Source organism: Camellia sinensis, chromosome 6, assembly GCF_055761805.1.
Source record: "Camellia sinensis isolate YWXY chromosome 6, ASM5576180v1, whole genome shotgun sequence".
Taxonomy (NCBI): Eukaryota; Viridiplantae; Streptophyta; class Magnoliopsida; order Ericales; family Theaceae; genus Camellia; species Camellia sinensis.
The window spans coordinates 139,115,980-139,404,337 of record NC_138966.1 but is presented as its reverse complement, the minus strand read 5'-3'; the positions used below and the strand labels follow the sequence as shown (position 1 = coordinate 139,404,337).

The following is a 288,358-nucleotide window of genomic DNA, read 5'->3' as shown; positions in this document are numbered from 1 at the left end:
CAGTTATTTCTAATTTTTCTATATTTTTAGAACTAACTTGTTCTTTGATTTTTTTGAGGTCTGTTTTAATAGCAATATTTGCTGTTTGTAAATGCTTTATTTCCACTTTTAAAGCATTTACTTCCATCTTAAGATCTTGGATTATTATGGGTTTTTCTTCAGAAGTATTCTGGACTCTTTTATATACTTCCTTCATGCTGTAGTGTTTGGGAGGTAAAACTTCTTTTTTATGCCGTTGATAGCATAATTCAAGAAATTTTAATTTCATTTCTGGATCTATAATTTGATCAGCAATATTTAACATTTGCTGCTCATCATCTGTTAAAACATTGATACTAGGACTACTAATATCAAGTCCATTCATCTCAACTATTGATTTCCAATATTTAGCTTCTTCTGTTATTTGATTAATTTGAGATTGACAGGAACAAATTTCTGGAGGGGATTCAGAGTCAGTATCAGAAGATGATGAATATAAAACTGCAACTCCATCATTTGAAGTAGAGTCTGAATCAGAATCTTCAGAAAGCATCTGAAGAATTTGTTGTTGTATTTCATCGTCTAAAGCTAATTCATTCAATTTTTGTTGAATTTTAGCTTTGCAACGATTAGCATAGTGACCTGTTTGGCCACACTTATAACATTTGACTGAAGATTTATCCTTTTGGGGATAAGATTTCCTCTGTTTGCCTTTAGATTTAGAAGGCTGGGGTTGCTAAACAGTTTGTTTATTATACTTATTTTTTCTGAATTTTTTGGAATAATATTTTGATGATTTTCCAAATTTATGTTTTTTATGTTTTTGTTTGGATGGATACTGAATTTTAGTTTCATAGGAAAATTGTTCACAAAATTCACCTAATTCATTATGACTTTTTTTTTTTTTTCATTTGATTCTCTAATTTCAGATCATTGCAAAGAGCAAGACCTTCTTCTGTAACAATTCCTATGAGTTGACCATAAGTGTATTCTGAATAAGGAATAGACATTTTGCTATGCTTATCCCTTAATTTTTTTCTGATTCTCTCAACAAAGAGAGTAGGAAGGCCGTCAATGAATTTGGCTTTCCAATGTTCACTGTTAGCATCAAATCTTCTGACAACTCTCATCATGAACACATCTTTATACCATCTAAAATGGGATAAAGAAGGACATCTTAAATTCTGTAAAAGTTCTCTACTCCTATCTTCTAGCCCATCAGGAGAAGCTCCTACAAAATGGTGTAGAATAGTATTGATAAGAGTATAAACAGTGTCCTGTTCAGATTGAACAGTACCTGTTAAAGGATCTATAATTCTTTTAAAGGCTGCTAGAATTTTTGTTTGTTGGGTTTCTATAATAATGTTATCCCACCATCCTTTAAGGATGCCGGTAAAACCATTGACCAAGAATTGTGCGATTTCACGATCATCATTTTCATTATGTTTGCAAATTATTGAATACATAATCATTTGATGCAACAATTCAAATATCTGATATTCAGAAAGACCATCTATATTCCATTCATAAATGGTTTTTCCATGGTAAGATTTTTGTGTCTGTAAAAAATCTTCTTTATAAAGAATATCCATAGGAGTGCTCCTGGGATAAAAATGACTTGTGGGGGCAGTCCTATGAGAATTTCTAGAAGATTCTCCATAATGTACTTTATTTATGGAGGTTGGATTTTCTTGAAAATTATTTTCAATTTCTATAATTTGAAGAGGTGTTAATTGTTTTTCAGTTGGGTTTTGTTGTCTGGATAACATATTAATAAAAGAGGATTCTCCAATTTTAAGAGTTTTAATCTTATCAACCAGAGTATCCATAAATTCTGTATCTTTCTTGGTAGAAGATAACTTAAATTTAGTTACTTCTAATGGAGTCTTAATTGTTACTGGAATTATTTCAGTTTTAACTTCTGATTTTGGTTGTAAATGACAACTATTCTTAATGTGATTAATAGTTTCTTCAATTCTTGTAAGTTGTTTACCAGCTGTTTGGCAAAACAAGTCTGTATAATTATGTTGTTTGAATATAGGTACCATATCCTGGATAAGAATAGGATCCCTATTCTGTGATTTATGTGAAATTTCCATATAAGCAGCAATAGCTAAGGGTTTAGTATTATTACTACTTAATGGTTGTAACTCTAGAGGTTGAGTTGGTGGATGGACCGAAGTAAAACTTTGACCATCAATGGTTACCCAAGTTTTTTGCATATTCTCAAAAACATTAATTTGAGATTCTGTAGGCGTGATATTTTCAACATACCACCAAGGGAAAGACTGTATTTTTTGATGTTGTGCTAAATGAACATAGTACTGGTTTCTGTATTGTTCTAACTGGAGAGGGGTATGGTATCTAAAATACCATTCTCTAAATGTCCGGTATTTTTCTTTCTGTAAATCCTCATTCAAGGCTTTTCTGATTTTACTTCTTGGTGTAAAATCCATTAAATTTCAAATTTCATATCACTGGCTGTAGGGCTATATGGCCTTCTGGATTCATAAATACCATGTGGTATCTAATTTTCTGAAAATTGCACTCCCTGAACTATTGGATCAGTTGGTTGTTCAGGTTGAGTATCACTAGGAGGTCTGGATGTTGGTCTTGAAAACATTCCTTGCAAAACCGACTCAGATGGTTCGGATAGCGATTGTCTGGATGACTCAGGTAGATCTACTCTATAAGATGGAGCAGTTCTGTAACTGGTACATGACATACTTCTGGATAGAGATCTTTGTGGTCTCTTGAAGGTAAGATAAACGTTTCCTCCTTGTGTTTGGATAACTTCATCCAATTTTTGTTGGATGAGTGACCTAGCTGGGACAGGTTGATTTATCTGCCATCTCTCTGGAAACTTAATTTCTTGCCAAGGTATAATTTTTGGCACTGTAACCTGACTACTGAAAAGGTTAGTGTCTATCAGGATAGCATGTCCTAGATCACTTTGTTTCCGGATATAAGGGTTAAGGGTTGATAAAACCTTTAGATATATTCTGAAAATACTGTAAAGGGTGGTGATCCTGGAAGGTACTCATAACCATTAGATAACACTCTAAGTTCTAAGACTTTAGACAAATTAGCATCTGTGAGTGCTATGCTCAGGTTTGGGTATATATTGAAATATACTGGACCATGTGAGAGGCTAGTTTCTATAGCTCCCATTAGTGATGCTCTCCAATCGAGACATCTACCATCTCGAAGAGTGCACTGGATGCTGGTATTTTGAGCTAAGAGAGTCAAAGGTTTGAAAGTTATCTGGACAAGTCCTATGTGGACATACTTGTATTTCTGTAGAAAAGGATAAAGATCCTAAAAATGGAGGAGATACATGGTCTTATCATCATTCTGGATAGATACTGCCTGTTCGAAGGTTTTGATGATTTTTCTACTGGAAAAGTCAAAAGTTCCTATCTTGTAGATAGTATCTGGTTTGACCTTAGGAATAGTCCACTTATCAAGGGCTTCTTTAACATCCTGGTAAGCTACAAGCTCTCTGGCTTCTGATGTAGAAACTACTGTATTGGCTACTGTATTTGATACTATATTGGCTACTTCTTCTGAAGGTTCAGTACTCATGTATGGATGTTTGTGACCATATATGTATAATTAAAATTAAATAAAACAAACTATGACCGATTTTAAACTTGGCTCTGATACCATATAAGGTGCTTGACACAGGGTTCAGCTAAGCACGTTTGTCAACGACTAACGAGATCAAATGACCTAACCACAATCACTGCTAATGGCCTGACTCTACGCGACTTGGGTGACGTCCCACTTAACCTCACACTGTCCTACCCTTAAACAACACAAACCCAGGAATACTACTAGTCATAGTTTTATTTTAGTTTATCTTAATTATGCCATATATGGTCTCATGATTTTTCTGTAGAGGAGGTATTGGCCTACCGGTAGCCGCCCACGCAACTATCTGTTCCTGTATCTGAGATTGGATTTTCTCAATTTGTTTATTACTGTATTCTAATTGCCGGACACCCCAAGGGTCATTAGGGAAAATAGTAAGAAAATTTAGACAATTAGTTTTTTCTTTGAATATGAAAATCTAAAATTTCATGCAAAATAACAAGGATATCAACAGAACTCATACATTAGAAAAGATGAAAGAGAATACTTACAATCAGTACTTCAAACTTTTATTATACTTCAAAAGGAAAAGGAGGAGTACACACTTTTTGAGGAGGAGAGAGGGAAGGTACAACACACACTTATAAACTGAATATTATTACACTCACAACTCGTGCCTTCAACAAGGGTGAGGCATCCCTTATATAGAAAAAAAAAAAAAACAAGATAAGGATGAGGAAGATAGGTGGCGTGTCCTGGTTAGTTTGGAGTCGATCGTCCTTATCTCCTCGAGATTTCCCTTATCTTCAAGTGTCAGCAAGGGACAGCTGGATAGCCAGCTGTTATGGTGGCAAACAAAGGCTTTACTTTAGCCAAAAGTAAATTTGTCGTCACATGCTGCTAGAAAGTTATGCTGGAGTGGAGGACAAAGAATCAAATCATTCTTCTTTTCCTTTTCCTTTTCTGTCTTTTTCCTGGCTCATCTTTTTAGCAATTAAACCAGTCAAAGAATCCCAAAAATCACCCATGTTTGGCTCTTCTGGTTCTTGAGATTCTCCCGCTAATACTGTCAATTCATTTTCATCCAAAAGAGGATCAAAATGCTCATCTTCTGGACCACCATGACTACTGGTGTCACGACCCGAACCCGCCCCTATGGGTTAAGGCCATAACCGGCTAGTAATCATGAAATTACCTACGGCCTCAAGCCAAATGAGACAAGACTCATCAGAGTAAAAGGGGCCAAATGGAAGCAAATTTAAAACTTTGTCCATAGAGCCGTGCTTATATGCACACCATAACATTCCATATGTACATATGTTAATAACTCACAACAGAAAGTGTAATGACATAAGATTCTATGCAGACAGGATCATCCATTCTAAGTCAACCCATGAAAACTATATACAGACGTATTCAAAACTTCGCTAACCTGACAAAATGTAAATACACAACAAATGGGCGAAGACGGGTCTCGTGCGTGAGACACAAGGGCTGACTCTCTCAAAACCTTAGTTGTTCCATACAAACTTCACTGAGGCGGGGTCTGGACCTCTCTTAGCTCACCTACAAACACATGAATGAGCGTGAGCGAAAGCCCAGTGAAAAATATCAAATCAAATACAGAAGTTACATAAAAATGTAAAACATGTTCCAAATGGCCTTGGGCCCAATTCATATTTCAATTTAACAGATATATAACTATACGAAATAAAAATCAAGTGATTGTAGTTCTAAACATTCTGGCCTTTGGCCCATTCAGATTTTCATTCATGTCAAAACGGCATTCGGCCCATTCATTTATGTCAAAACGGCCTTAGGCCCATTCATTTGTCAAAATGGCCTTCGGCCCATTCGTTTACGTAAAAACGGCCTTCGGCCCACTCATTCATGTAAAAACGACCTTAGGTCCATTCATACATGTCCAAACGACCTTCGGTCCACTCATTTCTATCAAAACGACCTTCGGTCCATTCATTTATGTCAAAACGACCTTTGGTCCTTTCATTCACGTCAAAACAGCCTTCGGCCCATACATTCGTATCAAAACGGCCTTCGACCCACACATTTACGTCAAAATGGCCTTCGACCCATTCATTTACGTCAAAGTAAGTCTTTACATGCATGCACATATTAAGCTTCAATTCAACAAATCCAACACAATTTCATTTCAATCTCACTCTTGATCACCAAATTAGCTTGAACACACAAAATTACCAACTATAATCCAAGAATTACTCACCTAAAAGCTTTGATCTTCTAAGCTCTAGTCAATTCTTGAGCTGAATCTTCAAATTCCAAAGTTTGGGCCAACGATTACACAATTCTCTCCTCCCTCGTCTCTACAGCTGGCTCTCTCTATGTTTTTGAGTTCCAAGTTCAGTCAAATGAGGTGAATAAGAGAGAGTAGGGAGTATAGAGACTTACAACAAAACCCACTAAGGCCAAATAATATTAATAAAGTAATTGGGCTCTAATTTATCAATTAAATCGACTTAATCTGACCCGAATCAATTTTCAATTAAATTTCACCGTAGGTTCTAAAATTATGCCAATCACAATGGCGTAATCGATTTCGGGTTTTGTGGCCGATAAGGCCTCCAATTTAATTTCCAAAGCAGATTATTCAAACATACATTCCTATGGTGAAAAGATAGAACTTCGAAATCACATATATTCACAAAATGGCACATAAAATCGTATTAAACACATCATCATACTCGTATTAAGGACCGATTATCATACTACAGAACAGGGGTATTACAGTCTTCCCCCCTTTAGGAAGTTTGGTTCCTCAAACTTATTTTACCTTTAGTCGAACACAATTCGGAACACCTTTCATTCAACGGTTCCAATCCTTTTTGATAGCCATTTACTTAGTCTCAAAATCGAACGACACTCTGTTCTCAATCAGTCAGGGACTTACCTTTTCTTCCATACAAGGCTTGTATGGTGCCATACTGAAACTAGAGTGTGGGCCGTTGTTGTAAGCAAAGTCTGCCAATAGTGGATAGATTTTTCTAATTCCCCAAAGATCTAAAATACACATTTGGAGCATTTCTCCCAGAGTCTAAATAGCTCTTTCGGATTATACATTGATTTGTGGATGTAAAGTAGCGCTGAATCCCAGTTTAGTTCTTATCACCTTTTGAAGGCTTGACAGAATTCAAACACATTTTAGGTTTTCTGTCTAAACAATAGATACTGGGACCCCATACAACAGGCAACCTTATTGATGTAAACAGTGGCTAGTCTACAAGCATCATACGAAAATTTCACAGGGAGGAAATAAGCAAACTTAGTAATTCTGTACACAATAACCCAAATGGGACTTATACTTGGGCGTCTAAGGCAGCCTCACAACGAAATTTGTAGTCACGTATTTCTATTTCCATTCCGAAATAGAGGTAGAGATTGCAGTAGTTCTGCCAATATCTGTTATTCAACTTTGCCTTGTTGGCACCGAAAACATTTAGGCACTAATTCAACAATTTCTTCTTCACAATAGGTCACCAACATATTTATTTCTAATGCTAACTAACTTTACCCAGAAGTTCGGTTCATTTCCTTATCACAGAAGTTCAATTCGTTCTTCAATAATCCCGCAATTTACAACCCAATTCAGTACTTAGTTTAGTGACTCATCACAGTCATTCAAGGTCAATCAAAATTTTTTCAGGAACACAAAGTGGATCCAGATACAGATTCCCGAACCAACAAAGGATAACAACAAAACAATCCACCACAAGACATACGTAACTCATATATCCCTATAGCACCAATTGTAAAGCACAAGAACATCGAAGCAGTCAACTTTTAACACAATACACGTGTTCTCAATTCATTCAATTCCCCGTTCCATCAAGTCTCTCCATATTATCTGATAGTTGTCGAAAGCATAAGGCAATTCACATATTGATCCCCACGGCGTCAAAGGTAGTATTAAAAACAGTCAAACACGCGTTAAACACAATTTACACATTCTTAGAGCCCCAATTGCAGAATATAATGGCACTGAGCAGTTATTTACACAAGGCGTACTGAATCCACACACTTTCGGATAATCAGGGTTTTCAAAGCTTCTTTGGATGTTAATAACATCTACATGATCTCAAGAGATGACATTTGGGACAAAGCAAACAAATAATCGCCTCGGGACCAAAGCACACCCGTTCACGACCGTCGGTGGCCAGCCCGAGATCGATTAGACAAACCCACCCGTACAAGACCGTCGGTGGCAAAAGAGATATCTCAACAAAGGTGCTACATAAGCTTAACGTCCCCTAACACGAAGGGACGCTCCAAGAATGTCATCAAAACAAACATAATACAATTTACTTTAACCTGATTTCCCAAAATCTGATAACATTGAAGCAACTACTCTCCCTTACAAAACATATTCTGATCAGTCAAAGACAAATGTTCAGTACTGCTTATAATCAAATCAATCTGCCATCATCGGTCCCCATAGCGTCAACCAACAAGGATGAGACAATACACAAGCATCGTTCCTTAAGACACCCAATCACGGGATTTGTACAATTCGGCTCATTTTCAACGATATGTCCTCGATAGTTGGGGGTTGGTTCTCAATGGTGTTCATGGTTAGATCAATCTGTCATAGCCCACAAAAGGTCTTTCGAATAGGTCAAGTACTCTAAACAGATTCAAGTTTTGGGTCTATCAGTTTTTCTGCTAAGAATATTCTGGCTATTTATTTACAAGCAATCCTCAATCCCTTTTTACAAAATTAAATTAGATAGAGGGTCTTATCAAATCAATCCCGACACAAGCCTTGCCAAATTAAATCAAACAAAGGTTCTATTAGATCGAATCAGATAAAAATTTTCTCAAATAGGGCACATTCAGTTCTGTAAGGCATATTTCGTCTGCTTAGGTACATGGGTGATGGTTTCTCAACTGCCCTAAGTTCATCAGTTCTCAAGGTCATATCGGAATCATTCACCACAATAGTTCATATCAAAGTGTTTCAAATCAGGTACAATACGGTATTGTCTACATAAATTGGGGGGTAGTCGCATTTGCATGCAGCTATTCGTATCGGGAGGTACGTATCATAATTAGTATAGCAGTTCTCAAATAAGTCTTATATGCAAGAACATGGTGCACAGTAACACATTAAACAGAGTTCCTCAGGTACACATAGTATAGGATTGTTACGCAAAAGTTTCAAATTAGCCACAAAAGCATTGGTTTATGAGTCGAGCCCAGTATAGTCACGTAATCCAGTCAACTTTCTACCAATCAAAATACATGGTCTCACAATTGTAGAGTTCATCATTTAGGGTGCTCAACTCGGTCACACGATCACAGAATCATACTTCCAGTAGTTTAGTCATTGAAATAGTAATATAACAAATCACCCTAAACATAGGTTCAGATGTACATGTGCATGTGCAGAGTTAATCGATACCCCAATACGCATTTCACAAATTTCCCCAAATGGGACATACACATTCAATAAATACGGTCTCGATCTTGTGGGTCCAACCAATCTAAATACACATGCAACAGATACGAAAGGATATGCCGATTCGAATCAAATAATATCCCAAGCAAAGATGTACACATGTACTAATTCAAAATCAATCAACACATAAGCATTCGTTTGTAAACAATATAGATACACGAGATAACAATCACAGTATTCTGAATGCTTTCTAGGATGAGTGTAATTACTCTATCCTAAGTAGCAATTCCTACCACTGGTACGAATTTAGCTGAGGCAGAACATTTATTCACATTGCTCAGTTCGGGAACAATTCCTTACCATATGGTCCATTTTACCACACCTATAACAAGCCCCCGAAATTCGACAACGACCCCTCGGCGTTTCTTATACTGGTGGTGGCAAAAGTTCTTGCCATAGCAGCAACTGACGTTGTTGTCTTAAGATCTCTGTCATTTCTTGTACCATTCTTCCCAGTCTATCAAGTCGGGCTGTGGAAGAGCTTTCTAGTTCGTATGCCCTTAATTTAACCATCCTCTACACAAAATCTCATTAAACCTTGCCAATTACTGGGATGTCCAATACAAAAATAAACACAGATACGCATGGGTACATTCGCACATAGGCACATTGTTATATTCTCATTTCACATATCGTACGCAATAAATCACATACATAACAGATAATTGCATACTTATCAAATATCGCATGCTGAACATTTACTAAGTAATTATATACTCAAATCATGTCCATGTTTCACATAGGCACCCATTGGCATAATCGAATGCACATAAGCAACTTTTCATGGTTCATATGTTCATGTATGTGCACTATAACAAAACAAATTTTATTGTATGCAGTAGTGTAACAATTCATTTCTCATATTCAAATCATGTGTGGTATTTCCTTTAGCGTAACATATCATGTTGGTCACGCATAACAAGTTCCATAATGGAACCTTCGGTACCGGGTAACATATCTCATTCATAAGCCACGGTATTGTTTCCCCCCAGCGAGGGCTTTTGCTAAGGATATCCCAATTACATTCGAAGAAAATTTAGACAGTCATTCACTCATGCAAAAAATAGCATTTTAGGGAACTTGTCATTTCATATTATCAGAAAATAATTAAAGTTCACCATTTGATTAAACTTGCATTATACTTTATACAAAAGATTCACAAGTATGCATATACTAGAGAGCATACATATTCCAATGGTTTACAATGCAAGCAATTCACGAATTTATAATACATAACTGTTCATATCGAAACACTTAAGCATATTCTTGATGCCTTCAGATTCGTATTTATCACATGAATGCATCCTAGATCTTATCTAGACGCTTATTGCTCTTTTTGGACAAGTGTGTGAGTTATTAACTCGTGCTCTGATACCACTCTATCACGACCCGAACCCGCCCCTATGGGTTAAGGCCATAACCGGCCAGTAATCACGAGATTACCGACGGCCTCAAGCCAAATAAGACAAGACTCATCAGAGTAAAAAGGGCCAAACGGAAGCAAATTTAAAACTTTGTCCATAGAGCCGTGCTTATATGCACACCATAACATTCCATATGTACATATGTTAATAACTCACAACAGAAAGTGTAATGACATAAGATTCTATATAGACAGGATCATCCATTCTAAGTCAACCTATGAAAACTATATACAGACGTATTCAAAACTTCGCCAACCTGACAAAATGTAAATACACAACAAAAGGGCGAAGACGGGTCTCGTGCGTGAGACACAAGGGCTGACTCTCTCAAAACCTTAGTTGTTCCATACAAACTTCACTAAGGCTGGGTTTGGACCTCTCTTGGCTCACCTACAAACACATGAATGAGCGTGAGCGAAAGCCCAGTGAATAATATCAAATCAAATACAGAAGTTACATAACAATGTAAAACAACATGTTCCAAACGACCTTGGGCCCAATTCATATTTCTATTTAACAGATATATAACTATACGAAATACAAATCAAGTGATTGTAGTTCTAAACATTCTGGCCTTTGGCCCATTCAGATTTTCATTCATGTCAAAACGGCATTCGGCCCATTCATTTATGTCAAAACGGCCTTAGGCCTATTCATTTGTCAAAATGGCCTTCGGCCCATTTGTTTACGTAAAAACGGCCTTCGGCCCATACATTCGTTTACGTCAAAACGGCCTTCGGCCCACTCATTCATGTCAAAACGACCTTAGGTCCATTCATACATGTCCAAACGACCTTCGATCCACTCATTTCTATCAAAATGACCTTCGGTCCATTCATTTATGTCAAAACGACCTTTGGTCCATTCGTTCACGTCAAAACGGCCTTCGGCCCATACATTCGTGTCAAAACAGCCTTCGGCCCACTCATTTATATCAAAATGGCCTTCGACCCATTCATTTACATCAAAACGGCCTTTGGCCCATACATTCGTGTCAAAACGACCTTAGGTCCATTCACTTATGTCAAAACGGCCTTCGGCCCACTCATTCATGTCAAAACGACCTTCGGTCCATTCATTTCTATCAAAACGACCTGCGGTCCATTCATTTCTATCATGTCAAACTTTTGTCCACAATCCCAATTAACAACTCATAAAGCTTATAAGGGAAATAAACAATTGGACTTTGACAAGCTTTCAAATATCGATATTACTCACAGTGATCGGCTTGTGGATTCGCCCTGGAGCTTGACCCTACACATTCCATGAACACAAAAGGGTCATTAACAATTCAACCCGTTCCTTAATTCACATATTCCTCTTTAGGCTTTATTCTTATCTCATTAACTCATTTACAATGCATAACACATGCCTAAGAGTGCTTACAAGTGAAAGAGAACGGAAAACAAAACACAGAACGAGCATACAAAATTTCAGAGAACAGGGTCCCCGCTCGAGCGGGCCCTTAAGGCCTGCAAAAGTACTGGTTGCATGAAAAATATGCTCGGGCGTGGAATAAAGCACTCGAGCGGAAGGCCTGTCTACAAAAACTCCTCGCTCGAGCGTGAGATAGCCCGCTCGAGCGGACATCCAACTCTGCAAAAAGTGCTGGGAGCACGATTTCTCCGCTGGAGCGGCCCTTCCCCTGCTCGAGCGGAAGTCAAAATTCTAGAAATTCCAGGTTGTGTTCTTGAGCTCCAAATCAATTTTTCAGCTACATTACTTGCATGCAATGGCTCAAATCTCAAATATAATCATACTAACATGGCACCAATGCAAGATTATAACATTATGAAGCTCAATCTCTTGATTTATCTACATGCATGTCCCAAAATATGTTAAACCCAACACCAACATAGCAAACTCATGCATTCAAGCTCATATCGTTTCAAATTGTACATGCATGTGATGAATTAGCCACATTCTCAGCTTAGATAACACAAATGGTGATCAAAACATGAGTTTCCTTTAACATTTCACATGGATTATACACATTTGTGTTCAAACATGCAATTCAAAGTAAGTCTTTACATGGATGCACATATTAAGCTTCAATTCAACAAATCCAACACAATTTCATTTCAATCTCACTCTTGATCACCAAATTAGCTTGAACACACAAAATTACAAACTATAATCCAAGAATTACTCACCTAAAAGCTTTGATCTTCTAAGCTCTAGTCAATTCTTGAGCTAAATCTTCAAATTCCAAAGTTTGGGCCAACGATTACACAATTCTCTCCTCCCCCGTCTCTACAGCCAGCTCTCTCTATGTTTTTGAGTTCCAAGTTCAATCAAATGAGGTGAATAAGAGAGAGTAGGGAGTATAGAGACTTACAACAAAACCCACTAAGGCCAAATAATATTAATAAAGTAATTGGGCTCTAATTTATCAATTAAATCGACTTAATTTGACCTGAATCAATTTTTAATTAAATTTCACCGTAGGTTCTAAAATTATGCCAATCACAATGGCGTAATCGATTTCGGGTTTTGTGGCCGATATGGCCTCCAATTTAATTTCCAAAGCAAATTATTCAAACATATATTCCTATGGTGAACAGATAGAACTTCGAAATCACATATATTCACAAAATGGCACATAAAATCATATTAAACACATCATCATACTCGTATTAAGGACCGATTAGCATACTACAGAACAGGGGTATTACAACTGGAACCAGACTTCATGCTGGTATCATCTCTGGAAAGAGATTGCAACAATTGTTCCTTCATAAAATCCATACTTTTAATGATTAATTCTTGTTCTGATAGTTTTGGATATTTTTGTCTTAATTCATTTTGAATCTGGACAAAAGGATTTTGAACTGGAGTGGCTGACTGTAATTTTAGAGAGGCATCCCAGCAAGCCTGAGTGTGGGCTTTAATTTTCTGTAAAATGTCCTTCTGCTGTTGGGGAGTGTCGAGTCCCTTAGTTCACCATTTGGTAAAGAAAACTCTTTTTAAATGTGGAACTTTGTTCTGAAAGTCACACTGGAAATCCCATTTCCAAATCCATAGAATTCCAAAATGTATGACAAAATGAGCTGTATATTTGGACATGGAAGTATCCTTATATACTGGAATGTGACTGTAAGCAACTTGCCATTCATTGAAAGCAAGACGAATGGGTTCCGGATATACATCGGGTTGTAATCCAAACTTATCCCACCAAACAAGAAACCAGTTTGAGAGATCGTTTTGGAGAACGTCAGGAATAACACGAATAAACCATGAATGGTTCCGTGGGGAATTCATATAATAAAATGCTTGGGAAAAAGCATCAATATAATCCCAATAACTGTAACGAGATTCTTTAGTGCGAATCTCCAGAGATCTGGTAACATGGGGATGCATACCCCAAGCCGGCATAGGCAAGATTTTCTGGATAGTTGCTTTGCTGTAATTGATAGGGCTAGCAGTATGGTTGGGTTCAGCCAACGTATGCTTAAATTCTATTGAAGCAGTTTCTGTAAGGATTTGTTCAAAAATATATCTGTATTGATCAAAATGCGGTGGAGCATGCTGAGTAGTAAGATACTGCCTTTTGATTTCCCATGGATCATTCATTCATTGGATATCTTCTGTATTAATATAGAGGACTGTTTCCTCAATGATAGAATTCTGGATGTAAAATTCTGGAGGTGTTAGGAGGACATCCTTAGCCATTTGGCTAGATTCCCCTTTTACACTGGAAAGAGCATTAAGCCCTGGAAATTCATGTTTCAATCAGAAACATCGTAAACTTAGTTCAACTCTATTATATGCAAGTAAGGTTCTACTTTGCCATACAATAAGTCTAAGTTATTCGTTATGTTTCAATCAGAAACATCGTAAACTTAGTTCAACTCTATTATATGCAAGTAAGGTTCTACTCTGCCATATAATAAGTCTAAGTTATTCGCCATGTTTCAATCAGAAACATCGCAATATAACTGTTCACATAATTTGTAATTTTCCCAACTTTGAACTTTATTGATATCTCGGGTAAATAAAACATAAACAGCAAATCTAATGATAGAAAAATTTCAAATTGCAAGTGTTCCAAGGTCTTGGCAACTCTTTGCCCTCATTATCTTCAAGCCGATGTGCCCCATTGCGGGCAACCGAGATGATTCTGTAAGGTCCCTCCCAATTCGGGCCAAGCTTAACCTCTCTAGGATCTTTCTTATTGCCGACGACCTTTCTCAGGACGAGGTCCCCAGCTTGGAACTCTCTTGGGTTAACCTTCTTGTTGTAAGCCATAGCAAGTTGCTGCTGGTATGCCCCCAGCCGAATTGCTGCTCTTTCTCTTCTTTCTTCCAACACATCCAGATCTCGGCTAGAAATGCTTCATTTGTCCCATTCTCTACCCCCTAGGTTCTGATCCCTAGGATGCTGACTTCTAATGGGAACACTGCCTCTGTGCCATAAGCCATGGCAAATGGGGATTCCCCAGTTGATCTTCTCGGCGTCGTCCGATATGCCCAAAGTACATTGGGCAACTCTTCTACCCATTTTCCCTTTGCTGCTTCCAACCTCTTCTTGATGCCATCCAAGATGGTTTTGTTGGATGCTTCTTCTTGTCCATTGCTTTGAGGGAAGCTTGGAGTAAGTAATCCTTGATCTTGTATTTTGCACAGAAGCTTTTGATTAGCATGCTGTCAAGCTGTGTGCCATTGTCTGCTATTATTGCCCTTGGGATCCCAAACTTGGTAATGATGTTCTTCCAGATCAAGTTCTTTACATCCACATCTCGAATCTTTGCTAGGGGTTCTACTTCTACCCACTTGGTGAAGTAATCTATTGCTACTAGCAGGAACTTCCTTTGTCCAGTCACTTGAGGTAGTTGTCCAACAAGATCCATGCCCCACTGGGCAAATGGCTAAGGGCTGGACATTGGGTTTAAATCTGCTGCTGGTTGATGAATCAAAGGTGCAAACCTCTGGCACTTTTCCCACTTTCTGACATAGGCTTCAACGTCTTTCTGCATGCAGGGCCACCAGTACCCCTGAGTGATGGCCCTATGGGCAAGTGACCTGCTCCTAGCGTGGCTTCCACATACCCCTTCATGTATTTCGTATAGGAAGTCTTCCACTTGTGCAGGATGCACACACCTCAAAAGGGGTCCTGTAAAAGATCTTCTGTAGAGATGTCCTTCTGCTGTCAGACTAAATCTTGTCGACTTTAGTCTAATCTTGTGTGCTTCTTTGCAATCATCTGGAAGCTTCCCATCTTTAAAGAATGTTGTTATTGCATCCATCCAACTTGGTCCCATCTCCACACACATTACCTCACCTTCTGTGTTCAATGGCTCCACACATGGTCCTGATAGATAGTCAACCATTATTGTCCTTGCCTCTCCTGGTTTTATTGCACTAGCTAGGTTGGCCAAGGCGTCAGCATGGCCGTTGTCATCTCGGCTTACCTGCTATAGTCGGCAATTCTGGAATAAGGCTATCAGTCTGCCTACCTCTTTTGCATATGCCATCATCCTTTCATCTCGGGCTGCGAATTCGCCTGTTGCCTGGTTGACGATAAGCTGGGAGTCGCAGAAGACCATTACCTCGTCGGCTTCCATTGCCACTGTCAACTTCAACCTTGCAATCAGTGCCTCATACTCTGCTTCATTGTTTGAGGCCTTAAACCCCAGGTGAATGGATTGCTCCAGTATCTGCCCATCTGGCGATACTAGCACTACTCCTGCCTCCGCTCCTTGTTGGTTTGAACTTCTATCAACAAACAGACGGAAGGAGTCACCAACATAAATGCTGAAGGGCCTGAGTTTCTCTACTTTTCTCTATTGGGTTTCACCTGGGCACTGCACACCTCGGCTCAACGGAGCTCGATGTACATCGGCGCCTAGTGTGAACTCAGCCACGAGATTGGCCAAAACTTGGCCTTTGATTGCTGTTCTGGTCTGAATTCCAGGTCATACTGGCCTAGCACCATTGCCCATCTGGCTATCCTGCCTGTCAGATCTCCTTGCTACAATAGGGACTTCAAAGGATACTCCGTTAACACCACAATCTTATGGGCTTGAAAGTAGTGATTTAGTTTCTTAGAGGCCATTACTAAAGCCAGTGTCAACTTCTCCAAGGGTAGATATCTGGTCTCTGCATCTGCTAGGGTTTTATTTATGTAGTAAACTGCCTTTTGTTCTCCCTTTTGTTGTCTGATTACCACTACACTTACTGCATGCTCTGAAGCTGCCAAGTATGAAAACAGCTCATCTCCTAGTATTGGATTTGAGAGAACTGGAGCGGTGGTCAAATATTTCTTTAGGTCGGCCAAGGCTTCTTCACACTCCTCTGTCCATAAGAAGTCTTCAGCTTTCTTTACTAAACTAAAGAAAGGTCTGCACTTGTCAGAACTTCTGCTTATGAATCTGTTTAGGGTTGCTGCCCTTCTAGTCAGTATCTGCACTTGTTTTGCCGACGTCGGGCTTTTCAACTCTAAAATGGCTTTGATCTGATCTAGGCTTGCCTTAATGCCCTTTCTGGTGATCAAGTATCCTAGGGATTTCCCTGATCCAACTCCAAACGCACACTTCGATGCGTTGAGTCGGAGCTGAAATGTCCTTAAGATGTCAAAGACTGTCTTTAGGTCGGCAAGATGATCTTCAGGTTCCTTGGTCTTCACGACCATGTCATCAATGTAGACGTCCACTATTTTGCCTATTAGATGTTTGAACATCTTAGTCACCAACCTCTGGTAAGTTGCTCCTGCATTCTTCAACCCAAAAGGCATCACTCTATAGCAATACAACCCTTTTGGGTTGATAAATGCAGTCTTCTCCTCATCTGGGGGGTACATGGTTATCTGATGGTACCCCCTGTAAGCGTCCAGGAAGCTCATCCTTCCATGCCCTGAAGTGGCATCCACCAATTCGTCAATCTTGGGTAGTGGGAAACTATCTTTGGGACAAGCCTTGTTCAGGCTGGTGAAGTCCACACAGACCCTCAATTTCCCATTCTTCTTCTTTACAATAACTGTGTTTGATAATCATGTCGGGTAGTTTACCTCTCGAATGACTCTGGCCTCCAGGAGTCTATCCACTTATTCTTCTACTGCCTCCACATGCATCAATGTCGGCCTCTTTGCTCGCTGGATAATAGGTCTGGCTGATATGTCCACATTAAGTCCATGGCAAGTGACCTCGGGGTCAATGCCAAGCATCTCGTAAGGTGTCCAGGCAAACACCTCTATGTTTGCTCTGAAGAATGCCTCTAACTCTTTTTCCTCCTCCTCGGCCAAGCCTGAGCCAAGGAGGAAGAAGTGCTCTTCATCCCCTTGCTGGACAAAGATCTTCTTCAGGGCTTCCTCACTTTTCTCGGCTGGTTCTTTGTCGACGTCTTCAAGGACCTGTATGTCCTCATCTTCAATCTCTGTTGATTCTAGTCCTTGTATGTTGTAGGTGGCCTTCATTGCTGCCATGGACCAATTTTTTGCCTGCAACTGGTCCCCTCTGACTTTCTCAATTCCATGCTCTATTGGAAACCGCAACAGCTGATGTAATGTTGAGGGAACAACCCTCATTGCGTGTAGCTACCGTCTTCCCAGGATGGCGTTGTAGGGTGAGGGGGTGTCAATGACTGTGAATTTTGTGTTCAATTTCCTAGTGTCTGCCTGCATCGCCAAATTTGTAGTTCCCAGGGGCCATGTCGGCATTCCATTGAACCCGACCATTAGGCTATTGGACGGTTCCAGATCATCTGGGTGAAGGCCGAGCTCCTTGTAACATCTAACATACATGATATCACAAGAGCTGCCTTGGTCAACTAGGATGCGCCTTACCTGGCACTCTCCAATTTCCAAGGATATTATTAGCGCATCGTTGTGAAAATGCTGTACCATGTCCAAGTCGTCTTCAGTGAAGGACACCACTGGTCTTTGGTGTTCGTCTATCCTAGGTCTTTTCTGCCTGACTTGACACACATGCTGTAAGTGTTTTACCTCTGAGTTTCCCTGCGTATTTCATTCTCATTGACCCTTGAGTGAATTACATTGATCACTCGGGGTCCGCTTGCTTGCGGTTATGGTGTTGGCGGGGGTGGTGCTGCCGGTGCCTGAGACAGTCTCGCTTGCTCCTCCCTTGCCCTGACCTCATCTATTGGGTCCCTTAGATGTCCCTGTCTTACCAGGTCTTCTAGATGTGCTTTTAGGGCTCTGCACCTCTGAGTCAGATGCCCGTTCTCATTGTGATAAGCACAGTGCTTGCCAAGACTTCTTCCTATAAATTCGCCAGGAGCCCTCTCTGGTGCTCTGTAGTATGGTTGGTTCCTGATCCTTTCCAGCACTTTGTAGATCGGTATTCGGAATATGGTAGTGACTGCCTGTGCAGCCCTCAGTCCTGTCTCTTGCTTGCTGTATCCATTATTACCTCGGTCTTGCTTCGGCGAGTCACTTCTCTTCTCTTGCTTTGACGCCTTTGTTCCCTGCGTGTCTTCCTCGACTCTCGCGTACTTCTCTATTCTGGCCATGAGTTCCTCCATACTATTTGGCAGTGTCTTTGCCAACGACTTTCAAAGTGGATAGTCATTGTTTAGGCCGTTCTTGAAGGACACGACTGCCACTTCCTGGTTGTATCATGGTATTTGGTTGAATACCTCATAATACCTCTTGGCATAAGCCTTGAGACCCTCATCCTCGCTAATCTTCAGAGCCATCAAGGAGTCCACCCTTAACGGCTACAGTTTGTTTGTCACGAACTTGGCCATGAACATCTCGGCCAGGCCTTCCCAACTTTTCATAGTTCCTTTCGGCAACTTGTGAAACCAGTCTGATGCGATTTCCCCAAAGGATGAGGGAAACACTTTACAGAGCAATGGTTTGTTCCCAGTGTATAGTGCCATTGAGTTCAGGTACAAGCCGACATGAAAGTTAGGGTCAGACTTACCATCGTATATTTGTAACCTTGGTATGCTGAACCTTTTCGGTGCCTCAAATTTCTCCAATTCTACCAAAAATGGCGTTCTCGGTTTGACTAAGGAGGTTACCTCGGCGTCGTGTTGTCTCCTCTGAAGGTAGTCCCTCAAATCCTCCTTAGTCCGTCCAGGAGCTCGGCTATCAATGGACTTTAACTTCTTTGGTGCGCTGCTCCCGGTGACATTGTGAGTCCTCTTGGATCTCCCTCTATTAGTCGTGTCGAAACAAAGCTCATTCCCTTGGGCTTGCCGATGTTCATAGGCTTCCTTAGTGCGATGTGTTCTTCGAGAGTCCCCCCTTATTGAATCTCCTTGCCCGATCTCCCGTGAAGGCCGGTGAGAATGTCCTTTAGTCCTGTTATGCTGCGGGACTGTAGGAATCGTTCACTGCCCCCTTTTTGGGCATCCTTCTTGGCTGCTAGCATCGGCGTGTCTTGCAACGGGAACGGTGGCTGCACGAAGTTGTTCTGCATCATGAAATTGACGACCGATTGCAGGTTTGCCAATTTGTCCACCATCCCCTTCATCTTGTCGTCCCTCTGCAGGCATCTATCTTTCCATACCTAGAGATCTTTCTCGTTGTAATACTCGCTTTGATCGGCCTTTTTTGGTACGTCTCCCTCTTGGCCGATGTCATTCTCTCTGTTATTGTTACTCTGAGGCTATTCATTGCAGCCGTCCTCCTCCACATTGGGATCAAAGTGCTTGCCACTCCCAGTGGGGATGTCATCCCCAACCCTCTCTTTCTGTCCATCGTTGGCCATCTATTCTCCTTTCGTTCCCACAGACGGCGCCAAATTGTGTGTGCTGATTTCTGACCACACTGCCCAAACAAGTACTCAACTAGAGAACACTGGCAGAATAGATTGCGCCCGAACGGCCTGCAATAGAAAGAAAAGACTCCAGCGCTGGTTCGTCCACCAGGAGGTACTCCGACGATCAAGTCAGTTATCTCTCAAAGATAACAAAAGTGCTTAACTCACTATTCAGAATATAAAAACCGTACCTTTGACCCACGAGGGTGCCTCATTTTAATAGCGAACACTAACCTGATCCCCCAAGAAGTCTAGCTTCCATGGACTCTGGCCCAATGTCAATCTTGGACTCCCTTTTAGATAGAGATAAACTCCTTAAGAGTCTTATCCTTATCCAAGCTGAAGTCTTTCCCCATTCTAGGACTCTTGTAACTTATCCGCTCATCTCGGATTCCGATATCTCCGCAGATAACCTCGGCCTAGCTGAAATCATCTCGGCGTTATGACTAAGACACGTGGCACCTCGGCTGACACTTCGGTGTCACCTTGGCCACGTGTTGTCATTCCAAAAATATGTCCCCACACATCCCTTCCCCAACTACTACCTACAACCCCTTCCTCCCATAGTAACTCTTCCATTAATTCTCTCGCCTTTTATGCACCCAGTCCATCATCTTCCTCTTTGCACACATCCCACCCCTTTCCACCATTTTCTACTGGGTGAGAGCAAGGGGAAATATGTGCCTGGGCAGGGCTTACTGTGGTGGTGAAGGGCTTTGAATTTTAAATTTATGAAGAAATAATGTTTATTTTTATTTTAAATTTTTGTATGTTTACAAATTCAAAATTAAAAGACAATTTAAAAGGCAACAATGCTAGTGGGCCACAATTTTTGTGGCCATAATGGCTCAAAACAACTAAAACGACGTCGTTTTGGCATGTTTTGCACCCAAAACGATGTCGTTTTGGCAGTTTTGAGTCATTGTTGCCACAAAAATTGTGGCCCTCAAACATTTTCCTTTAAAAGGGAAGTAATCAAGGTGCTGTTGGGTCACGGTCACTACACAACTTTACCTGACCAAACTTTTCTTCTTTTTTGTTGGTTTTGGTTTCGGTTATTTATTTATTTTTTTTAAATGTAATGTACAAAAATAATAAAATAATAAAATGATAACAAACTACCCTTTCTTACCAATAATGCGAAAGTGCATGATGTGGTATTATTTTGAAAAATAATTCATATAAGAAATTGTTTGGAAAATACATATTAATATGAGAGTGGTATTCTTATAATTATAACTTATAATAATGAGTGTTTTTGCATAGAATGAAACAATTATAAAAATTTATGAAAAACTTCTATTTACACATTTTAACTAATATGGTACATATGAAGCAAGTTTTGGATGTGTGGGTATAATGAGATGTTAGTTGAGTACAATAGCCTTAGATAATATATTAGTTGCCATGACATTTCAAATGGCGTTAGCTAATGTAAGGATTTTATCATTAAACGGACTAACTTGTTGATTGCTAATTGGCTAGCGTAAATTGGAAAAATTATGTAATAGTATGTGATCATATTTTTTCACCAATTACTATTTATTATGTTCCTTTATTTTTCTTAATCACATAATATAAATATTTAATCGGTGGTACTACATGCACCAATTAGTGTAATAACTAGTGTACTAACACTAGTTATGACATTATTATTGATCTCACACTACAAGAAAACAGCCCAAATAACACGGAACTTTTTGCGATGGTATAAGTACCGTCGCAAAAAGTGGTCTTTTGCGACGGCATTTTCAAACCGTCTCAAAAAATGGTCTTTTGCGACGGTGCTGACCCCGTCGCTAATGAATATATCACAAAAAAACATAAAACATTTGCGACGCCTGATATACCGTCGCAAAATTTTTTTTTTGAGACGGGAACATTTACTGTCACAAAAGTATTGTTAAAACGGTGTCGTTTTATTTGTTAGGATTCATCATTTGTGACGGTTAAAGTACGCCGTCGCAAAAAATAATGAAATTTTTTCTATCCCGCTCATTTCAAGCCTATTCGTGGTCATGTGTTTCCCTAAAATCCCCAAACCTTTCTGAACCAACCCAAAATCCCTAAAATCTTTAAAACCAAAATTCCCAAAACCATTTTGAAGCAAAATCCCCAAAGCCATATCAACTTTGATTATTGTACAAATTTGTTGATGGCGGAAGCGAAGATCCATGACCTAGACTGATCTAAGTTCTGAAACTGGGAATACCTCCCAATCCATGAACCGCGATGTTTCGGCCGAAGAACAGACCAGGCACAACATCAACGCCATTGGCAGTAAGCTTTCCGATTCGGGCCTCCTCTGAACTTGAATATCGTGAATCGGCAATAGCGTGGGCAAAATGGAACCGAAGGTGAGATTCTGGAGATTCGGGAGGGATAACCGGAGAGGAACGATGTGGTAGCGGAGGGCGGTGATGTAAACAGAGGCCGAAGAAGTCATGTCGAGAGCGAAGAGAGAAGAGTCGGTGGGGACGAAGACGGTGAAGGAAGTTCCGGCGAGGAGATCGAAGTAGAGGTCGGAGGTAGTGAGTTTGTTGCAGAAGAGGTTGTAGCCTCTGGTTCTCAACACCGCCAGCATCGATTTGAGTTCTTGGTCTGGTACAGCGATGATGGTGACGGTGACGGTGGAGAGGAGGAAGAATATGAGGAGGAAGTTGCAAAACCCCCAGCTTTTGGTAAATATTTTCCAAATAGTACAACTTTTTGTAGTTTGTTATATTGTTATATGTGTTCTGAATTGATATGGGAAAATGGAACAAATGAATGACCACATAAGAAAACTTAAGCTCTATTTAAAGTGGTTTCAACAAGTTGAAGAAGACCATATCAAGGAAAAGGAAAAGCTATGTAATACATTGGAATCTGCCGAGAGAAAATGCACAGAAACAGGTAAATTTTGCACCTTAAGTTTTTACAAAACTCTAATGAGAAATTAATCTTCTAATGTACCTCATGTTCTTTCAGAGATGGCTATGAAAAAAAATGGAGGTGGACGGGACTCCACCTTGACCAGCATTTGAAATATGTTTGGTAAAAGTGATTCAAGGATAATTTTGTTTGGAGTTGGAAATGCTATTTTTTACCCAGGTATTAGACCTATTTTATTGAACCTACAGAATTGGAAGTTTTAGAATTTAGGGTTCATATATATAAAATCTTAAAGTGGACGTTTTGATAGGTAGAAATGCACTTTTTTGTTTTAATCATTGGCTCCAAGCTATTTTCATCAAAACTTGCGATTGATTTCATGCATGTTTAAACACTAAGCACATGTCTACTAAGTATCTAAAGTGTAATGGTACATCTTTGGAAGTGTCTGTGTCTTCACGTATTCGGCATTGTCTTATGTTTGTATTTATTAGTTTGTGATATTGGGTCCATTAATTCACTTTCAAATCTCAAATTGCTGTGTCAATTCTGGTTTGATGTCGTATGCATGTTTGGTTAGGTTATTAGATTTTTGTCCTTTATTAGTTTCAATTCACCTCATAAATTGTTAGGTTGTCAATCATAGAGCTTTGAGTAGTATGATAATTGGTGCTTATCATGTTGCTGTTTTGGGCTGAAGGTGATAGGCAAATATTGAAAGGAAAATGATTTGATGTTTGTTAGGTACAACTTATGTTTGTATGTTATGGGCATGTGGTTAGTGACTTTGTGACAGTGCTTGAAGAAATCAGTTGGTTCTAGTTGAGTTTGCAGTGCTTTTGGTTTCTTTAATAAAATTTTAAGTTTCTTCCCACTTGCCATTGCTTCAAGCTCATTTTGACTTCTTTATCTATTTTTTAAGATTTCATTCACGTAGATTGATTATTCATTTAAAAAAAAAAGGAAGAAAAAACTACTAGAAGGTAGGTTTATATGATTGAATACAAATGGTGGACTAGTGTGGATGCTGAAATTTGATGGATTTGCGGTCCTGTTCTAGATGAAGTCAAATATTGTCTTCATGTTTAAATTGTTGACATCCTTTTTAGACATATTTCAGCAGCTGCAACTTGGAAATTCTGATTTGTATGTGTTTTTTGCTTTTTATTTTTATTTTTAGTAGTACAATATTATATTTATTCATTACTAATCCTGGATACATGTAGATCATACATGGACTACGCTGTCTTTCTTTTCTGTGTTAAGGTTATAATTTCATTTCTGGGTGGAATGATGTATGGCATAAACCATGTTAAAGGTTATGGTGCTTCGTTTGAAGAACATTACTTTACAGTGTTACCTTATTTTAACTGCATGTGTTGAACAGAGTTGGCATGTCTTGAGTTGTTTGAATAATTGAATCTTTGCCTTGAGATATGTATAATTTGGTATTGTAATTAAGGTTTTTATTTTCAATTTATGGCACCGAGTATTTACTGAAGTGTTCTATTTATATCCTATGAAAGACGTGGAATCCATATCCCCATTTAAGACGAAAAATTATTGGGCAATGTTAAATCTGCAGCCATTTTGGCAGTATCAACAAGCCACCCTCTCACATTGGTGGTGCCCACATTTTGAGAAATGAGGCCATGTATACAACCATAATGGTTACAAATTAGCAATCTCCAATTATTTTCATGGGTGCCGTATAGAAATCTTTCAGTAGTAATTTGTTCCATCTATATTTGGAGTGGGGGAAGTAAATGTTAGTCCTCCATTTAATACAATCTTATATAGCCGTGGTATGCTCTGTTTGCGTCACTGTGGGAGCTGGTGTATCTTCTTTGTTGTTATTCCTAACTGATAACTCTCTACATCTCTTGTGTTGTTTTAGCAAATTAATTTGTGCTGTAATTTTTCAGCACTTTTCATTTGCCAGGATGGTGAGAGTTAGTGTCCTGAATGATGCTCTCAAGAGCATGTACAATGCAGAGAAGATAGGAAAACGACAGGTCATGATCAGGCCATCCTTAAAAGTGATAACCAAGTTTCTTATTGTCATGCAGAAGCATGGTTTGTCCTCTTGCATAATTCATCTCCATCAATTTTAAAATTTTAGTCTTCTTTCTCATGAAAGTTGAAACAAGTTTGTTTGAAATATGTAAAGATATGTTTATTCGACTTTCAATTGGTGTTGTAGGTTACATTGGAGAGTTTGAGTACGTTGATGATCACATATCTGGAAAAATTGTGGTTGAATTGAATGGAAGGCTGAACAAATGTGGGGTTATTAGTCCTTGTTTTGATGTTGGGGTCAAAGAGATTGAACCTTGGATGGCCAGATTGCTCCCCTCAAGACAGGTTAGCCTTGGAAAATATTTGTTATTTAGTCTATGAATGAGGTGTTCTTGCTCATTGAAATGAAAATTAGAGGCTACAATTACTGGATTTTTTGGAATTGATTGGAGAATTATACTTCGTTCATACCTTTGTGAACCCTTTGAATTTGAGTGATATGCAACATTCACAATGTACACCGTGCCTATATTTTTCTTATGCTTCGTTTGTGATCTCACTGTATAATTTACATTTTGGGCTATGTGATAATGATAGATGCTTAATGATCTTGCAGTTTGAGTACATTGTGCTGACAACATCTACGGGTATTATGGACCATGAAAAAGCTAGGAGAAAGAATGTTGGTGGCAAAGTACTCGGCTTCTTTTATTGAAACTCGTTTCAGAGGATTGTTTTCAGAATTTGTGGTTTAGTGTTATTTTTACCCCTTTTATCCTTGAATTTGTGGGTACATTAAGCAGAAACTACAGTATAATGATGCTCTCGAAGATATTGAACCTGAAGAAATTCGTCCAATGGGAAACTATGCTATATCAATAACATGGCTAGATGGATTTACCCAGGTATTGGACCTATTTTATTTCCAAATAACTGTAATCTGCAAGCATTATTCATTAGACAAACACACGATAAGATTTCAACCAAGTGACAAAGTGATTAATTTTACTTTGCGGGATATATGAGTGAAGTTCTAATCATATTTTTCTTTTCCTATAGGCATAATTAAATGAAAATTGGATGGTGATTATATTTTGAACATTCTTAATACATACCAAATGCGCACTAAAAAAGATCATTAAGTGTCTTTAATTTTTCCTTTTATGTTGATTTTTGGATGTGGTGTAATTCATCATTTGGCTATATTTACTTATCTGCCAAAAAAAAAAAAATCTGATAAATTATAATTCTAATACATTTATGTAACTTTTACCTCCACCCCCCCCCTCTTCCCTATTTTGTCAATATTTGGAGGTTTTGTTTATGTTTGGATGAATAAAACACAGTTACTGATCATAGATCTACATAGTAATAGGCTTGTTATGTAACTATTATGTTATTCCAATTTCAGTGATTTTTTGGGTGCACAGTAGAGCTAGTTAGCATCGAGTGATGCTAAACATGCAGTTTTTTTTTTTTCTCCTTAGGTTAATAGGTACACTGTTGTCATACATGGAAAACCCTAGGAACTATTTTCTACAGATTAACACATGATAGGGCTTGTTGGGTGCAGCTTATTGGAGTTTGTTATACCTTTTTATTTTGAAAATATGGGTGAGAACTACTACATGCAACTTTTTAAAACTTACCAAGAAATTAGTTTAAATAAGATTTGAAAAAATTTATTATTAGAAAGTTACAGAAAGGATGTTTTTAATTTCTGTTTACTAATTATTAATTTTTAACTTATTAAAAGCTATGCCAAACAAAGTGTGCTCAAGAATATTAAAGTTTTTTATTGGTTAAATTATTTTATTTATTTATTTATTTATTTATGTTAAGGAATTTGCAAGATAAGATCTTTTGAACTTCCTTAGATATTATCTTTGTAATTATATAGTAGTTAATTTTTTATATTTTTTTGTAATTAAAATATTAACACATAATTATATTGTCATTAATTATTTTTATTTTTTGTTTTCAGATATTTCCCGAGTAGCAGTTTGCTTCTTGCGGAATACAGGCGTGTGAAGATTGCGATTTACTTTTGTTTTTGTTATCCACGGAAGAATCATGAGGGAAACTTTTATTTTTGATTTACGTTATTTTGAATTCTGAACAACATTATGTATTTAAACATTGTGTATGTATTATGCAATATTATGTAGTAGGATAATTTTGCTAATGTGTTGTAATGAATGAATGCAAGAATATTTGTATTATGGATGAATTGTTATTTTTGTACTGGGTTTTTTATATTATTATGTAATTATTGGTTTCTTTTTTAATTATTTTTATTTAATACAGGTAATTTTTATATTTTTAATAATTTTACTGCAGTTTATTTATTTATTTATTTATTTTTTGAGACGGCACCACATTGCCGTCGCAAATGATACTGGCAGATTGAGACAAAAGTTTTTTGCGACAGTACTCTTTGCCGTCGCAAATAATCTTTTAGCGACGGCACATCGTGCTGTCTCAAATATTTTTTAGCGACGGCATTTTTTGCCGTCGCAAATAACACCTTTAGCGACGGCAACACAGTGCCGTCTCAAAAAATTTCAGATTTTTTCGTATTAATGGCGATGGAAAAATGCCGTCGCAAAAAGCCAACTTTGCCATCGCAAAAAAAAGGCGACGGTAATGTCCCGTCGCTAAAACCCTTTTGCAACCCCCTTTGTTGCGACCCCCCACTTGCCGTCGCTAAAAGTCATCTGCCGTCGCAAAAAACCTTTTGAGACGGCATTTTGAGTATTTGCGACGGCATTTTACCGTCGCAAAAAGTCAAATTTTTTGTAGTGTCACTCATTATACAAATTACAAATATAAAAAATATCTTAAATTATGCCACATCATCAATTAGTATACTGATTAATACACTAATTGGTACATATAGCATTATTCATAGTTAATATTCCGCCTTCTTCACCAATCATACTAGCACCACGTGTCTGTATTTTCAGATTATCGAATAATCACGAATAATATTATATGCATCAATTGGTATACCAATTAGTGTACTAACCGATGATATGACATAATTTTAAAGATTTTGAATATTTATAATTTGTATAATAGGTGGGATTAGTAATAATATCATAAAAGGTTCGTTTGGAAAGTGTGTTGACTTTTTGATTTTTTTGGATATTTTAGCCTGGAGCTAAAAAGCCTGGTTTGGGAAGAACTTTTGACTTTTTTAGCTTTTTTGATTTTTTGTGAGAGAAAAAATGTAATGATTATGGGTTAGATGTGATCTTATTGGGATAAAAGCGTATTTTATTTTTTGTGACTATTTTAGCTCAAAAAATCTCAAAACCAACTTGCCAAACGGAGGCAAAATATATTGATATACTAATTAATATAACAATTAATGCATGTAGCATCACCGAATAATACCCATGCAATTGAACAATTCTTGTACAACCCCAATCAATGCTCGTCACTTTCCAAAAAAAAAAATCAATGCTAGACATGTTATTTAGTTATTTTTTCCTCTATCCATGTCTTCAAAAGTCAAATTCTTCCTTTTTATTTTTTTGTTGATCCCAATTAACAACAATAGAACAGTGCTGTGGTTAACTTGAAATTAACTAACATGTCTAAGCATTGATTGGGTAGTCTTCGAATTGGGCTATTGCACTAGCCAATTAGTAATCAACAAAATAGTTCGTTTAAGAATAAAATCTTTACCCTAACTAACGTCTTTGGAAATGTCATGGCAACCAATGTATTCTACAAGTCCTTTGATATTTTGCTTTCATGAATGTACTTACTGTTGTTAGGAGGGGAGTTGCAATTTGCACACACAGTACTCTTAAATTCACTTAATAAAAATTAAATTTTTATTACAATTTTACCTTTGAACGCAATTATCATTAAGAATAAAATTACAAAAAAAAAAAAATAAAATAAAATATAAGTGCACCCACCTTCCCACCTACCCCAGTAGCAAAAAAAATTGATTACGAACAAGTAACCTCAAATTTAGTTTAGTAGGAGTTTCTTTTCCCTGCCAAAAAAAAAAAAAAATTCTATTAATAATAAATACTCAGATGGGATATTCGGCAAATATTATGGTTGATAATGATATGGAAAGGGATGCCGAATATACAAATATCTATTCGAAACTTCCCACAAAATATCTATACAAAAATAACTTCGGAACTTGTAGTTATACTCAATATCTCATTACACCCACAAATGCAAAACTTACTTCATAAAGTACTATATTACAATGTATAATGTGGGAATTATAAAAATAATTAAAATGTGTAAATAGAAGTTTTATACTATGACATTATCATTCCAAAACTTTGACTCCACCTATTATATAAATTATAAAGATCCACAATCTTTAAAATTATGAGAAAATTGGTCTAGGGTCCCTCTCTTACTTTTTGTGTGAGTGAATTTCCGATCACACTACCAACTCAGTATTCAGCTGGAGAGCACTGGCAGAATAGATGGCACCTGACTGACCTGCAACAGAAATATAAGAATCCCGCGGTGGTTCGTCCACTCGGGGGCACTCCAACGATCAAGTCAGTATATCTCTCAAAGATAATCAATTATTCAACTCACAAGCTTGAGCTTAAAAAGCATACCTTAGACTCATGGGGGTGCCTCTCTTTTATAGCCAATACAATCCTAGTCCCAAAAGGAGCCTGGCCCTAATGAACTTAGGATTACTGCTAATCTGTGACTCCCAGTGGGATTAGGATAAACTCTCTAAGAGTCTTATCTTTTCCCAAACTGAAGTCTTTTCTCATTTTAGGACTCTTGTCCCTTATCTATTTATCTCGGATTCCGATATCTTCGGAGATAACCTCGGCCTTGCCGAGATTACCTCGACGTCACGACCAGGACACGTGGCACCTCGGCTGACATGTCGGCGTCACCTTGCCACGTGTTGGTACTTAGAAAATATATCCCCACAACTGCCCCCTAGGTTCTATTACCTCGGCATTCTGAGGTGATGGAACCTACACTGTTCGTTCATCTGTGCCCCTTTGTTCGAGATCAAACTTGCCGACCTCAAAGTTCCCTGGACTTTACTGTCCACTTGTGTTAAGAATCAAGTTTCATGCTTTCCAAGTTGCTTGAAATTGCACCTCCTAGCCGAGGTTCTGGTTCCATTAATTCGTAAACTCCAAGAGCTTTGCAACTGCTCCACTCACACTCTCTGGTGAGTTCCCGATTTCCAGTCACCTATTTGACTCCAGCGATTTTCATATCGGCGTTCATTTCACTTTGTAGGTTCATAAACTCTTTGCTTGCTATCTGTTGCCTTCTATTTTCGTCTGTCTTCAAGTTTTAAATTGTTTGAATGCCTGGCACTGTGCTTCTCATATCCGCTTTTTGTTGCTAGCGTCGTGTCTGGGTCATTAGTTTCTTGTTCTTCACATATTTACTTAGTGCCTGTGCACTTGACTTTATTCTTGAACTTTGTCGTCTTCTTGACTATTTTTCTCTTTTTTCATTCAATCATCTGGCTTCTTCTTTTTCTAGCTCTTTTGCTTAAATCCGTCATTTGTTCCAAACTTTCAAGCTTCTGCAACTGTCTTCGTTTCTCTCCTCTGGTGAAGCTTTACGTCATTCTGTCATTGTCGTCTAACTTCGGCAATTCTCATTCCGGCTTTCCTCTTTCTGGTAAGCCACTGTTCCTCCTGGTTTTATTTCTTGTTGCTTTCCAAGAAGCTCTACTTCATTGTTAACCACCATTGTTGTTTTACCCGTTGTTTCCAAATCATCTTCTTGAATATACATTGTTCACATATCTGTTGATTTCTGTCACTGTTCTTAGCTTGACACACCTGTACAATCTTTTTGTCTTGATTTCCTGATAGCTTCATCACCATTTTTGATTTACGAATTACATTCTTGTTTCTGTTTTCTGTGTCTTTTCCCAGAGTTTTGCTTTCAATCCTTGCTTTCAAAACGCCGAGGTGCCAATCGCCGAGAAAAGCTTTGATCAAACTCTTCAGGAGATTGATGCTGAGCTCGTGGCTGAGAAGGCTGCTGAGAAGTTCTTTCCAACTGTCTTCTGGGGGTAAGACACAACCTGCCGCTGATGTCGAGTAGTTTGTTTCTTTCTTGAAATTGATGCCGAGGTAACGGTAGAGAAGCTCCTCCAACTGACTGTTGAGGCTGAACCATCGTCGTCCGTCGAAGCAGATTAGTCCGACGTTATTGCTTTCAGTCCCTAGTTCTTTAAGGTCTTCATTTTTGTACTTGCCAACCTTCTCAGCTCTTAACAAGCTAGTTGGTCATCTCGGATGATCATATCTCGGAAACGTCTTTCAGTGTTATCTCGGCTATACCAAACTTGTAAATTGCTACAAATTTCAACAAGTGGTAGACTTCATAATCTTCGGTTAACTCATCTTGTAATTTGCTCAAAAATTTCAACAAGTGTTAACATTCCTTGCTCCTTAATTATCATTCCTTCCCCCTGCACCTTCTCCCTGCCCTCTAATGTGAACATAAGTTGTACTTAGGATCACATTAGGGAAGTTGGCTTCGTGTCGTAGTCACAGACCTGATGTGTTCTGCTTTCACCAATGTATTAAAACTTTTGGTATTTAATGCACCCCCTTTAGACCCTCTTTCTCTTTGCCTTTGCAAACTATCATCGCTGTTTCTTGAAACATTTATTCCTTTCACAATTCTGGTCACCACTTCTGGCGTGCACTTAGTGGTTCTGTTCTAATCAAAACGACGTTTGACTCCGGCGAATCTTTTGCCGACATTTAACTTTGTGCACTCTCAGAATTTCAACAAGTGTTAAACATCATTTCGTTTTAACTTCGGTTTAAACATCAACTCGGCTTAACTTTTGGTTAACATAATCTCGGCTTAACTTCGGTTAAGCATCATCTCAGTTTAACTTCGGTTAAACATCATCTCGACTTAACTTCGGTTAAGCATCACTTCAGTTTAACTTCGGTTAAACATCATCTCGGCTTAACTTTGGTTAAGCATCACCTCAGTTTTTGAAGTTTTTCCTTTTTTGTCACTTGTACTCCTGTACCTTTTTGTTTTTTTAGACAATGTAAGCTCTGCATATGGCTGATGTGCCTCCTTGTTCTTGAATGTCTAATGCAACTTTCCTTCTCTGAATGCTTGTGCCTTTGTCTTTTCTTAACTGCCTTTGCATGATTCTATACTTAAAATATTTTGCGTGTCTTTAGTATGCTTTTCCTTCTTTGTGCAACCTTCTCGGGGTGACATACCTCGGGTATACAAACTGATGATTTACCGCGACAATAACTTGTCCTGTAAACTTTGCATAAATTCCAACAGATATAAAACACATACTGTTTTAATTTCAACCTATAAACTTTCCTTAAGTTATAACAAGTGTTAAATAATGATCTACTTGTAAATTGCTACAAATTTCAATAAGTGTTTAAACAATATACTTAGCTTTTACTTCAACCTGTAAATTGCTGCAAATTTCAACGGATGATCATATGTCGGCTTAACGTCATCTTGTAAATTGCTACAAATTTCAACAAGTGTTAAGCATCTTCTTCGGGTTAACCAACTTGTAAATTTCTACAAGTGTTTAACCAATAACCTCGGCTTTACTTCGGCTTGTAAATTGCTACAAATTTCAACAAGCGAAGAGAAACAGTAATCTCGGCTTAACTTCAACTTGTAAATTGCTACAAATTTCAACAAGTGAAGATAAGGAATCAGCTTAACTCCAACTTGTAAATTGCTACAAATTTCAACAAGTGAAGATAAGGAATAGTCTCGGCTTAACTTCGACTTGTAAATTTCTACAAATTTTAACAAGTGAAGATAAAGAATCAGCTTAACTCCAACTTGTAAATTGCTACAAATTTCAACAAGTGAAGATAAGGAATCATCTCGGCTTAACTTCGACTTGTAAATTGCTACAAATTTCATCAAGTGAAGATAAGGAATCATCTCGGCTTAACTTCGACTTGTAAATTGCTACAAATTTCAACAAGTGAAGATAAGGAATAATCTCGGCTTAACTTCGACTTGTAAATTGCTACAAATTTCAACAAGTGAAGATAAGGAATCAGCTTAACTCCAACTTGTAAATTGCTACAAATTTCAACAAGTGAAGATAAGGAATCATCTCGGCTTAACTTCGACTTGTAAATTGCTACAAATTTCAACAAGTGAAGATAAGGAATCAGCTTAACTCCAACTTGTAAATTGCTACAAATTTCAACAAGTGAAGATAAGGAACCAGCTTAACTCCAACTTGTAAATTGCTACAAATTTCAACAAGTGTTAAGCATATTTTTCTTCTCTCTGCCTCTTGCTTGCTAGATCCATTGTTATCTCGGCCTCGCTTTGGCAAGCCGTTTCTTTTCTCATGTTTTTTATAAGCCTCTGCATCCTTTTGTCCGTAGGGTCACAAGAATCCCTTTGATATGGTTCTATAGGCAAGAGATCTGCCCCGTGCATAGCTTCCACATACTCCTTTGTGGTCTTTACAACAGGTCTTCATCTTGGCTAACTTCAGTCCAATCTTATGTGTTTCTTTTTTATCTTCTGAGATCTGAGATTTGCTCACTAAGCTCTTCTCTTCTCGGGTTTAAGTGCCGAGCTCTTGTCTTCTGGAATCTTGGATCTGCTCATTCAGGTTAAGCTCTATTTTTCTCGGGCCTACTCATCTAGGCTGAGATTATGTCTTCTGGAATCTTGGATCTGCTCATTCAGGTTGAGCTCTTTGAATGTTATTTTCTTGGGAACGCTCATGCCCCCTGTCTTTGTATCCGTTCTGGAAGGGTCTTCATTCCGATTATGTTGACATATTCTCTATCCTTGCTAAACTAGTCGTTTCCGACACGTTGATCTTGTACGGTGGTGACCATCTATTCTCCTTTCGTTCCCACAGAGGGCGCCAAATTGTGTGAGTGAATTTCCGATCACACTACCAACTCAGTATTCGGCTGGAGAGCACTGGCAGAATAGATGGCACCTGACTGACCTGCAACAGAAATATAAGAATTCTGTGGTGGTTCGTCCACCCGGGGGCACTCCGACGATCAAGTTAGTATATCTCTCACAGATAATCAATTATTCAACTCACAAGCTTGAGCTTAAAAAGCATACCTTAGACCCATGAGGTTGCCTCTCTTTTATAGCCAATACAATTCTAGTCCCAAAAGGAGCCTGGCCCTAATGGACTTAGGATTACTGCTAATCTGGGACTACCAGTGGGATTAGGATAAACTCTCTAAGAGTCTTATCTTTTCCAAAACTGAAGTCTTTTCTCATTCTAGGACTCTTGTCCCTTATCCATTTATCTCGGATTCTGATATCTTCGGAGATAGCCTCGGCCTTGCTGAGATTACCTCGGCGTCACGACCAGGACACGTGGCACCTCGGCTGACACGTCGGCGTCACCTTGCCACGTGTTGGTACTCAGAAAATATATCCCCACACTTTTCATAATGGAAGAAATCCACAAAATTATTTTTTGATGTCCAAGGTCCCTAAACATATATCAGAGCAATTTCACTCTATCTCTACTCTACTATACTCTCTCTCTCTCTCTCTCTCTCTCTCTCTCTCTTTCTCTCTCTCTTCCCCTCTCACGCACTGTCTTGCAGATCCTCCCCCCGATCTTCCATCGTCGCCGACCACCACCACCACTATCAAAGCCTGCCAATCCACCCATCCTCGTTCCCTGGCATCGGATTCACCTCGGTCGGTGGATTTTCCGGGTTTCGCATTCTAGCACGAATTCAGGTTGAAGATGAGGAGCACGACGGCATTTCCGACAAGCCGTCCTCTGCTTCCTCTGATTCGTACCATTGATTTGAGCTCGAAAACCAAATTAATCTCTCTCTATCAAGTGAGTATTCAGTACTCATTTCTCTATTTCATTCAATTTTCCATGTATAGTCTACTGTTACATTGAATTTCTGTTTCAGTACTCAATCATCAACCCATTGGAGCAACCAAGAATCAGCTGTTATCACGGTTTCAGAGAGAGAGAGTTTGGTCAGTTTAATCCAATGGTTGCTCGTTACCGTGGGAAGAAGAAATCTGAGTGTGTTTTCAGGTTTTTCAATCCCAGTGTGCTTTCTATTTTGATTTTTTTAAAAGTATACACACAAACTGGTTCTTATATACACATCCAACCCAGAGAAATTTTCTCTGGGTTCAACTCAGATAAAATTCAGTCCAACAACCCAGAGAAAATTCAGACAAACCAAACCAGAGAATTTTGTAACTTGTTGCTGAGAGCAGGCTATCAATGTTTGAGGACATAGGAAACCTTAGCAGGGATTTGATAATGGAAAGTATGTATATAATATTGTACTGTTGCCTTTCTTCCTCATTTTTGAGAAGCAAGGAAGTGAGTTGAGGTAAGGGAATTCTTATGTTCAAAAAAAAAGAAAAAGGGGGCAGAGAAATTTACAGTGGTAAGTTTAGGGAAGTCCAGAGAAATTTTCGAAAGTCCAGAGAAATTCAGAATTTCTCTGGACCAATTTTCTCTGACTTGAATTTTCTTTGGACCAATTTTCTCTGGAATGATGTTGAGGGACCTTAGACATCATGAAAATATTTGATGTCCTTTCTACTATAAAATCATAATATCAGGGACCTTAAAAAAAATACCCCTAAAATTATATCACATCATTTGTTAATACACTAATTGATATATCAATTAATGTGTATAACATTATTCAAAACCTTATAATTATAAGAATACCACTTCCATGTCAAAATGTATTTTCTGAAATTTTTATATGAATTATTTTCAAAAATAATACACATCATGCACTTTCGCATTATTTGTAAGAAAGGGTCGTTTGTTATCATTTTATTATTTTCCGTTGTTTTTGTACATTACATCAACGTGTGCACGGAATAAATTTAAATAAATCAAAAAAAAAAAAAAGAAGAAGAAGAAGAAGAAGAAAAGTTTGGTTAGGTAAAGTTGTGGAGTAACCATGACACCTTAAGAGTCTGCATCTTGAAATTTAAAGATACAAAAAATTAAAATATAAATAAACATTTTTTCTTCATAAATTTAAAATTCAAACCCGTTCATCACCATAGTAAGCCCTTCCCAGGCTCCTACTTCTCCTTGCTCTCACCTAATAGAATTAAGATTACAAATGAATTAAGTTATTCACGAACAAGCTCGATTTAACTCATTAAGGGCTCAACTCGTTCAGTAAATTAGTCAAACTCGAGTTTGAATATTAAGCTCCTTTAGTAAACGAGTTGAGCTCAACCTCAAATAAACTCAGCTCATCTTTGGCTCGTTTATCTTTATTTAAATTATATAATAAATATATTATTTATATATTAAATAATATAAATAATATTTTTTATTGAAATAATATAAATAATATTAAAAAAAGCTTATAAAGTTGAGCTAAACCGACCTCAAGTTTCATTAATATTAATGAGTCAAGTTGAGTTCAAACCCAATTACTTATCGAGCTGAGTTTGAGTTCAGTAAACGAGCTCAATAAGAAAATGAGCCAAGCTCGAGCTTAAGTTCGATTCAACTTGACTCGTTTGCAACCCTAAATAGAACTTCTTTCTTTACGTTTTTTCTTTGAAAATGGTGGAAAGGAGTAGGGTGTGCGCCAAAAAAGAAGAGAGATGGAATGGGTGCATAACGAGGGAGAGAATTAGTGCAAGAGTTGTTGTAAGAGGAAGGGGTCGTAGGTTGTGTGATTGGAGAGGAGATGCAATGGGTCAGAGGGAAGGTTTTGAAGTGGCCGGAACGAGTTATCACATTGTTCAGTTTATAATGGATTATAAGAGGATGGATAGATAAAGAAAAGTTTGAATAGCTTCGTTTAAAAGTTAGGTTGGCATTTTTTTTTTTTTTTTTTTTTGTTTGGACTATTTAAACTCCAATTAAAAAGTTCATTTGGATCGATTTTTTTGATTTTTATGAGAGAACAAGTGAAATGATTATGATTTAAATCTGAAATTTTATTTGATTGACTTCTCTATTTTATCTTTTTGTAATTTAAGCCAAAAAGCCAACCCAACTCGTATTCCAAACAACACCATACTCTTTTAAATTTTCTAAATAAGAATGAAACAATAAATAATAAATAAAATACAAATTGATGAGTGTAATGAGTTACTTTTGTGATGTAAATATAAATAAGTTCTAATAGGTAGTCTCAATCCACACTGTCTGATTCTCAAAATGAATTATCAATTCTAGAAGCCTATGATCATCTTAATTATTATCATACATATATTTTATCTTTACCATACTTAAGACTCATTTTGGGAAGTGGGTTAAAAATCACTTCAAATCTTTTAATCCACTTCCCTCCCTCACAAAAAAAGTTTTAAAAAATTAAAAAGTAACTTTTAAACATCTTTCTAAAATACCCCTTAATTATAACACACATTTTAAATTTGACTATAAATATTAAAAAAAAATAAAATTAATGGATATGCAGTCAAACTTATACAAGCCACAATGTTTTTTTTTTTTTTTTGAGAATTATTCGTTGCTTTGTGAGAATTATTCGTTGCTCCCAATGTAACAACCCTCACTTTGCCCTAGCCATGCTTGCATGCATTTACATGATTCTGTCTTGTTAAGTTTGCATCTATAGACCTTGATTTGTCTTGTCTAAGTGTTGCTTGCATGTGTTTGTCCCTTGCTTGGTGTGAAGAGCCGAGGTCATCTAAAGCCTAGGTCACGCCTTTGAACCTTTTACACCTAGGACCATCTTGGAACCACTTTGGTTGACCTCCACCTTCGCCCTGACATATTGGTCGAGATGTCGTCATCTAGGCCGAGGTGTACATCACCCAGGCCGAGATGTGTTTCATCTAGGCCGAGATGTTACCATTTAGGCATCTTAGATCTTTGATCCTTGCACCTAGTGATCTTGTTCTGGACCGGTATAACCTAGGCCGAAATGTGGCACACCTAGGCCAAGGTGTGGCACATTTGGAGCATGTGTTATCCTTTCTAGCCGAGATCATTAAGACCTCTTTTGCTGAAGCCGATGTTCTAACCCGAGATCCTCACCTTGCCAGAATGCCTACGCCACCTTACTTGTTATACACACCTTGTCATACTTTTGTCTTGTCATTTAGTCACTTTTAAAGAAACCCAATCCAGTAGCGCCACGTGTCCCAGCAGAGGGTTAAGTCAACCGGAAGAGAGAGAAAACATATCATTGTGTGTCATATCTTTTGCATGGTAGAGAGAGAAGCTCTAGGAAGAGGAGAGGAAATTAGAGTGAGAGAGAGCTAGATCCCAAGCTTGATCTTTAGAGTTTGAGCCGTTTGATCCGTGTTTTGAGGTTAGATTCTTGATCCACTCTTATTGTTCTTTGTATTGATCCGATCACATTGCATGATCTAGCATGATTCATGAGCCATGCGTTGATTTAAAGCTTGTTTTAGAAAGAGAAAATGATGTTTTTGTGTTCTTGAGATAAAACCATGTTTTGATCCGAAAGTTTGTATCAAGATCCATGTTTTTGTGTTTGTTTTCATAAGATCTTCAAGTATGGGTACCTAGGTCCATGTTTTCGAACTCATCTCATGAAATCTCAGATTTTGAATAAAGAAGTTATGATTTTAGCATTCATGTTCATGTTCTTCATCTTCTTCAAAAGAAACCCAGATTTTCTAGACTTCATTTCCCTAAATGTGGTCATCGGGACCACACCTCGGCCAAGAGGTGTGGGACCTCGGCCAAGACCTGGTTGGTACCCAGCATGTCTTCCGAGATGAAAAATAGTGTTTGACTCCCAGCACATGACTGCTTTGTTTTGACTTTGTTTTGAGAGAAATGCCGAGATCATTTACACTCATGCAAAGCTTGGTTTAGGAATGCATTTCATACCCATCTTTGAGCATCCTTTCCCTATCTTCTTGAAATGCATTCAATGGGATTTATTATGTACTTGTAGGCCTTGGATCCTTGCTTGTAATCCCCACACCCGAAGAGCTATGTGAGTGGTATTTTTAATAAAGTTATGTTATAAAGTTTTGATAAAGCTTTGTTTCGTTTTGGAAAAGTATTTGATCAAGCATGAATGATTATTCCTAGTTTGTAACAAGTATTATATTTGTTTTGATGACATTCTTTGAAAGTCCTTAGTGCTAGGGGACTATAATGCAACTAGTACCCTTGTTTAGAAAGTCCTTAGTGCCAGGGCACTATAATGCAACTAGTACCCTTATTTGAGATATCTCCTTTGCCTTGCCACAGACGGTTTACCACGTGGGTTTTTCCAGAATGTCACCCCTTGTATTATATTGATGCTAGTAAGCATCCCTTGAAGCTTTGAAAGATTTGACAAATGAACTTGGTTCATCCTTTGATTTTGTACAAGATATGCTATGTATTGTTTGATAAAGATCTTGAATATCAGTCATGCAAACCTTTATTTCTAATATCATTCACTGAGTATCCAAGTTCACCCTCTCCTTATATATATGTAGGTGACGAGCAAGAAGGCGGTGATGCCTAGATGATTATTTGTGACTTGTTTTGGATTCATATTTTGTAGCATCTTGAAGAGTATGCTTCTTGGCTTAGTTGTTGTATTTCTTTTGTATATGTTGGCTTGAGAAGCCTTTTGATCAAGATGTACTATGTATTTATTCTATTTGTATTCAAGTTGTAAACCACGTTATGTATGACATTTCATTTGATCTATGCACAACTCTTCTGGACTATTTAGATTTAAATTTATTACTTTCGCACATGTAAGCCCTATATGTATTCTCTGATTGTATGTGAACTTAGTAAGTTGGCCTTCGGTAAGCTTGGATTACTGGCCATCATGGCACCATTCTACTAGGGGCAAAATGGGGTCGTGATACCCAAGGCAACATGTCACATGTGACAGACAAGTGGTGCCTCACACCAATGAAAATGTGTAAATTAAGCCAAGTGTCAGTGGATCATGGTAAGTCAGCAACTAATAGTAAACTCAAACTTATTCTAAACGGCAACATAATAGTAATAGACGGACGGTTAATTCGTTAAACACTTGCTCATGTGACATTTTCAAGTGTTTAACATCTTAAATGTTTCTCCATTATTGCAAAGTTGCCGTTTGAAATGAGTTTGACTTAATTACTAGTGGCTTACTCATTATTGACACCTAACTTAGATGGCACATTTATATTTGTTGGAATTTTCAAAGCCTTAGTTATCATGCTTCCCTCTATAAGATGTGCAGAACTCGTGTGTTTTATCAAATTCTCTGTGTTTTATTTTTATTTTTATTTTTATTTTTTTGGGATACTCAATTGTTGCTTTGAATTTGCATTTTGTAGGCATGTCTGGTATGACAACCTATGCTGGTTTTTATGAGCTATGCTCTCCTAAGCAAGGAGAGTATGTTTTCGTTTCAGCTGCTTCTGGAGCTGTTGGTCAGCTTGTTGGGCAGTTTGCAAAGTTATCAGGCTGTTATGTTGTTGGAAGTGCCGGAACCAAAGAAAACGTGAGTGCCCCTCCACATTCCACTATGCTATTCATGCTAAAATAACCAGTTAGTGGTTGGCCCAGTCAGAACTATATTGATTGCTCAATCAATGTATGTGGTCTGACACCTTTTCCTTAGCTAGCATGTTTGCAGAACTCTCACAAATTTTGAAATTTTAGCCAAAGAATATTTTATGCTGGGTCAGAGCAAGCATGGTCACTAACTCTGTTCTTTTTTTTGTTCTTTTGTTTCTTTGTTTTACTATTTTTCAATCAAGGTTGATCTGTTGAAGAACAAATTTGGGTTTGATGAAGCTTTTAACTATAAAGAGGAGGACTTGGAAGCTGCTCTAAAAAGGTGAGCATTTCATGTTCTTGTATAGAAATGCATAACAACACTAAAAGATTTAGAGCCTGAATACATTGCTGGATGGAATGGCTGCTAATATGGACAACCTTGTTCAAGGAATGCCCCTTCATGAATAAAGCATGAAATTCTACAAGCCACCTTTTGACTTACCTTGTATAAAATAGATGGTGTCCATAACTCAGCTCCTTGGGGTCGTTTGTTAAAGATTACACTTCTCTTTTCTTTTCTTTTTTTGAAAACTAGAAACTAAAACTTGTTTGGTTTATTGTTTTCATTTACAAAAAAATGGAATTGATTTTAAATTTCACTTTTTTTGGAAATGAAAAAAATGGTGTTCACTTGTTTTCAAAACAAGTTTTCATTCTCTCCTCCTCCTCCTCCACGTGTAGCCACCATCCACTGCTGCCACCACCCACCTACCAGAAAACAAGGAATTGGCAACGTTAACAAACAATATATTTCTTCAGAAAAGTGTTGGTCTTTTTTTCTTTTTTTTTTTTTAAATCTCAATTTTCCCAAATTCAATATCTTCATTATCTACCCCTCTGATTAAACCTTTTTCTTAGGTTCTTTCCGAATGGCATCGATATTTACTTTGAAAATGTTGAAGGAAAGATGCTTGATGCTCTCAACATGAGACTCCGCGGTCCCATTGATTTGTGTGGTATGATTTCACAATACAACCTTGAACATCCCAAAGGTGTTCACAATTTGTTCTGTCTTATCACAAAACGAGTCTTTATGGAAGGATTTATAGTTCATGATTACTATCACATGTATCCGAAGTTTCTGGACATGATCTTGCCCCACATAAAAGAAGGAAATATCACATATGTGGAAGACATAGCTGAAGGCCTAGAGAGTACCCCAGCTACTCTTATTGGGCTTTTTGCCCGTCACAATGTTGGCAACCAGGTAGTGGTTGTTGCTCGTGAATGATGATGTTGTTGATGTCCTGGTAAACCCTAATGTAAATTCTTAATATGCTTTGACTAAACTTATTAGAGAAATGGTTTCTTACTGGGATGATGTTGCTAGAAGCTGTTTTTTTAAGTTTTAACCAATGTATGAGTGTGAAGGAAGTGTGAATGTGAGTGTGAAGATAAGTGTGACGGGTTGTATATGCTTTGCCCTATTTGTTTCCCAGTTTGTGAACTCTGGTAAGTTTCTTCATTACTCTCTGCTTTTGGTTTAATAAATATGAGTGTGATGTTTATTTATTATGCTTTTAATTTTTGATATACGAAAATTAATGATAATTTGCAATATATATCTGATTTAGAAAAAGAATTCAATCGCTTAAGAGTACTATTATCAATCACTTCCGGTCAATCTATCATTACTTATAATCGAATAATTTTTACTATTAAAAGACGAATCAAGGTTGAACAAATTTTTGTAAAGCGTCTCCAAAAATAATTATAATATTTAATTTTGATTTAATTTTTATCACTAGGATAAGTACCATGGGCCTTATTTGGTACCCTAAACTGAAAGTATTTATATTTCTTAGTTCTGTTTGGGTATTTTCTTCCAACTTTCAACCCTTAAACACTTTCTTTGTTTAAGCGACTGAATGAAATGAGATTAACATTCCTAAGACTGTGAGTCTTAGAATATTGTGGGTGTTTGGTGTAATTTAAAAATAATTTATTTTAACTTTTAGCTTAATTTAAATTGAAATGGTGTGTTTGATATAACTTACAAGGTGGCAACTTATAACTTATTTCAACTTAAATGTGAAAAAAAAATTGATTTCAAAAAGCATCTCAAGGGGTGCTTTTCAAATTCAAATTTTACGGGAGCTTCTATCTACACACACCAAATCCCCTCTTTGCACATCCTTCTCACTACACACACCAAAAAAATTAATTCCTAATTATTTTACTCACTGCACACACATTTCATTCCACATCTACCCTCACACACACACACACACACACACACCCAGACCGACCCTCAAACCTAGCTCTTCCAACGGTGCAAATACACCCCTTGAAGTTGCGTCTCTAACATTGCTCTCCCAACAGTGCAAATACACCCATTGAAGCTGCGCTGCATCTCTTACATTACCCTTCTTCACACATTACCCATCTCTCTCTGTAGCTCCCTGCTTCACACAGCTTTCATCCTTAAAGAAGCATTGGATTCCAGCACATTTTCAATCCTCGTTCGTTGTTAGGTTAGTTTATTTTTCAATCCTCATTCCTATTTGAATTTGTAAAGTAGAGTTTTGTATTAAGCCATTTTCAAAACGAACGAGTTGTTCGGAACTGGTTTTCTGAAATGGAACAATTTGTTCGGACGTAGAAATCCGAAAATAATCAATAATTTCAACAGTAGACTTCCGAAAATTGTTCATTGCTTCGACAGTCAACTTCTGAAAATTTTGAATTTGGACAACACTCAACTTCTGAAATTAAGTTTTAGTTTTGGTTTTCAACTTCCGATCAGAATATGTAGTTTCGATTTTCAACTTCCGAACAGTTTTTTTTCTTTCCCCCCCTCTTTTGTATATTCTTGTTTCAATTGTATAGTCATTAAACATATTATTGTTTGTAGATAATATGGATTCGGAATGTCAACAACGTGTCCCACCTACTGCTTCAAATAGATGACGTCGTGAATTGGATGTTGACCATGAACGGGGATGAGGGTGTGGGCTTGGACGAGGTCAAGGTCATGGTCGAGGTCGTGATCCAGTTTCGGTAGAATAAGATATCCCTAGTGCTAGTCAAAGTTGGAGCCGAAGCCAAAGACGAGTTCAAGGTTATGATATGGCTGACATTGCTGCGAAGGATGCCTCTTTACCTGATTCTCCTACTGTCTAGGAAGAGGACCTTACTCATGCTTTTCCACGTGGACCGACTGATCCATCAATACTGTGGAGTTTCAATAGTCATGTCGCTGTAGCTGTTTGGCATGGGGAGGTAAACATTTCTGAGTAAAAGTGAAATTCATTTGTATATGATTTTTTTTTTTTTGTGTGTGTTGTATGGTAGTTTCTAATCAGATATTATTTGTGTTATGGGAATGAGGGCCCCTAAAGTGTCATAATCACTCTTCGAAGATCCTTGCATGGCCGTGGTGGTCAATAGATAATAACACCAGATTCAAAGCCATTATTGAGCAGTCTGGGCTGACACAGTTAGCTCGTTGCACTTATTGGTTCGTCAACAAGCTTCTAATCTCCAGTTTTGTTGAGAGATGGCAACCTGAGACGAACACATTTCACATGACAGTTGGTGAGATGACCTTGACCCTAGATGATGTTGGCACTATTCTTGGCCTTCCCATTGTAGGCAAATCAGTCAGCGTACCAGATGTGACAGATCATCATGGAGTTACACTGCTGGTTTATGGCTTGGGGATTACTGAACGTGTAGCACATGAAGAGGTTTCTACTTCTGGTGGGAATTTAGTTAGGCTTGAGTGGTTGCGAAGTCAATTTGCTGGTGTCACAGATTCAGACCCAGAGGAGGCTATACAGTGCGTTGCTAGAGCTTATTTGTTGTTTCTGTTGGGATGTACGCTCTTCAGTGACAAGAGTGGCGGCAGGGTTCCTGTTGTTTACCTTGGCTTATTGATGGATTTGGGATCCATTCATACTTACGCCTGGGGTGCTGCTGCATTAGCATTTTTATACAGACAGTTAGAGTATGCTAGCCAGTCTGGTGTTAAGCAGATGAGTGGTTATATGACTCTTTTGGAGGCATGGATTTATGAGCACTTCCGAGCATTCCGACCTCATCAGAACATGGGCTATAATTAAAACATGCCACACGTGTACCATTGAGCATCTAGGAGAGAGGCGGGTTCCTCCATTGATCATTTGAAATCTTTTCGAGCGGCGCTTGACAGTTTGGTAGCAACTGATGTAAGTTTACTCATCCTTAGATAATTTTAACACTTTCCATTTATCTTACCCTTCATATACTTTAATTCAAAAACACTTTACGTTTACAGGTTATTTGGGATGCATACCACAGTTGTAGAGACCGGCATCCATGTAACCCGGTTACGTTCTACCATGGATGCTTAAAGTGCTTAGATGTGGTCGGGCCCTATCATCCAAATAGAGTTCTGAGGCAGTTTGGCAGGGTTCAAACCATCCCAAATGCACCGCTAGCTCCCAGTCGTGGTGCTCGAGGCAACATATTTGCACGATATACAGTCATGTATAGATACTTGGATAGGATCTGGGAGGCTTGGGATAACCACGTGTTATCTAAGCAGCAGAGGAGCACACCAGTTCGTCAGCCTTGGGAATGTGTACCGGGTTACATGGATTGGTATAAGAATATCACGCACCTATATGTTGAGCACACTGATGAACCGTGTGTCATTGACCATCAGGATTTCAGCCAACATGCCGATGTAATATATTATCCTCTTTTATGCATTTGTAACTTACTTTTTATTTTCTGATATGTTCCCTAAAATGTGATATTGTTTTCAAATGCAGTGTATTGCACATGTACTGCAGATTGCACATCCTATTGTTGAGGCTGGTTATGAGGAGGGGATTCGACATCCTCATTGACTTTACCAGGCTATTGAGACTATGACGCATGTCCTTGAAGGTCAGCACATTGACGAAGCTGGACCTAGTTCTGTTGGACCTAGTTATACTGGAGGTTGCTTTTCATCTCCGACATTGACATACAGTTGTAGGCCTAGGCGTAGGCATACAGCTGATTCGTGACATGTTATTTGTTAGTTGATGAATTTTTTTGTGGTGTTTTTTGTAAGATAACATTGTTGTAATGTTAATAGTGGTTAATATTTTCTTATGAGAATGGAATGGTAACAATGGTCGTTGATTTTGTAAATGATATTTTGTTATTAGAATTGAATGGTAACAATGGTTGATAACATTCAATCCATGCCACAGAACACATCAACATCAAAAACACATCCATTAATTTCTTCCATAATTCTAACATTGTCAAATGCATACATGTGTCATGCGATATCAACAACATCAAATGTCTCTCGAGTAGCTACAGTATCATGAATAATGTCCTTGAAATGCTGAATGCGGCGCACATATGCATCATCCCAGTCGATAGCGCAAGGGTGCCAGTATTTTCGCCAATTGGTGGCTATAAGAGGAACTAGATGGCCTGGCTGCAAAAAAACCTACACCAAATGTCAATTGAGTTAGTGGTCATACCGCATAACTGCTTGTGCATGCACAAATTGATAAGTTTCTGTTATACCTAGATGAAATGATTTCCGTTGACAAACCCAATGGCAATCTCACGTCTATCAAGTTGAGGTACTGGCACTATTCTAAGAGGTAAAAAGGTGAGACATTGTTGTAATGACAAGTGGTATAACACAAGATTATAGCACGATGCAACAAGATGCCCCATGTCTGGCATAGTCATCCAATGTGAGTATCCAGCACTGTCTTCAAAGTATGACAATATGCTTGTCAATTCTTCAAACCTTTCGTAGGACCCATAAAGTGGAATGTATTCCTCTTTGTGTGTGTGCAGCTCACCCAACAGATCATACCTAACCTGAGCCCAATCATCTTCTATATGACCAATTGAAGCAGCTATAGCCTTGAAACCACAATTCCCATCTGCAGCTACATCCTTGACAAACTTAATGTATGGTTTTAACCCAGAAGGGAAAGCATCAACATATGCACCAGGTTTCACTGTTCCAGTAATGTATACCTTCCCTTTCGCATTCATCTTCTCCTTTCCCTTAATAGGTTGCTTCTTCTTGGTTTCCAGAGTGGAAGCCAATGTAGTGATTTGAGTGTCCCTAGGTGAGAAGAAATCATGTCCAGATTGCACCAACTCAAATGCACGCGGGTCACGACGGGTAGAAACATTGATCTTCTTATGATCCCGAGGACGTGTTTTGGGCTTCACCTTCCGGCTCAAGAAGAAAAGTGCTTTCCGGATATATAATCTCTTTCAACTTCTTCAAAAGGTCCAACCGCATGGTTCTATCACTTTCATTAAACTTGTTCACAAACAACTCTACTTCTGCATGACAACTCACCTCCGTTTCCTCTTCTTTGTTACATATGGAGATATGAAGTTGCCTCCACTGTGAGTGTATGGTAGCAAGTGGTATAGGACGATCTTGTCTGATGTAGTCAGCAATCTCATGGGCACAAGGTAAACCATGAGTGTGGCGAAGGACGCATCCACAAGCTTCAACATCAATACCAGTGGAATTGGCTCTTTTACTCTCTACAAGCAAATACTGTAATGCAGAGATAGACACATTACCCTGTAGCTCCCTGAACTGAGAAGGTTTAAATTGATGTTGCACAACAGTTAGACTTTTCTCAAATGAAGCCTTGATATCAATGTGTTACAACTCAAGCAGACTGTGTATTTTCTCGAATGATGACTGAAATGAGACTTGACATGAACCCAATTGTCTTTTAAGTTTTGCATGTGCACTCTTAGCCCTGTTCAATTCAATGTAAGTCAAATTAAAATCAAGTACATGGAACTTATTAATAACATATTGAACAAAAATAATCTTATCGGTTCGTTGTAACATTGCCACAATGCATACACGTGTCTGTCCATGCCGCCACAAATTTCTCCTTGTAAGGAACCAACCAAGTATCCATGACGTATTTGACTGCATCAGGATAACTACTGAATTCCTTAAGTAATGATTTAAGACGCTCATCGTATTGAATTTCAGAAGATGAATACACTAAAGAGTTCCACTCATGGCTGAACTTCTCCCATTTCTGCTGTCTCTCAAACATTTTCTTGCATTTGGTCAATACATTCTTACTGATATGCCAACGACATAATAAATGTCTGCCACATGGGAATATCTTTTGTATGGCATTCATCAAGGCTAGCTCTCTGTCAATAACAATAATTGCTGGCAAAACAAAACCATCCATGACATCACGCAATGTAGCTAACACCCATGCATAGTTATCGGCCCTCTCATACTGGAAGTATGCGAAAGCTACAGAGAAAGTCATTTCAGTTGATGTCACTCCCACAATTTCAAGAAGAGGAAGATGATATCTGTTGGTTTTATATGTGCAATCCATAATTAATATACGTGGGAAAGACCGAAATAAGTCCAAACTGGTAGGATGTGCCCAAAACAAGTCTGTCACAGTCATCGTGGACTCTTCAGACCGATGGCGCTCAATGTAATTATACTTGGCCAATTCACCCAATAATTGTTGCATCTGTGATCTTCCAGCTCTCTGTACCACCCTGTTTCGATGGTGTACATCATAAATGGTTTTAAGTGTGCTTACATTGAGGGCATCTCGCTGTTTCAAGGTTACTAGGATTTCTTTTGGCCAAACCATGCTCTTTGACATATCCATTAGCAATGCTTTCTTATCCTTTGATAGCCTCCCCGCATATGAATGTCCCTCAAGGTGCTCCGCAGGTGGATGGTTATGCAATCTGCATACTACGGTCAACGTCCATTCATCATGTGTGGTAAACCTGTGAGCCCTCATATCAAAAGGACAAGCACACTTCTTCGTACCGGTTATTCTTGATGTATTGTTGCCATCATGTTTTAACTTCTTTGTCGCTCTATATTGGCCACTCCTCTCACAAACAAGATACATCCTGGGTCTTTTTTTCCCTCCACCATAGTCTGATGTTTTGATTACAATGACCAAACCATTTCTCTTTCCAACTTCACGTACCCAGTTGAGCAATTCATCCTTACTTTTGAATACCTACAAAGTCAAATAAATATTATCAAACATTTACATTTGTTGAGCAATTTGAAACATAATCATTATAATTTCGTAGAGTGAACCTGTTCAGTTGTGAATTGAGTAGTGTAATCCAACACAAAATCCGATCAAACCTGACTTTCTTGAGTTGACACATATTTCTACATGTTTTGTATAACATTACAAATTTTTAATGGCATTATAAAGATTAATTTGCAATTTGAAACTGTAAATTTGGTATGCAGTTTGCAAATTTGGAATATAAAATGGGAATTTTTTTTTTTTACTTCATTCAGAAGTACAGTGTTGAACAAAATGCTAATTTTTTAAAGTAGTTGTCCGAATTAATTTTAAAATTTTGGAAGTTGAATGTTGTAAAAGTTAACTTATTTTGGACAACAACTTCCGAAATTAAATACTCACTTCGGACAACAAATTCCGAAATTAAATACTTATTTCGGTAGTAGATTTCTGAACAAAATAATATACTTCGACTCTGGTTATCCGAACGACACTGGAAAAAAAAAAAACAAGAGACACTCACATTTCCTTCGCTGTGTTTCTCATAAACATTTATTTGCTGATTTTCAGAAGACAAATCCTCCATAACAATGATGAATGAGGAAGAAGTTACGAATGAGGAAGGTTGATGCTTTCCCTTCTAGCTTAATGTATGGTGAATGAGGAATGTTGATGCTTTCCCTTCTAGCTTAATGTATGATGAATGAGGCAGAATTCAACAGCTTCAACAACTTCAATGGAATAAGCTACAAACTTGGAGCTTCAACATATGTGAAGTCTGGATGTGCATTGAGATGTTTTGAATTGGGTATGATGTCTAAAATTGTAATTTCACTTAGGGATAAAATTGTAATAAAAATAAATATCATTAAGTGTGTGTATAGAGGGGATTTGTTATGTGTAGATAGAAGCTCCCAAATTTTATGGATAGCTAAAGCTGAAGAAGTCAAAATACTTAAATGTCCTATATCATTACAAAATATTACCATTAAGCCAACTATATAAACTCCTATTATATTCTCTCTCTCTCTCTCTCTCTCTCTCTCTATCTCTCTCTCTCTCTCTCTCTCTCTCTCTCTCTCCTCATTTTACATCTGAGAATACAGAGAGAACACAAAGAGCTTTAGAGAGAACCCAAAGAACTCTCACATTTTTGCCCAGATTAAATCTCAACGTGCAAAGATCTGAAGTCGATCGGAGGCACCATTAGCTCCGATGAAATCTGGATGACTAAACTTCCACCCCATCTCCGATGAGCTGTACGTTTTGATCTTCTTTTTGTGCACAACCAGTTATATATATACGTATGTTTACAGTATGGAATTTTTTTTTTTTTTTTTTTTTTAGGGTTGTTTTACTTGTTTTATTTTTCAATGAAATCCTAAACTTACTAATTTGTGGATTTAAGTTATGATTTATGAAATTAGGAAAAACCATTTGAGTTTTAAGATTTTGTTTTTTTGATTTACAACAAGTTATATATATATATATATATATATATCTTTACACTATGGAAAAAAAAATTTGTTTTGGGTTTTTTTAATTGTTCTTTTTTTCAATGAAACCCTAAACTTACTAATTTGTGGATTTAAGTTATGATTTATGAAATTAGGGAAAACCATTTGAGTTTTAAGATTTTTATTTTATTTTATTTACAACCAGTTATATATATATATATATATATATATATGTTTACACTATGAAAAAAAAATTGTTTATAGGCTTTTTCAATTGGTCTCTTTTTCAATTTGTAGAGCAAACTAGCAAAAATTGCTCATTGTTGATAGTTGGTTCACCTTTTGTTAGGGCCTAGTCCCTTTTGTTTTTTTGTACCAAAAAAAAGAGAGGTTGAAATGGAATTGTAATAAAGTATGTCAATATAAGTACTAATTATTAACTTTAATTAATAAAAGAGCTTTTTAAAAAATAAAATTGAAGAAAAGAAAAAAAATTTACAATTTTTACATCTTATAAAAAAGACAATTATATAGTAAAAAATTATTTTACAGCTTATTCAACCAAACACTATTTAAATTCATAATCTCACAGTTGCACCAAACAGATTAACAGCTTTTGTTTAAAACTAAAATTTATAATCTGTTAAACTATAATCTATAATCACTTGTTTACAGTTGCACCAAACAGGACCATTGTATCCTATTCCATATTTGAATAGGTCTCATATCCCAAATTTAGATTGATTCAATGGAATTGACAAAATTTTGTTCAATTTGCAACATACTTTTATACTACCTTTGAAAATGTTTTTCTATAGTTTCAATTAATACATCTTTATTTGCACAAAAAAATATAAAAAATTACAATCCCTCCAGAATCGTATTTTAAGACTAAACTAAAGTGTTTTCCTTTATATATTATAAATTTTATTACATATATAAAAATCTTATTCTTTAGTGCAAAATAAATAAAAACAAATTGAATATGCATAATTGCTCTTTAAATTTGGAGGCCGATGCAAAAATAGCACTATAACTATTCGTATTGATGTCGAATTCCAATGTTTTAGGAAATGCCAGAAACTGGTTTTTGTTTGAAAGAGTCAATGGAGTTTTTATAGTTGGTGGAGTGCTTGACGGACAGGGTGCTGCCCTTTGGGCTTGCTAGGCTCCTGGCAAGAGTTGCCCCGATGGAGCCACGGTAGGTTAAAGATTCGTTTGAAAATTAATATTTTTAATAAATTTTTAATTTTTTCTAAAAAGCTGGGCACAAAATAAAAACAATAGATTGAGTTTTTATAGTGATTTTTTTATTTTTGAGTTATTTTAGCCCATTGTCGAACATGCTTAGATAACAAAACATTCTACACCCCATGAAATCTACTAATCCAAACATATTATTGTACAAGTATCAGCTACTTAACCCATACATGGTATGTGAAGTGTTTGGTATGACATGGGTATGGGAATGCAGCTTGAGTGCAAAATGAGTATGTTTTAGCCTTTGTTTGGGGTGTGAGTTAGTTTTTTGACTTTTTAACTTTTTAGCTATTTTACCTGAGGTTAAAAAGCTTTGTTTGGGATAGGCTTTTTAACCTTTTTAACTTTTGTGAGAGAAAAAATGAAATGATTATGGTTTAGATATGACATTTTGTCTTATTGGACTAAAAGCTTATTTTGTCTTTTTATGACTAAGATAGCCCCAACCCAACCTAAACCTTCATGCCAAATGAACCCTTAAGTGTTTTATAGGAATTTGGGACATAAAGGTAAATTTCTTTTAAATATAGAGGTACTTGAATAACATTTTCCGGCCTAAGCATGTTTGGTAATTGACTAAAATAAAGGCAATCTATTCTTCTTATTTTGTGCATGTTTTTTTTATAAAAATTAAAAATTGACTAAAACTATCAATTCACAAACGAACCCTTAACCTACCGTGGCTCCATCGGGGCAAGTCTGGCCAGAAGCCTTGCAAGGCCAAAGGGAAGCCCCCTGTCCGTCAAGCACTCCACCAACTATAGAAACTCCATTGACTCCCTCGAACAGAAGCCAGTTTTCGGCATTTCCTAAAACAATGTAATTAGACGTAGCGACGAGCATGCCATCAATACGAATAGTTATAGCATTGTTTTTGCATTGTCCTTCAAAGTTTGCAGGTCTGCCAATCAAGTACCTTCCTGGTGGCACATAAATTGTGGCTGGCTGTGCCGAACCACAGGCTAAAGCCCATGCACTCAGGAAGGACTTGGTTGAGTCGGTGTTGCCGTTGGGCTTGGCTCCCAAATTCAATACATTATATGTGATTGGAAGAGTTGATGATGATGATGATTGATGGAAGAAGAAGATGGTGAAGAGAAATGTGAGAACTGGAAGAGATTTCATGATGGTGGAGGAGAGAGAGAGATGAGTTTAGGAGTTGAAGAGGTTTTGAATTAGTTGAGAGGTATTTATAGAGGATATCATGTTCTCGTAACTAAAAAAATCACAATACATTTTTTTTTAGGTCCTGTGTAACTTAAAGTTTCCTTATCTTGGGACTAATCTTCCATTTGTGAAAAGGAAAGTTATAAAAAAAAAAAAAGCACACACAATAAAAATGATGCGTTATGATATTCTTGAAATGATCAAAATAACGGTAGACGTTTTTTTCATTGGAAATAAAACACATTATTCTTTATAAAAATTCTATATAAAGTTGTCAAAATAATATGTAATTTAGGTATATAAAAAAAAGAATAGATAGGGTTCATAAAATTTTCAATATTGTAACAATGTTCACACCAAGTAAGATGTTGATATTGTTGTTCAAATTGTGAAATTAAATAAATAGATTCGCGAATAAATTAAAAAAAATAAAAAAATACCAAGAACACATGTTGAGAATAACAACAGAAATACACAAATACAATAAAATGGTAAAGAAAGCAAACCAAAGCCTGCACGGTAGTAGTTTCCTTAAAACAGATTTCGCCGCCTCACAGGTCGAGTGCTTGAGGAATTTCGGCGTCTGTCTCCCGGGATACGACGGTCAAAAACCAGCTACAGTAGAAGCACTTTCTGTCTAGCTTAGCAAACAAAAACTGTGGCAGCACTCTCTCCCTGTAGAAACTTTCTAGCAAACTGACTAAAGAATGGAAAAAACAATTTCTGTGTTTGAGACTTGACAGGAGGGTCTCAATTTATATATGTATAGGGGAGAGAGGAGAAGCCTCCAGCCTTTATGGCTGGTCACTAATGCACCATTAACCTCTGCAATAAAGGCAGGAGTTACAAACCTCATTAATGCACTATTAAACTCTGCAATAAAGGCAGAAGTTACAAACCCCATTAACTCTTTTATGAAGCTAACTTCATGGGGCAATTTCTTATTCAATTCTCAATGGTTTTTGGCCATTGTATTTGTGGTGTAAATATCTCATTGCAAAGTATCTAGACCCACTTGGACCAACACAATAGACGATTAGGACCCACTTTAATATTTAATTAAAGTCACCAAAAAGCCATTTTTTCCAACAATCCCCCACATGAATAAAAATTGACCAAATGACTCAACAAATGGACATTGTTCAAAAATAAAGACCTGGAGAGAGTTCAACAGACTAACCCCGACATCAGAGAAGGTAACTTTTGGCTTTGAACCTCTCCCAGTGAAAACCTATCGAGTTTACTAGCTGATCAGTGAATATGACATTTTGAACTGCTCTGCCGTTTATGTAAACTAAGACAATAGATCTCACACGAGAATTACTCCTACCACAATTCTGTTCTCACTGGTGTGCCCTGTATGGCCCTGGGCACTAGCCTGGTTCAACGAGTGGTTTCAAAGAATCTTGGCCTACCCAATTCTTCTAGAAGCGGCCCCACTTCACACTCACATAGGTGACTCTACTTGAGTATCCTGCTATACTTCGCTCAACAGCTTAACACACTAGAGTCATTAAAAGCTTAGCTTAACCTCTACACTTGCAGGTATCACTGATAGAAGGAATGGCTGGAGGTTTAACCTCCTCAGTGACATACTGCCGTTACATGCAATTAGGTTGTCCCTTTGAACCTAGATCTTAGGATCTCCAATCAACTAGGTTGAGTTTCCATTCCGGTAACTTCCAAAGGCCTCAACCCCATTCCTTTTGACGACGGCTCGACCAACACATGTTTAACCCTTTGGTTAGCGGATCCACAAAGTTGTCCTTAGACTTTACATAGTCTATAAAGACAACTCCATTTGAGAGTATTTGTCGAATGGAATTATGTCTACGATGGATATGTCTAGACTTTCCATTATACATATAACTTTGTGCCCTACTAATTGCAGACTGACTATCATAATAAATACAAATAGTTGGTATAGGTTTAGACCAACGTGGCAAATCGTCAATGAAATGCGAAGCCATTCAGCTTTTCCCGCTGCTTTACGGAAAGTAATAAACTCTGATTCCATCGTAGATCTAGATATACACTTTTGCTTGGAAGATTTCCAAGATACGGCTGCCCCACCAAGAGTGAACACAAATCCACTAGTGGACTTTGAGTCCTTTATATCTGATATCCAATTCGCATCATTATAGCCTTCTAGCACCGCTGGATATCGAGTATAATGCAGTCCATAATCTCGAGTGTAGCGTAAATATCTTAACACCCGCACAATGCCCTTCCAATGAGAAGCATCAGGATTACTTGTGTATCTACTAAGCCTGCTAACCGAGTAAGTTATATCCGACCTAGTACAACTCATCAGATACATCAAACTGCCAATGACCCTAGAATATTCTAGCTGAGAGACACTCTCATCAGTATTCTTGGTCAAGTGCAGACTGACGTCTACCGGTGTCCTAGACACACTTGTATCTGATTTACCAAATTTCTCAAGTATCTTCTCAACATAGTGAGACTGAGAAAGTACAATTCCACTAGATATTGTGGTAATCTTAATACCTAGAATAACATCGGCAAGGCCCATATCTTTCATGTCAAACTTAGAGTTTAACAATCTTTTGGTAGTTTTAATCATCTCATCATTACTACCAACAATGAGTAAGTCATCAACGTAGAGACACAAAATGACATAACCTCTGTCAGTGTCTTTAATATATACGCATTTGTCACACTCATTGATTCTAAATCCATTTGACAACATAGCATTGTCAAACTTCTCATGCCATTGCTTAGGAGCTTGCTTCAAACCATACAATGATTTGATAAGCTTACAGACTTTCTTACTTTGTCCTGGAGCTGAAAACCCCTCATGTTGCTCCATGTAGTTTTCTACATTCAAATCTCTATTTAAGAAAGTTGTCTTTACGTCCATCTGATGTATCTCCAGACCACGTAGCGTTGCTATCTCAATGACCATGCGAATAGATGTAATCATTGTCACAGGTGAATACGTATCAAAGTAATCCGGACCTTCTCTCTACCTGTATCCTTTGATAACGAGTCTAGCTTTATACTTATTAATTGACCCATCAGCTTTCATCTTTCTTTTAAAAATCCACTTACTCCCCAAGGCCTTACTGCCTAGGGGTAGATTAACCAACTCCCAAGTATGATTCTGCAAGATGGAGTCAATCTCACTCTTAATTGCTTCTTTCCACAAAGGACTTTCAGGTGAAGTCACATCGTCATGGAAAGTTTGAGGTTCTCCCTCAAACATATAAGTCAAAAAATCCGGACCAAAGGACTTTGCAGTCCTAGCCCTCTTACTCCTTCTTAGCTCATCTACATCTTCAGCTTAATTATCAACTTGATCACGCAAGTGATCATTTGTTTGATTAGCTATGTAATCATTGTCACCTTCAACCTCTTTCGTGGAACTCGGAATACATTTTCAAAGAAAGATGCATTTGTTGATTCCATGATAGTATTCTTATGTATATCTGGAATAGCAGACTGAACCACAAGAAATCGATATGCACTGTTATATTGTGCGTAACCGTTGAATACAAAGTCAATGGATTTTTAGGCTTATCCTAACCCTCTTGGGTTTAGGTATTCCCGCCTTTTGCATGACACCCCCACATTTGTAGAATTTATACAAAGGCTTTTGGCCTTTTTCGAAATTCATACAGGGTCTTTAAACAACCCCTTGTGTCACAATGATTATGAAACTCTCAAAATCATATCACAGTAAATACATTCCCAGAATGTCATCAACCGAATTAGGCACCCAAATATATTTGGTCCAACCTATCACTCTGAAGCCAATAGTCTTACTATTAGGAAACACAAATCTAGTGTTCAATAGTCTACTATATGGAACTTCATAACATGGCCAGTAGTCTTATCACTAGGAATCACTAATTTCTCAGCATGTGATCAGTAGACTTTCTACTACTAGGAATCACAATGTCTTAACTTGTGATCAGTAGTCACTTTACTACTAGGAATCACAACACCTTGACATAGGATCAATAGACTCTTTCATTACTAGGAATCATCATGTATTGACATATGAGCAATAGCCTATCCACTACTAAGAACCATGATGTCTTGACATGTGATCAGTAATCTGTTCACTACTAGGAACCACAATCTCATAACTGTGTAGCCAGTGGTCTACACCTCCTAGGAACCACCAGTTTTCTATCTTTGTGATCAATGATCTTGTACTCACTAAGAGCTACCAATTTAAGAATATATTTGGAATTTAAAAATTCAAAAAATATTCACCCACTATAACAGGTTGTCTCATCTTTATTTTCAAGCAAAGTCATATAGCAATCATAAATGCTATAAATAACACAAGGATACCATACTAATTTCTGATCAATTCAGAAATGTTATCATGCAATCTTATGATTTCCTTTAATCACACTTGATCTCTCTAGATCATCTTTTAAGAATCTCGCAAGGCTTAACGTTGTCAGGTGGAACAACATTTCTGTTGTCACCTCTTGAACCCATTTCTGAAAAATCACAACACAATTTCATTATTCTGTTTTTTCCATAAACTAAACTTAAAACTAGAAAATCCACAGTTGAAATTTAATTCAAAATTAGTCTCACCACTTAAACTAGAATCAAACATGGTCAAGAATGTTCCCAGGAAGACTGGAGGGGTCACAATGGTCCCACTTAAAACCCAGTTAACCTTTTGACAAAACTTTCAAGAGTATGTTGACTCCTAGTCTATGGGAAACAAATTTAAAAATTAAATTTTCCAGGGGATAAACCAGGTTATAACAAACCAATTTCCAAGCAAATAAAATTTGCTACTAGAATTACACCACTTATAAAAGTTAACCGGTACTCCCGGAACTGAGCCCATGAAAGTTAACTGGTACTCCCAGAACTGAGCCCATGATTTCTAAATAAAAATTAGAGATATTTTTGCTAATGCTAAAATTGGATTTCTTTTCTCAAAACCACAACACTTTGGAAATAATCAGATTATAATCAAAGATTTTCTCCAAACTTGGTTTTCTAACACTTTGGGAATAAAATGATTAAACCTAGATACTTCCTCAAACCTCAAAGGTTTGAAATCAAATCTGTCTTAGTTGTCATTTCTGAACAAATAAGAACTATTCTTTAGCGAAAGCTAAACACTTTGGTTTCTATCACAAAAAACCAAACCAAGTTCCAAACTTACAAGCAATTTAAAAATTCCTATAACAATTACACGCATATAAAATGCTTCTAATAATACAAGAAAATAAAACTTGTTACTACAAATTGGTAAACAAACCAACTAAATCTCAAGCAAAACATGCTTCAACATTTAAATAAAATAGCCAATCCATAAGGATTCTATTTAGTCCAAAAGCCTTTCCACGCTTAGGTATTCCTATTCGACACAAAAGTTAGTAGTCCAAACATTTTTGTTTTTACATCCCAAATACTATTTATTGGGTTTTGTATTTGTTTTTCCATTCCTTTTCGCATAAGTATTCCTGTAAAAAAAGTTAGCAGAAAAAACCACAACAAAATACAAACAAATAATCTAAGCAAAAAATAAATATAATAAATAACTGAAACCATTTTGAACTAATAACTCCAAATAAATAAGTTAAATTCAAATTTAATGCACCCAATTAAATAATTCAAAATAATGCACCCAATTAAATTCATAATATTCATGTACATAAATTCATACAAGTTACAAAACTCTATAACTCCAAAATACATTAAACTAAAATTAATAGGCAAGAATTATAAATAATTGTTAGAAACCAATAACCATTTAGCAATTAACATGCAAAAAAATCTAAAGATTAAATCATGTAAGAAAACTAAAAGCTAGAAACTAAATAACATGTCAAAACTTGCATAATTTACAAGTATTGAATTTCCAGGAAAAATCGTGGACTAAAAACCATAAAATTGAAAGTCTATGAGCATGCGTAAATTTATATAAAAAAAAAAAAATTCAACAGTGGGCACGGTAGTACTAAGCAGCAAGCACATCTGTTCTATTGTTTATTTATTATTATAATACCAAACATGCAACTAAAATCAGAACATGACAAACTCAAAAGTCATGCAAATCATATTAAAAAAAACTGGAAGCAATCAACCATAAATTATCTAATAAATTGGATTACAACCATAGAAAATGAGAAGTAAAACAGTAGCATGCAATCTTATGAATCTAATTTTATAATTTATGAAAACATCAAAAATCTATTTTAAGCTTGTTGTTCAAATTGTGAAATTAAATAAATAGATTCACGAATAAATTAAAAAAAAAAACAAGAACACATGCTGAGAATTACAACAGAAATACACAATACAATAAAATGGTAAAGAAATCAAACCGAAGCCTACATGGTAGCAGTTTCCTTAAAACAGATTTCGCTGCCTCACGGGTCGAGTGCTTGAGGAATTTCGGCGTCTGTCTCCTGGGATACGACGGTCAAAAACCAGCTACAGCAAAAGTACTTTCTGTCTAGCTTAGCGAACAAAAATTGTGGCAGCACTCTCTCCCTATAGGAGCTTTCTAGCAAACTGAATAAAGAATGGAAAAAAACAATTTCTGTGTTTGAGACTTGACAGGAGGGTCTCAATTTATATATGTATAGGGGAGAGAGGAGAAGCCTCCAGCTTTTATGGCTGGTCACTAATGCACCATGAACCTCTGCAATAAAGGCAAGAGTTACAAACCCTATTAATGCACTATTAAACTCTGCAATAAAGGCAAAAGTTACAAACCCCATTAACTCTTTTATGAAGCTAACTTCATGGGGCAATTTCTCATTCAATTCTCAATGGTTTTTGGCTATTGTATTTGTGGTGTAAAGATCTCATTGCAAAGTATCTAGACCCACTTGGACCCAACACAATAGACGATTAGGACACACTTTAATATTTAATTAAAGTCACCAAAAAATCATTTTTTTCCAACAGATATTACATGATAGAAAAGATAAGAAAGCTTAGCAATAGGCAGTTACTAAAAGACACAAGATTTGTGAATGAACAGCAAAAGGAGCAGATGCACGTAGGTGGCATTTACATGAGAGATGGGAGATCTTCAAAGTTCAAAGTTTAGTTAAAGCCTTGTCTAAGAACTTTTTTAGTTTAAAAATCAAACAATTAATAAAAAAAATTGAGAAGTCATCAAATTATATAAAAAAAGGTTAAAATTCTATTTTCTCTTTATTTTTTTGCATATTTTTTCATAACAAAAAAAAAAAAAAATCATCCCAAATATACTAGTTTTCTTACTTCATATTTTAGCAAAATTTTTTTTTACTAAAATAACACATTTCCAAACGAAATCTAAATGAACAAAAAGCACAAAAAGCATATAATATGAACGACCGTTAGCATGATTATTTTTGTTTTGCTTGGCTTGCAAGATCAATGCCTCTACTCAATTTATGTCTCCATAGCCGCTAGGTGAAACTTGAGGCTTAATATCAAAATAAGACATTATTTTATTGGGTTTTTGAAAAATTGAGGCTTTCAATGATCATTTTTTTTATAAAAAATAATTTCTTTATGAGCTTTAGGCTATGGGTTAAGTGACCTAATGGTTGAACCATCTCTGCATAGCTGCAATCTCTTTCTAATCTAATTTTTCCTTGAGTTGTTCATTAAATTACCAAAATATACCTCTTGTTATTCTATTCATACACACATATATACACATGCATATATAGACAGTTATTATTTGTAATGCTAGAATTTTTATTGAGCAATAATACATTTCTAAAAAAAAAAAAATACATAGAAACAAATTTAATTTGAAATGTACAGATGAGATTAATTATGAATGTGTCATTGATTACAAATAAGTGCATATTAGATAAACAAATAATAATTTAATACAAAGAAACGTACATGTGATACAACTACAAATGATGAAGCAAGCTTATGAGAAAATTGTTGGACAATCTTCACTGTATTTGGAAAAATAAATTTTGTTTGTGTACTAAATAACAAACAGAATACAAAAGAAATAAAGGAAAGGAGGGAGAATGTTTGATTACAAAAATCAAACTAGAAATAAAATTAAATAAATAAAAACAACTTTTATTTTGTTACAAAAATAAAATCAAAATTTGATGTAAATAAATAAAACAGAAAATTAGCAACTTACTTGATTAATTTCTTGAACAATATTCTGATCAAGTCCAGTGTTTGATACTGTGTCCTTAAGACAGATTTATCCTCTCCACGGTGCTTTTAGATTTTCAGACGTCTATCTCCTAGGATAAAATGATCAACAACGAATAAATGCAGCGTTACAATTTATTCGCACAACAAACACACTAAGTGTATACACTCTTTTTCAGAAGAACAATAATGCAACAATGTAGAGTAATGCAGTATTTTTCTAGACGAAAATTATGAATGAAAACATCAAATGAGGGCTGCCTATTTATAGATGTAGTGGTGGCTTTTTTTCAATTTGAATTAAACAGGTATCAAACCTGTTTGAACAGGTGCAACACTGTTTCAACAGATAACCAAATATTTTCGGTTGAATTTGCACAGATTTAAATCTATTTGAATTTAAATTCAAAGAGGTATGGGTTTTCCTTGAATTAAACGGATAGCCTTTGAAATCTGTACAAAAGGTTCGGACATATTTGAATTATAAAACGGTCTGATTTTATTTTACCAAAAAATAAATTAAATTCAAATGTTTTTGGCCCAAAAAGATTAGTATTGGGCCAGACAAGCCCAACCCAACCTCACACCACGCACCCAAGCCCAAGCCTAGCCCGCCCGACGACGGCGGCGGCGCGCGTGTGTGGTAATTTTTGGGTCCAATAGGTCTAGCCCATTTTGCCCATAACCTTCCTCTCTACAAAACTTGGGTGCCCCTTGGGGCTTACCCGAAGTTCCAACTCCAAGCCTTATAAACCCATTTAAAGTTTCTCACCAAATCAATGTGGGACAAGCCATTTTTCAAACCTTAAGAAATTTTCACCAAAAACTTCATTTCCTAAATCACAACGCGGCAAAAAATGCGTTACCACTTAGACTCGCCAACTTTGGCGCATGGGTCCCACCTAAAAATTAGACCAAAGTTGAGGAAAAAATTTGTTTTTCCAGATTTTTCTAAAACCATATTTCTAACAAAATCCCACATGAATGGAATTTGATGACAACGGAAATGCAACAATATGCAGAATTTGTTGAAAAAGTATAAATCGAAAATATCTTACATCAGAATAGGTAGCTTTCGTCCTTGAACTTTCCCTAGTGATAATATAGCGATCCCGGGTTTACCCTTGTTGTATAGTGATCCGGACATGTGTCCGTGGATGTTGGTAGTTGTTTATTATCTTGCTTACATCCTTTCTTACTTTGTATTTGAGTTATAGGATGTGTTGAGCGGGTTTGTTACAGGTTGGTTGAGTTTAGAAACCAAAACTAGTTGCCCAGATTTTTGGCCTGTACGCTCGAGCGGAGGTGTTGGCGCTCGAGCGTAGATTACATCCATCCAGTATTTTGTTGTGCAGTGTTGTGAGCTCGAGCGTAGGGTTGGGAGCTCGAGCGGAGGCCTGGTTCTGCAAAAGTGCTGGGCGAGTGCATTCTGCGCTCGAGCGGGAGGTTGGCCGCTCGAGCGGAAGTCTGTGAGTGGCCGCTCGAGTGGGGTGTTTTACGCTCGAGCGGAGACCTGGGTTAAAGTCCCGAATTTGTGACTCTTTAAATCACTTTTTCACTTTCTCTTCTCTCTCTTACTTTTCCAAAATCACCATTGTTGAGCCTCTCACTCTAGACTCTACCTTCTCTCTAGGTTTTGATCTAGTAGGAGTGATTTACTCACCTTTGGCCTTTACAAAAAGGTTGTTGATCGTCGAGGGCTTCTTTTTAATCTGAAAATCTCGGGTTTTGGAGCACGTTGGGTTTTGTCGTCTTCTCCTTTGGGACTCCGAATTTGAGGTAGGGATAACCTACTCCTCTCTATGGGTTTTGTCTTTAAATTTTGGTATTTTGAGATGTTGGGCTTGGTTTAGTAATTTTGTGAAAGTTTGGGGCTTTTGTGTAATTTTTACAAAAGTTGGGGTTTTATTCATAATAAACCAAGATGCATGTTTGGCATAGAAAAATGGAATGATTGTTGAATCATTGATGAAAATGGAACCTAAGGGTTGAAATGGTAATTATGGAAAATGGCCTAATTACATTGTTTAATTAATTGGGATAATTAATTGGTGAGAAATGAGGAAATGAAATGTTGATTGAATATCCATTTGTGCATTTATTCTCTGTTTTAGAAATAACTGCTTTGGGCTATCGGTGGAGGATAGTCGAGATTGTTGTAGACAATGCATGATGATTAGGTAAACGGAAACTAATCAATGGAATGTGTCATGGAACTTGACGGTTGATAGAATACATTAATTGTGTGTATTGTGTGATTGTATATAGAACCAATGTGTTTATATACGTTATGTGTAGAGGAGGAGATAGGGGATGTACTCCGCGGTTTAGGGGAAGATAGGGGATGTACCTCTAAACCGGATAGGTATTGGGAGGAGATAGGGGATGAACTCCGTAGACAGAGCTCATATGCTTGTCTAGAGAAGTGAAGATAGAGCTCATATGCTTATCTTTGTGAAGTGAAGTGTGGATACAGCTTGTATGCTTATCTGTGGATATTGTTGATATACATATCTGTTATAGAGTGTGGATACAGCTTGTATGCTTATCTGTGGATATTGTTGATATACATATCTGTTGTAGAGTGTGGATACAGCTTGTATGCTTATCTGTGGATATTGTTGATATACATATCTGTTGAGAATGTGGATATAGCTTTTATGCTTATCTGAATGTGAGATATAGTTTTTATACATATCTGTGGAAATGATGATAGAGCTAGCATGCTTATCTGTTGAAAAAGGGAAATGAAGAGTAATTGGGACTTGTAAGTCGTTGACATAAATATGTAATTTATGTGATTGTATCAGTGTTGACCAACTATCAATTGCTAATGTTTTAGTCATTGTCCATGGTTGGTTTAGTGTATTTCTACTGGGCTGTGGCTCACCCTATATGGGAATATCATTTTCAGGTGCAGGAAGCATGCCACCTCCAAGGACATAGCTGGGAGGCTAGTGGCGGGCATAGTTTTGTCATTTTACTTTTGATGTATTACATGTAATTTCAAGCCAAGGGCTTAATGTGTAAACGAGTTAGAACTCTTTGTTGTAACCAAGTGTTAACTTGGAAAGCTGTAAGCCCGTAGGGCATTTTGTTATGAGGTTAACATGTAATACTTATGTCTTGGAATTCTAATGAATGAAAGGAATGCGGTTAGTTTAAATGTAAATTTATGTCTTATCTGATGGGTTTATTGTTATTATTTTGAGGGCGTTACAGATAACCTATTGGACTTACTAGCTAACCAATGGACGCGATGCTTTGAATTATTCAGCCGTTTGTCTAAGCCAAGACAATAGATTTCACACAAAATATCTTCTAACACATTGTGGTTCTCATTGTTGTGTTTATTTTAGCCTTGAATACTCCTGGTTTTCATGAGTGCTTCTAGAGAATTTAGCCTCTTCATTCTCATAGAACTGGCCCCAGTTCGACGCTCATATAGGTGATTCTTATTGTGAGTATCTCATTATACTCGTCTTGATTTTTATGCCTAAATCAAGATATAAGTAATCATTAAAAGCTAAGCTTATCCTTAGACCCCTGCATACAACACATGTTGCAGATATCACTCTCACCATAGGAATGGGTAGGGAATTTTAATCCCTTGGTGATTTCTGGAGAGCCACACATAACTTAGTTATCCCTTTGAACTTAGTTCTTGGGATCTCTAGTCATATAAGTAGGGTTACCATTATGATGACTCTTATGTAATAGATTTTAATTCCATCCCCTTCGATGAGCTATATACTTGCTCTTTTGTCAAACCTTTTGTTAACGGATTCGCAATATTCTCTTTAGATTTTATATAATCTATTGAGATTATTCCATTTGAGAGCAATTGCCTTACGGTATTATGTCGACGATGAATATGTCGTGACTTACCATTATACATATGATTCTGTGCCCCGCCTATTGTAGATTGACTATCACAATGAATGCAAATAGCTGGCACAGGTTTTGGCCACATTAGAATGTCTTCTAAGAAGTGACGAAGCCATTCTGCTTCTTCTCCTGCTTTGTCTAAAGCTATGAACTCAGATTCCATTGTGGATTGTGCGATGCATGTTTGTTTCGTGGATTTCCAAGAAACTGCAGCGCCTCCGAGAGTAAAGACATATCTACTAGTGGATTTTGAATCTTTAGTATCCGATACCCAATTGGCATAACAATAACCTTCGAGTACTGCTGGATATTGAGTAAAGTTCAAACCATGATCATAGGTAAATGCTAGATATCTAAGGATCCAAATGATCGCCATCCAATGGTCTTCTCTGAGGTTATTAGTGTACCTACTCAATTTATTGATAGCATAAGCTATATTAGGACGAGTACTATTCATTAGGTATATTAGGCTTCCAATGATTTGGGAGTATTTTAACTAAGACACCGCATCACATTTATTTTTTGATAAATAAAGACTGATGTCTACAGGTGTTCTAGTTACATTCATATCATTCTCGATAAATTTACCAAGAATTTTCTCAATATAATGTAATTAAGATAATGCATATCCGCCAGATGTTTTGGTAATTTTCATTCCTAATATAACATCTAGGACCCCCATATCTTTCATATCAAATCTTCTATTCAACATTTGCTTAGTTGATTTGATCATATTTTGACTACTTCCAATAATAAACATGTCATCCACATAAAGACAAACTATGACATATCCTTGGTCAGTGTTTTTAACATACACGCACTTGTCACATTCGTTTATCTTAAACCCATTAGTAAGCATAGCATGATCAAATTTTCCATGCCATTGCTTAGGTGCTTGCTTTAATCCATAAAGAGATTTTACAAGCCGACAAACTTTCTTTTCTTACCCTGGCACTACAACCCTTTTGGGTTGCTCCATATAGATCTCTTCATTTTGATCATCGTTTAAAAAAGTTGTCTTAACATCCATTTGATGTATTTCTAAATTAAACAACGCTGCTATAACAATAAGCATGCGAATGGATGTTATTCTTGTCACATGGGAATATGTGCCAAAATAGGCCAGACCTTTCTTTTGTCTGTAACCTTTTACTATAAGTCTTGCTTTATACTTGTCTATTGAACCATCTTCTTTCATTTTCCTCTTGAATGCCCATTTATATCCAAGAGGTTTAGAACCAGGTAGTAGATCCACCAATTCCCAAGTATGAGTTTGCATAATGGATTCAATTTCATTATTAACAGCCTCTTTCCACAATGGTGTTTCAGTACCTATCATTGCTTCCTTGAAGCTTTGAGGTTCATTTTCTAACAGGTGTGTCAGAAAATTTGGACCAAAGGATTTTGATGTTCTTGCTCTCTTACTCTGTTTTGGTTCATCATCAGTTAAATCCTACCATTACTAGTCTCTTGTGTTTGATTGTCATTAGTCTCTTGACTTTGTGTACAATCATAAGTTCTTTTCTGTAAATTTAATTCATATCCTTTCTTGTAAGGAAAGACATGTTCAAAAAACACAGCATTCTTTGACTCTATAATAGTGTTCACATTTATATCAAGTATTTCTGATTTATAAGTCAGAAACCGATATGCACTACTATTCTGAGCATAACCAATAAACACACAATACACTGTTTTTGGTCCTATCTTAGTCTTTTTCAGAACAGGAACTTCTACTTTTGCCAAACACCCCCACACTTTTAAGTATTTATAGGAAGGTGGTCGACCTTTCCATAATTCATAAGGAGTGCTGTTGGTTTTCTTGTGGGGTATTCTGTTAAGAACATAATTAGAAGACAATATTGCTTCCCCCCACAAGTTCTGAGGTAAGACCGAACTTAGTAACATAGCATTCATCAATTCTTTAAGGGTTTTATTTTTCCTTTCAGTAATTCTATTTTGCTATGGAGAATAGGGTGCTGTAGTTTGGTGAATAATGCCATGTTGTGCACAAAATTCATTTAATGGTGCATCATTTTCACCACCCTATCACTTCTTACCATTTTAATGGTTTTTCCAAGTTGATTTTCAACTTCTGTTTTGTAGAGTTTAAACATCTCTAAGGCTTCATTTTTGCTTCTAAGTAAGTATAAATAACAATATCTTGTGTAATCATCGATAAATGTTATGAAATACTTTTTGCCTCCTCTAGTTTGAACAAATTTAAGATCACATACATCAGTATGAATTAATTCTAGAGGTTCAGTTTTTCTTTCAACCGATTTAAAAGGAGCCTTAGTTAGTTTCGCTTCTACACAAATTTCATATTTGTGATTAGGATCAATTTCAAACTTTGGTATATAATCCAAACCAATTAATCTACGCAAAGCATCAAAATTCACATGTCCTACTCTACCATGCCATAAATTTGATTCAAGAATATAAGCAAAAGATGTGTTATTCTTATTCATAGTAAGTTTTGGTACAACCGTCATTACATTCAATTTAAAGAGACCATAACTCATGTATCATTTACCAACATACATACCACTCTTGGTTAATATAAATTTTTTAGACTAAAAAATAAGCCTAAAACCATTTTTACTTAACAAAGAGCCAGAAATTAAATTCTTCCAGATGTCAGGTATGTGCAGTACGTTGTTGAAGGTCAGTTCTTTCCCTGATGTCATCTTCAAGATTACCTTTCCTTGTCCAGCCACAGTAGAAGTAGAAGAATTTCCCATGAAAAGTTATTCACCATTTGCAGCCTCATTGTAAGTTGTGAACATCTTCTTGTCTGCACAAATGTAACGAGTTGCTCCAGTGTCAACCTACCATTCCTTGGGATTTCCAACCAAATTAGCCTCAGACACCACAATAGAGAGGTTGATGTCATTTACCCGTCAGAGATGTAATCTAATTCTGTTACATTGGCTTGATTGGCAATCTTATTACTTGTGCTTCCGCGATCCTTCTTAGGGCGGTGGCAGTCAGAAGCTCGATGTCCAGTTTTGCCACAGTTATAGCATTTTCCTTTGAACTTCTTATTGTCATTGTTGTCACCTTATTTATGACCATCTCCAGTAAACTTCCTCTTTTTGTTATGTGATTTGTGAACTTGTTTAACCACATTAGCCTTAGACTCTATGGGATTTTTCCCATTCCCTTTTTCAGCCTTTCAGTTATCTTCCTCAATTCTCAATCTTACAATCAATTTTTCCATGGTCATCTTCTTGCGTTTATGTTTTAAATAATTTTTAAAATCTTTCCAAGCCCATGGTAACTTTTCCACTAAAGCAGCGACTTGGAAAGACTCGTTAAGAGACATACCTTCAGAATGACTATCATGCAAAATTATTTGAAAATTTTGAACTTGAGAAATTACTGTTTGAGAGTCTACCATAACAAAGTTCAGAAATTTACCGACAACAAATTTCTTTGTGCCAGCATCCTCTGTCTTGTATTTTTTCTCCAAAGAATCCCATAATTATTTTGTTTTCAGAGGGCTGTAAATATTATACAGCATGTTGTCAAGGTCATTGAGGATGTAGTTTATGCACAGGAAATCTGAATGCTTCCAAGCATCTATAGTGGCAACAACTTGCCGATCACTTTCATCCTCTCTAAGTACTGGAGCCTCTTCACGGAGAAATCGTGCCAAATTTAGAGTTGTAAGATAAAATAGCATTTTCTGCTACCATCTTTTAAACTCAGTACCGTTAAATTTTTTCGATTTTTCTCCATGATTTATTGGTACTTGAACATGGTTCTGGATGGGGATCAGAGTTGGTATAACAATTGGAGTTCCACTTCTAGTTACAGTTTCAGTTGTAGTAGCCATAATATTTGATTACAAAAATCAAAAAAACCAAAACACAAATTAATTTTTGAGTTACTAAAACCAAAAAATAAATTATAACACAAAATAATTTTATTTTTCCTTGTTACTAAAACTAAAAAAATAAAATACAACAATAATTTTCTGTAACACAAATTAATATTTTGCAATTGTTAATGACACCAGTATATTACTACTAGTTGTCAAAGAAAATAGACAGTATATTACTACTATCTGTCAAACGGTATATTACTACTATTTGTTTTCCAACCAGAGTATCACTTTGTGAAAACACAGAAAATTTATAGCGATCCCGGGTTTACCCTTGTTGTATAGTGATCCGGGCATGTGTCCGTGGATGTTGGTAGTTGGTTATTATTGTGTTTGCGTCTTTTCTTACTTTGTATTTGAGTTATAGGATGTGTTGAGCGGGTTTGTTACAGGTTGGTTAAGTTTAGAAACCAAAACTAGTTGCCCAGATTTTTGGCCTGTACGCTCGAGCGGAGGTGTTGGCGCTCGAGCGTAGATTACATCCATCCAGTATCTTGTTGTGCAGTGTTGTGAGCTCGAGCGTAGGGATTGGGAGCTCGAGCGGAGGCCTGGTTCTGCAAAAGTGCTGGGCGAGTGCATTCTGCGCTCGAGCGGGAGGTTGGCCGCTCGAGCGGAAGTCTGTGAGTGGCCGCTCGAGCGGGGTGTTTTACGCTCGAGCGGAAGACTGGGTTTAAGTCCCGAATTTGTGACTCTTTAAATCACTTTTTCACTTTCTCTTCTCTCTCTTACTTTTCCAAAAAGCCATTTTCAGAGCTTCTCACTCTAAATCGGCCCTTCTCTCTTAGTTTTGATCTAGTAAGGATCGTTTACTCACCTTTTGTCTTCACAAAAGTTGTGTTGATCGTCGAGAGCTTCCTTTTGATCTGAAAATTTTGAGGTTTGGAGCATTTTGGTTTTGGTCTTCATCTCCTTTGGGGCTCCGAATTTGAGGTAGGGATAACCTACTCCTCTCTATGGGTTTTGTCTTTAAATTTTGGTATTTTGAGATGTTGGGCTTGGTTTGGTAATTTTGTGAAAGTTTGGGGCTTTTGTGCAATTATACAAAAGTTGGGGTTTTATTCATAATAAACCTAGATGCATGTTTAGCATGAAAAAAAAATGGAATGATTGCTGAATCATTGAAGAAAATGGGACCTAAGGGTTGAAATGGTAATTATGGAAAATGGCCTAATTACATTGATTAATTAATTGGGATAATTAATTGGTGAGAAATGAGGAAATGAAATGTTGATTGAATATCCATTTGCGCATTTATTTTCTGTTTTAGAAATAACTGCTTGGGGCTATCGGTGGAGGATAGTCGTGATTGTTGTAGACAATGTATGTTGATTAGGCAAACTGAAACTAATCAATGGAATGTGTTATGGAACTTGACAGTTGCTAGAATACATTAATTGTTTGTATTGTGTGATTGTATATAGAACCAATGTGTTTATATACGTTATGTGTAGAGGAGGAGATAGGGGATGTACTCCGCGGTTTAGGGGAAGATAGGGGATGGACCTCTAAACCGGATAGGTATTTGGAGGAGATAGGGGATGTACTCCGTAGACAGAGCTCATATGCTTGTCTAGAGAAGTGAAGATAGAGCTCATATGCTTATCTTTGTGAAGTGAAGTGTGGATACAGCTTGTATGCCTATCTGTGGATATTGTTGATATACATATCTGTTGTAGAGTGTGGATACAGCTTGTATGCTTATCTGTGGATATTGTTGATATACATATCTGTGGAAATGATGATAGAGCTAGTATGCTTATCTGTTGTTAAAAGGAAAATGAAAAGTAATTGGGACTTGTAAGTCGTTGACATAAATATGTTATTTACGTGACTGTATCAGTGTTGACCAACTATCAATTGCTAATGTTTTAGTCATTGTCCATGGTTGGTTTAGTGTATTTCTACTGGGCTGTGGCTCACCCTATATGGGAATATCATTTTCAGGTGCAGGAAGCATGCCACCTCCAAGGACATAGCTGGGAGGCTTGTGGCGGGCATAGTTTTGTCGTTTTACTTTGATTTATTACATGTAATTTCAAGCCAAGGGCTTAATGTGTAAACGAGTTAGAACCCTTTGTTGTAACCAAGTGTTAACTTGGAAAGCTGTAAGCCCGTAGGACATTTTGTTATGAGATTAACGTGTAATACTTATGTAACGGAATTCTAATGAATGAAAGGAATGTGGTTAGTTTAAATGTAAATGCATGTCTTATCTGGTGGGTTTATTGTTATTATTTTGAGGGCGTTACAACTTGGTATCAGAGCGTACCGGGTTCGAATACTTTGGGTACGTGGGAAGTGATTAGGATCACAATGGGTTTGTCTCGCTTGATAGAGACTTAGATGTAGTATCATATGCTATGTGCTCAATTGATAACATGCTTATGTGACTATGTGGGTATGGGATTTAATTTCTAGGATGTTGATTGGATCCTTGAGTTTCTGGGAGTCTTGTTGGAAAAGCACTTGATCAATGCTGTTTCTAACCGGAACTCTAGTAACGTCTCGGGACTATCATTATCCGGAAATGAAGTTCGTAAGTGCTTATGTGTTTATGTGCTTATGCGGAGTGAATTATAGTTGTCCATGCATTAGGACGTGAGTGATTAGTTTCGGCACACCTATGAATGTGCTAACGTTCTGTGTTGCCTTTATTAGGATGTCAGGACGAGGAAGAGGTGCTAGGCGTGGTAGACCTGCGAGGCAGGAAGTACCGTTACAGGGTGAGATTCCGGCAGTGCAGGAGGGAGTTGGGCAGGCCAATGTGGCCGAGCCAGTAGGTCAGCAGGCTATGGGTGCCTTGGCCAGAGAGATAGCAGGAGCTTTGGGTATTCTTAGAGCTGGGAATCAGGCAGCTGAGACAGGGCCTTCCTTCTTGAAGAGGGAGTTCTTCCGGTGTAATCCGGACGAGTTTATCGGGGATCCTAAAGAGCCGCTTAAGGCAGATGAATGGCTCGAACAGACAACGAAGACGTTTGAGATGCTTGGCATCGAGGACGGAGCACTGAAAGTGACCTTGGCATCCTTCCAGCTGAAGGGAGATGCGGGTCAATGGTGGAAGTACGAGAAAGCTCGTGTTGGTGGTACTTGGGAGGCGTTTGTGAATGCTTTTCAGGAGAGGTTTTTGTCTGCAGTAGCAAGGGAGAAGCTGAGGGATCAGTTTAGCCGGCTTAATCAGCAGGGCTTGTCAGTGGCCGAGTTTGAGGCTACTTTTACCAGTCTGTCCAGGTTTGCACCTGAACTGGTGGCGTCTGAGGAACGCCGTTGTTATGAGTTTGAGCGGAAGTTGAGGCGGGGCCTCAAGTTGAGAATTGGTGGGTCTTATATTCGAGAGTATAGACACCTAGTGGATGCTGCAGCTCATATGGAGCTTATGATGCAGGAGGAGGATGAGAGTCAGAGAGGCTCCAAGAGGAGCCAGGATAGTCAGAGTGATGGCAGGAGGCAGAGGGGTTCTAACCCTCAGCAGTCGCAGGGTGGTGTGGCTAGATTGACCTTCCCAGTGCCGAGTGCAGGCTCCGGGAGAGGTGGTCAGGGGGACTTCACCTGTTACAAGTGTGGCCAGGTGGGTCACAAGGTTTCTGTTTGCCCGCTGAAGGGTGGAGGTCAGAGAGCTGCTTCTTCTTCAGCTAGACCGCAGAGTCAGAGTTCGGGCAGGGGGCAGCTCTTGACTTGTTATCAGTGTGGACAACCTGGGCACATGAAGAGGTTTTGCCCACAGTTGAGTGCCACTTCGGGAGCGTCTGGTTCTAGACAGACGCAGGGTTTTCAGCCAGCTCAGTCTGTGCAGGCCTCGAGGGCCAATCCGGGGGCTTCGTCGTCCCAGTTTGTGCAGCAGTCTTTTGCTCCGAGAGGTGAGCAGGTAGACCAGGGGCCTACGGGGCGCGTGTATGCTGTTACCGCGCAGGATTTAATACCGGCTCCATCAGTAGTGAGAGGTACTTTTCTGTTTTGCAACTCAGTTGCTAATGTGTTGATAGACACGGGTGCATCTCATTCTTTTGTATCTGCTGCATTTGCATCTGTTTTGGAATTGGAGTTAGCACAGTTAGCATCTCCTATTTGTGTGGTATCGCCTTTGGGTGGTGAATTAATTCTGAAACAGGGTGTTAGAGGATGTGATATAGAGGTCGCCGACTATAGGCTTCCTTTTCCGTTTGTTGTCATGCCCATGAAGGGTTTTGATGTTATTTTGGGTATGGACTGGTTATCGTCATACCGGGCTGTTATTGATTGCTACCGCCAGAGGGTTACATTGTGTACCTTGAGCGGGGAGTGGTTCCATTTCTTGGGAGACCGGGTTGGTAGTGTTTTGCCACCGGGGTATGATTCGCGAGGGCGAAGTGAGCTTAGTAGTCTACTTGCTAGCTTTGAGAGTGGTGAGCGTGGTGAGACCCAGCATGTATTACCGAGGGTGGTTTGTGAGTATTCGGATGTCTTTCCCGAAGATCTTGTTAGTTTGCCACCTCACCGAGAGATAGAGTTCTCTATTGATTTAGTGCCTGGTACGGCGCCGATTTCTATGGCACCTTACCGTTTTGCTCCAGCAGAGTTGGTTGAGTTGAAAGTTCAGCTCCAGGAATTGCTCGATAAGGGTTTTGTTCGCCCTAGTGTTTCACCGTGGGGAGCACCGGCCCTCTTTTTTTAAAAAAGAAAGATGGTGCCTTGAGATTGTGTATTGACTATCGGAAGTTGAATCGGGCTACGGTTAAAAATAAGTACCCTATGCCCCGTATAGATGATTTGTTTGACCAGTTGAAGGGTTCCCGTTGTTTCTCTAAGATAGACTTGAGATCGGGTTACCATCAGTTGAGGGTCAGGGAGGAAGATATTCCGAAGACGGCATTCCGTACGCGGTATGGCCATTATGAGTTTCTGGTGATGCCATTTGGGCTTACCAATGCACCGGCAGTCTTTATGGACTTGATGAACCGGATTTTCCGGGAGTTCTTAGACCGCTTTGTGGTTGTTTTTGTGGACGATATCCTTATCTATTCGTCATCTAAGGAGGAGCACGAGGAACACTTGAGAGTGGTGCTTGAGTTACTTAGAGCCCATAGGCTGTATGCCAAGTTTGGGAAGTGTGAGTTCTGGCTGAGGGAAGTCAAATTCTTAGGCCACGTGGTATCCGGGGAAGGGGTGTCTGTTGATACATCCAAGGTTGAGGCAGTGCAAGATTGGGCACAGCCTAAGAGTGTGTTTGAGATCCGCAGTTTTCTGGGATTAGCTGGGTATTACCGTCGGTTTGTGAAAGATTTCTCCAGGTTAGCATCACCGTTGACTAGGCTGACTCGGAAGGGAGTCAAGTTTGTGTGGAGTGAGACTTGTGAAAAGTCGTTCCAAGAGTTGAAAATTAGATTGACCACCGCTCCGGTGTTGATTATTCCGGAGAGAGGGTTGGGTTATGCGGTTTATTGTGATGCCTCACGAGAGGGTTTGGGTTGTGTATTGATGCAAGAGGGAAAAGTGGTAGCTTATGGCTCACGTCAGTTGAAAATACACGAGAAGAATTACCCCACACATGACCTAGAGTTAGCAGCTGTGATCTTTGCCTTGAAAATCTGGAGGCACTACCTTTATGGTGAGAGGTTCGAGGTATTCTCGGATCATAAGAGTTTGAAGTATCTGTTTACACAGAGAGACTTGAATCTGAGGCAGAGGAGGTGGATGGAGTTCATCGAGGATTATGATTTTGAGTTGCATTATCATCCGGGAAAGGCCAATGTTGTGGCCGATGCCCTTAGTAGGAAAACCATTAGTGATGTAGCTTGTATAGCCATCCGGGAATGGGAGATGTTGGGGGCACTTGGCGAGTTTGATTTGCTACTGGGCGAATCTGTTGAGGCTGCGGCCTTGTTTTCTGTTGTTGCGCAGCCTACACTTATGATTAGAGTGTTAGAGGCACAGAGAGGTGACCTTGAGGTAGAATCCCTCCGAGAGAAGATCTCCAGTGGGAAAGTTGAGAAGGGTTTGACGGTGTATCCCGACCTGAGTGTGAGATACCGAGACCGTTTGTTTGTACCGGAGTCTTGCCGAGAGGAAGTACTCCGAGAGTTTCACCATTCGCGCCTTGCGGTGCATCCGGGAGGTACTAAGATGTATCAGGATTTGGGTCGCCAGTTTTGGTGGCGGGGTATGAAAAGAGATGTGGCTGTCTTCGTATCGAAATGCCTTACTTGCCAGCAAGTGAAGGCCGAGCATCAGAGGCCAGCGGGTTTGTTGCAACCCTTGCCTATTGTCGAGTGGAAGTGGGAGCATGTCACTATGGACTTCGTTGTAGGTCTTCCGAGGACTCAGCGGGGTAGTGATGCTATTTGGGTGGTTGTAGACCGGTTGACTAAGTCGGCGCACTTTATTCCTATGCGCGTGAGAGATTCGGTAGATCATCTTGCCGACTTGTATATTCGGGACGTAGTGAGATTGCACGGGGTCCCAGTGACGATCGTCTCAGATAGAGATCCTCGTTTTACTGCCAGGTTGTGGCAGAGTTTGCAGAGTGCCTTGGGCACTAAGTTGACCTTTAGTACGGCCTATCATCCTCAGACTGACGTGCAGTCCGAGCGTACTATTCAGATCCTCGAGGATATGCTTCGGGGTTGTGTCCTGGACTTCAGTGGGACGTGGGAGAGGCACTTGCCATTGGTAGAGTTTGCCTACAACAACAGTTTTCAGTCTAGCATCGGTATGGCACCGTTTGAGGCCTTGTATGGCCGACCGTGTAGGTCTCCAGTGCGTTGGGCCGAGGTGGGTGATGCACCTTTGTTGGGTCCGGAGTTGGTTAGGGAGACGACGGAGAAAGTTGAGCTTATCCGTAAGAGGCTTGTTACAGCCTAGAGTCGACAAAAGAGTTATGCCGATCGTAGGAGGAGGCCTTTGGCGTTTGAGGTAGGTGATCATGTCTTTCTGAAGATATCACCTAGGCGAGGTCTGATGAGGTTTGGGAAGAGTGGGAAGTTGTCCCCTCGGTTTATTGGTCCTTTTGAGATCCTTGAGAGGATAGGTGAGGTTGCTTATCGGTTAGCCTTACCGCCGCAGTTGTCCGGAGTGCATGACGTGTTTCATGTGAGTATGCTTCGGAAGTATGAGCCAGATCCATCACATGTGCTGGATTGGAGCGATTTAGAGGTAGATGAGGATGCCTCGTATGAGGAGAGACCGGTTCGGGTCTTGGATAGGCGGGATCAGGTCCTGCGTGGCAAGACCATTCCTTTGGTGAAAGTCTTGTGGAAACATCACGGAGTGGAGGAAGCCACTTGGGAACGTGAGTTGGAAGTCCGTGAGAAATATCCGGACTTGTTTGTTGATATGTAATCTTGTATTTAAATTTTACATTTTGTTAAACTTAAGAGCTTTTATATATGTCTTAAGTTGTGAAACATTGAAAATGTTTTGGTTATTGGAAGTATGTTTTGGAACTTGCCTCATACGGAAGTTGAATGTGATACTATATGTGTTGAATATATTGTTGAAATTGGAAAGATAGTGCATAATGTTGATGCATGTTGAAAGTACATATGTTGTTTACATATTGTGGAATGTCTCTTGTTTAAGGGATGGGCTGACCGGTAATGGGTCGAATTGTTGAATGTTCAAGTGTAACATTGTTTAAAATGGAGGAAAACTTGTTTTTGAAAACTTGTGTTTAATTTCGGGGACGAAATTCTTTAAGGGGGGGAGGTTATAGCGATCCCGGGTTTACCCTTGTTGTATAGTGATCCGGGCATGTGTCCGTGGATGTTGGTAGTTGGTTATTATTGTGTTTGCGTCCTTTCTTACTTTGTATTTGAGTTATAGGATGTGTTGAGCGGGTTTGTTACAGGTTGGTTGAGTTTAGAAACCAAAACTAGTTGCCCAGATTTTTGGCCTGTACGCTCGAGCGGAGGTGTTGGCGCTCGAGCGTAGATTACATCCATCCAGTATCTTGTTGTGCAGTGTTGTGAGCTCGAGCGTAGGGATTGGGAGCTCGAGCGGAGGCCTGGTTCTGCAAAAGTGCTGGGCGAGTGCATTCTGCGCTCGAGCGGGAGGTTGGCCGCTCGAGCGGAAGTCTGTGAGTGGCCGCTCGAGCGGGGTGTTTTACGCTCGAGCGGAAGACTGGGTTTAAGTCCCGAATTTGTGACTCTTTAAATCACTTTTTCACTTTCTCTTCTCTCTCTTACTTTTCCAAAAAGCCATTTTCAGAGCTTCTCACTCTAAATCGGCCCTTCTCTCTTAGTTTTGATCTAGTAAGGATCGTTTACTCACCTTTTGTCTTCACAAAAGTTGTGTTGATCGTCGAGAGCTTCCTTTTGATCTGAAAATTTTGAGGTTTGGAGCATTTTGGTTTTGGTCTTCATCTCCTTTGGGGCTCCGAATTTGAGGTAGGGATAACCTACTCCTCTCTATGGGTTTTGTCTTTAAATTTTGGTATTTTGAGATGTTGGGCTTGGTTTGGTAATTTTGTGAAAGTTTGGGGCTTTTGTGCAATTATACAAAAGTTGGGGTTTTATTCATAATAAACCTAGATGCATGTTTAGCATGAAAAAAAAATGGAATGATTGCTGAATCATTGAAGAAAATGGGACCTAAGGGTTGAAATGGTAATTATGGAAAATGGCCTAATTACATTGATTAATTAATTGGGATAATTAATTGGTGAGAAATGAGGAAATGAAATGTTGATTGAATATCCATTTGCGCATTTATTTTCTGTTTTAGAAATAACTGCTTGGGGCTATCGGTGGAGGATAGTCGTGATTGTTGTAGACAATGTATGTTGATTAGGCAAACTGAAACTAATCAATGGAATGTGTTATGGAACTTGACAGTTGCTAGAATACATTAATTGTTTGTATTGTGTGATTGTATATAGAACCAATGTGTTTATATACGTTATGTGTAGAGGAGGAGATAGGGGATGTACTCCGCGGTTTAGGGGAAGATAGGGGATGGACCTCTAAACCAGATAGGTATTTGGAGGAGATAGGGGATGTACTCCGTAGACAGAGCTCATATGCTTGTCTAGAGAAGTGAAGATAGAGCTCATATGCTTATCTTTGTGAAGTGAAGTGTGGATACAGCTTGTATGCCTATCTGTGGATATTGTTGATATACATATCTGTTGTAGAGTGTGGATACAGCTTGTATGCTTATCTGTGGATATTGTTGATATACATATCTGTGGAAATGATGATAGAGCTAGTATGCTTATCTGTTGTTAAAAGGAAAATGAAAAGTAATTGGGACTTGTAAGTCGTTGACATAAATATGTTATTTACGTGACTGTATCAGTGTTGACCAACTATCAATTGCTAATGTTTTAGTCATTGTCCATGGTTGGTTTAGTGTATTTCTACTGGGCTGTGGCTCACCCTATATGGGAATATCATTTTCAGGTGCAGAAAGCATGCCACCTCCAAGGACATAGCTGGGAGGCTTGTGGCGGGCATAGTTTTGTCGTTTTACTTTGATTTATTACATGTAATTTCAAGCCAAGGGCTTAATGTGTAAACGAGTTAGAACCCTTTGTTGTAACCAAGTGTTAACTTGGAAAGCTGTAAGCCCGTAGGGCATTTTGTTATGAGATTAACGTGTAATACTTATGTAACGGAATTCTAATGAATGAAAGGAATGTGGTTAGTTTAAATGTAAATGCATGTCTTATCTGGTGGGTTTATTGTTATTATTTTGAGGGCGTTACAAAATTAAATACAATGAAGACACCAAAAATAAGTCTGTCTTAAAATTGTTGGACAATCTTCATTGTATATGGAAAAATAAATTATGTTTGTGTACTAAACAACAAACAGAATACAAAAGAAATAAAGGAAATGAGGGAGAATGTTTGATTATAAAAATCAAACTAGAAATAAAATTAAATAAATAAAAAAAGCTTTTTATTTTCTTACAAATTCAAAATCAAAATCTGATTTAAATAAATAAAACAGAAAATTAACAACTTACTTGATTAATTTCTCGAACAATATTTTGATCAAGTCCAGTGTTTGACACTGTGTCCTTAAGACAGATTTGTCCTCTCCACGGTGCTTTCATATTTTCGGACGTTTATCTCCCAGGATAAAATGATCAACAACGAATAAATGCAGCACTACAATTTATTCGCACAACGAACCCACTAAGTGTATACACTCTTTTTCAGAAGAACAATAATGCAGCAAAATGTAGAGTAATGCAGTATTTTTTTGGATGAAAATTATGAATGAAAACATCAAATGAGGGCTGCCTATTTATAGATGTAGTGGTGGCTTTTCAATTTGAATTAAACAGATATCAAACCTGTTTGAATAGGTGCAACATTGTTTCAACAGATAACCGAATATGTTCAATTGAATTTGCACATATTTAAATCTGTTTGAATTTAAATTATGGGTTTTTCTTGAATTAAACGGACAGATTTTGAAATTTGTACAGAAGGTTCGGACAGATTTGAATTTTAAACGGTCTAATTTTATTTTACCAAAAAATAAATTAAATTCAAATGTTTTTGGCCCAAAAAGATTAGTATTGGGCCGGACAAGCCCAACCTAACCTCACATCACGCATCCACGCCCAAGCCTAGCATGCCTGTGGTAATTTTTGGGTCCAATGGGTCTAGCCCATTTTGTCCATAACCTCCCTCTCTACAAAACTTGGGTGCCCCTTGGGGCCTACCCCAAGTTCCAACTCCAAGCCTTATAAACCCATTCAAAGTTTTCCACCAAATCAACGTGGGACAAACCATTTTTCAAACCTTAAGAAATTTTCACCAAAAACTCCATTTCCATGGAGCTCACTTTGGTTTCAATTTCCCATTCACCCGATAATGGTTTTGAGCAACCAAATATACCATGTGAATCACAAAGTGGCAAAGAACGCATTACCACTTAAACCCGCCAACTTTGGCACATGGGCCCTACCTAAAAATTAGACCAAAGTTAAGGAAAAAATCTGTTTTTCCAGATTTTTCCAAAACCATATTTCTAACAAAAACATGCAATAATAGAAAAAAGTGAAGTAACAAAATATGGCCGTGACTCCGTGAGACTGAAAGGCATGCAGTTACTGTTGTAAAAATGTGATTTCTCCACCCGTGAAGATACAGACGGAGTGCTGCAACTCCAAGATTCAATCTAAGTGTTCATAAGCTTTCCTCGTCCAGTGCTATGAATAAGTTACGAACGAAATTGCTTAAAGAAATGATAGTTGTTGATGCAAATTCACCAATAAAGACATGACACTTGACAATGCAACACTCAAAATAAATATAACAGCAACTGGACCCAAGCAAAAGCATGGTAACTACCACAAAACAAACTCCCTGAAGGATCCCCAAGTGGTTCTTACAATCAAATGTGTCTAGGTTTCATTTGTTTCAATGTAAAATATTTTATACAATTTTTTTTTTTTTTGTTTTTGTCTTTGTTTCTATTTTTCGGTATTTAGTTGACACTTGAAACAAATATATTTTATTATCTACAATAGAAATTTGGGTTCAATAAAGTGTTATTTATAATTTTTTAGTGAGCTAAGATATGTATTTGAAAAAACTAAATGTGTTGAAAATGTAGTGAGTGAGAGTCAACTTTGTAAAAATTAACTTATGAAATTTCGAAAGGTAAGTCATTTTTAAAAAAAATGATATAAAAATATTTTTTGTTCAACTAAACAACAAAAAATTAGTAAAATATTTTTTATATTTTGTGTCATTACAAACAGTGCAAAATCACTATCCCACAGTATCCTCCTCACCAAAGAGGATACTCAGCTCATCGCCGTAGGCATCCTCTTCCTTGTGAGATGGTTCTTCTCGCTCCCTACGTACTCACTCTCTATGAATGTGTGTTCGAAAGGATAATTATTCAGTAATTCCGAAGTATAGACACGTGGTATTCTATAGTATTGTGTTTGGTGAATAAGATGGGTAGGTGGGATATTGTGTTAAGTGATTGAAAAATATGAGAGGACATATTAAATAATGATTAGATAAAGAATATGAACACGTAATAATCCAAGAACATTCTATAATTTTCCATTTGAAAATGTAAGTGAGTGTATACATACCTTTCTATTTTCAATCATATTATATAATTTGCCGAATCAAATAGGGCCCACAACAACAAATTAAAGTTTTAGAGATAAAAATAAAGGGACAAAATATTTTTTTTGCTAAAAGTTTCATTATTATATTTTGAGTGGTGCTACATCCCCCCTAATTTTGTCCCCCCCAATTCCACCTCTAATAACATGGCTCACCCTCAAGTGAAGCCGTCCTACACTCCTCTTCCACTTATCTTTAGCCTTCCTAATTCTACATCATTGAGGTTGGAATTAGGGGAGCACAATTAAGGGGGTGAATCATTATTCTTATATTTTTAGTGACAAAATTAGACATTTAGTGATGAATTACTATATCCATTTGGGATAAAAAATTGTCTCAAAAAATAAATCTTTTAGGAACCAAATTATTTATTAGTGATATTTTTACAATTTAATTGATATAACTTATTTTTTTTGACTTTTCAAAACGATTTTTTAGCAACTAGTTTCGTGACACTAAGAATTGAGCCAATGTTTTTTACAACAAAATTTTCAAATTTGGAGATGAAATTTTGGGTCTTAAAATTCTTGTTTGTTGCAGTACCTTTTGAATATTAATTTCGATTGATCCAATAATTAATTGAATCTCAATCGTTCAATTTCTAAATATCTATACTTACTATATATTATAACTAACTCTTAAATTGGTGTAGATGTGACATAATTTTTTTTGCCCAAAACAACTTTCAACGTGTAATTATTATATAATTATTTTAAATAACCGTGATTATCAAATTTAATTGTTTCATATTTAATTTATTTTAGGTGACTTTGTGTCCATTTCTAGGTGTAAAACGGAAGAAAAGTGGATCTGAGGGGTTGAAGGAAGTTATAATCCTATACTGTCGCCTGTTTATACAGTTTTCTCTTCATTTTTTCACGGGGCGTAATAAACTCCATTAATTATGTATGTATTATTCTAAATAATAATTAATTAATTAATACACATTTATAAAGGCAGGTCTATTCCTTCTCTCTGATTTAATTCTGAATACATTCTGTTCACATGATGGGCAATGATCCCCTCATTTGCAAGTTCTCTGGTTACACCAACCAATTTCATTTGATTCAACCATTTTACATGCCTCAATATAGGAGTAAAAATTCACTATGTTATCACTTATATAAATGATATCACTAATTACTAATAAATCCACAAACAAGAGAGTCAACTCCACAATTGAAATATACCTATTCACTCCAACATCATTATTATGTAACCGTCATATATATACGGATTAACCATACTTGCATGATAATGTGGTATCTATGTCAGTGATTGTGATTATAGCGATCCCGGTTTTCCCTTCATTATTTATTGTATTTTGGACTCGATTCCGTGGATGATTACCGTTGTCTGTATCGCGTTTTCGTCCTTTAACTCTTTGTATTTGAGTTTTGGTTTGTGTTGGGCAGGTTTGAAACAGGTTGATTGTGTTTAGAAACAAATAGTTAATGCCCAGATTTTGGCCTTCACACTCGAGCGGGGCTTTTCACGCTCGAGCGGGTCCTTTGCATTTGCTCCCCCGCTTGAGCTGGTAGTCTGATGCTCGAGCGAGATTCTTCAGCCTTCAGTATTTTCGCAGGTCTGAAATACTGGGATTGTGCATCGGACGCTCGAGCGTCAACTTTCACGCTCGAGCAGGGACCTTCGTCTGCAGATCTTCTGGAAGAGTGCATTCCATGCTCGAGCGGCGCTTTTCATGCTCGAGCAGGAGTCTGTGTCTGACGCTCGAGCGGGAGTTCCACGCTCGAGCGGACTGTGTGTATTTCAGTCCGTGGTGAAGCCATTTTGAATCACTTTTTTTGCTCTCTCTCTCTCTAACTTTCCAAAACCCTCATTTGAGAGCTTCTCTCTCTAGAATAGCCTCTCTCTCTACATTTTGATCTTGATTTAGTGAGACCCAACCCTTGTGTCTTCATTAAAGTGTTGGAGCTTCTCAAGACCTCCATTTTGATCCGAAAAGTTGTGGGTATGGAGCACTTTCGAGTTTCTTCATCATCTCCTTTGGGTCTCTTCATTTGAGGTAGGGATAAATACTCATATTTATGGCCTTTGACATAGACATGTGGTCATTTTGATTTAATGTTAAAGTTGGGAAATTTTGGGTGTTGGGGTTTCAAAACTTGAAATGTATAAAGAGGGGTTTTGTTCCTTTTGAACTATACATGTTTATATGGGTCTTAAAATGAGGTTATTGATGTTTATTGATGATATTTGTACCTTTGGGTCAATTTTGAGAAAATGGGAAAAATGTCTTAGTTGGGTTTAATTGGGTCATTGGTGTAATTAAATAAATTAATTATGAGAATGTGAAATTGATTTGGAAATAATAAAATTGGAAAGTTATGAGATGGAATTGTGTAGTTGGATTGAGTAATCACTCACCTATGAATATGTTGATAATTTATCTGTTTGATGAATTTATTATCTGTTTAGAAATAATTGTTTTGGGCTATCGGTGGAGGATAGTCTTGATTGTTGTAGACACTGTATGATGATTAGGTGAATTAAAACTAATCAATTGAGTATGTCATTGAATATGACGGATGGAATAACACATTGAATATGTGCTTGCTTGATCATTGTATATGATAAGTGTTTAAATACATTGCATATGTATCTTGTTTGGGAGGAGATAGGGAATGTACTCCAAGTTTTGAGAGGAGATAGGGGATGTACTCTCAAACTTGTTTGGGAGGAGATAGGAGATGGACTCCATTGATAACTAAGTTGGCTGGAGTGTCCAGGGTGAAAGTCCCAAAATCTTGATTACGCTTGCATAACGTAGATGAATTGAAGTGTTGAAGTGTTATTGATATGAGTTGTAGTCTCATTTTGAATTGAAGTATGGCAATGTTAATGATATGAGTTGTAGTCTCATATTAAGCGATTATGATCGATGTATTGTTAACATGAGTTGTAGTCTCATTATAAACTGTCTGGATGAATAGAGAACCATATCTATGAATTGGTTTGGATAATGAAACGAAAAAGGGATTGATATGTATATATATATCTGCAAATATGGATTGGTTATGAAAGAGATGTACGCTAGTTTATACGAGTTAAACATTTATCAAAAGCTAATGTTTTAGTTATCGTTCATATTATGTTTAGCATATCTCTACTGGGCTTTAGCTTGGCTTACCCTATATGGGACATCATTTTCAGGTACATGTGATATGCTGCTTCCAAGGATGTAGCTGGGAGGTTGTAGAAGCTGAAGGCTTACTTTTGTGATTATCTTGTATATTACATGTAAATTCAAGCCAAGCGCTTCATGTGTTTACAGTTAGAACTCTCTTTTGTTGAACCCAAGTGTTGACTTGAAAAGTTGTAAGCCCGTAGGGCATTTTATTTTTATTGTCAACATGTAATACTTTTGAACTAAATACTCTGATGAATGGAAATATGTTTTATTCTTCTATGTATATGGATGTCTAGAATGATTGGTTTATATGTATTATTTTTAGGGCGTTACAGTGCTGATTTTTATTTATTTTTTTCTTTCAAAAATAGGCACAGAAACTTTCAATCCCGTGATATAGTAAGAATTTTAATTTTCTTTTGTTAAGAAATGGTAGAAATTCACAGTTAAACTTACAAATTCATGCTGATACGGTAAAGAAGATTGCCTTATATTATTAGGTCAAATTGTGAGAGTTTTTTTAATATAGAAATTATTTTTTTAGATTTTAATGATATGAACAGTGTAATTTTTTTCTTTTTTTTTTTTTTTTACAATTGCAACCTATTATTTTTTTTAATAATAATTTATATTTGTTTTAGATATTTTTTAATATACAAATTATTTTTTACAGTGTAATTTTTTTCTCTTTTTTTTTCCGCAATTGCAACCATCCTATTATTTTTTAATAAGAATTTATATTTATTTTAGATATTTTTTAATATATAAATTTTTAATTTTTTTTTTATAAAAATAATTTAACAATCCCATCACTAACTATAGTGTATAGGAGAAGTTAAAAATAGTGAGGCAATAAGTATATGAAAAGTCAGAAATACTTGTGGGTTGGGAGAAGTCAACCAATGTTAAAGTTTTTTTTATTTAAAATAAAAAAATTAAAAAAATAAGATTAGAATATTAGAACTTGTACAAAGCTTGTAAGTTAAAAATCTCATTTTCTTTATATAATATACAAATATGTATATATATATATATATATATATATAAGGGAACTCATATTAAAAATTGCTTTGGACCTTGGAAAAGACAGAGTGAGCTCGATTCTCATTATTATTATATAATAAATACTACTTTATTATGTACTTTTATTTTTGGTTTACTATTTTTTAACATAAGATTACTCCTCAATACTTTTAGTTTAAGCTCCTATCATATCATCATATTTATAAAAACAAACCTAATGTGCCAATATTATATGGGAATTGGTATACATTACTAGATTATTATTATTATTTTATAGGGGTAATTACACTTGAGTAATTTGATTTTTTTTTATTATATATTTACAAAAAAGTTAACAATTTTAATTATTAATAGTTATAAAAATTTTCATTGATTTGTAATTATTTTGTTAAAATTTTACTGATGTGATATTTTTTCCTATTTTATGTCACTAGCCATATGGTATTACACTATTTATTTTCATTAATTTCTTAACAATGATATCTAAATATTCAATTTAAAGAGAAATTATGCATGTTTAATTTGTTTTTATTTATTTTGCAATAACGAATAAGAATTTTATATATGTAATAAAATTTATAATATAAAAAAGAAAACATTTTAGTTTAGTCATAAAATGCGATTCTAGAGTGATTGTAATTTTTTTTATATATTTTTTTTGTGCAAATAAAGTGTATGAATTGAAACTATAGAAAAACATTATCAAAGGTAGTATAAAAGTATGTTGAGAATTGAATAAAATTTTGTGAATTCCACAAAACCAAAAATTTGGGATAGGAAACCAACTCAAATATGGAATAAGATACAATATTCTAAGACTCACAGGCTTAGGAATGTTAATCTCATTTCATTCAGTAGCTTAAACAAAGAAAGTTTTTAAGGGTTGAAAGTTGGAAAAAATATAAATATCCAAACAAAACTAAGAAATATAAATATTTTCAGTTGAAAACAAATTGATTAAAACTTCAAAAAACTACTTCTAGCAACATCATCCCAACAAATTGATTAAAACTTCAAAAAACTACTTCTAGCAACATCATCCCAATAAGAAACCATTTCTGTAATAAGTTTAGTCAATGCATACCAAGAATTTACATTAGGGTTTACTAGGACATCAATAACATCACATTCACGAGCAACAGCCACCACCTGTTTGCCAACATTGCGACTGATAAATAGCCCAATAAGAGCTGCTGGGGCACTCTCTAGGCCTTCAGCTACTTCTTCCACGTATGTGATTTTTCCTTCTTTTATGTGGGGCAAGATCATGTCCAGAAACTTCGGATACAGGTGATAGTAATCAAAAACTATAAATCCTTCCATAGGGACTGGTTTTGTGATAAGACAAAACAAGTTGTGTGCACCTTTGGGTTGTTCAAGGTTGTACTGTGAGATCATACCACACACAGCAATGTGACCGCGGAGTCTCATGTTGAGAAGTACTACATCAAGCATCTTTGCTCCAACATTTGCAAAGTAAATATCGTAGAGAATGAAGATAATCAACTTGAAAGGGAATAAAAAAAATACCCTACCAAAAAAAGGTAATTCCAGTTACTACCAAGAAGGCTCTTTCTTAGTATGGCTTGTAAATAGACCAACACTTTTCCGAAGAAATATAACAAAGCCAACTAGGAGTTGTTTGTTAACATTGTCAATTGCTTGTTTTTTGGTAGGTGGTGGGGGCTAATGCATGGTGGGGGAGGAGAGAGTGAAAACTTATTTTGAAAACAAGTGAAAAATCACCTTTTTTTTTTTTTTTTGGTTTCCAAAAAATTGGGAAATTTTAAAATCAATTCCGTTTTTTTTTTTGTTTTTTTTTTAAATGAGAACAATAAACAAACAAGTTATTGTTTTTAGTTTCCAAAAAAATTAAAACAGAAACAGAAACACAGGAAACAGAAGTGTTAACAAACGACCCCAAGGAGCTGAGTTTTGGACACCATCTATTTTATACAAGGCAAGTCAAAAGGTGACTCGTAGAATTTAAAGCTTTATTCATCAAGGGGCATTTCTTGAACAAGGTTGTCCATATTAGTAGCCCGCGCTTCTATCCAGCAATGTACTTGGGCTTTAAATCTTTTAGTGCTGTTATGTATTTCTCTACAAGAACATGACTTGCTAACCTTTTCAGAGCTGCTTCCAAGTCCTTCTCTTCTTTGTAATTAAAAGCTTCATCAAATCCAAATTTGTTCTTCAACAGATCAACCTTGGTTGAAAAATAACTAAAGTACAAAAAATAGAAGAGAGTCAGTGACCACGCCTGCTCTATCCCAGCTTAATATACTTCTTTGCTAAAATTTCTAAATTTGTGATGGCTGCAAACATGCTAGTAAAGGAAAAGGTGTCAGACCACATAAATTGAGCAATCAATATAGTTCTGATTCGACAGCCACTAACTAGTTATTTTAGCATGAATAGCATAATGGAAATGTGGCACTCACTTTTTCTTTGGTTCCGGCACTTCCAACAACAAAGCCTAAGAACTTTGCAAACTGCCCAACAAGCTGACCAACAGCTCCAGAGGCAGCTGAAACGAAAACATACTCTCCTTGTTTAGGAGAGCATACCACATAAAAACCAGCATAGGCTACAATACCAGGCATGCCTACAAAGTGTAGATTCAAAGCAACAATTGAGCATCCAAAAAAAAAAAAAAAAGCAGAGGAGAATTCGATAAAAATATAGGTTCTGCACATCTTATAGAGGAAAGCATGATAACTAAGGTTTTGAAAATTCCAAGCAATACATGCCCTCTGATGGAATGAACTACTGACTGAACTATAGCAAAATGCTTGCCTTTTATGAATTTTCAGCAATAAACTTCATCAATTGTCCAAGTGAGAATACAAAGCCATAGATCTAGATGGGATGGGACAATGAAAAATGTCACCTACTGAATTCACCTTATCCTAAAATCAAGTAAAAAATAATCTACCTTATAACTACTTGAAAATGTCAATGAAAGGTGGCGCATTGGACTTTGAACAAGTGATGTGATTCTACTTCATCAAACCAACATAATGTCCACAAATGGTCATAAGGATTAAACTTACTTTACCAGTTTGCAAGTTCAGCATAATAATCTAGGAAAAAAGAAGAAGAAGAAGAGAGCTTTAGATAGAAATTAGTTGCAAACTAATGCTGGTATGTGTGAAAAAAATGATGTATCTACCAATCGCATTGTATAATAATGTTAATAACCATCTTTAGATCTTTTGCATCTTGAGCATAGTTCTAAATCGCGGTATCGGCTGATGTAACGGTATCGATCGCAGAGTATCGGTATCGGTAGTATCGGCCGGTACGTATCGGGAATCGGGCGTTGCGACCGTGAAATTTTAAAAAATTATTAACAATCCCTCTAAAACTAAATTTTATGCATTTGTTTGACTCTTTTAACTTTAATTTGTTATATTTTAATCAAAATTTCGTTATGTAGGAACATTTTTGACTAATTTTCAACTAAACGATATGTATTTATTTTTGGTATATGTTAAACTTTTAATAAAAAAATTGATTTGAATATTTATTTTTTCTTGTATTGAGAAAAAAAAAATAAAATATATATATATATATATATATGTATATATTAATATAAATAGAGGTATAGGTGTATAAACAAATAAATAGAAAAAAAAAAAAAAAACCTTAAACATTTGAATCTACAAATCCACCATAAACCTATGCACCTCCATGTAGCCAAGTACCTCTCTCTTTTTATCCATCTCAATCTCAGACTCCCAATGCACCTCATATATATCCACTTCAATATCAGGCTTTCATACCATAATACAACCACCTCTCTCTCTCTCTCTCTCTCTCTCTCTCTCTCCCTCCCTCTCTCTCACTCAAAATATTGACCCGAAGTTGTAGAAGAAAAACAGGTGAATTTCATCAAAGAAAAAAAAACAGAGCATGTTTTATACAAAGCAAACAGAGGCAAAACATATATATATATATATATATAAATCGAACTGTTTATATATTTTGCAGGTGCTTTGCTCTATATATAAACAGAGCATGCCTTCTCTATATATAACAGAGCATGACTTTTGCAGGTGCTTTGCTCCACTTTTACAGCTGTTTTGCTTTGCTTTGGTCGATTATTTTTTGCTTCGTACCGGCTGTATCGGAAATATATCGCTCACGTATCGGATTCAGGCCGATACGTAGCGAGAATCGGCCGTTACGGACGCGAAATTCATTCTCACCGGTATACCGGTGAGTATCCGACTCGGTGGTGGCATATTCCGGTACGAATCGGCCGGTACGAAACGTACCGGCCGATATTTAGAACCTTGATCTTGAGCACAACCAGCAAACTACCAGGAATATTGTTCCCAATAAAGTTCATACTATGACTTCCTCAATGTTGAATTGGGATAAAAAACGCTGTTTATTTTGATTGACTAGGAAATTCAAAAGTTATCAAATACTCAAACTCTAGGGGTTAGGCTGTGTCGTCATAATCATAATTCCCTTGATAGGCAGTAGTTGTAATTACAAAGAAGCTCATACACAGACATTATCACTATAATGTATAATAAGGTGATGGGTCGTTTCACACACCAAAATTAAATACTAAACTATATCAAATTCCTTAGAATAATGGTAAGTCTAGGTATCGATCCACAAGGACAATTGAGAAATTAAACTAATTTAATTGTTAAATTCCTAAATTAATTTTGATAAAAAGATTGATTGTTCATAACCTAATAATAATTAAATATCTAGCAATTATAAATAAAGATGAATTTATTGATTTGGGAAAAAATCTAGGGCAATGTGTTCACCACTAGTTATGTAAATAAGGTTTCAATTTGAAATCAATTATACTACGATTTGAACGGAATAATACTTTGCAACTACAAGTTCGAAGCATTTATCAAGAAAATCATCACGTTCAATGTACGGGCATGAACTATCTCAAGTAGTACGAATCGTTCGCTCTAAACTAGGGTAGCGACATGACTCGTCCCTCGTAGTATGGTTCTTCTCATACCTTGAATATGAAAGAATAGAAAACTATTGTATGGAAAAGCATTCAACAATCATAGAAAGCCGAATACTTGAAGAAATAGTGGAAAATATATATATATATATATATGAAACTTCTAAAACACCATACAATTGTTCAAATCTTTACATAATCAAAAAATCAAAAGGAAAACCGAATTACATAGCTAGGGTTTCATCAAAACCCTAGAAAAAAAAAGCCTAGCCACTCATGGAAGAGTGGGAAGAGGTGGAAGAGATGGAACCCTCCATGGGAATTTGCTTTGAACATTGAGAATCACCTTTTCCGAAACCCTAGCCTCCTCTTTCTCTTTCAAAATTTCAGAACCCTATTCCAACCTCTTTTCTGCCTTTTTATACCTCAGCTGTCTTTCAAACATGTTTAAAAAGTGGCATGATTTTTGAGGTGCTGCCGCACGTGTAGGAAAAATGCACTTGCGGGATGAACTTTTCTCCACAAGTCCTGCATTTTTGCTCATTTTATGCTCCCACTATGTATAACCTGATTGACATTAAACAGACATAAAATATATAATTTGACAAGCATGTAAAGTTAAGAGATCCTAATTAACGGCCTCAGTGTTGCACAATTTGGCCTTAATTACATCCCCCAACTTACAACTTGCTAGTCCTCAAGCAAGGAATAAAGAAGGAAATAAATAAAAAAATTAAACAAAATCTAGCAATCTCCTCTTTCATGGGAAGAACGGTCGCATTTAGTATATACAACAAGCCTTTAAACCACAAAGTTATCCCAAGTGGACGAGTAAAGTCTCGTGAGGGTTTCCAGAAATGATACCCACAAACATTATCATATTCACATCTATCCAGCAGTAATCAATCACACTACACCACTCCAGAATTAACTCATGTGTCACTACAGTGGAATGTTAAGACATGATGAGTCATTGAAGACACAGTAGACAAGTATGAAGGAATCTATTGAGTAAAGACCGCAATTCAATATTACACAAATCAAGTTCTATGTACTTGTGAATATTAGTAGAACACATCATCAATAACATCAGTGTAACGTGCAATCTCCATAACTAGTTAACTAACCACTATAATAGCTAAGTGTAACTCTTAATAACCCCCAACATATACATACAAGATTTAAACTTTTGTAACCAAGATTCTCAAAATGTTTTTATTTTTTTTAAAGACTGTGCAATGCTCTGATCCATTAAGCTTTCTAATCAACCCTTGTAGCAAGCATTGGGCCAATGACTCCCAAACCAGATGGTTTTAGGGCACTAGGTGTAAAGACACCCCTACGGGCTTAATAACTTGAGTTAAAAAGGCTACAAATCCGAGCAAGTCTTTTTCCTTATTTTCCTTAACTGTGCAATGTCTAGGTCCTTTAACTTTCTAATTAACCCATGTAGTCAGTATTGGGCCAATGACTCCCAAACCAGACGGTTTTAGGGCACTAGGTGTGAAGACACCCCTACGGGCTTAATAACTCGAGTTAAAGAGGCTACGAACCCATATGTGTCACGTGTTTTTTATTTATTTTTTTTTTGTTTTTTTTGAGAATCAAGGCTAGTCATTTATTCTTTCCTGCAACACTAGCAATTATTAATGATATATTCCAAGGATTATAGTAGAGAGGTCACCGCTATGATAGTGTGTTCATGTGAGTCAAGGCATACTCATGATGAGTGTACTAATATCATATCCACAAACATCTATCTTAATGTAAACATCATATGCGAGTGTTTACCCAATAAACCCTTTTCATACAAGTCTACTATGCTCCCCAATTAACATATGCAAATATCATAACCCTACTAGCAACTAATCAACATCAAGTGAAGTAGTGCAATCAAGTAAAGCAAGTATAAGCATGAATTATGAGCCAAATAGAAATGCAGATAATAAAATACCCTCATCTCCCAACTTGAATATGACATTGTCCTCAATAGAAGAAAATGCTAAGTAAATAGGCAAGAGAGAATATTACCAGAGATTGTAGGTGCACATCCAGGTAGGCAAATAGTAACACACACACACACACACTTTTTTTTTTTTTTTAATTTTTTTAAGAAAGAGAAACAACTAAAAGTAAATACAGAAATAAAAGAGACAAAGAAAATGATAGTCTAGTACTATTGAGAATCCGGTGGTGGCGGTGGGGGGAAATGTTGGGCAAACAAGGCGTTTATCAATGACCGCATCTCGAATGCTTCGTCTTGAGCCTGGGTGCCGAGCTGGTCAAAATGCTGCTGGCTCTATAGCGATCCCGGTTTTCCCTCCAATGATTAGTGTAATCTGGACTTGGTTCCGTGGATGTTGGTTGTTGTGTATATCTTGTTTCCGTCCATCAATACCTTGTATTTGAGTTATAGGATGTTTTGGGCAGGATTGTTACAGGTTGGGTGTGATTGGGAGCAAATGGTTGCTGCCCAGAATTTTTGGTTCTTCGCTCGAGCGAGGCTTTTGTCACTCGAGTGAGATCTGTGTTTTAGTTCCTTCACTTGAGCCAGGTTTCCTTCACTCAAGCGAGTTTTGAGTTTTGTGTCTGGTGGCTCGAGCGAGAACTCTTGCGCTTGATCGTGCGTCTGCGTCTCTTTTTGACTTGAGAGCTATGTTTCTTGGCTCGAGCGAGATTTCCTTCGCTCAAGCGAGCAAGGTGTATGTTTTGAGTTTCTTCGCTCGAGCGAGCATTATGTCGCTCGAGTGTGCTTCTGGGTTGCAGACCTGAAGTTTCATTTTGTTGGCTCGAGTGAGTATTTCTACGCTCGAGCGAGGGTTCTTTGTGTCTGGTCGCTCGAGCGACCAACCTTCGCTCGAGCGAGCCTGTGTTATATCAGTAGGCAGCAGCGGGGAAACACTTCATTTTATCATCTCTTTCATTTTGCAAACCCTAGATCCGAGCTCTCTCTCTCTCTATACACCTTCTCTCTAGGGATTGATCTAGTTCTTGAGTGTTTCTACCCTAAGTTCTTTATAAAAAGAATATAGGGTGGCTTGCGCTTTCTTTTAATCTGAAAATTTATGGATTTAGAGCACTTTGGGTTTTGGTCATCTTCTCCTTTGGTCCTCTAATTTCGAGGTAGGGATATCCTACTCCATCTTATGAGCTTTGTCTTTAGTTTTGGTCATTTTGATTAGTTGGAGTTGTTTGGGTAATTGTTGGAAAAGTTGGGGTTATTGTATAATTTATAAAAGAGGGGTTTTCAAATATTAAAACCCATGTGTATGTGAGACATTGAAAAATGGAATTATTGTTGTTAAATTGGTGAAATCAAACCTTAGGGTTGATATTGAGGATTGGGGCAAAATGCCCTAATTATTGAAACAAATTAATTAGTATAATTAATTTGGGAAAATATGGAATTGAGTTGAAATCCATGAAATTGGGAAATTATGGGATTGAATGGTGTAGTTGGATTAATTTATCATTCACCTATGGAAATGTTGAGATTATATATGTTTAATGCATTTATTGTCTGTTTAGAAATAATTGCTTTGGGCTATCGGTGGAGGATAGTCTTGATTGTTGTAGACACTGTATGATGATTAGGGAAAACCGAAACTAATCACATTGAGAATGTCATTGAATATGACAGTTGGAATAATACATCAAATATGTGTATTGGTTGATTCCCGTATATGATAATTGCTTATATACTTGGAATATGTGTATTGTGTGGGAGGAGATAGGGGATGTACTCCAAGGTTTGAGGGAAGATAGGGAATGGACTCTCAAACTTGCTTGGGAGGAGATAGGGGATGAACTCCATTAATACAGCAAATATGTGTATTAAATTGAAGTGTTGATACAGCAAATATGTGTATCATTTGAAGTATGAAAGTGTTTGAATATGAGTTGTAAATCTCATGTGAAACTGTGAAATATGGAAACGTGTTGATATGAGCCATAGTCTCATTAAATTGGTAGGCCGATTTCTGAGCCATGTATATATATCGGGTTTGTATAAGTAAAGAAAATTGAAATGAAACATGGACGTGATTGTCATGGAACTGGATTGTGATATAAAATGGTTTATGAGTGTTAACCATCTATCAAATGCTATTGTTTTAGTCACTGCTTATATTTGGTTTAGTATATCTCTACTGGGCTTTGGCTCACCCTATATGGGACATCATTTTCTGGTACAGACGGTATGCCACCTCCAAGGACGTAGCTTGGGAGGCTAGAGGCTGAAAGACTTTTTGTGTTATCTTTATGTATTACATGTAAATTGAGCCAATGGCTTACTCTGTTTAAAGAGTTAGTACTCTTCTTTTGTTGTACCCAAGTGTTGACTTGGAAAGTTGTAAGCCTATAGGGCATTTACTTTTGTTGTCAACATGTAATACATCTGTAATAAAGACTCTGATAAATAGAAATATGTTGTATTCTCTTATATCTACGCATGTTAAGAATGTTGGGTTTTATGTATTATTTTGAGGGCGTTACAGGCTCGACTCGCGATATGTATAATAGTCAGTTTGCAGTGATGCAAGTGACTACTAAATGTCGAGCTAGTGGGTGTTAAGCTGGTTGAAAGCCACTTGAGAATAATCCTGATGCGCCTGAAAATCCGTACACAACCCCATGAGGATCTGGTGGTGATCGTGAAGAGTACTGTGGACCTGATCGATAGAGTGCTGAAGCTGTAAGTACTCCTCACGAGTCATGTATAATAGGTCCCCTTGGGGAGGCACAGGGGAGGCAAGAGGAGGTGGTTGGTCGTGGACGGGGTCTTGGGCCTCATCAACCGGGGCACCAACTTTTTATGGGATGCGAGATACGCTATGCTGCCATTCCCATTGCCCGAAAGTCGAATAAGCTGTGTTAATCTCCTCAGTTGAATCAATTGGGAGGTTGTTCAACTCGAAAACAAGTGTGAGTAAGTTGGAAAATGGTAGGGGCCAAGTCAGGTTCTGCATAAGTTGAGGCTGAACGACCTTCTGTAGAAATTTGCGCATATGCATCCAGATGACGTGCGCAAGCGGGACCTGATAACCATGTTAGTAAGCATGTAGGACCCTGACAAACTCCAAGCTGCGCTCAGCTTTATGCCCAACTGGAAGGGCATTCTTATATATCACTGAGTAAATGAACAACAAGCGGCTAGGCAGCGTGCTCCAGTGCAAGCATGTGTAACTTGCGTCACCTAGGGCCCCCGGGAAGTACTCTTGGATAAGGCTGTGTATGGGTTGTCGGCCCTCAACTTCCGGGAAGGCCTCCTTGTCCGTCTTGGAAAAGAACCCTAATGATTAAGCAATCATGGATTTTGTGATGCTGACAATGTGGCCATCAATAATGGTGTAATGACCCCATCACGTGAAATGATTAGCACTTAATTAATTAAGGAAATTTGAAATTTAATTTCCAATTATTCTAATTTAATATGAGATTTATGAAAATTATAGAAACTGATTCGTATGTGATTCTGTTGATAATTTATTTTGGAATTAGAAATTGAAAGCCTAAATGGCCAAAGATAGCACAAATGGTGAATTGAATTATTTTAATTTTGAATATCAGACCATATGGGAGTTTACTTAAATATTTGATTCAGATTTGTAAAATGGAGATTTGATTAATTGGGTCTGAATTGGAGTTAATTAAGTTATGAGAATTGGGAATTAAGATTATAATGAATTAAATTTATTTATGAGGTATTCAATTGAGGTATTCACTTGAGTATGTAATTTATTGGCGACGATTTTGATGTTTAATTTGAAATTGAAGACCTTAATGATTTAACAAACCAAAATTGATGATTGCAATAAGTTTGATTTGATATTTGGAGCCTTTTGAGAGTTTGATTGAAAATTTGATTCAGATTGATAAATTTAATTATAATTACTTGGGCATTAATTGAAGTCAATTGAACTAATTAAATTATGTTGGACTTGTGATTAGTTATGATTAATTAAACTAATGGATAATCAGTGACTAATCTACTCCCACTCAAATTAATTAAAATGAAATGTATATTGAAATAAATTCTAGAACCTTTAAAGCCTATATTTTGTTTTGTTCAACCATTCATTTGTGAGAGAACCATTTTGGACGTAGAGGGAGAGAAAAGAGAGAGGGAGAGAGAGACTTTGTACTGGAACTCAATCCAAGAGTCAAGGAAAAAAGAATACAAGAAGGGAAGTATAGAAAGAGAGAGAAAAAGTCAAGGATTTCAACAAATTAAAGCTATAGGTATGAAATTTAAGCTAAAATCTTGTAGGAAACTCACCTAAAGGTTGAATTCATGAAGTAATTGGGATTAATTACATGAAATTTGTTGGGAAATGTTAAGAAGATGATAAATAGTAAGCTAAGTCCATATCCATGGTTGTATGTCTCATGTTTCATCATTTTGAACTTGGTTTTGAAGATCTTGCATAACATAAGAGTATATATAGATATATACATCTTGCATGTTTTCAAAAAAAAAAATTATGGCTCACATGTTTGATTTATGTTTTGAAAATCAAGAAGAAATAGAATTTAGTTGTCTTAACATGAAATTGAGTTTCAATTGTACATGCATCATGAATTTTTAAGAGATTTGGAAGATCAATTCATGTTTCAGAATTGTGGGTTTGAAATTGGGCTTGATATGAAGAAAATGAATGAAATTTAAATTTGGACAAATATGGAGATAAATTATAATTTATATTTGAGAATAAAAAATTAGTTCGACTTTCATTTGAATTTCATACATTCAAATATTTTGAAAGGGCATTATAAATTCAATTTTAAGTTTCATTAAACAAAGAAAGAATTGAAAGATGATTTTTAAATATGAAATCCAAGGTTTAAATTTGAATTAAAATCATGGAATTAGCTTTAAATACATGAATTGGGAATGTTTTTGTATATTCGAGTGAGTCATGCATGAATTTGGAGCCTTGGTAATGTGTTTTGAAGTTTAAGCAACATTCTGGAAAACCCAAAGTTTGTCATCATCGCTCGAGCGAAGAAATTGTCGCTCGAGTGTAGAATGCAAGCAACCAGTCTTTTTGCAGACCAAGGGGTTCGCTCGAGCGAGCAATGCTGCGCTCGAGCAAAGAGTCCTGTTTTAGAAAATTGTGAAAAGTAGTTTCATATTTCAATTTTTGTTCTCTTTCACTTCCAAGCATTCTTAGGCAAGAATTATGACTCAACAAGATTAATAAACTACCAATCAACATAAATTAATTGGTTAAAGGATAAGTCATTGACTTAGTAATTATTGATTAAGAAGCCAAGTAAGAAATTTGTTTATTTAAAAAAGAATAATTTAGTAATGAAAGAATATGTGAAACGAGAACCCGATTCATTTGAATAAAGAAAGAATAAGCATAGTAAACCTTCGGATTATTTAGACAGAAGACAAGAAAAGTCAAGTTTGATCAAGGAATTAATATTGTGTTTTAATGTGTATATGTTATGGGTTTATGTAGGTCACGCGCTATCTTTTGCCTGATCTATCTGATTTGTGTATATTATTTGATTATCTGATTTGCTAGCGGAGCCATCTGCAAGTAATAACTCCGTAAAGTTATGTTTAACTTTAATTATTTTCTGATGCTATGAAATGATCAATTTTCTGAAATGCGATGTTTTGTATGAATGAATGATTGTCCAAATTTTTGAAATGTATTTGTGGCATCCTTAGCACAAGGCCCTTGCCTGGGGGTAACAATACCGTGCCTTTTAAGCAAGGCCCTTGCCCGAGGGTAATAATACCGTGGTCTCATAGGCCTTGCCCCGAGGTAACAATACCGTAGTTCAAGCAAGTTATAAGTTTCTCGATACCGAAGGTTCCTTATGGAACTAACAAGCAAGATAACGCTAATGGATGTACCATGTATGATTAAGCATAAACTCTGATTTCTGTATATGATTTAATATGAACTTGTTTCTGATGGAAATCTGAATATGCATAAGACTCTATTTTTAATAAGAATTTGTTTTTGATATAAACTCTAATTCCTGACTCTGTGATAGATATCATTCATTAAAATCCTTTACTTTGTTATTATTCACTGGGCTCCAGCTCATTGTATTATTTATGTATGTAGGTGATCAGGCGCATGACCAAGCTTAGAGGCGTCTGCCTGGAATATGTTTTTGTCAGCCAACTTATGTGCCTCATGTGGAGGTTCCGCATATGTTAAGTGGCTATGGCTATGTGATTTAAAGTTTAAGTTTTGTTGTCTTGTTTGGTTAAACAAGTCTCTGTGTATTTTGTAAATAGGGCTAAATCCCTTTTTGTCTAATCCGTATATATATGATGACATAAGGATGATGTGTATATATGTATATAAAAAGTTTAAAATTTTTCTGTCTCATATATGTCTGCACAGCTCAATGGACGTTGTATATTTGTTATTGGCTTCCGCTAGCCCCTAATTTTATGTTAATCTGTCTCAGAGGCCTTCGGTAATGGCAGGATTACTGGCCGGTTACGATGCTAAACCTATAGGGGCGGGTTTGGGTCGTGACAAGTGGATAATAGTCCTACTTCAGTGAGTGACTTGTACATGTTCTGGTAGAATAGCCATACCAGACGAGGATAAGTGGGCACCATAACAGTGCAAAGGCCCAACTTTTGCCGGAGACGGAGCTGCTCAACGGCCCAAGAAGTGACTGGGTCATGCTGAAAATATGTGATATTGAACTGTGTGAGCTTGTGAAGCGGGCGTGAAGCCCACTCCGGTCATGGCAACTCAATCGATAGTGGTGGCGAGGATGGTGGTGACAGTGGCAGCAGTGGTGCTAAGGAGAACGAGCCTCTAGCCTTTATGGAGGCCCGGGTGGATAGCTGTCTATTCATATCCTACACACACCAAAAGCAAATACACACATACCCGTGGAACCAACATGTGAATAATGTAAGATATTAAAGCACAAGTCTACCCATTGATGTACCACATGCAATTCTCATCGTTTTTCTTTTCTTTTTTTTTAAATTTTTTTTTTAAATAAAACCTAAAATAAAATTAAATAAACTAGACACATTAACATGTTATGTAAACGTTGAATGATTAAACAAATAAAAATGAACTATAATAACAAGTAATGTATTAAACTAACAAAGAATAATGAATTAAGGAGTAGATTTTTTTTTGAATAGATAAATAAATAAATTGAAATAAAATACGAATAAAAATAAAAATAAAAATAAAAGAAACAACAACCAAATTAGTATACTACAACTAGTTATAGGCATTGATATTAAACTAACTACTGAACAACAGTACTATTTTATTTAAGTAACTACTGACTAAATAATTAAAACTAACAGAACTAAACTATTTGAATGAACTAAACTAATAAATAAATAAATAAATTAAAAGACACAATAGATTAACTAATAAAATAAAGCATAAAATAGGCTAAACAATTTTTTTTTTTATAATAAATATCTGCACGTGCGCAGACAGGGGCTGCACGTGCAGAAGTGCACCATCTAGAAACGTTTTCAACTTTTTTTTTTCTTTGAATCTGTACAAGTTAATCTACCCCTGCATGCAACTATAAGTGGAACTATACAAATCTAAACAAAAAGATGGATTTACCTAAAAATAGTGAAGAAAGAGAGAGAAAGAATAGAGATTCGCCGAAAAAAATGGTGGTCGCCGAAGATCCGACGGACAGAGAGGTAATAGGGCGCCGGTGGTGAGGCTCCGGTGGTAGAGTGGTGGTGAGAAGAGTTTGAGTGAAGGTTGGTGATGGTGGGAAAAAAAAAATGAAGAAAGTTGATGGTGGTGGTGGGGTTTGATTGAAAGAGAAAGGAGAGGGAGAAGATGATAAGGTAGAGAGAGAGAGAGAGAATATGAGAGGTAGAGAGAGAGAGTGTATTTGTGAGAGTGATGGGAGTGGGTTAGGTTTTCGTTAAAATCAAATTTTTTTTTTCAAAAACAAAAATAAAATAAAAAATAAATAAAATAAATTGAACAAAGAAATATGATTTTTTATTTTATTTATTTATTTGTTTGTTTTATTTTTTATTTTTTTTCATTCCGCACCATGGCACCCACTTGCATATAGAGCAGGTGACAGATTGCGTAAAGGAAACTTCCCGTACGTGCAAGGCCTAAGCTACATGTGCAGTGTTGGTGCCACACCACCTACCGCACTTGTTTTTAAAGTAATAACAAATTTGGGGACTGGAGTTTTCATCGCACATGCGGTGGGTTTTGCCGCACGTGCGGGTTTTTTTTTTTTTTTTTTGAAGAAAAAAATTTCTGAACTCAAGAACCACCCAAAACATTTCAAACCATTTCTACTTGCAATACACATCCGAAATAAAAATATCACTTTGAAAATATTGGAATGCTCAACAGAGCTATAATCTTCATGCGAAAACCACGGATACTACTTTTCTCCCTAACAGTGTTTGTAACTTTCCCTATTCTCCAACAAGGTGACTGACTAGGTTGACTCGATATCCAGAATCGAGGCACATAAAGCTAACTCGACCTATGGGGCTACCATACAGAGTTCAAGCCAGGGTGGTTTTGAAGCAATCTCCACACCCCTGGGCATTTAAACCGAACTCTAGTCTAAGTTGGTGTCCTAGGAACTCACTACAAACACAGTTAGGTGGCTATATTAGACCGTTAGATGTCGTTCGGGCACAACTAACACCAAAGGAATCACATCTTTAGAAGATTTAAAATCTCTTAGATGTCACATAAAGCACAACAAGAATAAATAAAAATAGAATAAAATAGAAAGGAAGGAAAAGATAACAAGACATTAATCTCTCAGTCAAAGTAAAAAGGGTCCATCAAAGCAATGGACTCAATCATATCCTCATTCCTAATCCCCTCTATATATGGCTTCAGTCTTTGGCCATTCACTTTGAAAGTGTGCCATTCCTTGAATCTTGCACCTCAACAGCGCCATAAATAAATGCCTCTACAACCACAAAGGGACCATCCTATCTTGATCTAAGCTTACGCGAAAAAAGTCTCAATTTTGTGTTAAAAAGCCATACTTTTTGGCCGGGTTGAAAGGATTTTCTATTAATGTGCTTATCATGGAATTCCTTAGTTCAAGTTTTAAAAATTTTTGAACTCTCATCTGCATCATTTCGAATTTCCTCTAACTCATTAAGTTGCAATTTTTGGTTGAGCCCAGCCGCGGCCATATCAAAGTTAAACTTCTTTATGGCCCACAATGCTTGGTGCTCAAGTTCAACCAGGATGTGGCAAACTTTGCCAAACACCGCTCTATATGGTGACATCCTAATGGGTGTCTTATAAGCAGTGCGGTAGGCCCATAATGCATCAATCAAGCATTTTGACCAATCTTTCCTATATGGCCTCACCGTTTTCTCTATTATGTGATTCACGTCCCTATTAGAGACTTCCATTTGGCCACTAGTTTGAGGGTGGTATGGAATGCCAACTTTATGAGTGATAGAGTATTTCTTAACTACCAACTCAAAGAACCGGTTACAAAAATGCGTACCCTGATCACTTATTATGGCTCTAGGAAACCTCAAACGACTAAAGATGTTTTCATGCAAGAATTTGATTACTACTTCATGATCGTTTGATCGGGTAGCTACTACCTCCATCCACTTACACACATAATCCACTGCCATGAGAATATACTCAAACCCGAATAACGATGGGAAAGGGCCCATAAAATCAATCCCCCAAACATCAAAAATCTCTACCACAAGAATAGGGGACATTGGCATCACATCACGACGAGATATCGAACCTATTTGCTGACAGCGCAAACAAGTTCTACAAAATTGATGGGCATCTTTAAAAATAGTGGGCCAATGAAACCCGCTTTGTAAAATCTTGGTAGCCGTTTTATGCCCACTAAAATGACCACCACATGCAGAAGAATGACAAAATGTAAGAATGCTATGCACTTCACTCTCCGACACACATCCATCGGATCACTTAGTCGGAGCAATATTTAAACAATTCCAGATCCTCCCAAAAATAATACCTGACCTGCAAAAAGAATCGGTCTTTGTCTTGCTTAGAGCAATTTTGAGGAATTTTCCCAATGGCCAAGTAATTCACAATATGTGCAAACCACGGGGGGCTCGCTCGTGACACCACAAGAAGTTGTTCGTGCGGAAATGAATCATGCAAAATTAAAGGGTCACTAGTATACGCGACAAGGACTCGGGAGAGGTGATCCGCCATCACATTCTCATATCATTTCTTATCTCAGATCTTTAGGTCAAATTCATGAAGAAAAAAAATCCATCTAATTAACCTAGGTTTGGTCTCTTTCTTTGATAGTAAATACCACAAAGCGGCGTGATCAGTAAAGACTATGACCTTGGAACCTAGGAGATTTTACCAGAATTTATCTAAGACAAAGACCATAGCTAACAACTCTTTCTCAGTGGTAGTGTAATTCAATTGTGCATCTGAGAGAGTGCAACTAGCATAGTATACAACATATGATGCCCTATTGACCCTTTGGCCCAACACAGCCTCGTCAGCATAATTTGAGGCATCACGTATGATTTCAAAGGGAAGCGACCAATCCGGTGATTTCATGATTGGGGTGGTAGTAAGGGTCGCTCGTAGTGTTTCAAAGGCTTACAAACATGTCTCATCAAAGATAAAAAGGTGCGTCTTTAGCAAGTAAACTACACAGAGGACGTGATATATTACTAAAGTCTTTGATTAACCTACGGTAAAAACCTGCACGCTTTAGGAAAGACATAATTCGACGCATAGAATTGGGTGGAGGAAGGCTTGCAATGAGGTCAACCTTAGCTTTGTCAGCCTCGATGCCTCGAGGGGACACAATGTGTCCCAACACTATACCCTCACGAACCATAAAATGGCTCTTTTCCCAACTCAAGATCAGGATTGTCTCCACACAACGAATAAGGACTTTGGTTAAGTTCTGGAGACATTCCTCAAAAGATGGCCCAAACACGAAGAAGGCATCCATGAAAACCTCTAAAATTTTCTCTACCATGTCAGAGAAAATGGCCATCATATACCGTTGAAAAGTCGCTGGTGCATTACATAGCCCAAAGGACATGCGTCTGTAAGCAAAAGTGCCAAAAGGGCAAGTGAACGTGGTCATTTCTTGGTCAGCGGGGTATAGTGCGACTTGATTATACCCCTAGTAGCCATCAAGAAAACAATAAAAATCCTGCACCACTAATCTTTTAAGAATTTGATCAATAAATGGCAAAGGAAAATGACCATTCCTAGTCATGGAATTCGATCTCCTATGATCAACACACACTTGCCACCCAGTAGTGGTTCGTGTGGGGACCAACTCTCCTTGCTCATTCTCTACAACATTGATGCCCTATTTCTTGGGCACCACTTGCATGGGACTCACCCACTTGTTATTCGAGATGGGGTATATAATACCCGTATCCAACAATTTTAACACCTCCTTTTTCACAACCTCCTTCATGTTGGGATTAAGTCTTCGTTGCATTTCACGAGAAGGTTTAGCATCCTTTTCTAGATGTATATGATGCATGCATACGGAGGGATCTATCCCTTTCCAATCGGCCACCGACCACCTTATAGCACTCCAATGTGTCACAAGAACACTTATTAATTGACTCTCTTGCTCTGCAGTCAAGTCAGATGCAATGATGATAAGTAAAGTATCCTTAGGCCCTAAAAATGCATACTTGAGTGTGGTCGGGAGTGACTTCAACTAAAGTGTAAGCGGTGTGTCTAAGGATGGTATGACAGGCTCTCTAGACAGAGGAGGAAGGGACTCAAACCGGGCTTTTCAAGGAGGAAAATCCAGTGTAGAAGAAGAATTAAGTAAGGCATTCACCTCCTCAATTGACCCATCAATATCAAAATCCTCGAACCCAAAATGAGCTAGACAAGCCTCTAGAGGGTCCTCTACAAGAATGGAGGGTAAAGCCTCCTCCACAATCCCATCCATAACATCCACAAATAAACACTCCTTTCTCTCATAGGGTTATTGGGATGTTTGGAAAACATTGATTTTCACTTGTATATTCCCAAATGTAACTTCCATAACCCCAGCACGACAATTTATGCATGCATTGGCCGTAGCCAAGAAAGTTCGGCCTAAGATCGCTGGGATTTGTTTCCTAGAGCTGGCTACTGGTTCCATATCTAAAACCAAAAAGTCAACAGGAAAATAAAACCTATCGACCTTTACTAACACATCCTTAATCATGCCACGTGGCACTTTAAGGGACCGGTCAGCCAATTGGAGAGTAACAGTAGTGGGCTTCAACTCGCCAAGCCCGAATTCTTCGTACACAGAGTATGGCAACAAATTGACCCTAGCCCCTAAATCTAACAAGGCCTTACCAATGAAATGGTCCCCTATAATGCATGCAATGGTTGGGGCACCCGGGTCTTTAAGCTTAGGGGGGGGGTGTCATTCAACAAGATAGAGCTTACTTGCTTTGTAAGTATGACCTTTTGGGACATGTGTGTCCTAGATTTACACTTTTGGGTACAAAGGTCCTTCATAAATTTAGCATAGGAGGGTACTTTCTTAATCACCTTCAACAGGGGGAGGTCGATTCTCACTTGTTTATAAACCTCCATCATTGCTACCATGGATGCTACCTTTTTATTAAAAGGGGACAATGTATCAAGGCATTGGGGAAAGGGTGCCTTAGTGTAGACTCGACTTTCTTCGCGCCACCCCCTTTTGGAGATAACGCAAATTGGTCTTCCTACAGTTCAGACTCCTGTCACAGTTCTGAATCTAATCTCACAAAGTGCAATGTGAGACTGATAAACACCAAAGAGTCCAATCCGACAAGTCATTTTGGAAAATCAGATTTTAAATCAGAAAAATGCCAAAACTGGACTGCTTTGCCAGATTACAGAGTCGCCACCTAAATATTTTATTTTTGGAGAATTTAGAAAACCCTGACTCGTGCCAAAAGCCACGTGTCTATCATCACCAAAGTTGTCTCAGCTCGGAAACTTGGGTACGAGGGGGACGGTCATGAAATGAGCACCCTTGCTCGCTCGATCAAGGGATCGACCTCTACTAAGCATGATATGTTGTTTTAAAAACACATGTGTTCTTATTCCAGTTATTTAGCTAGCTTTATTATGTGATGCACACAGCATACAAGTATAGACTCAATCACGAGAATTGGAACAAAATAACTCATGTTTGTTTTTTGAAAATGGTTTGAAAATACTACTCGCAAGTAGGCTAAAGCGCGGATTTGCCACCCTCAAGGTGGGCTTTAAAACATGATTTACCACTTCGCAAAGTGGGCTTAAAACTCACAATCATCGACTTGTTCCAATTCTGGCAACAAAGCCTTCACCCTAGGCATTCATGCAGTTAATCATTTAAGCAAATAGCCTCATGGCAAGCATGCTATCATGGCAACACTCACATTCATGCAAGTATGCTAAAGCGTAAACACTTACAGTGTACTCTAAGTGAAAACAAAAGCTAGTTAGAAATCAATGTATGATCCTAGCTATGTTAAATGCCTAATGCAACACATGCAAAAATGCAACTAATAGGCTCGGCTATCTAAGATGGCATTTGCAACACTTTGATAGCATGCTTTTAAACATGTATTCAAGAAAGTGTATTGAAATTGATGCAGTTTGAATGATGCGCCAAGCCCGGTGCATGCAAGACAAATGAATGATGCACTTATGCAAGCATAAGGTATGCTAATCAAAATATGCCCTAATCTAACCATCGAAAGTGGTTAAATAAAAGGGAGAAAGACGTGGAGTTGGAAGACATGCACACACATACGCACACTTATTACAACATTGCGCCCTCGCGAAGGAGGGTCCGAATAAATAAGCTAAGCTAATCCAAGCTAAGCTAATTATTACAAACTAACTAATTAACTACCCTAACTAATTAATTATTACAACACAACTGAATAACTAGCTATGCTAAGCTAATTAAAATATTACAAAATAGAAAAGATTAACTAGTTACACAAACAAATTAAAGCACTGAAATGGCCTTGGGGGCGAGGGAGACATGCATTCTCGGTTGCGTCCTTCCAAAAATCCACCACCTTGTCTTTGGTTGCCTCTGTTTGCACTCGTCTTGATTTCTGAAAATTGTGCTAATCTCCAGACTGCCTTTGCTTCACAACAGGAACCCTCTAGTGAACTGTCGGCCACAAAAGGTGGATGTTGACCATCTTAACTAGCCGGTCGGCTAGTTGAGGTGGCCGGTCGGCCACCTGCTCTTCCAAAATGTTGTTTCTGCTGCAACAGAGAACAACAGAGGCAAAACAAGGTATTTTGCAGGAAATGTATGTACTGCCACTCTCCTCATCATTTCTCAAGCTCAAAGGAGTGTGACACTTGGCTCTCAAGCCACCAATCAAGCATCTCAATGCATGATCGCCAAAGGTCCAAGCTTGTACAAGCTTCATGAATGCACACATAGACTCAAGGAGCCTCTATCCTATCATGCATGATCAAGGGTGTTGGCGACCAAGAAACGTGACACGTTTCATCACTTTGAGTATGAAACATCCTACATTTCTTGTGTTTGAATTAACATCCAATCCAAACACGTGCAATGCAACACAAATGCTCATCTTGCACAAGTTTTACTTTGCTCATTTCTTATTTACAAATTTTACATTACCAATTAATCCTTTAACTGATTAAGTCCAATGTGAAAGTCCTCTAACAAGAAGGGGTCAACAAAGGATGGTTTAAGACATGAGAGAGTTCATGTCATTCGCTAGGAGGAACACTCAAAAGAGAGTTAAAGCCATTGAGCATAAACTCTATCTCAAGCTTAAACACAAACACAAGGCCAACCAACCCTCAAAACAAATCAAAAGTGAAGAAATGAGGGAGATGACAGATATTTCAGTGCTGAAGTGGCATGAAAAACATTATAACAACATGAAAACAACACATGCACAACATGTTAAAGGCCAAAAGCATTGAAACTAGTGAAGGACACAACACTAGAGGCATGCAATACAATGCTCAAAAGGGACCAACAATTCCAAAACACCCCAAATTGAGTTCTAAAACATGCTTGAAATAAACAAAGAATAGCTATATTAAGAGGCCAAAAACAATAGCACATGCTAGGCAATTTAGCACAGCACTACAAGCATTTAAAGCGAAGCTCATGTGATCAAACCAGCTCAAAATAGAGCTTAATCATGCCAAATCAGTAGCCTAAATATGCTGAAATTGAAGCTCCAAAGTCTAGAAAACATGCATCACATGTTAGGCTTCAAACGAGGCATAAAGCACAATTCCCAAAAGCAATGAAAGAGTGAAGTTTGTGAGAGTGTGACCAATATATATGCACTAAAATCACATGTAAAATGACACCATAGCATGCAATCAACACATGTAATACTTGTTAGGGGCCTCAAAACACAAGGCTATTGAAGCCAACTACACTATAGCCATGTAAGGCAAGCCTCAAGGGACCAAGACCACTCAAAACAGAGTTAAGTCAGAGCCAAAAATATGCTGGAGTCGAGCTATCACAAGATAGAATGATAGGCTAAATCATCAAGTGTGCTAGGCTAGTAAGCAAGATTACACCACAAGTGCAAGATGTGAGCAACAAGTGGCCAAACCAGCCAAAAATAGAGTTAAAACATGTTGAAACAAGATCAAAAACATGCTTGAACTAAGCTATCATAAGCCACAAAAACATGCTACTTTGTAATGCTAAATAGGCATGGCATAGAGAGACAAGGAGGGGAGGCCAACCCCTTCTATTTTGGACCTCAAGACCAATTTTTTACCACTGAAATTCCCTTGGAATTCAGTGGTTAAAAGGCCAAAAAAGTTGCTTCAAAAGGCTTTGAAAGATAGCACAAAAAGCTATACAAGCTAAGGAACAAAAGGGAGAGACAACCCCCTAACATAAAATGGGCTCAAACCACCATTTTTAGGACTGAAAAATAGAGGTTTTTGTAGTTAAAAACTAGGCCAAAAACAGTGTGCAAAGGTGGCAAAACAAGTGTGCAAAATAAGCTTAAATGGGGTAAGTTCTATACCTTTGAAGCAAAGCACACAAACAGCCAATTTTTGAGCCAAAACCAAGCTTAAGAGCTCAAATAGGACCTCTAAGAACCTCAGCTACACGGTAGTCTAATTTGGTCAAGGGGTTGTATGCAAATGTGTAGAGATTTCCCACTTTTAAGCACAAAATAGGAAGAGAGAGAGGATTCTAGAGAGAGGCAGTAATTTTGCTCACAAAATTATAGAGAGAGAGAGAGAGAGAGATATATTCAAGAGAGAGAGGCTCCCAAACTTGCCAACCTTCCAAAATGATAGACATGGCCTCCATATATAGCAAAAAGGGAGCCTTGGGTCGGAAATATCTGAATTGGGACAACTGGCACATTATGTAGAACAGCTGGAGGGAAAAGATCTGCAAAATATCCGAGTTTGGGACACTAGTGGCTGGTCGGCTACTTTTTGTGGTCAACTGGCCACTTTAGTAGCCAAAAACCCACTTATTTGGCCGGTTGTCCACTTGAGGTGGCCGGTCGTCCACTTGTGGTGGCCGGCCGGCCACTAAAAATCTGTTTCCTGACACGACTTCAAATAGGCATAACTCCTTCATCTGGACTCATTTTTAGGTCATTCTTGTGTCTAAATTGAAGCCCTAGAAGTAATATTTTAAATGGTGGAAGCCTCATATCAAAATTCCATGTGTGCTAAGAGATATCCCTTTTTTAGTGAAGACTGCTCTGTTTCAGCTCAATCAGATTGATGCCTAACTTCAACCGGCCATATCTCCCTCATCTGGCTCGGCTTTAGGATATTCTTGAGTGAAAAATGAAGCCCTAAAAGTCTTCTTTCCAATGGTGGTGGCCTCATAACTTAAGTCCAAGTGTACGAATGGATAGGCCCGATTTAGCGAGGGCTGCCCGACTCTCTCTTGACAATTCATGCCCAACTTCTTCCTCAACTTGGTTTGTTCTCTTCTCCCCTATTTTTTTCAACTCCAAACCCCTAAACAAGATTTTTTAAATATTTTTTCAAAGAGTTCACCTCTTTTTCATTCAATTCCACTTTGTCCTTGCTCGATTTACCGAAAAGCGCAACATTTAACGAAATGCGAGTCTCGGAACATCGTAGAAATTTCTTTCAAAAATGTTTTGAAAGAGAGGGTTTTAAGGTCTAAAGTCTTTATTCATAATATTTTTAGTCCAAAAATGGGGTATAAGGTTAGGATTTGACTCTCTTCTTGCCGAAAAAATTGAACCTTTGCACTACACACCTTTCATCACCAAGTAAACGATTAGTAGCGCCCAAGTCTTAAGGGTAGTAAAAAATGGGGTGTCTACACTTAGGCTCTTGTGAAGTGCTAGGGGGCTAATTCATCCCCCTTTGGTGTTTCTCCCTCACCCTTGCTCTCTTTGGGTTACTGTGATCACCCTTCTTAGCCTTAGTTGCATCGGACGCAACCGGCCGAGGCTCTAACTCTCTCCTACTTCTCAAAGTAATCACTGCTTGCACCTTCTCATGGTACTTTCCACTCCCACCCAATTCCTCTGCCTCATATTGACCCTTAGGGTTGGCTACAGTATGACTCGGTAATTTTCCCTCATTTCTGTTATTCATGTTATTAGCCATTTGACCCAATTGAGTCTCTAGCTTGGCAATGAAGTGAGTATGGAAGTGAACTACTGGTGTTAACCCCTTAAGTTCTAACAGACCTTCTAACACTTGAGTCTCAAAGGTCGAGTTGCCTTGAGGAACAGGTTGGGGTTGTGGTTGCCGGTAAGGTTGTGGCGGTCGGTAAGAAGATTGGTTAGCAAAATTATTAAAATTCTGCCTTGGTGGTGGAGGATTGTAAGAAATGCCTTGTGAAGGAGGTCTCCATGAAAAATTAGGGTGATTTCTCCATCCCGGATTATATGTATTAGAATATGGGTCATTACCTGGGTTGGTGACTCCTTGAGCCGCATTCACATGCTCTTGGACTAATTCCGAAAATTGTGATGCTGAAGGGCACTCACTTAAGTCACGAGCAGGGCTCGCACAAATAGCACATGCCTCATGAAATTGAGGCTGATCTTGCTGTGTAGGGTCATATCCCGAAGCTAATAATTGGTCCATCTTATGGGACAATGCCTGTACCAGTTGAGCTAACTCTAGGTTTTTCCCTACCTCATAAATGTCCCCTCTTTTTGGGGCTTTAACTACTGGTTGCTGGACTTGTCAAGCTGTGGAGGCATAGTGAAGGGATTTGTAGACACCCCATTTTTGACCGTCCTCAAGACTTGGACGTCACCGTTTGAACACTCGGTGATTATCCATGTTTGTGTTCGTTTGGAGTTCCCGGAGGTCTCGGCTCGCGCGCCCTGCCTCAGGATCTCCGAACTCAATCGTTTAGTGTCTGGTTTCACACCAAACACTTGTGTTTTGCCTTGGAAGGGCAGGGAATGCCTTGTGAGGCATCCCCACATAGCACCGACAGTGGCTAGAGGCCACCGGCTAGTTTTTGCTACCACTGGCAATGTATATTGCCGGCTGGCACTACTTGTTGCCGGTCAGCACTATTTAGTGCCGGCCGGCACTCTTTTTTGCCAAAATGGTATTTTTGGCCGGCCGATTACTGTGCATCTGCTTTTGCAGATATTTTAAGACAGCTGTCTTACTTGTTGCTCCCCTCCATACACGTGTATGGAGGGATCTCTCTCTTGGAAGCTTGTCTTGTAAGCTTTACAAGACAATAAGCTTCTATAAAGATAGAGGCTCTCTCTTGTTGCAAGGTTAGCCACTTAGGGTAGAGACTTGAGATATTTTGAGAGCTTAGACAGCCATTGTTAAGCTCTGGTTTTAGGGTTAGGGTTAGATACACATCCTATCTCTCTTTCCCTCTCTTTTGTGCTCTAGGTGTTTTGTGTCTTACTATTGCACATAAACACCTAGTGTTTCACCTTTGTCTAGCTACTGAGGTTCTAAGGGACTAATTTTAGTGTTTTGGTGTTGGATTCAAGCCAAGGAAGGCCATTGGAGCATCACTTGTGAAGGGGTCTTCAAGGGTAAGAATCTCACCCCTTTATTCCCCATTTTTGCACCTTATTTCTACCTGTCTGAAATTCGTTTTTGGGCTTGGTGTATAATACAAAAAAGTTCTGTTTTTAGGCCCTCTTGATTGTTTATTAAGAGTGTTTTTTGGTTTGGGGGTGCTTGACCCCTCTTAGGCCTTGAAAGGCCTCATTTTGTGCTATTTTGTGCTAGTTTCGGGACTTTGGCATTTGGGCCTCTTCACCACTGAAATCTTGAGGGATTTCAGTGGTGGAGATGGTGCCTTGAAGTCTCAAAAAGGAGAGGGCCACCCCCTCTCCTTGTTGTCCTTGAAAAGGGCATGTTTTGGCCTCTAAAGGGAGCCTATGTTTGAGTGTGTATTTGAGCATGTGTAGATTGTTTTTCATGCTTATATTTCCATAATATAACATGATTTTAAATTGGTTTTGGTACTCCATGCATGCTTAGCAGAGTTGCCATGTAATGGCTTGTGATCCCTTAACATGTCTTAGGTTGTGTGCTTTTGTTTCTAGCATGTTTTAGGCTTACATTTGTGAAGATTTTGTTCTTATTTTGACATGTTTTAGGTCTGTCCATAAGTGTTTGGTTTGACTTTGGCATGCTTAGTATAGCTCCTTTGTATTCGGGCTTGTTGGCCTCAAGTATGTGGATGTGTAGTATGCGTTGCTTGCATCATTTTGGTGGTTTGGAACCACCCCACGTGTTATTTCAGTCCTTTTAGCATGCCTAAATGTTTGCATTTTGTGGCCCTTTTGTTGCTTCAAGAGTTGATGCCCCATGCTTCATATTTGTGCCATGATGTATACCTCTAGGATTAGGTTGCCTAGATGCCATCTAAGTGATTCTTGAGGCTTGTTTTTGCATGATTTGGAACTGTTTTGACCCAATCCAGTCATTTGCTTCACAAGTCATATGATCATGCTTTAGGTCCTTGGGCCTCATTGTATGTATAGCTTGCATGAGTAGGTTAATTTGGCATCATTTCCTACATGTTTTCAAGGCTTATAATGTATGCTAATCAGTCCATGCTATCCTTTTTCAAGTGTGCTTGAGAATCCCTCTTTTGTGCCTAAGTATTGGCCCTTAATAATGTGCATGTCTGCGTGTGTTTTGGTCCTTTATTTTGGTCATTTTGGCCACTGTTTTAGGCCTATTTAGGGCTGCCTAATTCATGTTTAAGTCCATCCTCTATTTGGTTTGCATGCTTACCTTGCATGTTTGCTTGTATGCTTCGCATAAGTACATTGCATTATTCATGTTGCATGAAAGATAACATGCTTAGGTTACATTGCATCAACATGCATTCCTTGTCCCTTGATTTGGGTGATAGGGATTGGGATTTTGTTTGTATGGTTTGCATCCCATTTGACATAAAAGTTGCACGCTTGATTACTTGGACCATCATGCATGACAATGCGTGATTGGTGGCCCGAGAATCGAGACATAAGCCCCTTTGAGTCATTACCATGATATGGGACATGAATGGTGCATATATGCCCTGAATTGTGTTGCCATGCTTTGCCCTGCCCTCTGTTGCTGTCAATTGCAGGTTTTGTAGGCATTCCTTGCCGACCGGCTGTATATATTGCCGACCGGCAGTAAGCAAGTAGCCAATGGATTCATCTTGTGCCGGTGACTACACCACACTGCCGATGGCAATTCTACTCAGCCGGTGGTACTCCTCAATGTCCAGAGAAGCAGTCCTGAGATTTTGACAACCTCCAGAGGAGTGAAGGAAGGAAAACAGAGGCGGCCCATGCATGGTGGCGCATTTCCCGAGGCGATTTACTGCTTCCTTAGCTTAAGTTAATTTGTTAATTAATTAGGCAATTTGTAATATTAATTAGCCTGCGTAGTTAATTAATTTGTAATATTTATTCAGTTCCTCCGAGCGAGGGCAAATTTGTAATAAGTGTGTGTGAGTGGTGTGTATGTCTTCCAATCCCCAATTCTTTCTTCCCTTTTACTTACCTGCTTTGATGGTTAGTATTAGGGCACGTTTAATTTAGCATACCTTATGCTATGCATGCGTGCATCATGCATTTGTGTTGCATGCATTAGGCTCGGTACATCACGCTAACTGCATTTGTACTTCAATTCCAATTTGAATACGTGCATCAATTGATCGCATTTCACATGCTATGTTTAGGATTAGCCGAGCCTATCTAGTTGCATCCTGTATGTGTTGCATTAGTCAAATTGACATGAACTAGGACATGCATATTTGCTAATTAGTTTATTGTTTTGGCACGGAGTACGATGTAAGTATTTTCCTGCTTTAGCATCTCGCATGCGTGTGAATGCTATCATGATAGCATGTTTACCATGTGGCTAGATGCTTATGTGATAAACTGTTTTTGATGCCTGTGGGTGGAGGTTGGGTTGTTTGAGTTGAAAAAACTCGTTGAAATCCACATTTTAGCCTACTTGTGAGTAGCAAATCCAAAACATTTTTCAAAACAAACGGATACGCAATGCTTATTTCCAAATTAGGCAATCTAGTCTATACTTGTTTGCTGCGCGCATAACATAGTAATTCTAGGCTAATAAATGGAATAAGAACACGTAATGTCTTCAAAATTGGATATCATGGTTAGTAGAGGCCGGTCTTCGGACCGGGCGAAAGGGGGTGCTCATACCTGACCTTCCCCGATCGTACCCAAGCTCCCGAGCCGAGACAACTCCGGTGATGGCGGACATGTGGCCTTCGGCACCGAGTCAGGGTTTCCTAAATTTCCCCATTTTAAAATATTTAGGTGGCGACTCTGTATCTGGCAAAGCAGTCCATGTTTGGCACTACTTTTTCAAAAATCTGTTTCTCAAAACGATTTGCCAGATTTGGACTCTTTGGTTCAGATTAAGAACCGCGACAACAAAATCGCGAGTCCGAACTGTAGTAGCGAAGGCCCCTCGCGGGGCGCGTCTACAGTTTCTGGCGACTCTGCTGGGGATTTTAGAGAGCTTTACTCGAACTCGTGATATCCTGTTTTGATTACGCTTATGTGTTTCTTTGCATTGCATGTGCATTGGTACGCCTAGGAACATAGTGTTTGCCATCTGCCATTCTTGAACGGTTTGCCGGAGGCTTGTCTTGTCAAGACATGTCCACAAGGCTGACCGGTTATGGGCTCTGACAGCATGGGAACACAAACCCCGGTTTATCGGGGCACCCTTTTCGACCATTCGACCTAGTGCATATTCGGATCCATAGTGACCATTCCAAATTAAGACAGGTTGCTTACCCGATGTTAGGTTGTTTGAAAACTGCTGTGTGCATAGTGAAACCCTAGCTCCTGACAAAATAGGACAGGGAAACCCTACCCCAACATAGGGGTGTTTTGGTTCTCTTTACTTGCTATGTGCTTTTAGAATGTATTTCTATAGGGAAAGTATATATCAGTTTGCAAGTTTGAGTATCAAACCTGAGGGCACCAGTATCAGTGTCAGTTATGAGAATCAGTTATCTGCGGGTATCCGGTTCAGTTTTTGGGGACAATAATTTTTGGGAACAGTGATCAGCAGTGGAGTACAGTTGTTCAGCTACACCAGTGTTTGATCCGTTTGGGCTGAAATGCTGTCTGTTTCTCCTTTCAGTTCAGAGAGTCGCAGAGTTGATATAGAATAGCCAGTGTCTCCCCTTGCTGAGGCAGGACTTATGGCGGCACAGAATACAGAAGAGATCGTGGTTATGACAACCTCATTAGAGCAAGGGATCACCCCGCAAGGTGAGGCCAGCATTGATGTGTCACATCCACCTAGGTCGCCTGTTGTGCACCCGGGTTGGGCTCCCCAGTTATACCAGGCTCGCGAGCCTACTACATTTGAGCTGATGGGGATGATAGGTGATCTCCAAAGGTCGGTGGCGGATCTCGCCTACGGAATGTCAGCTTCATCCCCAGCAGCACCATATGCCGGGAATTTCATACCACAGGAGCCCTCGCTGCTGGGGCGGATTGTGATAGAGCTCAGCCAGCCAGAGGTGGCTTCCAGCTACAGCCATGACATGTCAGCAACAACCGGGCTTCGCTCTGAAGTAGCAACCCAAACCCTTGACCAGGCTAAGGCCGGAAGAAAAGACAAAATGAAGGCAGATGCCGATCCCATTGAACAGCTGCTGTGGGCAGTCCAGGCTTTGAAAGCCGGGGGGATGAACAAGCAACAGGTATCCGCAATTGTGGCAAAGACTGTGGAGGATGCTTTTCCCACTCCACCTGAGGGTAGTTCAAGCCAGCCTGAAAATCGGGATAGTCCCCGTCATGCCAAGACAGTTCCTCCCATTCCCGCTCCTGCGCCCGAGAAAGATCAGAAAGCCAAGGTGGCGCCTGCCGACCCCTTCGCCTGTGCGGCTAGTAAGGGCGCTCAAAAGTACCTGCCCCGGGGGCGCAGGACCTTTCATGCTCTCTATATGCCTTTGTCCAAGGCACTTCAGATCCTTGCCGAGAGGGGGCACCTTAAACCCTTGGAGCCTAGGCCTCTCCCGAAGAATCTCCCCGCTACGCATGACGCTGCTCAGTACTGCGCGTACCACCAGCAGACTGGCCATGCGACCGACAATTGCTTCCGCCTCCGTCATGAGGTCCAAGATTTGATTGATAACGAGGTCATCCTCCCGCCTACCTCCGCCAAGTCCGTTACTACCCAGCTACTGGACTTTGAGGACACAGATACCGCGAGTATGTAATCAGAAGGTGAACCACCTGCGGGCGGCACCTGGATGTATTTTTAAATGTGGCGTCTGGCATGCATTTTTGAGTGGCTGTGAACGCTAACTTTGTAAATCCTGGCTTGGGTATCGAGTCAGTCTTTTGTTTTGAGTCTGTCTCTTTGTCTTGAGTCAGTCTTTTGCTTAAGGGTCTGTCTTGTTGTAGCGAGTCAGTCCCCCTGTTGTATATAATACTAGGTGATTCTGGGGTTGTTGCCTCGAACACCGTTTTGTCTTGTAATTACCTGTTGTTATTTTTGAGTCTGTTTCTGCCGAGGGGCCGGTTACACCAACAAACCTGAATGAAACAGCTGTTGCTATCTCACTTTCGTGCTTGCTTTCGGTATGAGTGCCAGAGAATTTGAATGGGCTGACAGTACATCTTGCCTGCTCTCCCGCGCGCCAAGCTCATTGCATTAACCTAAGTTTTTCAAAAACTTCTTTTGAGCACTGCGGTGATAAAAACGAAAAGAAAGGAATTCCTCGGGCTTTTGCGAAATTTTGATCATTTTAAGAGAAGGAGGGGCGTGCTAAGCCTTTTAATGAATGAAACCGTGCTTGTCGGCATGAGTACTGAGAAGGATCCTAGCTTGATCCAGATTGGTCCCCCACTATCTTCGGCACGAGCGATTTGTCACTTTCTTAAAAACTTTCAAAAACAAATGTTTTGCGCGGCCCTGTGAAGACCTGTGTGAGACCACTCTTGAGATTGCTCAGCCTAGGATCGCTCTCAGCCTCAAGATTCAACCCGTTCAGAACGTTCAGAAAATTCAACGGTCAAACATCATGAAAGGTCTGTATGGCCAAATCAGGGGCAGCCCTCGACCAAGAGGCGCTGAAATTGAATCAAGAAGATCAGATCTCACCAAAAGAAACTCGTGGAGCAGCCATGATGGATTTTTCAGCAAATCAGTGCAATAGCCGTTCTCCTAGACACAGAGAGGCTTCAACTTCAAAAACCATTTGGCATGGACTTGTTACACTTTTACCTCTTGAGAGGCTCGCTGGGCCGAAAACCCGGAAGGGCGGCCCAGGCAAAAGTTAGAGCAAGAGAAAAATAAAAAAAAAAAAGAAGCAAAAAATACAAAAAGAGAAAAGAAAAGAAAAAAAAAGAAAAGAAAAGAAAAATGCGAAAAAAAGAAAAAGAAGAAAAATTCAAAAAAGAAGAGAAAGAAAAGCTCGCAAGGTCGAAAACACGCATTGGGCGCCTTGGCAAAAGTTAGAGCCTGAAAAGTGAAGGTTAAAATACCCGAGTGTACCTTAACCGGAACTACGTAAGGCTTGATTCCCATGTTTGGGATACGTAGGCAACTTCATCATGAAGTCCAGCCCCCAACGCTTTCATAGTGTCTCAGTCCATGCAATGGTTTCGATTTCATCCCAAAGTCCAGTCGCCAACGCTTCCAAGGTGACTGTGTCCATATATTTGTTATGACCGCCTTCGTCGTCTCTGTGTCCAAGAGCTCGACCACCACCAATGAAGACTATTTGCGGACTGCTGCGGCATCATCCAAACAAGGGGCAACTTTCCGTTGCCATAAGCCGTCGAGAGACGCCATTTAAACCAGGGGCAACTTTCCGTTGCCTCCCACCCCCTTCAAACCAGGGGCAATTTTCTATTGCCTCAGATCCGAGGTTGCGCATCTCAAAGAGTAAGTTCCATGCCCGTTGAGCATTGACTGTTTGAAAAATAGTTTTTGAAAATTTTTACTAAGGTTGACTATTTTCTCGAAAACTATTTCATTTTCCAAAACTGGACCATTGTCTTGGACCCAAAAAGGAAAATTTTCAGTGCTTACAGCCTGACTTGCATGGTTTTCAAATCAAAAATCGAACAGGTACGTTAATCCGACTCCCATTTTGATCAAACTTGTTTTAGTAGAAAAACCAAAATGAAAAGAATGGTTAAAATGATGAACTAGGGGGGGCAGTCGAGTCAGGCGTTCTGTCTTTCCCCCGTCATCGATGTACTCGCCAGAAGAGCACTCTACCCGCCAGAAGGAATAGCCGTGAGCTAACGGCGTTGGGAATGAACCCGCAACTTCCTATTCATTCACTAAACACCCCGGGGAGGGATAAAAATGAGAGAATGAAGAATAGAGAGGTGTGAGTTGAGAGAAAAGTGAGGAAAAGGGTTTTGAGAGAAAATTTGAGCTTGAGAGTCGAGTGATATGAGAATCACAAATGAGAAGAGGGTGGGAAACAATACCCAGATTGAACTGGCTCCTCGTGGTCCGAGGTCCCCCATCTTCGTTGACGCGTCTGTGTGTCGTGTCCTTTTGATTTGACGGTCTCGTCTTTTGTTTTTAGTCTTTCCCGAGCGTGTCTCGTTATGTTTAGGTCGTGTACCTGTATTTGAGTCCTCCCCGCTGTGTTCAGTTGTAGGCTTGATACCCCGGTTTGAAAAACCCTCATTCAATTTCAAAAAATCATTTACACTCAGAATGCTGCGCCATTCTCTACATTTGAGCATGTTTCAACTCCAACCGGTTCCATCTTTGAGCTCCGTCTTGTCAGAATGGGCTGTTTTGTTTAAAGTTTGCTGAGTGCAGAATGAACCGAATGTTGTGCTATGGGCTGTATGCAAATTAATCCCCAGTAGAGCAAGGGCTGTGTATCCAGAATCAGGCAGTGGGTTGCTTGGGGCTGTTTTGCTGTTAGTTGTTTAGTTATCTGATTATTATAGTGCAAGTGTTCAATTTTCAGACAACCAATCAATTTCATTTACATTGAGATGTAACATGATGGGATGCGATGCAATACACAAGATATGTAAATGTAACACTTTTTAAGCAAAAATCTGTTCATTTCATAATCTTTTTCAAATACAAGTTTTGAGGAAACAAAAAATCTGCCTGCGGCAGTACAAGGTAATCTAACTACTATCAAAAAGGAAAAGTACAAGAAAGAAAAGAAAAATAACAAAAATCCGCATCTGCGTCGAGCACTCCAAGGGCCATCAGTCGGTCCTGGTCCTCTTCCTCGACGAGGGTCCAGGAGCATCATCAGCATCGTCGTCAGAGCCCGAGCTAGAACCGCCTCCGGTCTCCTTCTCCGATGACTCAGACTCCGCCTCTGCCTCCGCCTCTGACTCCTCATCATCATCGTCATCTGGGACTGGAGCTCGCGAGCTACTCCCGACATGAGTACGCCCTCCCCTGGTATGGGGAAATATTCAGCCCTCCTCATCTCTCCCCCGAGCAGGGACGGAAGGTCGAGCTGGAGCACCTCTTGCCATAGGAATCTGGAAAGGAGGCTGAAAAGTACACAAAAAGGGAAATGTATCAATATACTGTAAACAGTTTATCAGTGCAGAATGCAGTGTACGAGTATAGTGTATGGATGTCGTGGGCAGTTTGTCAGTGCAGAATGCAGTGTATGAGTACAGTGTGTGGATGCCGTGAGCAGTTTAACAGTGCAAAATGCAATGAGTGCAGTATGTCAGATGTTGTGAGATCAGCGTATCAGGTGTTGTGCCATGCATCAGATTATGTGAAGCAGTGTATGAATGGTTTGAGGCCAGTGTCAGAAGAACATACCGGGATGCTGTAGAGGGCCAGGAGATCAAAAGTCCGCTAGAGCATACCCATCATGGAGGCATTCATCTCCAATGACTGCCGGGTGTACGCAGAAGAAGCCTGCAAAAATGTCGAATGCATCAATATTCTGTGGAATATCAAATAAACTGAAATGAAATGACTATACAAAAATGCAGTAATACATACCGGAGGTAAGTCGGGGATACCGACGAACTCGTGATCAGCTGGCGGAGGGGCGAAGCGGATCTGATAGGTCGCCCCACCCTGCCCCTGGAAAGTCAGTATAGCAGGTAGGGCGGGCCAACCAGCCCCCCGTCCTCCCTGAGCTCCACCCCTGCCACGGACTCGAGCCCTCCTCGAAGCTCCCGCTCCAGCTCCTACCCTTGTCCCAGCCGCTAGCACCGCAGGCCTGGCCCCCTCCGCTCGACGGCCTCCGCTCAGAGGTCGCATCAGGTACATCCGCACGTACTCCCGGTAGTCCCCGGTGCCTCTGAAGCGGGCCTACTCCCAACCGATGGTGAAATCATCCAACTGCTCAGTGGTGAGTCTCTCGGTCTCCCTCATGTCCGCAGGAGGGTGAACCGGGACTATCTGCTCAGGTAACCCTAGGGTCTGGCGTAGAAAACGCTCCCCCAGGTACCAAGCCCGACAGACCGGGCCCTCCAGTAGGATCCGGAAACGCGAGGTCTCCTCAGCACCAGTAAACCGATCTCGCGTCACCGCCGGCAATGGAGCCCACGGCCGCCAAGTGATCTGAAAGTGCCAGACAGTTTGTTATCTACTGTTATTGAAATATGCAGTGGAAAGGCGAAGCTTAAATAAACTGAAAGTAAAACATACCTCCGTGGGGGTGATGGTGTCGAAATACCGGGGGAAGAAGCTGAATGTCTCTCGCAGCCTCCGGGTGCATCTCCCATCAAAGCGACGCGAGAAAGAGATGACCAGAGGGGTCTCCGTGACCGGTACAGGTGCGAGCCTAGGAAAGTAGGCGTAAACCCACAGCTGCAAAACAAATGTCAGTATGACTATCAGATAAAGCAGAATACAGAATAAAGCAGAAATGGCAGAGCCGTGTGTTGTGCAGTGTATTGTGTGCAGTGTACAGTGTGAGCAGTGTACAGCCAGTGTGAAGCAGAATGTATGTGTGTGCCGTGTGTACAATATACAGCAAGTATAGAGCAGACTACAGTGTGTGCAGTGTACAGAGTACAGAAAAGATAGAACAGAAATGAAAAGCGGAGAAGAAATGTACCTCCCTGGCTCGCCAGTAGCCTCCGAGCAACTGGCCGCTGCCGCGCGAAGCCGAGCTCATGTACCCGTAAAGAGTGGCTAGAGCGGCGCCACCCCAATCATAGTGCAAAATGTCCTGGACGTCCACCAGTGCACTGAGAAGACAGAGAGGCACGGTGTTCGCCCGGTCGGCGAAGATGGTCATCCCGAATAAGAACATCAGGAAGCCGCGGGCATACCTCTCCACGTCCTCCTGAGTCATCTGAGCCTCCTCCTCCAACACGGGCTGGACCCTAAACTGTACCTCGAACCAGGAGTACCGCACGAAGCCTGGACGAGCAAGAGGTGGGGCCTCCCCCAGCAGATGGACCTGAGCAGCGGTCCACTCATCCATGTCGGTGTCAAAAGGGATCGGATCACCCCCTACCCCGATGCCCGTGAGCATCGAGAAGTCATAAGGGGTCATCGTCATGTCCCCTGCTGCGGAAAAGTGAAAAGAATCGGTGGTGTCCCACCACCTCTCTGCCAGAGCGGCAAGGAGAGGTCTACATGTGGAAAGCCTGGAGAGCCCTCGGCAGAAGGCGCCGAAGCCCCCCCGGTCCACTATGCGTCGGACTGCATCAGGGAGCTCATCGTACCACTCCCGAGCGCCAGTATTCCCATACCCACGGATGGTATGGGAATCCTCCTGCAAACAGAAAATAACAATGGCAAAACAATATTCAAAATGCAGTTTTGAAAAGCATACAGATGTAGCATGTGTGCAAGTCTGACAGGTTTAAAAAAAAAATATACCGCGTGCCGGTGTGCTTACAGTGAAATACGTGTGATGCGTCAGCGTGTTCAGGTGGTTCAGTACAGTATAGCATGTGTGCATATGTTCAGATTTAAGTAGATATCGGGTGCCGGTGTGCTTACAGTGAACTACAGTGTGTGATGCGTCAACATATTTGAAGGGTTCAGAACAGATATAGCATGCGTGCAAATTTAACAGATTCAGAAAAATACCGGGTACCGGTGTGTTTGCAGTGGAAAACAGTGTGCGCCGTGTGTTTGAGTGATTTGGGGTTAGTGCAGTGTGTGTGCATGTGCCAATCTCAAACAGATGTCAGTTGTATGTATGTTTATAGTCAACTACAGTCTACGGTATATTAGCTTTTAGCAGTTAAAGAGTACAACTAGCTACGGCAGTTTTGTATCCTACATTGCGGAAAGTAAAGCAGAAGACAAAGAGTTACCTCGGAAGTGCTGAATGAAAGATGGGAGGTAGGCTCGCGCAGTAGTAACTCAGGCGCCACGTGCCTCTCGAAGCTCCGGAACTGACGCAGGCCGTCGGGGGGCAGAACATGGATCGCCGGTCGGTAGGTCGCCGGGTCGAACGGGCGCTCACTCAACGGTAGGAGCTCGACCTCGGGATCCATCTCGTGGTCTGGGGGAGTCCCGCCACGTGGAATGTCATCCGCCATGTCAAGGGTGATGAGAAAATAGCCGGAGAAAAGAAAACCGGGCCGGAATACGAAGAGTCAACCGGAAAGTCAACTCCCGAGAGGGTCGGAAATGGCCGGGAAGGCCGGAATGTGAAAAGGCACGGAAATTAAGAGAAAAGCAAGTGGAACAAACCCCGAAAAGGCGGGAACACCAAACGAGGCACCGAAACGAAGATGTGTTCGGTTGAAAATGTCCGAAACGCGAAGAAAATCGCGAATCCGACGACGAAACGGGCGTAGAACGCGAAGAAACGGGCGAAAAAGGAGAGAGAAACACTCTAGAGAGAGAGAGCAAGAGTTTTGGGCAGAGGGGAAATGAGGAAATAGGGTTTGAAACCCTATTTTAAAACACCCAGGGTGAAAAGTCGAATCTGCCCCGACTCAGCAACTTTCTGCCGGTCGGCAATATTTTGTGCCGGCTGGCATTGTTTTGTGCCGATGGAGTTATTTTTTAACCGGTGGACAGCCGGTGGCCTCCTCTCTCGGCCGGTGGGGTTCCCATAGCCTTGTTTAGGCCATATGAGTAGTTTTTGGTCTTCATAGCTCAAGAAAGTGCAAGAAAGTGCATCTCTGACGCTCAACCGGCCTCCGTCTTGACCTCGGGCCGTGTCTTCTGTGTGTGGCACTCGAATTCATGCAAGGTGTATCCTTTTTGTATCCTTTTAAATTCAAAAGTTGCCCCATGTGCATTGCACGCGTTCATCACACTACTTCGGTGCATTACATCATGCTGTCATGCGCCTCACAGTTGCATTGTTACGCACATACTACATGCGTTGTAACACGCACCCCTTGCATCGTCATGCACATCTCTCATGCATTGTCATTGCATTTTTATTCTATGCATTGTCATGCATTCCGGAACACGTGCGTTGTTACGCATTTAAGTCCATTTACATTCCGTGTGGCACGCGTGTCACACTTGGCATCATTTTACATTTCGGTGTGGCATGCGTGTCACACTTGACATCGTTTACATTTCGTGTGGCATGCGTGTCGCACTTAGCATCGTTTTACATTCCGTGTGGCATACGTGTCGCACTGAGCATCATTTTTTGCATCTTATGAGGCATACGTGTCTCATTTGTTTCATTTTACATTCCGTGTGGCATGCGTGTCACACTTGTATCATTTTTGCATCTTATGAGGCACGCGTGTCTCATTTGTTTCATTTTTACATTCCGTGTGGCATGCGTGTCACACTTGCATCATCTTCGCATCATATGAGGCATGCGTGTCTCATTTGCTTCATTTTGCATCTTGTGAGGCATACGTGCCTCGTTTGTATTATTTGGCATCTTACGCGGCATGCGTGCCTCATCCTCATTTGCATTGTCTCACTTCCCTTGTTACTTGCGTAGACCGCATATTAATTTCATTGCCTGCGTAGACTGCATGTATTGCTTGCGTAGATCGCATAATTGTTCAACTTCTTTCCTTGCGTAGACCGCATATTTATTGTTCAATTTCTTTACCTGTGTAGACCGCATGTATTGCTTGCGTAGACCGCATAATTGTTCAACTTCTTTCCTTGCGTAGACCGCATATTTATTGTTCAATTTCTTTACCTGCGTAGACCGCATGAATTGCTTGCGTAAACCGCATAATTGTTCAACTTCTTTCCTTGCGTAGACCGCATATTAATTTCATTGCCTGCGTAGACCGCATGTATTGCTTGCGTAGACCGCATAATTGTTCAACTTCTTTCCTTGCGTAGACCGCATATTTATTGTTCAATTTCTTTACCTGCGTAGACCGCATGTAGTGCTTGCGTAGACCGCATATATATTGTTCAATTTCTTTACCTGCGTAGACCGCATGTATTGCTTGCGTAGACCACATAATTGTTCAACTTCTTTCCTTGCGTAGACCGCGTATTTATTGTTCAATTTCTTTACCTGCGTAGACCGCATGTATTGCTTGCGTAGACCGCATAATTGTTCAAATTCTTTCCTTGCGTAGACTGCATATTTATTGTTCAATTTCTTTACCTGCGTAGACCGCATAATTGTTCAAATTCTTTCCTTGCGTAGACCGCATTATTGTTCAATTTCTTTACCTGCGTAGACCGCATGTATTGCTTGCGTAGACCGCATAATTGTTCAATTTCATTACCTGCGTAGACCGCATGTTTTGCTTGCGTTGACCGCATAATTATTATTTTCTTTACCTGCGTAGACCGCATGTTTTGATTGCGTAGACCGCATCATTGTTCAATTTCATTACTTGCGTAAACCGCATGTTTTGCTTGCGTAGACCGCATGATTGTTTAAATATCATTACCTGCGTAGACCGCATGTTTCGTTTGGGTATACCCCATATTAATTTCATTGCTTGCATAGACCGCATGTATTGACTGCGTAGACCGCATGTTTGTTAATTTCATTATCTGCGTAGACCGCATGTTTATGACCAATTTCGTTGCCTGCGCAGATCGCGTGCTCCATTTACATGTTTGTGCTTTCACAACATCGTTATGCTTTCCACTTGCTTTGCGTTGTCACGCATTTTCAAATACATTGATATACATCATACCTGTTGAGTTGTTTTCTTTGCAGGCATGATATTGTATGTACGGTTCATTTAAGGCTGGAGCAACCAGACGAGCCGCGCAGGCACAATATTGTATGTACGGTTCATTTGAGGCTAGTGCAACCAGACGAGCCACACAGGTATTGTATCCTCCGAGTGAGACGTATTGAGAATTACATAATTCCCTTACATCCTTTCTGCATTGTAGTGTAGTTCGGTGTATGCTAGCTTAAAATTGTCGCATGTGTGCTTCGTTACAGCTTTCTTTGCATGATCATAAGTTATGCTCGGCTCTGTGCATTGTCTTGCATTTTTCCCTTGCCTTCGGGCGCATATCTTATTTGTTTTGCATGTTTGTCTGAGTCTTCGGCCTTGTCAAAAATGGGTCGTCTCTGGGCTTTGGCATTCACTCCCGTCATTGTTATGACTTTCGAGTTCTGTCAAAGAGGGGCAACTGTAGACACCCCATTTTTGACCGTCCTCAAGACTTGGACGTCACCGTTTGAACACTCGGTGATTATCCATGTTTCTGTTCGTTTGGAGTTCCCGGAGGTCTCGGCTCGCGCGCTCTGCCTCAGGATCTCCGAACTCAATCGTTTAGTGTCTGGTTTCACACCAAACACTTGTGTTTTGCCTTGGAAGGGCAGGGAATGCCTTGTGAGGCATCCCCACACACCACCGGCTGGTTTTTGCTGCCACCGGCAATGTATATTACTGGCCGGCACTATTTGTTGCCGGTCAGCACTATTTAGTGCCGGCCGGCACTCTTTTTTGCCAAAATGGTATTTTTGGCCGGCCGATTACTGTGCATCTGCTTTTGCAGATATTTTAAGACAGTTGTCTTACTTGTTGCTCCCCTCCATACACGTGTATGGAGGGATCTCTCTCTTGGAAGCTTGTCTTGTAAGCTTTACAAGACAATAAGCTTCTATAAAGAGAGAGGCTCTCTCTTGTTGCAAGGTTAGACACTTAGAGTAGAGACTTGAGATATTTTGAGAGCTTAGACAGCCATTGTTAAGCTCTGGTTTTAGGGTTAGGGTTAGATACACATCCTATCTCTCTTTCCCTCTCTTTTGTGCTCTAGGTGTTTTGTGTCTTACTATTGCACATAAACACCTAGTGCTTCACCTTTGTCTAGCTACTGAGGTTCTAAGGGACTAATTTTAGTGTTTTGGTGTTGGATTCAAGCCAAGGAAGGCCATTGGAGCATCACTTGTGAAGGGGTCTTCAAGGGTAAGAATCTCACCCCTTTATTCCCCATTTTTGCACCTTATTTCTACCTGTCTTAAATTCGTTTTTGGGCTTGGTGTATGATACAAAAAATTTCTGTTTTTAGGCCCTCTTGATTGTTTATTAAGAGTGTTTTTTGGTTTGGGGGTGCTTGACCCCTCTTAGGCCTTGAAAGGCCTCATTTTGTGCTATTTTGTGCTAGTTTCGGGACTTTGGCATTTGGGCCTCTTCACCACTGAAATCTTGAGGGATTTCAGTGGTGGAGATGGTGCCTTGAAGTCTCAAAAAGGAGAGGGCCACCCCCTCTCCTTGTTGTCCTTGAAAAGGGCATGTTTTGGCCTCTAAAGGGAGCCTATGTTTGAGTGTGTATTTGAGCATGTGTAGACTGTTTTTCATGCTTATATTTCCATAATATAACATTATTTTAAATTGGTTTTGGTACTCCATGCATGCTTAGCATAGTTGCCATGTAATGCCTTGTGATCCCTTAACATGTCTTAGGTTGTGTGCCTTTGTTTCTAGCATGTTTTAGGCTTACATTTGTGAAGATTTTGTGCTTATTTTGACGTGTTTTAGGTCTCTCCATAAGTGTTTGGTTTGACTTTGGCATGCTTAGTATCGCTCCTTTGTATTCGGGCTTGTTGGCCTCAAGTATGTGAATGTGTAGTATGCGTTGCTTGCATCATTTTGGTGGTTTGGAACCACCCCACGTGTTATTTCAGTCATTTTAGCATGCCTAAATGTTTGCATTTTGTGGCCTTTTTGTTGCTTCAAGAGTTGATGCCCCATGCTTCATATTTGTGCCATGATGTATACCTCTAGGATTAGGTTGCCTAGATGCCATCTAAGTGATTCTTGAGGCTTGTTTTTGCATGATTTGGAACTGTTTTGACCCAATCCGGTCATTTACTTCACAAGTCATATGATCATGCTTTAGGTCCTTGGGCCTCATTGTATGTATAGCTTGCATGAGTAGGTTAATTTGGCATCATTTCCTACATGTTTTCAAGGCTTATAATGTATGCTAATCAGTCCATGCTATCCTTTTTCAAGTGTGCTTGAGAATCCCTCTTTTGTGCCTAAGTATTGGCCCTTAATAATGTGCATGTCTGCGTGTGTTTTGGTCCTTTATTTTGGTCATTTTGGCCACTGTTTTAGGCCTATTTAGGGCTGCCTAATTCATGTTTAAGTCCATCCTCTATTTGGTTTGCATGCTTACCTTGCATGTTTGCTTGTATGCTTCGCATAAGTACATTGCATTATTCATGTTGCATGAAAGATAACATGCTTAGGTTACATTGCATCAACATGCATTCCTTGTCCCTTGATTTGGGTGATAGGGATTGGGATTTTGTTTGTATGGTTTGCATCCCATTTGACATAAAAGTTGCACGCTTGATTACTTGGACCATCATGCATGACAATGCGTGATTGGTGGCCCGAGAATCCAGACATAAGCCCCTTTGAGTCATTACCATGATATGGGACATGAATGGTGCATATATGCCTTGAATTATGCTGCCATGCTTTGCCCTGCCCTCTGTTGCTGTCAATTGCAGGTTCTGCAGGCATTCCTTGCCGACCGGCTGTATATATTGCCGACCGGCAGTAAACAAGCAGCCGATGGATTCATCTTGTGCCGGTGACTACACCACACTGCCGGTGGCAATTCTACTCAGCCGGTGGTACTCCTCAATGTCCAGAGAAGCAGTCCTGAGGTTTTGACAACCTCCAGAGGAGTGAAGGAAGGAAAACAGAGGCAGCCCATGCATGGTGGCGCATTTCTCGAGGCGATTTACTGTTTCCTTAGCTTAAGTTAATTTGTTAATTAATTAGGCAATTTGTAATATTAATTAGCCTGCGTAGTTAATTAATTTGTAATATTTATTCGGTTCCTCTGAGCGAGGGCAAATTTGTAATAATTGTGTGTGAGTGGTGTGTATGTCTTCGAATCCCCAATTCTTTCTTCGCTTTTACTTACCTGCTTTGATGGTTAGTATTAGGGCACGTTTAATTTAGCATACCTTATGCTATGCATGCGTGCATCATGCATTTGTGTTGCATGCATTAGGCTCGGTACATCACGCTAGCTGCATTTGTACTTCAATTCCAATTTGAATACGTGCATCAATTGATCGTATTTCACATGCTATGTTTAGGATTAGCCGAGCCTATCTAGTTGCATCCTGTATGTGTTGCATTAGTCAAATTGACATGAACTAGGACATGCATATTTGCTAATTAGTTTATTGTTTTGGCACGGAGTACGATGTAAGTATTTTCCTGCTTTTGCATCTCGCATGCGTGTGAATGCTATCATGACAGCATATTTACCATGTGGCTAGATGCTTATGTGATAAACTGTTTTTGATGCCTGTAGGTGGAGGTTGGGTTGTTTGAGTTGGAAAAACTCGTTGAAATCCGCATTTTAGCCTACTTGCGAGTAGCAAATCCAAAACATTTTCCAAAACAAACGGATACGCAATGCTTATTTTCAAATTAGGCAATCTAGTCTACACTTGTTTGATGTGCGCATAACATAGTAATTCTAGGCTAATAAATGGAATAAGAACACGTAATGTCTTCAAAATCGGATATCATGGTTAGTAGAGGCCGGTCTTCGGACCGGGCGAAAGGGGGTGCTCATAGCTGACCTTCCCCGATCGTACCCAAGCTCCCGAGCCGAGACAACTCCGGTGATGACGGACATGTGGCCTTCGGCACCGAGTCAGGGTTTCCTAAATTTTCCCATTTTAAAATATTTAGGTGACGACTCTGTATCTGGCAAAGCAGTCCATGTTTGGCATTACTTTTTCAAAAATCTGTTTCTCAAAACGATTTGTCAGATTTGGACTCTTTGGTTCAGATTAAGAACCGCGACAACAAAATTGCGAGTCCGAACTGTAGTAGCGAAAGCCCCTCGCGGGGTGCGTCTACAGGAATTATCACTTAAGTTCTCAAATAATTGCCATGCCTCAGAGTCATTTTTGGACATGAATGTCCCATCACAAGAAGAATCCACCATTTGGCGGTGAGGCTCAGTTAAGCCATAGTAAAAATTCTGCACAAGTTGCCAATTAGGCACTTGGTGGTGGGGACACTGTTGAAGAAGGTTACGGAGTCCCTCCCTTGTCTCATGAAATTGCTCGCCATCAATTTGAGCGAAATTGGTGATGACTCACCTGAGTTAGTTAGTCTTACCAATGGGAAAGTACTTCTCTAAAAATTCCTACTGTAATTGGTCCCAAATTGTGATTGAATTAGCAGGTAAGGAGTTCAACCAGTGTTTGGCTTTGTCCTTTAATGAAAATGGAAACAAACCCAACATTAGGGCCTCATTGGTGAAATTCTAGATCCTTACTGTAGAGAAAATTTCCAGAAATTCATTCAGATATTTGTAAGGGTCATCATGAGCTAGTCCATGGAATGATGGAAGCATTTGGATGGTGTTGGACTTAATCTCGTAATGAGCAGCAGTGGTGTCAGGTAATTGGATGCATGATGGTGATATGTATGCAGTGGGTGTGAAATAATCCTTAAGGGGCCGGTTGGGCCCATTTAGGCCATTCGGGTTTTCCATCTCTATTGGTTTGAAGTATGGATAAGGGTATTCAAGCCTAGGAACATGGGAAAAGGCTTTAAGTTTTCTAAGAGTCCTTTCTAGTTCAAGGTCCAAATCCCACAATTCAGGGCAACAAAAATGGCACCCGTGCATACACTACTCACACACACACACATACACTAAGTTTCGACTCTGTGCACTAAGTTATGAAAGCAAAATACCAAAGAAGAGAATACTCACAGCGATTTAATGAAAACACTTTATTCGTCTTGCGGGTGCTTGTAGACACCCAATTTTTGACCGTCCTTAAGCCTTGGATGTTATTGTTTGAACCCTCGATGATTGTGCTTGCTCGTGTTCATTTTGAGTCCCTGAAGGTCTTGGCTGAGCACCTTGCCTTGGAGCCTCTAATCTTGTCTGTTTTGTGCTTGGTTGTGGACCAAGAGCTTGTTTCTTCAAATCTGGAGGAGAGGGTGGCCTGTCGGCCATCCCCCTAGCCTGCCGACCATGACTTGAGCCTGTCAGCCACCAGTGGTGGCCGATCAGCTACATTGATGCCCGGTCGGCCACAGATGATAGTCGACGGCCATTTTTCTCCTTTACCAGATATTTATTTGCCAGTTGTGCCAGCTGTTGTTCACTGATGCTCGTCTCCATACACGTGTATGGAGGGATGAATGCAAGCCTTTAGCTTGATTTTCTATAGATAGGGGGATCTCTCCCCCATTTTGAGAGGTTAGACAATTTGGATCAAAATTTTCCCTCTCTCTCTAGAATTCTCTATCTCTCTCTCTCTCTCTCTCCTCTTGTTTTATGCTTGAAAGTTAGAATTCTCTACACTTTTGCACTAAGACCCTTGACCAAACACCTTCATCTTGGAGCTGAGGTTCTTTGAGGCTTGGTTTGAGGTTCTAAGAGTGGTTTGAGCTCAGAATTGTGACTGATTTTGTGTTGTGCTTCAAGAGGTAAAGGACTTGCCTTGTAGACTTTGTTTTAATCAATTGCTTGGCTATCTTTTTACACTGTTTTGACCTGGTTTTCAACTATAAAAAAAAAAAAAAAAAAAAAAACACTCTATTTTTAAGGTTTAAAATGGTAGTTTAGGTCTTGGTGGGTTAGAGGGTTATCTCTCCCTTTTTTCTCTTTGTCTTGTGAAGCTTCTTGCATCATCTTTTAGCATATTAAAATCAAACTTTTTGGGCCTTTAAACCACTGAAATTCAGGGTTATATCAGTGGTAAAAAGTATGTTTTGAAGTCCAAAAACTGAGGGGTTAGCCTCCCCTCCTTGTGTCTCTCTTCTATGCCTAGTTAGCATCACATGATAGGATGATTTTGTGGCTTAACTTAGCTTAATCTCAGCATGATTTAGGCTTTGTTTTTACATGTTTCAACTCTGTTTTGGGTTGGTTGGGGCATTTGCTGCTTGCTTTTTGTACTTGTAGTGTAATTGTGCTTACTAGTCTATCATGCATAATGGTTTAGCTTATTATCCTAGCTTGTGTTAGCTTAACTTTAGCATGCTTTAGCTACCATTTTGGCCTACTTTAACTCTATTTTGGGTTGGTTAAGTCTTTTGAGGCTTGTATTGCATGCCTATAGTGTTGTGATTTTCACTAGCTTAATGTTTTAGACTCTTAGCATGACTTGCATGTGTTGCTTGCATGATTTAGTGTCTTTTTGCATGCCATTTCAACACTGAAATATCTGCAACCTCCCTCTATTCTTCACTTTTTACTTTATTTTGAAAGTGGACTTGAGCCCCTTGTTGGCTTGAGTGTGGAATTGAGGCTTTCATGCCTAATGGTTTAATTCTTTCAGAAGTTCATTACCAATAGCATGAGGCCTCTTTCATGCTCAAGGTACTTGTGGCTTACGTCCTCTTTCCAATTAGAGGACTCTCACCTTGGACTTAACCGGTTAAAGGACTAATCGGTAATGTAAAATGTGTAACAAAATGAACCAAGTAAAACTTGAGCATGATAAGCATATTTGTGTTGCATTGCATGTGTTTGGATCGGACGTTAATCCAAACACAAGAAAAATGGGACGTTTCATACTCAAAGTGATGAAATGTGTCTTTTTTCTTGGTTGCCATTGCCCTTGATCATGCATAATAGGGTGATGGTCCTTTGAGTCTTGTTTGTGCATTAATTGAGCTTGTACAAGCTTGGTTTTGTAGCCATCATGCATTGAAAATGCTTGCTTGATGGCTTGAGAGCCAAGAGTTGCACTCCTTTGAGCTTGAGAAATGATAAGGAGGGTAACAGTACATATATTGGTTGAGAATACACTTCTTTGCCTCTGTTTGCTCTCTATTGCAGCAAAAAGGAGAATTCCAGGGAAGGGGTGGCCGACTGGCCATCAGTGAAAAGTTTGTTCAGTGTGTTCTAGAGGTGGAGCAGAGGCAATCTGGGAGTTGGTGCAATTTTCAGAGATCAACGAGTGCAAACAGAGGCATCCAAAAGGCAAGGCGGTAGATTTTCGGGTGGAGCGACCGAGCATGCATGCATCTTCCGCCCGTGGGGCTACTTAATTGCTCTAATTAGTTAACGTAGCTAATTATTCAATTCAAGTGTTGTAATTAATAAATTCAATTTGGTTTGTAATATTTTAGCTAGCTTAGAATAGTTAGTTAATTTATTTCAATTGTTGTAATAATTAGCTAGAATAGTTAATTAGTGTTGTGTTGTAATAATTAGCTTAGCTTAGTGTAACTTAGCTTATTCATTCAGACCCTCCTTCGACAGGGCATAATGTTGTAATAAGCGTGCGTTCGTGTGTGCGTGCATGTCTTCTAACCCCACATCTTTCTCCCTTTTATTTAACCACTTTCGATGGTTAGTTTAAGGAACATGTTTCAATTAGCATACCTTATGCTCACATGTTTGCATTCATTCATTTGTCTTGCATGCACCGAGGCTCGGCGCATCATTCAAACTGCATCATATTTCAATACTTCTTTGAATACGTGTTTCAAAGCATGATATCAAAGTGTTGCAAATCATATGCCATATTAGTAGTCAAGCCTATTAATTGCATCATTGCATGTGTTGCATTAGTCATTTAACATAGTTAGGATCATGCATATTTCTAACTAGTTTTTGTTTTGGCTTGGAGTACTCAGTAAGCTTTTATGCTTTAGCATGCTTGCATGAGTGCGATCCCCGTGTTGCCATGATAGCATGCTTTCCATGAGACAATTTGCTTAAATGATAAACTGCATGAATGCCTGTGGATGAAGGCTTGTTGCTTGAATTGGAACAATTCGACGAATGTGTGTTTTAAGCCCACTTTGCGAAGTGGCAAATCATGTTTTAAGCCCACTTGAGGTGGCAAAATCGCGTTTCTAAGCCCACTTGAGGGTGGCAATTTCAAACCATTTTCGAAAGAAAACATGAGTTGAATTTGTTCCAAGTCTTGCGACTTAGTCTATACTTGCTTGTGTGCGTCACATAGTAAAGTTAGCTAATAACCAGAATAAGAACACATGAGATTTTTAAAACAACATATCATGATAGTAGAGGTTGATCTTTGATCAAGCGAGCGGGGGTGCTCATTTCAGGACCTTCCCCTCTCGTACCCAAGTTCTCCAGCCGAGGCAACTTTGGTGATGACGGACACGTGGCCTTTGGCACGAGTCAGGGTTTCCTAAATTTTCTCAAAATAAAATATTTAGGTGGCGACCTTGTAATCTGGCAAAACAGTCCAGTTTTGGCATTATTTGATTCAAAATCGATTTTCCAAAATGATTTTCCGGATTGGACTCTTTGGTGTTTATCAGTCTCACATAGCACTTTGTGAGATTAGATTCAGAACCGTGACAGGAGTCCGAATTGTAGGACCAATTCGAGCTCTCCGAAAGGGGGCGCGAAGAAAGTCGAGCCTACAGTGCTTGACGTGTAGACCCTATCCCCAATTTTCATTTAAGCTCTGTAGTTGTAGCACTTTAGTGCTTTGCTTGCGTATTTGCTTTTTATTTTATTTTTTTTAGGCACTTTGGTGATGCGGTTTGTTTTTAAAGCTCGGTTGCGCTCCGCTTGCACTTTGGTGATAGCTTCATTTGCAAACACTCTGCACACTTAGCAACACAAAAATATAAAATCCTAAACCAAAAATTAAAATAGGAATGTAACTTTAAATTACTCAATTTCGCCAGAAGTCTCCGGTAACTGCGCCAAAATTTGATGGGTTGTTTCGCATACCAAAATTAAACACTAAACTATGCCGAATTCTTTAGAATAATGGTAAGTCCAGGTATCAATCCACGGGGATAATTGGGAAATTAAACTAATTTAATTGTTAAATTTCTAAATTAATTTTGATAAAAATATTGATTGTTCATAACCTAATAATAATTAAATTAAATAAGCGAATAAACTAGCAATTATAAATAAAGATGAATTTATTGATTTGGGGACAAACCTAGGGCAATGAGTTCACCACTAGTTACGTAAATAAGATTTCAATTTGAAATCATTTATGCTACGGTTTGAACGGAATAATACTTCGCAACTACAAATTCGAAGCATTATCAAGAAAATCATCATGTTCAATGTACGGGCATGAACCATCTCAAGTAGTATGAATCGTTCGCTCTAAACTAGGGTAGCAACATGTCTCGTCCCTCGTAGTATGGTTCGTCTTATACCTTGAATATGAAAGAATGGAAAACTATTGTATGGAAAGCATTAAGCAATCACAGAAAGTCGAATACTTGAAGAAATAGTGAAAAATATATATATGAGACTTCTAAAACACTATACAATTGTTCAAACCTTTACATAATCAAAAAACCAAAAACAAAACCTAAATACATGGGAATTTGCTAGGCTCTTCTTTTTGATAAAACCCTAGAAAAGAGGAGCCTAGCCACTTATGGAGGAGTGGGAAGAGGTGGAAGAGATAGAACCCTCCATGGGAATTTGCTTTGAAGATTGAGAATCACCTTTTTCCAAACCCTAGCTGTAGACACCCCATTTTTGACCGTCCTCAAGACTTGGACGTCACTGTTCGAACACTCGGTGATTATCCATGTTTGTGTTCGTCTTGAGTTCCCGGAAGTCTTGGCTGCGCGCCTCGCCTCAGGATCTCTCGACCTGACTGCTCCGTGTTTGGCTTTGGCACCAAACACTTGTGTTTTTGCCTTAAAGGGAGGAGAATGGCTTGTTGGCCATCACCACATTCCACCGGCCTTCCCCAAGCATCACCGGCTGTTTAGGGGTGCCAGCGGCCATCATTTCTTAAAATCAATGACCGGTCGGCATAATATACTGCCGACCGGCACTTTGTTTTGCTGATGGCATCTTTTGCTGGCCGGTGTGACTCCTTTGCACCCTTGAGGCATGGTGCATGCCAGCTGTGCCAGCTGGAATGCACCATTACTCCTCCTGGTGCAGTTTTTGGTTGGTATGAGCCTTTGAACCCCTTGGTTCCTTCTAGAAGGATGAACCCTTGGCTAAGCTTCTCCAAGAAGCCTAGACTCCTTTGCACGCTTTTGCCCCTTTCACTTGGCTTCTTGGAGAAGCCAAGAACCATTTGTTTAGGCTATATATAGAGCCCTCCGCCTCCATTGTTAAAGGTTGGGAGTTTTAAACCTAAAAACCAGAGCTTATATACATATATCTGCTAGATATATCATCTCTCTCTATATTTCCCTCTCTCTCCTCCCTTAGTGTGTGTTTGGTAGCCCAAAAGTGCATTTTTACCTTACTTTTGCACTAATACACACACCATTACACCTTGCTCCGAGATTGAGAGGCTTGGAGGGTTGATTCTTGAGTTTTTGGACTGATTTTGATCAAAAGAGGAGGGCTGCATTGGCTGTTCTTGAGGTGTTCTTCAAGGGTAATCACTTTGCTTTAGTTTCCCCAAACTTGCACTAGTTTTTTACCTGTCTTACTTGCTGATTTAGGCTTTGTGCATAACATAAAAAAAGCTTATATTTTCATGCTTAAGACCTTTCATTAAGGGTGTTTTGTGGTTTGAGTTCAAACTCACCCTCTTAGGCCTTATTGGCCTTTTTGGTGCTCCCTTTGTGAGGCTTTGTTTGCTTGAGTGTCTTAGTCTTCTCACCACTGAAAACCAGGGGATTTTCAGTGGTGAGGAAGGTAGTTTGAAGTCTTGTATAGAGGAGGGACACCCCTCTCCCTTCATTGCCTCATTTCCTTACCTTTTGGCTAAAAGGGCAACATGCATGCTTGATTGATTTTGGCCCTTTTCCAGAGGTTTTTGGGTGTCTCTAGGTCATATGTTATCTCTGTTTCTGGTCGGTTTTGTGCCCTTTTGCATGCTTAACATACTTGCTTTACATTCCTCTATTTGGCCTAGAAATGCATCTTGTGTTTAGGTCATGATTCTTGCATGTATTAGCCTACTTTCATGAAGGTATTGGCATTACTTTACCATGTTTAAGGCCTGTTGGCCATCTGTTTCAGTCGTGCTTGCCATGTTTGGTGTCATCTCTTTGTGTTTTGGCTTGTAAGCCTTGAGTATATTGGCCTCTAGCATGTGTAGCTTAGACCATCCTCATGATTTGGCATCATTTAGGGTCATATTTCAGTCCATAAATCATGTTTGTATGCCTGCATATGTGACCTCTTTCATGCTTTGAGGATGTGCCCTTTTATGCCTACAAATGAGTCTTGGTGCATACATCCCATGGGAGCCACTTAAGCTGCCATATCAGTGGGTTTTGGAGTCCTTTTTTTGCATGCTAAGTTTCTATTTTGTTGGTCTAAATTCATGCCATGAATGGTTATTATGTTAGTGGAAGTAAAGTGTCCCCTTTTTTTGCCTTAGTTTTAGGTCCATTGGCTTGGGTGTTGGCATGAGTGTTTGTCCACCATTTTGGGCACTTTTGGCCACTGTTTTGGGGTGGATTGAGGTCTGCCCCTTTATGGTTTAAGTCCACTATTGCATGCTTGTTTCATGTTTGCTGCATGATTGCTTCATTAGGTGTTGTAACATGATGATCCTATTGCTTAAATTGTCCATGTTTGCATTGCATTTGCATCTTGCATGCCTAGCATTGCATACTTGCCATGGTAGTTGCATGGCATTTGGCATGCCTTGCATCTTAATCTCATGTTGTATCTTTGAGTCATGTTTGCATAACATGCATTGCATTACTTGGTTTGGGGTGTCGAACCAAGTGTGAGGGTTAAGGAGCGTTCATACTATAAGTGATGTAACGCGTCTTAACTCTCGGTCATCGGGGCCCTTGACTTCGACATGATAGGGTCTTGGTCCTCATTTGTGTGTTGCATGCATTTTTACATCAAATGGCAAGCTTGATGCTTGATCTCTTAGGCTATCATACACAATTGATGGCTCGAGAATCGAGGGCCATGCTTCCCTGAGTTCAAAGCATGATGGGAAACATGACCATGCTCACATGTGCCTGAAATCTCATGCCATATACTGTCTGTCCTCTGTTGCTGTCAAAACTGTCTTCTGCAGGAAGTTTCTGCCGACCGGCAGAATCCAATGCCGATCGGCCATTGGTGAATGGCCGATAACTCCATCAACAGCCGATGGAAATTACATATGGCCGGTGGGCATTTCCTTCAGCCGATGGTATTCTACAGTGTGCAAGGAACCTGTCCCAGAACTTTGGCAATTTTTAGAGAAGCAGGGCAGTGTAAATAGAGGCGGCAGTGGTATGGTGCGGACTTTCTGGGCGAGACGGGTTCGAGCATGCATCATTCGCGCATCCCAAGGCGGGGGCTGTGGCCACCTTTCTTTTTGTATTCATTCTGTTAATTAATTAGAAATTTTGTAATAATTTATGCGTTTATTATTCGAACTGTAATATTTATTTGGACCCTTCGAGTGAGGGCAATTATGTAATAAGTGTGCGTGAGTGTGTGTATGTCTTCCAACCCCACGTCTTTCTTCCCTTTTTTTGTTACCCGCTTATGATGGTAGAATAGGGCATGTTTAAATTAGCATACCTTATGCTATGCATGGGCGCATTCATACATTTGTCTTGCATGCATCGGGCTCGGCGCATCATTCTAACTGCATTTGTATTCCAATCCCAAATTGAATACGTGTTAGTTGTAGCATTTCAAATGCCATTGTAGATTAGCCGAGCCTATCTTAGTTGCATTTTGTATGTGTTGCATTAGCCATCTTAATATGAACTAGGATCACGCATGTGATTACTAACTGGTTTCTGTTTTGGCTTGGAGTACTAGGTAAGCATTTATGCTTTAGCATACCGCATGTGTGTGAGTGTTGCCATGATAAGTTCGATTATCATGTGGCTAGTTGCTTATGTGATAAACTGTTTGGATGCCTGTGGGTGAAGGTTGGATTGTCTGAGTTGGAAACACTCGTTGAAATCCGTATTTTAGCCTACTTGCGGGTATCAAATCCGAAAATATTTTTCCAAAACAAACGGATATGCAATGCTTATTTCCAAATTAGGCAATCTAGCCTATACTTGTTTGTTGCGCGTATAACATAGTAATTCTAGGCTAATAAATGGAATAAGAACACATAATGTTTTCAAAAACGGATATCACGGTTAGTAGAGGCCGATCTTCGGATCAGGCGAGAGGGGGTGCTCATAGCTGACCTTCCCCAATCGTACCCTAGCTCCCGAGCCGAGGCAACTCTGGTGATGATGGACATGTGGCCTTCGGCACCGAGTCAGGGTTTTCTAAATTCCCCCATAAAAAATATTTAGGTGGCGACTCTGTATCTGGAAAAGCAGTCCATCTTTGGCACTTCTTTCTCTAAAAATCTGTTTTCTCAAAACGATTTGCCAGGTTTGGACTCTTTGGTTCAGATTAAGAACTGTAACACAAATCGAGTCCGAACTGTAGCAAGGGCCCCCCACACGGGCGCGTCTACAGTTTCTGGCGACTCTGCTGGGGATTTAGAGAGCTTGACTCGAACTCGTGATATCTTATTTTGATTCCATTTGTGTTTCTTTGCATTGCATGTGCATTAGTGCGCCTAGGAACACAGTGTTTGCCATCTGCCATTCCTGAACGGTTTGCCGGAGGCTTATCTTGTCAAGGCATGACCATGAGGCTGACCGGTTATGGGCTCTGACAGTATGGGAACACAAACCCCCATTTTACCGGGGCACCCTCTTCGACCATTCGACCTAGTGCATATTCGGATCTATAGTGACCATTCCAAGTTAGGACAGGCTGCTTACCCAATGTTAGGTTGTTGGAAAACTGCTGCGTGCATAGTGAAACCCTAGTTCCTGACAAAATAGGACAGGGAAACCTTACCCCAACATAGGGGTGTTTTGGCTCTCTTTACTTGTTATGTGCTTTTAGAGTATATCTCTACAGGAACGTACATATCAGTTTGTAAGATTGAGTATTAGACCTGAGGGCATCAGTATCAGTTTATGAGAATCAGTTATCTGCGGGTATCAGGTTCAGTTTTGGGAACAGTGATTCTGGGGGACAGTAATCAGTATCGAGGAACAGTGTGTTCGGCTTACCAACTGTGTATTATGAATACCCAACTGTGCGTTGTATGTGTTTATTTTACGCCGTTGTGCTGTCCAATTGTTTGTTTATTTACTGCTTTATTTATCTTTTTGCTAGGTAGTTTAGCACCATTGCTTCCAACCCGGTAGATATTCCCAAAGCACTCTGGATTAGAGGTCGTCGGCTCCATCGATCTGAGGATCTGGTAGACGGACAACCAGTGTACCACTCCCTACCCCCAGTTACTAGACGGAGGACAGTTAGGCAGAGGGCATCAGTTTAACAGTCAGTACAGAGGGCTTTATCTACCCCACCTGTGTACAGTAGGGATCAGAATTCCGTTTCACCCACAGAAAGGGAACATATACCGATAACTCAGGCAGAACAGAACAGTATGGCTAGTTTAGAGGAGATGGTGCGCCAACTCCAAGAAAGCATGAAAGTGATGCAGTAGGATGCTGTCCGACAGGCAGAATTTGCCAAACAGCAAGCCACAGTTATGAATCAGCAAGCGGAGTTAATCGTGAGATTGCAACAGCAAACTGGAGCATCTGCTTCACAGCAAGTCCCTCCCCCACTAAGGGTTCCGATACCCGAAGAAACACCGAATACCCGGAATGTCCAAGAAGATACAGACATCCCAACGGGGCCGGCTCTGCCCTCGATTCTACCTCAACTATCCAAGGCACCCACTCCTATCAATCAACCGGATTCTCCCTTCGAGTCCGAGGTGGACCCCTTGGCATTAAAAATGAGCAAGCTTGAAAAGCTGTTCAAGAAATCTCAAGGTGTGAAGTCCATTCCGGACATTGAGGATGGATACACCGACGCAGCCGTGACGCTGCCAGATCGGTTTAAGATGCCGCAAATTGATCGTTTTGACGGATCCGGGGACCCCATGGTGCACCTGCGACTGTTTTCAGACATCCTAAGGCCAATGGGCCTCACTAGACTACAGAAGCTGTCTCTATTTGGCCGGACCCTGTCGGGTGTAGCGGCCATATGGTATGCCAAATTGGAGGATGATGTCAAGAGAAGTTGGGACGAGATGGCTGAGGCCTTCATCCTGCAGTACTCATACAATACACAAATCGAGATTACGACCCGGGATCTCGAGACAACGAGGCAAGAACCCAAAGAGAGCTTCTCAGAATTCGTAACCAGATGGTGGGCTAAGGCGTCGATGATGACTTCAAGGCCCACGGACAAAGACCAGATTCGGATGATTGTGCGCAATCTTCAGCCGAAGCTAATGCAAAAGATGATTGTACTCCCCTTCCCTACCTTTTCTGATCTGCATGAAATGGGGGTGCAGATTGAGGATGCCTTAAAGCAAGGCTTGATTGATAATGACCGGGAGCAACCCCGCAGAACTTTCAATCGTAATACTAATGCAGGCCCGAGTGGCGCTACAACTACCAGGGCCTCCGAAGTGAGTATGGTCACCACCAACCCTCCCCCGAGAACTATGGCAGCCGCACCATTCTCCGGTGTGTCCGGAAGCAACCCACAAACAGCCAAATACCCTCCCAAAAACACCAGAACCTTCGCTCCGCTTTATATGCCCCTGTCCAAAGCTTTGGGGGTTCTAATCAGAAAAGGGCATCTGAAGCCCCTAGAGCCGCGGCCCTTACCAGAGAGACTCCCCGCTGCCCACAACCCAGCCAAGTATTGTGCATTTCACCAGCAGCACGGTCATGACACCGATCTGTGCTTCCGGTTACGTTATGAGATTCAAGATCTCATTGATAACGGGGTGATTTTACCTCCTGAGAAACCTAATGTTACTACAAATCCTCTCCCCACACATAATCAAGCTCCACCACCCAAAAGAATCAATTTCATCCATACTGGGGTCGTGTCCTACGATCCTAGTATTTATATCACACCTTCCTATCTGCCTAAGCCGGAGGTTTTCCTTCTCGATTGCACCAATTTGTGCATGATGGATGTCTCCATAACCCAACCCAAGCCAGCGGTGGTGACTACCGAGAGCAGGAAAAAGAAGACTCCAAACGAGAAGGGGGTTGTTGAGCCAGAGTCTGCGGAATCTGGGAGTGATGTCGGGAATGCTTATAGTCCGAGTGACTACATTTCGCCAATAGGCCAGAATAGACCAGATATGGAATTTCCAGCAGGAGGAGAGCTGTGTGCGATCCAAGGGGACAGTCCAGGACAGGAAACGGATGATCTAACGGCTGTGGCAGAGGACCTCGCCGAGCTCCAGTTTTACAGTAACCAAGATCCGGGAGACTCAGCCGTCAACTGGTTCAATTATGAGGAATCGATAGAGGCCACGGGATGGTTAGACGATCAGCCAGATGTGGTAGGAGAGTTTCAGTCAGAACAAGGCCCGGTAGGGGCAGGGATGTCAGTAACAGCCGGGAGGGTCGAAGAACAGAGTACATCACCGGAGAGCGCCGGTGTCAAGAGTTTCGCTCGGGATTGGAGCATTTTGAGTACAGGGATTATTGAACAATCGACTGCATTGACAAAACAGAATAGGAAAGATTCGAAGATTCCGAGAGAATCAGGAAGGCAAAAGCCCACGCAGGGGTTGAGACCGCCGCAAGTACAGAAATGGAGAATGCCGCGAGCATAGGAATAGAAGGTACTGCAAGTATCGGAACAGTCATGCCAGAACCGGACAGGTGCTTGTCAGCTGTAGATGGAATGTGGTGGGAAGACGATGATCTATGTCTGGCCCACATAGACGAGGATTGGGGGGGTAACCAACCAGATGATACCTGGTATATCGGCGAAGTCGATCACATGACTAGGAGTGGACGGTACTTCAAGCGTCCACACCTAGATCAACCAGAGGCGTCTGGAAAAGATAAGGAGGCAGAGAAGCAAAAAGAAAAGCAACTCGAGGATGAGGCCATATTGAGACAATTGAAGAAGATACAAGCAGACATCTCCATCTGGGGGCTGCTTATGGCTTCTCGAGTACATAGACAGGCTGTCCTTTCAGCCATGGACAAAGCCAAGCTTTCTATAGACACCACGCCCAAACAGCTGGTGGGCCTAGTTTTTCCGGGAGGAGGTCCCCCAGCACTAACCTTCTCAGACAAAGAACTACCGCCTGAGGGCACAAATCACAATAAACCCCTCTACGTTTCCGTGGAATGTAGAGGCAAATGGATACCGGTGGTACTTGTTGATACCGGGTCCGCCATCAATGTCTGCCCAGCCAGAACAGCGTATGCAATCGGGATGAAACCCGCGGACTTCGTACCAACCGCTCAGGTGATTAGAGCATATGATAATACTGGCAGGGAAGTGATGGGGACTGTCAAAATTCTAACCCAGGTTGGTCCCGGACAACACAACATTGAATTCCATGTCATGGACGTTCCCGCAACCTTCAATCTGCTCTTAGGGCGGCTGTGGTTGCACCAAGTAAAGGCAGTCTCTTCCACTTTACATCAGATGCTGAAGTACCCTCATGGGAAGGGGATGGCTATTGTCTTCGGAAATGTCCACACCAGTCTTGGAAATCGAGCATGGCACTGAGGATGTGTTCTTATCAGGGTCCACTTTGGCTGAGGCTCGAGTGGTGCAGAATATTATGGCCGTGAATGAGGGGGTGTACGTCAGTGCTCAATCCGTCTGCCTCATGAACAAGCTTCAACACATCCCCGGGATGGGATTGGGAAAGAGCGGCTGGAAGGGCGTCGCAGCATTGGCCGAAGTGCCACATAGCCCTCATACCTTTGGTTTGGGTTATATGGCCACCAAAGAGGATTGGCTAAGGAAGGGTAAGGAGATGGCTGGGAGAGCCAGAGCAAAGAAGGCTGGGAAGCCTTTTGAGTTGATGCATAGACCCATTCAGGGTACCCTAAACGGACGCTTCATTCGGGAGGGGGAGGACTTTCCGTTTTGTGGCTTCCCAGAACCATGGCTGAATGCGGAGAAGAAGCGCGTGCCAGGTTTTGAGATTTTCTTTGACCTGCAGCTACTTGAGAATGACATCGCCGAAGGGCAGGCAGATCTGTCGGCTGAAACTGAATAGAGTAAGGAAGTGCAGTCTGAGGACGCTGAAAACGAAATGGGGGTAGCACTGGCATGTCTACTTTCAGATCCTCTGGTCGAACAGAAGTGCTTGGGGGATAACTCCTCAGTATGCATGATCGGGAATGAAATGGCTGCGGGCCTACCAGCAACTATTTTGGATGCATCCATCGCACCTCTCTCGTCTGGCAATATGAAGAAGGATTTTTGTCCAGCAGCACCGGGTCAGGTAGTGAGTCGGAATCAGGTTCCAGCTCGACTGAGTCTGAGTCCGGTATTCCTGGGGGTGATAACCCGGATGCCACAGTCCTGTCTAGGTCGTCATTTTCTTTCTCTTTTGAGTCTATTGCAACAGAAGAATCAGACAGCTTGGAAGTATCTAATGAGAATGATGTGGATGTTGTTTCTGAGTATTTTTCTGTGCCTGTGATTTATTGCTTAAATCAGGATTTTCAAAATTTTGATGAAAACGACGAGGAAGAAATTCCTCGGGTTTTGCAACGATTAATTGATCAAGAGCAGGAGAGATTTGTTAAACCCTTAATGGATGAAATCACTACTGTGAATGTTGGTACTGAGAAGGACCCGCAGCTGGTCCAGATCGGATCCACGTTGTCTTCAGAGGAACGCGAGCGCTTAGTCGCTTTATTAAAAGACTTCAAAGATGTTTTCGCGTGGTTCTACGAAGACATGCCTGGAATCGATCCTGAGATTGTACAGCACCGGATCCCTCTTGACCCCGAGGCCCGACCGATTAAGCAGAAGCTCAGAAGGATCCGCCCTTATTGGGCCATTAAGATCAAGGAAGAGGTCACCAAGCAAATCGATGCAGGCTTGCTGCTGGTATCCGAATACCCGACTTGGTTGGCAAACATTGTTCCGGTGCCGAAGAAGGATGGCAGAATTCGGGTATGTGTAGACTTCAGAGATTTGAACAGGGCCAGTCCGAAGGACGACTTTCCCTTGCCACACATGGATGAATTGGTAGATTTCACGGCGGGGCATGCCTTGCTTTCGTTTATGGATGGCTTCTCAGGCTATAATCAGATAGTAATGGCACCCGAAGACCGGGAGAAGACTGCGTTCACTACCCCGTGGGGTACATATTGCTACAGAGTGATGCTATTTGGGTTGAAGAATGCTGGAGTTACTTATCAACGGGCAGCAACCACAATATTGCATGATATGATCCATAAAGAGGTTGAGGTGTACGTGGACGACATGATTGTCAAGTCCAAAGAAAGATAGGGCCACTACACCGCCTTACAAAAGTTCTTTCAAAGGATCAGAGAGTTTCGGCTGCGGTTGAATCCTCAGAAGTGTACATTCGGTGTTACAGCAGGAAAAATGCTAGGGTTTTTGATTACACAAAGGGGCATCGAAGTCGACCCTTCCAAAATCAAGGCCATCTTAGAAATGCCACCACCAATGACTGAAAAGGAGGTGCGAGGCTTTCTAGGTAAAGTGCAATTCATAAGACGGTTTATCTCAAAATTAACCTTGATTGTAAACCACTTTTTGGTCTCCTGAAGAAAGGAAAGAAATTCCAATGGGATGGCCGATGTCAAGCAGCTTTTGAACAGATCAAAGAATATTTACAGAACCCGCCCGTGTTGTCACCACCAGAGCCAGGGAGATCGTTGATATTGTACCTTTCAGTAACTGAGACTACCATGGCTGCATGCTCGCACAAGAGTTAGAGGACAAAGTGCAAAAGGCCATCTACTATCTGAGCAACAAGATGCTGGATTACAAGACCCGCTACACCCCGCTAGAGAAGGCTTGTTTGGCCTTGGTATGGGCTACCAGGAAGCTGCGGCACTACCTTTTAGCTCACTCTGTAATGTTAGTTTCACGCTTGGATCCCATCAAATATCTTTTCGAGAAACCGGCACTTACGGGTAGGCTAGCTCGTTGGCTGCTGTTGGTTTCTGAATTTGATCTGAAGTATGTGACACGCAAGTCAGTAAAAGGAAGAGCGGTAGCGGAGTTCCTTGCCGACCACCCGGTTGAGGGAGATGAAGCGGTTGAGTACCTATTCCCAGATGAAGCCATCATTCACATCGAAGATGAAACTTGGACGATGTACTTTCATGGAGCGTCAAACCAGTACGGGTATGGGATAGGGATGTTGCTGATAGCGCCTGACGATTCCCGTATCCCTTTAGCATTCAAGCTTCGGTTCAAAGTCTCGAACAATGAAGCAGAATATGAGGCATGTATTGCTGGCCTAGAAGCAGCCCTAGAACTAGAGGCAAGACGGTTGGACGTCATTGGGGACTCGAACCTTGTTGTATCCCAAGCAAAAAGAGACTAGAAAGTCAAAGAGGAAAGGATGATAATTTACCACCAAACCTTGGATTTGTTAATTCCTCGATTTGAGAAGCGAAATTTCACCCACCTAGTAAGAGAGAACAACAGGTTCGCAGATTCACTAGCAACTCTATCTTCCATGATAGACATCCCGTCCAGAGTCCGGATGCGTCCAGTCATTATTGATCAGAAGTTTGTGCCGGCGTATGAATCAATCGCTGCCATAGACAAAGTTCAGGACGAAAACCCCTGGTATTACGACATTTGGAACTTGTTGGAGAAGGAGGCGTATCCACCAGGGGCAAATACCAAGGATAAAAGGGCAATCAGAAGAATGGCTGTTCAGTTCATCATCTGCGGGGGTAAGCTGTATAAGAGAGGTCATTTGGGAATGCATAAGCTCTGTGTAGAAGCTGAAGAGTCGAAGCGCCTGATGGAGGCCATCTACGGAGGAGAATGTGGGGCACATATGAATGGAGTAATGCTGGCCAAAAAGATCCTCAGATAGGGCTACTACTGGTCTACCATGGAAGAGGATTGCATCGGCTTTGTTCGGCGATGCCACAAATGCCAGATCCATGCAAATCGCATGAACATCCCGCCGTCAAAGCTGTACAACATGACGTCCCCATGGCCGTTTTCAGTTTGGGGAATCGATGTGATCGGAGCTGTGGAATCGATGTGATCGGAGCTGTTACCCCGAAGGGATCGAATGGGCATGAGTTTATCCTGGTAGCGATAAATTATTTCACGAAGTGGGTTGAGGCCCAATCATATGCGGTGTTGAAAGCGTCGCACGTCGCAAAGTTCATCAGAAACAACATCATCTGTTGTTATGGGGTCCCAAACGAGATAATTTCATAAAACGGTTCCCACTTCAAGAAGGAAGTGATAGACTTGTTGGAAAAATACAATGTGGCAAGAACATCAAGCATGTACTGCAAAAGATGGTGGAAACCTATCGGGATTGGCCAGACAAGCTGCCGTTTGCTCTGTGGGGCTACAGGACTTCAATTAGAACTTCTACCGGAGCGACTCCGTATTCATTAGTTTATGGGATGGAGGCCGTACTACCTATCGAAATTGAGGTTCCGTCCTTACGAGTATTGGCTGAGTGTCAAATAGTCGAAGTAGATTGGCAGCAGAGCAGGTTTGAGGAACTCATGCTCTTTGATGAGAGAAGACTGAAAGCACTGTACCATGTTCAAAGTTATTAGCGCAGAATTGCCCGGGCTTTCAACAAGAAGGTTAAGTCCAGGAATCTAAAGGAAGGGGATTTGATACTCAAGGACAACCGAGCTCCCATCCACGACCCAAGGGGCAAGTTCAGACCCAATTGGACGGGTCCCTACATCATCAAAGCTATCTGGTCAGGTGGAGCTGTGGTTTTGATGGATCTAGATGGCCTGGAATTTTCCCAACCGATCAACATGGACAAGTTAAAGAAATATTACCCTTGAGAGGCTCGCTAGGCCGAAAACCCGAAAGGGCGACCTAGGCAAAAGTTAGAGCATAGAAAATTGGAAAATAGAAAAACTGAGCTCGCAAGGTTGAAAGCCCGCAAAGGGCGGCCTTGGCAAAAGTTAGAGCGTAAAAGGAGAGTGAAAATACTCGAGTGAACCTAAGCCTGAACTACGTAAGGCTTGATTCCCATCTTTGGGATACGTAGGCAACTTCATCCTGGAGTTCAGCCATAACCCTTTTTCCCGATCAACTTTGTCCATTTGATCATCTCGGTCATCTTTGTCTATTCAGCATTCAAGGGTTCGGTTGTGATCTCCGGTGCAGCGCTCTTCAGACTAGGGGCAACTTTCCGTTGCCGTGCAGTGCCACGGTACTCTTCAGACTAGGGGCAACTTTCCGTTGGCATGCAGTGCCGCGGTACTCTTCAGACTAGGGGCAACTTTCCAGTTGCAGGGATCTGGAGTTGTGCATCTCAGTGACAGATCTCAAGCATGTCCAGTTCTGATCCATATCGAAAATGTTTTTGAAAAGTCTTAATAAAAGCCGACTTTGTTCAAAATGATCTTTTTACAACTTTGACCATTTTTGGACCAAAGCGGAAAATTTTCAATACCACAACCTTCAATTTCATTGATTTCAAAACAGAGTTTTCCTACTCTCGCATACAATCGAAGTTGCTTTTATTACATTCATAAAGAAAACTTGAAAGTACTAATAAAGCAATAAATCTGGGGCATAGTCAAGTCAGGTGCCCCTGCGCCCCCTCCCAGAGCTGGTCGAAGCTTCTAACGCCAAGGTGGGCCAGACCTGTGCCTCCTCATTAAGCCAATCCAAGCACTCGTCAGACAAAGTGCAACTGAAAATAGGAGCGGGGGCCAAGAGTTCTCTCATCCTCCACGCGGCGGCCTGCCAAGCGAGCTGTGCGCCTCGGCCTGGGAATGTTGTAGGATACTCTATCCCCTCTGGCGGGCAGGTCTGATCATGGCCAAATTGGCATCGAATCCGAAACGAGAAGTAAAATACACTGCGAGTGAGACCAACCTATTGAATCCCAGTCTGCCGGGGCATATTGTTACTCATTGCCGGAAGGCTCAGCCAAGGACACCGCCAAGCAATACGGTCTGCGGACAAGCGGCACATCCAAGTGAACCACCATCCCTCATCCAGGGCATTGACTAGACGGCGCCGAAAGAAGTAGCCGCGAGCTGAATATGCTGGGCAAGAGTCCACAACCTGCAGTTTGTCCATCAACCATACCTGGGGAGGGATGAAAAATGAGAGAGTAAAGAATAGAGAGATGTACGAGGAGAGAAAAGTGAAAATAGGGCTTTGTGAGAAAAGACCGAGCTTGAGGGCCGAGTGATGTGAGCAAATACATATGCGAGATTGGATGGGAAACATTACATGTAGTAGTAGTGGACTCCTTGCTAATCTGGTCGTCTCATGACGATAAAAGGCGTCTAAGCCCATCAACGTCTCAGCCAGAATCATGACAATACAGCTCTTACCCTCTTTCAAACCTTGGGCGACCTCGGTCAGCTGGACACTAGACCCTCCGGAGACTGAGACAAATAAGAAATGGGATAGCATGCACAGACAGAGGGCATATCGCCGGAAGCCTTGCCAGTGATGGTTGTTGCGATCACCAGCATCAGAAAACTGATCGATCAAACTCGGAATGTCCAGCATCCCGTCACAAATCAGAGAGCGAGCGTCACGCATGCTGAGTCCACACATTCGCCCTAAGGATTGGGCATAGCCAAAATTAAGTTGGGGCAGGAGCTCCTCGTCGCGCTCGGACTCCATTAAGGCTCGAAAATCTTCAAAGGTAGGACATATCTCTTGCCCAGCGAAGCTAAAGACGTGCGTCACCGGATTCCAAAACCTTGCCGCGGCATGGAGAAATGGGAGGTGCAACGGGGTACGACCCAGAGTGAATAGTGCATTTATGCCGAAACCCCGGAAATTCAACTTTTTCGAGCCACCCAAGCTAGCAATCCAAGTTGTGAGATTTTGAGCAAGAAACTCTTCCATTAGAGCAAATCAGTGTGGAATTGAGAAAAACTACGAAGCTGGGGTCTTTTGTAGGAGATAAAGGTTGGGTGGAGGACAGGTGTCAACATTCTGGTGATTCCCTCATTCATAGCCGGCCGGCCAAACATTCTGCCGACCGGCCATTACCTTTTGTCGACCGAACAAATTTTTGGCCGATGGCCATTCCTTGTGGCCGATGGCCTCTACCCCTGGCCGATGGGCTTCCTCCTGGTTCCCTGAGCTGTTTATGCTAAGGATTGGGGAACTTCACCATCTCCAATCCCTCCCCCGGTGATCGATTCTTGCGGAGTCACACCTGTCTGCTTATCGAGTTATAGTACATTTGCTTATCGAGTTGTATTTCACTCTCTTTGAGTTTTTGATTTGTTTATCGAGTTGTACTCACAATTGTTTGGTTATATCATGCCTTTGTTTTGCTTATCGAGTTATAAGTCGGTTCACTACCTGATTATTACGATGCAAATACTCGGTGTTCAAAATGAGTTCAATTCCGTTCACATTGTGGTGTGATACCTTGCGATGCGATGCATAAAAAGTTTACAAATGCAACATCTTTTGAACAAAATGGTTGTTTCATTCCCGTCACGTGCTTTGCAAAATGTGTAATTTTGAGAAAGAATAAAACCTGCCCGAGGCAGTGCAATGTGCTTAAACTACCAGTAAAAAGGAAAGTAAAACATAGAATGACAGGGTAGCAAAGTGTCGGAATTGATGCCAGTAAAAACTCCCCTTGCGGTCAACGCACCTTCCGCACCTTTGTTCGGGTTAACTACATGGTTTGGCACCTTCGTCACTCGAGACAATGCGGGAAAGCACACTTTTGAAACGTGAGCCTTCGAGTTGACCTCAAGCCACAACTTCTGCGAGCGATGCTCGATATGTATGAAGAACATCCTGTCCCGTATCCTTTTAATGTCTTGTGAATTCCACAAATCGTTTCAATTATACTGTGTTACAGTACTTTACATTCCAGCATCGTGAATAACATATTTCTACTTACGTGTGTACATTCAACTCTTCTCATACACATTACTTGCGTAGACCGCATGTTTTGCTCGCGTAGACCGCATGTTTGTTCAAATTCATTGCTTGCGTAGACCGCATGCTAATTACGTTACTTGCGTAGACCGCATGTTTGTAATTAATTTCATTACTGGCGTAGACCGTATGTTAATTTCATTACCTGCGTAGACCGCATGTTTTGCTTGCGTAGACCGCATGCTAATTACGTTACTTGCGTAGACCGCATGTTTGTAATTAATTTCATTACTTGCGTAGACCGCATGTTAATTTCATTACCTGCGTAGACCGCATGTTTTGCTTGCGTAGACCGCATGCTAATTACGTTACTTGCGTGGACTGCATATTTGTAATTAATTTCATTACTTGCGTAGACCGCATGTTAATTTCATTACCTGCGTAGACCGCATGTTTTGCTTGCTTAGACCGCATGCTAATTACGTTACTTGCGTGGACCGCATATTTGTAATTAATTTCATTACTTGCGTAGACCGCATGTTAATTTCATTACCTGCGTAGACCGCATGTTTTGCTTGCGTAGACCGCATGCTAATTACGTTACTTGCGTGGACCGCATATTTGTAATTAATTTCATTACTTGCGTAGACCGCATGTTAATTTCATTACCTGCGTAGACCGCATGTTTTGCTTGCGTAGACCGCATGCTAATTATGTTACTTGCGTGGACCGCATATTTGTAATTAATTTCATTACTTGCGTAGACCGCATGTTAATTTCATTACCTGCGTAGACCACATGTTTTGCTTGCGTAGACCGCATGCTAATTACGTTACTCGCGTAGACCGCATGTTTGTAATTAATTTCATTACTTGCGTAGATCGCATGTTAATGTCATTACCTGCGTAGACCGCATGCTAATTACGTTACTTGCGTGGACCGCATATTTGTAATTAATTTCATTACTTGCGTAGACTGCATGTTGATTTCATTACTTGCGTAGACCGCATGTTTTGCTTGCGTTGACCGCATGTTAGTTACGTTACTTGCGTAGACCACATGTTTGTAATCAATTTCATTACTTGCGTAGACCGCCTGTTCTACTTGCGTGGACCGCATTCTTATGATTCAGATTCATTACTTGCGTAGACCGCATGTTTTGCTTGTGTGGACCGCATGTTTATTCAATTTCATTACTTGCATAGACCGCATGTTGGCATTCAATTTCATTACCTACGTAGACCGCATGTTTTGCTTGCGTAGACCGCATGTTAGTTACGTTACTTGGGTAGACCGCATCCTTGTAATCAATTTCGTTGCCCGCGTAGACCGCGTGCTCCACTTATATATCTGTGCCTTCACGGCATTGTTATGCTTCCCATTCGCTTTGCGTTGTCACGCATTTCGAGCACACTATTATGCATGTTGCTAACGATATCGTACCTGTTAAGTTTGTTTTCTTTGCAGGCACGATATTGCATGTACGGTTCACTTGAGGTGGGTGCAACCAGACGAGCCGCACAGGTATTTATATCCTCCGAGTGAGACGTATTGAGAATTACATAATTCTCTTACATCCTTTCTGCATTTTAGTGTAGTTTGGTGTATGCTAGCTTAAAACTGTCGCATGTGTGCTTCGTTACAGCTTTCTTTGCATGATCATAAGTTATGTCCGGCTCTATGCATTGTCTTGCATTTTGCACCTGCCTTCGGGCGCATACCTTGTCTGTCTTGCATGTTTGTCTAGGTCTTCGGCCTTGTCAAAAATGGGTCGTCTCTGGGCTTTGACATTCACTCCCGTCATTGTTATGACTTTCGAGTTCTGTCAAAGAGGGGCAACTGTAGACACCCCATTTTTGACCGTCCTCAAGACTTGGACGTCACCGTTCGAACACTCGGTGATTATCCATGGTTGTGTTCGTCTTGAGTTCCCAGAAGTCTTGGCTGCGCGCCTCGCCTCAGGATCTCTCGACCTGACTGCTCCGTGTTGGGCTTTGGCACCAAACGCTTATGTTTTTGCCTTGAAGGGAGGAGAATGGCTTGTTGGCCATCCCTACATTCCACCGGCCTTCCCCAAGCATCACCGGCTGTTTAGGGGTGCCACCGGCCATCATTTCTTCAAATCAATGACCGGTCGGCATAATATACTGCCGACCGGCACTTTGTTTTGCCGATGGCATCTTTTGCTGGCCGGTGTGACTCCTTTGCACCCTTGAGGCATGGTGCATGCCAGCTGTGCCAGCTGGAATGCACCATTACTCCTCCCCGTGCAGTTTTTGGTTGGTATGAGCCTTTGAACCCCTTCGTTCCTTCTAGAAGGATGAACCCTTGGCTAAGCTTCTTGGAGAAGCTTAGCCAGCTGTTTTAGCTTCTCCAAGAAGCCTAGACTCCTTTGCACCCTTTTGCCCCTTTCACTTGCGTTCTTGGAGAAGCCAAGAACCATTTGTTTAGGCTATATATAGAACCGTCCTCCTCCATTGTTAAAGGTTGGGAGTTTTAAACCTAAAAACCAGAGCTTATATACATATATCTGCTAGATATATCATCTCTCTCTATATTTCCCTCTCTCTCCTCCCTTAGTGTGTGTTTGGTAGCCCAAAAGTGCATTTTTACCTTACTTTTGCACTAATACACACACCATTACACCTTGCTCCGAGATTGAGAGGCTTGGAGGGTTGATTCTTGAGTTTTTGGATTGATTTTGATCAAAAGAGGAGGGCTGCATTGGCTGTTCTTGAGGTGTTCTTCAAGGGTAATCACTTTGCTTTAGTTTTCCCAAACTTGCACTAGTTTTTTACCTGTCTTACTTGCTGATTTAGGCTTTGTGCATAACATAAAAAAAGCTTATATTTTCATGCTTAAGAACTTTCATTAAGGGTGTTTTGTGGTTTGAGTTCAAACTCACCCTCTTAGGCCTTATTTGGCCTTTTTGGTGCTCCCTTTGTGAGGCTTTGTTTGCTTGAGTGTCTTAGTCTTCTCACCACTGAAAACCAGGGGATTTTCAGTGGTGAGGAAGGTGGTTTAAAGTCTTGTATAGGGGAGGGACACCCCTCTCCCTTCATTGCCTCATTTCCTTGCCTTTTCGCTAAAAGGGCAACATGCATGTTTGATTGATTTTGGCCCTTTTCCAGAGGTTTTTGGGTGTCTCTAGGTCATATGTTATCTCTGTTTTTGGTCAGTTTTGTGCCCTTTTGCATGCTTAACATACTTGCTTTACATTCCTCTATTTGGCCTAGAAATGCATCTTGTGTTTAGGTCATGATTCTTGCATGTATTTGCCTACTTTCATGAAGGTATTGGCATTACTTTACCAAGTTTAAGGCCTGTTGGCTATCTGTTTCAGTCGTGCTTGCCATGTTTGGTGTCATCTCTTTGTGTTTTGGCTTGTAAGCCTTGAGTATATTGGCCTCTAGCATGTGTAGCTTAGACCATCCTCATGATTTGGCATCATTTAGGGTCCTATTTCAGTCCATAAATCATGTATGTATGCCTGCATATGTGACCTCTTTCATGCTTTGAGGATGTGCCCTTTTATGCCTACAAATGAGTCTTGGTGCATGCATCCCATGGGAGCCACTTAAGCTGCCATATCAGTGGGTTTTGGAGTCCTTTTTTTGCATGCTAAGTTTCTGTTTTGTTGGTCTAAATTCATGCCATGAATGGTCATGTTAGTGGAAGTAAAGTGTCCCCTTTTTGTGCCTTAGTTTTAGGTCCATTGGCTTGGGTGTTGGCATGAGTGTTTGTCCACCATTTTGGGCATTTTTGGCCACTGTTTTGGGGTGGATTGAGGTCTGCCCCTTTATGGTTTAAGTCCACTATTGCATGCTTGTTTCATGTTTGCTGCATGATTGCTTCATTAGGTGTTGTAACATGATGATCCTATTGCTTAAATTGTCCATGTTTGCATTGCATTTGCATCTTGCATGCCTAGCATTGCATACTTGCCATGGTAGTTGCATGGCATTTGGCATGCCTTGCATCTTAATCTCATGTTGTATCTTTGAGTCATGTTTCCATAACATGCATTGCATTACTTGGTTTGGGGTGTCGAACCAAGTGTGAGGGTTAAGGAGCGTTCATACTATAAGTGATGTAACGCGTCTTAACTCTCGGTCACCGGGGCCCTTGACTTCGACATGATAGGGTCTTGGTCCTCATTTGTGTGTTGCATGCATTTTTACATCAAATGGCAAGCTTGATCTCTTAGGCTATCATACACAATTGATGGCTCGAGAATCGAGGGCCATGCTTCCCTGAGTTCAAAGCATGATGGGAAACATGGCCATGCTCACATGTGCCTGAAATCCCATGCCATATACTGTCTGTCCTCTATTGCTGTCAAAACTGTCTTCTGCAGGAAGTTTCTGCTGACCGGCAGAATCCAATGCCGACCGGCCATTGGTGAATGGCCGATAACTCCATCAGCAGCTGATGGAAATTACATATGGCCGGTGGGCATTTCCTTCAGCCGATGGTATTCTACAGTGTGCAAGGAACCTGTCCCAGAACTTTGGCAATTTTTAGAGAAGCAGGGCAGTGTAAATAGAGGCAGCAGTGGTATGGTGCGGACTTTCCGAGCGAGACGGGTTTGAGCATGCATCATTCGCGCATCCCAAGGCGGGGGCTATGGCCACCTTTCTTTTTGTATTCATTCTTTTAATTAATTAGAAATTCTGTAATAATTTATGCTTTTATTATTCGGACTGTAATATTTATTTGGACCCTCCGAGTGAGGGCAATTATGTAATAAGTGTGCGTGAGTGTGTGTATGTCTTCCAACCTCACGTCTTTCTTCCTTTTTTTTTTACCCACTTATGATGGTAGACTAGGGCATGTTTAAATTAGCATACCTTATGCTATGCATGCACGCATTCATACGTTTGTCTTGCATGCACCGGGCTCGGCGCATCATTCTAACTGCATTTGTATTCCAATCCCAAATTGAATACGTGTTAGTTGTAGCATTTCACATGCCATTGTAGATTAGCTGAGCCTATCTTAGTTGCATTTTGTATGTGTTGCATTAGCCATCTTAAAATGAACTAGGATCACGCATGTGATTACTAACTAGTTTCTGTTTTGGCTTGGAGTACTAGGTAAGCATTTATGCTTTAGCATACCGCATGTGTGTGAGTGTTGCCATGATAAGTACGATTACCATGTGGTTAGTTGCTTATGTGATAAACTGTTTGGATGCCTGTGGGTGAAGGTTGGATTGTCTGAGTTGGAAACACTCGTTGAAATCTGTATTTTAGCCTACTTGCAGGTAGCAAATCCGAAAACATTTTTCCAAAACAAACGGATATGCAATGGTTATTTCCAAATTAGGCAATCTAGCCTATACTTGTTTGCTGCGCGCATAACATAGTAATTCTAGGCTAATAAATGGAATAAGAACACATAATATTTTCAAAAATGGATATCACGGTTAGTAGAGGGCGATCTTCGGAGAGGGCGAGAGGGGGTGCTCATAGCTGACCTTCCCCAATCGTACCCTAGCTCCCGAGCCGAGGCAACTCTGGTGATGACGAACATGTGGCGTTCGGCACCGAGTCAGGGTTTCCTAAATTCCCCCATAAAAAATATTTAGGTGGCGACTCTGTATCTAGCAAAGCAGTCCATGGTTGGCACTTCTTTCTCTAAAAATTTGTTTTCTCAAAACGATTTGCCAGGTTTGGACTCTTTGGTTCAGATTAAGAACTGTAACACAAATCGAGTCCGAACTGTAGCAAGGGCCCCCCACGCGGGCGCGTCTACACTAGCCTCCTCTTTCTCTTTCAAAATTTCAGAACCCTATTCCAACCTCTTTTCTGCCTTTTTATACCTTTGTTGTCTTTCAAACAGGTTTAAAAAGTAGCATGATTTCCGAGGTGCTACCGCACGTGCAGCAAAAGTCAATGCACGTGCGAGAAGAACTTTTCTCCACATGTCCTGCATTTTTGCTCATTTTATGCTCCCACTGTGTACAACCTGGATGACATTGAACGGACATAAAATATATGGTTTGACAAGCAAGTAAAGTTAAGAGATCCTAATTAATGGCCTTAGTGTTGCACAGTTCGGCCTTAATCATAAGGTTTAAGAAAAAGAGAAAAAAAAAAAGAAAAGAAAAGAAAAAGAAGATAGATTAAGTTGGTATATTCAGTCTAATTAGTGGAAACTGCCAGCCCAAAAATAAGAAAGGAAGCTATTCATTAAAGTAAAACATAGTAAAAGAAAAGAGAGTTTTTTGAAAACATCTGTAATTTTGAGAGACTGAGAGAGAGAGAGAGAGAGAGAGAGAGAGAGGAGTCTTCTAGTGTCACATCTTGATTAAGGCCGAATTGTACATCATTGAGGCCGTCAATTAGGATCTCTTAACTTCACTTGCTTGTCAAACTGTATACTTTATGTGTGTTGAATGTCAATCAGGTTGTACCTAGTCGGAGCACAAAATGGGCAAAAAGACAGAATTTGAAGAGAGTTGACTTTACCGCACGTGCGTTGACTTTGTCCGCACGTGCGTTGACTTTTCTGGGAAAATGTGCCCAACATTTTAAACCTGTTTGGGAAGAGAGCAGAAGTATAAATAGAGAAGAAAAAGGCTGGATTAGGGTTTCGAACTTGTTTTTGCAAAAGAGAGAGGCTAGGGTTTGGGAAAGAAAGAAATTTGAAGCTTCAAGCATGTCTCCCATGGTGGCTTCTTCTCCATCTACCTCCTTCCACTCCTCCATGAGTGGCTAGTCTCCTTTTCTAGGGTTTTGATGAAACCCTAGCCATGTAATTAGTTTTTCTTTTTGATTTTCAATTATGTAAAGGTTTGAACATTTGTATGGTGTTTTAGAAGTTTCTTATATATAATTTTCATTATTTCTTCAAGTATTTGGCTTTCTGTGATTGTTGAATGTCTTCCATACAAGAGTTTTCTTTTTCTTTCACATTCAAGGTATGAGACCACACTATAAGGGACGAGTCGTGTCACTACCTTAGTTTAGAGTGAACAATTTGTACTACTTGAGATGGTTCATGCTCGTTGTAGACGTCCCCGAACGTACCGGTAGGAATGAATCCCGTTCTGTTCATTTCGGGCTCACTACAGTTCGGACTCAAAAGTCACGGTCCTGTATCTAATCTCGCAGAGTGCAATGCAAGACCGATGAATCATCAAAGAGTCTAAATCTGGCAAATCGTTTTGGAAAACAGATTTTTATAAAGAAGTGCCAAACATGGACTGCTTTGCCAGATACAGAGGCGCCACCTAAATATTTTATTTTGGGGGAATTAAGGAAACCCTGACTCATGCCGCAGGCCACATGTCCGGCATCACCAAAGTTGCCTCGGCTCGAGAACTTGGGTACGATTAGGGAAGGTCACTTTGTGAGCACCCCCGCTCGCCCGATCAAAGATCGGCCTCTACTAACCATGATATCGAGTTTTGAAAACATTATGTGCTCTTATTCCGGTTAATTAGCTAATCTTTACTATGTGATACGCGCAGCAAAACAAGTATAGACTAGATTGCGTAATTTGGAACAAATCATCGCATATCCGTTTGTTTGGAAATGGTTTGAAGTTTGCTACTCGCAAGTAGGCTTAAAACACAGATTTCAATGAATTATCCCAATTCAAGCAATCCAACCTTCACCCACAGTCATTCAAGCAGTTATATCACATAAGTAAATAGCCTCATGGTAAGCATGCTATCATGGCAGTCACTCACACACATGCAAGGATGCTAAAGCATAAACACTCACCGAGTACTCCGAGCCAAAACAGAAACTAATTAGTAATCAATGCATGATCCTAGTTCATGTTAAGATGGTTAATGCAACACATGCAAAATGTAACTAAGATAGGCTTGGCTAATCTAAGGATGGCATATGAGATGCAACAATCGATACATGTATTCAACTTGGAATTGAAATACAATGCAGTTAGTATGATGCGCCGAGCCCGGTGCATGCAAGACGAATGAATGGATGCAAACATGAGAGCATAAGTATGCTAATTGAAACATGCCCTAATCTAACCATCGAAAGTTGGTAAATAAAAGGGAGCAAGACGTGGGGTTGGAAAACATGCACACACGCACGCACACTTATTACAACATTGCCCTCGCTCAGACGGTCCGAACAAATAATACAAACCGGATAATTAATTAACTACCCTAGCTAATTAAATATTACATAACACTTAACTAATTAAACAAATTAACTAAGCTATGGAAAGCAGTAAAAGGCCTCGGGAAGAGGGATGCACGCATGCTCGGATTGGCTTCGCCCGAAAACTCGTTGCCATGCCACTGTTGCCTCTGTTTACACTGTTATGCGCCTCTAAGACTTGCACAAATCCCAAGGTTACTTCTAAACCACCCCTTGATCAGAATGGGATGCCACCGGCCAAGATAAAAAGCCACCGGCCATGGAAACATGGTCATCGACTAAAAGTGGAGCCATCGGCTGGATTTTGATAGCCGGCCGGCACTAAGGATGGCCGACCGGCCATCTGTTCCTGCAGGACCCTGTTTGACAGCAGTAGAGGACAAACAGAGCATGACAATGCATTTTCAAAGCAAATGTGTGCACAACCACCCTCCCTATCATGTCATGGACTCAAGGGAGTGTGGCCCTCGGTCCTCGGGCCACCAATCACGCATTTCAATGCATGATGGCCCGAGAAGCCAAAGTGTACAATTTCAATGTCAAATGAAATGCACACAAAACAAACAAGACGCCTCCAACCTCTATCATGGTTTGATCAAGAGGCAAGAGATGCATGATATGCTATGCAACCTAAGCATGCGAGCTAAGTATGCAACATGAACATGTGGACAAACATGCAAACATGCAAACATGCAAGCATGTGACAATATTCAAACAATGAGCATGCAAGACATGATGCAACCAAAGCATGCAAACATGAAGCAATGTAACAACATTTTAGCAACATGCAAAAGATGGACTTAAACTAATATGGACAAGCCTCATCCATGTCTAAATCAGTGGCCATATGAGATGAGAACAAGGCCCAAGATTCATGCAAACATGCACAATGCAAGGGCTCCAAGCCTATGGCACAAAATGTAACTTTCCAAGAGCAATGCAAGGATGAAACATGGCGTACAATGGCATACATTCCAGCTCTGAAATGGCATACTAAATGATTCCAAAATGACTCCGAAGCATGCAAACACTCATGTTATGCATGCTAGAAGGCTCAAACACCAAAGACTAGTGAAGTGCATTACACTATAGTCATGCAAAGCTATGTTCAAATGATGAAAGAAACCCCAAACAGACCTTATGCAGCCCTAAAACAGTGGCAAAATGATATGAGATGGTGGCTCGAAATGCATTAAATGAAACTCATGCAAAGGCTCATAAATGGGGCATACAAGCACAACTCTCAAACACATTTAAAGCATGGAAAATAGGGGAGTACGACACAACTATAAGCTCTAAAATATCATACACAATGATACTAAAACATACAAGCACCTCGATATAAGCATGCAATAGGCTTCAAAACTCAAAGCTAAGCACGGCTATTACACTACAAGCATACATGGCAAGCACCAATCAACCAAGAGGCCTAAAAACAGAGCTAAGGCAGCCCAAAATATGAACAAAAGATGTTTGGAGTATGGCCAAAACATGCTAGAATGGAGGGCCAAAACAACATGCAACATAGGCTAGTAAGCATGGATTACACTACATGTATATGAAGCATTCAAGGGGCCACTAAACCAGCCAAAAAAAGATTTATGGCATGCCAAAATATGACCAAATACCCACTGAAATGTGTCCAATACATGCTAGAATGAGGTGCTCCTTTAGAAGGCCATGCAAAGGGTTGTTCTACACATGCAAGAAGGACATCTAACATGGAGAAACCAACTCTAGAAAGGGGTTATACAGGCCCTAAAACTCACTAAAAAAGGCCTGAAACATGCTCAAGAAGTGTGCAAATATAGGCCTCTTTGGAAGGCCAAATATGCTAGTAAACATGACAACAAAGGAGGGGATCACCCCTCTCCTTCTTAGGACCTCAAAACACCATCCCCACCACTGAAATCCCTCTGGATTTTAGTGTTGAGAGGGCCAATACAAGGTAGTCCCGAAGCTCACAAAAAAGGCACAAAAATGAGGCCAAACAAGGCCTATAAACAACCCCAAACACAAAAGTGATCTTAAACAAACTTCAAAAGAATGCAAAAAAAGAACTTTTATCAGTTATAAGTTAAGCTCAAAACAGCATTCAAGATAGGCTAAAAGTCTATGCAAAAATGGGGAATAAAGAGGGTGTTTCTCACCCTTGATGCACAACCGCGAAACCAGCAGGTTCTTGGACCAAAAACCAGTCCCTTAGCCTCTGAAAATGGCCTCCAAGCTGCTTAGGTTGATGATGGAGGTGTTAGGCTAAGAGTTGGTGTGCAAAGGGGCCAAGAACCAAGCAATTTGGAGCTCAAAATAGAGAGATATAGAGAGATGTATATTGTTTGCCTTAGCAAAATTTTTGGAACCCTTGCAATGGAAGAGGAGCTCTTCTTTTATAGAGGAACAAAGGTCCAAGCTTCTTGGAAAAGCTTGGAGCAAAGGAGCCAAGCTTCTCTTAGAAGCTTGTAGCAAAAGGGCCAAGCTTCTTGAGGAAGCTAGAGCAAAGGGGTCAAGCTTCCTTAAGAAGCTAAGCAAAGGGTTCAAGCTTCTCTAAGAAGCCAAGCAAAGGGTTCAAGCTTCTCTAAGAAGCCAAAACAAAAGGGTCAAGCTTCTCGAAGAAGCCAAAACAAAGGGGTCAAGCTTCCTTAAGAAGCTAGAACAAGGGTTCAAAAGGTTCAAGCTTCCTTAAGAAGCTAAAACAAAGGTTCAAAAGGGTCAAGCTCTCTCAAGAAAAGGCCTCGGCTAGGAAAAGTGGCCGATTGATCAAAACAATGGCCGGCCAACCAAAAACATTGCCGACCGGCCAACACTTTTGGCCGGTAGCAAGAAAACAGGGCCGGTGGCCTCAGGCCATGGCCAGTGAGGTGTGGGGATGGCCAACAAGCTATTTCCCACCCTCAAAAGCAAAACAACAAGTGTTTGGTGCAAAACCAAACACAAAACAAACAAGTTGAGAGGTCTTGAGGCAAGGCGCATAGCCAAAACCTCCGAGAACTCAAGACGAACACAAATATGGGTGATCATCAAGTGTTCAAACGATGACGTCCAAGTCTTGAGGACGGTCAAAAGTGGGGTGTCTACACTCGTGTATTGAATGTGATGATCTTCTTGTTAAATGCTTTGAGCTTGCAGTTGCGAAGCATTAATCTGTTCAAACCATAGCATAACTGATTTCAATTGGAAACCCTTTTTACGTGACTAGTGGTGGACTCTTTACCCTAGGTTTTTTCCCAAATCAGTAAATCCAATTTCATTTATTATTGATAATTTCATTCCTTAGTTTAATTTATTTTTTATTAAATTAGGTTATGAACAATAAATCTTTTCATCAAAATTAATTTAGGAATTTAACGATTAAATTAGTTTAATTTCACAATTGTCCCTGTGGATCGATAACTGGACTTGCCATTATTCTAAAAGAATTTGGTGCAGTTTAGGGTTTGTATTTGGTGTGTTCAACGACCCATCAAATTTTGGCACCGTTGTCGGGGATTTCTGGCGAAATTAGATAATTTAAAGTTACATTCTTATTTTTATTTTTATTTTTAGTTTAGGATTTTATGCTTTCGTGTTGCTAAGTATGCAGAGTGTTTGAAATTGGAACTATCACTGAAGTGCCAGCGGAGCGCAACCGAGCTTTAAATAAAAAATAAATAAAAAAAACGCAGCACTAAAGCACTTAAACAGAAGCAAACACTCGCAAGAAAAGCACCAAACTGCTAAAAAGAAAGTCAAAGCTCAAATAGAGGTTGGAGACAACGTCTACACGTCAAGCATTCGCAAGACGAGTAAAGCGTTTTCGTTAAACCGCTGTGAGTATTTCTCCCTTTGGCATTTCGCTTTGGTAACTTAGTGCACAGAGTCAAAACTTTTTGTGTGTGTGTGGGTAGTGTATGCACAGGCGCAGTTCTTGTCGCCCTGAATTGTGGAGTTTGGACCTTGAACTAGAAAGGACTCTTAGGAGACTTAAAGCCTTTGCCTGTGTTCCTAGGCTTGAATATTCATATTCATACATTGAGCCATTAGAGATGGAAAATGCAAATGTCCCAAATGTGCCTAACCGGACCCTTAAGGATTACTTTACACCCACTGCATATATATCAGCATCATGAATCCAATTACCCAACACCACTGTTGTTCATTATGAGATTAAGTCCAGCACCATGCAAATGCTCCCATCATTCCATGGACTAGCTCATGATGATCCTCACAAACATTTGAATGAATTTCTGGAAATTTTCTTGACAGTAAAGATCCATAATTTCACAAATAAGGCCTTAATGTTGCAATTGTATCCATTCTCATTAAAGCATAAAGCCAAACATTGGCTGAATTCCTTACCTGCTAATTCAATCACGACTTGGGACCAATTACAGCAACGGTTCTTGAAGAAGTACTTTCCTATAGGTAAAACCAACCAACTTAGGCGAGCCATCACCAATTTTGCTCAAATGGATGGCGAGCAATTCCATGAAATGTGGGAAAGACTTCGATACCTTCTCCAACAGTGTCCCCACCACCAAGTGCCTGATTGGCAACTTGTTCAAACATTCTATTATGGCTTAACTGAGCCGCACCACCAAATGGTGGATTCATCCTGTGGTGGGACATTCATATCTAAAAATGATGCCGAGGCATGGCAATTGTTTGAGAACCTAAGTGATAATTCCCTTCACCATGCCTCTGCAGCCCGGCAAGTCCGGCAACCCATAGTTGGAGCCCCGAAAAGAGGGGGCATTTATGAGGTCGAGCAAAACCTAGAGTTAGCCCAACAAGTAGAGGTACTGTCCCACAAAATGGACCAATTATTAGCTGCGGGACATGCCCTTACCCAGCAAGATCAGCCTCAATTCTATGAGGCGTGTGTTATTTGTGCGAGCCCTGCTCATGACTTAAGTGAGTGCCCTTCGGCATCACAATTTCCAGAGTTAGTCCAAGAGCATGTGAATGCGGCGCAAGGATTCTCCAACCTGGGTAATGACCCATACTCCAATATATATAATCCGGGATGGAGAAATCACCCCAATTTTTCATGGAGACCTCCTTCACAAGGCACTTCTTACAATCATCCTACCGACCACCGCAACCTTAACGACCCCCACAACCGTACCGGCAACCACAACCCTCGCCTGTTCCTCAAGGCAACTCAGCCTTTGAGACTCAGGTGTTAGAAGTTCTCTTAGAACTTAAGGGGTTAACACCAGTAGTTCACTCCCATACTCACTTCATTGCCAAGCTAGAGAACCAGTTGGGCCAAATGGCTAACAACATGAACAGGAGAGAGGAGGGAAAATTACCGAGTTAGACTGTGGCCAACCCTAAGGGACAATACGGGGCAGAGAGTTCGGGTGAGAATGGAAAGCACCATGAGCAGGTGCAAGCGGTGATTTCTTTGAGAAGTGTGAGGGAGTTAGAGCCTTAGTCAGTTACGTCTGATGCAACTAGAGCTAAGAAAGGTGACCACTGTGGTACACCTAATGAGAGCAAGGGTGAGGGGGAAACACTTAAGAGGGATGACTTAGTCCCTAACACTTCACATGAGCCCAAGGCACCATATGTGCCTAAGGCACCCTTTCCCCAATGCCTTGATACACTGTCCCCTTTTAATAAGAAGGCGGCATCTATGGAGGCAATGATGGAGGTCTTTAAATAGGTAAAAATCAACCTCCCCTTGTTGGAGGCGATTAAGCAAGTACCCTCCTATGCCAAATTTCTGAAAGACCTTTGTATGCAAAAGCGTAAATCTAGGACACATGTGTCCCAAAAGGTCCTACTCACGGAGCAAGTAAGCTCCATCTTGTTGAATGACACACCTCCTAAACTTAAGGACCCGGGTGCCCCAACCATTGCATGCATCATAGAAGACCGTTTTATTGATAAGGACTTATTAGATTTAGGGGCTAGTGTCAATTTGTTGCCGTACTCTGTGTACGAGGAATTTGGGCTTGGCGAGTTGAAGCCCACTACTATCACTCTTCAATTGGTTGACTGGTCCCTCAAAGTGCCACGTGGCATGATTGAGGATGTGCTAGTGAAGGTCGATAGGTTTTACTTTCATGTTGACTTTTTGGTTTTAGATATGGAGCCGGTAGCCAGTTCTAGGAAACAAATCCCAGTGATCTTAGGTCGACCTTTCTTGGCTACGGCCAATGCATGCATTAATTGTCGTTCCGGGGTTATGAAAGTTTCATTTGGTAACATGCAAGTAAAACTTAATGTTTTCCAAGCATCCCAACAACCTCATGAGAGAGAGGAGTGCTTATTAGTGGATGTTATGGATGAGATTGTGGAGGAGGCTTTGCCCTCCATTCTTGTAGAGGACCCTTTAGAGGCTTGTTGAGCTCATTTTGGGTTTGAAAATTTTGATATTGACGGATCGGTTGAGAAGGTGAATGCCTTGCTTAATGCTTTCTCTACACCGGATTTTCCTCCGTGGAAAGCCCGGTTTGAGTCACTTCCTCCTCTGTCGAGAGAGCCTACCACACCATCTTTGGTCACACCACCTACACTTGAGTTGAAGCCACTCCCGGTCACACTCAAGTATACATTTTTAGTCATCATTGCATCTGACTTGACTGCAGAGCAGGAGAGTCAATTAATGATTGTTCTCGTGGCACATCGTAGTGCTATAGGGTGGTCAGTGGCTGATTTGAAAGGAATAGATCCCTCCGTGTGCATGTATTATATACACCTAGAGAAAGACACCAAACCTTCTCATGAAATGCAACGGAGACTTAATCCTAATATGAAAGAGGTGGTGAAATAGGAGGTATTGAAATTGTTGGATGCGGGTATTATATACCCCATCTCGGATAGCAAGTGGGTGAATCCCACACAAGTGGTGCCCAAGAAATCGGGCATCACTGTTGTTGAGAATGAGAGAGGAGAGTCCCCACACGAACCACGCTGGGTGGCGAGTGTGCATTGATTATAGGAGACTGAATTCCTGGACTAGGAAGGATCATTTTCCCTTACCTTTCATTGGCCAGATCCTAGAGCAGTTAGCGGGGCAGGGTTTCTACTGTTTTCTTGATGGCTATTCGGGGTATAATCAAGTCTCGATGTACCCCGCTAACCAGGAAAAGACCACATTCACATGCCCTTTTGGCACTTTTGCTTACAGGCGCATGCTCTTTGGGCTATGTAATGCACCGGCGACTTTTTAATGGTGTATGATGGCCATTTTCTCCGATATGGTGGAGAAATTCTTAGAGGTTTTCATAGATGATTTTTCGGTATTTGAACCGTCTTTTGAGGAATGCCTTAGGAACTTGACTAGAGTGTTGGAACGATGCACTGAGGCAAACCTGATCTTGAGTTGGGAAAAGAGCCATTTTATGGTTCGAGAGGGTATAGTGTTGGGACACATTATGTCCCCTCGAGGTATAGAGGTAGACAAGGCTAAGGTTGACCTCATTGCAGACCATCCTCCACCCAATTCCGTGCATCAAATTAGGTCTTTCCTAGGGCATGCAGGTTTTTACCGTAGGTTCATCAAAGACTTTAGTAAAATATCACATCCTTTGTGTAGTTTACTTGTTAAGGACGCGCATTTTATCTTTGATGTGGCATGCTTGAAGGCATTTGAAACACTAAGAATGGCCCTGACCACCGCCCCAATCATGAAATCACCAGATTGGTCGCTTCCCTTTGAAATCATATGTGATGCCTCCGATTATGCTGTCGGGGCTATGTTGGGCAAAAGGGTCAATAAGGCACCATTTGCTATATACTACGCTAGTCACACTCTCTCGGATGCACAATTGAATTACACTACCATCGAGAAAGAGTTGCTAGCTGTGGTCTTTGCCTGAGACAAATTTCGGTCTGATCTCCTAGGTTCCAAGGTCATAGTCTTCACTGATCATGTCGCTTTGTGGTATTTACTATCAAAGAAAGAGACCAAACCTAGGTTAATTAGATGGATTTTGTTGCTCCAGGAATTTAACCTAGAGATCCGAGATAAGAAGGGATCTGAGAATGTGGTGGTGGATCACCTCTCCCCAATCCTTGTTGAGTCTACTAGTGACCCTCTTATTTTGCATGATTCATTTTCGGACGAACAACTCTTTGAGCTGTCACAAGCGAGCCATTCGTGGTTTGCACATGTTGTGAATTACTTGGCCATTGGGCAAATTCCGCAGAATTGGTCTAAGCAAGACAAAGACCAATTCTTTTCGCAGGTCAAGTATTATTTTTGGGAGGATTCGGAGTTGTTTAAATATTGCTCCGACCAAGTGATCCGACGGTGTGTGTCGGAGAGTGAGGTGCATAGCATTCTTACATTTTGTCATTCTTCTACATGTGGCGGTCATTTTAGTGGGCATAAAACGGCCACCAAGATTTTACAGAGCGGGTTTTATTGGCCCACAATTTTTAAAGATGCCTATCAATTTTGTAGAACTTGTTTGCGTTGTCAGCAAATGGGTTCGATGTCTCGGCGTGACATGATGCCAATGTCCCATATTCTTGTGGTAGAAATATTTGATGTTTGGGGGATTGATTTTATGGGACCTTTCCCGTCGTCGTTCGGGTTTGAGTATATTTTCTTGGCAATCGATTATGTGTCTAAGTGGGTGGAGGCGATAGCTACCCGAACAAACGACCATAGAGTTGTAATCAAATTCTTGCATAAAAACATCTTTAGTCGTTTTGGGTTTCCTGGAGCCATAATAAGCGATCAAGGTACGTATTTTTGTAACTGGTTCTTTGAGTTAGTAGTCAAGAAATACTCTATCACTCATAAAGTTGGCACTCCATACCACCCTCAAACTAGTGGCCAAGTAGAAGTCTCAAATAGGGAGGTAAAGCACATAATAGAGAAAACGGTGAGGCCAGATAGGAAAGATTGGTCACAACGGTTAATTGATGCATTATGGGCTTACCGCACTGCTTATAAGACACCCATTGGGATGTCACCATATAGAGCGGTGTTTGGCAAAGCTTGCCATCTCCCGGTTGAACTTGAGCACCGATCATTGTGGGCCATAAAGAAGTTTAACTTCGATATGGCCGCGACAGGGCTCAACCGGAAATTACAACTCAATGAGCTGGAGGAAATCCAGAATAATGCATATGAGAGTTCGAGAGTTTTTAAAGCTCGGACTAAAGAATTCCATGATAAGCACATTAATAGAAAATCCTTTGAACCTGGTCAAAAAGTGTGGCTTTTTAACTCAAAATTGAGACTCTTTCTGGGTAAGCTATGATCAAGATGGGATGGTCTCTTTGTGGTTGTTGAGGCGTTTACTCATGGCGCCGTTAAGGTGCAAGATCCAAAGACTGGCCACACTTTCAAAGTGAATGGTGAAAGACTGAAGCCATATATAGAGGGTATAGCGACCCCAGTCTTTTCCCATTTGATTATTGTATCCGGACTTAAGTTCCGTAGATTCTGTCATTGTATAATTGTTGTTGTTGTCCCTTATCTTCACATTTGGAGTTATAGGATGTGTTGGGCAGGTTTGTTTCAGGTTGGTTGGGTTTAGAAACCAAGTGTTGCTGTCCAGAACTTTGGATCTTCGCTCGAGCGAGGAGTTGGTCGCTCGAGCGAGCTATTGTTTTTGGTTCTTCGCTCGAGCCAGGGTTTGATCACTCGAGCGAGAGTTTGCGTCTGGTATGGACCTGTAGCTTTGCATTCTTGGCTCGAGCGAGCTTTTCTTTGCTCGAGCGAGTATTTCTTGTGTCTGGTCGCTTGAGCGACCAATTCTTCGCTCGAGCGAGCCTGTCCAGTTTAATTAGACAGCAGCGGGTTTTGATCAGTTTCTCATCCTCTTTTTAGATTCCAAACCCTAAGGTCCGACTTCTCTCTCTCCCTACTCACCTTCTCTCTTAGATTTGATCCACTTAGGGTGTGTTTCTACCCTAGATCCTTCATTAAAAAGAGTGTGTGAGTCAAGGGCTTCGTTTTAATCTGAATTGTTGGTAGTTTGGAGCACTTTGAAGTTTGGGTCTTCATCTCCATCTTCTCTTTTGGGGCTATTTCTTCGAGGTAGGGATTTCCTACTCCATTCTATAAGTTGTGTTCTAAGTTTTGGTATTTTGATATGTTGGGGATACTTTGGTAATTTTGGGGAAAAACCCTAGGGGTATTAATAAGTTAATTTGTATAATTAATTAAAGGAAATTGGGGAAATATGGTTAAATTCATGGAATTGAGGAATTCATTGATTAAGAGGTGTAGTTGGATAATCTAAATCACTCACCCATTGAATTGTTGATATATTTATTTTCAGTCTAGAAATAACTGTTTTGGGCTATCGGTGGAGGATAGCTGTGATTGTTGTAGACACTGCATGTGGATTAGGGATAACTGAAACTAATCATTGATTAAGTCATAAATTTTGACTGTTGAATTAATACAGACATTATGTGTATTGATTGTGTGTTGTATATGTTATGTGTTTACATACATTGTTTTGTGTGGAAGGAGATAGGGGATGTATTCCACGGTTTAGGGGAAGATAGGGGATGGACCTCTAAACTGGATTTTGTTTGGGAGGAGATAGGGGATGGACTCCATTAGCATCAGTTTTATGTGTGCTTATTTATATAGAAGTGTTTTTATTGATACAGCACTAAAATGTGTATCAATCTGGAAGTATGAAGTGTTTTGATTTGAGCTTGAGTCTCATTTATTTGTTGACATTGGAAGAATGTGAATATGATATATATATATGATTCACTGTTGTAGGTTTGGCCAGGTTCTGAGCCATATTGATAAAGTTGGCCAGTAAAACGTGTCTTAGACAATAGTGTCATGAGACTTTTAAAGGAAGTAATTGATTATCTTGGTTAACCATCTGTTGAATGCTATTGCTTTATTCATTGCTTATATGTGGTTTAGTATATTTCTACTGGGCTGTGGCTCACCCTTTATGGGAACATCATTTTCAGGTTCAGGTGATAAGCTACCTCCAAGGACTTAGCTTGGAAGGACTTGGATTCTGAAGACTATTTTCAGTTGTTTTGCTTTTATTTGTTAGGACATGTAAACACTCAAGCCTAGGGCTTTATTTGTAATTGAGTTAGAACTCATACTTTTGTGTCCAAGTGTTGGCTTGGAAAGATGTAAGCCTGTAGGGCATTTAATTTGATGTTACATGTAATGCTTTTGTTTAGTAAGACTCTGATGAATATTATAATGAATTATTAAAGTGTTTTCTTTAAATAATGCATGTCAATGATATATATATAATGGGTTAAATTTTAGGGCGTTACAGAGGGGATTGGGAATGGGGATATGATTGAGTCCATTACTTTGATGGACCCTTTTTACTATGATTGATAGAATGGTTTCTTGTTCTATTTCCCTTCCCTTCTATTCTATTCTATTTTTCTTTATTCTTGCTGTGCTTTATTTGCGTCTAGGAGACTTTAAATCCTCTAAAGGTGTAATTCCTTTGGAGTTAGCCGTGCCCGAATGGCATCTGACGGTCTAATATAGCCACCTAACCGTGTTTGTAGTGAGTTCCTAGGAGACCAACTGAGACGGTGGAAACTAGAGTTCGAATAGCAAAGCCTAGAACACAAAGGTTTGGAATTTTCAAGACTAGAGTCTGGTTTAAATACCCAGGGGTTGGAGATTGCTTCAAAACTACCCCGGCTTGAACTATGTATGGCAGCCCCATAGGTTGAGGTAGCTTCATGCGCCTCGATTCTGGATACTGAATCAACCTAGTCTGTCACCCTGTTGGAGAATAGGGAAAGTTACAAACACAATTAGGGAGAAAAGTAGTACCCGTGTTTTTCGTGTGAAGATTATACCCTTGTTAGGCATTTCGATATTTTCTAAAGTGTTATATTTATTTCGGATGTCAATTGAAGGCAGAAATGGTTAAGTATACTTTGGACTGTACTTGGTTTTTATTTTATTTTCTTTAATCTCTTATAAATGTAGATATATATATATATATATATATATATATATTTATTTATATATAGTTATACTAAAAAAAAATGTTGTATTTGTTAATTGTTGTTTTTGGTCAGTTGAAAAAAAATATATGTATATATATTCCGCACGTGCAACACAATCCATGCACGTGCGGCGCAATTCCAAATCCAACAATTGCACACTGCTTTAAAAAGCAAGTGCGGAGGAGGGTGTGCATAAACCAAGCTGCACGTACAGCTTGACCCCCGCACATGCGGAGCATTGTTTTTCAAAAAAAAAAAAAAAAAAAAAAAAAAAAAACGCGAAAGAGAAAAATTGCCGCACGTGCGGCCTGGACCTTGCACATGCGAAAAATTGTGAAGTTGAATTTTGCACACTGCTTTAAAAGCAGGTGCGCGGGGACGTGCGTGTGTATGTCCGCACGTGCGGGAATACCCACCGCACGTGCGGCGATTCTTTAAAAAAAAAAAAAGAAACAAATTTGTTTTGTTTTGTTTTCTTCTATTTTTATTATTTTTAATTTATTTACTTATTTCAAAATAATACATAAATTTTAAATAAATAAATTTTAAAAATAAATACAAAAATATACAATTATTTTTATTAACATATAAAATAATAAAAAAAACAATCGTATTTTTTTTATATATATATTATTATTTATTTATTTTTACTTTCTATTTTCATTATAAAAAATAAAAAAAATAAAAAAAATAAAAAATAAAACACAAAACAAGACAAAATTTTGTCCTCATCAACACCTAACCCACTTTCGCGCCATCACTCCCTCAGATTTGTCTCTCTCTCTACCTCTCATCTCTCTCTCTCTCTCTCTCTCTCTCTCTCTCTCTCTCTCTCATAACCCCACAAACCCACCGTCACCATCTTCTTCTTTCTTTTTCTTCCCTTTTCTTGTTCTTTCTTCTTCCTCACCATCATCATCTCACCACCGGCATCACTATTTTCTCTCTGTCCGACGAATCTCCGGCGACTACCATTTTTTCTGGTGAATCTCCTTTGTTCTTCTCTCTTTCTCCACTTTTTCAAGGTAAATTACCTTTTTGTGTAGATTTGTGGGTATAGGAGTGGATATGCACAAATTTTTGGTGTTGTTCATCTATGGTTCATCTTAAAAAAATAAAAAAATCGCATGGAAAAGACGACCGCCGCCGTGCGGCCATCTCCGGTACACGTGCGGCCACGTACACCAAAAAAATTTTTTAAAAAAATAATAATAAAATAAAAAAAAATATGTTTAGTATTCTATTATATTTTATTTTATTTATTTAGTCGTTTCTTTTTTCTTTTTTTTCATTTTATTAATTACTTCGTTACTAGTTTAGGTTATTTAAATACTTTAGTTCTGTTAGTTTAATTATTCAGTCATTAGTTAAATATAAAAAAAAGAAAAGAAAAGAAAAAAAGACAAGGGTTTAGCTTAGTTTGTTTTATTCTTTAGTTTAGTTTATTTTATAGTTTATTTTATTCTATAGTTTCATTTATAGTTTATTTTATTTTAGTTTCCGTTATTTTATTTTCTTCTTTCATTTTCTACTTGATAGTTTAGGTTGTTTAAATAGTTTAGTTCTATTAGTTTAATTTTTTAGTCATTAGTTATTTGGTCTTTAATTATTTAGTCAGTATTTAGTTTATTTCTTTTAGTTTATATATATTTAAACTGAGAATTGCATGTGGTTTATTGGTGGGCAAACTTGTGCTTTCATATTTTACTTTATTCTCATGATTGGTTCCATGGGTTTGTGTCTATTTGCTTTTGGTGTGTACAGGATATGAGTCGACGTGTATCTGTTCGGGCCTCCAAAAAGGCCAGAGGTTCCACCTCTTCGGCGCCACCACTGCCACCGTCACCACCACCGGGTGACTTGCCACGGCTGGAGTGGGCTTCACGCCCTCTTCACAAGCTCACGCAGTTCAACATTTCATATTTTCGACGTGACCTGGCCACCTCTTGGGCCGTTGAGCAGCTCCAACTCCAGCAACAGTTGGGCATTTGCACCGTGACAGCGCCTACTTATCCTCGTCTGGTACGACTCTTCTACTAGAACCTACGTGAGTCACTCACCGAGCCCGAGCTGCTGTCCACCATTGATGGCCATCTCGTCAGCATCACCGAATCCATGACTACTGACGCGTTGGGGTTTTTCGCCATGCCAGAATATCAGCCCTTCCCGGAAGTTGAGGATCGACAACCCATACATAGCCTCATCCAGCAATACTTCCCGGGGGCCCACGGTGACCCCAGTTTCACATGCTTGCGGCGGAGCAAGCTACCTAGCCGCTTGCTATTCATTGATTCCGTGGTCCATAAAAATGCCCTTCCACTTGGGCATAGAGCTGAGCGCCGTTTGGAGTTTGTTCGGGTTTTACATGGTTATCAGCATGGCTATCAGGTCTAGCTTGAGCATATCATCTGGATGCATGTGCAGAAATTTCAACGAGAGGTCGTTCGGCCTGACCCTATGAAGAACCTAACTTGGCCACTACCATTTGCTAATTTGTTGACACTTGTCTTTGAGCTGAACGACCTACCCATTGCTTCAGATGAGGAGATTGATAGAGCGTATCTGGCTTTCGGCCAGCGGGAATGGCAGCATAGCATATCTCTCATCCCGCAGCAAGTTGGTGCCCCGATTGATGAGGTGCAGGACCCCGTACATGACCACCCACCTCATCATGTTCCCCCTATGCGTCCCCAAGGGGACCCATTCTACATGACTCGCAAGGAGTACCTACAGCTTCAGCACTTTGTGGATCAGGTCCACAACACTCTTTGTGATCACCACCAGAGTCTCATGGCGTTGCACACGGAAATTTAGGCGCATCGAGACTATTCTCAAGCGGCCTTTGACTAACTACACGCCCGCCTGCTCGAAATCCAGTAGCGTTTCGATCAGCTCGGCCAACAGGTTCAGGATGAGGCCTTTGAGACGTGATCTTTGATGAATGTCTTGTTTGCCCAGCATTTCCCACCGCCACTGGATTCTCCGTAGTACCCGCATGTATATTGCTTTGTCTCTTTTATTTTTATTTTTATTTTTCTTTTTAGTTCTTTCTTCTTTTCAAAAAAAAAAAAAAAAAAAAAAAAAAACAGAAAACAAAATGTGTGAAGTGTGTATCTGTTACTCTCTGCCTACCTGGATGTGCACTTACAATTTCTGGTAATATTCTCTCATTTCTCTTTACTTTTCCATTGAGGACAATGTCATATTCAAGTTGGGGGATGAGGGTTATATTTTCTTTTGTGCATTTCTATTTGGCACATGATTCATGCTTATACCTGTTTCACTTGATTGCATTACTTCACTTTATGTGACTTTTTGCTAGTACGGTGATGATATTTGCATATGTTAATTGGAGAGCATAGTAGACTTGTATGAAAAGGGTTTATTGGGTAGATACTTGCATGCGATGTTTGCACGAGGAGAGTTGTTTGTGTTTGTGGTATTAGTACACTTGTCATGAGTATGCCTTAATTCACATGAACACACTATCATAGCGGTGTACATCATTGATAATAGCTAGAGTTGTGGAAAAGAATAAATGACGAGCCAAGATTCTTTATAAAAAAAATAAAAAAATAAAAAACTTGACTTGTTTGGGTTCGTAGCCTTTTTAACTCGAGTTATTAAGCCCGTATAGGTGTCTCTACACCTAATGCCCTAAAACTGTCTGGTTTGGGAGTCATTGGCCCAATACTTGCTACATGCGTAAATAAGAAAGCTTAAGGGACTTGAACATTTCACAGTTAAGGAGAAATAAGAAGAATGACTTGTTCGGATTCGTAGACTTTTTAACTTGAGTTATTAAGCCCGTAGGGGTGTCTTTAGATCTGGTAAAACCATATGGTTTGTGAGTCATTGGCCCAATGCTTGCTACATGGGTTGATTAGAAAGCTTAATGGATCAAGACATTGCACAGTCATCAAAGAAAAAAACCAACAACTTTTGAGAATCTTGGTTGCAACAATTAGTTTTTCTATATATTTTGGGTGTTATTATGAGTTATATTGGGCTATTATAGTGGACAGTTAACTAATATGGAGATTGCACTTTACACCGAGGGTACTCGTGATTTGTCTACTACCATGCACAAGTACAGGAGACTTTACTTTTGTATTAACCGAATTGTGGTTTTGACTCAATAGGTTCCTTCATGCTTGTCCACTGTGCCTTTAATGACTCATTATGTCTCAATATCACACTGCAGTGGCACATAAGTTGATTGTTAGGTGGAGTAGTGTGGTCAATTGTTGTTAAGTATATATGAATATCTTAATGTTTGTGGGTATCATTTCTGGAAACCCTCACGAGACTTTACTCGTCCACTTAGGGCAACCTTGTGGTTTAAAGGCTTGTTGCATATACTAAATGCAATCGTTTTCCCACGAAAGAGGAAATAGTTAGATTTTGTTTAATTTAATTTTATTTTTGTTACTTGCTTGAGGACTAGCAAGTTGTAAGTTGGGGGATGTAATTAAGGCTGAATTGTACATTATTGAGGCCGTTAATTAGGATCTCTCAACTCCACTTGCTTGTCAAACTATATACTTTATGTGTATTGAATGTCAATCAGGTTGTACCTAGTCAGAGCATAAAATGGGCAAAAAGACAGAATTTGGAGAGAGTTGACTTTACAGCACGTGCATTGACTTTGTTCACACATGCGTTGACTTTCATGCACGTGCGTTGACTTTTTTGGGAAAATGTGCCCGAAGTTTTAAACCTGTTTGGGAAGAGAGCAGAAGTATGAATAGAGAAGAAAAAGGCTGTATTAGGGTTCCGAACTTGTTTTTGCAAAAGAGAGAGGCTAAGGTTTGGGAAAGAAAGAAACTTGAAGCTTCAAGCATGTCTCCCATGGTGGCTTCTTCTCCATCTACCTCCTTTCACTCCTCCATGAGTGGCTAGTCTCATTTTCTAGGGTTTTGATGAAACCCTAGTCATGTAATTAGTTTTTCTTTTTGATTTTCAATTATGTAAAGGTTTGAAAATTTGTATGGTGTTTTAGAAGTTTCTTATATATAATTTTCATTATTTCTTCAAGTATTCGGCTTTCTGTGATTGTTGAATGTCTTCCATACAAGAGTTTTCTTTTTCTTTCACATTCAAGGTATGAGACGAACCACACTACAATGGACGAGTCGTGTCACTACCTTAGTTTAGAGTGAACGATTCGTACTACTTGAGATGGTTCGTGCTTGTGCATTGAATGTGATGATCTTCTTGTTAAATGCTTTGAGCTTGCAGTTGCGAAGCATTAATCTGTTCAAACCATAGCATAACTGATTTCAACCTTTTTTACGTGACTAGTGGTGGACTCTTTACCCTAGGTTTTTCCCCAAATCAATAAATCCAATTTCATTTATTATTGATAATTTCATTCCTTAGTTTAATTTATTTGTTATTAAATTAGGTTATGAACAATAAATCTTTTCATCAAAATTAATTTCGGAATTTAACAATTAAATTAGTTTAATTTCACAATTGTCCCTGTGGATCGATACCTGGACTTGCCATTATTCTAAAAGAATTTGATGTAGTTTAGTTTTATATTTGGTGTGTTTAACGACCCATCAAATTTTGACTCAAATTTCATTCTTCAGACATCAGCAGGATCCATAAATTTAGCATGTCTAGTTACAAGTTACTTTAATCTTCAAAATTGGACATAAAGAAGCTTCCCAAAGAAGCCAACATATTGTAGCTAAGGCTAGTGCAATTAATGGCCCGTTATGTCATTATAGAGAAAAAATTTCAAATATGAGAGAGAGAGAGAGAGAGAGCACATATTATCACTTCATAATTCCAAACTAATATGCTAGTAAAAGTTAGTGGAAGCTCATTCTGCTCCTTCAAATGTCAAGCAGTCAATTCTCAGAATGAACGTTCTCATAATACCAATGCCTAGCCCAAATGATCCCCTTGGTGATCTCATTAAGTATAATTGTTGACCTTCTTACAGTTAGACAAAAATTAGTGAAATGAAGAAGGCTTTTCAGCTTCATGTCTGCTAACCTCCTCAAGCGGTGATGTTGCACAAAGAATAAAATGATTCTTGTAACTAAGAAAAATATAAGAAAACTACGTATTACGCTTCCAGTAGTTGAAACAAACAAATTAAACAAACTTACGAAGGATTCCTGTATAATAAGAAAGAGGCGCATCTACATTTTGAATTTTAAATACGCTCTGTGGGTCTTTAATGACACTATATTCTTCCCATCCACTCATTCACCAAACCAAGTCACCTTTCTTAAAGTTTGGATGTCCAGAATCCAAAACTCTAACCACTCCATATCCAGTTATAGGCTGCAAATTTGCTTAAAACATCAATAGGAAAAGTCACTAGCAATAAGAAAACAAGAAAAGTCACTCATACAAACCTATGATTTATCAGAAAACCACAAAAATCCTAAATACTGGAGCTAACACAAACAATCTTGGCCTTTACTTATAAATATATATACACAATCTTGGCCTTTGAGTTGACTAAGGAACCTTGTTTTAACTTTTGCCAATTGGTGGTTTCAAGTGGCTGGTTTCACTACAAGAAATTGTACTTTTGGCGACTAAATTTTTAGTCGCCAAAAGGTTTTTAGTCGCCAAAATATTTTCCTGACTAAATATTTTGGTCACCGCATTTGTCGCAGGAAGGTTGTCGAGGAAAGTATTGGTGACTAAAAAATATTTTAGTCGCCAAAAGTTCTATAAATGGCAGCTAATATTTTTAGTCGCCAAAGGGTATTTTTTTCATCTTATTTTATTATTATTATTTTTTTAACTACTCAATTCTTAGTCACCTAAAGTCTACTTGTATTTTAGCTACTAAATATTTAGTAGCCAAAAGTTTTTCTCTATTTTATTTTTATTTTTAGCTACTAAATATTTAGTAGCCAAAAATTTTTCTCCATTTTATTTTTATTTTTAGCTACTAAATATTTAGTAGCCAAAAGTTTTTTTTCCTTTTTTTTTTTTTATTTTTAGCTACTAACATGACAGTTGTATTTAAATAAAGAATTACAAAATTACAAGCTTGGGTGGGATGACAGTTCCATTGCTTGGGTGGGATTTATTCCAAACAATATCTAAATAAATATAATTTGTATACAGAACAAATTATCCACAATTTTTTTTTTTTTCTGTCAAGCCATAAATCAACACAATGAGACAAACTCAGAACATTTATAATCAAGTTTTGGGTTAGATTCCACCCCAGATCTCAACTAACCTTATCCCAAATCTAGGTGAACTTCTGCAAATTGGCCTACATTGTAAAGCCATTTATCAAAAGATTAAAATGACAGCTAGCTAAGAAAACAATGGTTGCAACACCCTTAGTGTCCAAATCTGAACCACTTTCATTCACAAGATGTTGCTCTCATCAGAAAACTTGTGTTCCTAAGCCACACAACTGGATAAGGATGCAAAGAATAATCCACAAACTCAAAAACTACAAATCCAGCATTCCCTTCTCTATCATTAAGCAAAAGCAAGCAATCAGACGAGCATGTTGTTGTAGGTGCTGCAATTTCTGTCTCTTTGCCATCTCTTCGTTTTGTCGTTGTTGTTGCCTTTTTTTCTTGTCTGGAACTCATGCAATGATTCATATTTAGGCAAACTATGCAATCAAAGAACAGGAAAGATTAATTTAAGATAAACAAAACTGAGACACCTTTATTTGACAAGCGAAGATCAGTCAAAATATTAATAGAGAGGCTTCAGGAAACTTCAATTGGAGGTGTAAACATATGAAATGCAGAAGGTTTGGCACACTATGACTGAATTTTCCAAGTCCCGTTGAAGGTATATGATTATTACCAAATCTTTTCCTTAGTACAATGAATCAGTAAGTAAAATTCATGCAGCATAGCAACGAAGAAAGATGTGAGACATACCTTCTAGGATCGCAAGGTATGGGGTCAGTCCAAAAATATTTAGCACCAAGGGCATCCTTTGCAAATATTCTTTGCGTGAAATGGAAAAAGGAAAAGGGAAAAGGGAAAAAAAAAAAAAAATTCAAGGAATTGAAAGTTGTAGAACAAAAATGAAAAATATATACATAGAACTGCACCAAATCTAATCATCTGTGCTCATAAGTTCATGGCCTTTCTAATCGAGTTTTTGGAAACAGAAATGCAAAATGCAGTCACCAAAAGCTACCAAAAATCAACAATCCCTGAAGACACAAAGATGAAACCATCATGATCCTCAACTGTATATAAAAATGTGTCATTAATTAGATGATTTAGGATGAATGTGTTTTGATGGGATATTGGAATCAGACTATTTTCAGATTATGCAAGCCACCTCAATTATTAAATTATAAGCTCATAAGGATTTTACAATGAAGCGGTGGAATGTATCATTTCCCCAAATTATACTCGCAAAAAAATAATCATCCTCCTAGTCCTTCCAAAGCCCAACTTTGTTTGATATGCCTTAATTTCAATGCAACTAGCTAATCCTTTCTCTGTCAAGAAGAACTCTCTAGCCAGTTGTAGCAATAAGGAGTTTCTTGCAACTAAGGTTTTAAATCCTATTTTATGGAGCACTATAAATACCCAATACCTTGGATACATGGTTGCTTACCCAACAAGATCTAAACTTTTAATTCAATTTTTATTTTATTTGTTTACATGTAAATTTTTTATTTATTTTCTGAATAAACAATTAGGGCATGAAAAGCATCCAAAATCATTATGTTCCATTTAATTTAATGAAATATATATTTAGTGTACTTAATCACAAAGTCAGTCAAAAAATGGATCTCGGTTTTATTTTTTAAAAGATTGAATTTTGGTAGACCTATAACAACTAATAAAGGGTTAGCATTTTCTCCACACCCTTTTTGCAATAAGTCAAAACTCAGATTTATATTGTCATTTTCCAAACTAATAAAGTAAGTCATTTTATTGACATTGTAGTGTCAGTTTCTCCAAACTAATGAAGTAAAAAAATCATCATTTAGTTTGTCAATAAACTAATCATTTTAGTCTGAAATTTATGGACAAACTAAAATCCTTCCACACCCTGTTGCTAGACCTAAAACAAACTAACAAATTTTGGTACATCACATTATCGCATAATTGTGTTCACTGGCACACCTAAATAAAAATGCTGTGGCTATGAAGTGTCTGATAGTCTATAATAACAAGTTCACTAAGCCTGAGATTTATGTGTACCTGAGGTCAATCAAGGGTTAGCATTTTCTCTAGTAAATCCAGTGCATGACGGTCAAAATTGCAAAGCAATATAAGAATTATGGATATCAAACTTCTTGCACTAAAATGGACACCAAAAAATCCAAGTCTAACTAACAACTTCAATTTGTATACTTACTGTGTAAAAACCTCCCTCACTCGCCTCTTCATCGGCCTTGTTGGCTTGAACTTGTTATACCAGGGAATCTTGGAAACCCCAGGCCAAATAATCTCATCTGGAGATTTGCATAGCTCAAATATCTTATTCAATTGTTCAGGCTGTGGTAAATATTCAACAAATAGAACATTGCATTAATTATACATAACCTAGATGAAACTTAAATTCTATGAATTTTTCATCTTCAACACCCTGTTCCAGCTGATTACAAACTAAACCATTAAAGTCCTTCATCTTGGTGGGGTTGCAATATTTTATCAGGGCTTTAAAAATATGTCAAATAATAAAGATTTCTTTCATCGCTAGGCTGGTGAATGTAGATATAGATCTTCTACAAGAAACTAAGGTGGCAAGGATAATTGGGGTACAATAAATGCATCTGCATTAAATAATCTAAAACTACATAATTTGTATTAGCACTTAAGATGCATAAAAACTAAAGAACAAACACAATTAAAACATAAATGTCTAAAAAAATAAACCTGACCTAAAAATGATCAAGAAAAGGCCATAACAAGGGCACACATTTAATCTTGATGGAGCTTCCGTGGGTGATGGAGATGCTTTAAAAGTCCATAACTTGTCAATCTTGAACCAGAACAGGGCACACATTCACAAATATTCACTAGTATGTATGCAGAATTTTCAAAAAAGACTGGAGAAGTTAACGCAATTAGATTCAATATTTGATTAAGAAACACAAATAGAAGTCCAAAACATTGAAATTAGAATGTAGACCAAATCAGAATCCAAAACCTAAAATCTATAGGCCATAATATAACATATCTCTAAAAATCCAAAACCTAACTTCTCCATTTCTTTTCAATGAAGAGCTTGACAAGTGTAGATTTCCAAAAATCCAATACATACATACACAAATTGAAAGAGAGAGAGAGAGAGTTTACTGACTGAATAAGATCTTGGAGCTGTTGAGCGCGAGAGCGAGGGTTAATGCCCTTACGGAGGACATTGTCGTGCATATGATGTTTTTGGACTCGATCTAATCGTTCACCCATCTTACATCCTCTGCTGTCAGCGAGATCATTTCTCTTCCAGACACGACGGCTCCGGCGGTGGTTAAGGCTGCGGGAGAGGGGCAAGAACAAGAAAGAGGAGGAGAAGGAGAGAGATAGGACAAAGAAGAAGGTCGTGGCCACAGCAATAGTAGCCGAGAGCTCCAGAACAGGCACCAGAGAGGGAGACGGACGCTAGAGAGAGACAGACAGAGAGGCGTTGGTTTGTTTGGTTTGGAAACCAAATATATATATATATATATATATATATTACACCGTTAGCGACTAAAATTTTTAGTCGCCAATTAATTTATTTTATTTAACCCTCCAGAATTTGAAAGGTTTCCCGCCAAATATTTTAGCTTTTTGGCGATTAAATTTTTTTGTCATTGAAAGTATGTTTTTGGAGACCAAACTTTTGGTCGCCAAAACATAAAAAATAATTTTTTATTTTTCGTTCGGCGACCAAATGATTTTAGTTGCCAAAACTCACTATATAGCGACTAAAATATTTTTTGTCGCTAAAAATATGTTTTTGGTGACCAAACTTTTGGTCGCCAAAGATAACAAATAATTTTTTATTTTACATTTGGCGACTAAATCGTTTTTAGTAGCCAAAACTCAACATATGGCGACTAAAATAAATTTTTTGTCGCCAATTCTAGTATTTTTAGCGACTAAATTTTTTTGTAGTCGCCAATAATTAATATACCCTGACTAAAAAAAATTAGTAGCTAAATATTGTACTTTTGCTGGCTAAAAAAATTTTTGGTCGCCAAATCAATGACTTTTGGCGACTAAATTTTTTTTAGTCGCCAATTTTGGTCGCCAAAGGTACATTTTGTTGTAGCGAATTAGTGGAAACTGCCAGTCCAAAAATAAGAAAGGAAGCTATTCATTAAAACATAGTGAAATATAAAGGGAGTTTTATGTATCAAAAAAAAAATCTATACTCTTTTGTGTGTGTGTGTGTGTGTGTGTGTGAGAGAGAGAGAGAGAGAGAGAGAGAGAGAGAGAGAGAGAGAGAGAGAATCTGCCAATGCCACATTGCAAATTTCAATTTTAAGACACCAACAGGATCCATAAATTTATCAGGTGTAGTTACAACTAACCCACTCTTCAATATTGGACCTAACGAAGCACTACTGCAAGCTCATTTGTTCCTTCAAGTGTCAAGATAGTTCTCAGAATGATTGTTCTTGTAATATATTAAATGATCCGCTTGGTGATTTCATTTAGTATAATTGTTGGGCCCCTCAAAGTCAGATAAAAATAAGTAAAACGAAGAAAGCTTCTTTAACCTTCCATGTCCTGATAACCTCCTCAAGCAGTAATTTGTGCAAGAATAAAATTATTCTTGTAATTTAAAAAAAAAAAGAAGAAGATATGTATGGGAATCACTTATTGTGCTTGCAGTAATTGAAGCAAACAAATTAAACAAACTTACCAAGGAATCCTGTATAATAAGAAAGTGGCACATCTATATTTTGAATTTTAAATACGCTCTCTGGCTTTGTAATGACGCTATTCTCTTCCCATCCAGTTCTTCCCCAAGCTAAGTCATCTTTCTTAAGTTTGGATGTCCAAAATCCAAAACTCTAGCCACTCCACCTCCATTTATAGGCTGCCCAAAAAAATTAACAAGAGAAGTCACTTGCAATCAAAAAAAGAAAAGTCACTCATTCAAGCTTGTGATTTCTCAAAAGACCACACAAATTCCTAAATATTGTATCTAAATTGAGGTTGAGGGAACAAAAAGGATAAGAGGAAGGCCAAGCATACAAGTTGATTTAATAAAAAGAAAATTGTGCCCTCGATTTAACCATGATACAACATTGGAAAAACCTGACACTTAGGAGATGTTGACTACACTAGTTGGAACAATTAGTTTGATACGTAGTCTTAAAAAAAAAAAAAAAACATTTCAAAAAGCCCATCTTAAAAGCCCTTGCAAAATTCTAAGGGCAAACTTCACTTTACCACTTTTAGTTTGGGCATGTGTCGTTTATTGCCTAACGTTTGAAAATAACCACATAACTCCCACATGTTTTGTAGACTAAAATGCACTACTAATTTTTCCATCAAAGATGACAAAAGGTCAGAGTCACACACCCTGGAGAGAGTAGGTTAATTTTAAAGATGAAAATATCCTCTCTATATCTTCAAATTTACAAAAAATGCCATTTCTTCCATTTTTCTATTGTTTCTCTCTCTACACCTTTCTTCATCGACCATTAGCACATCCTCTCACCAGTTCTTATTCTTCTACTCCTCCTGCATTTGCACAGCTCTGCCTCATCAGTTCGCAAATCCTTAATAATAATTAATTTTTTCACCATTACCATAACAACAATAAATCCTTCACTATTTATATATATATATATATATATATATATAACTTCTCCCACAACAATTTCAACAGTTCGATACCCTACACCAGACAATTTTCAGTCTTCAATTCCACTTCCTTTCTTGGCAACCCTTTTCTCAGAATTATCACAGAACGTTGTGGAGAAGGAAAGTATGAATTATAGCCTAAAGTCTCTCCTTCTCCAGCAAATCCAAATTAATTATGCAAACAACTCATGCTTGATTTGACATGATATTGTTGAAATCATGGAATTATTTACTATTGTTATTTCCTTTCTCATATGTTGTAATTCTATATATATTAGAATGTTCTGTTTTTTTTTTTTTTTTTTTTTGATAAATATATATTAGAGTGCTTTGTTTTGGAATTCGTGGTGTGTTTTTTGTCAAATTTTCTGTCTTCACAGAATATTATATATATATATATATATATATATAGTAAGGAAGCATCAATGGGGCCTAGAAAAAAATGAAAAAAAAAAATGATGAAGGTTGGGGATGGAAGAAGAGACGACTGGGATGGGAGATGGGGTGGCAGCAATGGTTGGAGATAGGAGACGAGGCACGGTGATAGTCGGGGATTGGAGAGGAGACGACAGTGATGGTCAAGGATGGCAGAGGAAGCAACGACGATGGTCTGTGAGGGAGGGAAAAGGGTGGCTGGTCATGTTGAGGAAGAAGACGAGGTCTTACTGAAGAAGGGTGGCTGGTCATGGTGATGAAGATGAGGTCTTACTAAAGAGAGGAAGAAGACAAGGCAAAAAGGTCAATTCATATGTTCTATTAATAGATATTAGTGTGTATTTTGGTCCACAAATCATGTGAGGTTATGTGGTTATTTCTAAACGTTAGGAGAGTAAACCACACAACTACAACAAAAATAGTCTTTAGAGACGAAAACTAATGACGAAATTTTTTTTTTTGTCACGAAATACATATCTTTTAATGACGAAAATCATATTTCGTCTCCAAATGTACCATTTTTGGAGACAAAAATAAAATTTCGTCACCAATCTAAATCATAATAAAAAAATTAGGTGACGAAATTATTTTTTGTCATTATTTATATTTTTTTTGTCACCAAATATTTTCCCGGAGGTGCCAAAATTTTGAGACTTTTGGTGACGAAAAAATTGGTCACCAATTATAAAATTATTAATGCTGAATATATTTTTGTCACCAATAATTTTTAATATTTTAATATCATTTAGTGACAAAACGATTTTTGTGGCCAATATTTTTATCTTTGGTGAAGAAATAATTTTGTCACCAATAAATAATTTAGTCACTAAATATTTTAGGGGGAAAATAAAAAAAATTTGGCGCCTTAAACACGCACAATAATTTCTCGGTTCAAACCTATTTCTCTCACACACACACGTTATACTCGGTTCAAAACTATTTCCCTCACCGCCGCTGCTACCATTGCATCAACCCACCGCCGACAGCTCTCACCGCCGCCGTTGGTTTCTCTTACCCTTGCTGCCGATCGTTAGCCCCTCATTTCCTCACCGCCGTTGCTGTGCCGATCGGAGATCACCACCGTTGTTAGTCTCTCTCTCTCTCTCTCTCTCTCTCTCTCTCGATGCTCCCTCTAATGTATTTGTTTGATGTATATGCTCTGTATACATATGAAATATGCTCTATATACATATAAAATATGCTCTGTATAATGCTCTGTATATGCTCTGTATACATATAATGCTCTGTATACAAATTCGATGTTCCAATTGGAAACCGAAAAAAAAAAAAAAAAAAAAAAAACCTAATGGAAACCTGTTTTGAATTGGATTTCTCTTAGGTACAAACAATGATGTGCCTGCTGGATTATCAATAGATCGGCAATTGATGCTTTAATTTTTTATATATTAAGTTATAGTGATTACTGGTGTAATTTATCCCTTTTTTTCATTTATGTGCACATACTGGTATGTTTAGTTCAATTGGTGCTTGTCTATGATGTAGATTGTTGTGGGTCGGAATGGGACTGAAATGCTTACCAATGTGTCTGGTGAAGTAACTAGGTATAGCCTCAGTTTTGAACCAAATCATTTCTTATTGGAGTTCCTGTAAATTCTTCTAATAGATAAAAAGTTTGATTATTTCATATTTGTAAGGTTTTTATCTATGATTTAACCTATCATTATTGTGATTCTGTGTTGTAGTCATTTGCAAGGGATGTTCGCTCGGACAATTAGGCTTCTTGAAGCTGGATTGAAGCCAGTGTAATTTCATTCATTTACCTCTCCTATATTTTGCTCATTCTTTTTTGGTAAAGTTTGTTATTTGCTAAATTACTTCAACCCTGTCTCAGATATGTTTTTTATGGAAAGCCTCCCCATTTGAAAAAACAAGAGCTTGCGAAACGGTATATTTTTGATGGTTTTTTTTTTTTGGTTACTTCTTTTGGACGTGTGGAGAAGACCACAAATGTTTGATTACTATGATTTTCAAATGGTGTACTCTTTCGTACAGACACTCAAAAAGAGCAGATGCTACTGAGGACTTGAACAAGGCCTTAGTGGTAAAATGAATATTCCATGTAAAACATTCCATTATAGCATTAACTGTCTTTTCTATTATTTCCCTTTTCCCCTTTCTATTTTCATTTTGCTGTAACCTGTTTTTCGCTTTATTTTTACATGAAAAATGTCATGCAATGTGCTTCCATTTTCATTGTAGACTGGCAATAAGGAACAGATTGAGAAATTCAGTAAACGAACAGTAAAGGTGGGTTTTTGCAGAGTCCTCCCTTCCACCATTTGCAATGTTTTTTTTTTTTTAATCAGCTTCTATAGTTTGTTCATTATTAAGGCCCCCAACATCATATTACTTAGTAATCTTGTCATTATTGTCAAGAGCATTTTAAAGATTGGGACATTGAAGAGTATTAGCACATTTGTCTTTTGTTTGGTGGATACTTTTATAGTCAACTGCAAAATTTGAGCTTCTCCTTTCTATTTTGAGAAACTTGTCAGGGATATAGGTAGATGCCCTTCATTTATGTGGGAACCTTCAACCATGGTGGTGTATGTATGATAGTTATTTGGTCTAGTGTTCTGGTCATATTTGATGATTAGGGGTTAAAGCCTTCTTTGTTCCTTCATGGTCTTGAGATAAAGCTTCAAACCTAGAATTTAACTCTTTTGCCATCGAACAATTGGTTAGAAGATAATAGGATTTTGGTTTTTGATACCGAACTGAAGATAGACAAATTACGAAAATTGGGATTAAGGCTGCCTATAATGAGAATTTATTTGAAGCTTTTGATGCTTTGTTTGATGCCTTGTGCAACCATACCATGGGTAATTTCCAAGGATTTTTAGGTTGAACAACCCAAAATCCAACCCCAAAATCCTCCCCTATTGAGACCCTAATAAACCCAAACCTCTTTCCCTACCTTCTGGCCATCAATTTAACTACAAAACCAAAAGTTTGGCCATTGCTTTAAACTACAAGTACTCAGAAAATCTTGCAATCTGAAAGTTTGAAATTCAAGCCTAATTTGGTTCTTCTTTACCCACAACCGAACCCTACAAATTTCTTTGTATCATTTAAACCAATAAATCTACACGCTTTTATTCATAATGTCATGCTTTCCATCATAAGCTGTTCATGATGCTGCTATATTTTGAGTATTCAAAGTTGTCCTGCATCACCAAGACATCATAATTTCTATTCCCTTCACAGGAACCATGTTCCAGGGTGCATAAGGGCTTTTGTATAACCATGTTTAATGAGTAGCTAACACTCAATAATCAAGTTATAGATATACTCTCACCTCTCCATAGTGTATAAACAAGTTCTAAACATCAGCAAAGCACTAGATGTAGCTAACTTGCATTCTTTCTTCTTTTTTTTTTTTTTTTGTGTGTGTTTCATTTTTTTGCAAATTCGAGATTTGATATGGACATGTTTGGTAATTTGGAGGGCAGATGGTAGCTCATTTTGTGTTTTTGTTCATATTACCTTACATGTATTTTGGTTGCGTTGTAAATTTTCTATTTTTGTTGGTATTACAGGGCATGTTGGGTAATCTGCCCTTGATATTTTATTTTTGTTGATATTAGTAGACATGTTTTTTGTTGGATATTAGGAGATTTGTTTGGTAATCCGCATGCGGTTGATATTATATTTTTGTAGATATTAATAGACGTTTTTTGTGGATATTAGGAGACATGTTTATAATCCGCATACAGTTCATCTTGTATTTTTGTGGATAGTGCTGAAATTCGATTGTGATGTTTATGAAAATGAACAGATTTCTGTATTGATTTGTAATAGATATTTTATTGAAGAGGTTATTGAAATGCACAGAGAATCGTTACTGAAAAGAAAAAATTTCAGAAGAAAATAGTATCCCCATTTTCAAAATTTTTAATTTTTATTAGTGACGAAATAAAACATGTCGCTATTAGTTTTCAAAAAACATGACGAATAATTTTGTCACTAATGATACAATACCAAACAAATAATTTCGTCACATTCGTTAAATATTTCGTCGCTAAATTGAAATATTTGGTGACAAAATCTTTTTTGTCATTGAAGAATTTTTTTTTCTGCTCATTTTAGTGATGAATTTTTTTGTCACCTTAATCCATATCGTTGGTGAGGAAAACTTTCGTCACTAAAATATACTTGGTGATGAAATATTTCGTCGCGAAAAACAATTAAAATAAAATATTATTTAGTTTTGGCGACGAAATTGATGTTATAGAGGACGAAAAATTCAACATTCGAAGACGAAACACTTCGCCGCCAAAAATCAAAAATAGGTGGCGAAACTGTTTTTCGTCACCAGGTACTTTTTGTGACGACGTATAGGCCACGAACGTGGTGACAAATTTTTTTCGTCGCAGATCACTTTAGTGACGAAAATTTGATGTTTGGAGACAAAATCAGTCTGTCACTAAAGGTTTTTTTTGTTGTAGTACTCAAATCCTAGGGGTAAAGTGAAGTTTCTACAAAATATAATCATTAGGGAATTAGTGCCTTTTAAAGTTGTAAAATAACTCTGGAAATTGCAGAATGTTTGCAATGCCTAAAAGGGCATAACTTAGACAAATTCATATTTGAGAAAATGAAGAAAAATCAAAATCCATTTATTCACCTCCACGCAAACACACAAAAAATTAAACATTATGAAAAAATTATTGGCTAAATGAACAAACAGAATTTCTAGAGATGCTTCGGAAATTATGTCACATCATCAAAATAGAAAGATGTAAGATCATCTAAGAACATCTCCAATCCTTCATCAATTTTTTCATCAAATTCAAATTTGATGAAATAATGACCAAAAAGTATGCTCCAATCATTTTTTCAAATTTGTATCAAATAAAGGTTGAGGCAAAGTTTTCCTCAAATCAAGGATGAATCAAATCCTCCACCAAATTCTCAACATTCATATTTTTACTCAAATTTGATGAAAATTATAAAGAAAGTAAGGATCGGAGATTATTTTCTTTCATCAAAAAATGGTTTTTCAGGATAAGTTCGGAATTTTATTAAAAAGATTTGATTTGATGAAAAAAAAGGGAGTGTAAGAATTGAAATATACCATATCAGATCAAACTTTTATTCAAATTTTTACTCAAATTTGATTGGAGAGAGAGAGAGAGGATTGGATGGAGATGCTCTAATAAATATTCAACATAGTTAGAACTCTAAAAAATAAATAAATAAATAAATAAATAAAATAATGGGAATCATACAAAATATTTGTGATGATACCGTAAGTTCTAAACATGGTGAGACCAGTATGCTGAATTGGACAGCAATTTGAGAGTTTTTGTTACAATAGTTTTGTAATTCCCCCAAATTTTCAAGAGCCTTATAATAATCATCCAGATCATCCCATCAAATAGAAAACAAGAAAAAGGGCATCATCAACAGTTGGGATCATGATAAAAACACACAAATATAAAATTCAACATATCCACTCCTTCAATTCCATTAAAATAATGGTAAATTATAAACAAGCTCCCTAAATTTTATTTAAATTACAAATTATTCCTGTGATTCTAAAAATTATATGTCCCAAGATTTTTAATTTTATAACAAATAAGTCATTTTATTAATAAATTATCAAGTTAATTAACAGTTTTTTATAATGTTAAAATTTTATTTCAATTAATAATTCAGATAATTTTATTATTATATAGGTGGACAGTTAGAAATTTTCACTTTTTCAATTAATTCTACTAAATAAATTTTTTTAATAGAAAATATTTATAATTTTTCAAATTATAAAAAAAATTAAAATAATTCATATTTTAAGAATATATTTATAATTTACCGTTAAAATAATTATTCAGAACTTGAAACGAGGCAAAAGGACATCAACCGACAGCCCTGCTGTACAGAGTATTACCGAAAACACCTCCAATTTCATCAAACAATCTAGATCTTCCAATCAAATGCTTCTCAATATAATTCACATACATACATACATATATATATATATATATATATATATGTATATAGTTTCAGAATTGACTTACAGAACCAGGAGTGAAGGGCTCAACGTATCTCTCTTCCAACTTCCTCATGCGACCACGCATGTAAGGATCCCAAGACAAGTAGAGATTCTTGACCAGAATGGCGTTCTTCGAATCCTCTGGAAGCTTGAGGAGAATGGTACCAGTCTTCACCACCATGTCCGACTCTTTGGGGAAACCACTCACGTACTCCTTCAGAATGATCTGTTTGTTGCTCACTTCCTCTCCCAGCACCGCCATAGCGCTCTCTCTCTCTCTCACAAACACAATGGAAAACCCTAGAGAGATTTGATGATATAGATATAGATATAGAGATATAAGCGTGTATGTGTGACTCATCACTGAACTGTCAACCGTTTCTAAAGCCGATCTCGCATTTTCTTCCATTTTCACGTTTTTTTTTAAAAAACTTTTTTTATTATTATTATATTCCATTTTCACGTTAATAATGTGCTTTGTAGTGCAAAAAAGCGAAATGCTCTTTGTGTGCAAGACGCAAAATGATTGACAGTTATAAATTGTGAACTATAGAGGATGTGGGTCTTATTTATTTGGTGTGATGTTTATTTTTTATTTTTTTATTGTCAATAGAGTTCTGATTACAACTCTATTATTAGAGTTTTAAGGCTCCGTTTGGTAAGACGGTCTGTGGTTATTTTAGTCATAACAAATAAAATATCATATCCAATCTATAATTATTATATTTTTCTCTCACAAAAAAAGTTAAAAAAGTCAAAAATCAAAAAGTCCTTCCCAAACCAAGCTTTTTAGCCGATGCTAAAATAACCAAAAAAGTAAAAAAGCCAACGCACTTCTCAAACGGAGGCTAAATCACTTTTATTTGTAATACTCACCCTAAAATATTACATAGGTTGAATATAAATTTAAGTAAATTTTTAAAAATTTATATGATTTTATAAATTTACGTTAATTTATATTTAATTTATATATTTTTGTAATATTATTTATATGAATTTATAAAAATTTATGTAATTTTATTTTAAAATTTTATACACACCAAAAAATTGTCTTATGAAAAAATAAAATCAAATAAAATGTGACTGGTATAGGTCTGATTACATAACCTTTAAAAAAAATATTATATTTATAGTGAAATTTAAAATGTGTGCATCTAGGGATGACATTTTAAACCCAGCCCGACGGGGACCCGATCCCCCGACCCCGATTAGAATAGGTTTTCTCCGAAAATTATCCCTATAAGGCCGGGGATGGTATTAAAAATTGAATCCCCGACTGTTTTCGAGCTGGCGACGGGGATAGGTTCCCCAGCCTCGGCCCCGCCTCGAATTATCCTCTCATAACTTCCCGAATATTCCCCATAAATATATATGTTTGACTCTGCCTCTCACTCACAAACATTTTGTTTCTCTCTCTCTCTCTCTCATAGTCTCAACCCCTCTCTCTCTCTCTCTCTCTACACAACTGCTCTCACGGCGTCCCCGTCGTCCCTCAATCGCCGCTCTCCCTTCTCCCATTACCGCCGATCGCCGTCGTCCCTCCATCGCTGCTTTCTCTTCTTCCCATCGCTGTTGTCCGTTGTCCCTCATTCCCATCGTCGCTGTCCTCTTCTCCCATCCCCATCGTCGTCGTCCCTCCTCTCCATCACCGCTGTCCCTCTTTCCATCATCGTCAGAGTTCGTTGCCTCTCTATCGCAACCGATTGTCGGCGTCTCTCTCTCTCAATGTGTTAGATTTTTTATTTTTTATTTTTTACATTTGAGCTCAGATTTGTTCTATCTATTGAATATATATGTTAAATCTGGTGTTGAATATATATTTGAGGTCAAAGCTGTTGAATATATATTTGAACTCAGAGCTCAGATCTGTTGAATGTACATTTGAGCTCAGAGTTCTGTTGTTGTTGTTGTTGATGATGATGATAAACAGATATGATTGTTATTGATGACGCTGAATATATATGTTGAATCTTTGTTGTTGAATGTATATGTTTGTTGTTGTTTTTATTTTTTATTTTGGTCGGGAAATTTTTGGGGCTGGGGAAACCCAATCCCCGTTAGGGAGCGAGGAAGGGGGCAATAGTAGACTCCCCGTCGAGGATCGGGGTCGGGGACGGAGAAATTTCTGCCATTGGGGATCGAGAACGGGAAGTGTGATCCCCAACCCCGCCCCGGCCTGTTGCCATTCCTATGTGCATATGAAAATTATTTTAAATGAGATTATGCTATAGTGATTATTATAATTAACTAAGGTAAAGGTAAAATATATGTATAATAATAATTAAGGTAATCATAGGCTTGGTAGGATGATAATTATCACCAAAAAAAAAAAATGAAAAAGTCTAGAAACCCAGACATATTCATTCAGGATTTTTTTGGCAAGTACTTGTATGATAGAGATTAAAATTTATATAATGTGACGTCTATAGGGTGGGTATTTGTATGATAGAGATTAAATTTATATAGTGTGACATTTATAAAAAAAATAAATCTGAATGAAAAAATGATAATTTTAAATAATTTTTTAGTGATATTTTTTATTGAATGATTTCCCTATATTTGTAGTATTACCAAAAAATAAATAAGCCTGGTAGAATGATGATTGAGCGACATTTTGGAAAAATGAATATAAGTCAGCTTTTTGCTTAAAAAGTCAGCTTTTTTGAGCAACAAACCATTTGGAAAGATAGATATAAATCAACCTGAGAAATTATCAAAATACCCTCACTTTTTTTTAGTAAAATGATAATTTTATAATTTTTATAAATGATGTGACATCATATTATAATAATTTCAAAAAAAAAGTTAAAAAAAATTATTTATTTAATACTTTTCAAATTTATTTATAAAAAAATAAAAAAAATCCTAAAATAAACAAAAAAAAAATTAATTGTTTTCATCTTCTCAAACACATCCCTTATTTTGAGGACCGAACAATGTGTGGATGGAACGTTAAAAAAAAAAAAGAAAAAAAAAAGGACTGTGTGGATGGACGATAGAGGATGTGCCAAATGTATTGTTACAACTTGTGTCTTGGCGGCACCCCCTAAAGTTTGTCAGTGAAAATTAAGTTTGTATAATGTGAAATTTATATATAAAATAAATTTAAATTATAAAATGATAGTTCTGAATAATTTTTGAATAATTAAGTCTGAATTTATAGTGGTACTATTAAAAAAATATAGAAAATGACAAACTCAATAGAAAGCTTAGTCCTGAAGAAAAAAAAAAAATTTTGCTTCAAAAGACTATCTATTAAGAACTTATTCATATTTACATTATCCTAAACTTATTAATTTTTGTTACTTTATATCTTAGTCAAAAAAATTAAAAAATTAAGGATTAAAAAAAAAATTTGAAAAAATATTAACAAAAGGGCTCCTAAAAAACCAAAAAACTTATTGATATAGCGAATTATTTAAAATTAATTGATGATTGTTTTCTAAATGTGTGAATTGTATATAAAATATTATTAATTATAGTTATTACTTACAAATTGTTTATGGAAAAAAAAAACATTTTAAATTTGAAATTTATTAAATCATACATTTAGTGACACATATCACAAGAAAAATTAAATGAGTTTGGTTGATGAGTTGATTAATAATTTTATAGTTAAAAATGCAGAAGTTTAAAAAATCAACGGTGGTGTAACATGCACCAATTAATATACTAATTAGTATACAAACACTAGCTATGACATTATTATTGACTCCACTTATTAATCACATTACAAATTTCAAAAATCTCTTAAATTATGTCACATCATCAATTAATAAACTAGTTAATATACTAATTTGTGCATGTATTATTCAAAAATTAAATAAAATTTGAATTACCAACTAGTCTTATTCTGCCAAAAAATATTCAAAAATCAATTCATGTTAAAATTTTACTTTGAAGCGTTATATGTATGTATGTGTAAGAGCCTTCATAACTTTTTTTTTGAGCTTAAGAGGCTTCATATTAGAAAGCTGTTTTTGGACCCCAGAAAAGGGCTCCATTCTCATTATTATTATTATATAATAAATACTACTTTATTATGCACTTTTTTTTTTACTATTTTTTAACTTATTATATAATAAATACTACTTTATTATGCACTTTTATTTTTATTTTACTATTTTTTAACATAAGATTACTCCTTAATACTTTTAGTTTAGAAAAATACTAGAGAGCCCAAATAAATTACCAAATGTTCTATCAAACCTGGGACACACACATGTGATTTGTATGTAAAAAATCTAGAAATCCCCTAGATGTTGATTTGTGATTATGTATCAATTTTAAGCAGTAAACAACAATCAAAATCAAACAATCAAGACAAATCGACACAATGATTTTACGTGGAAAAATCACAATTGGAGCGCCTCCAATTATAATAAAAAATCACGGGCAAAAGGTACAAAACAATCCACTAAGAAGATATAAAGAAATTACACAAGTGTTCTCTCAATTACCTAGCGAATTCACGTCCGAATTGAACTGACCCCAATGTGCCTCTTCCAACCCCATCTTTACCTCGGAATTGTTTTGCCCAACGTTGAATCCACAACGCCGATGTCAAATCACGATGATGACCCACTCTAGAATCCACCAAAGCATCAGGCTCGAATTCTCTAGAATCCACCGAAGAACAATTCTCTCTTTTGTATAAAATAAACAAATAATCTTTTGATATATACTACTTAAACCATGAGTTGAATACTCAATCAAACATCAAAGAAAACTAGCAAAATAACTCCAGATATAAACCTTAATATCTAAGAAGAAGATCTGGAGAAGTAATCCTGGATTTAGACTAAAACGCATATTTATAGAAATTTGTTCCGCGATGCTCGCTCGAGCGAAGACTCTCTCGCTCGAGCGAGAAACCAAAAACACGTGGCTTTCAAAAGTGGCTTTGCTCGAGCCATGAAACCTGTGCTCGAGTGTACAATAGTCCTTCTCAGGTTTTCTATAGACGCAGCCTTCGCTCAAGCGAGGACTCCATCGCTCGAACGAGCAAGGGTGGACAAGCAACTTCGAATACATTTTTACATTTTGCTTTGGGGGCGCTGCCCCTCGACCCCGCCTGGGCGCTGCCCCGGACCCGCCAAGTGGCGCTGGCCCCTCGACCCCTGCGAGCTGACCGAGCAGCTCGATCCCCGTCATAGTCAACGAAGTGGCAATTTTGAAAGAATTAACATCACAAACTTCTCTGCAAGGCACAATTCAGGGTTGGATTTGCATCTAAAACACATAGCCACTGAAATAAAAAAGTGCGAATACAAGTACAATTGAAAGGAGTTTTGTCAAACGGGATTGCCAATAATAAAAACCTAACAGTATGAGTCCCACACCCATGTAAGAGGTTTGGTAGAACATTTGGTAATTTATTTGGAGTTCCTTTATCCTACCTTCATGCATTAGGCGGCAATAATGTGTCTGAATCTACAGAGGGTAAAAATACAATTATGTCCCTACTTTTTATTCCTTTCTCTAACACAGATATATCACAATAATATATCCTCTCACCCAAAAGTTCCCTTTTCCTTTTCCAACCTGCATTCGTCGTTGAACAAGCAAGATAGTCCCTTAGTAGGAGAAACAAGTCCACTCTGTCATGCTCACACCAACGACTGCATCCGTCGCACCCTTCACCGTGCAACATTGCCACAGCTATGGGAAAGTCTGACATCGACTCGATCGCGTGACCATAGTAACCGACGGCTATCAGACCATCCGTCACCCAGATCTACGCCACTGCTGACCAGGTCTACACCACTCCGGCCCGTTTCCCCCTAACTACATGGTAACATCTCTTCCATGCAAATGAATTTTCTCATTTGAACCAATACTGTACAGATCCCCCTTTTGTCTAAGCAAAGCAAATCAGTACATAACAAAAGAAAATAACCTGTTATTTTTCTTTACTTATTACAAAATATCTTTGAAGCACCATCAACAAATAACAGAGTTTGAGAGATAGGAACTTGACCAGATCTCCACTATCCCTACTCACGGTTTGTTTTCTGCATAGAATGTTCGGTACTGTAGAAGAAATTTGATAAGATATAGAAAGGTAAATAAAAAATACAAGATTAAAACTTGAAATATAGATTTTTATTATAGCATATTTGACATTCTCAGGATAATGCAATTCATGTCAACATTAAAAACTTACATCTTATTCCTGAAACATTCATTAACAGGATTCATTCTAGGATCCCTGTACCAATCAGGTAGAGAATCTCCATGTATGGAGTGTTGATGAAAATCAATCTCACGCAGCTGGGGAAGGTGTGGTAGTATATATATATATAAAGTTAAGTTGCAGTCACTGCTAGTTTATATATATATATATATATATGTGTGTGTGTGTGTGTGTGTGTGTGTGTGTGTGTGTGTGTGTGTGTGCGTGTGCGTGTGCGTGTATACACACACTGACACACATACAGTGTACTTACACTAGCTGTGACTTCCTAAATTGTTGTTTGGAGAGTGAAAATTGATATGCCAAGTGGTCAGTGCTACGAGAGTGCTCCGACCCTCCTCGGCGCAAGCTGTGGAGTAGCGTATGTGGAGGACTTTTAAGGCCTGAAGACCTGCGTTTCTAGTTCCCCTAATTCGAAGCTTAGGATCCTTATTGTCTCCGATGTTTTTCGTACTTTCTGTATTGCAATTTCTGTGTTTTTTTCTTCGATATTTGATCTGACCACTTGTTCATTTGGTCTGCAATTGAGTCTTTTTCCTTAATTTCATTACAATCGGTATTGGGTCATACATTTATGATACATAGCTCATGTTTGTCTGTATGTAACTGTACCTGAATTGGGTATTTTTTTGTTATCATTTTTTAATAGTTTTTACATTTTTTATTAAAAAAATATAATATTTAAGGTTAGTTTGGGAAGAACGTTTGTAGTCTAATTTTTTGGCCATTTGTCTAATTTAATTAGCTCTGTTTGAGAATTTTTTTATATGTTTTTTCATTTTTTTTCAATTTGTTTTCAATTTTTTCAATTTTTCCATATATACCACAATTACTGTTGCATTGTAGTAGGCAAATGGAGCAGTCCCAAACGCAGTCGACGCCTTCCAAAACTTTGCGTAAGCGCGGTAGTAAACAGATGCAGCAGTAGTCTGCAAATGTGCATAAAGCAACTTGGGACTCTGACAGAGTGCGGATTTTCTTGCAACTTGTTATCAAAGAGTTGGACGCTAGTTTCAAGGGGAGCTTCCATACAATGACAATGCATGGATATAGAGTTGTCTGCAAGGCCTTCCAGGAGTGTACAAACAGGGTGCATGACGTCAAGCAACTGCAAAACAGGTATGCGTTTCTAAAAAAGGATTGGCAGTAGTGGTCACGGCTGATGGAATGTAGACATGGGCCAACCGACATAAGTTATAATGAAGTGACAAGTTTGATACAAGCATCTGGCAACTGGTGAGTGCATTATGAAAAGGTAGCATTTCCAAATTGATTTACTTACGTCCAACATGATACTCATGCATATATTAGAAGCATTATTTTATGTAACTATTGATTAATATTTTTATTTGAGCAAAAATGATGAAAGCCTTATCAGTCATTATATTCAATGAAACGCAGTGTCAATTGGTTGGGCAGACAAATTAATGAAAGATAGATTGCAAATTTCAATTTTTTGGGGGTGAGCTTTATGAGTTTCATTGGCCATGTACTACTACTGTATGACTAATGTTAGACACCCATTTTTCGCCCCAAGTAGCTTTGTTATACTTGCCAACTTCGCTCTCCATCTCTCAGCCCCCCCTTCAATGTCTAACTGTTTTGTGAATTTTTTTGAAGTGTTTTATGAGTTTGTGTGGGCAAGTACTTCTGTTAGATGTTATTTGGACTCCAAATTGCATTGTTGTGGGTGTGAGTGTACATGCATGTATGTGGTTAAATTAGGACCTATTTTGGACTCCAAACAACTTTATTATATTATCGACGTTGGCAAGTTGCCAAGCTAGTTTTAGTCAAAAAACTCTGTCTCTAGTACTTCTGTCTGGGTGTTTTTGTGGTTATGAATGTGAATGGGCATGTACTAGTAGTGTTTTCCACATATTGCAAACTTTGGGATCTAAAGCAACTCGGTGAGGCTTTTTTTTTTTTTTTTTTGAAAAGTTCATAAATAGGAAAATAAGTCCATGACTTGTGTAGGTTTTTCGCTTTAAAAAATTCATATAAAAATGTGCTGCATCTTTAACTTTTTCAACATTTTAACCCCTTCATTCTGATTATACATCTTAGAATAGAAGTTCTCTAAATAAACCTCACAGAGTTTATCCGTTTCAACTTTGGGTAGATAAATAAATTGGACTTCAAAGCCATATATATTTCAGTCTACATAGCAAAATTTAAATATAAATGAGTCATGCTTTGTCACTTCACTTCTATAAATTTCTTCTCTCTTCTGTCTTCCTTACTCAATTCTATGGCACAATTGAATAAGGAAACATAGTTATGATTGAAGCAAACACAAAATATATTATTGACTGCATTGGTTTAATTTGACTAGAACATTGAAAATGAAATATTAGCTACACATCAGACATAGGAGTTCAATTGAAACACCAACAGGCACACAAAACATGTGGCATACACACTTGTAGGTGTCACCCCATTGAACCCTAGGATTTTAAATTTTTAAACTTTTGGGTGATAGATGTTTCAATAAGGAAACATTTCAGGATGTTCCATCCAAAATGTTTGCAATCTAAAATTATGCAAGGCAGTACTGTATTGTAATTGGGAGGAATAGAGCCTCATTTGTCTGCAAGTTCAGTAAAGGTCACTAACCAAAACGTGTGTTCTTACATATGTATCATATGTAAGAACAGTACTGTATCATATTCATATTCAGAGTTTTAACTATCATCCTGGATAGATAGAAGTTCATTTGTCAGTAAAGTAGCATGTTTGCAATAGTTAATTCCTAGTGAGACTAATAATGACCATAGTTAATTGACAAGCCATCTCCATGACCACTCATCAAAAGGGTGCACCAACTCATTACCTTCTTCTGAATCAATATGACAATGACATCATCTCAATGACAATGACATCATAAATCGAAACCATCTAATCTTGAACCAAATATTTGTTACTTAAAAGGATGTCAATTTCATGAATTTACCTCATCAATGAAAAACAATCAGACATGCCTGAATTGTTTTGATGTAAGTACCATTGTTTATGCATTTTTGAATTGGCATCATAGTTGCGAACAAATAAAAGGAAAATGGAACATAGATATCAAGGGTAGAACCTAACATTACAAAGCATGTTGAAAAACTCCTTAAGAGCCCAAACCTGAATAAATTGGAAGGAAGAAACATCAACCAATATTAATAAGCATCTCTGGATAAACAACGAAAGCTAAGAAGGGACAGGATGGGAAGAACTCTCAATTCTCAAACAAAATAAAAAATATCAAAACAAAATATTAATATTGACCAAAGTGAGCCTGCAACGCGACCTCTTCTGCTGTTTTTGTATCTTTTATAATATTCGTGACATTTGGGGCATCCAAAACCTCTCTCAAGCTATGCCTGTATAAGAAATGTTTGATATTCAGATGATGTAATGATTTCTGTTGTACAAACTTTGTAGAATAGTAAGATATAACTATTTTGTTATACTCTCAGCCTCAAATAATTAGTATAAGGAAGGAACCTTCCAATTGCAACACTGTAAGATGTTGAAGACAATTTTAGAATTTAACAAGATTAGTTTTTTTTTTTTTTTTGGTATGACTTAGCAGCAGGTTCACTCACACACCATGAAATACAAATATTTCAAATCCTATGCTATAGATTTTGTCACCATTGGCATCTAATCCTGTGCAATTTTTTAGGTTTTTCTTAGGTTGACAAGAATGCAATCAAGTTCAAAACGAAACCGTTGGAGCACATGGACCTTATGCGAAGGGTGTATGAAGGCGCTATGGCAACCGAAAAATATGCATGGACACCAGGTGCAACGTTCGAACCTATCGCAACCGATTATGGTACTTCGCCGATGGATGAAGAAGATTGCGAGGACAGCAGCGGTTTGCCCCCTTTCCAGCCTGCCGCGCAGCGTGAAGACACTGTCCACTACACTTCTGCACCAGAGGATAACACGCCGGTGACCGTACACGCTACGTCGTCTGCAATTAACACTGATGACACACCTACAAGTGACGGGAGTAAATGCAAATTTAGTCACATGACACACCCACAACGAAAAAAAGGGCAGAGTAAGGGAGCTTCGCTGTTGGCGAGTAGCATGGAAAACCTAGCATCTTCAGTTAAATTACAACAACGAGAAGTCCGCGTGCGTCATGAATACGGAGATTCGACACAGGACCTCATTGACAAGTGTATGACAAGGTTGTACTCGCTGGACGGGCTGGATCCGCAAGACCCACTAATTGTTTTTGGTTTGACGATACTGGACAACCGGGCAAATCAGGCCATAATGGTGCGGATTCTGACAGACGCGGCTGTCATTAGCTAGCTACAAATGAAGAAGTCCCAAAGTATGGGTGGCCCATTAGCGGCAAACTCCGGAATGGGTGGTGGCTGGTTCTGAGACTGTGCAGCATTTCTCTCATGTTGCAACCTGTTTGTTTGCTGCTATTTTTTTTTTTACCTTTCGAATAAACAGTGGGCCATTTTTTCTTCCTTCCAAAAAACTGTGACATTGTGCATGGAATTTTTAAGACTTTATCAATCGCTTGGTTTGTGTGATGATGTTGATGTTGTAGTACATGCTTGTAGTTGTTTGGTGAAAAAGGTTTTCTTTGGCCATTTGAGTTGCAATTTGTATATTTTGCATTATGGGAATCTCAGCCTAGATTGTATTGGTGGGCAGCCTCAATGTATTACATGTTTTTTCTCATGTCTTATTTCAGGGAATTGCCTTACATTTTTTTTTATTCATACAGGAAATCTATTTTTTGATATTGTTGTGATAGTAGATAGAATTTTTTTTTTTTAAATGAAAGGATATGTGATTGTTGACACAGTTTGTCCAACAGAAGAAACTTAGTTCTTACAACTTCAACTTTTGTAGTTGTATTGACAATAAAGCTTTTATTAAAACAGATACATATTCATCTGATAGTCATAAAGTGATTAAAAGTTGGTATGAGGTTTTGTTATATTTGTTTTTCCCTTCCAAGTGGTGTGTAGATTTGTGGTAATAAAAATTTGAGTGTTTAGGGTGATAGGGACAGGGAGAATGGTGTTTTGGTGTGGGAGAAAGGAATGGAGCCTTTGGGACATTGAAAGCTAAAAATAAGCTGTGGAGGACTGCTGGTTATAGATATAGTTCTGGATGACTGTGGAGGACTGTTGGTTATAGCTGTGGAGGACTGGGGAGGACAAATGCTACAGATTATAGATATAGTAATAGAGAAAATATTAAAGTGTGGCAATTGCTAGTTTGTCTTCTAGTTGGGGGAGGATTTGATGTGTCAAATGTTAACAAAGTAGATGCTAGCCTTAGAGAGAATAAGGATGTAGGTGTTGCAGATTGCCTGGAGAGAACCAAGCGTGCTGCACTTTTCATTATGGGAATCTCGACCTGTTTTACTACTTTTTCAGTGCATACTTTCAACAGGTTTGTACATATTCCTCCAGATTTTTGAATTATTATATTTATTTATTAAAATTTTTAAATCCACTTCACAGAACTTTAAGCTCACAAAAAAGTATAGTGTGCCAAACTAGAACTCCTCTGTTTGGTTGTGCATTTTTGTTTTTGATTTTTTTTTCTTTTTTATCTTTTATTATTTTTTTTGCTTTTCAGATTTGCAACAGAGCTGAAAATTAAACAAAAAATTGATATAATTTTGAAAAAAAACATCATTAAGGATTAAAAAAAAAAAAAAGTCAAGGAAAAAACTGGAGTTGCCCACACTAAACTGGAGTCCTCCATATTTTTTCAATGATCATTACAGATAAATATATATATATATATATATATATATATGTACTTATTTTTTTTTAATTACTGAAACATTTAAAATTGTAAAATTTATTAGAAAACCCATTGTGGTGTTGATGACACACCTACACTATGCTTTGATTCCCTATTTTTTGCAGTTTATAATTTTCCTTTTTGCCATTACATTTTTCTTCTTCGACTGTCTTGAAGACTGGAGTCCTCCAAATTGGTTTTTTTTTTATCTTTGTTTTCAAGCATAATTTTGTTCCCAATTAGTGCTATTTTTTTTTTTTCAGATTTTTTTCTCCCATTAAACCGTCTTACTATTTTTGTAAATTTATGTTACGTGTGTCTGCCAAATTAAATAGTTGACTATAAAATATGAACAAAAGGTAGATAACACAAAAATTATGCAACATAACAAAATAGAATTTTCTGAATACTGTTTTTTAAAAATTATACCAAAACAAGGTGTCTATATATATATATATATATATTTTGGGTGCACAACATAGACTTTTCTGAACACAAATAAATTTTTTGGGTGAACCAAAAAAAGGGAATCATAGACGTAAGCCCCTTTATCCTTGTCCCAACTCTCACAAGCAAGTGTAGACATGAAATGCAGGAAAATGTACCCACCACCACCTTGTCTCATCTCTTCTTTCCCTTTTCATTTGTTTATATTCTTGTTTGTTGACACTGTGGTTCTCTCTCACACTCCCTCTCCCTTAAAATCTTCCACTTTCCATAGTTTTTGGAGAAGGTGTGTGCTTACATTTTTACACATCACTCATTTAGATTGTGGAAAATTCTTGTAAGTCAAACTCGTAGCGACCGTCGTATTGCCTTCAATTTTTGCATATTTTGCGTTCCATTTTTTACAAATGGAGGACGATGCTGGTCCTAGTCACATCGTGCACAATAGTACATCCCGGGAAGCTGTCATTGAAATTGCACAGGAAATGGTGGTCGAAACTGATCACAACTTGATAGAGGCGTAGAACAGTCTAACTAGATATTATTACAACCATTATCACAAAGTCCCTCGAAATACATCAATACTTTTGGGACGTTTATGGATGTCTGAGTTGTTTAATGGGCACCAAGGCCGGTTTGAAGATGCTGTCAGTATGTCCGAACCAGTCTTCTTATTGTTATGCGACGCGCTTCATAGTTTTGGGTTGACACTGCCACAACGGGAGCATGGCGTTCCGTTGGAAGAGAAGGTAACCATTTTCATTTGTGCATTGTAGGGAATGTCTGGGAAAGATTTGCAAGAATGGTTCCAACACTCAAAGGAGACATTGTCACACAATTTCCATGAGGTTATGCAAGCTATGATACCGTTCACATCGGTTCATAGTAAGAGTCTTACGCCAGAGCAATTGCAACAAGGGGGCCACCCACATCTACGATCGCAACGGTGGTATCGGCCATTCAAGGTGACACTTTCCATAAAATTTTAAATATCACAGAGCCGACATATACCCTGAATTTTTATTTATAGTTTCTGGAAAATGGTGCGTTGTGTAGGACTGTATCGGTGCACTAGACGACACGCACGTGATGGCTCGTGTCTCACAAGAGTACGCCACTTCGTACTATGGCCGGAATGGCATGCCAACCCAGAATATACTGGCCGTATGTGACTTTGATTTGTGTTTCACGTTTGTGTCAGCCGGTTGGGACGGGAGCATGCACGACAGCAGGGTGTTGCACTTTGTCACAACCGAGCCTAAACATCGCTTCCCACAACCCGCACCTGGTAAAAAATATTAAACATTTAATAAGGTAGTATAATTTAAAAATAATAGAAAACAAATTACGACATCATACTTGCTCTCGTACAAAAAATTGATAAAATTACTATTTCCAGCTGCTAATTGATTTCAAATTATGAATAGTCATTCATAATAATAAGGAAATAAACAATATTATAAACATATCGGTACGATTGATTTCATATTTTCTTCAAGTGTACACTTCTTGTATGTATTTTATTTGATACAATGAATAACATTTCAATACTGGTAATACAAACAAAATTCGTAAGTGTTGGTAGTGTTGCTGCTTTACAATGTGCTCAATGTAGTCATGCAAGTGCAATGTAATTTCTTCCCTCAAATAATTTCCTTCACTAATGGCCACATATTTTGCTTGCATGTACATAACATATTTGTGTCAACATTTCATCATCATCAAATTGCAAGTGCCAACAACCAACATGTCCACATGATAATGCGAACATACACAGTATCATTTTAAAAAAATTTGTAAATAAACAAATTTCGAAAATAAATTAATTCGAAAAAATTTTATTTCGAAAAAAAATATTTAAAACTACAATTTACAAAAAACAGAAATGTAATTCAAAATTGTTGTATTTGACAAGACAATTTATTGACAAAAAAGCAGTTGAAAACAAAATAATTAGTAACGCAATAATAGAAAAATTATTGTTTTGGGAAAAAAAAAAAAAACTGAATGGAAAGAAAAAATATTTCACAAAAAAAAATGTAATTGGAAAATCAGTATTTGAAAATCAAAATTAATTGAAAAAAAATTACTTGCAAGAAAAATTATTTGAAACAAAAAACTTACTTGAAAAAAAAAATTTGTTACTAAAAATTTTAAATGTCAGTTTAAAAACAATGTAAACTCATTTTTTGACACTACGTTTTTTCCTCAAATTATTGTAGGTGACAACTATTTATAAACCAAAAAAACTATTTTCGAACGATGTTTTATTGGCAGTAATTTTGAGTTTTGTAATTATAAACTGCAAACTGACAACGAAATGGTTACCAAACAGGCAACAGTGAATAACATTTCTGTGTTCGTTGCAGAAAAATACTACTTGGTGGATTGCGGCTATAGCAACAAGACAGGGTACCTAGCCCCATACTAGGGGTATAGGTATCACCAAAATGCCTATCGGAATCGAACACCACAGAATGAGTTCGAACTATTCAATAAGGCACATTCGTCATTGCGTAGTTGTATCGAGCGGACATTCAGTGCCTAGAAGTCGAGGTGGGGGGCATTGCGGAATATTCAGAAGTTGAGTTTCTCTAATCAGGTGACCTTTGTATGTGCGTTGATGGCGTTACATAACTTCATGCGCCGATAGAGTCAAATTGATGAGGTCACGCTAGCTATCCCAGACAGCATCGAATACGTGGTCCCGAAAATGCCCGACCACGATGAATACACACGGGTTGCTGATGTGATTAAGGAAGGGGACTCCAACCCCGCAATGGCTACTATAAGATCGAACATTACGTACCAACTCAGACAGCAACTGAACACGAATATTTGAAACAATAATGTTGGTTAAATTTATAATGTGTGTAACTGAGCTTCAAATTTATATTATCATATATTTATAAAAACGTTTGGTTTTAATATTTTGATGTCTTCGGTAAATTACATTGTGAACGAATTTTATTTATACAGGAAATATGTCCAATCATTAACATATAAAATACATGAAGGACGTATGTCCAATAATTTTGTGATTCTTTTTTTAAAAAAAAATTAGATGCAACTTCCATAAACAAAAATCTGTGTCGAAAAAATTTGAAAAAACACATAACACAAAAATAATGCAATAAATTTGTTTTTGCTTGTTTGAATTTTTAATACTTTTCAGCAGGAACTTTATATACTTTTCTATTCATTTTTATGTTACATATGTCCACAAAAACATTGTTCAAAAAAAAAAAGGGAAAAGAATAACAAAAAAAATAATGTCAAAAGGAAATGAATAAAAAAAATAATGAATAAAAAAGGAAAAGAATAAAAAAAAATAATAATGTTCAAGCACTGTGCATGACTATTGCATAGTGTTTCCCATTAGGAAATGAATAAAAAATAAATAATAATGTTAAGCAACAAATATTACCGTTGCACAGTGTTTGCATTGTCCAATTAGGTGGACCAATCATTCACAGGCACACTACCCAACAAGCCGCAACATGTCTTCATGCTGCTATGTTAGTTTGGAAGGATAAAAGAGTCATTTTAGCATTTGTAATAATATTATATTATACATTTTTTTGTAAAAAGACAAAAAATTATCCTAAACAACCATCTTTTTCCTCAACTTTAGTTTAAGGTCCTATCATATCATCATATTCATAAAGACAAACCTAATGTGCCAATACTATATGAGAATTGCTGTACATTACTTGATTATTATTATTATTTTATAGGGGTATTACCCTCGAGTAATTTTGAATTTATTATATATTTATAAAAAAAATAACAATTTTTATTATTAATATTTATAAATATTTTCATTAATTTGTAATTATTTTTTTAAAATTTTACTGATGTGATATTTTATAGCGATTCCGGTTTTGACCTGACCTTTGTTGTACCCCTAGCTCAGGTTTCATGGCTTTGTGTTATTGTCCATCTCTTATTCCCCTTGTTTCCCTTAAGCTTGTCTTTCGGATGGGTGTGATTGTGTTTGGGATAGGTTGGTTGCTTGTTTACCAAACTCTTAATGCCCAGATTTTTGCTCCTCCGCTTGAGCGACACTTCTTGTGCTCGAGCGGGCTTTGCAAACTCTCAGCACTTTTGCAAGTCTGCAAAATTACTAGGCGAGTGTATTTTACGCTCGAGCGGTTCTTTCTGCGCTCGAGCGGCCACTTCTTGCGCTCGAGCGGTTGGTCTAGTGTTTGTAAAACTACTGGATGTGTGTATTCTGTGCTCAAGCGTCATTCTTTGCACTCGAGTGGTGATGGTCTTCTTCATTGTGCCTTGGCGCTCGAGCATCACTTCTTGCGCTGGAGTGAAACAATTTATTGTGTTTGACACTCGAGCGTCACTTATTATGCTCGAGCGGACTGCGCGTATATCAAATCGCGAAAGTGACTTTTTACATCACTTTTTCATATCTTTCTCCCTCAAAACCCTAGATCAGGAGCCTCTCTCTCTAAAACACTCTCTCTTTCTCTCTCTCTCTCTCTCTCTCTATATATATATATATATATATATTTTCACCTAGTTCTAATGATTTCTCCACCCATTTGTCTTTGTTAAAAAGAGTGAGCATCTCAAGATCTCCATTTTGATCCGAATAGAGTTGGGTTTGAGCATCTTTGAAGTTTCATCTTTGTCTTGTTTGTCTTCTCTCTTTGAGGTTGGGATTTTCTACACTTTTATATGATTTTTAACTTAGTTATTGGTTGTTGTGTAACAATGATGAGATTTAAGGCCCCGTTTGTTTTCAGAGGTAGAATGGAGGGAATTCATAGTGAGTGGATTGATAGTGAGGGGATTGATAATGAGGGGATTAAGTAAAAATTGTGTTTGTTTTGATAATAGTTGTTAGTGTAGGAATTGTTAAATTATTTTTATGTAAAATAATAAAACAAATAAAAAATACAAAAAAATCAACATTAATGTTCAAAAAAAATGCCCAACATGTAAAAAATAAAAAAAAATAATAAAATTTCTAGTCCCTTCACTATTTTTCTTGCCACCTCCACCTCCACCTCCACCTCCACCTACTCCATCTCAATTCCCCTTCCACCTCCATTTTAATCCCCTCCTCCATCCTAATCCCTTCCCCAACTCTACAAACAAACACAACGCTAAATGGGCCCCACTTCCATCCTAATCCCATCCCACCCTCTACATCCCAAAATAAACAGGGCCTAAGAGTATTTTGGGACAAACCTAGGGTTTGGGATATAAAATCAAAACAGGGGTTTCTAGTAAATGAGATATAAATGGTTATCGGGTTTGAAAATGAGGTTATATTGTGACAACATAGTCGATTTTTGGCATTTGAGTTGATATTTGAAAAAGAGGGAAGTTTGCCCTAAAATGCTTCAAATATTTATTTTGTATAAATAAATGACATTGTTATTATAAATGTGAAATTGGATGGACATTGATATAAATAGTGGAGTTAGATATGTCACACCTATGAGAACATGAATGAATTATTTGTCTAAAGATGGAATATCTGTTTAGAAATATCTGAATTGGGCTATTAGTGGAGGATAGTTATGATTGTTGTAGAAATTACATGAGGATTACATAAATTGAAACTAATCCCTTGTTGGTTATCATTGAATATGACTATGTTTTAATACATTGTATATGTATAATGTTTGGGAGGAGATAGGGGATAGACTCTATTGAATTAAGTTGGCCAGTGTGTCCAGAGTGAAAGTCCTGAAACCGAGTGTATACATGGGTGCCGATCCGCAGACGAAATTTTCGTAAAATAGCAAAACTGAAGTGTTTGTGTAATAGTTGTGTTGATTTGGGAACCACTGAGTTGTAGTCTTAGTTGGGTTGTTTGGGAGATAGTAAAGTCGACTCATAAATTGAGATGAAATAAATTAACTTGAAATGAATTGAAAGAAAATGGATTGAGTTATGAAATTTGGTTCTTTATGATCATGTAGTAAATATATGTTTTGTCATAGGCATTGTATATACACATTGTACTTATATCTTTGTTAAGATTCATATATTGTGTTAGATTGTTCCTACTGGGCCTTTGACTCACCCTATTTGGGAAAAACCATTTTCAGGAGTTGGTGATATGCCGCCACCAAGGGAATAGCTTGGAGGGAGTTTGGAGCAAGAGTTTCCTTTTGTGTATTCTCTTCTGTATAGCCAAGGGCTTTATTTGTGTTGAGTTAGTCTCATTTTTATTGTAACCAGGCAATGACTTAGAAAGATGTAAGCCTTTAGGGCATATAAATATATGTTCAGCTTTCATTCCGCTTTACTACTTGTAACACATGTTGTAGATTCATGATGAGCTATTTATGAATGTATGACACATGTGTCACTTTTTGTATAATAATTCAGATTAATGAAAGTTTATTATTTCGATTATGTGTGTTGGGTTGGATTATTGTAATTATTTCGGGGCATTACATATTTCATCTATTTTATGTCACCAATTAATTTCTTAACAATGAACTCTAAATATTCAATTTAAAGAGCAATTATTCATATTCAATTTGTTTTTATTTATTTTGCAATAAAGAAAAAGAATTTTGTATATGTAATAATATTTATAATATAAAAAGAAAACACTTTAGTTTAGTCATAAAATACAATTCCAGAGTGATTGTAATTTTTTATATTTTTTTTGTGCAAATAAAGATGGATTAATTGAAGCTATAGAAAAACAATTTCAAAAGTAGTATAAAGTATGTTGCAAACTGAATAAAATTCTATTAATTCCACTAAACCAATCTAAATTTGGGATGGGAGACCAATTCAAATATGGAATAGGATACAATATTCTAAGACTCACAGCCTTAGGAATGTTAATCTCATTTCATTCAGTCACTTAAACAAAAAGTTTTTAAGGGTTGACAGTTGGAAGAAATATAAATATCTAAACAAAACTAAGAAATATAAATACTTTCAGTTTAGGGTACATAATAAGGCCTAGGGTGTTGATCCTAGTGATAAAAATTAAATCAAGTTTAAATATTGTAATTATTTTTAGAGACTTTTTACAGAAATTTATTTAGTCTTGATTCGTCTTTTAATAGTAGAAATTCTTTAACTATAATTAATGATAAATTCACTGGAAGCAATTGATAATAATATTCTTAAACGATTGAATTCTTCTTCTAAATTAGATATATATTGCAAATTATCATTAATTTCAATATATCAAAAATTAAAAGTATAATAAATAAACATCATACTCATATTTATTAAACCGAAAGTACAGAGTAATGAAGAAACTTGCAAGAGATCCCAAACTTAGAAACAAATAGGGCAAAGCATATACAGCCTGTGACACTCACACTCACACTCGCACGTACACACACTTCCTTGACACTCATACATTGATTAAAACTTAAAAAAACTCTAGCAACATCATCCCAGTAAGAAACCCACTACAACAAAAACACACTTTAGTGGCACTATATTAGTGACATGTTTTTAAAAAAATGTCACAAAAAGAATATTTGGTGGCATGTTTTAGAAAAATGTCACAGAGCCACAAGCATACAAGGCTCTAGTGGCATTTCAATAAAGAAGTGCCACATCATTACAACAAAATGTGTGTTGGAAATGGTTTGGAAAATCTGGGTAAAAAAATGGATTTTTTCCTAACTTTGGTCTAATATTTAGGTGGGACCCGTGCGTCGATTTTTGCAGGTCTAAGTGGTAACGCGTTCTATGCCGCGTTGTGATTCACGTGGTATATTTGGTTGCTCAAAACCATTATCGAGTGAATGGAAAATTGAAGCCAAAGTGTGCTCTATAAAAATGGAGTTTTGGTGGAAATTCCTTAAGGTTTGTGTAAATGGCTTGTCCCACATTGGTTTGGTGGGAAGTTTTGAATGGGTTTATATAGCTTAGAATTATAACTTGGGGAGGGCCCCAAGGGGCACCCCAAGTTTGTAGAAGGGAGAGGTTATGGGCAAAATGGGCTAGACCCATTGGACCCAAAAATCACCACACGCGCGCGCATCGCCACTGCCGTCCGGGCTGGGCTGGACGCGGGTGCGTGGTGTGAGGTTGGGTTGGGCTTGTCCGGCCCAATACCTATCTTTTTGGGCCAAAAACATTTGAATTTAATTTTATTTTTTGGTAAAATAAAATCTAGAATTCAAATTAATTCTGGAAATAAACTGGTCCGGTTTTTCTGTACACCCAAACAGGTTCCTTCCGTTTTTATCTGTTTGAATTTTGAACCCAACAGATTTATATCTGTTTAATTCAAAACCAAACAGGTTTCATACCTGTTCAAAACAGGTTAGCACCTGTTTAATTCAAAATCAATAGCCACCACTACATCTATAAATAGGCAGCCCTCATTTGATCAGATTCACTCCAATTTTCGTCCATCTTTTGCTAAAAATCACCTCTGCATTTTGCTGCGTTTATTCCATTATTTTTTTTGTGAGAAAGAGTGTATACACTAAGTGTGTTCGTTGAACAAATAAATTGTAGTGCTGCATTTATTTGTTGTTGATCATTTCATCTTGGGAGATAGACGTCCATATTCTGAAAGCACCAAGGAGATGACGAATCTGTCTTAAGGACACAGTGTCAAACACTGGACTTGATCAGATTATTATTCGAAGAAATTAATTAAGTAAGTTGTCTAATTTTTTATTCTGTTTTATTTGTTTATTAAATCATATTTTAATTTTGTTTTTTGTAACAAAATAAAATATGTTTTTATTTATTTATTTTTATTTCTAGTTTGATTTTTGTAATCAAACATTTTTCTCTCCTTTCCTTTATTTCTTATATATTCCGTTTGTTGTTAAATACACAAACAAAATTAATTAATTACAGTGAAGATTGTCCAACAATGTTAAGACAGATCTATTTTGGTATCTTCATTGTATTTAATTTTCTATGATTTCATAAAGACATATTCTGGTTGGAAAAACAAATAGTGGTTTATGCTATTTGACAGATAGTAATAATTTACTGTCTATTTTCTTTGATAACTAGTAGTAATATACTGGTGTCATTAACAATTGCAGAATATTAATTTGTGTTACAGAAAATTATTGTGGTATTTTATTTTTCTAGTTTTAGTAACAAGGAAAATAAAATTATTTTGTATTATAATTTATTTTATGGTTTTAGTAACTAGAAAATTAATTTGTGTTTTAATTTTTTCTTATTTTTGTAATAAGAGATTATGGCTACTGCAACTGGAAGTGGTACTCCGATTGTTACACCAACACCCGTCCCTATCCAGAACCATGTTCAAGTACCAATCAATCATGAAGAAAAACCGGAAAAATTTAACGGTACTGAGTTTAAGGGATGGTAGAAGATGCTGTTTTATCTTACAACTTTTAATGTGGCCCGGTTTCTCCATGAAGAGGCTCTAGCACTTAAAGAGGGTGAAAGTGATCGGCAAGTTGTCGCCGCTGTAGATGCTTGGAAACATTCAGATTTCCTGTGCAGAAACTACATCCTCAATGGCCTTGACAACATGCTGTATAATGTTTACAGTCCTTTGAAGTCAGCAAAAGAATTGTGGGATTCTTTGGAGAAGAAATACAAGACAGAGGATGCTGTCACGAAAAAATTTGTTGTCGGTAAATTTCTGGACTTTGTTATGGTAGACTCCCAAACGGTAATTTCTCAAGTTCAAAATTTTCAAATAATTTTGCATGATATTCATTCAAAAGCTATGTCTCTTAGCGAGTCTTTCCAAGTAGCTACTTTAGTGAAAAAGTTACCACCGGCTTGGAAAGATTTTAAAAAATTATTTAAAACATAAACGCAAAGAGATGACCATGGATGAACTTATTGTAAGACTGAGAATTGTGGAAGATAACTGAAAGGCTGAAAAGAAGAATGGGAAAAATCCCATTGAGTCCAAGGCTAATGTGGTTGAACAAGTTCATAAACAACATAACAAAAAGAGAAAGTTTACTGGAGATGGTCCTAAACAAGGCGACAACAATGGTAGCAAGAAGTTCAAAGGAAAATGCTATAACTGTGGCAAGACTGGACATCGAGCTTCTAATTGCCGCCACCCTAAGAAGGATCGCGGAAGTACAAGCAAGAAGACTACCAATCAGGCCAATGTAACAGAACTAGATTACATCTCTGACGGGGTGAATGACATCAACCTCTCTGCTGTGGTGTCTGAGGCTAACTTGGTTAGAAATCCCAAAGAGTGGTGCGTTGACACTGGGGTAACTCGTCACATATATGCAGACAAGAAGAAGTTCACTACCTACAATGAGGCTGCAAATGGTGAACAACTTTTCATGGGAAATTCTTCTACTTCTACTGTGGTTGGACAAGGGAAAGTGATCTTGAAGATGACATCAGGGAAAGAGCTGACCCTTAACAACGTACTGTATGTACCTGACATCTGGAAGAATTTAGTTTTTGGTTCTTTGCTAAGTAAAAATGGTTTTAGGCTTGTCTTTGAGTCTGATAAATTTGTATTAACAAAGAGTGGCATGTATGTTGGTAAGGGATACACGAGTGATGGTCTCTTCGAAATAAATGTAATGACAGTTGTACCAAAAGTTGCTATGAATAAGAATAACACATCTTTTGCTTATATTCTTGAGTCGAATTTATAGATTAGGACATGTAAATTATGATGCTTTGCGTAGATTAATTGGTTTGGATTATATACCAAAGTTTGAAATTGATCCTAATCATAAATGTGAGATTTGCGTAGAAGCGAAACTAACTAAGGCTCCATTTAAATCGGTTGAAAGGAAAACCGAACCTCTAGAATTAATTCATATAGATGTATGTGATCTCAAATTTGTTCAAACTAGAGGAGGCAAAAAGTATTTCATAACATTTATCGATGATTGCACAAGATATTGTTATGTTTATTTACTTAGAAGTAAAGATGAAGCCTTAGAAATGTTTAAACTCTACAAAACAAAAGTTGAAAATCAACTTGGTAAAACCATTAAAATGGTTAGAAGTGATAGAGGTGGTGAATATGATGCACCATTAAATGAATTTTGTGCACAACATGGCATTATTCACCAAACTACAACACCCTATTCTCCTCAGCAAAATGGAATTGCTGAAAGAAAGAATAGAACCCTAAAAGAAATGATGAATGCCATGTTATTAAGTTCAGGCTTACCACATAACTTGTGGGGGGAAGCAATATTGTCTGCTAATTATGTTCTTAATAGAATACCCCACAAGAAAACCAACTGCACTCCTTATGAATTATGGAAAGGTTGACCACTTTCCTACAAATACTTAAAAGTGTGGGGGTGTTTAGCAAAAGTTGAAGTTCCTGTTCCTAAAAAGAATAAGATTGGACCAAAAATAATAGATTGTGTGTTTATTGGTTATGCTTAGAATAGTAGTGCATATCGATTTCTGACTTATAAATCAGAAATACTTGATATAAATGTAAACACTATTATAGAGTCAAGGAATGCTGTGTTTTTTGAACATGTCTTTCCTTACAAGAAAGGACAGGAATTAAGTTCACAGAAAAGAACTTATGATTGTACACAAAGTCAAGAGACTAATGACAATCAAACACAAGAGACTAGTAATGGTCTCGACCAACATGATTTAACTGATGACGAACCAAGAAGAAGTAAGAGAGTGAAAACATCAAAATCCTTTGGTCCAGATTTCCTAACATACTTGTTAGAAAATGAACCTCAAAGCTTTAAGGCAGCAATGACAGGTCCTGAAACACTTTTGTGGAAAGAGGCTATTAATAATGAAATTGAATCCATTATGCAAAATCATACTTGGGAATTGATGGATCTTCCACCAGGTTCTAAACCTCTTGGATATAAATGGATATTTAAGAAAAAAAATGACGGCAGATGGTTCAATAGACAAGTATAAAGCAAGACTTGTAGTTAAAGGTTACAAACAAAATGAAGGTCTGGACTATTTTGACACATATTCCCCTGTGACAAGAATAACATCCATTCACATGCTTATTGCTATAGCCGCGTTGTTTAATTTAGAAATACATCAAATGGATGTTAAGACAGTTTTCTTAAATGGTGATCAAAATGAAGAGATCTATATGGAGCAAGCCAAAGGGTTTGTAGTACTGGGGCAAGAAAAGAAAGTTTGTCGGCTTATAAAATCCCTTTATGAATTAAAACAAGCACTTAAGCAATGGCATGAAAAATTTGATCATGCAATGCTTACTAATGGGTTTAAAATAAACGAATGTGACAAATGCGTCTATGTTAAAAACACTGACCAAGGATACGTCATAGTTTGTCTTTATGTGGATGACATGCTTATCATTGGAAGTAGTCAAAACATGATCAAATCAACTAAGCAAATGCTTAACAAAAGATTTGATATGAAGGATATGGGGGTCGTAGATGTTATATTAGGAATGAAAATTACTAAAACCTCTGACAGATATGCATTATCTCAATCTCATTATATTGAGAAAATTATTGATAAATTTATTAAGGATGATATGAGTGTTGCAAGAACACCTGTAGACATTAGTCTTTATTTATCGAAAAATAAAGGTGGTGCACTGTCTCAGTTAAAATACTCCTAAATCATTAGCAGCCTAATGTACCTAATGAATTGTAATCGTCCTGACATAGCTTATGAAGTCATTAAATTGAGTAGGTACACTAGCAATCCCGGAGAAGACCATTGGAAAGCGATCATTCGGGTTCTTAGATATCTAAGATTTACTCGTGATCATGGTTTGAACTTTACTCGATATCCAACAGTACTCGAAGGTTATTGTGATGCAAATTGGATATCGGATACTAAAGATTCAAAATCCACAAGTGGATATGTCTTTACTCTAAGAGGCGCTGTTGTTTCTTGGAAATCCACGAAAGAAACATGCATTGTGCGATCCACAATGGAATCCAAGTTCATTACTTTAGACAAAGCAGGAGAAGAAGCAGAATGGCTTCATCACTTCTTAGAAGACATTCCAATGTGACCAAAACCTGTGCCAGCTATTTGCATTCATGGTGATAGTCAATCTGCAATAGGTAGGGCACAGAATCACATGTATAACGGTAAGTCACGACATATTCGCCGTCGACATAATACCGTAAGGAAGTTGTTGTCAAATGGAATAATATCAATAGATTATATAAAATCTAAAGAGAATATTGCGGATCCGTTAACAAAAGGTTTGACAAAAGAGCTAGTGTATAGTTCATCGAAGGGGATGGGGTTAAAGCCTATTACATAAGAGTCGTCATAATGGTAACCCTACTTATATGACTGGAGATCCCAAGAACTAAGTTCAAAGGGACAACTAAGTTATGTGTAGCTCGCCAGAAATCACCAAGGGATTAAAATTCCCTATCCATTCCTATGGTGAGAGTGATATATGCAACATATGTTGTCTACATGGGTATACGGATAAGCTTTGCTTTTAATGATTACTTATATCTTGATTTAGGTATAAAAATCAAGACAAGTATAAAGAGATACTTACAATAAGAATCACCTATATGAGTGTCGAACTGGGGCCGGTTCTATGAGAGTGAAAGAGGCTAAATTCTCTAGAAACACTAATGAAAACCAAGAGCGTTCAAGGCCAAAATGAACACAACAGTGAGAACCACGATGTGTTAGAAGATATTTTGTGTGAAATCTATTGTCTTGGCTTACACAAACGGCTGAACAATTCAAGGCATCGCGTCCATTGGTTAGCCAGTAAGTCCGATAGGTTATCACTACGGAAGGTTCAAGGCCAAAAGCTACCTATTCTGATGCAAGATATTTTCGACTTATACTTTTTCGATAAAGTCTGCATATTGTTGCATTGCTGTTGTCATCAAATTCCATTCATGTGGGGGATTGTTGGAAATGGTTTGGAAAATCTGGGTAAAAAAATAGATTTTTTCCTAACTTTGGTCTAATATTTAGGTGGGACCCGTGCGTCGATTTTCGCGGGTCTAAGTGGTAGCACGTTCTATGTCGCGTTGTGATTCACGTGGTATATTTGGTTACTCAAAACCATTATCGAGTGAATGGAAAATTGAAGCCAAAGTGTGCTCCGTGAAAATGGAGTTTTGGTGGAAATTCCTTAAGGTTTGTGTAAATGGCTTGTCCCACATTGGTTTGGTGGGAAGTTTTGAATGGGTTTATATAGCTTGTCCAACAATTTAATAGCATCAATTTATGGAATTTTATAAAAGAATGACACAAGAAATTGTTTTAATGACATTTTTCAAAAGATGGCACTAAACTCTAGTAGTAATGGCATTTTTTTTAAAATGTCAGTAAACTAGATAGATGGAAGTTACTTTTTATGGCATAAAGTGAAAAGTGTCATAGACAAATATTTTATGGCATTTTGAGAAATGTCACTAAACCAAAAAAATTTCCAAGCTATCTAATGTCATTGTTTGAAAAAACAAAAAATGTCAAATTGAACCGCTTAACCTTTATTTGCTGGCTCAATGGTTTCTCCAAAAATTCTGAATGTGCTACAAACGAAAGCAGTGGAGACTCTAGCTTCAACATGTGGCTGTTGCCTCTTCTCTGCCTTCTACCTTGTCTAAAAGAAGTTGCATGGATATGTGTATGTAAGAGAAGAGGTAAAATTGATCTCTAAGATGTGGCTATGGTTTTGCCCCAAAATCTATAGATATAATACAGATAATTGTGGGAATTGGTTGGACCTCCAAATTGGACAAGCGGTGTGTCCATGTCCTTTGTATCAGATGCTTAGATGTAGAAAATTATATATATATATATAGCTCTTCATTCTACTATTAGGTGTCATCTGCAGCAAACCAAAAAATCTAGTATGTTCTCCTCTGTCTCATCTTATCTTCAATGATGTATTTGATTATGTCTTCTGCAATTCATTCATACTCTTGTTTTATTCATATTTGGTTCCCTTTAAAATTGGCCTACCATGTGTTTGCCAATATGTCTAAACCATAAAAAATTTCATAATAGGGAAAAAAGTAATAAATTAGCATTAACCGTAACTAGTAATTGTCATAAGAAAATTCCATTGGTTAGTAATGTAGATATCCGCATAGATCCTCACTACTCATCACTTATTATTGGAATTTTTTTTTGTTGGGAGATATTCATATATTTGTTGTTAGGATGCCTACTGTGTTTCTTTATGGTTGAGATGTTTTCATGCCTACACTGAGATTGAATGGAAATGGGAACAACAGTTGCATGTTATTTTCTCATTCTCTGATGAATGGCTTTCTTACATCTGATTTTTTTTTTTTTTTGTAACTCGAAAAATGATGAGCGATGAAATCTTTGCCTCTTATTATCTGGCTTGAATATTATTGCATTAGAATTGAAAGCTAATGTGCTTCAAGATTTAGTGATTCTTGGTAATCAACAAACACTATGGCGTAGTTCTGAGTGATCCTGCTGGAGTGTCATTGTGAACTATATACAGTTTTTATTAACTTTGTGAGCAGATAGTATCTTAAACCACTTCACTAACCTTTATTCTTCAAACATCCAAGGTGTAGGAGGGCTCACCACATGGGTTCTAATTCTAAATCAGTTGTTGATTTCATAGAAGGTTCATCAGGGGTTCATTTTTGGATGGATTGGAGCTAAGAAATTTAGAGGCGGAGCAATGAAAGCAATGATAGTATGTATCAAATAATTATCTCTTCATTTGAACTTGTAGATTAGTTAAAATTGCTACATTATAGTGTTGAGTGATTGAAATGTATATATTAAGTCATGTTTAATGCAACCTTATACGATGAAATAAATGAGAGGACTACTTTAAATGCAAATTTATCAAATCAGGGCCCAAATGATACATTTGGACAAGTGATGGGTAAAGAAAAACATGAACGAGTTCGCATGTATGGATTAGGTATCTCCCCGTTTAATTTATGGAGAGACACATATGGTCACAAAGCAAACCAAGACACAACAATGGATGCTATGGAAGCTAAAAATTCGGAGCTAAGGTCCAAAGTTTCCCATGTTAAGCATGCTCTGAATAACTTGACAAACACATCTAACCAAGTAATTGTTTTAGTAGAATTTATAAGTTATTAATGTTTTCCTACACACACACACACACACACACACACACACACATATATATATATATATATATAAACATACATATATCTATGTGTGTGTGTGTTTGTAAAATTAATTAGTTCATATTTGGTTACGTCATAACAACTTCTAGTCGTCTTGACATGGCAGCTCGACATTAAGTATGGTCCTTGTCATCGATACAAGATGCCTCTCTTACTCAGGTACCTATTGAGAGCTAATCATATATATTGCATTACTTCCAGCTTTACTTTAGAATAGCATGCAAAACTTGTCTTACAATTAACCAAGGAATGAATATTGTAGACCTAAATTTCATTGTTTAAATCTAGACAAAATGTGTTACATAGTAAAAATCATGACTTGACGAAGCTTGTGCTTTTTAATTTTAATTTTATTTTTATTTTTATTTTTATTTTCTTGTGAAGTTTCAACAAGACATCTTTAAATCATTTATTACCGCATGGGCTCTTTCTGATTCCCTCAAAACCTTGCTTGAAAGCAATTAGTTGATTGTCATTTTTCACAATTACATTTGATTTACATTGTTGAGTAACATTGATAATGGACATGGTTTTGATTGTTGTTGATTGGTGCCTTTGGTTGTTATTGATTTTTAAGCTATTATTTGATATGGTCTAAAGACTTACGGTAGTTACTTTTATATAATTTGTTGTAGTGTGGTGAACCAATTAAGTGATTAAACCATATGGCTTGCTTATCTACTAGAGAAATACATATCACTTTCAGTTGTGATCATCTTTACTCTGCCACTTTGTACTAGTTTATTTTTTCAAAATTATTTATTAATTGTAAATATATAATTACTTAAGTTGTTAAATCTTGATTTATAGTTGGGAGACATAGTTGTTCTAAAAAGTATCATTAGGCCAAAAGAAATAGTTGCAATCCGAGTACTTAAAAGCACAAATTCATCTAAAGAAATAGAAGGGGAAGAACTAGGACCTGACTATTGGGAGGTATATGTTCAAGTGCCAGTCAAACTAATGAGAGCTTGATCCGATCATATGGACTTATCAAAACAATTGGACAAGCTATTGGAGCTCATGTTGCTTGGTCTGCTCTATTTGTAGTATATTTCTTTCGTAAATACTAATTTCATTAACAAATTTATATTAACTTAATATAATTTCAATTACCTTTATTGTTTATCTTTTGGATGCAGATTTCACAAGTTATGAATGCTAGCCGAGAATATTTATACAAGTGAGGTTGAGAATTTGGGAACTGAATTTGTTTTCATAATTTGTCTCTCCGGAAGATGGATATCACTATGGCTTTTCACAACTTATGGTTGGAATAATTTTTTTTGCTTTAACTTTGTTAGAGTGGTAGAATATTTTATAATTCTGATTATGATTCTTATTATAATATAAATAAACTTATATTTTTAGATTAAAAAATGATTGTGGTTTGAAATTTTGTTTTTGTTTTTGATGTGATGATCCTATGGTGGTAATATTTATTTATTATTATGAAAATATTATAGGATGAATGGGTGTCAAATTAATATAGGATGTGGCAATTAATATTCAATTTTTTATATAATCGATTCAATTTTTAAAAGCATTTACGCATGCTTAGTTGTGGCTTTTAAAAGCGTCAATGAAAAGAACATATAAGTGGCATTTTGTAGTAGTGGTAGTAGCTTTGCAAAGTGTCACTAAAATAAGCTCCAATGACACTTATATCCATTTAATAGCACAAATGAATTGGATTTAGTGGCATTTATGAAATTGTTAAAAATACCAATTGTGGCATAACAAGCACCATTAAAAGTTCATATAGTGGCATTTTTTAGATTGTAAGTCTTCTTTAATGGCACTTGATAGAGTTACGAATAGTGTCTACCATGACATTAAAGTGTCACTAAAACTCTTTAGCCTTGATGGTGTAATGACACTTACAAGTGTCACTAAAGTGTCACTTTCCATGACATTAAAGTGTCACTAAAACTCTTTAGCCTTGATGGTGTAATGACACTTGCAAGTGTCACTAAAATGTCACAAAGTCTTTTTTTAATGGCGCTTGATAGTGTCACAAATAATGTCTATCATGACATAAAAGTGTCATTGAAAGTCTTTATCCATTATAGTGTAGTGGCACTTGCAAGTATCACTTAGGTGCCACTAGTATCTACCGTGATACGGGTATAAATGACACTTGTTTAAAATGTCACGAGACTGAAAAATGTCATTAGAAGAATAGTTTTGTGACACTTGCAAATGTCACTTAACTAAGAAAATGTTGTAGTGACTATTTCTCTAATAAGTTTAGTCTAAGCATACTAAGAATTTACATTAGGGTTTACTAGGACATCAATAACATCATCATATTCACAAGCAACAACCACCACCTGTTTGCTGACATTGTGACCGGCAAAAAGCCCAACAAGAGCTGCTTGGGCACTCTCTAGGCCTTCAGCTATGTCTTCCACGTATGTGATTTTTCCTTCTTTTATCTGGGGCAAGATCATGTCCAGAAACTTCGGATACATGTGATAGCAATCGAAAACTACAAATCCTTCCATACGGACTCGTTTTGTGATAAGACAGAACAAGTTGTGAACGCCTTCAGGTTGTTCAAAGTTGTATTGTGAGATCATACCACACACCTCAATACGACTGCGGAGTCTCATGTTGAGAAGTATTGCATCAAGCATCTTTCCTCCAATATTTTCAAAGTAAATATCGATGCCATTTGGAAAGTACTTGGGAAAAATTTTAATCAGAGGGAAACATAATGAAGGTGTTGAATTTGGGAAAATTGAGATTTAAAAGAAAGAAAAGAAAAAAAAAGACCAACACTTTTCTGAAGAAATATATTGTTTGTTAACGTTGCCAATTCCTTGTTTTCTGGTAGATGGGTGGTGGCAGCAGTAGATGGTGGCCAAACGTGGAGGAGGAGGAAAGAGTGAAAATTTGTTTTGAAAACAAGTGAACACCATGTTTTCATTTCCAAAAAAAGTGAAAAATTTAAAAGCAATTCCATTTTTTTTTTAAGGAAAACAATAAACCAAATAAGTTTTAGTTTCTAGTTTTCAAAAAAAATAAAAGAAATGCAATCTTCAACAAACAACCCCAAGGAGCTGAGTTTTGGACACCATCTATTTTATACAAGGTAAGTCAAAAGGTTGCTTGTAAAATTTCATGCTTTATTCACGAAGGGGCATTCCCTGAACAAGGTTGTCCATACTAGTATCCATTCTATCCAGCAAAGTACTCAGGCTCTAAATCTTTTAGTGTTGTTATGTATTTCTATACAAGAACATGAAATGCTCACCTTTTCAAAGCTGCTTCCAAGTCCTCCTCTTTATAGTTAAAAGCTTCATCAAACCCAGATTTGTTCTTCAACAGATCAACCTTGGTTGAAAAATAGTAAAAGAAAGAGACAAAAGAACAAAAAAAAGAAGAGGCGGTGACGATGCTTGCTCTGACCCAGCATAAAATACTCTTTGGCTAAAATTTCAAAATTTGTGAGAGTTTGACAAACATGGTAGTTAAGGAAAAAGTGTCAGACCACATACATTGATTGAGCAATCAAAAAAATTCTAACCGGGCCAGCCACTAACTGGTTATTTCATCATCAATAGCATAATGAAATGTGGAGGGGCACTCACCTTTTCTTTGGTTCCAGCACTTCCGACAACATAACAGCCTAATAACTTTGCAAACTACCCAACAAGCTGACCAACAGCTCCAGAGGTAGCTGAAACGAAACATACTCTCCTTGCTTAGGAGAGCATAGCTCATAAAAACCAGCATAGGCCGTCACACCAGCCATGCCTACAAAATGCAAATTCAAAGCAACAATTGACCATCCCAAATAAAAAAAAAAAAAATACAGAGAATTTGATAAAAACACGAGTTCTGCACATCTTATAGAGGGAAACATGATAACTAAGGCTTTGAAAATTCTAAGCAATATATGCCCTCTAATGGATTGAGTTACTGACTGAACTATAACAAAATGCTTGCCTTCTATGAAATTTTAGCAATAAACTTCATAAATTGTCAAAGTGAGAATACAAAGCCATAGATCTAGAAGGGACAATGAAAAATGTCACATACTAAATTCACCTTATCCTAAAATCAAGTAAAAAATTATCTACCTTACAACAACTAATTGAAAATGTCAAATGAATGGTGGTGCATAGGACTTTAAGCAAGTGAGGTGATTCTACTTCACCAAACCAACATAATGACCACAAATGGTCAGAAGGATTAAAGTTACTTCGTCAGTTTGCAAGTTCAGCATAGTGAAGGAAAAAAAGAAAAAAAAAAGTTTTGGATAGAAATTAGTTGTAAACTAATGCTAGTATGCATGAAAAAAAATGCTATATCTATCAATCGCATTGCATAATAATATTAATAAATAGATTGAGTTGGTATATTCAATCTAATTAGTGGAAACTGCCAACCCAAAAATAAAGGAATAAGCTATTACTTAAATTAAAATATAGTAAAAGAAAATGTACTTATCAAAAAGAGAAGTAGTAAAAGAAAATAGAGTTTCATGCAAACATCTGTAATCTTGTGTGTGTGTGTGTGTGTGTGTGTGTGTGTGTGTGTGAGAGAGAGAGAGAGAGAGAGAGAGAGAGAGAGAGAGAGAGAGAGACTTCCAATGCTATATCCCCAATTTCATTCTTTAGACACCAATAGGATCCATAAATTTAGCATGTCTAGTTACAAGTTACCTAATATTCAAAATTGGACCTAAAGAAGCTTCCCAAAGACCCCATATATTGGAACAAAAGCTAGTGCACTTAATGACCCATGATGTCATTATAGAGATGCAAAATACAAAGAGGAAATTTAGCAAATATGAGAGAGCACATATTATCACTTCATAATTCCAAACTAATGCTAGTAAAAGATACTGGGAGCTCATTTTGTTCAAATGTCAAGCAGTTAGTTCTCAGAACGAACATTCTCGTAATATTAATGCCCAACCCAAATGATCCCTTGATGATCTCATTGAGTATAATTGTTGACCTTCTTAAAGTTAGACAAAAATAAGTGAAACAGAGAAAACTTCTTTCAGCTTCATGTCCTGCTAACCTCCTCAAGTAGTGATGTTGCGCAAAGATAAAATGATTCTTGTAACTAAAAAAATATAAGCGAACTTATTATTGCCTATGTTACAAAAACTCTTCAAAATAAATCAAATACCTGTGTCAGACGCCCGACAATTGGACAAGGATATGGGATATGTATCAGTTACTTTTCAATGAACACTTCTTATATGATTGTATATAACACTATTATTATGTATACATATTGTTATATAATTGCTAAAATGTCTTTTTGACGTTGTAAGTTACATATAACACCATTTTATCTCACATATTTGATTAAAAATATAAAAATAAGACATTGTTTTTTTTGCCGAGTCTTCGTACCTTTAAATTTATGGTTTAACGAGTCCAACTTGTAGATACATACCCGCACCTAACACTCATATCCAATTCTATGTAATATAGCTTATTGCACTTGCAGTAGTTGAAGTAAACAAATTAAACAAACTTACCAAGGATTCCTATATAATAAGAAAGAGGCACATTTGTATTTTGAATTTAAATACGCTCTCTAGTGCTTTAATGACACTATACTCTTCCCATCCAGTCATTCCCCCAACCAAGTCGCCTTTCTTAAAGTTTGGATGTCCAAAATCCAAAACTCTAGCCACTTCATATCCAGTTATAGGCTACAAAACATCAGTAGGAAAAGTCACTAGCAATAAAAAAAAGAAAAAGAAAAGTCACCCATGCAAACTTATGATTTCTCAAAAGACCACAAAAAATCCTAAATATTGTAGCCAACAAAACATAAACAATCACTCTATGGAAAGAAATAAAATAGACCTTTTGAGGCCCTAAATTCTGGAGATTTTTGATGGAACAAAATAAATAGTACAGGAAAATTTTAGTGTCGAATTGGTATAGCAGGAAAATTTTAGTGGATGGGTTTATTTAATTGGAATTTAAGGGTGATATGCATGTGCAATGTGCACTAACTAAAAGGATAAGAGGAAGGCCAAGCATACAAGTTGAGGCGATGAAAAAGGACATAATTCTGCCTTGGATTTAACCAGGATACAACATTGGATAGACCCAATTGGTAAAGACAAACCCTTTTTATTTCCATTTGATTAGTCTTGACTCTTACTTAGCCCGGTTTGTCACTTGGGCATAACACATTTTTATTTCCACTTTGCAGACTTGACTAGGTTGGCCAGGCACACCTTGCACTTTACCCCTAGGCAGCTTGCTCAACCAAGCCAGTCAAATTCCATATCAGCGCCGCGCCAGGCCGCCGTGCACACAGTATTTAACATAGAAAATTTAAGATAATGGGCAAATATCGATTTCTGGTGAACTCACCTAGTGCCATAGTCGAATTCCAAAGGGATTATAACATTCCAGATGACGTCCACCTTTCCCTAGCCGAGCTAGACACCACACCATGGGGCAAGCTAGGTTTTGTTCCTTTTTCCGTGGTGTCCATCGTAAAGGGGGACGTCGCTTCCTAGTCCAACCACTCATTTGCAAGTTCCTTAGGCAAACCAGACTATGCCCCACTCAATTATCCACCAATACCTATAGAATTATCAACAGAGTAGCCGAGCTAATTTATCACCTCGACCTCAACCTCAGATTGGCTGAGCTATTCCATCAGTACTCATTTGGCCAAAATGATGACGGTTGGGTCTACTACCTTACAATAAGAAAGGGTGGAGAGAAAATCGTCAAGTGTACACCAGATAAAGACCTAAACAACGATGATTTTCTCTGGGTGTCTGGAAATTTTGAAGACCAGGAAGCCCAAATACCGAGCTACAACATCAACTGGAATAAGGGAACAAATCATTCTTGCTACTTTAACACCTGCCACACTAACCCTTGTGATTTTGTCCCTCTTGCAGATTTGAACCAACTTAAATCAAATTACGCCTACCCGAATCAAGCCGCACTACAAACCGTGTTATGCTACCAATATCGAGATTGTTCTGAACAGCTTGATGTTCAGCCGACCTACCGCTACAGTGGCAGGAGAAAGACTAAAGTAACCAACTTCCTTTTGGAGTCCTTACCAGAGCTAGACCCCAGCCTTTCCCAAATCAACCTAATCCCACTCATCGAAAAATAGGAGATGGCCAAGAGGAGAGCCATCTGAGCTCTGATCACTGAGCAAGCATCTGCCTTAAATACCAAGGTCCATACTGAGCAACCTCCCACCGGCCAGACCGTTGGGACCGTTGTCACCCTGCCGTCCACCCGGGCTTATCCCGACCTAGTAAGAGGCCATGCACCTCGGCTACCCAACTGCAGTGGCTAGTAGATGAGGAAGAGGCTGAGCTGCCAGCAACCCAACCTTTTCAAGGGGGTCGCGACTCCGATTGTGCTAGTTCATCTTCTCCTCCAGTGTGGGCTCTAGCCATGACCTTTAAAGGTCGCGTTATGACCACAATTGACTCGGTTGCCGCTAAAAAAGACCACTTGCTAGCCTTTGGCCTATCCAAAAGCCTATGCCCTCCAGTTGATATGGAAAAGCACGATCACCTGATCAAGTTGAAGGCGATTCGGTCTGCCACCAAGTCGATGGTCTTGGTAAAGTTTGAAACTTCAATATAACTGTTATTTTTACCATCTCTTGGTGCAGTTTAACTTACCACTTCATACGCTATGCAGGCCATTCAGAAAAGTCATGTTGCTCACCAACGTGTTATTGAATTGTGAAAAATGGGTAAGACGACCATCACTGAGGTGAATGCAAAAAACGCCGAGCTAAAGGCCCTAAAGGCTTCTCTGGCTGAGTTGAGTGCTGAGAAAAAGAAGCTAGCCGAGCAGGTCAGTGCGGCTGAGGTAGAGAAGCAAAAAGCCTTGGCCAAGAAAAAGGATCGATATTTGCGCAAGCTAGAGAAAAAAAAGAATGCTGAAATCAAGGAGCTATAGAAGAAGATGAAGGACTTGTAGGACCGGGGTTTCAAAAAGGGCAAAGAAACTTACGTCCATCAATGTGAAGTGGCCAAAGACATCTTCTTTAAGTGCGACTGAAAAGCTTGGCCAAGCACATGACTCCGAAGTATTCCTGAATCCTCCTCCCCACTTCATACCGAGCTACATGATAGACTATGCGAATGCTGTCCAGTAGAAGTTTTTTTAGGAGGAGGAGATCCTAGATCCAGTTGATGCTCCTTCCGTGAACACTGACCTCAGCCTCTAAACTTCATTGCCTGCTCGAGTGGATTTGTCTAGCCAAACTGTCCCAAGCTTGATCGAAGGATCGGCCGTGACCAATCTAACATAAGAAGGTAAGGCTGGGACCGGACTGCCATGTGGTGAAGTCGGTGGTGACCTGGATGCTAAGCTTGATGACCTTTTTGCCTAACTAGGATGGAACTTTGTATTTTGCTGTTGTTGTTTTCTTTTTGTTCCTTTTCTTTGCTATGTAATCGGACTATATACCCCACCTATTGTAATCATTTTTCAATTAATGAAAAAGTTCTACCTTTTTGCTCGGTCACTGTGTTGTTTCTTTCTAACTGCATGCTTAACCGAACTAACTAGCTTAGCTTTACCTGATTCTGCCAACCTACTTTGGCCGAGATGCTTATCTCGGCTAAAGAATCAAAAAAAGTTGTATTGGTCAAACCTACCAACCTTTTTTGGCTGAGATATTCATCTTGGCTAAAGAATAAAAAAAAATCGTGTTGGTCAAACCTGCTAACCTTCTTTAGCCTAGATCCTCATCTTGGCTAAAGAGTGCAAAAAGTTGTGTTGGTCAAACTTGCTAACATTCTTTAGCCTAGATCCTTATCTCGGTTGAAGAGTGCCAAAAGTTGTGTTGGTCAAACCTACCAACAACCGTTGCCCCCCAGTTAGGCAAAATGTCCAAATAATTTCTTTACGAATAGAATAAGTACCAACAGAAATCATAAGTGGAAAAAATGTTTACTTGTTGTATTTTCTAGACAGTTCCTATTGATACGAGGCGATGTGGACCAATGCCCTTTCTCTTCTTTCTTCGGTAAGATCTAACTCCAAGGCTATGGCCTCTTTATTCAAATTGGGATCAAAATTTTCGCTTCTAATAGTGGGGAGGCCAACTTCCAGGGGGATCACTGCTTCCATGCCATAATCCAAGAAAAAAGGCGTTTCGCCAGTTGACCGCCTAGTTGTAGTTTGGTACACCTGTAAGACGTGAGGAAGCTCTTCAGCTCATTTCCTTTCGCTTTTTCTGGCCTTTTTTTCAAATCATCTAAGACTACTTTCTTGGAGGCTTCGACCTAGCCATTGGCTTAAGGGTAGGCCGATGTGGAGTTGTAGAATTCGATTTTATGCTCTTCACAAAAACCCTGAAGATTCTTCCATCAAACTGAGTGCCATTGTCGGATATCAAGGCCTTCGGAATTTCAAGCCGGGTTATGATGTTCTGCCATACAAACTTCTTCACATCCTTTTTGTTGATGGATGCAAGCGCCTCAGCCTCCACCCACTTTGTGAAGTAGTCCGTTGCCGCAATAAAGAACTTTCGGTTGCCTGACGCTGTTGGGAGTGGTCCCACTATGTCCAAGCCCCACATTGCAAAAGGGCAAGGGCTAATCAAAGGTAAGAGCTGTCTAGTTGGTTGGTGGATTTGATACGCGAACTTTTGACATTTCTCGCATTTCTTGACATGTTTTTATGCTTCTGCTTGCATGTATGGCCACCAATACCCTTGTGAAATAGCTCGGTAGGCTAGAGATCTTCCTCCCTGGTGACTTCCACAAATGCCCTCGTGGATTTTGAACTAGAATGCTTCGACCTTGCTAGGATGGACACACTTCAAGTACGGTCTTGTAAAGGACTTTTGTATAATACAAGCGATGGGGAGAGCCAAAATCACTGCGACTTCGCCCTAATCTTGTTGGCTTCTTTATTTTCCTCTAGCAAAATGCCATTTTTTAAGGGCACCACGATGGGGTTTATCCAGAAGGGGCCTAGCTCGGCGCAGCATATCTCAGCCGCTTTGGGTTTCTCAATGCTCAGTCTTGGCAGGAAGTCCACTAGCAATGGGTGTGGGATAGATGTATCTGCTATTGATGCAAAACCGGCCAGTTCATCTGCCTTGCTATTTTTTTCTTGGCCGATTTGCTCTATCCTGACAACTTCAAACTTCATGATCTCCTTTCTGATGAACTCTTGGTACTTGGCCATTCTATCATCCTTCACTTCATAATCGCCCAAAATTTCGTTGACTACTAGTTGGGAGTTGCTATGCACCATCAGCTCGGTGGCCTTCATTTGGCAAGCTGACTTCAAACCGGCTAACAATGCTTCGTACTCCGCCTCGTTATTGCATGCTGGAAAACTGAGGTTGACAGCCTGTTTAATGGTCAAGCCATCTGGTGAGATAAGGACTATCCTAAGTCCAACCCTGTGCCTGCTGGACGTTCCATCCACAAAGAGTTTCCACATCTCTCCTATAAACAACTTCTAGCAAGTGGAGGGATCTGAGGACACTTTAGGATCAGGGACGTTGACGACACCTTCTTCTTGGCTTTCGTCCGTCGTTAGGATTTGATCCTCACTGCTTGGCTATCCTAGTACTTCCCTTTCAGGCGCGTCCTTGCTTGTAGTAATGCAGCTTGCCCCTTTCCCTCCTACTGTAAGGCTAAATGGTTCGCTGCGTAATTGAGTGACTTGCTGCGGAGGCTACGCAATTCCTGCAGCACTTTCCTTCCTTTGCTCGGTTGCCTCGGTCAAGTCAACTGGGCAAACATAATGACTTCCTGGGGCAAACTCGGCCACGAAGTCTACCAAAGCTTGGGCCTTTATTGCGGTTCTCAGCTGAAACTTAATGTCAAACTGTCCTAACTCCACGGCCCACTTTAATATTCGCCCCAAAAAATTCGCCCTCTCAACCAAGGCTTTTAAGGGAAATGCTGTTAGTATGATCACAGTGTGCGCATGGAAGTAGTGCTACAATTTTTTTGAAGCCATCATCAAGGCTAAAACCAACTTCTCTCGTGGCAAGTACCTCATTTCGACACCCAGTAATGTCTTGTTCACATAAAAGATGGGCAAGTGTTGTATTCCTTCGGCGCGCATCAATACTACGCTAACTGCGTGCTGTGAAACTGCTAAGTAAAGGAAAAGTTCCTCTCCTAACGCTGGGGTTGCCAATAGAGGTGGAGAGGTTATATATTCTTTTAAGCTTTCCAGAGCTTGGTCGCATTCATCATCCCACTCAAACTTGGCCTTAAGCGCATATAAGAACGGTCGACACCTGTTTGACGACTGACTTATGAATCAGTTTAGCGCGACAGCTGGGCCTGTGAGATGCTATAACTCCTTAACTGTGTTAGGCCTCTCAAGATCTTGAATGGCCTTGATCTGAGAGGGATCGGCTTCTATACCTCGGTTGGTTACTAGAAAGCTAAGAAATTTACTTGACCCCACACCAAATGCGCATTTGGATGCATTTAGTCGCAACTTGTGGATCTTCAAAATTTGAAACATCTCAGCTAGGTCATTGAGATGGTCCTCCCTGTTCTTGCTTTTGACCACCATTTCGTCATTGTATACTTTCATGGTTCTACCTAACAATGGCTTAAACATTTTGGTGACCATTCTCTGAAACGTTGCCCTTGCATTTTTTAGGCCAAATGGCATGACTTTGTAGCAATACAATCCCGTAGGTGTTATGAATGAAGTAACCTCTTAGTCTGGTTATAGCTTACTTCTCGTGCTCCTTTCGAATATGACTAGCCCTACAGTTTGGACTCCCGTAGTTTTGAATCTGATTTCACAAGTGCAATGTGAAATAGTGAAAACATAACAAGAGTCCAAATCTGGCAATTCTTTTGGAAAATCGACATTTGAATCAAATGCCAAAAATAGATTGCTTTGCTAGATTATAGAGTCGCCACCTAAATATTTTTGGAAAATTTAAGAAACTCGAGATTCGTGCCAAAGGCCATTAGTCCGTCATCACCAAAGTGTCTCAGCTCGGGAACTTAGGTAGGGGAAGGTCACGAATTGAGCACTCCACTCGGCCGATCAATGATCGGCCTTTACTAATCATGATGTATTTTTTATTTACATTATATGCTCTTACTCCGGTTATTAGACTAACATTACTATATGACGCACATAAGTATAGAGTAATTTACTAAAATTGGAACACTTTAATTTCATGTTTATTTGAAAATTGTTTTTTGATACTCGTCACTTGAAAAGGTGAGTTTGTACATTAATCAATTTGTCCCAATTTTGGCAATTAGCCTCCATCCATAGGCATTCAAACAGGTATATCAATTAAGCAATTAGCCTCATGGAAATATGCTTGATATTATAACACTAACACGCAATGCATCATACTAAAACTCGAAATTGCTCACCTAGAACTCCGAGCCAAGACCAAAAATAATAATAATAATTAGAAAACATGAATGCTCCTAACTAATGTAATATGACTAAATGCAATGCACATGTTATGTGATTTTAATAGGCTCGGCTATGAACATGGCCTATGATTACCATCAAGACATGTGATGAATCACGTATTCAAGCAATGAATTCAAATTGACATTGGGTTAGTATGATAAGCCGATCCTTGGATGCATGCAAGACAATGGATTCGAATCATAAGAATGCTAATTTGAAAAATGATGTTCTATATTAACCATAGTAAGAAAATAAGTAAAAGGGAGAAAGACGTGGGGTTGGAAAACATACAACTTATTACATTTGGGCCCTCGTGCAAGAGGGTGCGAATCAATGTCCGAGAGTCCGAATTAAATTAACTATTACAAACCGAATGAATAATTAAATAAATAACTAGCTAAGCTATAATTAGCTAACTACCTAATCTATTATAACAAAATAAATAATATTAATTACGATAATCAATAATTAATTATAACACCAATTCAAACAATCATGAGGCACGACGATTGCATGTGCGATGCCCAGAAGTTCCTCTATCTGCCTAGGTTACTCTGTTCCACCCCTATCACTGCCCTCTGCTTCTGTAACACACTACCTTACCAAACATTGATGGCTGGCCAGCCCCCAATGAAGCCCGATCGGGCCTTAATTTTATGCAAAATCCTATTTTTGTGCTCTGAGGTGAAAACAGTGCAGACAGAGTTTTCTAAGCTCTATTTGTCCCTCTCACACTTCTCTGTCATGGGAAAGCCTCAAGAGAAGGTGGAATCATTTCCAAAACCATCAATGAGCAATCTGCTTGCTTGATGATTTTGGTTACAATTTGGACAAAATTGATGAATGCAATGAATCAATAACCACCCCTCCCCTTTATCATGGAATGAGCTCAAACGGAGGGAGTAAAGATGCTTCAAGAGTCGTCTAATCACCATGAATTGACGTGTGACGACTCTTGACACAATAGACTCAACATAACGTCCGATCGAGCCCAAGCAATATAACTCATTTTCTTTATGTGGGTTGGTTCATTTTAGCAATTTTTAGACCTTTTCACTCTTTAGTCCATTAAGTTCAAGGTGATGATTACGTCCACTAAATGAGAAGCTTGTCAAACGGGAAGTGATTCTCAACATGAAAAAGAAACTATGCCGTTAACAATGAACTTCCGTAGAGATTAAGCCATTAAGCATAGATCTCTAACTCATGTTTTGAACAATCATCAACCGGTTAAAACAACTCTCAAATGAAAGAAATAGATAATAGGTTGCTTGTTAAAATGAGGTTTTTAAACCTGTAAATTAATTAGAGAAAAGCTAGAACGACATGCAACAAGCTATGTACACGAACATATGAGACAATAAGAAAACTAATCAAAGATGAATTAATTAAACAACCTAGGACGGCCCTAAAACAACCCCTAATGGGTGAAAAAATAGTGGCTCAAAGTGCATGAAAAGAACCCAGAAAAACTAAACAATAAGCAAAGACAACAAGGCTAGTAAGCAAGAACAGAGATTGAGCTCTCCAAACCCAAGCTTACACACTTGAAAGAGGATCAAAACAATACAAAATGGCAAGAGAAAGTAAAGAGAGCAAGAGAAGAGATAGTAAGTTTATACCTCTCAAGAAAGGTAAGCTCTTCGTTGTGAAACAAACTAGGTCCAAACACACTCTCAAGCTTGAATTGTGATGCTCAAGGCTCAACCAAGGTTCCAAGGCTAAGGAGTCAAGGTGTATATAGTGTATGTATATAGGTTCAAGGTGGTAAGCTTGTTTAAAGGTTGCTTGAACAAGAAAAAGGAGCTTTCAAGAAAGTGTATAAGCTCTTTAGAAATTCTTCTACCCTCAAAAAAGAGATACAACTTCGTTTTTATAGAATTTGAGCAAAAAAGGTCATAAATATCTTCAAAAATGGACAGCTTAGCGGGCTCCCGCCCATAATAGTGTTTCTTGCTACCAAGGCATGGCCGGCCATAAATGACCACGGCTGACTCTCAATGAGGCACAACTTGGTCTCAATGTGATTCCCTGTCTCTCTGTTTCAGACTTAGCATTGGGTGGCACAATGTGTAAAAATGGATTTATGGGGTATAAACAGCGGGAATATGGAAGGTTTGGGATTGTTTCGGAGCTTAAACATAGACCCTTCATTGAGACCTCGAACTACGCACAACACCACTTTCATCATTGAGTATACCGAGCAAAGTGCTTGAGCCATGTGAGCGGTCAAAAATGGGGTGTCTACACCAGTTCATACATACTGATCTGATGGTATCCACGATACGCATTGAAAAGGCTAAGTCGGTTGTGACCTGCAGTTAGGCCCACTAATTGGTCTATCCGCGGTAGAGGAAAACTACCTTTGGGCATGCTTTGTTCACCGTCTTACAGTCCACACACACGCGCCACTTGCCATTCTTCTTTGGCACCCCTACAGTATTAGAGATCTACTTCGGATAGTGAACCTCTTTGATTGCCCTTGCTTCCAGCAAGTTTCCCACCTCCTCAGTCACTATCTCGGCATGAAATACCAATCGGCGAGTTCACTGTATAATTGGTCTGGTGATCGGATGGACATTAAGTTAATGGCAGATGAAAGTTAGATCAATGCCAAACATGTCATATGGCGTCCAGGCGAACACTTCGATGTTAGAGATCAAGAATTCCATGATCTTTATTCTCTTGGTGTTGGATAAAGATGAGCCAAGCAAAAAGAACTTCTCTGGGACCTTTTCGTCTATTTTTACTTCCACCAGATCTTCTATCACTTTTTGTTCGGTTGTCTTGCTGACATCCACGAATAGTTCATTGCTTTCTGGCTCTTCTACCATCTGCATGAAACCTTTGGTAGCCCGGCTACCATTCACCATTACAAAGCATTGCTTGGACATGATTTGGTCTCCCAAGATTTTTTCAATCAATTCAGCTTTGTTAAGGAATTGCATCACCTGATGGTAGGTTGATGTTACTACTCACATGCTCTCCCCAAAATAATGTTATAAGTGGAAGGGACTTTCAACAACTAGAATTTCACTTGCTTTGTCATTATCCCAGCTTTGACCAAAAATATTATCTTGCCAACCGCCCATTCTGGCATAGAGTTGAACCTGACCAAAGGAGATGTCGTGGGTGCTAAGTCTTTGTCCTCTAATTTGAGTTGTTTGAAGGTTTCATAGTACATTATCTCGCACGAGCTCCCTTGATCTATCAAGATCCGCTTGATGTCAAAATTCTTGATGCATAAAGTCACCACTAGCTCGTCGTTGTGCGGGCTTTGTAACCGTGCTAAGTCCCTATCAGAGAAGTGATAACGTTTTTTGCTTATGTCTTCCCTTTTTTCACGGCAGGTTGTACGCTTAGCACTTCCCTTATGAGCTTCGCTTTTTTGATCATCCCCCTGAGTTCGCAGACTCGTTCAAGCTCAATGATCCCATGTATCACATTGATTATACCTTGAGGCAGACCTTCCATAGGCATCCCATCCGGTCCATTGCCATCCTGAAGGGCTGGTCGTGCTTTCCCTTTAATGTATTTGTCTAGGTGGCCCGCGACCACTAACTCTTTCATATGCTGCCCCCAATGGCGTTCAATTTTCCATGCGGTGCCCCACTTTATTGTAGAAAGTGCACCGATATCTACTGTCATAGCCCCTTTGTGCTTCTCCCAACTTGGATAGCTGTCGAACGAAGGGCTCGTCGTGTATCTTGCTAAGAATCTGGTAGATAGGCTTCTTGAACACCTTGGTGATGGTGGTGCAGACATTTAATCTCCTTGTTTGGGGGTCCTCATTGTTTGGTCGTCCACCCCAACCGCTTCTATTCGGTCGGTCATCCCAGCCGACTGTGTTAACTTTGGTCGTAGGCTTTTTGTCCGATATCGCTATTGTGCTTGTCACGACCTAAACCCGCCCCTATGGGTTAAGGCCTTATTCGGCCAGTAATCACGAGATTACCTATGGCCTCAAACCAAATAAGACAAGACTCATCAGAGTAAAAGGGGCTAAACGGAAGCAAATTTAAAACTTTGTCCACAGAGCCGTGCTTATATGAACACCATAACATTCCATATGTACATATGTTAATAACTCACAACAGAAAGTGTAATGACATTAGATTCTATACAAACAGGATCATCCAAACTAAGTCAACCCATGAAAACCATATACAGACGAATTCAAAACTTCGCCAACCTGACAAAATTTAAATACATAACAAAAGGGCGAAGGCGGGTCCCGTGCGTGAGACACAAGGGCTGACTCTCTCAAAACCTTAGTTGTTCCATACAGACTTCACTGAGGCTGGGTCTGGACTTCTCTTGGCTCACCTACAAACACATGAATGAGCGTGAGCGAAAGCCTAGTGAATAATATCAAATCAAATACAGAAGTTACATAACAATGTAGAACAACATGTTCCAAACGGTCTTGGGCCCAATTCATATTTCTATTTAACAGATATATAACTATACGAAATTCAAATCAAGTGACTGTAGTTCGAAACATTCTAGCCTTTGGCCCATTCAGATTTTCATTCATGTCAAAACGGCCTTCGGCCCATTCATTTATGTCAAAACGGCCTTCGGCCCATTCATTTCTATCAAAATGGCCTTCGGCCCATTCGTTTACGTCAAAACGACCTTCGGCCCATACATTCGTGTCGAAACGGCCTTCGGCCCACTCATTCATGTCAAAACGACCTTAGGTCCATTCATACATGTCCAAACGACCTTCGGTCCACTCATTTCTATCAAAACGACCTTCGGTCCATTCGTTTACGTCAAAACGGCCTTCGGCCCATACATTAGTGTCAAAACGGCCTTCGGCCCACTCATTTATGTCAAAACGACCTTAGGTTCATTTATTTCTATCAAAACGACCTTCGGTCCATTCGTTTACGTCAAAACAGCCTTCGGCCAATACATTCATGTCAAAACGGCCTTCGGCCCACTCATTTATGTCAAAACGACCTTAGGTCCATTTATTTCTATCAAAACGACCTTAGGTCCATTTATTCATATCGAAACGACCTTCGGTCCATTCATTCGTTCATGTCAGACTTTTGTCCACAATCCCAATTAGCAACTCATAAAGCTTATAAGGGAATAAACAACTGAACATTGCTAAGCTTTCAAATATCGATATTACTCACAGTGATCGGCTTGTGGATTTGCCCTGGAGCTTGACCCTACACATTTCATGAACACAAAAGGTCACTAACAGTTCAATCCGTTCTTTAATTCACATATTCCTCTTTAGGCTTTATTCTTATCTCGTTAACTCATTTACAATGCTCAATGCATGCTTAAGAGTGCTTACAAGTGAAAGAGAACGGAAAACAGAACACAATGCAAATTTCAGAATTTCAGAAAATAAGGTCCCAGCTCGAGCGTGGACTTTCCCGCTCGAGCGGACCCTTAAGGCCTGCAAAAATACTGGTTACATCAAAATGACGCTGAAGCGTGAACTCTACCGCTCGAACGGATGGCCTGTCTACATAGCTCCCCGCTCGAGCGTCAACTTCCCCGCTCGAGCAGGAACCATGTCTGCAAAAAGTGTTGGGAGCACGATTTTCCCGCTCAAGCGGACATAAAAAATCTGGGTTTTCCAGATTGAGTTCTTGAGCTCCAATTCGACCTTCCAACCACATTTCCTGCATAATATGGCTCCAACTTCACGTATATTTGCACTAACATGATATAAACACCAAAACACAACATCATAGAGCCCAATTTCATGAATTAACCACATGCATGTCCCTAATTGGCACTAAACTCAACTCCAACACACATTCATGCATTCAAAGCTCCCATATTCATAAATTGTACATGCATGTGATGAATTAGCCACATTCTCAACTTAGATAACACATATGGTGATCATTCTCATGGAACACCACAAAAACATGCTTGATTATGCAAAATCATGGTGATCCTACACATGCATGTGCACATTAGCTTCAAATTCATCAATTATAGCACAACTCTTGTTCTTGATCACCAATTAATCTTTAATTCACAAAATCACAAGTTAAGTCTCATGAATTCAAAGATCAGAGCTTACCTAGAGGCTCAATTCTTCTAATTATGGCAATTTCTTGAGTTTAATCCCTCTATTCTTCACAATTTGAGCCAAACACCCAACTCTCCTCTTTCTCTCTCTCTAGCCGACCCCCTCCTCCTTCTCTTGAGTTAGATTCGGTCAAAATAAACTAAAGAGGGAAGTTTGAGTGTATAAAGCCTTTACAACAAAACCCACTAAGGCCAATATAATAGTAATAAAGTAGTGGGGTTCTAATTCATCAATTTAATCGATTTAATCTAACCCGAATCAATTTTTAATTAAATTTCACCGTAGGTTCTAAAAATTATGCCAATCACAATGGCGTAATCAATTTCGGGTTCTATGGCCGATAAGGCCTCCAATTTAATTTCCAAAGCAGGTTATTCAAACAGATATTCCTACGGTGAACAGATAGAACTTCGAAATCACATATATTCACAAAATGGCACATAAAATCATATTAAACACATCATCATACTCATATTAAGGACCAATTAGCATACTACAGAACAGAGGTATTACAGTCTTCCCCCCTTTAGGAAGTTTGGTCCCTCAAACTTATTTTACCTTTAGTCGAACACAATTCAGAACACCTTTCATTCAACGGTTCCAATCCTTTTTGATAACCATTTACTTAGTCTCAAAATCGAGCAACACTCTGTTCTCAATCAGTTATGGACTTACGTTTTCTTCCATACAAGGCTTGTATGGTGCCATACCGAAACTAAAGTGTGAGCCGTTGTTGTAAGCAAGGTCTGCCAATGATGGATAGATTTTTCCAATTCCCCGAAGATCTAAAATACACATTTGGAGCATTTCTCCCAGAGTCTAAATAGCTCTTTTTGATTATACATCGATTTATGGATGGAAAGTAGCGCTGAATCCCAATTTAGTTCTCATTGCCTTTTGGAGGCTTGACAGAATGCAAACACATTTCAGGATTTCTGTCTAAACAATAGATACTAGGACCCTATACAACAAGCAACCTTATTGATGTAAATAGTGGCTAGTCTACAAGCATCATACGAAAATGTCACAGGAAGGAAATGAGCGAATTTAGTAATTCTTCATACAATAACCCGAATGGGATTTATGCCTTGAGTACCTAAGGTAGCCCCACAATGAAATTCATAGTCACATATCCCTATTTCCATTCCGAAATAGAGAGAGGTCGAAGTAGCCCCGTCTATACCTGATGTTCAACTTTGACTTATAGATACCGAAAATATTTAGACACAATTTCAATAATTGCCCTTTTCAAAGTAAGTAACCAACATATTCATTTCAGATGCCAGCCAACTTTATCATAGAAGTTCGGTCCATTCCCTTGTCACAAAAGTTCAATTCATTCTTCAATAATTCCACAATACACAATCTGATTCGGTATTTTCAGTAGCTCATTATAGCTATTCAAGGTTAATCAAAAGTCTTCAGGAATTTAAAGTGAATTCAGGCACTGATCTCCGAGTCAACAAAGATAACAACGAAGCAATCAACCACACGACATACGTAACTCATATATCCCCATAGTACCAGTTGTAAAATACAATAACACTGAGGCAGTCGACTTCTAATAGAATACACATGTTCTTCATTCATTTGACAGTTTACAATTCAGTTCAACATTCAATTTCCTGTTCCATCAAGTCTTTCTACATTATCTGATAGTTGTCAAAAGCATGCAGCAATTCATATATTAATTCCCATGGTGTCAAAGATATTATCAGAAACAGTTAATCACATGTTGAACACAATTTACACATCCTCAGAACCCCAATTATAAGATATAATGGCACTGAGCAGTTATTTACACAGGGCGTACTGAATTCACACACCTCTAGATAATCAGGGTTTTTCAAAGCTTCTTGGATGTCTATAACATCTACATAATTCCAAAGGATGACATTCCGGACCAAACAAAGGAATAATCGCCTCGGAGCCAAAGCACACCCGTTCCCGACCATCGGTGGCCGACCCGAGATCGATTAGACAAACCCACCCGTACAAGACCGTTGGTGGCAAAAGAGGTATCTCAACAAAAGGGCTACATAGGCTTAGCGTCCCCTAGCACGAAAGGATGTCCCAAGAATGTCATCAAAACAAACATAATACCACTTACAATAACATGATTTCTCAAAATTCGATAACACTGAAGCGGACACATGAAACATATTCTGATTAATCGAGGACAAATATTCAATACTGTTTACAATCAGATCAATCCGCTGTCATCAGTTTCTATAACGTCAAATAAGCGAAAATATGACAATTCAGAAGCATCGTTCCTTAAGACACCCAATTACAGGATTTGTACAACTCTGTCATTTATAACACTTATGCCCCAATTGTTGAAGGTCGGTTCTCAATGGTGTTCATGGTTAGATCAATCTGTTGATAGCCCACAAAAGATCTTTCAAACAAGTCAAGCTTTCCAAATGAATTCAAGTTTTGGGGTCTATCAGTTTTTCTGCCAAGAATAATCTGGGTATTTATTTATGACCATTCGTGATCTTTCCTTAACAAAATCAAATCAAATAGAAATTCTCATCAAATCAACCCAAGCAAGGGTCTTATCGGACTAAATCAAACAAAGGTTCCATCAAATTATATCCAATGAGGGTTCTATCGGGTCAAATCATACAAGGGTTCTGTCGGATCGAATCAGATCAAAGTTTTCTCAAATAGGGTACATTCGGTTCTGTAAGGCTTACTTCGTTTGCTTAGGTACATGATTGGTGGTTTCACAACTGTCCTAAGTTTATTAGTCCTCAAAGTCGTATCAGAATTATTCATCACAACTGTTCACATCAAAGTATTTCAAGTCATGTACAATATGGCATTGACTACACAAATTCGTGGGTAGTTGCATAAACATGCAGTTATTCAGATCAGGAGGTATGTACCATAATCAATACAGTAATTCCCAACAAGTCTTATATGCAATATATGGTGTACAGTAACACATTAAGTAGAGTTCCTCAGTTGTACATAAAATAGGGTCTGTTACACAAAAGTTCCAAATTAGTCACATAATCTAGTCAATTTTCTACCAATCAAAATGTATGGTCTCACAATTACAAAGTTCATCATTTAGGGTGTTCAACTCGATCACACAATCACAGAGTCATAATTCCAGTGGCTTAGTCATTGAAGACAATAATATAACAGATCACCCTGAGCATAGGTTTAGATGTACATGTGCGTGTGCAGAGTTAATCAATATCCCAATACATATTTCACAAATTTCCCAAATGGAGCATATATGTTCAATAAATAAGGTCTCAATCTCGTGGGTCTGACCAATCTGAATACACAGGCAGCAAATGTGAAGGGACATGCTGACCCGAATCAAACAAAACCCCAAACAAAGATGTACACATACACTAATTCAGAATCAGTCACATATTGGCATTCGTTTATAAACAGTATAGATACCTGGGATAACGGCTGCAGCATTCTGAGTATTTTTTGTTACGAGTGCAATTACTCTATCTTGGTTAGCAATTCCTACCATTGGTACGAATTTGGCTGAGGCAGAAGATTTATTCACATTTTGTTCAGTTCGGGGACAGTTCTTTACCATACGGTTCATTTCACCACACCTATAACAAACCCCAAAAATCCAAATACAAACTCCTCAATGTTTCTTACACTGGTGGCGGCGAAGGTTCTTGCCGTAGGGGCAACTAGCATTGTTGTCTTAGGATTTCTGCCATTTCTTGTACTATTCTTTCCAGTCTATCAAATCGGGCTGTGGAGGAGTCCGCCAACTCGTATGCCCTTACCTTATCCATCCCTTGCACAAACTCTTATTAAACCTTGCCAATTACTGGGATGCTCAATACAAAAACAAACACAAATACACATGGGTACATTTGCACATTGTTATATTCTGATTTTACGTATCGTCAAGACACAATTAATCACATACGTGATAGATGATTGCATACTTATCAGATATCGCATGCTGACACTTACTAAATAACTATAAACCTAAATCATATTCATATACACACCCATTTGCAAAATCGAAAGCACATAGACAATTTTTCATGATTCATATGTTCATGTATGTGCATTATAACAAAACAAACTTGCTCTACACATTAGTGTAACGATTCATACCCCATATGCAATCACGTATGGTACTTTCTTTAGCGTAACATATCTCATACATAGGCCACGGTATTGTTTCCCCCGGACGAGGGCCTGTGCCACAGTATTATTTCCCCCGGGCTAGGGCCTCATGACCATAGCCACAGTATTATGTCCCCTGGGCGAGGGCCTCTGCTAAAGATACCACAATTACGTTCAAGGAAAATTTGGGCAATCTTTCATTCATACAAAACATAGCATTTCAGGGAACTTGTCATTTCATATCATCAGAAAATAATTAAGGCTAAACATAACCTTATAGAGTTCTTATTCCCCATCTGATTAAACTTGCATTATACTTTATACAAAAGATTCACAAGTATGCATATACCAGAAAGCATAAATATTCCAATGGTTTACAATGCAAGCAATTCACGAATTTATAGCACATAACTGTTCATATCAAAATAATTAAGCATATTCTTGATGCCTTCAGATTCATATTTATCACATGAATGCATCCTAGATCTTATCTAGACGCTTATTGCTCTTTTTGGACAAGTGTGTGAGTTATTAACTCGTGCTCTGATACCACTCTGTCACGACCCGAACCCGCCCCTCTGGGTTAACGCCATAACCGGCCAGTAATCACGAGATTACCTACGGCCTCAAACCAAATAAGACAAGACTCATCAGAGTAAAAGGGGCTAAACGGAAGTAAATTTAAAACTTTGTCCATAGAGCCGTGCTTATATGCACACCATAACATTCCATATGTACATATGTTAATAACTCACAACAGAAAGTGTAATGACATAAGATTCTATACAGACAGGATCATCCAAACTAAGTCAACCCATGAAAACCATATACAGACGTATTCAAAACTTTGCCAACCTGAAAAAATGTAAATACATAACAAAAGGGCGAAGAAGGGTCTCGTACGTGAGACACAAGGGCTGACTCTCTCAAAACCTTAGTTGTTCCATAGAGACTTCACTGAGGCAGGGTCTGGACTTCTCTTGGCTCACCTACAAACACATGAATGAGCGTGAGCGAAAGCCCAGTGAATAATATCAAATCAAATACAGAAGTTACATAACAATGTAGAACAACATGTTCCAAACGGCCTTGGGCCTAATTCATATTACTATTTAACAGATATATAACTATACGAAATTCAAATCAAGTGACTGTAGTTCCAAACATTCTGGCCTTTGGCCCATTCAGATTTCCATTCATGTCAAAACGGCCTTCGGCCCAATCATTTATGTCAAAACGGCCTTCGGCTCATTTATTTCTATCAAAATGGCCTTCGGCCCATTCGTTTACGTCAAAACGACCTTCGGCCCATACATTAGTGTCAAAACGGCCTTCGGCCCACTCATTCATGTCAAAACGACCTTAGGTCCATTCATACATGTCCAAACGACCTTCGGTCCACTCATTTCTATCAAAACGACCTTCAGTCCATTCATTTCTGTCAAAATGACCTTCGGTCCATTCGTTTACGTCAAAATGGCCTTCGGCCCATACATTCGTGTCAAAACGGCCTTCGGCCCACTCATTTATGTCAAAACGACCATAGGTCCATTTATTTCTATCAAAACGACCTTCGGTCCATTCGTTTACGTCAAACGGCCTTCGGCCCATACATTCATGTCAAAATAGCCTTCGGCCCACTCATTTATGTCAAAACGACCTTAGGTCCATTTATTTCTATGAAAACGACCTTAGGTCCATTTATTCATATCGAAACAACCTTCGGTCTATTCATTCGTTCATGTCAGACTTTTTGTCCACAATCCCAATTAGCAACTCATAAAGCTTGTAAGGGAATAAACAGCTGAACATTGCTAAGCTTTCAAATATCGATATTACTCACAGTGATCGGCTTGTGGATTTTCCCTGGAGCTTAACCCTACACATTTCATGAACACAAAAGGTCACTAACAGTTCAATCCGTTCTTTAATTCACATATTCCTCTTTAGGCTTTATTCTTATCTCGTTAACTCATTTACAATGCTCAATGCATGCCTAAGAGTGCTTACAAGTGAAAGAGAACGGAAAACAGAACACAGAATGCAAATTTCAGAATTTCAAAAAATAAGGTCCCAGCTCGAGCGTGGACTTTCCCGCTCGAGCGGATCCTTAAGGCCTGCAAAAATACTGGTTACATCAAAATCACGCTCGAGTGTGAACTCTACAGCTCGAGCGGATGGCCTATCTACATAGCTCCCCGCTCGAGCATCAACTTCTCCGCTCGAGCGGGAACCATGTCTGCAAAAAGTGTTGGGAGCACGATTTTCCCGCTCGAGCAGACATCAAAAATCTGGGTTTTCCAGATTGAGTTCTTGAGCTCCAATTCGACCTTCTAACCACATTTCCTGCATAATATGGCTCCAACTTCACATATATTTGCACTAACATGATATAAACACCAAAACACAACATCATGGAGCCTAATTTCATGAATTAACCACATCCATGTCCCAAATTGGCACTAAACTCGACTCCAACACACATTCATGCATTCAAAGCTCCCATCTTCATAAATTGTACATGCATGTGATGAATTAGCCACATTCTCAACTTAGATAACATAAATGGTGATCATTCTAATGGAACACAACAAAAACATGCTTGATTATGCAAAATCATGGTGATCCTACACATGCATGTGCACATTAGCTTCAAATTCATCAATTATAGCACAACTCTTGTTCTTGATCACCAATTAATCTTTAATTCACAAAATCATAAGTTAAGTCTCATGAATTCAAAGATCAAAGCTTACCTAGAGGCTCAATTCTTCTAATTATGGCAATTTCTTGAGTTTCATCCCTCTATTCTTCACAATTTGAGCGAAACACCCAACTCTCCTCTTTCCCTCTCTCTAGCCGACCCCCTCCTCCTTCTTTTGAGTTAGATTCAGTCAAAATAAACTAGAGAGGGAAGTTTGAGTGCATAAAGCCTTTACAACAAAACCCACTAAGGCCAATATAATAGTAATGAAGTAGTAGGGTTCTAATTCATCAATTTAATCGATTTAATCTGACCCGAATCAATTTTCAATTAAATTTCACCGTAGGTTCTAAAAATTATGCCAATCACAATGGCGTAATCAATTTCGGGTTCTATGGCCGATAAGGCCTCCAATTTAATTTCCAAAGCAGGTTATTCAAACAAATATTCCTACGGTGAACAGATAGAACTTCGAAATCACATATATTCACAAAATGGCACATAAAATCATATTAAGCACATCATCATACTCATATTAAGGACCAATTAGCATACTACAGAACAGGGGTATTACAGTGCTAGACTTTGCCTTAGCTCAGGCGCCATCTTTGTCTACCCTGATGTGCTGATGCACTCTCTCCATTAAGGCTTCCATTGTGGGAGGGGTGTCATTGTCATTGAATCCCTTAAATTATGACCCGTCGGCAAACCCTGCTTATTCTATGCGATTGCCAGGTTAGTGGGGCAATCGCCTATCTGGTTGAAGGTCTCCTAATACTTGTTGTTGTAAGCCTTTAACATTTCTTTCTTACCCATGTCAATGGCGAGTAACTAGTCTATCTCAACCAAAGTTTTGGTGTTTGTCTTGAGCCTAGTGACAAGTGTCTCTACCAGTTATGCCCATGAAGTAATGCTGCCTTCTGGCAACCTCTCAAACCAAGTCAAGCTCAAGTCACCTAAGCTTGATGGAAACAAGATACACATTAGAGCTTCGCTTCATCGATGTATGGCCATAACCTGGCGAAAGTGGCTCAAGTACAAGTGGGGGTCTGACTTTTCCTCGTAAGTTGTGAACTTAGGTTAGTGGAAGCCCAAGGGTAATGGTGCGTTCTCTATCGCCGAAATGAATGGCGAGCTCTGCACTTTTGCTAACGCTTTGTCTGCTGGTTCGTAAGTAAGACGCAACATTGGCATTTCAACGTCGACACTTCCATGTGTCCAAGGAGCCAGGCACTATAGAGAAGAGATCTTTTGGGGGTCGTATGCCTAGGCGTCTTCTCTCCTTCAATCCTTTAGGGGTCGATAATTGCTTTCCTTCGTGTAAGACCTTTCAATTCTCGTTCTTTCAAACCTGGAATAATGAGTCCTCGAGGTTCTAGACTGTATAGCACCTATCCTGAGGCTTTTACTTTCAGATAGTGATGGTGTGACTTGCCTGTCACAATCTCTTGAGTGGCGAGAACGGGTTCTGCCTTCACAAATCTCTTCTCCTGCCACCCTTTTGCCCTTTATCTGGCGCGTCATTGTCTCCATGTCATCTGCCATTCTTTTTATCAACTCGTCTTGCTCTTTCATGCTATCCTTCAGAACCTAAGAATCCATCATCCGTCGTTATACATTTGGGCTTTGAGAGTGACGAGAGCTTGAGCCCCGTTTTTCTCGCGCGTCTCTCTTTGGGTTCTGTTGCTAGGGATCTAATTCTGCCATTGGTAGGACAAAAGGAAAATTCTCGCGCCCCTTATCCCACTCTAGATTTTGTCCATCAATAGCAGAATGAGGCAAAAAGGTGATTCATATTCATCACCTCTATCACTTCTCAGTTTTTTAATTTTCTTACCAAGTTGATTTTCAACTTCCTTCTTAAATTGAATGAAAGTTTCCAAAACCTCATCCTTGGTTCGAATTAAATAAACATAACTATATCTAGTATAGTCATCTATAAAAGTGATAAAATATTTTTTCCCACCTCTAGTTTGAATTGATTTAAAATCACAAATGTCACTATGAATTAATTCAAGTGGTTCCGTACTTCTTTCAATTGAATGAAAAGGAGTTTTAGTTAATTTTGCCTCAACACAAATTTCACATTTATGATTTAAATCAATGTCAAGTTTAGGTAAACATTCCATATTAATTAATCTATGCAAAGATCTATAATTAACATATCCTAGTTTACCATGCCACGAATTTGAAGACTCAAGCAAGTAAGAAGAATATATATTTTTATTAATAACAGAGGGTACAACAGTCATTACATTCATTTTGAAAAGGCCATCAGACATGTAACATTTTCCTACATACATCTCATTCTAAGTAAGAACAAACTTATCATTCTCAAACACTAGCCTAAATCCATTTTTACTCAACAGAGATTCGGAGACTAGATTCTTTCGAATGTCCAATACATGAAACACATTATTGAAAGTGAGTTCCTTTCCAGATGTCATCTTTAGAATAATCTTTCCTTGTCCTTCAACTTTAGAAGTCAATGATTTGCCCATAACAAGTTGTTCACCGTTGTCCACTACAAAATAAGATGTGAACATCTCTTTGTCGGCATAGATGTGGCGAGTAGCACCAGTGTCCACCCACCATTCTTTAGGATTTCCGACAAGGTTTGCCTCAGAAACAACTACAGAAAGATTAATGTCCTCAACACCATTGGGAATATGGTCCACTTCGGTCATATTGGCTTGAGCAGGTTTCTTGCTTGATCTTCCTTTGCCTTTGCACTTCCTACGGTAATCTTTAGCCCGATGTCCCTCTTTGTCACAGATGTAACATTTGTCATTAAACTTGTACTTCTCTGTTCCCCCCCCCCCCTCCCTCTCCTCCTTTAGAGCCTTGTGAGGAACTTTCTCCAGAAAAATTTTGTTTCTTTGTTTTTGGAGCATGCTCCACCACATTAGCCTTAGACTCCATTGGATGCTTACCAGCCCGCTTCTCAGAAATGCAGTTGTCCTCCTCAATTCTTAAACGCACAATCAATTCCTCCAAATTCATTTCTTTGTGCTTGTGTTTGAGGTAGTTTTTGAATTCTTTCTAGCCTTATGGTAATTTTTCAATTAAGGAGGAAACTTGGAAGGATTCACTGAGAGACATGCCTTTTATATGAATGTCATGCAGAATGAGTTGGAGATCTTGGACTTGGTTGATCACATTCTTAGAATCAACCATCACAAAATCCAAGAATTTGCCAACCACAAATTTCTTTGAGCCAGCATCTTCTATTTTATACTTTTTCTCTAAAGACTCCCAAAGTTCCTTTGCCATCTTGATAGGGCTCTAGACGTTGTGCAATGTGTTGTCAAGTCCGTTCAAGATGTAATTCTAGAAAAGGAAATCAACATGTCTCTAGGCATCGACCGCAGTAATCACTTGTCGATCGGTTTCATCCTCTTTCAGAGTAGGAGCATCCTTACGGAGAGAACGTGCCAGGTTGAGAGTAGTAAGATAGAACAGCATTTTCTGCTGTCATCTCTTAAAATCAGTTCCTAAGAACTTCTCTGGCTTTTCACCGTGATTGACTGGCACAGTCACAACAGGAGAGGGGGTTGGAGCAATTGCAGGTACTATACCAGTACTAGTTTGAGCATTAGTTTCAGTAACTGTGAATTCTAAATTATAAAACAAAATTAGAATTAAAATTTTATACTACACAGAAAATTAACCCTTAAACACAGAATTTAATTCTGTAAAAATAAAAGAAACAAGAATTGTAACTTTTATTTCCAATTAATTTGAAAATAAAAATTTATTTAAACAAATTAATTCCACACAGAAAATTATTTTTGTAACACTTCAAAAACTAAAATACTGAAACCAGAATCTTAATTAATGAAAACTCAGAAATTATTCCTGAAAACCAAATAATTTCTGACCAACTTCACAAATGAATATTTTGAATTGTTAATGACTACCAGTATATTACTACTAGTTGTCAAAGAAAATAAACAGTATATTACTACTATTTGTCAAATAGTATATTACTAAAATTTGTATTTTCCAACCAGAAACAGGTTGAACCGGTCCAGTGGGTGCAAACAATCCACACTTGTTCAGTTTGAAGTTTGTATCTGTTCATTTCAAACTGTACTTGTTCAATTTCAAATCTGTACTTGTCGGTTGATTTTATACATGTTCGGAATTTTCGAACAGTCACCATTTGTCCTATGAATAGAAGTCTCATTCCAGTAGATTTTAGCAATCACAAACATCCAGAAAATTGTATTCTCTCCCGGTTTTGCTTTCGTGCATTGTTATTTTTCATATTTGTTTTAGGAAAGATTTAGAGAGTATAGAACACTGGTTTTGTTTGCTGTACAAATTGTTTGGAGTGCTACTACAATTTGTGTAAAGATCATTGTATCGTGGGAGATAGACGCCATTAATCTGTAAGCGCTGAAGCGGGGCAAATCTGTCATAAGGATAGAGTGTCACACACTCAACTTGATTTCTTTTTTGTGCTTATTCATTGCGATAAAATAAATCCGATAAATAATTTATTTTTATTTGTTTGATTTATTTCAAGTTATTTATTTTACACAAAAGATTGTTCCAACAATCTTAAGACAGAATCAAATTATTCTGTTTACAGAAGTTTTCGTTTGTTTCTTTTGCTTCTTTCTTCTTTTACAAAAATTATTTTCTATGGTTTTACAATTAAGGGGAAAAAAAAAAACCATCTCCAATCTTTCATCTTTCAACAATTTCATCAAACTTAAAGTGATAGTTGGAAATTTAGTGAAAGATTTGATTCATACCTAATTTGGAACAAATTTGATGAATCTCATTTTCACTAAAATTTTCATCAAATTTGGGTTTGGTGAAGGATTAGAATGCTCATAATTTGTAGAGTTATTTCAGCACTTTGATATGAGTCCACACTTCACAGTTACCCAAAAGACACTAATTCCCCGATGCTGGGATATGGGTAAGAGTTTATAAGCTGTTTTTTTTTTTTTTTTCAATCGGCTATTTTTGTCTGTAATTTCTAGACTAAATGTTCAATTCTAGTGTAGTTAATTGTTGGATGCTGAACCTTTGGGATCATGTCTCCTGTGATACGCAATCCAAAATAAGGAACACTTCCATTTTAAGACACGACTTTATTATTTGGAAACTAAGTTTTTTTTTTAGTACATTTAATAACTCAAAATTAGCAAAATAAAAAGAATCCACTAACAAATTCTCTGAATTTCTAGATACGGAGACATGATAATGGTTGGTGGAAAATTATTTAATTATAATATTAACATTTAAATTTGAGCTTACAATTTCACCTCAACTCAACAAGCATTAGTCCCCTTACTTGGGTTTTTAGCTACAAGGGTTTGTCTTCACCAATTGGGTCTGTCCAATGTTGTATCTTGGTTAAATCCAAGGCACAATTATGTTATTTTTCATTGCCTCAACTTGTATGCTTGGCCCTCCTCTTATCCTTTTAGTTAGTGCACATTGCACATGCATATGACCCTTCAATTCCAATCAAATAAACCCATCCACTCAAACTTTCCTGCTATACTAATCCAATACTACAATTTTCCTGTACTATTTATTTTGTTCCATCAAACATCTCCAGAATTTAGGGACTCAAAAGGTCTATTTTATTTCTTTCCATAGAGCGATTGTTTATGTTTTGTTCGCTACAATATTTAGGATTTTTTGTGGTCTTTTGAGAAATCATAAGTTTGCATGAGTGACTTTTCTTTTTCTTTTTCTTTTTTTATTGCTAGTGACTTTTCCTGTTGATGTTTTGCAGCCTATAATTGGATATGGAGTGGCTAGAGTTTTGGATTCTGGACATCCAAACTTTAAGAAAGGTGACTTGGTTTGGAGAATGACTGGATGGGAAGAGTATAGTGTCATTAAAGCACCAGAGAGCGTATTTAAAATTCAAAGTACAAATGTGCCTCTTTCTTATTATACAGGAATTCTTGGTAAGTTTGTTTAATTTGTTTACTTCAACTACTGCAAGTGGAATTGGTGTGGCTGCTGTGCGGGGTGCACAGCAGCCACTGCTGTGCAGCCATTTGGGTACTTTTTGGGGCCCATTTTGATAATCCGAACCGTTCACATTTTAGAATACATCAAGTAGAACATACTTGTAAAAAATCAAGTTAATCGGATATCGTTTACCCATTCATCCACTCACATTTGTATTCATTTTAATACTTTAAATTACAATTGTTATTTATTTTTGTAGATACAAATGTGAGTGGATGAATGGGTAAACGATATCCGATTAACTTGATTTTTTATAGGTATGTTCTACTTGATGTATTCTAAAATGTGAACGGTTCGGATTATCAAAATGAGTCCCGAAAAGAGCCCAAATAGCCGCACAGCAGTGGCTGCTGTGCACCCCGCACAGCAGCCACCCCAATTCCACTGCAAGTGCAATTAAAAATAAGTTCTCTTATATTTTTTTTAGTTACAAGAATCATTTTATCTTTGCACAACATCACTGCTTGAGAAGGTTAGCAAGACATGAAGCTGAAAGAAGTTTTCTCTGTTTCACTTGTTTTGTTTAACTTTAAGGTCAACAATTATACTCAATGAGATCATCAAGGGGATCATTTGGGTTAGGCATTAATATTATGAGAACGTTCATTCTGAGAACTGACTGCTTGACATTTGAACAGCATGAGCTCCCAGTATCTTTTACTAACATTAGTGATAATATGTGCTCTCTCTCTCATATTTGCTGAAATTTCCTCTCTGTCATTTTGCATCTCTATAATGACATCATGGGTCATTAATTGCACTAGCCTTTGTTCCAATATATGGGGTCTTTGGGAAGCTTCTTTAGGTCTAATTTTGAATATTAGGTAACTTGTAACTAGACATGCTAAATTTATGGATCCTGTTGGTGTTTGAAGAATGAAATTGGGGATGTAGCATTGGAAGACTGTCTCTCTCTCTCTCTCTCTCTCTCTCACACACACACACACAAACAAGATTACAGATGTTTGCACAAAAGTCTATTTTCTTTTGCTATTTTTTTTTTTGATAAGTACATTTTCTTTTACTATATTTTAATTTAATGAATAGCTTCCTTTCTTATTTTTGCGCTAGCAGTTTTTTGCTAATCAGACTAAATATACTAACTCAATCAATTTATTAATATTATTATGCAATGCGATTGATAGATATAGCATTTTTTTCATGCATACTAGCATTAGTTTACAACTAATTTCTATCCAAAACTTTCTTTTTTTCTTTTTTCCTTCACTATGCTGAACTTGCAAACTGATGAAGTAATTTTAATCCTTCTGACCATTTGTGGACATTATGTTGGTTTGGTGAAGTAGAATCACATCACTTGTTCAAAGTCCTGTGCACCACCTTTCATTTGACATTTTCAGGTAGTTGTTGTAAGGTAGATAATTTTTTACTTGATTTTAGGATAAGGTGAATTCAGTATGTGACATTTTTCATTGTTCCTTCTAGATCTATGGCTTTGTATTCTCACTTTGACAATTGATGAAGTTTATTGCTAAAATTTCATAGAAGGCAAGCATTTTGTTATAGTTCAGTCAATAATTCAATCCGTTAGAGGGCATATATTGCTGGGAATTTTCAAAGCCTTAGTTATCATGTATGTGGTCTGACACCTTTTCCTTAACTAGGATGTTTGCAGGACTCTCACAAATTTTGAAATTTTAGCCAAAGAATATTTTATGCTGGGTTAGAGCAAGCATGGTCACTGACTCTCTTCTTCTTCTTTTTTTTTTTTTTTGTTCTTTTGTTTCTTTCTTTTACTATTTTTCAACCCAGGTTGATCTGTTGAAGAACAAATTTGGGTTTGATGAAGCTTTTAACTATAAAGAGGAGGACTTGGAAGCAGCTCTGAAAAGGTGAGCATTTCATGTTCTTGTATAGAAATACATAACAACACTAAAAGATTTAGGGCCTGAGTACATTGCTGGATAGAATGGCTGCTAGTATGGACAACCTTGTTCAAGGAATGCCCCTTCATGAATAAAGCTTGAAATTCTACAAGCCACCTTTTGACTTACGTTGTATAAAATAGATGGTGTCCAAAACTCAGCTCTTTGGGGTCGTGTGTTGAAGATTGCATTTCTCTTCTTTCTTTTTTTTTTTTGAAAACTAGAAACTAAAACTTATTTGGTTTATTGTTTTCATTCAAAAAAAAAATGGAATTAATTTTAAATTTTTCACTTTTTTTGGAAATGAAAAAACGGTGTTCACTTGTTTTCAAAACAAATTTTCACTCTCTCCTCCTCCTCCACATTTGACCACCATCCACTGCTGCCACCATCCACCTACCAGAAAACAAGGAATTGGCAACGTTAACAAACAGTATATTTCTTCAGAAAAGTGATGGTCATTTTTTTCTTTTCTTTTCTTTTTTTTTAAATCTCAATTTTCCCTAATTCAATATCTTCATTATATAGCCCTCTGATTAAACTTTTTTCCAGGTGCTTTCCAAATGGCATCAATATTTACTTTGAAAATGTTGGAGGAAAGATGCTTGATATAGTACTTCTCAACATGAGACTCTGCGGTCGCATTGCTATGTGTGGTATGATCTCACAGTACAACCTTAAACAACGCGAAAGTGTTCACAACTTGTTCTATCTTATCACAAAAAGAGTCTGTATGGAAGGATTTATAGTTTTCGATTACTATCACATGTATCTGAAGTTTCTGGACATGATCATGCCCCACATAAAAGAAGGAAAAATCACATACGTGGAAGACATAGCTGAAGGCTTAGAGAGTGCCCTAGCAGCTCTTATTGGGCTTTTTGCCGGTCACAATGTTGGTAAACAGTGGTGCTTGTTGCTCGTGAATGATGATGTTGTTGATGTCCTGGTAAACCCTAATGTAAATTCTTAATATGCTTTGACTAAACTTATTACATAAATGGTTTCTTACTGAGATGATGTTGCTAGAAGCTTTTTTTTTTTTTAGTTTTAATCAATGTATGAGTGTCAAGGAAGTGTGAGTGTGAGTGTGAGTGTGAAGATAAGTGTGACGGGCTGTATATGCTTTGCCCTATTTGTTTCCCAGTTTGTGAACTCTCGTAAGTTTCTTCATTACTCTCTGCGTTCGGTTTAATAAATGAGTCCGGATCCGTCTGCCGTGGTTGTCTACAACGCTTCCTGCGGCGGTCCAAAACGACGTCGTTTTGGACCATTTTTTTTTCCCTTCTTTTTCTTTTGTTTTTAAGCCTCTTTTTCTTCTCTCTCATCCCTCAAATGTCAGAGAGAACCCAAACACATAGAGATGAAGATGGATGGCAAGAGAATGGATTCAACTCAGCACCATCACCAAAATTTCCAAAATTTTCTACACCTCTTCCTCTGTTATCTATCTCTCTCTCTCTCTCTCTCTCTCTCTCTCACACACACACACACACACAAGCACTAGCATTGTAATGTTGAACCAGATCTGAATTTCATTCAAAAGAAATACCAAAATTGCAGATACGAATATTGCTGGAGCGATTCAAGATCAGACCAAACGTAAGCCAATCAAACTCATATCAGTACAAATCAAACCACTTCGAACACAAATTTGAGAGATTCAGACCAAAAGAAGGCCTCAATCAAAAAATATATATATGTGTATGTAAGATTTATTTTACAAAAAGTCATTTGTAGAACTATTTGATATAATATTTGTGTGGACTCGCCTTTTTCACTCCCCCTTTTGAAAGGTTTGAAAAGAAATGCCTCACTATTCGAACTCCCGCAGTTCTGAATCTAATCTCACAAGTACAATGTGAAACTGATAATCACCAAAGAGTCCAAATCCGGCAAATCTTTTTGGAAAATCAATTTTAAATCATATAATGCCAAAATTAGACTGCTTTGCCAGATACAGAGTCGCTACCTAAATATTTTGTTTTTGGGGAAATTTAGGAAACACATGACTCATGCTGAAGGCCACGTGTCCGTTATCACCAAAGTTGTCTCAGCTCGGGAACTTAGGTGCGAGAGGGGAAGGTCATGAATTGAGCACCCCCACTCGCCCGATCAAAGATTGGCCTCTACTAATCATGTTGTGATTTTTTATAAACATTATGTGCTCTTATTTCGGTTATTAGACAAGCTTTACTATGTGACGCGCACATGCAAGTATAGACTAGTTTGCTCAATTTGAAACAATTCAACTCATGCTTGTTTGCGAAAATGGTTTAAATTTGCCACCTCAAGTGGGTTTAAAGTTTATGGATTTGCCACCAAACATAGTGGGCTTAAAACATGATTTGCCACTCAACAAAGTGTGCTTAAAATTCACATTCGTTGAATCATTCCAATTCAAATAACAAGCCTTCATCCACAGGCATTCATACAGTTTAGCATTTAAGCACATAGCCTCATGGCAAGCATGCTAATCATGGTAACATTCACACTTATGCAAGTATGCTAAAGCATAAAAACTCACCTAGTACTCCAAACTAGGAAAACATGAGTTAGTGAAATATACATGATTCCTAACTATGTAAGATGCCCAATGCAACACATGCAATATGCAATTAATAGGCTCGGCTACTAATATGACATATGAATCGATTTGAACAACATACATTTAAACACGTATTCAAAGAATTATTGAAATGGCAATGCAGTTTGAATGATGCGCTGAGCCTCGGTGTATGCAATACGAATGAATGAATGTAAGCATGCAATATGCTAATTGAAATATGTCCCTAATCTAACCATCAAAAGCGATTAAATAAAAGGGAGAAAGGCGTGGGGTTGGAAAACATACACACACGCACGCACACTTATTATAACATTACGCCTTAGTGAAGAAGGGTCCGAATGAATAAGCTAACCAACTAGCTACGCTAATTAAGCTAACTAGTTATTACACATTGAAACTAATTAACTATTTTAGCTAATTAATCAAATAATTACATCACATCTAATTAACCACTTAGCTAATTAATGGATTACAAGTCAATTGCAAATAAACTAAGTAATCAACTACTTAGCCCCGAGAAGTAATAAACTAAGTAATCCACGCGCATGCTCGATTCCACACCCGAAAAGCCACTGCCTTACTGCTGCGAGCCTCTGTTTGCACATTTGATCACTAAAAATTCTACCAACTTCCAGAACACATCTGCTTCATCTTACCATCACATTGTGCAAAAATCACTGATGGCCGACAAGAGGGGCAAGGTGCCGGTCGGCTACCATTGGTGGCCAGTCGGCCACTGATGGTGGCTGTCGGCCACTACTGGTTCACACTTCCTTGCTGTAACAGAGAGCAAAACAGTGTATTCTCACTGGTTGTTTGCACTATTTGCCCTTCTTATCATCACACAATCTCAAAGGAGAGAAACTCTTAGCCCTCAAACCATCAATCAAGCAATTTCCATGCATGATGGCTAAGGGACCAAGTTTGTACAAGTTCAATAAATGCACAAACATGACCAAAATGACCACCACCCTATCATGCATGATCAAGGACAATGGTGACTGAGGAGAATGACACATTTCATCACTTTTGAGTATGAAATGTCCCATTTACCTTGTGTTCAAACTAACGTCCGATTTGAACACATGCAATGTAACATAAAGAATGCTATTTTGCACACTTTTACTTGCCAATTTTGTTTACTCATTTTAATTACCAAATCATTCATTAATCCATTAAGTCCATTGGTGATTGTCCTCTAATAGAAAGATGGCTCAAACCACAAGTAGCTTTGGGCATGAAAGAGGCATTACATTATTGGTAATGAACCCCCTAAGGGATTAAACCATTAGGTGTAACACCTCAATTTCAAACTTGGGCAAACAAGTGGCTTGAAACCACTTTCAAACCAAATCAAAAGTGAAGAATTGAGGGGGATTGTAGAGGTGATTAAGTGCTGGAAATGAACGATAAAAGCACTAAAACATGCAACCAACTCATACCAATGAGAGTTAAAGCCTTAAAACACTAACCTAGTGAAGGAATTAACACTACAACCATGCCATGCAAGGCTCAAATGAAACGAGCAACCAAAACAGAGGCAAAACAACCCTAATTATAGCCTAAAATCATGCTGGACTCAAGACACAAAAAGCCAAAACATTAAGCTAATGCATGGGGTTACACTACAACTATGCAAAACAAGACTCAAACAAACTAACTAGCCCAAAACAGAGCTAAAACAAGTTGTTTCAGAGGCTAAATCATGTTGGAATTAAGCTACAAATTGCTAGAAAAATAGACTAACACATAGAGCTATCTAGGCTAGCACACAAGACACACAAGGAGAGGAGGCTAACCTCTCCTATTTTGAACATCAAGGCATGATTTTAGCCACTGAAATAGCTCTAAAAAATAGTGCTTAAAAGCTCTGAAAAAGATGATGCAAGGGTGGGAAACACAAGGGAAAAGGCCTCCAAAACAAGGTACAAAGAAGGGCTATCAACCCCTTAACCTTTAATGGCCTTAAGTCTTGAGCTTCAGCCCAAAAACACACAGTTTTTTTAGCCCAAAATCAGTTGGAAAACATGCTGGAATGAAGACAAAAGTAGCTAAAACAATAAGCTAAAACATGGAGCTTTAAGCTAGTAAACAAGCCAAAGGAGGGGTGGCTAACCCCTCCATTTTTGGGACTTTAAAACCACTTTTTTAGCCTCTGAAAACCTCTAAAAATCAATGGTAAAAGGCCCAAAAAAAGCTGATTTGAAAGTGATAAACAAAGGCACAAAAGTTTTACAAGCAAAGAAGCAAGAAGGGTGAACCACCCCTTAACTGAAAATGGCCTCAAACCACCATTTTTTTGTCACAAAAATAGAGTTTTTTTACAGTCCAAAGACAGGCCAAAAACAGTCCAAAAATAGTGGAAAGAGATAGGAAAACAATTGTGCAAAACAAGTTTAAAGGGAGAGTGCTATATCTCTTGAAGCCAAGACACAATTGAGGCAATAAATCAAGCTGAGACCACCTTCTGGAGCTCAAAGAGGGTCCCAAGTAACCTCAGCCCAAAGATAAGCAACTTTGGTTAAGGGTTGATAGGCAAACTTGAAGTGTATCTACACTTGTATGCACAAAAATTCAAGAGAGAGAGAGAGAGAGAGAGAGAGAAATCTAAAGAGAGAGAATTGTAGAGAAAGAGACTCCCAAAATTTTTCCAATCTTGAAAAAAATAGAGAAGGTCCTCTATATATAGAAAAATGTGAGCTCATGTCGAAAATATCAATATAGGACAGCTAGAGCAGTGTAGAACAGCTGGAGGGAAAATATCTGCACAAAAACTGCCTTTTAACACCAGTGGCCAACGTCCACCACTAATGGCTGAAAAAAGTCACCCTTGGACGATACATGGCTGACAAAGCCCATTCATGGCCGACACATGGCCGTCAAAGTCCATCCATGGCCAGCAAACTCCACCAGTGTCCGGCTAGAAAAATTTGCTCTCCAGGTCCAACTTCAAATGGGCATATCTCCTTCATCCGAACTCCTTTGCAAATCATTCTTGAGTTTACATTGAAGCCTCGGAAGTCTTATTTCCAATGGTGGCAGCCTAACGTCAAAATTCCAAGTGTGCAAAAAGATATGCTTATTTTAGTGAAGACTGCTCAGTTTTGGCTTAACCAGATTCATGCCTAACTTCTCCACAACTAGTTTTCCTCCTTCCCCTTCTATTTTCTTCAACTCCAAACCTCTAAATAAGATGTTTTGAAATATTTTTCAAAGATTTCACCTCTCTTTCATTTATTTCCACTTTGTCCTTGCTCGGTTTACCGAAAAGCGCAACATTTAACGAAATACGAGCCTCGGAACATCGTAGAAATTGTTTTAAAAAATATTTTGAAAGAGAGGGTTTTAAGGTCTAAAATCATTTTGGTCCAAAAATAGGGTGTAAGGTTGGGATTTGAAGCTCCTCTTGCCGAAGAAATTGAACCTTTGCACAACATAGCCTTCATCACCGAGTGATCAACTTGTGGTGCCCAAGTCTTATGGGCGGTCAAAAATGGGGTGTCTACAATTTTCAAAAATATATATTGATACAATATTTGAAAACAATTTCATGAATCAAACCCACACTGTGTTCCAAAAAAAAAAAAAACTTCATGAATCAAACCCACTTTGTGTGTTCCAAAAAAAAATACAGATCACACTCCATGAATCAAACCCACTCAATTTTTTTTTTCCCGGCGAAGGATCTCTGATGCTCTATAAAGACGTTTCAAGAAGATTTGTTGTCGGGGGCCTATCTCTTTACGACAATGCAGATCGGAACAGATTTGAGACCATTAGAGCAGATCGGAGGAAGATGACCAAGTTTATTGGCTTCTCTAATCATTCCCGTCAACTCTGTTGTCGTGATGTACCTTTTTCCATCCCGATCAAACATCCTGAATAACTTCTTCTCTATTCTGTGGTGTTTTGAAAATGATGAAGTGAAAGAGAGACTGAAAAGCTAAAGAGGAAGGAAAAAAAAAATGGTCCAAAACGACATCATTTTGGACCGCCGCAACGACCACGGTAGACGATCCGGACTCTTAATAAATATAAGTGTGATGTTTATTTATTATGCTTTTAATTTTTGATATACTAAAATTAATGATAATTTGAAATATATATCTGATTTAGAAGAAGAATTCAATCGTTTAAGAGTACTATTATCAATCGTTTCCAGTCAATCTATCATTAATTATAATCAAATAATTTTTACTATTAAAAGAAGAATCAAGGTTGAACAAATTTTTGTAAAGCGTCTCCAACAATAATTATAATATTTAATTTTGATTTAATTTTTATCACTAAGATAAGTACCCTGGGCCTTGTTTGGTACCCTGAACTGAAAGTATTTATATTTTTTAGTTCTGTTTGGGTATTTATATTTCTTCCAACTTTCAACCCTTAAACACTGTCTTTGTTTAAGCGACTGAATGAAATGAGATTAACATCCCTAAGGCTATGAGTCTTAGAATATTGTGGGTGTTTGGTGTAACTTAAAAATAATTTATTTCAACTTTTAGCTTAATTTAAGTTGAAATGGTGTGTTTGGTGTAACTTACAAGGTAGCAACTTATAACTTATTGCAACTTAAATGTGAAGAAAAAAGTTGATTTCAAAAAGTATCTCAAGGGGTGCTTTTCAAATTCAGATTATACGGATAGCTAAAACTAAAGAAGGCAAAATACTTAAATGTCCTATATCATTACAAAATATTACCATTAAACCAGGTATATAAACTCCTATTCTACTGTCTCTCTCCTCATTTTACATTTGAGAATACAGAGAGAACACAGAGAGCTCTATGGCAGAAAGAAAAGGAGGGACGAAACAAGGTACCAGAAAATCACCTCTTTGTAATAACTCTCCAACTGCAAAAGCATATCTCTCATATCTCTCTCCACCGACAAATATCTGAGGCTGGACCCAGATATATAGACAGCTGTAAATACAGAGATTCGGAATTTAAAATTTGAATTCCCGCCCATTACTGTTCATTCACGCGGAATTCTGTGCACCTTTGCTTTATCTCCAAGCAAAACCACCACGATCGTGACACGTGGGTGGACAGGATCCGGCCACGTCTACTCACACCACTCACACCAAATAGTGATTACTATTTGGTGTGAGTACGGATTTAATCTCCACCTTACACATCACCATCCGTACGCCAATCGACGGATGAAATTTCCTATCGGGTACAATTTCAACAGGGGGGCGCTAGTAATATTATATAGAGTGCCCCCCCCCAGCTGGTGAGAACCCAAAGAACTCTCACATTTTTGGCCAGATGGAATCTCAACGGCTCGATCGGAGGCACCATTATCTCCGACGAAATCTGGACGATTAAACTTCCACCCTATCTCCAATGAGCTGTAAGTTTTGATATTCTTTTTGTGCACAACTAGTTATATATATATATATATATATGTATGTTTACAGTATGGAAAAAAAAAATTTGTTTAGGGTTTTTTTTACTTGTTCTCTTTTTCAGTGAAATCCAAAACTTACTAATTTGTGGATTTAAATTATGATTTATGAAATTAGGGAAAACCATTTGAGTTTTAAGATTTTGTTTTTTTTTATTTACAGCCAGTTATATATATATATATATATATATATGTGTGTGTGTGTTTACACTATGGGAAGAAAAAATTGTTTAGGGTTTTTTTAATTGTTCTCTTTTTCAATGAAACCCTAAACTTACTAATTTGTGGGTTTAAGTTATGATTTACGAAATTAGGGAAAACCATTTGAGTTTTAAGATTTTATTTTATTTTATTTACAACTAGTTATATAGACATATATATATATATATATATATATATATGTTTACCCTATGAAAAAAAAATTGTTTAGAGTTTTTTCTAATTGTTCTTTTTTTCAATTTGTAGAGCAAACTAGCCCATTGTTGATAGTTGGTGCACCTTTTGTTAGGGCCTAGTCCCTTTTTGTTTTTTTGTACCAAAAAAAAAATAAATAAATAAATAAGAGGTTGAAATGGAATTGTAATAAAGTGTATCAATATAGGTACTAATTATTAACTTTAATTTATAAAAGAACTTTTTAAAAAATAAAATTGAAGAAAAGAAAAAAAATTACAATTTTTACATCTTATAAGGGCAAAAAAGACAATTATATAGTAAAAAACTATTTTACAGTTTATTCAACCAAACACTACTCTGCTGCTTAAATTCATAATCTCACAGCTGCACTAAACAAGTTAATAACTTTTGTTCAAAGTTAAAATTTATAATTTGTTAAACTATAATCTATAATCACTTATTTATAGTTGCACCAAATAGCACCATTGTATCCTATTCCATATTTGGAAGATGGAAATGAAATCATAGGCTGTGATGATGGATCTGATTATGGATAATCAGTGTTACAGAGAGAGAGGGGCAACCACCCTTAGAAACATCCTATCTCTCTCTCTCTCTCATCAACCTCATTCTTCTGGGTTCAATTCTCCCTCCTATTCCATATTTGAATTGGTCTCCTATCCCAAATTTAGATTGATTTAGTGGAATTGACAAAATTTTGTTCAATTTGCAACATACTTTTATACTACCTTTGAAAATGTACTATAGTTTCAATTAATACATCTTGATTTGCACAAAAAAATATAAAAAAATTACAATCCCTCTAGAATCGTATTTTATGAACTAACTAAAGTGTTTTCTTTTTTATATTATAAATTTTATTACATATATAATCTTATTCTTTAGTACAAAATAAATAAAAACAAATTGAATATGCATAATTGCTCTTTAAATTGAATATTTGGAGGGCGATGCAAAAACAGCACTATGACTATTCGTATTATTGATGGCACGCTCGTCGCTCTACCAAATTCCAATGTTTTAGGAAATGCCAGAAACTGGCTTCTGTTTGAGGGAGTCAATGGAGTTTCTATAGTTGGTGGAGTGCTTGACGGACAGGGGGCTACCCTTTGGGCTTGCAAGACTTCTGGCAAGAGTTGCCCCGCTGGAGCTACGATAGGTTAAGGATTCATTTGAAAATTGATATTTTTAATAAATTTTTAATTTTTATAAAAAGATGCTCACAAAATAAAAGAATAGATTGACTTTTTATAGTGATTTTTTTTTGTTTTTGAGTTATTTTAGCCCATTGTCGAACATGCTTAGATAACAAAATTATCTATACCCTATGAAATATACTACTCCAAACATATTGTTGTACAAGTATCAGCTACTTAACCCATACATGGTATGTGAAGTGTTTGGTATGACATGGGTACGAGAGTGTAGCTTGAGTGCAAAATGAGCAAGTTTTAAGTGTTTTATAGGAATTTGGGACATAAAGGTAAATTTCTTTTAAATATAGAGGTACTTGAATAATTATAATGTACTTAATACTTATTTTTTAAAAACTTAAAAAATATAGGAGAAATTATTGAAAAATCTCATTTGGGAGAGTTTTAGTCTAAGGAGTCCTCCTTAATTTTTAATACTCTCGGAAGTCCTTTCTTTTTGGTAATATGATATGCAAGATCCCATTTGCTAATTTTGGAATGGATTTGATAACTTTTTTACCCTTTCTTCGCGTAACTTTTTTAAAAGGATTTTTGAATTCCATTGATTACGTTTGTTTTACTGTGCATATTTTTGGAAAGATCAAATATGGGCAGGATTTTATGGGTTTCTAGGGTTCATGAGTATTTGAATTTTGAAAAGTGTAATTAAATGTGAAAGTGAACGTTCACCAAAGGCCGCGTTGTATGTACATTATTAAACGATATGAACGTGCGATATGGCAGCCGTATGTATCAAGTGTACAAACGCACCATTTACGTTGAAAATTGAAATCCAAATGAATAATACAATGATTTGCTACGGAATCACATCAACACAGTGGGTGTTAGTAGGTGTGACCGTTGCAATGTGACCATGTGTTTGGCGCAATAGATTTTCAAACATGGCTCACCAGCACCACATTGTTGCATAACATCGCACAATGACCAATTGCACGAACCACATGGCAGCACCAAACACAAATCCATTAAAAAAATAACACAAAACACACATGACCGTCGGTAAGATTTTTTTTTGGGAGATTCTGTATTTTTGGTTGATGTGGGATGGGAAGTTTCCTTAACTACATTGTGTAATGTGAGATCCAATTCCGCTCAAAGTGAGATTCACAACAATTTCAAAACCCTAAAAACTCATGAAATTGATTTCGGAGTCTTGACTTGCAGTTTGGATATGTGGTTGCCTCTTTTGGGATGAAGATTCAAATGTGAATCGGTGGTCCAAACAAGTGTGAAATAACTGAATGAGAATGATGAAATGTTGCTACGGCGAAACCCTAGACGATTGATGAACCAAATCAGGATTGCCGATCGACTTCCTCAATTTTGTGGTGGATGCATTTAGGTCGGATCTGAACCCACAATGACGCTTCTGAATTTTGGATCCTCCAGATGTGGTCACCACTTGCAAATGCAACGTCCACAGTGAAAATTCCCTCTGGAGTTGGCAAAAACCATGACCCAATTGAATGTGGAACACCCAAACTAGAAAGACGAACGCGATGTTGTTTGTAACAAACCACTCAGCAACAAACACACCGAATCAAGGATGTTGGTCGAAACCCTCGATTTCTGTTGGGCCTGAAACATTTGATGTATTTCCTAAATGAGAATGGCGTAACGTTGCTCTGACCTAACCCCAAACGATAAACCCATAGATCAATGGTTTTGGCCGGAATACTCAAGTTTGGGAGTTGAAACATTTGGATAGAAATGTGGGGCTTCAAAAAGTGGTTTTGCAAAATGACGTGGGTCAACAAAAGGTGGGCCATAAAGGTGATGTGGGTCACCCAACATAAACTACTAAACCCACAAAAGTTTATAGTACGCTTTTTCCAAACGTTATAAACACCTAAATCATGGAAACAAAATATCAGAAAACAAATAAAACACATAAAAGGGTAAAAACGCGAATGGGATCTTCGTGTCTAGAAAATTAAATATGAGACTTGTGGGGACATAAATTTTGAATGACAACACGTGGCCGAGATGACACCGAAGTGTCAGCCGAGGTGCCACGTGTCTTGGTCATGATGCCGAGATGATCTTGGCTAAGCCGAGGTTATCTACAAGAATGCTAGAATCCGAGATAAGTGGATATGGGACAAGAGTCCTACATTGGGAGAAGACTTCAGTTTGGGTAAAGATAAGACTCTTAGAGAGTTTATCCTAATCCCACTGGGAGTCCCAGATTAGCAGTAATCCTAAGTCCATTAGGACTAGGCTCCTATTGGGACTAGGATTGTATTGGCTATAAAAGAGAAGCACCCCCATGGGTCTAAGGTATGCTTTTGATATTCTGTCTAGTGAGTTAAAGCACTATTGGTTATCTTTGAGAGATATGGAGTACTGACTTAATCGTCGAAGTACCCCCGGGTGGACGAGCCACCGTCGGAATCTTCTATTTCTGTTGCAGGTCGTTCGGCCTTAATCTATTTTGCCGTTGCTCTCCAGCTGGGTACCTGTTTGGCAGTGTGGTCGGAAAATCACCCACACAATTTGGCGCCGTCTGTGGGAACGAAAGGAGAATAGATGGCCAACGACAGACCGAAAGAGAAGGTTAGGGATGACACCCTGTGGACGTCCGCGGGGGACCCCGCTACAGTTCGGACTCGATTTGTGTCACGGTTCTTAATCTGAACCAAAGAGTCCAAATCTGGCAAATCGTTTGAGAAAACAGATTTTTTTTTTGAAAAGTAGTGCCAAACATGGACTGCTTTGCCAGATACAGAGTTGCCACCTAAATATTTTTAAAATGGGGAAATTTAGGAAACCCTGACTCGGTGCCGAAGGCCACATGTCCGTCATCACCGGAGTTGTCTCGGCTCGGGAGCTTGGGTACGATCGGGGAAGGTCAGCTATGAGCACCCCCTTTCGCCCGGTCCGAAGACCGGCCTCTACTAACCGTGATATCCGTTTTTGAAAACATTATGTGTTCTTAAACCAATTATTAACCTAGAATTACTATGTTGTGCGCGCAGCAAACAAGTATAGACCAAATCGCCCAAATTGGAACAAAAACATTTCATGTTTGCCGTCCTCAAGCGGGCTTTTGGAAAAGATGATTTTGCCACTATCTAGTGGGCTTAAAAAAAATTCATAGTTTTAATGCATTATCCCAATTTAAGTAATTTGGCCTCCACCCACAGGCATTCAAGCAGTTTATCTCACATAAAGCAGCTAGCCTCATGGTAATCATGCTATCATGGCAACATTCACACGCATGTGGGATGCTAAAACATAAATACTTACATTGTACTCCGCGCCAAAACAGTAAACTAGTTAGCAAACATGCATGTCCTAGTTCATGTTAGATTGACTAATGCAACACATACGGGATGCAATTGAAGTAGGCTCGGCTAACCTAAGCATGGCATGTGATATGCAACCAATTGATTCATGTATTCAATTTTGAAATTTGAAAATACGAATGCGGTTAGTATGATGTACCGAGCCTGGTGCATGTCAACAAATGCATGAATGCACGCATGCATATCATAAGGTATGCTAATTTCAAAAATGCCCTAATCTACCATCATAAGCAGGTAAATAAAAGGGAAGAAAGAAATGGGGATTGGAAGACATACACACACTCACCCACACTTATTACAGATTTGCCCTCACTCAGAGGGTTCGAATTAATATTACAGTCCCAAAATAATGAACAAATGAAAATATTACAAAATTTCCTAATTAATTAAAAGAAAGGAAGCAAAAGAAAGAAGAGGGTGGCCACAGCCTCTGCCTCGGGGTGCACAGATGATGCATGCTCGGAACTTCGCTCGCCCGAAAAACCCGTACCGTACCCCTGCCTCCTCTGTTTGTACTGCCTCGTCTTTCTGAAAAAAATACCAAAGCACTGGAGCAAGTTCCCTGCATCCAGCAGAGCACCACCGGCCAGACAGAATTACCACCGGCACTTCTCAATTTCCATCGGCACTTTATCGGATTCATCGGCACTCCAGATAGTGCCGGTCAGCACTAAATTCTGCCGGTCGGCAGAAACTTCCTGCAGAAGACAATTTGACAGCAAAACAGAGAACAGACAGTGCATGGCATGAGTTCTTGGACACATGTAAGCATGGTCCTACTTCTTATCATATTTTGAACTCAAAGAAGCATGACCTTCGACCTTTGAGCCATCAATGTTGCATGATGACTCAAGGGATCAAATTTGCCACTAAATTTATGGATGTATGCAACAAACAACACGAAAACCGAGGCCTTATCAAGTTGGAGTCAAAGGGCCCGATGACCGGGAATCGAGGCACATTGCATCACTTGAAGTATGAATGGTCCTTGATTCCCAAACTTAGTTTGACACCCCAAACCAAGTAAATGCAATGCATGTAATGCTCAACAAGGCTCAAATGTATCATGCCACCAAGATATAAAGCACAACAAACATCATGCAACCAATCATGACAAATGTACGATGCTAAGCACACAAGGTACAAAAATGGTGCAAACATGGACCAATTTGACCATGGGATTGATAAGCTACAAGGCTTAATGGAACAACTATGCAACAAACATGGAGTAAGCATGCAAGAGGGCTTAAAATGGCAAAGGGGCAGGCCCTCACCCTTCTCAAAACAGTGGCCAAAAGTGCTCAAAATGATGAACAATCAACTTATGTTAACAAGCAAACTTATGGTCCCAAAGTTAAGGCACAAAAGGAGACAACTCCCCTCCACCAACATGACCCCTCATGGCATGATCAAAACAAGTAAAAACAGAGTTTTGGCATGCAAAATAGGACCCCCAAAACTCCTAATATGGCAGCTAAAGTATCCCCCATGAAACGAATGCGCTAAGGCTCACTCCTAGGCATAAGAGGATACACCCTCAAGGTATGAAAGAGGCCATGCATGCACACATACAAGCATGATTCTTGGACTAAAATGTGGTCCTTAGATGATGTCAAATCATGAGGATAATCACAAACATACATGTTAGAGGTCAACATGCTCAAAGCTTTTAAGCTAAAATACAAAGCAACCCTAACAAACATGTCAAGCATGACTAAATGGATAACCAATAAACCTTAAGCATGGAAAAACATCACTAAGAACTTCATGGAACTAAACCAACTCTCACAAGAATCATGGCCTAATCATGGGATGTATTTCTAAGCAAGATGGAGCAATACAAAGCAAGTATTACAAGCATACAAGGGGGCCCAAATCCGACCAAAAACAGAGGTTATATATGACCTAAGATGCCTAAAAAAATACTGAAATGAAGCCAAGAAACAACAAGCACACATGCTATCCCTTTGAGCCCAAAAAGCAAGGAAACAAAACCATAAAGGGAGAGGGGTGTCCCTCCCCTATGCAAGACTTCAAACCAACCTTTTTGACACTAAAATACACTGACTTTTAGTGATGAAAAGAACAAAATGCTGAAGTGAACAAAACCTTATCAAAGAGGCACCAAAATAGACCAAACAAGGCCTATGAGGGTGAGTTTGCACTCAAACCACAAAATGACCTTAATGAAAGTGCTAGAGCAGGAAAATTTAAGCCTTTTTCATGTTATACACAAGAGCTAAAACAGTAAACAAAATAGGTAGAAAACCAATGCAAGTTTGGGGAATAAAAAGGAAGATGCTCACCCTTGAAGAACCCTTGAAGAACAAATGGTCTAGCCTCCTTCTTTAGATCAAAACCAGTCCAAAACTCAAGAAACAACTCCTCCAAGTCCCTCAATCTCGGAGTAAGGTGTAATGGTGTGTGTAATGGTGCAAAAGTAAGGTAAAACACACCTTTTGAGCTAAAAAACACACACAAAGGAGGAGAGAGGGGGAGGTATAGAGATAATATGTATCTATATTGCTAAGGGCTGGTTTTTGCTTCTGTTTTTCTAACCTAGAACCAAGAGGAAAGCCCCTCTCTTATAGGAATCCCTCTTGCAAAGCTTATACAACAAGCTTGGCTAGAGGGAAATCCCTCCATACACGTGTATGGAGGGGGAAGGAGTTGGTGCCAGCTATCACAGCTGGCACAAAATATCTCCAAAAAGTGGATGAACAGTGGTCGGCTGCCCAAAAATGTCATTTCGACAAAAAACAGTGCTGATCGGCAACAAATTATGCTGACCGGCAATAAAGTGTGCCGACCGGCAAACAAAAGTGCCGATGGAAGAAAGAGGCCAGCCGACGGCCTTCAGCCACTGCCGGTGGTGTGTGGGGCTGGTCTACAAGCCCTATCCTGTCCTCCCAAGGCAAAACACAAGTGTTCGGTGCAAAACCGGACACTAAACGGTCAAGTTCGGAGATCCTGAGGTAGGGCGCGCGAGCTGGGACCTCCGGGAACTCCAAACGAACACAAACATGGATAATCACCGAGTGTTCAAACGGTGACGTCCAAGTCTTGAGGACGGTCAAAAATGGGGTGTCTACACACCCCTACTGAGAATGGGAAACATATTGACCCTGACGTCGAAGAAGACAACTACAACGAAGAAACTCGTGATAAGAATCACGGAGAAGAGGACGTCGGCCAGGAGGACGACGTGCCGAAGAAATCAAATCGAAGCGAGTATTATAACGAGGACGACCTCCAGGTATGGAAAGAAAGATGCTTACGAAGGGACGACGAGATAAAGGGAATGGCAAACAAATTGGCGGACTTGCAAATGGTTGTCAATTTCATGATATAGAACAACGTCATGCAGCCACCGTTCCTGTCACAAGATACGCCGACTCCAGCAACCAAGAAAGATGCCCAGGCAGGGAGACAAAAGACAACTCCTACGACTCCTCAGCACGATAGGACCAAGGAACATTCTCACCGGCCTTCAAGGGAGGTCGGACGAGGAGAATCCAGAAAGGGACATTCACAAAGGACACATCGCACCAAGGAAGCTGACTCCAAAGAATATCGGCATGTTTAGGGGAAGGAACTCTGTTTCGACGCGACCAATGGAGGGAGGTCCAAAAAGACTCGCAATGACACAGGAAGTAGTGCACCAAAGAGGCTGAAATCCGGAGATAGCCGAGCTCCTAGATGAACCACGGAGGATCTGAGGGATTACCTCAAGAGAAAACGACAAGATGCCGAGGTGACCTCTCTTGTCAAGCTGAGGACACCGTTCTCGGTAGAATTGGACAAATTTGAGCCCCTGAAAAGGTTTAGCATGCCGAGATTCTAGATCTACAACGGTAAGTCGGACCCCAACCTTCACGTCGGCTTGTACCTGAACTCGATAGCATTGCACACCGAGAACGAGTCGTTGCTCTGCAAGGTGTTCCCCTCATCCTTCGGAGAAATTGCATCGGATTGGTTTCACAAGTTGCCGAAAGGAACTGTGAAAACCTGGGGAGGCCTGGCCGAGATGTTTGTGGCCAGGCTCATGACAAACAAGCTACAGCCATTGAGGGTGGACGCCCTAATGGCCCTGAAGATCGGCGAGGATAAAAGCCTTAGGGCCTATGCCAAAAAGTATTATGAGGTATTCAACCGAATACCAGGATGCAACCAAGAGGTGGCGGTTGTGTCGTTTAAAAGCGGCTTGAATGATGATTGCCTGCTTTGAAAATCACTGGCAAAGACATTGCCGAAAAGCATGGAGGAGCTGATGGCCAGGATAAAAAGTATAACAGAGCCGAGGAGGACACGCCGAGGACAAAGGCGTCCAAACCAGAGAAGAGAAATGGCTCGCCGTAGCGAAGCCGAGATAACACTGGATATGAGAAGACAAGAGCTCAGCCCAAGTAAGCATATCCCGGATTCTAGATCTTGGATCCCAGATCCCAGAAGACAAGATCTCGGCCTAAGATGATTAAGTCCGAGAAGAGAAGAGCTTACCGAGATGATGTTTAACACTTGTTAAAATTTGTGAACAATTTACAAGTTGAAGTTAAACCGAGATTATTGTTTAACACTTGTTGAAATTTGTAGCAATTTACAAGTTGAAGTTAAACCGAGATTATTGTTTAACACTTGTTGAAATTTGTGGACAATTTACAAGTTGAAGTTAAACCGAAATCATTGTTTAACACTTGTTGAAATTTGTAACAATTTACAAGTTGAAGTTAAACCGAGATCATTGTTTAACACTTGTTGAAATTTGTTGCAATTTAGAAGTTGAAGTTAAACTGAAATCATTGTTTAACACTTGTTAAAATTTGTAGCAATTTACAAGTTGAAGTTAAACCGAGATCATTGTTTAACAGTTGTTGAAATTTGTAGCAATTTACAAGTTGAAGTTAAACCGAGATCATTGTTTAACACTTGTTGAAATTTGTAACAATTTACAAGCTGAGTTAAACCGAGAAGATGCTCGAACACTTGTTGAAACTTGAGAAAAGTTTCCAAATTAAAGTTGAACCGAGATTATGTATGACAGCTCATACGCGTGAACGGGTTCTTGGAATTCTTGTTCTTTAAAGAGACATGTCGGCCTTAAATCTCGGCTGCGATACTTTAAGCCGATGTACTGGAAGGAAGTACCGATATAGGTTCCATCACCTCAGAATGCCGAGGTAATAGAACCTAGGGGGCAGTTGTGGGGACATAAATTTTGAATGACAACACGTGGCCGAGATGACACCGAAGTGTCAGCGGAGGTGCCACATGTCTTGATCATGATGCCGAGATGATCTTGGCTAAGCCGAGGTTATCTACAAGAATACTAGAATCCGAGATAAGTGGATATAGGACAAGAGTCCTACATTGGGAGAAGACTTCAATTTGGGTAAAAATAAGACTCTTAGAGAGTTTATCCTAATCCCACTGGGAGTCCCAGATTAGCAGTAATCCTAAGTCCATTAGGGCTAGGCTCCTATTGGGACTAGGATTGTATTGGCTATAAAAGAGAAGCACCCCCATGGGTCTAAGGTATGGTTTTGGTATTCTGTCTAGTGAGTTAAAGCACTATTGGTTATTTTTGAGAGATATGGAGTACTGACTTGATCATCGAAGTACCCCCGGGTGGACGAGCCACTCTCGGAATCTTCTCTTTTTGTTGCAGTTCGTTCGGGCTTAATCTATTTTGCCGGTGCTCTCCAGCTGGGTACCTGTTCGACAGTGTAGTCGAAAAATCACTCACACAAGACTGATTAGATTACAATTCCACATTTTTGGATTTATGGATCAATTCCCCAAAAATATATGAGTCTTTGTAATTATAAAAAGAAAAATGATTCATCCTTTAATTTTACTATCTCAAATTCACCCTGATGTGGAATTAAGAGGTTAAAGATGAGAGAAAGGGAAGTATAAGACCACTTCATATGGATTTTAGTCACCTTATTGAATGAAATTCTCACAAATCGAAAGTGGAATTCCTCCAGAGTGAAATTGGCAGCGTCAATCAAGAAATTGCTTCTGGCACCCCACCAGATGTTTGTAGCCAAATAAAAAATTGGTTTATTTTATTTTAGTTTCTTCCCAAATGTTTGAAGGTACGAAATCCTATCAAATTCCTGTATGAATGTTGTTGTAATGAAATATTCTTTTTCTTGAGCTTGTGGAGATGTCAGCCAATTGAGCTTGGAGCCTGACCTTACAAGTAGTATCGTCCGAAAGCCTTATGTCTCTTATTTATAAAGGACTCTTTTGATTAACGAAATTGAGTTCACATTTGGTTGTGTTTCCTCTTTGATGTCTTCAAAAGTCATTTCTTCTTTTTTTTAATTTTTTTTTGTTGGTCCCAATTAACGGCAATTGGACAATGCTACGGCTAACTTGAAATTAAATAACATGTCTAGCATTGATTTTTTTTTGGAAAGTGACGAGGATTGATTGGGTTGTGTAAGAATTGTTATATTGCATGGGTGTTAAGTGATGTTACATGTACTACTTAATATATCAATTAGTGTATCAATATACTTTATGATATTATCACTCATTATATAAATTATAAATACTTAAAATTTCTAAAATTATGTCACATCATTGGTTAATACACTAATTGGTATACCAATTGATATATATAGCATTACACGTGATTATTCGATAATTCAAAAATATAGACATGTGATCCTCTAGAGTAGTATGATTGGTAGAGATGGCGAGATATTAACTATTTATGTTAGGTGATTAAAAAAAATAAAGAAACATAATAAATAGCAATTGATGAGAGAATAACCACATAATATTCCAAGACTATTTGCATAATTTTTTCAATTTGCGCTAGCCAATTAGCAATCAACAAGTTAGTCCGTTTAATAATAAAATCCTTACATTAGCTAATGCCATTTGAAATGTCATGGCAACCAATATATTATCTAAGGCCATTGTACTCAACTAACATCTCATTATACCCACACATAGGGTGTGCGCGGTGTAGATCGATGTGATTTAGGAGAAAAATAAAAATCATATGATGGTTAATAAATTAATAAAAGTATCATTAAAAATTGTCATTTTTCTTACCAAAAATCTGCAATTTGATTAGCAAATAATGATGCATTTGCCTTGACAGTTTGGACAGATTGACAGTTTACAAAAAATATAATTTAAATTACAGAATTTGAATCAAAGAGTAAAAAGATTTAATTTATAAATTAACTAAAATAGTCAAAATTAAAATATTCATTTAAGATAACATTAAACATTAACAAATTAATAAACTAAAAATTCAACCATCCTAACAAATTATACAATAATAATTTAACAAGACAATAAATACTAAAAAAAAAATATATCATTCAATATCCAACATAATTCTAGAGCTAATCCTCAAAAATGTCAACATTACTCCATTTATTGAATGTATTGGAAATTTATTAGAATGTTATGAGAAGAGTTGTGAATCCCAAACAAATATAAATAAATAAATAAAAATTATTAATATGAGTTTTAAATTAAAAAAAAATTAAAAAAGAAAAAGAAAAAACAACAACATTAGTGATCCCAGACTGTGAGTAGTTATGTTATATATAGAGAGACAGAGACTTATACGGCATACATATAAACCAAATTATGAGTAGTTATATATATATATATATATAGAGAGAGAGAGAGAGAGAGAGAGAGAGAGAGAAAAGAGCCACGTACCGACGACGATGAGCGGAGAGCAACGGCGGTGAGGAGAAAGCAGCGGCGGAAAGGCAACCGGCGCTGACAGAAACGCTATGGCAGCGCTGATCGGAAGGTAAGGAAGAAGAGAAACAAGAATGGAGAAGAGCAGCGGCACGACGATGATGAATGAGATGAGATGTTTGGGGTCAATTAGGTTTAATTGAGAAATTATTCTCTGTGTGTGATTATATCTACATTTATGGTAGACGTAATCTAATGGTTGCTGGATGTGTATAGAGCATAGCAGAAGCGTCAAATTTGATTGCAAAATTATTTGTCGCGTCAGGTTGGGTTACCTAGCGGGTTGGGATTTTCAAACCGTCGACTGCTACTTCTGCAACACCCACCTGCGCAATCCGCTGCCAGAGTTGAAAAAATGCGCGACTGGATGCAGTTTGGTGCAATTTTAACGATATTGTGCAAAGCCCTCCACACATGCAAAACTTGCCTTATAAGTACCATAACAGGTATTATAAAAATTTTAAAATGTGTAAATAGAATTTTTTCATAACTTTTTATAATTGTTTCATTCTAAACAAAAACATTCATTATTATAAGTTATAATTATAAGAATACCACTCTCATATTAAAATGTATTTTTCAAATCTATTATATAAGGAAAAAGCCTTTTTAATCCACAAACTTTGTGGGAGTTTCAATATTCTAATCTAAATTTTTTAATTTTCTGATTTTAAAAAAAAAAGAAAAAAAAGTCCCACCCATCATTTTTAAATAATCCTAAATCCTATCTTTTACTTATTCTATTTTTTCCTTTACGCCTCCACAGCCGTATCTTATTTTTCACCTCTACTTTTTCTGTGAGTAATCTTTCATTGACTTTATTGCTTTTCTTTTTGGCTTATTTTTTTAATGCTTGTTTTTCTTTTCATTTAATTTTTTGATGCTTGCTTTTCTTCACATCTATTTCTTTATTCAATTGACTTCCTTACTTCGACTGCCGCCCTTCTTCATTACTTCAACAATCAGCTATTATTTTCCCGTAAGTAATATTCAATTGATTTCATTGCTTTTCTTTTCATTTATTTCACTATTCAATTGACACCATTGCTTTTGTTTTAATTTAATTTTTATTATGAGAATGAATGAATATATGATTATGTTTTTTTACATGCATTTTGTTTTGATCAGACGGTGTGAAAAACAAATGTGATCGTATATTTTAACTAAATGTATTTCTTAATTTTCTGATTTAAAAAACAAAAACAACTTTCCCGTCCTTACGTAAAGAAACCCACTCCTACCTATTAATATTAACCTAAACCCTATATCACATCAGCATAAAGAAACTCTATCACAGCAGCCTAAACAAAAAAGTTTAGGAGAGAGCAGCAACATTACACAGCAATTTGGGAGAGACAACAAGACAGAATCTTGAAAGAAAAACATGTTGGAAATAATGGTTTTATAGGCTTATTTTGAGTCAACTTTGAGTCCAAATTTGAGTGGGCCCCACACATCTTTTGGGGTGGGTTCAAGAGGTGACCGTGTTCCTTACCGTACAGTAAAACACACAGTGAAGACGGTTTGTCAAAACCATTTATGAGTGAATGAGAAGTTGACATCGTTTTCGGGTTTGTAGAATAGACAATTAAAGAATAAAATGTGGGTTTCCTTGTAACGCTTGTCCCACATTGAAACTTTTAGAGAGCTTGTATATGTATGGGGTGTTTGGGAACCAAAAGTTGAGGCTAAAATAGCCTCCAATACAAAAAAATAAAAATAAAAATATAGCACTCAGTGGGGAGAAGTAGTGACAACCCCATCATTTCAGAAGTAAATGACAATTTTGCCTCTTTAAACCTATTTTGGAAAAAATGAGGCTAGGGACAAATTTGTCATTTCAGTTTCAAACTTCATTTCAAATACATTTTTCAATACACAATTCAAATAAAAATCCATCTTATCTTTCCAAATATAAAAACTAAAATAGCCTATTAAAATAGCCAAAAAATAAAAAAAACCTCTAAAATAGCCACTTCCCAAACACCCACTATATAAGCTCTAGGTGGACAAATTTGGGTTGGGCACCAAGGGGCACCCCAAGTTTGAAGAAGAGAGGAGTTATGGATAAAGTGAACCTTGGCTCAAACCACCAAACACGCACGCGCGTCGGCACCACCGTTTGGCCGAGTGCGGTTGTGGGTGAGGTCAGTTCTAACATTAATTTTTTGAACTAAATTTATTTAAATTTTTTTCAATATTATTTTTTTAAACAAAATTAATTCAAATTTGAATTCAATTTTTTCTGTCTAAAAAAAAGTGCTCCTCCGGTCCATTTCTAGCAGTCCAGAAGGAGTTTTTTGGGATAGGTTACAACATAATTAAAACTCTAAAAAATAAATAAATAAAAATTGGGAATCATACAAAATATTTGTGATGATAACCTAAATTCTAAACATCGCGAGAGACTAGTAAGTGGAATTGGAGAGCAATTTGCGAGTTTTGTTACGACAGTTTCGTAATTCCCCAAATTTCAACAGCTTCTGTAGGTTTTGACATACCCATTTCTATTCTTCTACTATAATAATCATCCAGGTTCATCCCATCAAATAGAAAAAAAGAAAAAGGACATCATCAACAGTTGGGATCATGATAAAAAGATTATAGGGCCAACTTCATTTTATCCTCATCTATTTTGTATTTTGAGTGATATGCGGTTTGTCTCGTAACGTTTGAAAATGACCACATAATTTCTTGTGATTTGTGGATTAAAAATGATTTAGCCTCCGTTTGGGAAGTGGGTTGACTTTTTGGCTTTTTGGCTTTTTTGGCTATTTTAGCCTGGGCTAAAAAGCTTAGTTTGGGAAGGGCTTTTTGGCTTTTTGACTTTTTTTGTGAGAGAAGAGTGTAATGATTATGGGTTGGATGTGATGTTTTATTTTTTGTGGCTAAAATAGCCTATTTTGTCTTTTGTGGCTAAAATATCCAAAAAAGCCCCAAACTCTTCTTGCCAAACGAACGGTTAATAAAAAAAGACTAAAATACTCCTAAATTTTTGTCATCATTTGTTTGGAAAGCAAGATGCACTTAACCCCTATACTTTATTCAAAAATGACTGGAAACTCTAATAAAATAGCTCTAATGAGCTCTAATGAGAGTGGACCCCACTGTGATGTGATGTTTTGACCTTGATTTTTTTTTTATAATTTTTTTTTTATTTCCTGCCACATCATTAAAGCTCAATTAGAGCTCCAAAATTAGAGGGATGTATCATTGCCCTACTTTATTTGTTAACCAAAAAAAAAAGGCTCTATACATTATTCCAAGTACGATTTACGTCTTCAACTTTAAAAATGAACATATAACCCTTATGTCTGCAACGCGTTTTACAGAAGCTCTTAAGTTAGACAAAATATTTGTCGGTACACTTCCGTTTACAAACCACGTTCAGATTATATGATTATTTTCAAACGTTAAGGGTATGTGTACAAGGATAAATTTGCCCAAGATTAAAATATAAAATTTAACATAGCCACTTAGTCCTCTTCTACAGAGTATTACCAAAACACCCCCAATTTCCCAAAGTTATCAAACAATCTAGATCTCTTCCAATCAAATGTTTCTCCATATATAATATATACATATATAGTTTCAAAATTGACTTACAGAACCAGGAGTAAAGGACTCAACGTAGCTATCTTCCATCTTCCTCATGCGGCCACGCATGAAAGGATCGCAAGACAAGTAGAGATTCTTCACTAGAATGGCGTTCTTCGAACCCTCTGGAAGCTGGAGACGAATGGTACCAGTCTTCACCACCATGTCTGACTCTTTGGGAAAACCACTCACGTACCCCTTAAGAATGATCTTTTTGTTGCTTACTTCCTCTTCCACCACCTCCATACCAACAAATCAAGCTCTCTCTCTCTCTTTCTCTCTCTCTCTCTCTCTCTCTCTCTCTTAATGAGATTTGACGATACAGATATAGATATAGATAGAAAATGTTTGGGAGCTAGAGGAAGAGAAGAGCTCTAATAGAATGGCGTCTTCACCACCATGTCTCAAGTGATGTTTTGACTTATGTTTTTGTTTTTTTGTTTTTTCTTTTTGTTACTTTGTCACGTTAGAATTTTATTTTTAGAGTTCTGTATTATTGTTGGTGTACGGGAAATCCCACATCGGTCTACTTTCCCACTTTATAAGCAGGCTGGCTCTTCTTACCTTGCATAGGCCTTTTCTCCCAGTGGGAGAGGAACAAATCGTGAGGCGTGTTTTGTCACAACCCAAACCCGCCCCTATGGGTTTAGCACCGTAACCGGCCAGTAATCCGAGATTACCGAAGGCCTGCTTAACAGTAATACAGTAAAACAGAGTACAAGGGCCTGGCGGAAGCTAATACAGTAAATAAACAATGTCCAATGAGCTGTGACAGTCTGAATGCCAAAAAGACTTTTCATATACACATATACACAGTGCAGAACAGTATGTACGACATTCATAATCATCCAGATCAGGGACCTGATCCCTACTAAACAGTACAATAACAGTCTATATAGTTAACAAAACAGTTACAGAGACAGACGGGGGAAATTAAAACACCCCTAAGCCATAGCTTGACAGGCTCGGAACCTCACAGTGAGGCATAGTGGTTGGCTTGACAAAATTGGAGCTTACCTCGACGCTTCTAGCCGCGGTCTGGTGCCTGTACACCTGCATATATATATAAACAGTGAGCTAAAGCCCAGTGAATAACTTAATGCGTAAAGAGATTTAGAATGAATGTCCTTACAGTAATGAAAACAGTTCCTTAAATCAGTATTTCAGTCGTTCAGTCAGTACAGTCATATGTGGTACATCCATTAGCATAACAGTACAGTAAACAGTAGGTCTTGAAAGATCGAACAGTCAATGATGCGAACAGTCAATGATGGTCATCAATCAGTAGAGAGTAGTGGTTCCAACAAGGGAACCGACAGAGATCTCTATAACAGTAACAATCAGTAACAGTAGTTGCTAAGGATGCCACAATACAGTTCAGAATAGAGGAGATACATTCATTCTATTAACAGTATCAATTCAGAAATAGTACAGTTCAATTGTTCAGAAGATAATCATTTTTGAACATATCTTTACACAGTTGTTACTCACAGAGTTCTGGACTACAGTTAGGCTAGAGCGCGTCCCCAGTCGCCAACCCTACACAGTTTATAGATTGAACACGCACTAAGCTACACAGTTGGGAAAGATAATAATTTAATCCCTAATTTGCCTCAGTGTGTTCTACATCTATATCCTCATTAAGATGCCTTAAACTAGGCCTAAGGATGCCTAGGATGAAATGAGGATGAAAATGTGCACTTTAAAAGCATTTTCAGAAAACAGGGGTCCTACTCGAGCGCAGATTAATTCGCTCGAGCGGACATGCAGACAAAGGTTTCTGCTCGAGCTCAGACTTAGACGCTCGAGCGTACTGCAAAACAGTCAAAAGTGCTGGATAGGTGAAAATCACGCTCAATTGGGCGCTCGACATCCGCTCGAGCGTAAGACCCAAGGTCACGCTCGAGCGTAAATTACCCCGCTCGAGCTAACTTAAAAACAGAACAAAATGCTGGGAGCATGATTTCCACGCTCGAGCGCCAGTCACCCCGCTCGAGCGTGAGTTCAAAATCTGGAATTCCCAGATTTGAACCTCAAGCTCAAGTTCAGCTACAAAGGTATCAAATTCGATTCCTTTGGGCCCATTTCCTGGAAAACACTTCAACACTCATAGTTTAACAGGATTCAAAGCTCAATTTGTAAAATCAAGGCCCAAAGGTAAGGGAATTAAACCCAGTTTCAAACCAATTTTCATGAACAAGATTAACATGCAACATGCATGAAATTAAACAACTTACAAGCCTCAAATACATGCTCTATTGAGCTAATATCTTCAAAGACAAGATGAATTCATGGACTTAACATAAATATGAGCATGTCTGTAACAATTTTCCATGGAATCAACTCAAAATTCAATAATATAGGCATGCATGCATGAATTAAGCTATAATTCAACAATTAAGAGCCATAACTTGGCTCTAGACTTCAACTTGCTCTAAAACCATGCAAGAATCAATTGAATTCACAAACAAGAGGGTAGTTACACTACCTTAGGTCTTGTAGTTCAAGAATGGAAACACAATTTTGAAATCAACCTTCAATTCCTTCAAGTTTCTAAACAAATCAACAATGACAATTCAATTCTCTCCCTCACTCTCTCTTGGTCGGTTGCTCTCAAGAAAATAGGCTGATGAAAATGTTTGTCTGACTGTATAAAGGCTCAAATAGATGCTAGATAGTGGTCCACTAATAGGGCAAGTTTGTAAATAAGCCTAACAATGCTATTCAACCTTAATTAATCTAATTTAACCATACCAAATCGAATTTCAGATAAATACACCATAAAATCACATAAATTATGATGATCGTAAAACATCAATCAATTTCTAGTTCGGCCGCCGATAAGGCCTTCAATTTGACAATTTAAACATAAAACATGAACAGATAATCAAACAGGCAACAGATAGAAATGCAATATAACAGATATACTTAATCAATTCAGTTTCAGATTCCAGTCAGTCAGTCCAGTATTTCAATCAGTTCAATTACCAATTATAATCAGTCTCAGTTTAGCAATAATCGGTAGTTTATCGGTAAACAGTGGTGAGGGTTGTTACAGTCTTCCCTCCTTAAAAAGAGTTTAGTCCTCTAAACTCGAATTACCTTCATTCTGGAAGAAAACAGAATTCAGTGGAAACAGTTCAGGATATTTTTTAGCCATGTCATCTTCCCTTTCCCAAGTGGCATACACGCCGCCATGGTTTTGCCAGTCGACTTTCACTAACGGAATCTCTTTGTTTCTCAACTTCTTGATCCGTCTGTTTGCAATCTGAATAGGCCGTTCCTCATAAGTGTAGTTATCACTCAGTACTACATGAGTAAGTTCTATCACATGGAAAGGATCCCGGAGGTAATCCCTCAACATAGATGTGGAAGACGTTGTGCATATGCTCCATTTCAGGAAGAAGCGCTACTCGATACGCCACCGGATTGATTTTCTCAATAATCTCGTACGGTCCGACATATCTCGGCACTAACTTGCCTTTGACTCCAAAACGAGTCTGGCCTTTCATCGGTGTCACTTTCACAAACACGTGATCACTTGCTTCATATTCTCTGTCTCGTCTTCTGACATCAGCATAACTTTTCTGCCTGCTCTGTGCAGTTTTCAGTCTCTGTTGTATCAGTTTTACTTTCTCAGTCGTTTCATATACAATCTCGGGCCCGAGCAAAGGCCATCTCCAACTTCTGCCCAGCAAATTGGAGACCTATATTTTCTGCCATATAATGCTTCGAAAGGCATACCAATACTTAAATGATAACTGTTGTTGTAGGCGAACTCGGCTAAGGGCAAATGGCTTTCCCAGTTTCCCTAAAAATCAAGGACACACATTCTCAGTAAATCCTCCAGAGTCTGGATGGTCCTTTCTGACTGGCCATCTGTCTGAGGATGGTAAGCACTACTCAGTCTCAATTCAGTACTCAATGCAGTCTGTAAGCTTTGCCAAAATCTTGATGTAAACTTCGAATCCCTGTCAGAAACAATGGACACAAGCACTCCATGCAGTCTAACAATTTCATCAATATAGAGTATAGCCAATTTGTTCGCATTATAAATTGTCTTAACAGGTAGGAAGTGAGCAGATTTAGTCAGTCTATCAACAATAACCCAAATTGAGTCCATACCTTTACTGAAGCAAGGTAATCTCACAATGAAATCCATGGTGATATGTTCCCATTTCCACTCCGGTATGGGTAAGGGCTACAATAAGCTTGCGGGTCGTTCATGTTCGGCTTTAACTTGTTGGCAATGAAGACATTTTGATACAAAATCGGCGATTTCTTTCTTCATTCCCGGTCACCAGAAATTTAGTTTCAAATCTTGGTACATTTTTGTATTCCCTAGATGGATAGACAGTTTTGAATTGTGCCCTTCTTGCAAAACTCTTCTTTTAAGTTAAGTATCATTCGGTACACACAGTCTTTCTTGAAATTTCAGTACATTATTTTCAAATTTGAAACCCGGTCTTGGTTTAGTTTCCCTTTCTTCGATGATCTTCTTCAAGAAGTCATCCGATTGTTGTTTCTCTTTAATTTCTTCAATTAGTGCCGGTTGAGCAGAAATAGCAGCTATTGTTCCACCTTGTTCTCGCAAAACAATAACAATTTCAATTTCAGATTTTTCAAGGTCACAAAGCAATTCTTTCTGCCCGGTGAGCATTTGGCTAAATTTCCAATCGATTTCCGGCTCAGTGCATCGGCAACGGTGTTGGCTTTTTCCGAATGGTACAAAATCTATAGGTCATAGTCTTTAATTAGTTCTAGCCATCTCCGCTGTCTCATGTTCAGTTCTTTCTATGTGAAGATGTATTTCAGACTCTTGTGATCTGTATACACCTCACATGTTGCCCCATACAGATAGTGACGCCAGATTTTCAATGCAAATACCACTGCGGCAAGTTCCAAGTCATGGGTTGGGTAATTCTTTTCGTGCGGTCTCAGTTGTCGGGAAGCATAAGCAATAACTCTCCCATTTTGCATTAAAACACATCCCAAACCCTTATGAGAAGCATCACTAAATACAGTAAAACCATCCGTACCTGAAGGTAGGGTAAGAATCAGTACAGTTACAAGTCGAGTTTTCAACTCTTGGAATGCTGATTCCCTTTGGTCAGTCCAGTCAAATGATATCCCCTTCTGAGTTAACTGAGTCAACGGTAAGGCAATTTTGGAGAAATCTTTGACAAATCTTCTGTAATATCTAGCCAAACCCAAAAAGTTTCGGACTTCTGTCACATTTGTTGGTCTAGGCCAGTTTACTACCGCTTCAACTTTCTGTGGATCAACTGAAATTCCATCTTTGCTAACAACATGCCCCAAAAACATAACATGATCAAGCCAAAATTCACATTTAGACAGTTTAGCATAAAGTTTCTGTTCTCTTAGGGTCTGTAGGGCAAGTCTCAGATGATGTTCATGTTCTTCTATACTTTTGGAGTAAATCAGTATGTTATCAATGAATACAACAATAAAGTCATCAAGGTATGGTTTAAAGATTCTGTTCATGAGATCCATAAAATGCATCAGGTGCATTGGTAACTTCGAAAGGCATAACCAAAAATTCGTATTGTCTATACCTCGTTCGAAAAGCAGTTTTGTCAATGTCTTCTTGTTTAACTTTCAACTGATGGTATCCTGATCTGAGGTCGATCTTAGAGAACACTTGAGAACCCTGTAACTGATCAAATAAGGCATCAATACGTGGCAATGGGTATTTATTTTTCACAGTTACCTTGTTCAGTTCACGGTAGTCAATACACAGTCTTAGTGAGCCGTCTTTCTTTTTCACAAACAAAACAGGTGCGCCCCACGGTGAAGTACTGGGCCTGATGAACTTCTTATCTAACAGTTCCCGCAGTTGCACTTTCAATTCTTTCAATTCAGTCGGAGCCATTCGGTAAGGAGCTTTAGATACTGGCTGGGTACCCGGAATCACGTCAACGGTGAATTCAATCTCCCTGTCAATCAAATCCCCTGACAGATTATCTGGAAAAACATCTGGGAATTCTCTGACTATGGGAATACTGTTCACATTAGCATTATCATCAGTAGATACAGTCAATACAGAGCATAGATACCCTTTACATCCCTTCTTAATCAATTTACAAGCTTTCACAGATGAAATCAAATACGGAGGAGGTACTACTCCACTTTCATTAAACACAAATTCGGGCAATCCAGGTGGATGGAAAACTACTTGTTTCATTACACAGTCTATAGTAGCATGGTATTTCGTTAACTAGTCCATTCCCAATATTACGTCAAAATGATCAATGTTCAGTGGCAGTAAATCAATATACAGATGTGCATCTCCAACAATAATTTCACAAGCAGGGTACATATATGCACAAGTCATGGATCCCTCAACGGGTGATGATACAGCTAACAGATAATTCATGGGTTCTAATGGTCTTTTCAGTTTTCGCGAAAAAGCATACGACACATATAAATGCGTAGACCCTGAATCAATCAGTACATAAGCATTTTGAGTACAAATAGAGAGAATACTTGACACAACGGTCTCGGTATTCTGCACATCTCCCGGTACTAGGGCGAACACTCGGCCCTGCCTCATGGGCTCTTTTCTGGTAGCTTTGGGGTTCGATTTTGGTGTAACAGTTGATGCTGTCACGCTTGGTGCAGCTTTACTATTGGCTTGTGGAGCAGAGGGGCAGTCTTTAACCATGTGGCCCACCTTGCCACACATGTAACAGGCTCCAGATATTTTGTAACAAACCCCTTTGTGCTTCTTGCCACATTCAGAATAGGGTGGTATGAAACCACTCCCTTGGTTGGGGCTAGTTGTTGACCCCGTATTCTGTTTCTTGTTCAATGGGTTATGCTTGCCTTTCTTGAATTTAAAACCCTGCCCTTTACCACGCCATTCAGATGCTGGCGTTTTAGTTTTCAGTGCCTCGATGTTCGATTCAGCCATCAAAGCTCGGTCAAGAACATTTACATAATTCGATAGCTTCAAAACATTAATTATGTCCAGTATTGCAACATTAAGGCCGCTTTCAAACTTTCTGGCCTTCTTATAATCAGTGTCCACCATGTGTGGTGCATATCTAGCAAGCTCGATGAACTTTGTTTTATATTTAGCAACGGACATTGTGCCCTGTCTCAACTGTTCAAATTCTGTTACTTTTCTGTCCCTAACACACTGAGGGAAGTACTTTTCAAAGAAGGCTCCTTTGAATTGAGCCCAAGTCATTACAGTGTTGTCATCGCGGATAAGCATCCACCACCTTCCATCCTCTTCTTGCAAGGTAAAGGTGGCTCGCAGTACTTTATGTGCTTCAGAGCACGGAAACACTTCAAATAACTTTTCTGTCTCAAGGACCCATGCTTCAGCTTTTAACGGTTCCAGGCCTCCCTGAAAGGATGGCGGTTTCATCTTGCTGAACTTATGTGTCAGTGCAATTATATCATCATTAATAGGTGGCTCTGGCTGTACTGGAGGAAGTGGGGGCCGTGGGTTATGTTGTTGCCCTAATCTCTCAGTTATGAGTTCCATCATTCTTTCCAGTCTTGCTATTCTTGCCTCAGAGGATGAGGATTCAGATTCATTTGCAGTTCTTGTATTATCCATTTCACTATAAGCAGTTATAGTAATTATAAACATAAGCAGTTGCATACTTAAACAGTTTATTACATTAGCATATATTCAGTCATGTCATAGTCACACATACTTTAACAAGTTCATGCAATGCCCTAATCGCTTTTCTAGGACATCCTATAGCTCATTTGGACATGTGTGTGCGGTATAACTCGTGGTAAGTATCGCTCTGATACCACTCTGTCACGACCCAAACCTGCCCCTATGGTTTAGCACTGTAACCGGCCAGTAATCCGAGATTACCGAAGGCCTGCTTAACAGTAATACAGTAAAACAGAGTACAGGGGCCTGGCAGAAGCTAATACAGTAAATAAACAATGTCCAATGAGCTGTGATAGTCTGAATGCCAAAAAGACTTTTCATATATACATATATACAGTGCAGAACAGTATGTACGATATTCATAATCATCTAGATTAGGGACTTGATCCTTACTAAACAGTACAGTAACAGTCTATACAATTAACAAAATAGTTACAGAGACAGACGTGGGAAATTAAAACACCCCTAAGCCATAGCTTGACAGGCTCGGAACCTCGCAGTGAGGCACAGTGGTTGGTTTGACAAAACTGGAGCTTACCCCGACGCTTCTAGCCAAAGTCTGGTGCCTATACACCTACATATATATATATATATATATATATAAGCAGTGAGCTAAAGCCTAGTGAATAACATAATGCGTAAAGAGGTTTAGAATGAATGCCCTTACAGTAATGAAAATAGTTCATTAAATCAGTATTTCAGTCGTTCAGTCAGTACAGTCATATGTGGTACATCCATTAGCATAACAGTACAGTAAACAGTAGGTCTTGAAAGACCAAACAGTCAATGATGGCCATCAATCAGCAGACAGTAGTGGCTCCAACAAGGGAACCGATAGAGATCTCTGTAACAATAACAGTCAGTAACAGTAGTTGTTAAAGATGCCACAATACAGTTCAGAATAGAGGACATACATTCATTCTATTAACAGTATCAATTCAAAAACAGTACAGTTCAATTGTTCAAAAGATAATCATTTTTGAACATATCCTTACACAGTTGTTACTCACAGAGTTCTGGGCTACAGTTAGGCTAGAGTGCGTCCCCAGTCGCCAGCTCTACACAGTTTACAGATTGAACACGCACTAAGCTACACAGTTGGGAAAGATAATAATTTAATCCCTAATTTGCCTCGGTGTGTTCTACATCTATATCCTCATTAAGATGCCTTAAACTAGGCCTAAGGATGCCTAGGATGAAATGAGGATGCAAAGGTGCACTTTAAAAGCATTTTCAGAAAACAGGGGTCCCGCTCGAGCATAGATTAATCTGCTCGAGCGGACATGCAGACAAAGGTTTCCGCTCGAGCGCAGACTTAGACGCTCGAGCGTACTACAAAACAGTCAAAAGTGTTGGATAGGTGAAAATCATGCTCGATTGGGCGCTCGACATCCGCTCGAGTGTAAGACACAAGGTCACGCTCGAGCGTAAATTACCCCGCTTGAGCTGACTTAAAAACAGAACAAAATGCTGGGAGCACGATTTCCACGCTCGAGCGCCAGTCACTCCGCTCGAGCGTGAGTTCAAAATCTGGAATTCCCAGATTTGAACCTCAAGCTCAAGTTCAATTACAAAGGTATCAAATTCGATTCCTTTGGGCCTATTTCCTGAAAAACACTTCAAAACTCATAGTTTAACAAGATTCAAAGCTCAATTTATAAAATCAAGGCCCAAAGGTGAGGGAATTAAGCCCAATTTCAAACCAATTTTCATGAATAAGATGAACACGCAACATGCATGAACTTAAACAACTTACAAGCCTCAAATACATGCTCTATTGAGCTAATATCTTCAAAGACAAGATGAATTCATGGACTTAACATAAATATGAGCATGCATGTGACAATTTTCCATGGAATCAACTCAAATTTCAATAATATAGGCATGCATGCATGAATTAAGCTATAATTCAACAATTAAGAGCCATAACTTGGCTCTATACTTCAACTTGTTCTAAAACCATGCAAGAATCAATTGAATTCACAAACAATAGGTTAGTTACACTACCTAGTTCAAGAATGGAAGCACAATTTTGAAATCAACCTTCAATTCCTTCAAGTTTCTAAACAAATCAACAATGACAATTCAATTCTCTCCCTCACTCTCTCTTGGTCGGTTGCTCTCAAGAAAATAGGCTGATGAAAATGTTTGTCTGAGTGTATAAAGGCTCAAATAGATGCTAGATAGTGGTCCACTAATAGGGCAAGTTGGTAAATAAGCCTAACGATGCTATTCAACCTTAATCAATCTAATTTAACCATACCAAATTGAATTTCAGATAAATACACCATAAAATCAAATAAATTATGATGATCGTAAAACATCAATCAATTTCTGGTTCGGCCGCCGATAAGGCCTTCAATTTGGCAATTTAAACATAAAACATGAACAGATAATCAAACAAACAACAGATAGAAATGCAATATAACAGATATAATTAATCAATTCAGTTTCAGATTCCAGTCAGTCAGTCCAGTATTTCAATTAGTTCAATTACCAATCATAATCAGTCTCAGTTTAGCAGTAATCGGTAGTTTATCGGTAAACAGTGGTGAGGGTTGTTATAGGTTTTGCCAAAGTGGACAATATGCGCGAGGCACGGGGAGTGGTTGCTTCATTTGGCGTCGTCTGTGGGAACTCCCTTCGGCATCTAGAGGTATTGCGCCGGTGTCGAAACCAGCGCGGCTAGGGACTAATGTGCGGGAAATCCCACACCGGTCTGTGAGGGACTACTTTCCTACCTTATAACCAGGCTGACTCCTCTTACCTTGCATAGGCCTTTTCCCCCAGTGGGGGAAGAACAAAACTGTGAGGCGGGTTTCGCCAAAGTGGACAATATGTGCGAGGCACGGGGAGTGGTTGCTTTGGCGAAACCCCCCTCACGGTTTTGTTCCTCCCCCACTGGGAAAAAAGGCCTATGCAAGGTAAGAGGCTGAGGAGTCAGCCTGCTTATAAGGTGGGAAAGTAGTCCCTCACAGATCGGTGTGGGATTTTCCGCACAGTTGGATATAGATATAGAGTTCTATATTATTGTTGGATATAGATATATAGAAGCGTAAGTGTGCCTAATCAGTAAGCTAATTGTGACATTAAAGACGGAGATAAATTAGAGCATTTTTAACGTTTATTTTTTTAATTAAATTTAAATAAAATTTTGAGTAAAAATTTTATTTGATATATCACATGATTTAATAGAAAATTTTAAATTTTTATTAAAGTACTAATTGATTGAATGAATGTTCGGCCGGTCGATCGGTTTGATTTAGTGTAAATTGACCACAACGTGTAAGATAATTTTGTAAGGAAGAGGTTGTTTGAGAGGACATCCGCAACGATTACCTATAAATTTAATAAAACGTTTCAAATATCCTCAATTTACTGAAAAATTAAAGACATTCTCAATTCAATATTAATTTAATGTTATGATTGAAGTACTAAAATTATACTTCTTTTTTTTTTTTTATCAAATTTAAATTTGATTAAAAAAAAGAGTAAGCGTCATACACGCGTTGCCCTGAAGGCACCACGCCACATGTGACAGGTGATGCCTCACACCAATGAAAATGTGCCATCAAAGTTAGGTGTTAGTAATGGGTAAGTCACTAGTAAAGTAACACTCATTTCAAACGGCAAATATTCTACCAAATATGTTAGGGACCTAAATATTCTATTAAATATTTTATTAAATTTTTTATATGGGTGTAGAACCTATACACATGTAGATTTGTATGAGTCTCCCCATATAAGAGATTTGATAGAATATTTGGGATACATAGCATTTCTCTTACAATAAGGGAGAAACATTTAAGATGTTAAACACTTTAAATGTCACATGAGCAAGTGTTTAACGCATTAACCGTCCGTTCGTTACTATTATGGAGTGTTTGAGGAAGTTAGTAAAATGTTAGTTTTTTGATTTTTTTTAATCTATTTTATTTTTTTGTGAATGAAAAATATGAGAAATAATGTGATCCAAAATGAATAAAAAGCTAAAAATTGACTTTTTTGTGCTTCTCAAAAGACTCCTACGTTGTCGTTTAGAATGAGTTTGAGTTTACTATTAATTGCTGACTGACGAGTCTGGATCCTCTGTCGCCTTTCTCTGCGGCGGTCCCAGCGGCGCCTCAAAACAACGTCGTTTTGGGGCAAATTTTCAAGAAAAAAAAAGCACAGAATCACAGAAGAGAAAGAGGGGAAGAAGATGGCCATATGTGTCTACCATGACTTACTAAGAACACAAGGTCTGTCATCATCCAAGAACACACAGAACACAAAATAATTCGGACAATCCAAAATGGCCATTTTTCCCATCATCAACAACAATAACTAAAAAACAAAAAAATGAAGACCCAGATAAAAAAGAAAAAAAAAATGAAGAGAAGGTGTGAGAGAGAGAGAGAGAAGCAAAAACACAAAGAACACAAAAAATAAACCCAATAACTAATATAAATGGGATCTATAAACCCAATCAACATAAATGGGATTCACTAAAACTGATATAAACCCAAGAACATTGATATAATTTCACCATCATCAGCAACAATAACTAAAAAATAAATAAAAGAGCAGAGAAAGAGAGAGACTCATATTTGAAGAATCGAATTCTCCAGCCAATTCCCCCGCCACCATCAGAGCTCACCGTTGTTCGTCGACGCGATCTCAGATCTAGAGACGTGGTGGTGAGGTCGGACCCTTCAATGATCGCCGACTGGTTATAGATAGATAGAGAGAGAGAGAGAGGGAGAGAGAGAGAGAGAGAGAGAGAAAGAGAGAGACGAGCGAGATTCTCAATCGGCAACGATGGAAAGAGAAGAGAATAGTTTGACGGTTTGACGGTGAAGGAGTCGCTGGGGAGTTCACCGGCGAGAGAGAAAGAACTCTCTTCCTCTGTGCTTTTGTCTTTTGTTTTTTTTTTTTTTGAAATTTTGCCCTAAAACGACGTCGTTTTGGAGGCGCTGCAGGGACTGCCACAGAGAAAGGCGACAGAGGATCCGGACTCGCTGACTTACCATGATCCACTGACACCTAGCTTAATTGACACATTTTCATTGGTGTGAGGCACCACCTGTCTGTCACGTGTGACATGGTGCCTTGGGAGCAACGAATAATTCTCACCAAAAAATAAAATAAAAGGGTTGGTTCCATTTTTCCAAAAACACTTTTTAAAAAATTTTACTTTCTTGTTTTCTGTATTTTTTTTACTAAATTTTTTAAATATTTTAAGCATTTTTTTTACTTTTTAAACATACCTAACATAAATATACCTAAAAAGTAAAAAAAATTGTCAAAAAAATCTTTTAAAAATTCACTAAATACTAAAAATACGAGAATTCAGTATAATTTTTGTATTTTTATGTATTTATTAATTTTTAAAATATTTTTTCACAATTTTTTTACTTTTTAAATATGTCTAAGTAAGATGCATCTAAAAAAGTAAAAAAAAAAGGTTTTAAATTTTAAAAATATTTACTAAAAACAAAATTAAAAAAAAAATACGAAAACCAAAAAACTCAATTTTCAAAAAATTTAATTCAAAAAACTCAAACCAAACACACTATTGTGACTTGTATAAGTTTGACTGCATATTCATTAATTTATTTTTTTTTAATATTTATATTCAAATTTAAAATGTGTGTTATAATTATGATAAAGATAAAATATATGTACAATAACTATTAAGATGATCATGGCTTCTAGAATTGATAATTCGTTTTGAGAATCAGACAGTGTGGATTGAGACTACCTATTAGAACTTATTTATATTTACATCACAAAAGTAACTCATTATGCTCATCAATTTGTATTTTATTTATTATTTATAGTTTCATTCTTGTTTAAAAAATTTAAAAGAGTATGGTGTTGTTTGGAATGCGAGTTGGGTTGGCTTTTTGGGTAAATTACAAAAAATAAAATAGAGAAGTCAATAAAATAAAGTATCATATTTAAATCATAATCATTTCACTTTTTCTCTCATAAAAATTAAAAAATCAAAAAAATCGAGGAGCTAAAATAGTCACTAAAAACAAAAAAAAACAAAAAATAAAAAAAAAAAACAACCTAACTTCTCAAACGAAGCCAATAAAATTCAAACTTTTCTTTATCTATCCATCCTCTTATAATCCATTCTTAACTTAACAACGTCAACTCGTTCCAGTCACTTCAAAACCTTCCCTCTAACCCATTGCATCTCCTCTCCAATCACGCAACCTATGACCCCTTCCTCTTACAACTCCTCTT

General features: G+C 38.4%; 2 protein-coding genes, 1 long non-coding RNA gene and 2 pseudogenes across 6 annotated transcripts; 2 read left to right on the top strand and 3 right to left on the bottom strand.

Moving 5' to 3' along the window:
* Nucleotides 1-25,724: 25,724 nt before the first annotated feature.
* Nucleotides 25,725-27,327, top strand: LOC145792920 (uncharacterized). The gene is made up of 2 exons (XR_014333126.1): nt 25,725-26,010; nt 27,090-27,327. It is a non-coding gene; the product is annotated as an uncharacterized LOC145792920 (long non-coding RNA).
* An 18,552-nt stretch (nt 27,328-45,879) lies between these two features.
* LOC114270780 (uncharacterized) lies at nt 45,880-48,508 on the bottom strand. Its single transcript, XM_082876489.1, has 5 exons — nt 47,467-48,508; nt 47,274-47,356; nt 46,874-47,187; nt 46,443-46,695; nt 45,880-46,044 (listed from the first exon to the last, which is right to left on the bottom strand). Exons 1-5 carry the CDS (start codon nt 48,506-48,508, stop codon nt 45,880-45,882), a joined length of 1,857 nt encoding a protein of 618 aa, XP_082732615.1.
* A 37,184-nt stretch (nt 48,509-85,692) lies between these two features.
* Nucleotides 85,693-188,961, bottom strand: LOC145793626 (2-alkenal reductase (NADP(+)-dependent)-like; annotated as a pseudogene). Its single transcript, XR_014333901.1, has 5 exons — nt 188,539-188,961; nt 175,406-175,583; nt 87,132-87,295; nt 86,814-86,896; nt 85,693-86,218 (listed from the first exon to the last, which is right to left on the bottom strand). The product of XR_014333901.1 is annotated as a 2-alkenal reductase (NADP(+)-dependent)-like (transcript).
* LOC114278972 (flap endonuclease 1) lies at nt 183,432-186,127 on the top strand. 3 transcript variants are annotated; one of them, XM_082874852.1, is made up of 7 exons: nt 183,432-183,582; nt 184,001-184,059; nt 184,201-184,260; nt 184,350-184,403; nt 184,511-184,559; nt 184,718-184,765; nt 185,928-186,127. In XM_082874852.1, exons 2-7 carry the CDS (start codon nt 184,028-184,030, stop codon nt 186,069-186,071), a joined length of 387 nt encoding a protein of 128 aa, XP_082730978.1. In that variant the 5' UTR covers nt 183,432-183,582; nt 184,001-184,027; the 3' UTR covers nt 186,072-186,127. The 3 variants fall into 3 exon arrangements, 2 of the variants coding, with proteins under 2 accessions (XP_082730978.1, XP_028076924.2); XM_028221123.2 differs by lacking the exon at nt 185,928-186,127 and having other exon boundaries at nt 184,718-185,757; XR_014333140.1 differs by lacking the exons at nt 184,350-184,403; nt 185,928-186,127 and having other exon boundaries at nt 184,456-184,768.
* Nucleotides 188,962-219,268: 30,307 nt separating the features above from the next.
* On the bottom strand, nt 219,269-274,828 carry LOC145793625 (2-alkenal reductase (NADP(+)-dependent)-like; annotated as a pseudogene).
* Between the last annotated feature and the right edge of the window lie 13,530 nt (nt 274,829-288,358).

What these genes read in the sequence shown, in the direction of transcription:
- LOC114278972 (XM_028221123.2), top strand. Translation starts at nt 184,028, where the DNA reads ATGCTTACCAATGTGTCTGGTGAAGTAACTAG. An exon ending in AAACAAGAGCTTGCGAAACG is followed by an intron (nt 184,404 to 184,510) that starts GTATATTTTTGA and finishes TCTTTCGTACAG; the next exon opens with ACACTCAAAAAGAGCAGATG. An exon ending in ACTTGAACAAGGCCTTAGTG is followed by an intron (nt 184,560 to 184,717) that starts GTAAAATGAATA and finishes TTTTCATTGTAG; the next exon opens with ACTGGCAATAAGGAACAGAT.
- LOC114270780 (XM_082876489.1), bottom strand. Translation starts at nt 48,508, where the DNA reads ATGTATCTTGTTTGTGAGAGGAGTGGCCAATATAGAGCGACAAAGAAG. An exon ending in GGCGGCATGGACAGACACGT is followed by an intron (nt 47,357 to 47,466) that starts GTATGCATTGTG and finishes TGAATTGAACAG; the next exon opens with GGCTAAGAGTGCACATGCAA. An exon ending in TAGAAGATGATTGGGCTCAG is followed by an intron (nt 46,045 to 46,442) that starts GTTAGGTATGAT and finishes GTTTTTTTGCAG; the next exon opens with CCAGGCCATCTAGTTCCTCT.